The sequence below is a fragment of the Dendrobates tinctorius genome, unplaced genomic scaffold (genome assembly GCF_039654945.1).
Source record: "Dendrobates tinctorius isolate UK_male_01 unplaced genomic scaffold, ASM3965494v1 ptg000069l, whole genome shotgun sequence".
Lineage (NCBI taxonomy): Eukaryota > Metazoa > Chordata > Amphibia > Anura > Dendrobatidae > Dendrobates > Dendrobates tinctorius.
In genome coordinates this window covers 22,564,857-22,853,214 of record NW_027361737.1, presented here as the reverse complement: position 1 = coordinate 22,853,214, position 288,358 = coordinate 22,564,857, and the positions used below count along the sequence as shown (strand labels likewise).

The following is a 288,358-nucleotide window of genomic DNA, read 5'->3' as shown; positions in this document are numbered from 1 at the left end:
ACCTATCCAGGAAGGTTCGGTTCCACCACAGTTTAGTTCTCTTAATTACTAATTTCTGTAATACTGTTCCCTGATCATCCCATTTCACATCACCGCTCTGTTGGATGTTGATTCCATCACCCCCAAAAAACCTGATCGATCTGGGATAGCCAGGATTTCTCCGTAGCTTGAAAATCCATGTTGGACCAAATGCCTGTGCAAAACACAGCAAGAATTAAATTACACCAGCAGGTCCATCCCTGCCAGATGGATCGTCGCCGATGTGCCGCGTCCTCTCTTGGACGCGGTACATCGACGACATTTTAATAATCTGGCAGGGTTCAGGTGATGATCTCCATTCTTTCATGAGGTCACTTAACATTAATGGAATGAATATTTTCATTATGTATAAATTTGATCCTGTGACGATTGAATTTTTGGACGTCACCTTGAAAAAAGACACTAGAGGGGAAATACAGACCAACATATTTAGGAAGCCAACTTCCACAAATATGTTATTGCATGCGACCTCTTCCCATCCTGGCCACATGATTCAATCTGTTCCAACAGGTCAATTTTTGAGATTACGTAGATTATGTTCCACCGACGAGGATTTTTTTAGACAGAGTGATGACCTAAAAGTAAGACTGTCTGAACGTGGGTATAGTAATAGAAGGATTAAGCGAGCATTCAACAGGGCTAGACACTCATCGAGAGATGTGCTCTTATACGGGCAGAAGTCTAGGGATGAGACAAATAAAGTTAGATTTGTTACCAATTTTCACTCACACTTCTCTCGTATGAGGCGAATATTGGATAAATCCTGGCATATCTTGAAGGCTGACCCGGTACTATCTGGGTTCCTCCCTGAGAGGGCTACCATTGCGGCTAGGAGATCTAGGAACCTACGTGATACATTAGTCAGTAGTCACTACACGAGTGTGATACCGGATACGTTTTTGGATCGGATGGCCAGGCAATGTGGGAGTTCCTCGTGTGGACATTGCGTGGCCTGCCCCAATATGGACCGCACTGAGGTATTTACGAGCCAGGATGGTGTACGTGAATATAAAATTAAAAAGTATATCACATGTGAGAGTCGAAATGTGATTTACTATGCGGTCTGCCCATGTAATTTGATATATGTGGGCATGACCACTAGACAGCTTAAAAAACGTATACGCGAGCACGTATTGGGGATCGAGGCAGCGGTGTCCACTGAGGACCCCGCATCGCTAAAAACCATCCCCCATCATTTCAGGAGGTTCCATAGCTGCAATGGTAGTCTTCTCAGGGTTAGAGGTATTGACATGTTGAATGTTGGTATTCATGGTGGAGACACGTCTAAAAGGTTGGCCCAGTTAGAATCCAGGTGGATTTGGACATTGGGCACTGTCCATCCATCTGGATTAAATGAACATATTAGTTTTGCCCCATTCCTTTGATCACACTGTTCTGATTTAGGGAGAACGCTCAGGTTTTGTGTGGTCCATATTTTAACTTTTGATTTTATGTTTTAGTAAAATTATCATCATGATGATGGCCCATGTGTGCTGGATGTGTATCGGAGTAGCGGCTTTTCTGACAACGTATGAGGAACTACGTCCTATGATCAGTGTTGGAAGCGCTGATGAAGAAGTGATCGATATCCATATATATGTCTACCTTGTTATTAAATACTAGGATTTTTTTAATCCCTCCTCTTTTTCCTGTATATATGTGGTATCTATATTTTTTTGTATATTTTCTGCATAAGCCTCTATTTATGATACTTCCAGTTTCACACTTTAGTCACCTTGATGTATTTTTTAATTGCATTGGTTTATTTCTGTGTGACTAGCTCTCCCGACCTGCACGCACCTGTTCGTCATCACCCTCCTGCTCCCGCCTGCTCTCGGCGTCTCTATGCGTTGGTGGTTCCTTGCGGCTCCTCCTCCAGCATGACGCCGACGCTGGCTGGCGTCGTTGGTGTCTTGACAACGGAGTGCGTCACTTCCGGTCCGGGACAGCTACTTCCGGTCGCGCGGTTAAACGCGCTTTGACCAGGCGGTATAAAAAGACAGGCAGCCATCAATGTAGTTATGCCCCCTGATGGAGGATCGAAACGCGCGTCTGGGCTGACGTGCTCATCCGGGATACATCACAGTCCCTGCTGCTGCCGTGACCTGCTGGTAATTTAACCCCTCATTTGAATGGTAACTCTGGGGTAGTGATTAATATATGGAGGTCACTTGCTGTTAGCAGGGTGGGATTTTTATAGATATGGCTAAGGGAAATGATTGTGGTATATATCCCAGCTGTGCACTTGTATGTCCATCATTTTCCCTTTGATATTATGTATTATAGCGATTTTTTTCCCCATGTGGGTTAAATCACAATTGTGTGATTATTATATTTATTGCTAATATATATCAATCTGGATGTGTACGTCCCTTTGCATGTGCTTATGTACCACCATTATGTGTGCGTTTTTCTACATCGTTCCCATATATACCTGTCGATTGGATTTTATTAGATGCTTTAATAAAATTGTATTTTTTATATGTTATCTTGGCCTTGTGTTCACCTTTTTTTTGGTTTAGTTTATGTGTTTTTGGTGATAGGTAGTTAAATCCGCAATAAATCTGTGGTAGATGTACAAGCAAAATACCATGTATATGTGTTTGACCTGCTGGTGTCATATTTCTAATTCAGTAATGCAATTAATTTTTAATATTTCATGTTTGCATGTTATGGCGCTACAGTGTGCTTCCTATTTTGTTTGAGTGTATATGAGTTGGTGACTCTAGGTTAAGCACCTGTTCACAATTAGTTTATGCTTGGATGTGACGGTCAGATTTTTGAAATTTTTGAAAAATGAGAAACGCCTTACCGTGGCTTCCAGGTACGCATAAATTGGCCATTTTTGTTGTGAACACTTTTGACCTGGCTTCTGAGTTTGGGCTCCCTCTGGTGGTTGCTGCTGGTAATGGAGCTGGTCTGGCTGACAGAAGTCTATCACCTGAGGAGGATGATTGGAGGTCAGGTGTTACAGACTGGAGAGATTTAAGTGAGCAACCTTCCCTCAGTTGTTGCCGGTGATTTGGTTTTCTTCCTGAGCATTTTGGAAGTCTGCTTGCCTCCTGCTTTGTCCTGCATCTTTCAGATAAGTTATTTGTCTGCTTGAATCTTTTTGCATTTGATCCATTTTTTGCTTTTCTCGGATTTCTGCTTTGCTGGTGTGAGTCAAGCCTTGTTCCCTGCTGGGACCTGTGCTGTACTCTGTTCCATATGCCACAGTTCATGTTAGTCTTTTCAGTATTTCTAATCCCGTGTTATATCAGTATCTTTTGTTTTCCGTCCAGTACACACCAGAGTTCTGATTTAGTGGGGGAGAGGTCGTGTGGCCTCAGTATTTTTGCATATCAGACGTGTTGGATTTTTTCTTAGGGTTTTTGCGTGATTGCAGACAGTATCCTTTCCTGTTCTGTTCTACCTAGACAGTGTAGGCCCCATCATTTGCTTACTCTATTTTCTACCTGTGTTTTGTGCCTCATCTTGTCTCACCGGCAATATATGTTTGGGGGCTATCTATTCCTTTGGGGTTCTACTCCGGGGCAGTTTAGCTTTCCCATTTCTCTCTTTAGGCTGTTAATTCTTTGGCTGTGCCGAGGCGTCTAGGGCATCGTAGGTACGTCCCACGGCTAATTCTAGTTGTGTTGTCGGTTTAGGGGTCTGCAATCCGCTAAGTTACCAACCTCTCTGGTTATCTGGTTGCCTAGCCTATTCCCCTGCTATCCTCCTCGGTTACCTAATCATAACAGCTAAGCTTTCTGAATTTTTCATATTTCTAATGCAGTAATGCAATTCATTTTTCATATTTCATGTATGCATGCTATGGCGCTACAGTGTGCTTCCTATTTTGTGTGAGGACTGACAAGGAGTCAGCGTGTGGAGTGGAGCTCCTGGAAGGTAACCTCAGACAAGGGGGTTGTAAGAAAGGTGTATCTGCTAAATGAACAAACTGGTGCCTATGTTTCGTGGATGTAACGAAATGGACTGTACTCTGTCCGGTTTATGCTGTGTTTAAATAAACCGGATGGTCTAAGTGAGAAACCGTTCCTGTGTGCCATAATCTCATTGCCATGCGAGTGTCGCCCAACACATACAGTGAGGGCTATCTTACATAGCTTATTCACTTGGTCGACCGGAAGCAGGAATGGCTTGACTGGGCATCCGACGATGAGGAAGTTGAAACAGATGAGGCCGAGACAATCTCCCCTCAGTCACTATCACTGTCCGACACCGGGAGCCTGGGCTTCCTTATGGACACCTTCTTGGGAAAGGGATCTCACTGATTCCCTAACGATCTCCCTCAGGTTGGACGCAAAGTCTGGTGTCTCTTCCTCTATTGTCTGTTGGATTCACGGCTGGCAGTTTCTTTCCATAGGAATCTTGTAGCAAGGTCCTGCAAATTGCGCACTCTCTATGCATGGCCTTAGAGGTACATTTCTTCCCCTAGCAGAAATTTGGGAGAGACAAGGAGAAGACAACATAACCAAGCGAACTTTCACTAAGATCACTTACCAGTGAAGCGTAACTGAATGGTACCGGAATGCATGGGGGACATTTCTCAGTCAAAGGATCCTACTTAGGGGCTGGAGACTCATCCAGTCTGCTGGAACTCCTCTGACTGGACTTCCTTTCACCCATACAACCACCTCCTGCGCTGCTACGCGGTCGTCGCTGGGTCACTTTCAGTGAGCTGCTGTCGTACAGGTGAATGCTGGACCTGTTCCTGCTGCTCTGGTGACTCCATAATTCCGAGCTGAATTATGGGTCTGGCAGCACAAGATTGCATCCTGGCCTGTCTTAATTATCCTAGGCCACTCCCACAATCTGGTAACCCCCGGACTACCGGGTCAGCAGGTCATCCATGTGGCCTGTCAGGTGCTTCTTTTTCCGGACTGCTGGCCATGCCCCCCCGACACTTCCCCGTCCAGCGACACCCCCCACCAGCTGTTGTCACTGACCCTGATGACCCCGACTGGTGCTGCCCGCTACCTCAGATGTGCCCGCCCACAGCAACAGGAACCGCGCCACCCCCCGGCTGCGTCAAAGGGGGCACGTTCCAGCCACGTTACAAGGCGTGCCCCGGACGCATCACCAGGCCACATGCCAGGAACGCGGCATCAGAGCATACACACAGCCGTCATCCCACCATACTTACCTGCACCTTGAGCATCGGACCACGACCAAGCCAGCCATCCTAACTGGACACTGCTTGCCTGCTGCCGAACACTATCGTGCAGTCCCCTTGGACCTACTGTGGCGCTTCCAGCGCACCAGACCGGCTGTTAAATATACATATTCTTGGACTTGTTACCAGATGTGATACTCTAAAATATGACAATGTTCTTATAAAAAAAATGTAGTGGTTTATTTGGATTCTTCCATCAAAGAAAAGATTATTACAGAAAAACATAAAAATAGGTTAAATGATTATAAAGAGATTGTCCATTTGTTCATAGCTAAGATTATATCCTTCTTTTCCTGGAACTCTGAATGGTAAATGGCATCTGTCTCTGTTAAGAGCTTCTCTTGAAATCACACATGGTGATTAAGTTACATACCAGCTGTCCATTCAGTGTAGTGGCCCAGCACAGATGACTCCTCAAGTGTGTATCTCATGGTGGCAGGTAAGGAGAGAGCGACCCCTAGAATAAGCCATGAATTATATACGTCTCTCCAGAGCACGTGGTCTCTATATATATATATGGAATTGACATTTACTATGAGCTAAACTTACAAAAATAACATATATAGTGTCAGCAGAAGGCAATGTGTTCAGTACAGAACTGAGTGTAATAAGAAATATAAAACAACTGATTAATATTTAACAACGGCTGAGGCAGGGGACCCCTGCTGCCTGAGCCGACCGGCCAGGTCTGGGAATACCTTCTATCTTTTACCTTCTTCCAGGTATGTCTGAAAAGGTTCACCTGTCAGGAACAGGAAATCAACTGAAGAGGAGAGGTGCCGCCCTTTTATGTCTGTAGGTTTCCTGTCCCTGAAGGGTGGATCCTCTCTCTCGTGGTGCTGTCATGGGAGACCGAACAAAAATAATTATATAAACGTGGTATTGCTGTATTCGTCCTGACCCGAAGAATAAAGCTGCCTTACTAATTTTACCACACGCAAGATGGCATTAAAAAAAAAAAAAATCCTGAATTGCTGTTTTTTGTTCATTCTGTCTCCCAAAAATTGGAATAGAAAGAGATAATAAAAAAGTCACGTGACCGAAAACGATACCAATAAAAACATCAACTCGTCCAGCCAAAAAGAAACCATCACATGACTCTGTTGGGAGAAATATGGAAGAATTATAGCTATCAAAATATGGGAATGGAAAAACTTGTTTTTTACAATAATTAGTATCTTTTAGTGTGCAACAGTAGCCAAACAGAAAAAATAAATATAAATCTGGTATCGCTATACTCGCACCATCCAGAAGAATAAAGTTGTATAATCACTTCTATCATAGTAGAAGGTGTCCCGATTCTAATGCATCGGGTATTCTTGAATCTCTCTCTCCGCGCCGCAGATCTCCCGACGGAGGCGTGTGTCATTCGAATGCGCTGATTGGTCGCGGCCGGGATTTCCGTTACAGACAGACAGACAGAATAAGACGATTATATAGTAGACGAGAAATGGCGTAAAAAATAAAACGAATTATTCACCTACTATTGATTTATTCATTCTTCTCCCAAAGATCGCAGTAAGGTTCAGCTCATATTTATCTTGCGCTCGGCGTTGAGCGCTTGCACTGGGGTTTCTAAATAAATCTCTGAAATACATGATTCAGACAGAAACCCCTGAAAGAAGATTCCCTATAAGGCAAATGGAGACACTGTGCACGCCTTCTGACCTGTGATCTGGCGGTGTCTGACTTTTTAGGTGTGCACAGTTTTGGGCACTTCTGAAACGAAGGACAATGCTGAATAGAAGTCAGATGGAGTCCAGAATAACTCTGCTGGCTCATTATAGTGAATGTATATGCAGAGAGGGAATGGGAAAGGAGCGTCAGCTCATTAAATTCAGATGCACCTTGTTCAGATGAGAATCACTGCACAGAGCCGCCCTAGTCCAAGACACGTCGACAATTCAGAGAGGAAAGAAGAATTCCCAAGCGATGACAGGCGAGTTTTTAAATAAAACTTCACATTTATTTAGTCCATCATTAAAAAGAGCATATTGGCAAATCACAGAACATCCATAAGCAAACCAAGACGGTTCAGTTAAGAAAATTTACTCATAGACCATTATTAAAGGGAACCTGTCACCAGGTTTCGCCGACATAAGATGCGGCCACTAGCTTTCAGGGCTTATTTACATCATTCTATAATGCTGTAGATAAACCCCCGATCCGACCTGCAAGAGAAGAAAAAAAAACTTATTATACTCACCAGGGGGGTGGTCCAATGGGTGTCGCACATCCAGGTCCGGCGCCTCCCATCTTCTTGCGATGCCTCCCTGCTGCTTGCTTCACAGGCTCACCAGCATCGCGCATCTGCGCATGCGTACCTATCTGCCCTGTTGAGGACAAAGCAAATTCCTGTAGTGAGCAGGCGCTGGGCCTCTCTGACCTTTTCCAGCACCTGCGCATTGCAGTACTTTACTCTGCCCTTGACAGTGCAGAGAAATACACCTGCACAGAAGAGCGATGACGAGAAGCCATGAAGCAAGCAGGAGGGTGGCATCGCAAGAAGATGGGAGGCACCGGAAAAGGACCTTCGACACCGCTCGGACTGGACCGCACTACGGGAGAGTATAATAAAACTTGTTTATTATCTTTCAGGTCGGATCGGAGGCTTATCTACAGCATAATAGAATACTGTAGATAAGCCCTGAAAGGCGGTGGCCGCATCTTATTTTGGCCAAAACTGCTGACAGCTTCGCTTTAAGGCTTCTTAGCTGAAAAGCACTGGTGTGCTTATGGATGTTCTTTGGTTTGCCAGGAAGCCATTTTTAAATGATGGCCTAAATAAATGTGAAGTTTTATTTAACAACTTACCTGTCATCCCTGTAGAAATTCTTCTTTCCTCTCTTAATAGTGAATGGATCCCTTGGGAGTTTCATCTGAATCATGTCACTCAGAGATTTAGATGGACACCCCGATATGAGTGCTCAGCATAGAGCGCAGGATAAATATGAACCCAAACGTTATGTAAAATGTTCCCAATGAAAGCTTCAACTTAATCCACAAAGAAAAATAAATTCCCCACTCAGGTCCATCATTTGATAACAGAAATATACTTGGCTTCTACATTACTGGTAGTACAAAGTCTCTGGAGAAGCAAAATGGCTCCTCGCTTGCCCCTGAAAATTCAGCAATTTCTGCTCTCCCAACTCCAAATGCCTCCCTCCCTTCTGAGCCCCCCGTGTGACTAATCCGCATTTAGCGTCCACATATTTGGCATTTCTGTAGCGATGAGAGCCCGCCTAATTTACAGATGCTCCAAGAGGCAAATATCACTCCATCCCTCCCAAGACTCGCCATGTGGCTAAGCAATACTGTCCAGCTCAACGACAAAGTGAGATAAAATTCTTTATTCACTCAGATTCCAATAGAGGATAAAATATCAGCAAGTATGAAGCAGAGGGTTGCGTTATCTATGCGTTTCGGGTGATGCAGCACCCTTAGTCATGAGCTGGACTATCTACTGGAATTTTCACGCCAAGACATGGCGGTTCCGTGCTCCGACTCCTGGGATGTCTTTAAGCGGGAGCTGGATTGTTTTTTTCATCTAAGCAGTACTGTACAGCCACATATGGGATATTTCTAAATTCAGCAGAAACTGTGGTACAAATTTTGGTGCCATTTTTACAAATTTTCTCAGTGTGAAAATATTAAGTCTAGGGCTAAAAAAATTTTTTAGTGATAAAAATGTATTTAATTTTTCTTCACTGTGGCAGAAACTCTGTGACACACCTGTGGTGCCAATATGATCACTGCGCCCCTAGATGATTTCATTGAAAAGTGTAGTTTGTAAAATTAGGTCACTTATGGGGAGGGGGGGTTTGTTGTTCTGACACCTCAGGGGCTCCTGCCAAAGGGTCATGGCATTCTCAAACCAGCCCAGCAAAATCTGAACTCCAATATGGTGCTCCTTCCCTTCTAAGCTTTGCACTGTGCTTCAAAAATAGTTTTCGACCACAAACGGAGTATCAGTGTAATCAGGTGCAACAAATGTTGGGGTCCATTTTCTTGTGCTATCCTTGTGAAAATTAAAAATTTTAGGGGGTAAAAACATTTTTGTGGGAAAAAATATTTTTTTCTCATTTTCATAGATCAACGTTGTAAAATTATGTGAAGCATCTGGGGGTTCAAGGTGCTCACCACACATCTAGATAAATTCCTTAAGGGGACTAGTTTCCAAAATGGGGTCACTTGTGGGGAGTTTCCACTCTTTAGACACATCAGGGGCCAGGGCCGGACTGGCCATCTGGCAATTCTGGCAAATGCCAGAAGGGCGTGTCTGCTCATGGGCCGCCTTGTCTGCTACATTGTTAGCAGAATCTGTGTTCTCAAGACATCCATAATGTTAAGAGTTGTGATGGAGCACAAAGTTGCTGACTTACCCCAGCAGGCCACGGGTATCATTAGAAATATTGGTCATGTAGTAAATCTTCCTTTCCTCCATCCAGGGTAACATTAGTAATATATATCCAATCTGGTGCTCGGAGACGGGGACAGCAAGGGCCTGTGTGATTTCAAATGCCAGGGCTGAGTTTTAGCCCGAGTCCATACCTGTCAGGGGCTCTCCAAATGCAACATGACACCCGCAGACCAATCCATCAAAGGCTGAGTTCCAAAATGTCACTCCTTCCTTTCTGAGCCCTGCCGCGGGCCCGCCCAAACAGTACTTTTCCCCCACATAGGAGGTACTGGTGTACACAGGAGAAATTGCACAACAAATAGCATGGTCCATTTTCTTGCTACCCTTGTGAAAATAAAAAAAATTGGGGCTAAAAGAACATTTTTTGGGGAAAAATTTGATTTTTTTTATTTTTACTGCTAAATGTTATAAATTTCTGTGAAGCACCTGGGAGTTCAAGGTGCTCATCACACATCTAGATAAGTTCCTTAAGGGGTCTAGTTTCCAAAATGGGGTCACTTGTGGGGAGTTTCCACTCTTTAGGCACATTAGGGGCTTTCCAAACGCGACATGGCATATGCTATTTAGCAAATTTTGCATTCAAAAAGTCAAATGGTGCTTCTTCCCTTCCCAGCACTGCCGTGCGCCCAAACAGTAGTTCTCCCCCAAGTATGAGGTATCGGCATGCTCAGGAGAAATTGCACAACAAATTTTGAGATTAATTTTCCCCTGTTATCCTTGCAAAAAAAAAAAAAGGGTCTAAAGTAAAAATTTTGTGAAAAAAAGTTAAATGTTCATTTTTCTGAAGGATTAACAAACTTCTTGAATGTGGTTTTCACATCAACTGTAAAGTGGTCCCTAACAAAATGGTTTTGTAAAATTTGTTGTAAAAATGAAAAATCGCTGGTCAACTTTTAACCCTTCCAATAACTACTTTGTGTGACATAACTCTCTGATTTAAGGGAATGAAAATCTAAATTTTCAACATTTTCTCCAAATTTTACAAACAAACACAAGTAATATCGAACATATAATAAACTCAATTAACCATACATCTGAGAGCTGTATATTGGACCACAGTGTGTGATTTATCATGCTATAAGCTCCACTGTGATCCACTAGGTCCTGAGTGATTGTTGAGCTCAGAGTTATATTAGGTTTAGGGGAAATGGAGTCCCAACCACTGTCCCTAAAATTAAAGGCTGGATTCTAATTTCATTGCAAGGCACTGTTGAATCATTATAAATGAATAGGTGTTTTCCACACCATTAGAGTACCATCACACCATAATGTGTCTAGATCCCTATGAGATATTATAGGATCAAGGCTTGTGTTTAAAGGGAATCTGTCACCCCACTTTAGCTCTACCAGCTGCCGGCACCGCCATCAGGGGCTTATCTACCTGAAAGAGAAGATAAAAAGAGTTAGATTATACTCACCCCGTCCGTTTGGTCCGGTCCGATGGGTGTCGCCATCCCATCCGGCGCCTCCCATCTTCATACGATGACGTCCTCCTCCTCGCTTCTCCCTCGGCTCCTGCGCATGCATACTTTATCTGCCCTGTTGAGGGCAGAGCAGAGTACTGCAGTGCGCAGGCACCGGACCTCTCTGACTTTTCCTAGCGCCTGCGCAATGCTGTACTTTACTCTGCCCTCAATAGGGCAGAGAAAGTATGCCTGCGCAGGAGCCAAGGGAGAAACAAGGAGGAGGATATCATTGTATGACGATGAGAGGCGCCGGACCGGACTGCAACACCCACCGCACCCAACCCCGCCACCCGGTGAGAATAATCTAACGTGCTTTTCTTACTTTCAGGTTTCATCGGGGGCTTATCTACAGCATTACAAAATGCTGTAGATAAGCCCCTGATGGCGGTGGCTGCAGCTTATATACGAAAAATGGGGTGACAGATTCCCTTTAAGTATAAACAAATGGCTTGTGAAGTAAGATACCCATATGGTGTATTACAAACCTGCAGAATTGTCCATTGTACCCTATAAGGTAAGAGATGTGTTGAACACCCTGATGGTATATAATAATTACTTGGACTTAACATTGTGGGGACACCCTAATAGCATATTAGATTTCATATTCCTACGTAATGTGCCGTGGCTGCTTATGGCGGCGCTGGTGATAGTGCTGTGAGCTGTTGGGGTACAATCTCTGCTACTGCTACAATCCCTGCTTGCTGTCATCTAGTGCAATATTTCATTTAATGGTATATAACACTGCCTACTGAATGTTTTCTAAATTCATTTGTTGCATTGAACACAATACTGCTGTATTGCCATGTTTGGGCCAGTAGAGATGTTATCAGGTGTAAGGTGTTAAGGGCCTGTCACACTAAGCGATATCGCTAGCAATATCACCATAACGTCACTGGTTTTTGTGACATTATAGCGCTATTGGTAGCGATATCGCTATGTGTGATACTTACCTCGGACCGCTCCCCCGCTGGTTATCGCTGATCGTGCGAGAACGTCCTGGACCGTTTCTCGTCGTCAGCTTCCTGTTAGCCCTGTGGAGACGAGCGACGCGTGGACGCGGGCGGGAGGACGTCAGGATCGCCTCATCTGACAGGTAAGTAGCGACTCCCGACCCCTGCGATGTCGCTGGTGAGATCTGCCTGTGTGGCAGCTCACTAGCGACCACTTAGCGATGCACCAGCGATCCTGACCGCGTCATATCGCTGGTCGGGATCACTGGTGCATCGCTAAGTGTGACAGTACCTTTACTAGCATATGGATGTAGCCGGGCCCTGTGACTTTGATTGTCTAACATCCCCTGGTGTGCTAGGCAATTGGTAATTTATTCCAAATCAGTTCCCACAATCCCTCTCACCTGATCCCCTACTCAGTCCTATATATTCAGATGCCGCCTAGGGGGGCACGTGTGCGGGTCAGGCACGTGTCTCCCTGCAGCATAAGTATCACTGCAGAAAAAGTATCGTGAAGATGCAGTTATTACTATGGCAGTTAGTCTCGGCAGGAGTCAGGAACCCACACTATGTACCTGTCTCTTTTGGGTATGTCTGCTGAGTAAGGCTGGTTTCACATTAGCGCATTTTCAGCGCGCGCACGGCCGGGGGTAGCTCCGCCCCCCGAGCCGGCTCTCTGCCCGGCGTGCCCGCCCCTTCCTTGTAGCGCCGCCTCCTAGTGGACAGCGGCGCCTGCGATCGGCGCACCCTATCTTTAGCATAGGGTGCGCCGATCGTGCGCAGGCCGTGCGCTAGTTGCGCTTTGACCTGCGCTGCGCACTTTTGACGGTGCGCCGTGCGCGCCAAAATCCGAAAAGTTTGATTTTGGCGCGCACGGCGCACCGTCAAAAGTGCGCAGCGCAGGTCAAAGCGCAACTAGCGCACGGCCTGCGCACGATCGGCGCACCCTATGCTAAAGATAGGGTGCGCCGATCGCAGGCGCCGCTGTCCGCTAGGAGGCGGCGCTACAAGGAAGGGGCGGGCACGCCGGGCAGAGAGCCGGCTCGGGGGCGGAGCTACCCCCGGCCGTGCGCGCCCTGAAAATGCGCTAATGTGAAACCAGCCTAAGCCCTTCTTATTACTTGGACTTAGCTTTTCTTATAACCTATCTTATTTCTTCACCATGTTTACATATGCCCTCACAGTGTTTGCTCCTTTAATTGTCACTCTCCTTCGCTATCCCCAAACCCCAGCACCCTCCAGCCAAATAATCATCTCCCCTTCCCTCTTTCCTCCCCACCTGACCGCCTCTGCTGAACTGCTCCTCAACCTCAAATCTGTCCGAATGAAACATAAAACAAGCTGCACACTCTCCTTCTCCCTTCTGCTCTCCCTTTCTCTGCTTCTCCTCACTGCTGGCGACATGTCTCCAAATCCTGGACTCCCACAGCTCATACCCCCCCATTAACTACCCCTTCCTACCGCTCCCTATCTAATAAGAACTACCGCAATCTTTCCAACTTAAAACCTGTGCCATTGACACCCAACCCCCTGCTCCCTCTCGGGAGCACTTTGGAATGCCCACTCCATCTGCAATAAGCTCCATGTGATTCATGACCTCTTTCTCTCTCGCAATCTTGCCTTCCTCGGCCTCACAGAAACATGGCTGACACCCTCTGACACCGCCTCCCCTGCTGTGCTGTGTTACGGCGGCCTACACTTCACCCACACTCCTCTCCCTGGCAATAGACATGGTGGAGGAGTGGGTCTTCTCCTTTCTTCCAACTGCACCTTCAACCCAATCCCACCTCTTCCCTCCCTAATCCTCCCCTCTTTTGAAGTCCACTCTGTCCGCATTTACTTTCCCTCCAACCTCCAAGTGGCCGTCATATACCGACCTCCAGGCCCGACCACTGCCTTCATTGACCAATTCTCTACCTGGCTTCTTCATTTTCTTTCAACTGACACCCCCACTATCATCATGGGTGACTTCAACATCCCCACTGATACCCTTCAGTCAGTAGCCTCCAAACTCCTGTCCCTTACTTCATCCTTTGGACTTACTCAGTGGTCCTCCTCAGCCACCCACACAGACGGACACACATTAGACCTGGTCTTCACCCGTCTCTGCTCTCTTTCTAACTTCACCACCTCCCCTCTCCCTCTATCTGACCACCATCTACTCACTTTCTCATCCCTGTCCTCTTCACCTGGCACCCATGTCCAGCAACACACGCACCCCTGCAGAAAGCTTGCACACCTAGACACCCACGCGCTCTCTGACTATTCTACCACTGGCATCCATATCCTCACTCCATGACACAGACGGTGCCACTGCTTTCTACAATGCCTCTCTCGCATCAGCTATTGACGCGGTTGCCCCTCTCGTTCATGGCAGAATGCGACGTATCAACAGACAACCCTGGCACAATAACACCACTAAAAAGCTCCGGCAAATGTCCAGGACTGCAGAGCGGCGTTGCAAGAAAACAAATTTGCAAGATGACTTCACCACATTCATACAGGCAACACTCAATTTCAAATCTGCCCTCACCTCTGCTAAACAGGCCAACTTCACAACCCTCATATCTTCCCTATCTTACAACCCCAAACAGTTATTCAAAACTTTTAACTCCCTCCTCCGCCCACCACTGCCTCCTTCATCCTCCCTCATCTCTGCCGAGGACTTTGCCACACACTTCAAAAATAAGATTGATCAAACAAGACAAGTCTTCATCGTTCAACCACCACAACCCCTCCCTCTCCAACATCACTGAAGGGGAGCTTAATCGTCTCTTCTCCAAATCGCACCTCACAACCTGTGCACTCGACCCCATCCCACCTCCTCTCCAACCTCACCACCACACTTATCCCATCCCTAACCCACCTCTTTAACCAATCACTAACGTCCGGTACCTTCCCTTCTGCTTTCAAACATGCCACAATCACGCCTGTTATGATTGAGTCACCGTAGGAGGCAGACACAAAAATAGAAGCTACGTCCAGAAAACCAGAGAAGTTGGCAACTATCAGATTGCAGACCCCTAAACCTATCAACACAGCTAGCAGTAGCCGTGGGGGGTTCCTACGATGCCCTAGACCCCTCGATCACAGCCGGAGAGCTAAATAGCCTAAAGACAGAAAAGGAAATCTAAACTGCCCCAGAGCAGACCCCAAAGTAAAAGGCAGCCCCCAACATATAATGACGGTGAAGCAAGATGAAAAAACACACAGATAGAAAGATAGGCTGAGCAAACGATGGGGCCCAAGCTAACTAAACAGAAAAGGAAAGGAAGGTTGCTGTCTGCAATCTGCCAAAACCCTATCAAAGACATAAGCCAACAAGCTGATATGAAAAAGACCCTGAAGCAGCTAGGCTTCAAAAACTAAATCAGCACTCAGGTATTTTCAGAAGACAGAGCAAAAGGAATTCAGCACACCCCAGCAGGGAATGGCAGAAATCCAGAAAAACAAAGCAAAACAAAGTCAAAGCACCAATGCAAAAAGCTGAGCAGAAAACTTAGCTTTAGAGGAGCAGGAATTCAGACTGGTCTCCAAGGATCCCACAGAGAAATCACCCGCAGGGCAGAAGGGCGTCGGCAGCCTTATATCCAGTCAGTAACTCCACCCAGCCAGTCATCATCATCAGACTCAGGTGTTTGATAATCAGGCTCACTACCTTTCTTTACCAGAAGAGGGAGTTCCTCGGGCCTCAGTAGTGAAGGGGAAAATGAACTCACAACACACGCCTATCCTTAAAAAGCCAACCCTCGACCCAAACGCTATATCTAGCTATCGCCCAATATCGTTGCTCCCATTCGCTTCCAAACTCCTGGAACAGCACGTCCACACTGAACTTTCCTCCCACCTATCATCTAAATTGCTCTTTGACAATCTACAATCTGGTTTCTGCCCCCAATCACTCCACTGAGACAGCCCTGACCAAAATTACTAACGACCTACTTACAGCCAAATCAAATGGACAATACTCTATATTCCTGATTCTAGACCTGTCCTCTGCATTCGACACAGTTGACCACTGCCTCCTACTACAGATCCTCTCCTCCTTCGGCATCAAAGACCTCGCCATATCCTGGATCTCCTCATACCTTTCCAACCGCACATTCAGCGTCTCCCACTCCCACACCACCTCCTCATCCCACTCTCTCTCTGTTGGTGTCCCCCAAGGCTCTGTTTTAGGACCCCTACTCTTCTCAATCTATACACTTGGTCGGGGGCAACTCAAAGTCCCACGGATTCCAGTACCACCTTTATGCTGATGACACTCAGATTTACCTCTCTGGCCCAGACGTCACCTCTCTGCTGTCCAGAATCCCAGAGTGTCTATCAGCCATATCCTCCTTCTTCTCCCCTCGTTTCCTCAAGCTCAAAGTGGACAAATCTGAACTCATCATCTTTCCTCCATCTCACAGATCTTCCTTACCCGACCTAGCTATAACAATTAATGACATCACACTTTCCCCAGTACTGGAAGTCCGCTGCCTCGGAGTAACCTTTGACTCTGCCCTGTCCTTCAAACCGCACATCCAAGCTCTTTCTACCTCCTGTCGCCTCCAGCTCAAAAATATTTCCAGAATCCGTCCTTTCCTCTACCCTCAATCTACTAAAATGCTTGTGCATGCCCTCATCATCTTCCGCCTCGACTACTGCAACATCCTTTTTGTGGTCTCCCTGCTAACACCCTCGCACTTCTACAGTCCATCCTTAACTCTGCTGCCCGACTAATTCATCTCTCTCCTCGCTACTCCTCTGCTTCTCCCCTCTGCAAATCTCTTCACTGGCTCCCATTCCCTCAGCGTATCCAGTTCAAATTACTAATACTGACCTACAAGGCCATCTATAACCTGTCTCCTCCATATATCTCTGAACTGATCTTCCGATACCTTCCCTCACGTAATCTCCAGTCCTCCCAAGACCTCCTTCTGTCCTCCACACTTATTCGCTCCTCATCCAACCGCTTCCAAGACTTCTCCCGAACTGCCCCTATTCTCTGGAATTCTTTGCCCCAACAAGTCCGACTATCAACCACATTTGGATCCTTCCGACGGAACCTGAAAACCCACCTCTTCAAGAAAGCCTACAGCCTGCAATCACCCCGCTACCTCCTTCTCTCTGAACCACTACTGGTGAGATCACCTCAACCAACACCGGAACTGCTGCAACCCACCAACCTACTGTGTCCTTCCCTACCATCCTGTAGCGTGTAAGCCCGATACAGAGGGGAGAGGACCCTGCCCTATTAGTCTGTCATTGTTAGTTTGTTTACTGTAAGTGATATCTGTAATTTGTATGTAACCCCTTCTCATGTACAGCACCATGGAATCAATTGTGCTATATAAATAAATAATAATAATATTCCACACTATAGATACATAAATTGGACAACGAAGCTGAAGTTGGTCTCTTATTCGGCAATTTTTTCTAGGTTTAACAACAAAAAAATAAGCATCACAATAATAACATATAATGCAGCGAGGTGCCCAGATGTGAATACACTTAAAAACAGCTACAAAAATTATAAAACTGGCACAAAAATGGGCATCAAAGTGGGCACCAAAGGGCTTTAATGAAAGGGTTAAATGACTTTAGGCCACTGATATCACACTGCAGATGTATAGAACAAGGAGCCCCACATCAAAACAGGTCTCTCCAGCCTGTCTCAAATGGGTTCTGGGCATCAGAACTGGCATTAAAGTGGGCAGTCGATTTTGGCTATTTGAATAAGTAACTGGTGTTTTTAAGGCCTGTTTCACACGTCCGTTTTTCAGATCAGTTGTAATCCGCAAAAATGGCGGAAAACGGAACCATTGGCGGATTGACAGCAACGTGTGGCCGATTGTTTTGACGGATCCAGCGAAGGTTTAATTATAAAGGAACCCGTGCCGAGAGAGAGAGAATATTTTACGATCCCTGAACGGCACTACAGGGGTAAAAATGATCCCGGAGGAAAGCGTCCGGGCATGCGCACATGAAAATAGTGGACCGTCAAGAAGAAAAAACGTTGCAGTGTCCGTCTCATCTGCCCAGGAGCCAGAAAAATTTTGGCGGATGCGTCAAAAAACGGGGGTGACGGACGACCGTCAGTCAAGATCCGCAAATAATGTAAGTCTATGGGGGAAAAAAACGGATCCGCCCATTTTTTGGCGGATCCGTTTTTTTCAAAAATTGGCGGATTATGACTGACGGGAAAAAACTGAAGTGTGAAAGAGGCCTAATGGGTTAAATTACTTTATGTTACACTGTTTTTACACTAAGATACACAGATGGTGATGCCGCACATCAAACCCAGGTCTCTCCAGTCTGGCCCAAACGGGTTCTAGGCAACAGAATTGGCATTAAAATGGGCAAACAACCAATTTTCACAGATTTGAATAATGTGTTGCGGAGTCCCCAGATCCCGCCCCGCAGTGTGTTATGATGTATTCACATTGTGAGGCTGGGGCCTCAGCAACACACAGGCGCAATAGCCTGATGTCGGTTCTCGGGCAGCGCACACTGCGCATGCTCGAGAACTCTTGTCACAGCGCAGGCGCCGGCATTCAAAACAGGAGGAGGCGGAGGTGCACACTGGCATCATGATGGACAGATGGTGGGCGCCGCCGAGACACCGGACAGGCATGATGGACGGATGGTAGGCGGCTGATACAGGGGGACACACCATACCTATGGGACACATTACAGGTATGAGGAGCTATTTATAAAAGTCGATATTTCAGCGTTACTGGGGGTCAGAAAAAGAAGAGCCACCCTCACAGAATGCAGCCTAAGTGCTGCTGAAGGTGGCTCTTTAACTGAAAAACACCCTGGGGGGAGACAGGTTCCCTTTAATGCTCTTTGGTGCCCACTTTGATGACAATTTTTGGGCCAGTTTTATAGCTTTTGTAGCTGTTTTTTGTGTATCCACATCTGGGCACCTCGCTGCATTATACGTTATTATTGTGATGCTTATATTTTGTTGTTAAACCTGTAAAAAAACAGAAAAGAAAAAAAGGCTGAATTAGAAACCAACTTCAGCCTCGTAATTGGACACCTTATGGTGCATTAGAGTAATTATCCACTCTATATGTGGAATTGATTGAGGTGTGAGCATAAACACCACAATGTTGTGTTAGATAATATTCTCACCTTTGCATGAGTGCAGGGCCGGCGTTAGGGGCAGGCAGACCAGGCAGCTGCCTAGGGCCCCCACTCCTCCAGGGGCTCCCAGCCAGCGGCACATCACACAGCCGTTAGGGGGCCCCTGTGAGGCAGGGGGGCCCGCCTGCCCCCATCGCCGACTCCCGCCACCGCCGCATTGAAGGAGGCAGTGATGGAGGAGAGAGTGTCAGCTAATGGGTCGCCCTCCCAGGGCTGGCGGGGTACTCGGTACCGGGCCCGATGAGCTTCAATGGGAGATGTCACGGTAGCTGGGACCCAGCCCGTGGCCCTGGGCGCCCATTGTAAAAAGAGGGATGAGTTCAGTGTGATTAAAGTTTATGAATGATTGTTTCGTGACGCCACCTGTGGTATTCGGCAATGAAGATGTTAAGCCGACGCTGCAGACAGATCCTCTGGGACAGATGTTGTGGTGCAGCAATGATGGTGTAGCCCTCCACAGGCAGGGCTGTAGTCCCAGGGCAGTGTAGATGAAGAGATGGGGAGAGACGTGGATGGTGCAGGGCTAGGCACAAGGATGCAGCAGTGCTGGGTGTGTTGACGCAGGAATAAGTGGAGGACACCAGGGCATGTAGTTCCAAAGCTTTACTCACAGTCTGTTGCAGGTACAGGTGCCCGCCTCGGTGCCATGTCCTCCGAGTCAGGGGCCCAGCCAACCTCCAGGCAAGATGAAGCACTCCTTTCCAACACTCCACCAACATATGTGCCTTTTCTGAATGTCTCCCTTTTGCGCCTATGGTGAAGTACTCACAGTACTGAGTTACACTGGAGTTCCTCCTGTCAGATGTTCCTATGAACTCTACTTGTACGGCAGACAGCTGTAGCCTGCTTCGTGGACTCCTTGTTACTAAGTCCCGGCTCACTCACGTTGCTGTTGTGCCCCCAAGTCTTGTGTGGGAATAAAGTGGTGACAACTTCTATTCCTCCGGTGTCTGCTGCAGTACCATTAGTATCCATACAACCTTGGGGACCGGACCCCGGCCTTGCGCTGTGAACTTGGGAAGGGTTCTGCTCTAACCCTAATCCTTAGTCCTCCTCTCCTCACGTTCCGTACTAATCCTTCTTTCTTATGGAGTCAGGCTTTCTATCAATGTTCCTTTCCTGTGCCAGCGGACCCAGGTCACTGAGGTTGGCTGCAACACTTCCTTCATCCATACCACTCAGGGGATCTTCACTCTTCCTCTGACTCTGTCAGACTGCCTAAATCCTAAACTCTTCCCGCTCTTTTGATGCAAGCTAAACTCCACCCGCCTCTCAGCATGCTTCGTGTTCCAAGCAGGAAGCCACCAAAGGGTGCTTTGCTACACTACTATGTTGTGTGGGATGCAGGTGTTGGAGTGTGGTCAGGTGTCTCCACCTTACCTGAATGGTGGGGTACCACACCTCAGGAGGAGGTGCAGTACCTCTGTGGCGACTGAACCCTCAGGGGCGCCACATACCCCCGTTAAACACAGCATGTCTGCGGGCTGCAAAAGAAACAAAGATGGAAAAAAATACAGGAGCATACAAAAATTTTTGTAATGCTTAATAAACAATTCTTATCTAAACTTCCCAATGTGGGAGGCACTGACTCTTGAACGTTGCCAACAATTTTAACTATGTCTTAATACAGTACCTAATTCAAAGTGCTATTAGCAGTAAACTCACTACCAATTCAAGTATTATCATTAACACATTTCTTCATCACTTCTTCTTTTCCTTCACATTACTATTACTTTTGAACCTTAAGTGACAACCGCTGATGCCTGGTTCGTCACCTGCAAATTTTAAATCTTTATTCACATATTAGCATGAGTAAAACATTCACTATTAATCAGATTTCTAAATCTCACTACTAACTATAAAATCTGTTCTATCAAAAATACTAAACGTTATTATTAAGTGCAATTAAGTAAGTTAGACAATGGTCCAGCCAAGTTGCCTTGAAATGTCCTTATTCTAAGAGCAAAAACACCATTTCTTGAGGTAGTCCTTATTCCAAAAAGGCCTATGTAAAACCAAGAAAGGGCACCTAAAGAGGTGCAACTATATACATTACAGTTCTGGATCATTCAGTGTCCATGATCTCTACAGTTCTATGAAAATGTTGCCAATAAAACTGGGCAAACTGGAAAAACATGATGTACAACAAAAAAAAAACAAAAATAACTTTGAGGCACAACGGTGCAAATACCCTCCTGGGTAACAGAGTTAGTTATTAAGCATTGTTAGTGTTGGTGGTCCCCTCCTGGGGTGCTGGAAGCTGATGACTTGGGTTGCTTCCAGGGAAGAACTTGTGGACATCCTCTTCCTGCTTACTGGGCACAAACTGCAGGTATTCCTTTTCTCCAGGAGTGAGGTTGGCATCTACCTGTATAGGTAGCACATCAACTGCTGCTGGTGATATCTCTGCTGCCTGTGATTCTGCAGAAGTCGCAGCTGGTACCAAGGGATGTTGTTCCCCTATTTCAGGTGGTACCTGTCATGATCCCAGTGCAGGTTTTGACCTGCACGTCAGGGGTTAATTATTGTGGCCTCTCTTTGGTTCAGGCAGAGCTTTTTATTGCCCTGAGATACTCCAATCCCTGTCAGTTATACTTTTGCCTTTGGTCAAGTGTTGTGACCCCTGTGTGCCTGTTCGTTGTCTTATAGCTTGCTTATATGGTTCTGATCCGGTTCTGTCCCCCGTTGTGAGTTTGCCTGTTGATTCTGTACTGTATATCTACTTCTCTGGTTTCTGACTTGGCTACGTCTTGACTATCTGTTCTGTCTTGCCCTTTGGTAATTGTCGTGCTATATCGTGCTTTGACCCCATCCTGATCTGGTTTATTTCCCTGTCTATGCCAATTATTAACTTTGTTCCGTAGTTACCATTCTAGGAGTTTTCCTGCAGCGCCTAGCTCTTGGGAGTTTAGGCCACGCCCCCAGCAGTCACATACTTCAGGTCCTGTGGGTCTGAAGCACGCATCTTCTCTGCTGCTGCCCGCTCCACAGGTATCTCTGAGCACAGGTTGTCTTACTCAGGACACGCACACTGGCTCAGTGAGCAAGTGCAGTGCGGTGTTCCTGACTGTACCACAGTTAACGGCACTGCCACTTGTTGCTGCCGGTATAGCGCCATTTGGGTGCTGTCACTTGATGCCTGAGCAATCACTGGACCATTTCTGTCCACGGGCGCCGTCCCTAGCACCAGGATCATGGTCGGGGCAGTGACCGTACCTGGTGCTTCTCGATGAGGCTCCGGTTCTGGCACGGGTACAGGGTGGCGAACAATGGCAGCCATAACCCCCGAGGCTGCCTGGTAGACGGACGGCAGCTGGGTCTGTACTGGTGCAGGGTTGGCACCTGCCAAGGCCTCCGGGATGGCCCTGCGCGGCCGCGCCAAGTCTGGGTAGGGCCTCAGCCCCTGCTCCCGCACCTGCTCCGGGACTCTCATGTACCTCCTCTGGGCAGGCCGCATCCAGTGGCAGCAGTGGTTTGGAGGTGGAGGTGGGCGCTGTAGGTGGTATCGCAGCGGTCGTATGCCCCGCAGGGGCTGCCTGGGAGCAAGTGGTTTTTCTCCATCGCGTTCTCCTGGCCTCCGCCCGTCCTCCATTATGGCGTTCTCTCCTTCCTGTCTCGACTATTTTCCCGCCACCGGCTCTCGCTCCTCCTTCTGAGGGCGGCGTCTTCTTCCTACTCCTCCATACCAAGCCAGTATACGAACCCCTCGGGGCGTGGGCAATGTTGCAATTGCATAGAAGTTCAGGCAGGGGAGGCCCAGGACAGTTCGCGGTCTTTTCTTAGGACCACCCATATTGTCACGCCCTTCTTCACCTTGCCGGCGGCCAGTTTTAGAGTCCATTTTACAGTCTATCAATTTGTTTATTCTGCACATTCTCAGCAATGTTTAAGTCCAATAAATTCCGGCACACAGAACCCTGTGGCACCGGGCTTCGGCATCCTGTTCGTGACGCCAAGATTTGGGTCGCCCTCCCAGGGCTGGCGGGGTACTCGGTACCGGTCCCGATGAGCTTCAGTGGGAGATGTCACGGTAGTTGGGACCCGGCCCGTGGCCCTGGGCGCCCATTGTAAAAAGGGGGATGAGTTCAGTGTGATTAAAGTTTATGAATGATTGTTTCGTGACGCCACCTGTGGTATTCGGCAATGAAGATGTTAAGCCGACGCTGCAGACAGATCCTCTGGGACAGATGTTGTGGTGCAGCAATGATGGTGTAGCCCTCCACAGGCAGGACTGTAGTCCCAGGGCAGTGTAGATGAAGAGATAGAGGAGAGACGTGGATGGTGCAGGGCTAGGCAAAAGGATGCAGCAGTGCTGGGTGTGTTGACGCAGGAATAAGTGGAGGACACCAGGGCATGTAGTTCCAAATCTTTACTCACAGTCTGTTGCAGGTACAGGGGCCCAGCCAACCTCCAGGCAAGATGAAGCACTCCTTTCCAACACTACGCCAACATATGTGCCTTTTCTGAATGTCTCCCTTTTGCGCCTATGGTGAAGTACTCACAGTACTGAGTTACACTGGAGTTCATCCTGTCAGATGTTCCTATGAACTCTACTTGTACGGCAGACAGCTGTAGCCTGCTTCGGGGACTCCTCGTTACTAAGTCCCGGCTCACTCACGTTGCTGTTGTGCCCTCAAGTCTTGTGTGGGAATAAAGTGGTGACAACTTCTATTCCTCCGGTGTCTGCTGCAGGACAATTAGTATCCATACAACCTCGGGGACTGGAACCCAGCCTTGCGCTGTGAACTTGGGAAGGGTTCTGCTCTAACCCTAATCCTTAGTCCTCCTCTCCTCACGTTCCGTACTAATCCTTCTTTCTTATGGAGAGAGTTAGGCTTTCTATCAATGTTCCTTTCCTGTGCCAGCGGACCCAGGTCACTGAGGTCGGCTGCAGCACTTCCTTCATCCATCCCACTCAGGGGATCGTCACTCTTCCTCTGACTCTGTCAGACTGCCTAAACTCTTCCCGCTCTTTTGATGCAAACTAAACTTCACCCGCCTCCCAGCATGCTTCGTGTTCCAAGCAGGGAGCCACCAAAGGGTGCTGTGCTACACTAGTATGTTGTGTGGGATGCAGGTGTTGGAGTGTGGTCAGGTGTCTCCACCTTACCTGAATGGTGGGGTACCACACCTCAGGAGGAGGTGCAGTACCTCTGTGGCGACTGAACCCTCAGGGGCGCCACACTAACGCTCCCTCTCCCATCATTCCCCGCTCTGCCTCTGACACAGCGGGGGCGCGATGACGTCATCGCGCTCTCACTGTGTGCCAGACAGAGCAGGAGAAGACAGGAGCAGCCAGCAGCATGGGCACGAGGAAAAGGTGAGGAGTGTTTTTTTTTTTTTTTTTAAATCAGTGTGAGTACTGGACTGGGGGGCCACTCGGGGGGGACTATATACCATGCTCAGCTGTATCATACCATGCTGGGGGGGCTATATTCCATGCTGGGCTGTATTACACCATTCTGGGGGGGCTATATACCATGCTGGGCTGTATTATACCATGCTGTGCTGTTTTACACCATTCTGGGGGGGCTACATACCATGCTGGGCCATATTATACCATGCTGGACTGTATTACACCATTCTGGGGGGGCTATATACCATGCTGGGCCCAGGTCTGCCACTGTTACACCTGGCCCCGTCCTGGCGCTGCGTCCAGGCCTGCCGCTTCTCTCTGTTCTGGGCACTCACCTCGAGCCTCACACGCTGCCATTAGGCAGCAGCCGGTCTCTGGATCTCATGCTGCTGCTCAGCGTTCTGGTCTCCCTCCTGCCTCCTCCTCCTGGCGTCCTGTGAGGAGATCTGTAGCTAAGGCTATTAGGGCACACACGCCCGCTCTCTTGCCTTCGTAAAGGGGCAGCGTGCATTATTCAAAAAATGCAATTAACCTATGGCAGTGCACTGGCTGCTATTTCTGGCCTCTCCTCCATAGGGAGAGCGCCGGAGCAACGAGTATCTATCATTGCTACATCCGGTTCTCATACTAACCTGTCTGCGCTGCGTCTGCAGTCTCTGTGCATTGTCTAATGCTCTCTGTCTCACAGCATATCAGTATCCTGTGTTACCTAGTTATATCTGCAACCATCTGGGCCTAAACCATCCCATTCCGCCTACAGCCATCCGAGTCCATGGACTGTGTGAAGGTTACTGGAACCGACTCCTTACCAACTACCCGGATCCAGCACCCAGCTCATTACGGACTCTGCTGTAACTATTGTTATCTCTTTTGGTCCAGCTGGGACAGCTGCCACATGTTCGGGGTCGAACTGGAGGTAGCACCTGTGTCCTCCGTGTATTCCATTCTGGCCCTGCCTGAGGGGCTTTACTACGGGTACTCGGGGCTCACTAGTCACGCCTCCTTCGGAGCCCCCCGTATCGTGGTCCCGAGGTTCCACTTAAAAAATAAAAGCGAATGTGAACTTCACCATCTCTGCCTCCGCTTCCATTCGTTACAATTATACCATGCTGGGCTGTATTACACCATTCTGGGGGGGCTATATACCATGCTGGGCTGTATCATACCGTGCTGGGGGGGCTATATACCATGCTGGGCCATATTATACCATGCTAGGCTGTATTACACCATTCTGGCGGGGCTGTTATGAATGAGTCACCGTAGGAGGCAAAAACAGAAATACTAGCTAAGTCCAGAAAACCAGAGAAGTTGGCAGCTATCGGATTGCAGACCCCTGAACCTAACAACAACAACTAGCAGTAGCCGTGGGGGGTTCCTACGGTGCCCTAGACCCCGCGATCACAGCCGGAGAACTACATAGCCTAAAGACAGAAAGGGAAATCTAAACTGCCCCAGAGCAGACCCCAAAGCAATAGGCAGCCCCCAACATATAATGACGGTGAAGCAAGATGAAAAAACACTCACACAGATAGAAAGATAGGCTGAGCAAATGATGGGGCCCAAGCTAACTAAATAGGACAGAAAAGAAAAGCTGCTGTCTGCAATCCGCCAAAACCCTCTCAAAAACAAGAACCAACAGACTGATAGGGAAAAAAGCCCTGAAGACGCTAGGCTTCAAAAAGACTATATCAGTACTCAGGTATTTTCTGAAGACAGAGCAAAAAGGAATTCAGCTCACCCAGCAGGGAAAGGCAGAAATCCAGAAAAACAAGGCAAAACAAAACCAAAACACAAATGCAAAAAGTAGAGCAGAAAACTTAGCTTTTGAGAAGCAGGAATCAGACTGGTCTCCAAGAATCCCTCAGAGTCATCACCCGCAAGACAGAAGGGCGTCAGCTGCCTTATATCCAGTCAGCAATCCCAGTCATCATCATTCTGCTCAGGTGCTTTGTAATCAACCTCACTACCTTCCTTCACCAGAAGAGGGAGTTCATCAGACCTCAATGGTGAAGGGGAAAATGAACTCACAACAGTACCTCTCCCTTGAGGAGGGGTCACCGAACCCTCATCCATGCCACCAGGGCGATCAGGGTGAGCCCGATGAAAGGCACGCAACAACCTTTTGGCATGAATATCAGAGGCAGAGACCCAGGAATTATCCTCCTGACCATAACCCTTCCACTTAACCAAATACTGGAGTCTCCGTCTAGCCAGACGGGAATCCAGTATCTTCTCTACCTCATATTCCATGTTACCTTCAACTAATACAGGGTCCGGAGGTGCCACCCCAGGAACAACTGATTCAACAAACCTCTTCAACAAGTACTTATGAAACACATTATGAATTTTAAATGTGACAGGAAGAGCCAAACGAAAAGGGCCCGGATTAATAATCTCCAAAATCTTGTAAGGTCCAATAAATCTAGGCTTAAACTTAGGAGAAGCCACCTTCATAGCGATATTTTTTGATGATAACCAAACCATATCACCAACATTAAACTGGGGACCAATGGTCCTATGTCGGTTGGAAAACCGCTGGGCCTTTTCCTGGGAGAGAGATAACTTATCCACCACTTGGTCCCAGATCTGGTGCATTCTCTCCACCACAGTGTCAACACCTGGGCAGGCAGAAGGCTCCACCTGCCCTGAAGAAAATCGAGGATGAAACCCAAAGTTACAAAAAAAAGGTGACATCAAAGTGGCAGAACTAGCTCTATTATTTAAAGCAAATTCGGCCAAGGGCAAAAATGAAACCCAATCATCCTGATCAGCGGAAATAAAACATCTCAAATACGACTCCAAGGTCTGGTTTGTTCTCTTCGTCTGCCCATTGGTCTGAGGGTGAAAAGCAGAGGAGAAGGACAACTGAATTCCCAGCTTGGAACAGAAAGTCCTCCAAAATCTAGACACAAATTGAACTCCTCTGTCAGATACAATGTTCTCAGGAATCCCGTGCAAGCGAACCACCTGTTGCAAAAACAGGGGCACCAACTCAGAGGAAGATGGCAACTTAGGGAGTGGTACAAGATGAACCATCTTAGAGAATCTATCACAAATCACCCAAATAACAGGCATTCTCTGAGAGACAGGCATATCAGAGATGAAATCCATTGAAATATGGGTCCATGGCCTCCTGGGGACCGGCAAAGGCATCAACAACCCACTAGAGCGAGAACAAGGTTTAGACCGGGAGCAAGTCCCACAGGACTGCACAAAATTCCTAACATCACGAGACAAGGCGGGCCACTAAAAAGACCGACTCACCAGATCTCTAGTACCAAAAATACCTGGATGACCAGCCAATGTAGAGCAATGAACTTCAGACATCACTCTCTTCTTCCACTGGTCAGGAACATACTACTTTCCACTGGGACAACGCTCAGGTTTGTCCTCCTGGAACTCTTCCAGAGCACGTCTCAAATCGGGCAAGATGGCAGAAAGAACTACCCCTTCGCCTAAGATGGTAGCAGGCTTGGTCACCACAGGAGAATCAGCAAAGAAGCTCCTAGAGAGGGCGTCTGCCTTGACATTCTTAGTGCCTGGAAGAAAAGAGACCATAAAATCAAAACATGTAAAAAACAAGGCCCACCTAGCCTGTCTAGGGTTCAATCGTTTGGCCGACTCCAGGTAAATCAAATTCTTGTGGTCAGTGAGGACCACGACTTGGTGTTTAGCTCCCTCCAACCAATGTCTCCACTCCTCAAATGCCCATTTCATGGCTAACAGTTCCCGATTCCCCACATCATAGTTACGTTCAGATGGAGAAAACTTTCGGGAAAAGAAAGCACGGGGAATCATTTTAGATGTTACAGGATCCTTTTGGGACAAAACAGCTCCTGCACCAATCTCAGAAGCGTCCACCTCTACCTGGAACGGGAGTGAGACATCAGGTTGCCGCAAAACCGGGGCAGAAGTGAATCTTCGCTTCAGCTCCTGAAAGGAAGAAACAGCCTCCGGAGACCAATTCAACACATCAGCACCCTTTTTAGTCAGATCAGTCAATGGCTTGGCAATACTAGAAAATTTTGCTATAAATTTCCGATAAAAATTAGCAAAACCCAAAAACTTCTGGAGGGCCTTCAAAGAAGTTGGCTGAACCCAATCACAAATGGCCTGTACCTTGGCCGGGTCCATTTCAATAGTTGACGGAGTCAAAATAAATCCCAAAAATGAAATCCTCTGTACCCCAAAAAGGCATTTCGATCCTTTGACATACAGGGAATTCTCCCTCAAGATCCGGAACACAGTCCGAACATGTTCCACATGAGAATCCCAATCCTTGGAGAAGATCAAAATATCATCCAGATAGATGATCAAAAATTTATCCACAAAGTCTCGGAAAATGTCGTTCATGAAGCACTGGAAGACAGAAGTCCGCCAAATAGTCAGGAACATCAAGCGACTGAGGAGAGGTGGAAAAAACCGGAGCCTCACTAACGGCACACCGACAACCCCAACTCACCACAGACACAGATTTCCAATCCAAAACTGGATTATGAATTTGCAACCAGGGAAACCCCAGAACAATGGTATCATGCAAATTATGCAACACCAAAAATCTGCAATTTTCTTGATGGTCTGGGGCGACCCGCATTACCACCTGGGTCCAAAACTGAGGTTTATTCTTCGCCAAAGGAATAGCATCAATCCCCCTCAAAGGGATAGGTGTCCGCAGAGGTGTCATCGCAAATCCACAACGTTTTGCAAAATCCAAGTCCATTAGATTCAGGGCTGCTCCCGAATCCACAAAAGCCTTGGCGGAAAATGTGGACAGGGAGCAGATCAGAGTAATTGCCAGAAGAAACTTAGGTTGAACACCACACACAGAAAACGTGTGTGCAAAACATTTCTCTCGTTTAGGACAGACAGAAATAATATGTGAGGCATCTCCACAAAAAAAACACAGCTTATTACGCCTTCTGAACTCCTGACGTTGCTCCCTGGACAAAACTCTATCACATTGCATAGGTTCAGACACTTGTTCAACAGGTTGCCACACCTTTCGTGCAGTCCTGCGTTCACGTAAACGCCGATCAACCTGAATGGCTAATGACATAGAATCGTCAAGACCAGAGGGAACAGGAAATCCCACCATAGTATCTTTTACGGCTTCTGACAAACCCTTCCGAAAGAGCGCTGCCAAGGCATTATCATTCCAGGTAGTAAGGACCGCCCACTTTCGGAATTTTTGACAGTACAATTCTGCAGAATCTCGACCCTGGCTCAATGCCAACAGAGTCTTTTCAGCCTGATCAATAGCATTAGGTTCGCCATACAACAGCCCCAAGGCTTGAAAAAATGCGTTCACATTAGTTAGAATAGGATCATCTGGTTTCAAAGAAAACGCCCAATCCTGGGGATCGCCACGCAGCAAAGAGATGACAATTTTAACCTGCTGCACGGAGCTCCCTGACGAGTTAGGCTTCAAGGCAAAAAATAATTTACAATTATTTTTGAAATTCAAAAATTTAGACCGATCCCCAAAAAACACATCAGGAGTAGGGATCTTTGGTTCAGCAGCATGTCAATGAGCAAGGTAGGCGGAAATTCCCCGCACTTCCGCAGCGAGCTGCTCCACACGATCAGACAATTGCTTTATCTGAATTGAGAGAAAAAAAAAATTCCCCCTACGGCCTCAGAGATATAGAGGAAAAAATATACACACTTTTTTTTTTTTTTACAATTCTTTCCTGCTATTGAGTACCCTAGGATCTGCGGTATAGCGGGTGATTCTGTTATGAATGAGTCACCGTAGGAGGCAAAAACAGAAATACTAGCTAAGTCCAGAAAACCAGAGAAGTTGACAGCTATCGGATTGCAGACCCCTGAACCTAACAACAACAACTAGCAGTAGCCGTGGGGGGTTCCTACGGTGCCCTAGACCCCTCGATCACAGCCGGAGAACTACATAGCCTAAAGACAGAAAGGGAAATCTAAACTGCCCCAGAGCAGACCCCAAAGCAATAGGCAGCCCCCAACATATAATGACGGTGAAGCAAGATGAAAAAACACTCACACAGATAGAAAGATAGGCTGAGCAAATGATGGGGCCCAAGCTAACTAAATAGGATAGAAAAGAAAAGCTGCTGTCTGCAATCCGCCAAAACCCTCTCAAAAACAAGAGCCAACAGACTGATAGGGAAAAAAGCCCTGAAGACGCTAGGCTTCAAAAAGACTATATCAGTACTCAGGTATTATCTGAAGACAGAGCAAAAAGGAATTCAGCTCACCCAGCAGGGAAAGGCAGAAATCCAGAAAAACAAGGCAAAACCAAAACACAAATGCAAAAAGTAGAGCAGAAAACTTAGCTTTTGAGGAGCAGGAATCAGACTGGTCTCCAAGAATCCCTCAGAGTAATCACCCGCAAGGCAGAAGGGCATCGGCTGCCTTATATCCAGTCAGCAATCCCAGTCATCATCATTCTGCTCAGGTGCTTTGTAATCAACCTCACTACCTTCCTTCACCAGAAGAGGGAGTTCATCAGACCTCAATGGTGAAGGGGAAAATTAACTCACAACAGGGGGCTATATACCATGCTGGGCAATATCATACCAAGCTGGGCTGTATGGCAGTATCATACCATGCTGGGGGGGGCTATATACCATGCTGGGCTGTATTACACCATTCTGGGGGGACTATATACCATGCTCAGCTGTATCATACCATGCTGGGGGGGATATATACCATGCTGGACTGTATTACATCATTCTGAGGGGTGCTATATACCATGCCGGGTTGTATCATACCATGCTGGGGGGACTATATACCATGCTGGGCTGTATTACACCTGTCATGATCCATGCTGGATCGTGACAGATAAAATGCACTAACATTTTTTTTTCCTTAAGCTGTGGTGCTTAAAGATAGTTTTGCCCCCCCGGTGGCCATTAGGGTCATTGCACTGTGGTGGTTTCAGTTCTAGTTTTGCCCCTGGTGGCCGTTAGTATCATTGCACTCTGGTTTCTTTAGTTTAGTGCATGTGATTATAAAGCAGGTGTGATTGCTCTGGCTCTGCTATAATAGAGTGTCAGGTGTTGCAATCACTGTTGGTGATATTGCTCATTTCCAACCAAGACTGGGGAAGGAAGGAGAGAGAGAATTCCCGGCAGCTCAGTCAGAGTCCTGGTGTGGAAGGAGTCAGAGAGGGTTTCCTTGCAGCTCTGACAGAGCTTGGTGGCAGCTATTCAGGAGGAAAGCTGCATTCTGGTGGGGACTCTGTTGCTGGGAGCAAGAGCAACAGAGCAAAGCTAAGTGGTGTTTCCGTTTGTATTTTTCCTTGGTGTGTATTAGTACAGCGGTGGGGCCAGTGCCTGCACCACCCAGCTCCCTAGCATGGGATAGGTGTAGGGTGTGCTAGGGTGTCAGGTTCTGGCTCGGAGCCTGTATAGGGAACGTTAGGAGTGTGAGGGACACTGACTCAGGGGAGTGCAGGAGGTCTCCACGTCCCCGTCCTGTTGTGAGTTCATTTTCCCCTTCACCATTGATGTCTGATGAACTCCCTCTGCTGGTGAAGAGAGGTAGTGAAATTGATTGCGTTGAGAAGAACCTGTCATCTGAACAGGTGGAGCCTGATTGGACACCCGGAATCACTGAGTGGATATAAGGCAGCCGACGCCCTACTGGGGTGCTGGTGATCCTTTCTGCGCTGAGCTCTTGCAACCAGTTAGTCCTGTCTACTGAAAGCTAAGTTTTTGCTCTCTTATTTTTCCATGAGATTTTGTCTGTTTGCTTCGTGTTTTGTGTTCAGCCTGCCTTTGCTGGGATGGGCTGAGCTCCATTTTTGTCTGTGATCAGTTCATCACTTTGCTCTGTTTTCAGAATATACCTGAGTGCTGATATAGTGATTTTGAAGTCTAGCGACTTCAGGGTCTTTTTCCCTATCAGACGGTTGGGACATTTTTGGTAGGGTTTTTTGCGGATTGCAGCCAGCATCTTTTCTGTCCTTTCCTATTTAGTTAGTTGGGCCCCATCGTTTGCGCAACCTGTCTTTCTGTCTGTGTTTGTGTTTTCATCTGCTTTTCACCGACAATACATGTTGGGGGCTGTCTATTGCTTTGGGGTCTGCTCTGGGGCAGTTTAGATTTCCCCTTTCTTTCTTTAGGCTTATTTAGTTCTCCGGCTGTGAACGAGGGGTCTAGGACACCGTAGGAACCCCCCACGGCTACTGTTAGTTGTGGTGAATAGGATCAGGGGTCTGCAATCCGATAGCTACCAACCTCTCCGGTTTTCTGAACTTAGCTTGTATTTTTGTTTTTCCCTCCTTCGGTGACTCATTCATAACAGAATCACCAGCCATACCGCAGATTCTAGGGTACTCAATAGCAGGAAAGAATTGTAAAAAAAAAAAAAAAAAAGGGAAAGGGAAAAAAAAGTGTCAGAATTTTTTTTTTTGTGTATATTTTTTCCTCTATGTCTTTGAGGCCGTAGGGGGAATTTTTTCTTCTCAATGGAGATGAAGCAATTGTCTGATCGTGTGGAGCAGCTCACTGCTGAAGTGCGGGGAATTTCCGCCTATCTTGCTCATTCACATGTTGCTGAGCCAAAGATCTCTACTCCTGATGTGTTTTTTGGGGATCGGTCTAAATTTTTGAACTTTAAGAATAATTGTAAATTATTTTTTGCCTTGAAGCCTAACTCATCAGGGAGCTCCGCACAGCAGGTTAAAATTGTCATCTCCTTGCTACGCGGCGATCCTCAGGATTGGGCGTTTTCCTTGAAACCTGATGATCCTATTCTAACTAATGTGAACGCATTTTTTCAAGCCTTGGGGCTGTTGTACGATGAACCTAATGCTATTGATCAGGCTGAAAAGGCCCTGTTGGCATTGAGCCAGGGTCAGGATTCTGCAGAATTGTACTGCCAAAAATTCTGAAAGTGGGCGGTCCTTACTACCTGGAATGATGGTGCCTTGGCAGCTCTCTTTCGGAAGGGTTTGTCAGAAACCGTAAAAGATACTATGGTGGGATTTCCTGTTCCCTCTGGTCTTGACGATTCTATGTCATTAGCCATTCAGGTTGATCGGCGTTTGCGTGAACGCAAAACTGCACGAGAGGTGTTGCCACCTATTGAACAAATGTCTGAACCTATGCAATGTGATAGAGTTTTGTCTAGGGCGCAACGTCAGGAGTTCAGAAGGCGTAATAAGCTGTGTTTTTTCTGTGGAGATGCCTCGCATATGATTTCTGTCTGCCCTAAACGAGAGAAACTTTTTGCACACACATTTGCTGTGGGTGGTGTTCAACCTAAGTTTCTTCTGGCAATTACTCTGATCTGCTCCCTGTCCACATTTTCCGCTAAGGCTTTTGTGGATTCCGGAGCAGCTCTGAACCTGATGGACTTGGATTTTGCTAAACGTTGTGGATTTCCTATGACACCTCTGCGGACGCCTATCCCTTTGAGGGGTATTGATGCTACTCCTTTGGCGAAGAATAAACCTCAGTTTTGGACCCAGGTGGTAATGCGGGTCGCCCCAGACCATCAAGATAATTGCAGATTTTTGGTGTTGCATAATCTGCATGATACCATTGTTCTGGGGATTCCCTGGTTGCAAATCCATAATCCAGTTTTGGATTGGAAATCTGTGTCTGTGGTGAGTTGGGGTTGTCGGTGTGCCCTTAGTGACGCTCCTGTTTTCTCCACCTCTCCCCAGTCGCATTTTTATGATGTATTTAGTGAGAATGAGTCTGCGTCTTTGCCTCCTCATTGGAGTTATGACTGTGCAATTGAGCTGAGCCCTGGGTGTAAATTTCCCAAGGGTCGACTTTTCAATTTATCTGCACCTGAGCACGAGGCTATGCGATCCTATATTAAGGAGTTGTTGGAGAAGGGTCATATTAGACCATCCTCTTCACCCTTAGGTGCTGGGTTTTTTTTTGTGGCCAAGAAGGATGGTTCATTAAGGCCTTGTATTGACTATCGTTCCCTCAACAAAATTACTGTTAAATATCAGTATCCGTTACCCCTGATTTCTGATCTATTCTCTAGAGTTAAAGGTGCTTGCTGGTTTACCAAGCTTGACCTCAGGGGGCGTATAATCTTATTCGCATTAAGCATGGGGATGAATGGAAGATGGCGTTTAATACTCCAGAGGGACATTTTGAGTACCTGGTGATGCCTTTTGGGCTCACTAATGCCCCTTCTGTCTTCCAGTGCTTCATGAATGATATTTTCCGAGACTTTGTGGATACATTTTTGATCATCTATCTGGATGATATTTTGATCTTTTCCAAGGATTGGGACTCTCATGTGGAACATGTTTAGACTGTGTTCCGGATTTTGAGGGAGAATTCCCTGTATGTCAAGGGATCGAAATGCCTTTTTGGGGTACAGAGGATTTCATTTTTGGGATTTATTTTGTCTCCATCAGCTATTGAAATGGACCCAGCCAAGGTACAGGCCATTTATGATTGGGTTCAGCCCACTTCTTTGAAGGCCCTCCAGAAGTTTTTGGGTTTTGCTAATTTTTATCGTAAATTTATAGCTAATTTTTCTGGTATTGCCAAACCATTGACTGACTTGACTAAGAAAGGTGCTGATGTGCTGAATTGGTCTCCGGAGGCTGTTTCTTCCTTTCAGGAGCTGAAGTGAAGGTTCACTTCTGCTCCGGTTTTGCGGCAACCTGATGTCTCACTCCCGTTTCAGGTAGAGGTGGACGCTTCTGAGATTGGTGCAGGAGCTGTGTTGTCCCAAAAAGATCCGGTAACATCTAAAATGAATCCCTGTGCTTTCTTTTCCCGAAAGTTCTCCCCATCTGAACGTAACTATGATGTGGGGAATCGGGAACTGTTAGCCATGAAATGGGCATTTGAGGAGTGGAGACATTGGTTGGAGGGAGCTAGACATCAAGTCGTGGTCCTTACTGACCACAAGAATTTGATTTACCTGGAGTCGGCCAAACGCTTGAATCCTAGACAGGCTAGGTGGGCCTTGTTTTTCACACGTTTTGATTTTGTGGTCTCTTTTCTTTCAGGCACTAAGAATGTCAAGGTAGACGCCCTCTCTAGGAGTTTCTTTGCTGACTCTCCTGTTGTGACCAAGCCTGCTACCATCTTAGGTGAGGGGGTAGTTCTTTCTGCCATCTCGCCTGATTTGAGACATGCTCTGGAAGAGTTTCAGGAGCACAAACCTGAGCGTTGTCCCATTGGAAAATTGTATGTTCCTGACCAGTGGAGGAAGAGAGTGATGTCTGAAGTTCATTGCTCTGCATTGGCTGGTCATCCAGGTATTTTTGGTACTAGAGATTTGGTGAGTCGGTCTTTTTGGTGGCCCGCCTTGTCTCGTGATGTCAGGAGTTTTGTGCAGTCCTGTGGGACTTGCTCCCGGTCTAAACCTTGTTCTCGCTCTAGTGGGCTGCTGATGCCTTTGCCGGTGCCCAGGAGGCCATGGACCCATATTTCAATGGATTTTATCTCTGATATGCCTGTCTCTCAGAGAATGACTGTTATTTGGGTGATTTGTGATAGATTCTCTAAGATGGTCCATCTTGTACCACTCCCTAAGTTGCCATCTTCCTCAGAGTTGGTGCCCTTGTTTTTGCAACAGGTGGTTCGCTTGCACGGGATTCCTGAGAACATTGTATCTGACAGAGGAGTTCAGTTTATTTCTAGATTTTGGAGGACTTTCTGTTCCAAGCTGGGAATTCAGTTGTCCTTCTCCTCTGCTTTTCACCCTCAGACCAATGGGCAGACGGAGAGAACAAACCAAACTTTGGAATCGTATTTGAGATGTTTTATTTCTGCTGATCAGGATGATTGGGTTTCATTTTTGCCCTTGGCCGAATTTGCTTTAAATAATAGAGCTAGTTCTGCCACTTTGATGTCACCTTTTTTTTTGTAACTTTGGGTTTCATCCTCGATTCTCTTCAGGGCAGGTGGAGTCTTCTGCCTGCCCAGGTGTTGACACTGTGGTGGAGAGAATGCACCAGATCTGGGACCAAGTGGTGGATAGGTTGTCTCTCTCCCAGGAAAAGGCCCAGCGGTTTTCCAACCGTCATAGGACCATTGGTCCCCAGTTTAAGGTGGGTGATATGGTTTGGTTGTCATCAAAAAATGTCTCTATGAAGGTGGCTTCTCCAAAGTTTAAACCTAGATTTATTGGACCATACAAGATTTTGGAGATTCTTAATCCTGTCTCTTTTCGATTGGCTCTTCCTGTTACATTTAAGATCCATAACGTGTTTCATAAGTCTCTGTTAAAGAGGTTTGTTGAGCCAGTAGTTCCTGTGGTGGCACCTCCTGGCCCTGTATTGGTGGAAGGTAATGTGGAATATGAGGTTGAGAAGATACTGGATTCTCGCCTGGCTAGATAGAGACTCCAGTATTTGGTTAAATAGAAGGGTTATGGCCAGGAGGATAATTCTTGGGTCCCTGCATCCGATTGGTTCGTGCTTTTCATCGGGCCCATCCTGATCGTCCTGGTGGCGTGGATGAGGAGGTTACCCCTCCTCAAGGGGGAGGTACTGTTGTGAGTTCATTTTCCCCTTCACCGTTGATGTCTGATGAACTCCCTCTGCTGGTGAAGAGAGGTAGTGAAATTGATTGGGTTGAGAAGAACCTGTCATCTGAACAGGTGGAGCCTGATTGGACACCCGGAATCACTGAGTGGATATAAGGCAGCCGACGCCCTACTGGGGGTGCTGGTGATCCTTTCTGCGCTGAGCTCTTGCAACCAGTTAGTCCTGTCTACTGAAAGCTAAGTTTTTGCTCTCTTATTTTTCCATGAGATTTTGTCTGTTTGCTTCGTGTTTTGTGTTCAGCCTGCCTTTGTTGGGACGGGCTGAGCTCCATTTTTGTCTCTGATCAGTTTATCTCTTTGCTCTGTTTTCAGAATATACCTGAGTGCTGATATAGTGATTTTGAAGTCTGGTGACTTCAGGGCCTTTTTCCCTATCAGACAGTTGGGACATTTTTGGTAGGGTTTTTTGCGGATTGCAGCCAGCATCTTTTCTGTCCTTTCCTATTTAGTTAGTTGGGCCCCATCGTTTGCGCAACCTGTCTTTCTGTCTGTGTTTGTGTTTTCATCTGCTTTTCACCGATAATACATGTTGGGGGCTGTCTATTGCTTTGCGGTCTGCTCTGGGGCAGTTTAGATTTCCCCTTTCTTTCTTTAGGCTTATTTAGTTCTCCGGCTGTGAACGAGGGGTCTAGGGCACCGTAGGAACCCCCCACGGCTACTGTTAGTTGTGGTGAATAGGATCAGGGGTCTGCAATCCGATAGCTACCAACCTCTCCGGTTTTCTGGACTTAGCTTGTATTTTTGTTTTTTCCTCCTTCGGTGACTCATTCATAACACCGTCCCCTCTCGCAGGGCCCACCATTGTAACTGGTTTCCCTTCCCCCGTGTCTTGTCGTTTTAGTTACCGGCCTGCTGGTCACATCACACAGGACAGTTACATGTGCCGTGTCTTGTTGTCTTAGTTACCGGCCTGCAGGTCGTGTCACACAGGACGGGTCCACATGACAGCACCATTCTGGGGGGACTTTATACCATGCTCGGCTGTATCATACCATTCTGAGGGGGCTATATACCATGCTGGGCTGTATCATATCATGCTGGGGGGGCTATATACTATGCTGGGCCGTATTATATCATGCTGGGCTGTATTACACCATTCTGGGGGGGCAATATAGCACGCTGGGCTGTATTACACCATTCGGGGGGGGCAATATACCATGCAGGGCTGTATTATTCCATTCTGGGGGATATATACCATTCTGGGCTGTATTATACCATGGTGGGCTGTGTACCATGCTGGGCTGTATTACACCATGCTGGGCTGTATTATACAGCCCACCATGGTATACAGCCCAGCATGGTATACAGCCTGTATACCATGGTGGGCTGTATTATACCATGCTGTGCTGTATACCATAGTGGGCTGGACTGTATACTGGGTCGCCCTCCCAGGGCCGTGGGGTACTCTGTACCGGGCCGGTATCAGCGGGATGTGTCACAGCAGCGGTGACCCGGACCGTGGCCCTGGACGCCCAAGTAATGGGGGAATTGAAATGGTGGTGGAATGTAGTTAAATGAATAGCTCGTGACGCCACCTGTGGTGTTCGGCAAGTGAGGTGTTAGGCCGACGCTGCATGCAGATCCTCTGGGACTGATGGTGTGTTGCAGCCAAGATGGTGAAGCTCCCCACAAGTAGAGCTGTAGTCCCAGGGCAGTGTAGATGTGGAATTGGAGGAGAGGCACAAGCGGTGTAGAAGCTGGTACCCAGATGTAGCGGTGCTGGGTGCATTGGCACGAGAATGAATGGAGGACACCAGGGCTTGTAGTTCCAAAGCTTTACTCACAGTCTGTAGTACACACAGGTGCCTGCCTCCGTGCCGTGTCCTCCGGGTCAGGGACTCAGTCAACCTCCAGGCAAGATGGAATGCTCCCTTCCAACACTCCGACAACATGTGCCTTTCTGAACGTCTCCTCTATAGCGCCTTTAAGTGTGAAGTACTCCCAGTACTGAGTTACACTGGAGTGCCTCCTAACAGATGTTCCCAAGAACTCTACTTGTACGGCAGTCAGCTGTAGCCTGCTTCGGGGACTCCTTACTCCTGAGTCCCGGCTCACTATCCATGTTGCTGTTGTGCCCCCAAGTCTTAGATGGGAGTAGTGCATTTACAGCCCACTACTCCACCGGTGTCTGCTGCAGAACCATTAGTGTCCATACAACCTCAGGGACCGGGCCCCGGCCTTGCGCTTAGAACTTCTAGGCAGGGTTCTTCCTCTAACCCACGTCCTCTCTGTTCCCTTTACTCCTTCGTCCCGCTCTAATCTCTCTCCCTTATGGAAGATCAGGTTTCAGTTCAATGTCTTTCTCCTTCTTTCCTTTCCCGTGCCAGCAGACCCAGGTCTCTTAGGTCTGCTGCAACACCTCCTTCCTCCATCCCTCTTCCAGGGATCTCCTTTCCTCACTCCTCTCTGAGTGGCCTCCTCTCTCATACTGACCCCGTAATTCTAAACCTTCCCACTCTTTTATGTATTCTCAACTCCACCCGCCTCCCAGCACGTTTCGTGTTCCAAGCAGGGAGTCACCAAAGGTGCTCTGCTACTCTCTAAGCAAGGAGCCGCAATGTGGCTTGCTGAACTACTCTGTTGTGTGGGATGCGAGTGTTGGAGCATGGTCAGGAGCCTCCAACTTACCTGGATGGTGGGGTACCACACCTCAGGAGGAGGTGCAGTACCTCTGTGGCGACTGAGCCTCAGGAGCGCCACATATACCATGATGGGCTGGGCTGTATACCATGTGGTGCTGGGCAATATACTATGCGGCTGTGTTTTCTTTACCATGGGGGGGTACATTTTACATTATATTCTATAGGGGGAGGCTGTGTTATATAATATGGGGGGGCTACATTATATTCTATGGGGAGGTGGGCTGTATTATATTCTATTTGGGGCTACATTATATTCTGTGGGGTGCTGTATTATATTATATTCGATGGGGGCTGCATTATACTATATAAGGAGGGCTACATTGTATTCTATGGAGGGGCTACATTATACTATATAAGGGGCTGCATTATATCCTATGAGGGGGTTGCCATATATTCTATGGAGGGTGTGACGACTCCTGGAGTGGACCCTCTGGGTCGTGACACCAACCCTCCCAGGGCGAGCTGACCTAGTGAAGACCACCCCCTATACAGGGAGTGTCAGGGGCAAGCCCCAGGGGGTGAGGCACCACGACTGCTGGCACCAGGCGGCCGGCTCACAGGAGACACGAGTGGGTGAATGTGTCTGCAGGAACGTGTAAAGCGTGGACACGGGAACACGTGGTATACAGAGACTTTGTTCGTCCGGGTGTGAGTGAAGCAGGATGCGTGCAAGGAGCACGTCAGAGCACTGAGTCAGGCAGCAGGTGTGCCAGGAGGTGTAACAGAGTACAGGGTCAGAGCATGTGCCAGGAGGCACAACCAAGTACAAAGCAGAGTGCAGATTCAGAGCGTGTGCCAAGAGGCACAACAGAGTGCAAGGCAGGGGACCTGAATACAGCGCATAGCCAGGCAGGGACACGGCAGACCAAGCCAGGAAGCACAACAATAATCAGGCACCTCCCCTAGGGGGAGGTCGTCTGATATAGCACATGACTACTACTGGTTCCGGGTCAGGACCTAGCCAGAAAGCACATGACCACTACAGGTTCCGGGTCAGGTCCTCCATTACCATAGAGAGGACGGAGCCCTATACAGCACTGACAGAAGCGCGCAAGCGTGACATGTAGGAGGAGACCCGGGGACGAGAGCTGCGCGTGCGCACACGACGGGACCCCCGGAGTGACCGCGGCTCCGGAAGAGATGACGTCGGGACCGAGGTCCCGCCCCCAGGTGAGCACGGCGTGACAGTACCCCCCCCCTTTACGCCCCCTCTTTCTAAAACTGGAGAGGAACTTAGACAAAATCTGGGGTGCGTGGATATTCTCCCTGGGTTCCCATGACCTCTCCTCGGGGCCAAAACCCTTCCAATCGACCAAGAACATGGTTCTCCCTCTTACCTTCTTCATGGCCAAAATGTCATTCACCTCAAACTCATCCCCCAAGCCAACAGGCTGGGGTGTGTGGCCTGGAGAAGGATGAAATCGGTTAAGAACCACAGGTTTTAGGAGAGACACATGGAAGGAATTGGGAATACGGAGTGAAGGAGGCAGCTTCAATTTGTAAGCAACATCATTAATCCGCCTGAGGACCTCAAAAGGACCAATGTAACGGGGACCCAGTTTGTAAGATGGTACCTTAAGGCGGACGTATTTGGTGGAGAGCCACACCTTGTCATCAGGAAGAAATGGAGGAACGTCCAGGCGCCTCTTGTCAGCGTGTAATTTCATTCTGTCCCGTGCTTTCTCGAGAGCGGTTTTGGTCTCCTGCCATACCCTGGAGAACTCCACAGACAGAGAATCGGCAGCACGTACCCCCCGAGACAGGAAGTACCGGTAGAGGCACATGGGGATGCTGTCCAAAGACGATGAAGAAAGGAGACTTGGTAGACGATTCACTGGAGTGATTATTGTAGGCGAACTCAGCCCAAGGAAGTAGACCGACCCAGTCATTCTGATGAGCATTAGAAAAATGCCGGAGGTAGGATGTAAGGATCTGGTTGGTACGTTCCACCTGCCCATTGGTTTGGGGGTGATAGGCGGAAGAGAAATCCATTGACACTTTCATGAGTCCGCATAGAGCTCTCCAGAATCGGGAGGTTAATTGGACCCCTCTGTCTGACACGATGTGCTGGGGGAAGCCGTGAATCCTGAAGATATGGGAAATGAAGATCTTCGCCAAGTCAGGAGCAGAGGGTAGTCCGGGAAGAGGAATGAAGTGGGCCATCTTTGAAAATCGGTCTACAACCACCAAGACCACAGTACAGCCGGAAGAACAAGGCAGATCTGTAGTGAAATCCATGGCTATGTGCTGCCATGGAGCCGACGGAATGGGAAGCGGGAACAGAAGACCGGAGGGTGGTTGTCTGGGTATCTTGTTCTGGGCACAGGACGGGCAAGATGCTACGAAGTCTTTAACATCCTGGGAGAGTGAAGGCCACCAATAATGGCAAGAGATTAAGTCCAAAGTCTTTTTGACACCAACGTGGCTGGCAATCTTGGACGAATGTCCCCAATTTAGCACTCGTTTTCGGTTATTCTCAGCCACAAAGGTTCTTCCCGGAGGTAACGTGGTTAACTTGACAGGAGCCACAGTAATTACTTTGGATATATCAATGATATGAGAGGGTTCTTCCTCTGCATCAGACGACAGGAATGATCTTGACAACGCATCCGCTCTAACGTTCTTATCGCCGGGCCGAAAATGTAGCTCAAAGTCAAAGCGGGCGAAGAATAGGGACCACCTGGCTTGCCGAGGATTGAGCCTCTGTGCGGACTGGATGTACGCCAGGTTCTTATGGTCCGGGAAGATCTTGAATGGATGTATGGCACCTTCCAGTAAGTACCTCCACTCCTCCAAGGCCAACTTAATGGCCAATAGCTCTTTGTCGCCAATGGAGTAGTTCTGCTCAGTGGAGGAAAATACTTTAGAAAAGAAGCCACAGGTGACAAAACGTCCAGAAGAGGATTTCTGCAGAAGGACTGCGCCAGCCCCAGTAGAGGATGCGTCCACCTCGAGAGTGAAAGGTCTACTAACCTCAGGTCGGTGAAGCGCCGGAGCAGCGGCGAAGGCTTGTTTCAACGACTGGAAGGCCTCTTCAGCCTCAGAGGGCCAAGCCTTTGGGTTAGCTCCCTTGCAGATAAGGGACGAGATGGGGCGAACCAATGAGGAGAAATGAGGAACTGTCGGTAGTAGTTCGCAAAACCAAGGAAGCATGGAATTGCCTTCACCCCATGGGGCTGTGGCCAATCGAGGACGGCGGACACCTTTGCCGGATCCATGCATAGACCTGATTCTGAGATAATATACCCCAAGAATGGCAGGGACGTTTGCTCGAAGGCACATTTCTCGAGCTTGGCATAAAGGCGGTTCTCCCTCAGGCGCTGGAGGACTTGACGCACGTTCTTTCTGTGGGCGGAGAGGTCTGGAGAAAAAACGAGGATGTCATCCAGATAGACTACCACGCAGGAGTACAGCATATCCCGGAAGACGTCATTTACGAACTCCTGGAACACCGCTGGGGCATTGCAGAGGCCGAAGGGCATGACCAAGTACTCGTAGTGACCGTCTCTGGTGTTAAAGGCGGTCTTCCACTCATCCCCGGAACGAATGCGGATCAAGTTGTAGGCCCCACGAAGATCCAGTTTGGTGAAAATTCGAGCTCCTCTAAGTCGGTCAAAGAGCTCCGGGATCAATGGCAATGGGTAATTGTTCTTGACCGTGATATCGTTCAGGCCTCGGTAGTCTATGCAAGGACGGAGGGAGCCGTCCTTCTTTTTTACAAAGAAAAATCCCGCTCCCTCGGGCGAGGAGGACTTACGGATAAAACCTCTCGCAAGGTTCTCCTGGATATAGTCAGACATAGCTTGGGTCTCAGCAGGGGATAGTGGGTATATCCTACCCCTGGGTGGCATAGAACCAGAAATGAGGTCAATTGGACAGTCATATGGCCGATGGAGGGGCAGAGTCTCGGCCTCCTTCTTTTCGAAGACATCTGCAAAGGACCAGTAAGCCGACGGCAGACCTGTAGGTGCCGGGGATGGACCGGCAAAGTTCATCGGACGGACAGGCACTTCTCCTGACAGAACGGTCCCCATCAGAGCATCTCGCCCGACCGCCAGTCCAGGGTTGGCTCATGAGTCCGTAGCCAAGGGAGGCCTAGAAGAAGCGTGTGAGACATGGTAGACAAGACGAGGAAGGAGATCTTTTCCAGGTGCAGGGCTCCGATCTGCAGCTCGATCTCTTCGGTGGCCTGGGTAACGGTCTCCTGCACGGACGTACCATTGACCGAAACAATCGAACGAGGAGTCTCCAGGGATCTGACAGGAATCCGGTATTTTTTAACCGCCTCGAGTGTGACAAAATTCCCCTCCGCGCCAGAATCCAGAAAAGCCTCCTCAGAATAACGCTTGGCACCAAGATTCAATAATACGGACACGAGCAGGGGAGGAGAGGAATCACGTACACCTAGGGAGGCCTCTCCTATCAACCCTAGGCGGAGAAGTTTCTCGGCTTCTTGGAGCAGGAACGGAGGAGGTGAGAGGAGCTCCTCTCTCTGGCTAATTCACGGGCACGTTCCTGAAACCGCAGGTCAATGCGTGTCGCCAGAGAGATCAGATCCTCTAAAGAGGTGGGAGTATCCCGACCTGCCAGTACGTCTTTGATCCGACCGGACAGGCCACGCCAAAAGATCCCTACGAGAGCCTCGTTGTTCCGAGTTCGGAGGCCAAGGTACGAAAACGGATGGCATACTGTCCCACCGGTAGCGTACCCTGATGGAGGTTAAAGAGGGACTCGGTGATAGAGGCCAGCCGACCCAGCTCGTCGAACACCTTGCGGAAGGTGTCCAAAAAGGTGGAAAGCTGAGAGACGAGTGGGTCATTGCGCTCCCAGAGGGGGTTCACCCATGCTAACGCCTCCCTAATAAAGGCAATTTGGGCGTGCTCAGTAGGATAGTGCTGCGGCAAAAGCTCAAAATTTAACTGGCATTGGTTCAGAAATCATCGACAAAACTTAGGGTCCCCGCTATATCGGGGTGGCTTGCCGAGGCGCGGCATCGGGTACGGGCCAGAGGACTGGGCAGAAACGGATTGTATGGCCGACAAACGGGACTCCATGGATTTCAAAAAGGCCATAATCGTGGTCTGACTCTCCCGTAGGAGCACCAGTTCCTTTTGGATGGAGGTGGTGGTACTAGCGGGGTCCATGGCCTGATTATACTGTGACGACTCCTGGAGTGAACTCTCTGGGTCGTGACACCAACCCTCCCAGGGCGAGCTGACCTAGTGAAGACCACCCCCCTATACAGGGAGTGTCAGGGGCAAGCCCCAGGGGGTGAGGCACCACGACTGCTGGCACCAGGCGGCCAGCTCACAGGAGACACGAGTGGGTGAATGTGTCTGCAGGAACGTGTAAAGCGTGGACACGGGAACACGTGGTATACAGAGACTTTGTTCGTCCAGGTGTGAGTGAAGCAGGATGCGTGCAAGGAGCACGTCAGAGCACTGAGTCAGGCAGCAGGTGTGCCAGGAGGTGTAACAGAGTACAGGGTCAGAGCATGTGCCAGGAGGCACAACCGAGTACGAGACAGCACAGGGTCAGAGCATGTGCCAGGAGGCACAACCAAGTACAAAGCAGAGTGCAGATTCAGAGCGTGTGCCAAGAGGCACAACAGAGTGCAAGGCAGGGGACCTGAATACAGCGCACAGCCAGGCAGGCATTATATTTTATGGGGGTTACATTATATTGTATGGCGGGGCTGCATTATACTCTGTGGGGTGGCTGCATTATGCTCTATGGGGTGGTTGCATTATACTATATGTAGACTGCGTTATACTGTATAGAGGACTATGGGGAATACATTATATGAAGAACTATGGGGTGCATTATGCTATGGGAAGTGAATTGTACTACATGGGTGACTATGACGGTGCATTATGCTATATGGAGTGTATTATACTATATGCAGGACTATGGGGCACATTATATAATATGCAGGACCATGGGGTGTAAACTGTAGATGTGCTGCTGATAACATGATACTGTATGGAGACCTGTTAGGGTGTGTGCACAAGTTGCGGATTTTTCTGCAGAGAATCCATATCTCTTGGCAGAAACCACAGGGTAAAACACATGCATTTTTCCTGCGGATTCCTAGCATGTGTACAGCGGATTTGATGCAGGTTCTAGTGCGGTTTGGCAGTGTGGATGAGAGAGAGATTGATTTGTATGTCCCGGAGCGTACACTGCAGCTGCGGTTCCGCAAAAAAGAAGTAACATGCTGCGGAAAATAAACCGCAGCAAATCTGCGCGGAATTTTCCGCAGCATGTGCACAGCGGATTTGGTTTTCCATAGGTTTACATGGTACTGTAAACCGCATAGAAACTGCTGCGGATCCGCAGGACCGGATCCGCAGCAAAAACCGCAACGTGTGCACACACCCTTAGTGATCCATTAGTGATTGTTCTGTCTCCATCATTATTTCTCAGATGGTGGAAAGAGGCTGGGAAACAAGTGTTGAACGACTTCAATACTGTCGATCACACTCATTTAGCGGCCTAAACTCAGCGCATGTAACTACAATCGAAATGCTTCTGTGTGATGTGCAGTATGTTAGCATTTGGGGCCCCACTTTGCCTATAACCGGCCCTGCATGAGTGAGATAAACACATTCGGTTCGGAGTCCGTACTTCTTATTGCAACATGTCACAAGAAAACCAGCTCAGAATGAGTGGGATCCAGTGAAGAGTTCCAGTGGTCAGAACGGAAAAAATTGGCCTGGTCAGATAGGTGAAAACAGGCTCAGGGGTTAAGAAAAGGACTTTAAAGGTTCACAGTGACAAGCACCAGCAAAGAACTGTAATTACAGACTGCAGAGAGGAAGCCCCCAGAACCCCACCGACCGCACACTCAGCAGCTCACACGGCTCCACTTGTAGGCAGCTGCAGCCATTCCGACCGGCTCACACGACTGACAACAGCTGCTCTGCGCTCCGCTCTCTCCAGGTTGGCGGCGGACTCAAATCAATTGTTTGTTATGGAAGGAGGATCAGCGCCCGCCCACAGTCCTGCGCGCAAGGGGCACCGGCTACTCTACGCCACGCCCACATAGGGAAGGGTGTATGGTCATTTTCTCCGTTAGAAACTTGCTGATTGGCTGTAATCAGGTGTCAGTCAGACTCCCGGCAGTGTTCAAGGATGTTCCATTGGTTGTTTGAAGTTTCGCTGGCTGCTCGGAGATCGCTGATTGGCTGTTGGAAGCAGTGGGCGTTCTGAGGCGGGTCTGACGGAGTTTTCCTCAGTTTGCAACTTTATCTCGGGTTGTTCGGCACCGGAAACCGAGAGGTAATAATAGGAGCGGGCGGAGACTACCGGCGGGTTCCGTATTGTCTGCTGTCGTCCTGTCCTTGGGCAGTGTGTGTTAGTGTGCATGGCTGCTAATTGTACTCCGGTCCGCTAACGTGACCTGAAGCGGGTTCTGCTGTTGCGGTGAATTTACAATCTTCAGATCGGTATGCTGGAACTTCTGGTGGTTTTGGCATACATTGATGTGTGGTCTCCGTGCAGTCTCCACTGGGCTGAAGACGGATAGTGGACCAGCGGCTGACATCAGGGTGTGTCAGGATCCTCCCAGACAGCAGAGGATGCAGGATCACAGCCGGGATGGCAGAGATCTGGCGGACCGTGGTGCGTAGGGCGAGATCTGGCGGACCGTGGTGCGTAGGGCGAGATCTGGCGGACAGTGGGGCGTAGGGCGAGATCTGGCGGCCCGTGGGGCGTAGGGCGAGATCTGGTGGGGCGTAGGGCGAGATCTGGTGGACCGTGGGGCGTAGGGCGAGATCTGACGGACTGTGGGGCGTAGGGTGAGATCTGGCGGACCGCAGACCGTGGGGCGTAGGGGCGAGATCTGGCGGACCGTGAGGGGTAGGGGCGAGATCTGGCGGACCGTGGGGGGTAGGGGCGAGATGTGGCGGGGCGTAGGGGCGAGATCTGGCGGACTGTGGGGCGTAGGGAGAGATCTGCATCTGCCGGGGCGTGGGGTGAGATCTGCCAGACTGTGGGGCGTGGGGTGAGATCTGCCAGACTGTGGGGTGTACGGGGAGAGATCTGGTGGACCGCGGGATGTGTATGCTGAGAGATCTGGTGGACCGCTGGGTGATTTTCATAAAATCCCGCCCATTGCGATCCAAGCTCGGAACGATGATCTCGGACGTCTGAAAGAGCCCTAATGGCGACACAAGTAATGGGTAATAACTTTTTCTGAAAAAAAATAATTTTTTTGTAGACCTTGATTTCCTGAAATCCATAATCCAGTCTGTGCCCTAAATGTACGTGCTGCGCTGTAATTGTTTGCAGTGAGTGATTTGCTGAAACCTCCTCTGCTGTTCCTGTATGCCATCTCAGAGTTACCATATACACAGCAGTTCCAGGTCGTGAGGGCCAAGCCTTACAATGCGGCCACAGGCGGTGCTGTGTTGTGCAGTAGGCAGGATCTCTGTTTTATGTGATTGACTTCATACTATGTGATAAAATGATGTTGTTCCTTTTATTCTTCAATATCTGAGCCAAACCTGCATGTGAGTCCAGCTGTGGCCTAGACCAGAGCTCCTTGTAATAATACCAGCACCATGACTGGCATCCAGTGTTATGTGACCCATGTGAAGCATGGAGGGAGGGGATGCCGTTCTGGGTGGTGTCCCCCTCGCGATGCACATACCAGATGTCTCCTATAGCAGTCTGCGTTATGGCATCCGGCACTTGGATACTAAGAATCCTTTACGCTGATCATCTGTAGTAATATGGGAACATTTGTATTACAGCTTTACATATCTGTAAATGGGATGACTATATTGCCTTCTCGGCAAAGATTAAAGGGGTTTTCAGTTGATTTTCAAAAATGGTTACAGGAAAGAAATCAAGGCAACATAAACAAAAAAGTGTTACTAGTGATGAGCGAAACTCCCACCTCTCCAGGACTTTTGCCCATTGGTGTCAGTTGGGACCGGAAGTGATGACATCCTGACCACTGATTAGCTGCAGGGTTAACCGGTAGAACAGACGCTACTGACTGAGCAGGGCATCATGACTTCCATTGCTGGTGTGGGCACTGGAGTTGTGCAGTTATCGGAGCTCTGTACTCTGCTTTCTCTGGCGGTCCCACTGACTACTAATGACCCCCAACCCCGTCAGACTGAACGCTGCATTCTCAGGATCATGGCTGTAGGGCTCACAGCGATCAGCAAGCTATCACTTATTGAGGAAGCGCTAACTTGGTCCAGCTGCTGGATATTTGGAATTTCTGCTCTAAAACCTGCAGGGATAAGATACAAGTATTACGTTAACATCCAAAGTTATGTCAATTTTTACTGGTTATTACAATATTTATATTCTCAGCCGTAATGTTTAGAGGAAACAATGCTGATTGTGTTTATACTTTTCTTATAAATATAGATTTTTTTTTTTTTTTTCTTTTTTTCGGTTCACAGTTGCTTTAGTTGAAGTCATTCAGGTCAAATGACAAATTAGGTCAACAATCATAGCAAATATCCATTGTTTAGTTGCTTTGTCTAAATTGTCATTATCACCTGATGTTATTGTCTGACAACCTTGACAGTTCAACAATGTATGAAAAGTCGTTCTATATATGTCTGTACCAGCTGCTGTTGGAGAAAGGTCACAGCCTGCAGCCGGTTATTACAGTATCTGAGCGGTCACTTCCTACAGTTAGGTCCATATATATTTGGACAGAGACAACATTTTTTTTTCTAATATTGGTTCTAGACATTACCACAATGAATTTTAAACAAAACAATTCAGATGCAGTTGAAGTTCAGACTTTCAGCTTTCATTTGAGAGTATCCACATCAAAATTGGATGAAGGGTTTAGGAGTATCAGCTCCTTAACATGTGCCACCCTGTTTTTAAAGGGATCAAAAGTAGTTGGACAATTGACTCCAAAGCTATTTCATGGACAGGTGTGGGCAATCCCTTCGTTATGTCATTCTCAATTAAGCAGATAAAAGGCCTGGAGTTGATTTGAGGTGTGGTGCTTGCATTTGGAAGGTTTTGCTGTGAAGGAAACAAGCGGTCAAAGGAGCTCTCCATGCAGGTGAAACAAGCCATCCTTAAGCTGCAAAAAAACAGAAAAAACCCATCTGAGAAATTGCTACAACATTAGGAGTGGCAAAATATACAGTTTGGTACATCCTGAGAAAGAAAGAAAACACTAGTGAACTCATCAATGCAAAAAGACCTGGGCGCCCACGGAAGACAACAGTGGTGGATGATCGCAGAATAGTCTCCATGGTGAAGAGAAACCCCTTCACAGCAGCCAACCAAGTGAATAACACTCTCCAGGAGGTAGGCGTATCAATATCCAAATCTACCATAAAGAGAAGACTGCATGAAAGTAAATACAGAGGGTTCACTGCACGGTGCAAGCCACTCATAAGCATCAAGAATAAAAAGGCTAGACTGGACTTTGCTAAAAAAATCTAAAAAAGCCAGCACAGTTGTGGAAGAACATTCTTTGGACAGATGAAACGAAGAACAACCTCTACCAGAATGATGGAAAAAGAATAGTATGACGAAGGCGTGGTACAGCTCATGATCCAAAGCATACCACATCATCTGTAAAACACGGCGGAGGCAGTGTGATGGCTTGGGCATGCATGGCTGCCAGTGGCACTGGGTCACTAGTGTTTATTGATGATGTGACACAGGACAGAAGCAGCCGAATGAATTCTGAGGTATTCAGAGCCATACTGTGTGCTCAGATCCAGCCAAATGCAGCCAAACTGATTGGTCGTCGTTTCATACTACAGATGGACAATGACCCAAAACATAAAGCAAAAGCAACCCAGGAGTTTTTTAAAGCAAAGAAGTGGAATATTCTTGAATGGCCAAGTCAGTCACCTGATCTCAACCCAATTGAGCATGCATTTCACTTGTTAAAGACTAAACTTCAGACAGAAAGGCCCACAAACAAACAGCAACTGAAAACCACCGCAGTGAAGGCCTGGCAGAGCATCAAAAAGGAGGAAACACAGCGTCTGGTGATGTCCATGAGTTCAAGACTTCAGGCAGTCATTGCCAACAAAGGGTTTTCAACCAAGTACTAGAAATGAACATATTATTTAATCTGTCCAATTACTTTTGGTCCCTTTAAAAACGGTGGCCCATGTTAAGGAGCTGAAACTCCTAAACCCTTCATCCAATTTTAATGTGGATACCTTCCAATGAAAGCTGAAAATCTGAACTTCAACTGCATCTGAATTGTTTTGTTTAAAATTCATTGTGGAAATGTCTAGAACCAAAATTAGAAAAATGTTGTCTCTGTCCAAATATATATGGACCTAACTGTATGTGCCTAGATGGAATAAGAGGTAGGCACTGAAGCTTTTCAAGGGATCAGCGTCACTTCAGTCTATTTTGACCTTTTTATGATTTATTTGGACGTAGACAACCCCTTTTAATATAGAGCTCATGCACAAAACAAACAAACCCAAAGCTGTTAGCCTAAGTGTACTCATGTACACAATAATCAATGTGCACACTCTGCGGATTTGTATCTGCGGAACCGCAGGTAAAACCGGAGGTAAAATGACCTGCGGATTGGCCTGCGGTTTATCACCTCCACAATGGAGGAGATGGTAAACCGCAGCGGAATCCGCAGAAAGAATTGACATGTCATTTCTTTCTGTGGATTCAAAACCGCAGCTTTTCCGCAGTTAAAAATCCGCAGCATGTGCACAACAGATTGTAAATCACATAGATTTACATGCTACTGTACACTGTTTGCAGAACTGCTGCAGATCCGCAGCCAAAACCGCAGCGGATCCATAGCAAAAACCGCAGCATGTGCACATAGCCTTTTATTCTCCTGTCTCTTACACTAATTTTGGACCAAAGGCAGCCTGTCATTCAGTTTATGCTTCTCAAGCCCTGAGCAGAATGAATTGCCCCCTGGCTGCATGATGAATCATGGATCAATCCGGTATTTCAGAGAAAATGCACTTTTCCGGTCCAGAGACAGGACTAGTCCAGCGCTGCACCCAGCCGGCTCTTCCCAGCGCTGCGAGAAGTAAGTGACAGATTTCTTCATGAGCGTCCTGTCGTTTCCATCTAGCAGCGCTGGGAAGGGGCAGACGGGGGAAGCGCCAGCTAATCTGGTGTCCAGTCATAGTCCCCTGCCAACGCGTTTCAGAGGGTAGTATAGCTGCAGTCAGGCTGTGATTTATGCTGCCAGTATGAATCATCTGACAGGTTCCCTTTATCGAGCCCTTGTAAGCTTGGTCTCAGAACGATTGCTAATACTGTAGCTGTCCCCATATTCGGTGCATTGTAGGCAGCACATAAGCGAACCAATCGCCCAACAAATGAGCGGTTTATATGTTCATTGGGTGATAGCGAACATGGTAATGCCGATGATTATCGTCACGTTTGATGCACAAATAAGCCTCTCTGTTCCGGATTGCTGTTTTTCTGCATTATTCCTGCAGTGCTGATGCAGTGCCAGCTGCAGTGTTTGGTCTGTGCAGCGTGTGACACACAGGAAGCCGCTCTGGGGTCTGAAGGATCCCACACTCCCAGCTCCGCTTCCTTCCTGTGCAGCTTTATATAAACTGACATTTCAGGGGCCCCTGACACCTCAATCCGTTGCACAGCTCAGTCCTCTGTAGTGTATTTACTGTAAGGTTTGGTTTACAACTTTTTCCATTTTTTTATTCTTGCAAACTCCTCTTTATTTGCATGGGATTAGTCACCTTTCTGGTTATTGTTTTGTGCGCATTCTTAAAATTCTGTATGAAAATATCTGCTGCATTTTTGTGTAAGGGTACGTGAACACAATGTCTTTTTCTGGTAGATTTTGCTTGGAACCCATCTGAACAAGCGCTCAATAAAATTTTTTTTTTTTTTAACCGCTTCAGGCTCTGAAAGCTGTAAAGAACTGATCTTTATATGTATCCTATGACTAAAGACAGTCAATGCGCCTGAAACGCGTCAGTGTTTGTTCAGTTTTTAACCATGGCTAGCATGCCTTAAATAAAGTTTTTTGATATTTTAACTGGGCTGGAGTGCCTTCTTCAATCCCTTTTTTTCCTTTGTTGCTGTGCTCTCCAGCGGGATTGGCTCCAACCTGTGTACTCTGGATTGGACTCCACCTCATTTGGCTGGATCTTTTTGTCACGTTTGCAGCTCCCACGCCCCTCCCCTGAACCCCATTGATATTATTGTAACGATTTAATAGATCAGGTCGTTCCGGATGTAGTGATAACAAATGTGTATTTTTGTTTTTACACAAATGTACATATTTATTGGTGTAATAGCTTTTCGTATTCACTTATTTATTTTTAAATAGCTGTAATAATAATTTTACCTTTTTTTTTTCTTAGCCATTGTATGGGACTTCAACTTTTGTGTCTGATTACTGGTCTCATGCATTGCCAATACATGAGAACTGTCAGTTTAACTGGCAGATCGCCTTTTAGACTCAGCTGCTAACAGGTCACTGTACCTGGCAGAACAGGAGTTCATCATTTGACTTCTGGCTGCCATGACAACAGTCAGCTACCTGAGGCCACCGGAGAGGTAAAAGACGGCGCACTCTCGCCATCTTCTAAATGCCGTGACATCTAGAAGATGGCAAAAAGGTAACATCCGGAGGTCCTGATCCAATCAGGTCCTTGTGCTATCACCTGTCAGAGTTATTTCTCCACATTCCAATAGTAGCGCTTCCAGGAACCCAGGGGTCTTGAACGCTGCGAGATTGCCAACCGTTTATCTACTGTACAGTGGGCTGTCAAGTAGCGGGTGAAAACACAAGCGCTCTCCACATACCATGAGATCACCATAATAAAACATTTTCAAAATGGATTGTCAAAAGGGAATCTGTCAGCAGGTTTTTGCTACCTCATCTGAGAGTAGCCTGATGTAGGCACAGAGAACCTGAATCCAAGGATGTATCACTTAGATTATTGGGTGCAGCCATTCTCACACAATCAGAGCTTTTAGATTTAGCAGGAAGCAGAGCTGAGGAAGCTAACCCTGCCCACACCAGGCTCTCCATATACAATGTCCATAGTCATTAGGGTGCCTAGCACAGAAGGGGGCATTGATGGACTAGTGTAGTCAGAAATATTAAACTTAGTGGTAAATCCTTCACAGTTATTAAACAACCTTGACAAGTGACACCTCCCTGAATTCTGTGTCTCAGCCTCTGTCTCCTGCTGTCTTAATATTAATACATATTCCGCAGCACTTTACATTTCAGAGGGGACTTGTACAGACAATAGACATTACAGCATAACAATAATCACATAGATTATAACAAATACCAAGAGGAATGAAGGCCCTGCTCGCAAGCTTACAGTCTGAGGAAAAAGGTAGACACGAAAGTGGGTAGTAACCATTGCCCTGATTGTTTGGACCAGCCATAATGTTAAGTGTGTAACAGTACAGACACAGAGGGCTAATGGATGCATAAAGCATGTGGGAACATGATGCGGGGAACCTGGTTATGGTAAAACTTTTGGCTGTGCCACACAGGGATAGATTAGGTTAATGTGTTGAGGCGATAGGCCAGTTTGAATAAATGCGTTTTCAGGGCGTTTTTCATGACTAATCGTACTGACCTGGGAAGTGCATTCCAAAGAATTGGCGCAGCACGTGTAAAGTCTTGGAGACGGGAGTGGGAGGTTCTGATTGAGGATGCTAACTTCAGGTCATCAGCAGAAAGGAGGGCGCGGGTAGGGTGGTATACTGAAACAAGGGAGGAGATGTAGGGTGGTGCTGAGCCATGGAGGGCTTTGTGGGTGAGGGTAATAAGTTTGTACTGGATTCTGGAGTGGATGGGTAGCCAGTGTAATGACTGGCACAAGGTAGAGGCATTGGTGTAACGATTGGTGAGGAATATGATCCTGGCTGCAGCATTCAAGACAGTTTGTGGAGGGGAGAGTTTGGTAAGAGGGAGACCGATTAGAAGAGAGTTACAATAGTCGAGACGAGAATGAATAAGAGAAACAGTAAGAGTTTTTGCAGAGTCAAAAGTAAGAAAAGGTCGAATTCTAGAAATGTTTTTGAGGTGCAGATGACAAGAGCGAGCCAGTGATCGAATGTGGGGGGCAAAGGAAAGCTCGGAGTCAAGTATGACCCCAAGACAGCGGGCATGTTGCTGGGGAGTAATAGTGGAACCACACACAGAAATGGCAATGTCGGGCATAGGTACATTAGTAGAGGGAGGAAATACAAGGAGTTCAGTCTTTGACAGGTTCAGTTTCAGATATAGTGAGGACATGTTAGACACAGCATTTAGACAATCGCCGGTGTTTTCTAGAAAGTCTGGCGTGATGTCCGGAGAAGCAGATTACATGGCAAAAACCTGCTGACAGATTGCCTTTAAGAGGTTTGAATGATGATGAGCTGTACTACTGGACATGGTCACATATACTGACAAATGGACAACATTTACCTTATGCTTATTGGTATCTTATTCGATAACATCTTTGACCACCTGATATCTAATGGGCATAGCAAACGCTAATATAATGTCCCTTTTCTTAATTCATTGTAACTTCTATTTCTGTTTGTTTTGCAGTTTTCTTATCAGTCACAAGATGTCAAAGGTAATAATAAAAAAAAAAAGTGTGATGGGAATTTTTGTGTTTAATGTTGTAATAAAATGGGGAACACTTTGAGACCTGGATTTGGGAATAAAAAGTATAATGGAGACATTTATGCCTGGATTTAGAAATCAAACAGAAATTTTTATTTACAAATTAAATTTCTGATATTGCTGCATTAAAGGGGTTCTCGGAGTAAACATACGTAATAAAAATATATAGTACATTTCACGCCTATTAGAGCTTCCTAAAGGTTTGTGGATGCAACTGATTTTTTTCTCATACGAGTGCTATCTGTGGTTCTCAGGGATTGCACTCGTACCTATGATAATCTATGGAGCCATTCACATGTCCGATGTTATATTTGGACAGAGCGGTCTGCGGAAACATTTGGAAACCTCCCCAACTTAGATTGAAGGGGTCTCATCAAAGTTGGCAAAGCAAGTCTATGCGTCCATGGAAATAATCGGTCCGCACTATTGAAGTGTGGTCTGATTTTCATGGACTGACAGAAGAATGTAGAGAAGCTTTCCCTGTCCAGTGATGCCACTCTGATCAAACTCTGATCAGAACATTTGGTCCCTATTTCACGTATGTGGAGAAATCGTTTCTGTGAACCTACCCAAAGTGAGTTTTTGAAGCAGAAAGCAAACTGTCCAATTAAAACTCACGGTTTTCTCCTACGCCTCATTGAGGGACACAGAGATCGTGGGTGTTATGCTGCTGGCCACTAGGAGGACACTAAGGCCTGTTTCATACTTACGTTGTTCCCATCAGTTGGCGTCTGCCAAAAAGGCGGATAACGGATCTGTGTGCGTCGAGACACCAACGGGTGCCACCGGACCGTTGCTTTGACGGGGTCCGCTGATGTAGTAATGTTAAAGGAACCGCAACCAAAAAGTACCGCCGTGGGCCGTGGGATTGGGAAGAGACCGGGGTCGGGACGAGATCGCGAGAAGAGACCGGGGCGAGATCGCGGGATGAACAGTGAGAAGAGATCGGGGTCGGGACGAGATCGCGGGACGAGCCGCGAGAAGAGATCGGGGTCAGACCAGATCGCATTGTGGGGTGTGGAGAGAGAGAATACTTTTTCACCCGATTGGCATTTAGGGTTAACTTTCCGGCAAAGCCAATTCCGGGCATGCGCACTGTAGAAATACGGATCCGGCAACGAAGAAAACGTTGCACTGTCCGTCCTGCCATGTCAGCGGATGCTAAAATTTTGGCGGATCTGTACAAAAACGGATCCAACGGAGGACCATCCGTCAAGATCCACCGTTAATGCAAGTCAATGGGGAAAAAAACGAATCCGCCAACAAAAATGGCGGATCCGTGTTTTTTTTGCAAAACGGCGGATTTTGACTGATGGTGAAAGATGGATATGCGAAAGAGGCCTAAGTAAACCAGAAAAAAAGTTAACTCCTCCCCTGCAGTATACACCCTCTCGCTGGATGAGATATCTCCAGTTCTTACTTAGGCTGTGTGCACACGCTGCGGATTTTGCTGCGGTTCCGCAGCGGTTTTGGCCGCTGCGGACCCGCAGCAGTTTTTGCTGCGGTGTACAGTACAATGATTCCCTATGGGAATCAAAAACCGCAGTGCAGACGGTGCGGAATTTTCCACGCGGATTATCTGCGGTTTTCAATCCGCAGAAAGAATTGACATGTCAATTCTTTCTGCGGATTCCCCTGCGGTTTGCCATCTCCTCCATTGAGGAGATGAAAAACCGCAGGGCAAAACCGCAGAGCAATCCGCAGGTAAAACCGCAGGTATTTTGACCTGCGGTTTCACCTGCGGATTTTACAAAATCTGCGCGGATGAATCCGCACCTAATCCGCAGCGTGTGCACACAGCCTTAAGGCCCTGTCTCACTAAGCAATCTCGGTAGCGAGATCGCTGCTGAGTCACAACTTTTGTGACATAACAGCGATCTCACCAGCGAGATCGCTGTGTGTGACAGCGATCAGCGAGCGGCCCCCCCTGCCGGTATCGCTGATTGCTGCAAGAAATCTCTGGACATTTCTTTTGTCGCTGGTCTCCCGCTGGCCAGCACGCATCGCTGTGTGTGACAGCGGGAGACCAGCGATCAGGTGTAAAAAAATAATAAAGAAAAATAAAAAATATAGTTATTCTCACCTTCCGATGTCCCGCGCAGTCTTCCGGCCTCTCTCCACGCTCCGGTCCCAGTGATCCTTTGCACGAATGACCGCGAGACTTTGTTATCCCGCGAGACCGTGACATCTCGCGGTCATTCATGCAAAGGATCACTGGGACCGGAGCGTGGAGAGAGGCCGGAAGACTGCGCGGGACATCGGATGGTGAGAATAACTATATTTTTTATTTTGATTCTATTTTTTTACAGGATTGCCAGCGATGCCGGGCGCTCGTCATCGCTGTGCTGATCGCTGGTGAAGCTGTCTGTGTGACAGCTCACCAGCGATCACATAGCGACTTACTAGCGATCCTGACACCTTGATATCGGTGTCGGGATCGCTGGTAAGTCGCTTAGTGAGACGGGGCCTTTAGTGTCTTTAGGAGGCACTTGGATCTGGTTTCAGACCCCACCGTTTTTATTTTATTTTTGAATTTTTCTGTAAAATTTTTATTTAACGGAGTGAAGGGGGCGACTGTTCCTTTCTACGGCCTGCTCTCCCCCGAACTAACAGGCAAGCACGTGGAGTAACCCTTCACGTACACTTTCCTGCGACATTTGGGTCTGATTCCTCTAGCAATGGCGATGATCCTTACGACCGGAGTCCGGTAATCCACGGATATGAGGGCAGGCACACATAATGGAGAAGACTGGATAGCGCTTTCGTAGGCCCTGAATCAGCCCCATAGCTCTCCTTCCCCCTATCATTGGGAGGAACTATTGAGCATGGCCCCTGTAAGAACTCCTCCAGCTCTGCTACATCAGCCCAGGAGGATGAGAGCCTGCATGGATGGCCAGACAGCGCTGAGCACTGGAGTGGAGGTATGGGGTCAGGTCCTGGCCCCCGGGAGAAGTGCTGATGTAACGTCAGCGGCAGTGCACCGACCCCCCACGGCGCTACCAAAAATTCAGCCTCCGGCTTTTCCGGCCTACTCAGCCGCAATTTGAATAGCGCCGCCTGTGCTATTATCGCCGCCCCCTCGCTTTGGCGCCTCTAATCCCTGACGAGACGCGCAATCCTAGTCTTGGGGGCCATATCCTATTACCTCAGCCTGCTCTGGACATGAGCTGTGAGGCGAGCATTCTGCCGGATATCGGGTGACACCGCAGGGCCACCGCTATTTCTCCTGGGGGACACAGCATAGGACCGGGTAAGCTGCATTTGCCCTCAGATTAAAGCTTAACCCCTTCCCGGCACGTTCCCAGCAGCAGACTCTGCCGTTAACCCTTTCAGGAGCTCTATGTCTCAATCTAAGGAAGCTGAAAAGGCTGCTAAAAAGCACAATGCGTTTTTTACCGTGTGTACCACTTGCAAGTCTGCCTTACCTAGTGCACAGACTAATCCGTTATGCACTGACTGCGACCCGACCTGCGCTCAATCGCCCCTCACCGCCGTTGCTGATGGGCCTCCTGCGTTTAGCACCCCTGAGTGGGCTGCGTCACTGTCACGGTCGGTGGAGTCTCTGACCCAGGCTAAGGACTCTTTAAGCCAGAAGGCGTCCTTACCCCCCCCCCCCCGAGGAAGGCTCTGGCGTCGGGTGGGAACCGTTCACCAGCAGGGGCCGTACTCGCTCAAGGGATGGTCAGGGCTCTAGAAAGTGGACCCATGACGCTTCCCCTAGTCCCGTTCGCGCCTCTGCATCTGCGAATCTTGTCTCTCGCTCTCCCTCTCCTGGAGTTCTCAGCGAGCACGACTCTGAATTCGAATCTGACACGTCAGCCCCTCAGAATCTCCCAACTGACCAAGAGTCGCTTGATTCTCTTATATAATCAGTCAACAGGATTCTGAAGTTGGATGAGGATAATGTTCCTGCTCCCGAACATCCTATTTCACTTAAGAAAACCAAGCGTGTGCGCAGGTTATTTACCAGCCATCCGGACTTTAAGGAAGTTGTCCAGAAACATAGGGATCGTCTGCATAAGCGGTTCACGGGGCAAAAGTCTACTCAGGCTAAATACCCTTTTGATCCAGACCTAATGAAGGATTGGTTACAGTCCCCTCCAGTGGACCCGCCTGTATCGCGTCTTGACTCAAAAATGCTTCTATCCGTTTCTGAGGGTTCCTCAATCAGAAACCCCTCCGATCGTCAGATTGATTACCTGGCCCGTTCAGTTTTTGAAACTTCAGGAGCAGCGCTTTTTCCATCTTTCGCGGCAATTTGGGTCACTAAAGCAATGGCCGCTTGGCCAGAGGTCTTGATCACTTCCTTCCAGAGCACCAATCTTCCTCCGGAGGCAACCACGGTTGCCGGGCAAATAATTCACGCAGCAGACTTTGTAGTGGACGCCTCTTTTGATGCCACCAATTGCGCTGCTCAAATTGCCGCTAATGCGATCTCCATTAGAAGAGCCCTATGGCTCCGTGACTGGCGGGCAGATGCCACCTCTAAAAGATCGTTGACTTCTCTCCCCTTTCAAATGGGTTGTCTTTTTGGAGAGAAACTAGATCAGCTCATTTCTGATGCTACCGGGGGTAAAAGTAAATTCCTCCCTCAACAAAAGGCTGCTCGGCCGTTTCGCAACCAACAGCCGACGCACTTTCGATCCTTTCGCAACAACTCCGGTTGGTCATCCTCTACCTACTCTTCCGGATCATGTCTGCCTCCACGCGGAAACAGAGGCTCCCAGGCCTCGTACAGACCTAACCGCTATTGGAAACCCAGACCTAGGACTTCTGGATCCAAGGGAGCCAGATCTCTTAGATCTACCCAATGACTTGTTGCTGTATCAGGCGGACGCCGACAAAGTAGGCGGTCGCCTACTTTCCTTCAACCACACCTGGCTCGCGGTCGTCCACGACAAGTGGGTCAGGGAGCTGGTGTCCTCCGGATACAAGATAAAATTTTCTTCTTCCCCCTCCAACTCGCTTTTCCCTTTCCTCTCCGCCCAAGGGAAAGACAAGAGCCTTCCTTCGGGCTGTTCAGGCTCTCAAGAGACAGAGTCATCATTCCGGTCCCTCATCACAAGAGGTTCAGAGTATTTTATTCAAACCTTTTTGTGGTTCCAAAGAAAGACGGCACGATGCGACCCATTCTGGATCTCAAACTGTTAAATCAGTTTGTCACGGTTCGGCGATTCTGAATGGAATCTCTCCGGTCAGTGGTTGCTTCCATGGAAAAAGGAGAATTCCTAGCATCCATCGACATTGAGGACGCTTACCTTCACATTCCGTTCTGCCAGTCTCACCAGCAGTTCCTGCGTTTTGCAATTCACGAGGAACACTTCCAGTTTGTTGCCTTGCCCTTTGGACTCGCCACTGCCCCCAGGGTCTTTACCAAGGTCATGGCGGCTGTCATGGCCATTCTCCACTCTCGGGGAGTAATAGTGTTACCGTTTCTGGACGACCTGCTCATCAAGGGTCCGTCCCTTTCAGCCTGCGAAGAATCTGTGGAGATAACAGTAGTAAATACACTTACACGCCTGGGGTGGAAGATAAACTTTGCAAAGTCTTCCCTGAAACCGGCTCAGCAGACTTCCTTTTTAGGAATGATCTTGGACACTTCCCGCAGGTTGGTCATTCTCCCTCCGGAAAAGACTCAAGCCTTACAACAGGCAGTGCGGACTCTTTCCCCTCCAGCTTCTCACTCCATTCGTTTCAGCATGAGAGTTCTCGGAAAAATGGTGGCTGTCATGGAAGCAGTGCTATTTACACAGTTCCATCTCCGTCCCTTACAACACGCGTTGCTGTTAGCTTGGGACAAGAACCCGTTCTCCCTGGACCGTCGGATCCTTCTGTCCCTGCGGGTCAGGCAAGCCCTCAGGTGGTGGACACTGAGGTCCTCACTGATTTAAGGGAGGTCTTTTCTCCCAGTAAGATGGTTGGTAATAACCACCGATGCAAGTCTTCTCGGCTGGGGTGCGGTCTTTCGTCACCACACGGCACAGGGTCGTTGGTCGACCCGAGAATCACTTCTCCCAATCAACATTTTGGAGATACGAGCGATCAGATTTGCTCTACGGAGTTTCCACCATCTCCTCGCAGGTCACCCCATCAGGATCCAATCGGACAACGCCACGGCTGTAACGTATATCAACCGCCAGGGAGGTACCCGGAGCAGGATGTCCGTGCACGAAGTGAGTCACATCCTCCATTGGGCCGAGACCAACCATTCACCTATCTCAGCAATTCACATCCCCGGCGTAGAAAATTGGGCGGCAGATTTTCTCAGTCGCCAAGGCATTGCCTCGGGAGAGTGGTCTCTTCATCCGGAAGTCTTTCACCAGATTTGTCTTCGTTGGGGGACTCCGGATGTGGACCTCATGGCCTCCAGACTAAACAACAAGGTGTCTCGGTTCATTGCCCGATCCATGCGCCATCGGAGCGGACGCCCAATTCTGCCATGGCCTTCCATGGCACCGATTCAGTCTCCCTTACATCTTTCCCCCTCTTCCCTTGCTTCCAAGGGTCATCAAGAAAATCAGAGCAGAGGGGTTACCAGTGATCCTAGTCACGCCAGATTGGCCGCACCGAGCATGGTATGCAGAACTAATACAGCTAGTCGCCGACGTCCCCTGGCGACTTCCAGAACGCACGGATCTGCTTTCTCAGGGCCCGATTTACCACCAGAACTCCGGGGCCCTGTCTTTGACGGCATAGCCGTTAAATCTTGGATTTTAGCACAGGCTGAATTCTCTCTCGACGTGATTTCCACCATGATTAGTGCTAGGAAGCCTGTATCCAGGCGTATCTATCACCGCACCTGGAAAATCTTTTCATGGTGCAAGGATCATGGTCGTTCCCCTCTGGTGTTCTCCATCCCGGGCATATTGGAGTTCCTTCAATCCGGATTAAAATCAGGTCTCGCTCTTAGCTTGCTCAAGAGCCAAATTTCGGCCTTGTCAGTGCTTTTCCAACGGAAAATTGCCACCAAACCTCAGGTCAAGATGTTTATTCATGGAGTTTCCCATGTGACGCCTTCTTATAGAAGGCCATTGGAATCATGGGACCTTAATCTGGTTCTCGGGGCCTTACAGGAGGATCCTTTTGAACCGCTGCAGGACGTGTCCTTGACCATCCTCTCTTGGAAAGTGGTCTTTCTAGTGGCAATTATGTCAATCAGACGTGTTTCGGAGTTGGCAGCTCTGTCCTGCCGTTCTCCGTTCCTGAATTTTCATCAGGACAAGGTAGTTCTCAGTACGCCCCCGTCCTTCCTGCCCAAGGTAGTTTCCTTTTTCCATCTCAACGAGGAAATTGTTTTGCCTTCCTTTTGTCCGGCGCCAGTCCATCGCATTGAGAAGGCCCTCCACACTCTGGATGTGGTTAGGGCGCTGAGACGGTACATCTCGCGGACGGCTTCCTTCCGCAAGTCAGATGCCCTGTTCATACTTCCTGAGGGGCATAGGAAGGGCCTAGCTGTTTCAAAAGCAACGCTAGCCAGGTGGAGTCGCTCAGCGATTCAGGTATCCTACCGTGTCAGGAATGCGCCTGTCCCAGCGGGGATTAAGGCGCACTCTACCCGGTCAGTGGGCGCCTCTTGGGCCATTAGGCACCAGACCTCGGCAGAACAGGTCTGCAAGGCTGCTTCTGGGTCCAATCTGCATACTTTTACAAAACATTAGCAAATTCATTCTCAGGCCTCTGCGGATGCAGCTCTCGGCAGACGCATCCTGCAATCGGCAGTACCTCAGCGTTGACAAAGTGGCACATGGGGTATTAGCAGATGTATGCTCCCCACCCAGGGACTGCTTTAGGACATCCCACTGTCTGTGTCCCCCAATGAGGCGTAGGAGAAATAGGGATTTTTGTGTACTCTCCGTAAAATCCTTTTCTCCGAGCCATTCATTGGGGGACACAGCACCCGCCCTGTTTAGCCTACTGGCTCATTTGTAGCATTCTTAGGCTTTGACATAGCTCATACTGCTTTTTCAATGAACTGGAGATATCTCATCCAGTGAGAGGGTGTATACTGCAGGGGAGGAGCTAACTTTTTTTCTGGTTTACTTAGTGTCGTCCTAGTGGCAAGCAGCATAACACCCACTGTCTGTGTCCCCCAATGAATGGCTCTGAGAAAAGGATTTTACGGTGAGTACACAAAAATCCCTATTTTGGCCTGAGTTTCTGACCAAAATTCTGCAAAAAAGCAATTCTTCTTTGCATGCGAACAACAATGTGAAAATCCAAGTCTAAATAATTAGTACTTTGCAGATTTTTTTTCTTTGGTTCATGAGTTCAAAGGAAAAAAAAAATGTTTTCAGCCAGGTTCAGCAGACAGCCACTTCTTCAGTCTGAGCACGAGCCTCCTGACTTGCCACCTGCTATGTGTATATTGGGTTGTGAGTTCCGATCAAGAGACTTGCACCCAATTTGGGTATTGCAGTCTGTATCCTGATTGAAATTCAGCCAGCTCAGAGGCTTGTGTTAACACATTGCAAACTGAGGCCCCTCTTTTGCTCCGATATTTCATAATGAACGCAAAACTGCTGCTCCACCGATCCGGAAAGTCGCTGAATAATGCTCTGGGTTTGCTGCAATTTTGAAAAATAGTCAAAAACGTCCTGAAGTTTGCAACATTTTCCAGCTTTAGAAAGATGGCTGACTTGTTTCACAAAGATCTGTGGCTGAAAATCATGTGAACATAGGCTATCTTATTTCCGGAAATGAACCCGATGACTTTACAGGGGTTGTGGTCCATGTTTCAGGGTATGAGCCAGAGTGTAGAGTTTTATGTTTGCATGGATGAATTTGAGATATTTATTGCATTCCAGTGGGAACAGGGTCTCCAGGCCCCTAATCTGATGGAGCTGAATAGTGGTAACACTGTATATATTGTCTAGACTGAATGGAGCAGGCTCTGGTTACATAGTGCACCATCAGGCTGGTCTTCTATTCTCCATTCTGTCTCTTGTACACTGATGTGATTGTTCTCTGCACCTGTGATTTTCTCGAATTTTTTTTTTTTTTCCCCTCTACACGGGACAGTGTGTAATATATTTGTCTTGTCCTTACAGCCTCAGTTCACTAATCCAGAAACCCCTGGATATGTTGGATTTGCAAATCTCCCAAATCAGGTTCACAGAAAATCTGTGCGAAAAGGATTTGAGTTTACCTTGATGGTTGTAGGTAAGAAATAAAAAAACAAACAATTTAACTTAATGATTTATAAAAAAAAAAAACAGAACAAGTAAAAAAAACAAAAAACAAAACCTGCAGTCTTGCTTGCTCCTGTGTGATATTTCCTATATTTACTCAATGCTTAGTCTTTTATGTTGTAACGTACAGGTGATTTAGTCCTTTTGCTTCTAGGGGATTTAAGACCAACCCTACTATACTCACCAAGGGATCAAACTAAAGCTGCGAGGGAACGCACTGTCACTATGAATTGAAAGTTTTATTATACCGTGACAAGGGAACTTGTACAGAGCATACGTTGGAAATGACAACAGACGCAGGCTCAGTACAGCAGTGACTAGTCCTGTCCCTGAAATGGATGTCAATGACTCTTCTTTTCAGGGTGGTGACAGAGACTGTGACAGTGACCTCTGCCACCTGATGACATCTTAAGTATCCCATCATGCATTGGGGATTCTCAAATGAAGTAGGTAAAAAAAAGCAGTTGGAGAGTGGAATGGGACTTTATAACGAAATATTAAAAAAAAAAACTTATTACTTTACGTTTTTTAATTAAACTAATTAAATTAAAGACATTTATGATTAAAATTAACTTTAGACCACCCCTTTAATCGTCAGCTTTTTGCACTTTGGTATCATAGCATAATATTGTGAAGAGAAAAAAAAAATGTGGAAAAATTCAAGTTTTTGGTTAATGTCTGATGAATCTGCAATCTAGAAAGAAAAAAAAAAAACCTGAAGAGACCTAAAAATTCTCTGCAATCTGGACATCTGTGAGCTTTTTGGAGAAACTGCTTGATCATTCTTAGAGGGTGATTCGTTGTGCTACTGCTCATCTTACCCCATCTTTATGTAGAAAAGTCGAGACCCCCCTCAGGGGTTACAGGAGGGGCGTTTAGGGGTACAGATGATTGCTTGTCACTGACGCTGTTCTCAGTTTATTGCCAGTTATGGTATAACATGTACCATACCTGTAGCTTGGAGACCTGCGCAGGTTAGTACTGACTGGTGATGGAGGCTGGCTGTGGGGTCCACCTGCCACCAGGCACGAATGCCGCCAAATGAGCTGCAGCATGGCAGTGCTATCAGAAGTACAGACTTTTTGAACACTATAAAATTTAAAGTTTAAAAATTGCGACATTTTTGCCAAATTTCCGTTTGTTTTTCATAAATAAGTACAACTCGTATCGCAGAAATGTTACCGCTGTCATAAAGTACAATATGTCACGAGAAAACATTCTCGGAATCAGTGGGATCCGGTGAAATGTTCCAGAGTTATTGTCACAGAAAGTGACAGTGGTCAGAATTGTATAATTTGGCCTGGCCGGGAAGGTGAAAACCGGCTCAAGGGTGAAAGGGTTAAAGAACAATAGCTATTTGGCCAACATGTTCTTAAATTATTCATTCTAAATTGTTTTCTGTATTAAAACAAAAAATCCTCTGAAGTAGGTTAGAAAATACGCTCTGTCCTATGTTACAGAATTGCAATGTATATGAAAAGAACGAGTGCTATACTGAGCCTCCGTAGAGAATCGGATTTTTTTTTCTTTTTTTCCCTCCATTCACCCATAGACTTGAATGGGTGAGTCTAATCTGATTTACAGAAGTTTTGCTTTCACATGCAACAATTGCTCATCTGCACGTCCCGATTGAATAGCATTGGTCAGCGTGGTGTCTGTTTTTTACACAGGCAGCACTTGGACCGAAAATACGGTTTTGTGAAGGAGCCCTGTGAGGCACAGGTTTCACACTGGGGGGCATACAGGAAAAGTTAATGACATGTTCCATTGTATTGTGCACTAAAAGTTTTTGCTTTTAGGGTGGAAGATGTCTGTATATACTGAGTGTTAGCCATCAGAGCCAGTGCAGTAGCGCAGTCTTGCAAATACTTCCGTCTGCAAAATATAAAGGGAACTTGCATTTCCTTCCTCCTCTCTAAATCGATTACATTGGGAATATAATTTAATCCTGAATACTGATCGTACATTCCAATGCACAATACTGCTTCAATTGAATTACACAGTTCTCCTGCAATATATGGACATGACCTGAGAACCTGAGATATGTCTGCGAGGAAGAAGTCTGACTTATTCTTGAGCTTTTCTTGCAACCCCAGAACCACGCACGGCGATCGATGGGCTGAGCAGGGTTCCTTGTGGATCTTTTGTTCCAGGTTGTTCATGGTCTCTAAGATCATTTGCTAAAAAGTAAAACTGAAAACTTTTAGAATGTACTGGCAAAGATGCTGTGCCACGATATATGGCATTGACTTGTTTTCTCAGTTTTACTTGGCAGTATAGGAGTGATGGATGTCACGAGTCACCTCTAGGACGGCATGAAGTGTTTGTGCCTTTAAGTCTGATGAAATCTAAGAAATACGTTTGCTCCATCTCTAAAATGTTTTTGATATCAGTGTAATGGATCTTTTGATTGTTTGCCATAAAATGCAGTTTGTTACATTCTTCAACGCCTGAGAAAAAACACAGATCGTCATCACTGTGCGGCACATAGAAAACTGTTGGCTGCATTTCATGTTTTATGCAAAAGATAACTTGTTAAGAAGGATAATATATTAAATCATTATTAATATAGATTTATTTTTTATGTATTAAGGTGAATCTGGATTGGGCAAGTCTACCTTGATTAACAGTCTTTTCTTGACGGATTTGTATCCTGAACGCATCGTCCCTGGTGCAGCTGGTGAGAAACTACACTGTCTGCTGTATGCCCAATATCACAATGCACAGTCTTTAAAGCATATTATTGCTTATAAATGAAAAATATATACTGCTGTAATCTGCAAGTTACAATAGCAAGATGCAGAATGCTGTTCAGTACCATGTTCATGACAAAACTCATGTAACATCAAGGGCGGACCTACCGCCCGTGCAGCCCGTTCATTGAACGGGGGCCCCGGGGGAGAAGGGGCCCCTCCAGCACCGCATGGCTAATTCATGGCTCCCAAGTTCCAACCGTCCCGATTACCGCGGGACAGTCCCGTTTTTGACACCCCCTCCCGCGTCCCGCACGGGACGCTGTTTTTCCCGCATTGCACAGAGCCGCCACGCCTCCCCTCCCCTCCCCATCCACCGACACAATGCTTGCCGTCCCAGATAGCGGCACTGCAGCCTGCAATGATGTGGCTGGGCTGTGTGTGTTCTGTGCGCAGAGGACCTGTGAGAGGGGAGGAGTCAGGGGTCATATGATCAGGAGCCGTGTCTGCCTGCACTCTGCAGGACCCTGCTGTGCTGGTTGTCATGGCGCTGGCTGGATGAGGTAAAGTTTCTGTGTAGGGTCAGTAGGGTTTTCAGTGTGAATGTAGCAGAGCCGCGCGTGTACGAGGCGTACGAAGCGGAGCCGCGTGTGTACGAGGCGTACAAAGTTGGCTTTTCCCACGGACACAGGAGTACATGGCAGAGCCCCGAGGAGCACTTTAAAACTCGCACATGACGTTCCACCGGAAGTGATGTGCTGGAAGCTGACCGGAAATGAGGTAATTTCATGAGGAGATTGTGATGGAACCAGGAATGCTTCAGATCCATCACCATGTCCTCCTCCGACAGCGCAGACAGCAGGATCGCCTTGGAATCAGGGATGCCGGCCATGTGAGCGGATCATGATATGTCCTGCAGCGGGAGGCTCAGGTGGGCATTACAATGGGAGCTGGGCCACTATAGAATCTTTCTCTGTTCTTTCTTTCTCATTCTCTGTTCTGTCTTTCTTTCTCTTTCTTTTTCTCTCTGTTCTTTCTTTCCCCTCTTTTTCTTTCTTTACTTCTTTCTTTCTCTCTCTGTTCTTTCTTCCCCTCTTTCTTTCTCTCTATCGCTCTGTTCTTTCTTTCCCCTCTTTCTTTTTCTCTCTGTTCTTTCTTTTTTTCTTTTTCTTTCTCTTTATTCTTTCTTTCAACCTCTTTCTTTCGCTCTCCCTCTGTTCTTTTTTCTGTCCCCACTTTCTTTCTATGTTCTTTCTTTCTTTTTCTCTGTTCTTTCCTTATTTCCCCTCTTTATTTTTCTCTGTTCTTTCACCTCTTTCTTTCGCTCTGTTCTTTCACCTCTTTCTTTCTCTCTCTCTTCTTTCTTTCTCTCTCGCTCGCCTTTCTTTCTTTCTTTCTTTCTTTCTTTCTTTCTTTCTCTGTTTTCTTTTTCTTTCTTTTACTTAGTACCAGTCAATATGCCCACAGTACCAGCCACTGCGCCCATAATGCCAACCAGAATGCCCCTAATAGCAATCGGTGTGATCAGCAGTGCTAAATGGGTGCGGTCGCGGCGTGGCCTAAAACTTGCGCCACAGCCTTTGTCCCTCTTTCCCTTCTTCAAAAGTTGGGAGGTATGCTAATTATTTACCTATTCAAATTTACCATTTGGAGCGCCATGGAGCCAGCCGAGGTGCAAGGAGGAGAGCAGCGCTGCGGGAGCGGGTCCTGAGAGTGCGAGAGCCGGTGCAGAGGAGCCAGCGCTGAGGTGAGATCAGTGCTGTGCTGCGCTGCCACTGTGGGGGAGGAGACAGACTGACTGTCACTCACTGTGCGTGTGGCGCTGGCCGGCCGTTGACTGCAGCAGCAGCACCAGCGTCAGTGTGTGTCTGTGAAGTCACTGTGTGCCATGCCCCATAACTAAATGCTGCAGCTCAGGAATGTGCGGACAGTGGATGGATCCTCTTGGTCTGGCCTGCCCTGCCTGCTCCAGGTAAGAGTACCAGAGCTGAGCAGGACTGAGGGACTGGGACCGAGGCAGGCATGATTTTGGAGGGCTCCTGGGGGAGAACTGAAGCATGGCAGGCATGATTTTTGGGGGGCTCTGTCTTGGGGGGGGGGGGGAACTGAAGCATGGCCTGGCTGCTCATGAATGTGGGGGCCCCTGGCCTGGGGAGAACTTGGAGCATGGCCTAGCTGCTCATGAATGGGGGGGGGGGGGCTGGCCTGTGGAGAAGCATGGCCTAACTGCTCATGAATGGGGGGGCTGGCCTGTGGAGAAGCATGGCCAGGCTGCTCATGAATTGGAGGGCCCCTGGCCTGGGGAGAAGCATGGCTTGGCTGCTCATGAATGGGGGGGGGCTGGCCTGGGGAGAACTTGTAGCATGGCCTGGCTGCTCATGAATGGGGGGCCCATGGCCTGGCTGCTCATGAATGGGGGGGGCTCTGGCCTGGGGAGAACTTGGAGCATGGCCTGGCTGCTCATGAATGGGGGGGCCTGGCCTGGGGAGACACATGGCCTGGCTGCTCATGAATTGGAGGGCCCCTGGCCTGGGGAGAAGCATGGCCTTGGCTGCTCATGAATGGGGGGGCCCCCTGGGGAGAAGCATGGCTGCTCATGAATGGGGGGGGCCCTGGGGGAGATGCTTGGCTGCTCATGGGGGGAGAAGAAACATGAATCGGGCGGCCCACATAGGGGGAGAAGCAGCATAAACTGGGGGGGCACATGGGGAGAAGCAGCATAAACTGGGGGGGCCACATAGGGCGAGAAGCACTATGTTAAAAGTAGACCGCATATGGGGGAGAGCATTATGAAACGAAGGGAAATGGGGGGTGCCTATATATATTACCTCGAGGCTGTCTTGGGCTATACACTGTGTGCAGAATTATTAGGCAAATGAGTACTTTGATCACATCATCCTTTTTATACATGTTGTCCTACTCCAAGCTGTATAGGCTTGAAAGCCAACTGCCAGTTATGTAAATCAGGTGATTTGCATCTCTGTAATGAGGGGTGTGGTCTAATGATATCAACACCCTATATAAGGTGTGCTTACGGTAATTATTAGGCAACTAGGCAGATGGATTTGAAGGACTCTGAAAAGTCAAAAATTGTGAGATGCCTTGCAGAGGGATGCAGCAGTCTTGAAATTGCCAAACTTTTGAAGTGTGATCACCGAACAATAAAGCGTTTCATGGCAAATATCCAACAGGGTCGCAAGAAGCGTGTTGATAAAAAAAGGCGCAAAATGCCCATGAATTGAGTAAAATCAAGCGTGAAGCTGCCAAGATGCCATTTGCCACTAGTTTTGCCATATTTCAGAGCTGCAACGTTACTGGAGTATCAAAAAGCACAAGGTGTGCCATTCTCGGGGACATGGCCAAGGTAAGGAAGGCTGAAAAACGACCACCTTTGAACAAGAAACATAAGATAAAACGTCAAGACTGGGCCAAGAAGTATCTTAAGACTGATTTTTCTAAGGTTTTATGGACTGATGAAATGAGAGTGACTCTTGATGGGCCAGATGGATGGGCCCGAGGCTGGATCAGTAAAGGGCAGAGAGCTCCACTCTGACTCAGACGCCAGCAAGGTGGAGGTGGGGTACTGGTATGGGCTGGTATCATCAAAGATGAACTTGTGGGACCTTTTCGGGTTGAGGATGGAGTGAAGCTCAACTCCCAGACCTACTGGCAGTTTCTGGAAGACACCTTCTTCAAGCAGTGGTACAGGAAGAAGTCGGTATCGTTCAAGAAAAACATGATTTTCATGCCGGACAATGCTCTATCGCATGCATCCAAATACTCCACAGCGTGGCTGGCCAGTAAAGGTCTAAAAGAAGAAAAAATAATGACATGGCCCCCCTGTTCACCTGATCTGAACCCCATAGAGAACCTGTGGTCCCTCATAAAACGTGAGATCTACAAGGAGGGAAAACGGTACACCTCTCGGAACAGTGTCTGGGAGGCTGTGGTGGCTGCTGCATGCAATGCAGTGTTGATCGTAAACGGATCAAGCAACTGACAGAATCGATGGATGGAAGGCTTGTGAGTGTTATCATAAAGAAAGGTGGCTGTATTGATCACTGTTTTTTTTTTTTGTTTTTTTTAAGTTTTTGATTCAGAAATGTTTATTTCTAAATTTTGTGTTATATTGGTTTACCTGGTGAAAATAAACAAGTGAGATGGGTATATATTTGTTTTTTATGAAGTTGCCTAATAAATCTGCACAGTAATAGTTACCTGCACAAACATATATCCTCCTAAGATAGCCAAATCTAAAAAAAAAGCCCACTCCAACTTCCAAAAATATTAAGCTTTGATATTTGAGTCTTTTGGGTTGATTGAGAACATATTTGTTGTTCAATAATAAAAAGAATCCTCTCAAATACAACTTGCCTAATAATTCTGGACACAGTGTATATGTTATTTAGAGGCTATACTGGGCTGTATATATTACCTGGAGGCTGTGCTGAGCTGTATATATTACCTGGAGGCTATGCTGAGCTGTATATATTACCTGGAGTGGAGGCTATGCTGGGCTGTATATATCACCTGGAGGCTGTGGTGGGCTGTATATATTACCTGAAGGCTATGCTGGGCTGTATAGATTAACTGGGGACTGTGCTGGGCTGTATAAATTAACTGGAAGCTGTGCTGGGCTGTATATATTACCTGGAGTCTGTGCTGGGCACTGTGTATATTACCTGAAGGCTGTTGCTGGACTGTATATATTAACTTGAGGCTATGCTGGGCTGTATGTTATTTGAATGCTGTGCTGGGCTGTATATATTAACTAAAGGCTATGCTGGGCTGTATACCATATTTTATTTGGAGGCTGTGCTGGGCTGTATATATAAACAACTAGAGGCAATGCCTCGAAAAATTTCTTGCACAGGGGCCCACTACAGTCTGTCTGCCTCTGCCATATTGGTCATTTTTGACATATTGGTTAATTTTGATCAGGATTCAATATAAATGACCCCCCAGGAGATGCTGGAATTTATCTAACTAATATAGCTGAAAAAAAGCATTCTGTAGCTTGCTATGTACTGCGATATATAGAGGTAGCAGAGACTAAACAGGCTGTCGTTTAGAGTGGTGGTGTTTGAGACGGAAGCAGAACTTCATAAGAAAAAAATCTATAAAAAATATGCACAGATTTTAGTTGAGTATTTTGGTTTGCTATGTCAACACTTTTGTAACTATTTTTGATTTTTAACCCCTTCCTGACATCAGACGTACTATCCCGTCCATAGGAACCGGGCCCCTATGCCCATGGACGGGATAGTACGTTTAGCGCGATCAGCGGCGCCCACGTGGTGAGCGCCGCTGATCGCGGCCGGGTGTCAGCTGATTATCACAGCTGACACCCGGCTTTATGTGTCAGGGGCGGTCACGGACCGCCCCCGACACGTTAACTCCTTGCACACCGCGATCACCGTGTACCGGGAGTTAAAGGGAAGCATCGGCAGGGAGGGGGCTCCCTCCATGCTTCCCTGAGCCCCCCACGGCAGCGCAATGTGCAGTGCTGCTGCGGGGGACTCCTTTCCTCCAGGCCCCCGGATCCAAGATGGCGACGGGGGCCTTCGGGGGCCTGGAGGAAGCTGGCTTCCTCAGTGCCTGCAAAGCGCAGGAATGAGGAAGCCTTGTGCACTGCCTGTGACAGATTGCTGATCTGTCAGAGTGATCTGTGATGTGACAGATCAGCGATCTGTCACAGGACAGTGATGTCCCACCTGGGACTATGTAATAAAGTAAAAAAAAAAATTAAAGTGTAAAAATAATTTAAAAAAAATTGCCAAATAAATTAGTAAAAAAAAATAAAAAAATATTCCCCAATAAATTCATTTTTTGAAAATAAAAAAACCCCAAAACAATAAAAGTACACATATTAGGTATTGCCGCGTCCGTAACGACCCGCCCTATAAAACTGTCCCATTAGTTAACCCCTTTAGCGAACCCCTTAAAAAATAAAAAACGAAGCAAAAAATAATGATTTATCATACCGCCAAACAAAAAGTGTAATAACGCGCGATCAAAAAAGACGCATATAAATATCCATGGTACCGCTGAAAACGTCATCTTGTTCCGCAAAAAAACGAGCCACCACACAGCATCATCAGCGAAAAAATAAAAAAGTTATAGCTCGCAGAATAAAGCGATGCAAAAATAATTATTTTTTATATAAAATAGTTTTCATTGCATAAAACCGACAAAACATAAAAAAACGACCTAAATGAGGTATCGATGTAACCGTACTGACCCGAAGAATAAAACCGCTTTAACAATTTTACTGCACGCGGAACGGTGTAAACGCACTCCCCCAAAAGAAATTCATGAAACGCTGGCTTTTGTTCATTCTGCGTCCCAAAAATCGGAATAAAAAGCGATCAAAAAATGTCACATGCCCGAAAATGGTACCAATAAAAACGTCAACTCGTCCCGCAAAAAATAAGACCTCACATGACTCGGTGGGTCAAAATGCGGAAAAATTATAGCTCTCAATATGTGGTGATGCAAAAACTATTTTTACAATAAAAAGCGTCTTTTAGCGTGCGACAGCTGCCAAAAATAAAAACCGCCATAAATAGTAAATCAAACCCCCCATTATCACCCCCTTAGTTAGGGAAAAATAATAAAATTAAAAAAATGTATTTATTTCCATTTTTCCGCTAGGGTTAGGGTTAGGGCTTGGGTTAGGGCTGAGATTAGGGTTAGGGATGTGTTGGGGTTCGGTTGGAGTTAGAATTGGGGGTTTCCACTGTTTGGGAACATCAGGGGCTCTCCAAATGCAACATTGCGTCTGATCTCAATTCCAGAAAATTCTGAGTTGAAAAAGTCATATGGTGCTCCTTCACTTCCAAGCTCTGCCATGCGCCCAAACAGTGTTTTACCCCCACATGTAGGGTATCAGCCTACTCAGGACAAATTGCAAAACAGTTTTTGGGGTCCAATTTCTCCTGTTACCCTTAGGAAAATAAAAAATTGGGGGCAAAAATATCATTTTTGTGGAAAAAAATGATTTTTTAATTTTCACGTCCGAGCGTTATAAACTTCTGTGAAGCCCTTGGAGGTTCAAAGTGCTCACCTCACATCTAGATAAGTTCCGTGGGGGGGTCTAGTGTCCAAAATGGGGTCCCTTGTTGGGAGTTTCAATAGTTTAGGTACATCAGGGGCTCTCCAAACGCACATGACACCCGCAGACCATTCCATCAAAGTCTGCATTCCAAAATGGCACTGCTTCCCTTCCGAGCCCCGACGTGTGTCCATACAGTAGTTTTCTCCCACATATGGGGTGTCAGCGTACTCAGGACAAATTGGACAACAACTTTTGCGGTCCAATTTCTCCTGTTACTCTTGGGAAAATGAAAAAATTGGGGACTAATTGATCATGTTTGTGGAAAAAATACGATTTTTTTATTTTCATGCCCGGGCATTATAAACTTCTGTGAAGCCCTTGGAGGTTCAAAGTGCTCACCTCACATCTAGATAAGTTCCGTGGGGGGGTCTAGTGTCCAAAATGGGGTCCCTTGTTGGGAGTTTCAATAGTTTAGGTACATCAGGGGCTCTCCAAACGCACATGACACCCGCAGACCATTCCATCAAAGTCTGCATTCCAAAATGGCACTGCTTCCCTTCCGAGCCCCGACGTGTGTCCATACAGTAGTTTTCTCCCACATATGGGGTGTCAGCGTACTCAGGACAAATTGGACAACAACTTTTGCGGTCCAATTTCTCCTGTTACTCTTGGGAAAATGAAAAAATTGGGGACTAATTGATCATGTTTGTGGAAAAAATACGATTTTTTTATTTTCATATTTTATTTTTAGTTCCTTAGGGGGTCTAGTTTTCAAAATGGGGTCATTTGTGGGGGGTTTCCACTGTTTAGGTACATTAGGGGCTCTCCAAAGGCAACATGACACCCGCAGACCATTCCATCAATGTCTGCATTCCAAAACGTCACTACTTCCCTTCCGAGCCCTGACGTGTGTCCATACAGTAGTTTTCTCCCACATATGGGGTGTCAGCGTACTCAGGACAAATTGGACAACAACTTTTGGGGTTCAATTTCTCCTGTTACCCTTGGGAAAATAAAAAAAATGGTGACTAAAAGATCATGTTTGTGGAAAAAATACAAATTTTTTATTTTCACGCCCGGGCGTTATAAACTTCTGTGAAGCACTGGGGGGTTCAAAGTGCTCACCACACATCTAGATAAGTTCCTTGGGGGGTCTAGTTTCCAAAATGGTGTCATTTGTGGGGGGTTTCCACTGTTTAGGTACATCAGGGGTTTTCCAATTGCGACATGGTGTCCGATCTCAATTCCAGCCAAAAACGTCAAATGGCGCTGCTTCCCTTCCGAGCTCTGCCATGCGCCCAAATAGTGGTTTACCCCCACATGTGGGGTATCAGCGTACTCAGGACAAATTGCACAATAACTTTTAGGGTCCTGTTACCCTTGGGAAAATAAAAATTGGGGTGAAAAGATCATTTTTGTGGAAAAAATATGATTTTTTTTAATTGTACCGCTGTACGTTATAAACTTCTGTAAAGCCCTTGTGGGTTCAAAGTTCTCACCACATATCTAGATAAGTTCCTTGGGGGGTCTAGTTTCCAAAATGGGGTCACTTGTAGGGGGTTTCCACTGTTTAGGTACATCAGGGACTCTCCAAACGTGACATGGCGTCCGATCTGAATTCCAGCCAATTTTGAATTGAAAAAGTCAAACTGCGCTCCTTCCATTCTGAGCTCTGCCATGCGCCGAAACAGTCGTTCCCCCCCCCCCCACAAATCAAGTATCAGCGTACTCAGGACAAATTGCACAATAACTTTTGCAGTCCAATTTCTCCTGTTACCCTTGGTAAAATAAAAAAAATTGAACCTGAAGTATTTTTTTTGTGAAAAAAAGTTAGATGTTCATTTTTTTTTAAATATTCAAAAAAATTCCTGTGACGCACCTAAAGGGTTAATAAACTTCTTGAATGTGGTTTTGAGCACGTTAAGGGGTGCAGTTTTTAGAATGGTGTCACTTTTGGGTATTTTCTATCATATAGACCCCTCAAAGTGGCTTCAAATGTGATGTGGTCCTAAAAATAAAATGGTGTTGTAAAAATGAGAAATCGCTGGTCAACTTTTAACCCTTTTATAACTTCCTAACAAAAAAAAATTTTGGTTCCTAAATTGTGCTGATGTAAAGTAAACATGTGGAAAATGTTAGTTATGAAGTTTTTTGTGCACTGTATCTCTGTGATTTAAGGGCATAAAAATTCAAAGTTGGAAAATTGCCAAATTTCCGTTTTTTTCACAAATAAACGCAAGTTATTTGAATGAAATTTTACCACTAACATGAAGTACAATATGTCACGAGAAAACAACGTCAGAATCACCGGGATCCATGGAAGCGTTCCAGAGTTATGACCTCATAAAGGTACAGTGGTCAGAATTGTAAAAATTGGCCCGGTCATGAACGTGCAAACCACCCTTGGGGGTGAAGGGGTTAGTGTGTCATTGGAAAGAGAAGAGAACAGGGAATCTGATGTTTGGCTGTGATTCCGGTGCTTCACTTTATATCGTACATCCAGAACAATATGGTCTTGAATTCTTGACGTTTGTACTTGTCATCTCATTTGTTTTTTTTTACCCTATTAGATAAAATTGAGCGCACAGTAGAGATTGAAGCATCTACAGTGGAGATTGAGGAAAGAGGTGTAAAGTTGCGTCTTACAGTTGTCGACACCCCAGGCTATGGCGATGCAATGAACTGTGAAGACTGGTCAGTAAATATTACACTGGTTAACTTTTTTAAATTATTCAATGTATTATTAGACGCTTCAGTCTTGTTCACACTGCATTTATATAATGCTTTTAGGGAGGATCATCTGGATTTTTAATAGGAATTCAGACTGGACCTTCTACTGAGACTTTAAGTGGAATGACACAAACTAAGTTAAAAAATTGGAAAAAGTTCTTAATACGCTTGCTAAATTCAGTGGGTGGTACAAAAAAACTAAATTTTCATCTAAATACTGTGGGGATACTTGCACTTTGATAACTGCTGGGGATCCATGCAGTCATGAGTTTTTATCTGTCAAATAGGCAAAGTTTATTGGACTTTGTCTTTAAATTAAACAACCTTTCTCTGGCCTAAATGAAAACAGAAGAAACACAGTGCTTTTCCACACTGAAAGCAAAAAAAAAATCCCAGAGTCTCCACCAGACAGCAGTGCAGGTCCTGCTTCAAGCTTGGTCAGCTCTGCTCACATTTGCTGGTTCCTCACCAGCCCCAATTCTACACACCACTCTGAGGCATCACAAACTGCCTTGAAATAGGTCCTTCAATCCATGGAGTGAAGATATGGGAGCGGCCAGTCTCACCCAGATCTTGAGGCCACTCCTAAATCCTGAACCCAAAAATCCGGTCCCTTTAAAAGCATATTCACAGCCACGTATTGATGCTGGAGCCTTCTCTCCAGGATTTGCATCACTGAGGCTAACCGTCTTGGTGACACATACTCCTATCCAGGAGTTGTCCAGCTTTTGTCTTACAATTCCTATTCCTATTTAATGCCATAATCTAATTTATTTTCTAATATACTTTAATTTAAAAGTCCCTAACTACACAGTCTAATTGTTTTATTTTACTACTTCCTTTTTGATGATGCTTTGTTTTGAGAATCCGAGTGCAAGTTAGGACACTCAAAAGAAGTGTCATCAGGGAGCAGAGGCTGCGGTCTCTGCCCCTGCTCCATCCCTGAAACTAAATGTCATCAGTGACCTTACGGAGACTAGCATCGACCAAGCAAGTGAGATCACTTACGGTGACGTCTCTGTACGCCGGGTAATCCTCTTGTGCTGCACACTTACAGTACGTTCTGTTGCCATCTCGTTCTGATGAGAGCCGGTGAGAGAATGCACGTTCATTGTGCCCATCACACAGTGACACAGAATCTACTGCGCATCTGTCGGAATTTACAACCGAAATGCTTGGTAGCACAAGGACTAGCCCAGCTCTTGAAACAAAGGTCACTGATGATTCATTTCAGGGAGGGGGCAGGGGTTGTTTCAATGAGGGCAGCCTCAGCTCTCTGAAGGTGCTTCGTATGATTATCCAAGCATGCTCTTGGATTCTCCTCATCAAAAAGGAAGTTGTAAAAAAAATATATAACGCAGTTAGTCTAGTGAGGGCATGATGGGAACTTTTTAATGTATGTTAAAAATTAGTTTAAATTATTCCAGTAAATAGATGGGCATTTAGGACCAGCCCTATAAATTCCATATACCTTTTCTGTTGTGCTGCAAAACCTGCAAAAAGCTATTGTTTGGCCCCTTTTTTAACAAAATTGTAAATGAGAGAACTTAAAAGCTGATTATTCATTTCTGGGGGGGAGCCCTTTTGCCTTGTACATGGCAGGAGATTTGGAGGAATGCAGCTAAGACCTCCATGTGCTTCGCTTTTATGGGAAATCAATTTAAGATACTTATGTTTTAGTACCACATGCCTTCACTATTATAGAAACTTGACCCTAGCATTCCTAATTGTGGTTGGAGGTGTGGTAATACTGAAGGTGACTTACCCCACTTGTTCTGGGCATGTGCAACTTTTAATAATTTTTGGTAAGTTAAGACTCATACTCAAGGTCTCTGGCCTTCAGATACCCATAGATCACAAATGTTATCTGCTGAATATCCCACCACATCAGATTAGTCTTAAATCATGGCAGCATTTACTACACATGACCAGTGCGGCGAGATGTCTGAAAGCACGTGAATGAGGTTGGTTCAACCCCCATCAAATAATGAGCTACACGTGCACATACAAGATATACGGAGCATGGAATACCTTACAGCCCTTAACCTCTTCCCGACCGCCGACAGTAGATAAACGTTGGCGCTTGCTGGGCTTTGTGCATCGCCAACGTTTATCTACTTTCGGCGGTTTTGTGCCCCCCGGGACCCCCACATACCTTACAACGCGGGGATCCCGGTGCACAATGCATGCTGGGACCCCCGACGTCATCGAGACCTGATTGGTTCAGGTCCCGATGACGTCAGCGTCACAGCAGCCAATGGGAGCGATCGCTGGGAAAGCTGCTTGTTTCCCGGCGATCTCGCTCATTGTAACGTGGCTTCTCCTCTGATCTAACACTGACAGATGAATAGAGGTGAAGCAGCGTTACTGTGTGACTAGATCGCTGCCTGGCACAGCTGATCGCTGCCTGGCACAGCTGTGCCAGGCAGCGATCTTGTCACACAGTAACGCTGCTTCACCTCTGATCATCTGTCATTGTGAGATCAGAGGAGAAGTCGCGTTATTATGTGCCAGGCAGCGATCTTGTCACATAGTAACGCTGCTTCACCCCTGATCATCTGTCAGTGTGAGATCAGAGGAGAAGTGGCGTTACTATGAGTCAGATCGCAGGGCAGCGATCTTGTCACAAAAATAAAAATAAAGAAAAAAAAAAGCAGGTACACAGGTTAGGGTTAGGGCTAGGGCTGGGATTAAGGTTATGGGTGTGTTGGTGTTAGGTTTGTGGTTAGGGTTATGGTTAGGGCTGAGATTAGGGTTAGGGGTGTGTTGGCGTTAGGGTTGGAATTAGAATTGGGGGTTTCCACTGTTTAGGTACATCAGGGGCTCTGTAAATGCAATATGACGCCCGCAGACCATTCCATCAAAGTCTGCATTTCAGAACGTCACTACTTCCCTTCCGAGCCCCACCTTGTGCCCAAACAGTAGTTTTCTCCCACATATGGGGTACCAGCGTACTCAGGACTCAGGACAAATTGGACAACAACTCTTAGGGTCCAATTTCTCCTGTTACCCTTGTGAAAATAAAAATTGGGGGCTAAAAGATCATTTTTGTGGAAAAAAAAAATGATTTTTTTTATTTTCACGCCTCTACATTATAAACTTTACTGAAACACTTGGGGGTTCAAAGTGCTCACCACACATCTAGATAAGTTCCTTGGGGGGTCTAGTTTCCAAAATGGGGTCACTTGTGGGGGGTTTCCACTGTTTAGGTACATCAGGGGCTCTGCAAACGCGACATGACACCCGCAGACCATTCCATCAAAGTCTGCATTTCAGAACGTCACTACTTCCCTTCCGAGCCCCACCGTGTGCCCAAACAGTAGTTTTCTCCCACATATAGGGTACCAACGTACTCAGGACAAATTGAATCAGATCTTTTTTTATTAAACATTCAGGAATCAATACAGAAAGAATATGACATCTTATATAGCTAGTAAAAATTACATTGAGAGCAGATATTATTTAAAGGGTAAAACTCTTCCTGTGTAAGAATAAATAAAAAGAAGAAATCTCAAAACACAGATATTTGCATAAAATTGAGCCTATAAACAACATGGCTCCACAAATAAACAAAAATCAAAATTATGCATCAGTGCCTCATTTCAGCGGGAAAACCATCCCCGCCAGCCGCGCTACTCCGCATCATATTTCGCCCCGCCCCCCACGGATATCAGGTCCAATCCACCCCAGCCCCCTCCCACCACTCAGGACAAATTGGACAACAACTTTTGGGTCCAATTTCTCCTGTTACCCTTAGGAAAATAAAAATTGGAGGCTAAAAGATCTTTTTTGTGGAAAAAAAATGATTTTTTTTTATTTTCACGGCTCTACATTATAAACTTTAGTGAAACACTTGGGGGTTCAAAGTGCTCACTAGACATCTAGATAAGTCCCTTGGGGGGTCTAATTTCCAAAATGGGGTCACTTGTGGGGGGTTTCCACTGTTTAGGTACATCAGGGGCTCTCCAAATGCGACATGGCATCCGATCTCAATTCCAGCCAATTCTGCATTGAAAAAGTCAAACGGCACTCCTTCCGTTCTGAGCTCTGCCGTGTGCTCAAACAGTGGTTTAGCCCCACATACGGGGTATTGGCGTATTCGGGAGAAATTGCACAAAAAATTTTGTGGTTCATTTTTTCTTTTTACACTTGTGAAAATAAAAAAAAATGGTTTTGAAGTAAAATGTTTGTGAAAAAAAGTTAAATGTTTATTTTTTCCTTCCATATTCCATTCATTCATGTGAAGCACCTGAAGGGTTAATAAACTTCTTGAATGTGGTTTTGAGTACATTGAGAGGTGCAGTTTTTAGAATGGTGTCAATTTTGGGTATTTTCTGTCATATTGACCCCCCCCAAACTCACTTCAAATGTGAGGTGGTCCCTAAAAAAAATGGTGTTGCAAATTTTGTTGTAAAAATGAGAAATCGCTGGTCAACTTTTAACCCTTATAACTTCCTAAAAAAAAAAAAAAATTATGTTTCCAAAATTGTGCAGATGTAAAGTAGACATGTGGGAAATGTTATTTATTAACTATTTTGTGTGATATCACTCTCTGATTTAAGGGCATAAAAATTAAAAGTTTGAAAATTGCAAAATTTTCTAATTTTTCGCCAAATTTTGATTTTTTTAACAAATAAGTGCAGATCATATCTAAAAATTTTTACCACCATCATGAAGTACAATATGTCATGAGAAAACAATGTCAGAATCAGTAGGATCCATTGAAGCGTTCTAGAGTTATGACCTCATAAAGTGACACTGGTCAGAATTGGAAAAATTGGCCCGGTCATGAAGGCAAAAACAGGCTCGGGTGCGAAGGGGTTAAAATAATACAGTAGAGCGTTTTGGAGGAGTTTAGTCTCTTTGAGAAACATATTGTGTACACAGGGACTGTTAAAGGGAATCTGTCACCCCATTTTTGGCCTATAAGATGCGGCCACAGCCGTCAGGGGCTTATCTACAGCATTCTGTAATGCTGTAGATAAGCCACTGATGTAACCTGAAAGAGAAGAAAAACAAGTTAGATTATAATCACCGGGAGGAGTGGTCCGGCGCCTCCCGTCTTCTAATGATGACGTCCTCCTTCTTACTTCTGCCGCGGCTCCTGCACAGGCGTTTTTACTCTGCCGGTGGCCGCAGCTTATAGGCCGAAAATGGGGTGACAGATTCCCTTTAAGATACCCAGTTATGAAGAGTACTGCAGGAATTATCTGAGATAGAATTGCTCCTTAATTGCTCTCTTCCCTTTTTTTTCTGTGTAGTCATTGTCTATATTCAATTCTAAGAATAAGACTGCATAGTGTTGCGTCCACATATTGTCTTTTGAAGATGGCAGTTTTTCATGTTACATTAAGTATCGAATGCTACTACTCGGAGTTCTTTGTCTTTTCTATTCTGTAACCTATGAAATTTCAATAAAAATTAGTTATATTAAAGCAAATTGAGTTTCAGTCCACGGGCTTCATAAATCAGAAACGGTCTCCATTTTAGCTCCTGGTTCCTGCGTAGTTTTGGAGAAAACATACTTTAAAAAGGCAGCTTGGGGACCTTATGACTATAATAAGTTGGAGATGAAGGTCCCCACCAGCTACTTAACATCAGTCCCCTAGATTGAAAGTTTTTTCCGATGTGCATGTATAGTCAGAGACTTGTTAGTGAAGGGGAGTAGCATGGGGAGAACCTGCTGATGACCAGCCTCTTGCCGTAGTCATCACCAACCATCTTAGTACAGTATGTTTTCTGTGAAATGCCCACAGAGTTTGAGTGAAATATCTGCAGACATATTTTTCAAAGGTTTTATAGATCACAGACTGAATATGAGTCAACAGTGTGATGCAGCAGCAAAAAAGGCAAATGCAATTCTAGGATGTATTAACAGAAGCATACAGTCTAGATCACGTGAAGTCATTATTTCCCTCTACTCCTCTTTGGTCAGACCTCATCTGGAATATTGTGTCCAGTTTTGGGCACCACATTTTAAAAAAGACATCAACAAACTGGAGCAAGTTCAGAAAAGAGCAAACAGAATGGTGACTGGTCTGCAAACCCTGTCTTATGAGGAAAGGTTGCAGGATTTGGGATTGTTTAGTTTGCAAAAGAGAAGACTGAGAGGAGACTTAATAGCTGTCTACAAATATCTAAAGGGCTGTCACATTGTAGAAGGATCAACTTTATTCTCATTTGCACAAGGAAAGACTAGAAGCAATGGGATGAAACTGAATGGGAGGAGACACAGATTAGATATTAGAAAAAACTTTTTGACAGAGTGATCAATGAGTGGAACAGGCTGCCACGAGAAGTGGTGAGTTCTCCTTCAATGGAAGTCTTCAAACAGAGGCTGGACAGACATCTGACTGGGATGATTTAGTGAATCCTGCTTTGAGCAGGGGTTGGACCAGATGGCCCAGGAGGTCCCTTCCGATTCTACGATTCTATGATTCTATGACTTATGTTATGAAATGAGTGACTCTTGACTGACCAGATGGATGGGCCGTGGCTGATCAGTAATGGACACAGATCTCCACTTCGGTCTTGTAATGTGATGGGCTGGTGGTATTAAAGATGAGCTAGTTGGACCTTTTCAGGATAAAGATGAACTCAACATCAATTCCCAAACCTAATGCCAGTTTCTAGCAGACTTTTTCTAACAAGCAGTGGTAGAGGAAAAAGTCTGCATCTTTCTAGAAAACCCTGATTTTTATGCAGGGCAATGCTCCATCGCAGCATCAAAACCTTACTGCTTGGCTAGCCATTTCTTGGCCCAGTCTTGACGTTTCTCCTTCGGTGTCTTGTTCAGTGATAGTCGGGCTCAGCCTCCTCACCTCGGCCATGTCTCTGAGCACCGTGTACTTCTGGGCCTCCGGGAAGGCTGCGGGTCTGGAATATGACAGCACTGAAGAATAATGGCTTCCTGGTCGCTTCACGTTTCTTCTCAAGTCTTTGGCAGTTAATGCATCTTTTTTGAGAGTGTTTTGACTATTTGCTACAAATTTGGATGGTTCTGTGATCATGCCCGAAAATATCTTAGCAATTTGCAGATTGCTGCATCCATAAATAAGACTTGTGACAATTTTTAATTTTCAGAGTTCGATACGTTTGTTAACCATTTTGTCTGAGGATAAAAAGCAGCCTAATTATTTTGCACACCTTGAAGATTATTGTATCCGTAGGCCTCATCCACGTCTTTACACACATACACCTCACCTGATCTGCTTTATCCAAGAAGCATTCAGGTTTAAAAGTAATCAATTGCCTAATAATTCTGCCCACAGTGCAAAGCAAATCAACTAAATAGTGAGAGTTTTTTAAGGGTCAATGATCTTTATTTACTAGTGAAAAATAGCAAGGTCACTGATAATTTACACTGAGCATCAGATTTCTTATCCAGAAAATGTTCCTCTTGTGAGCACCCTGACTAAGATCATCGCTCACATCTGCGTCCAGCTGTTCTCCATTGCCCACATCCACTAGTAATGTTACACTAAAGCCCCCGTCATACACCGCGATCTCGCTAGCGAGATCGCTGTGTGTGACACTTACCAGCGACCGCTCCCCCCTCTCTGGGTTTCGCTGATCGTCCTGGAATGGCCAGGACATTTTTTTGATCGCTGGTCTCCCACTGGCCAGCACTCATCGCTGCGTGTGGCAGGCGGGAGACCAGCGATCAGCGAGCTGGTGCTGGTAACTAAGGCACACATCAGGATTCTAAGCGGTGCGCAGCGCTTAGAAACCCGATGTGTACCTTGGTTACTAGCTCCCTGCACCAGCGCGCTGGTAACTAAGGTACACAGTGGGTAACTAAGCGACGTGCGTCGCTTGTTACCCGCGTGCCACTGGTCCTGATCGTTAGTGAAGCTGCCTGTTTGACAGCTCACCAGCGATCATGTAGCGACACACCAGCGATCCTGACAAGGTCATATCGTTGTCGGGATCGCTGGTGAGTCGCTATGTGTGACGGGGCCCTAACTCCGCAGTAATCTGTAGTATACGGCTGCGGGAATGTGCAATAATCATTTTTGTAGAAATTGTCAAGAAACCTATCCATAGTGGAATGTGTACTGCAGCCTTTGGTAGACGGACCAACGTTTTATTCTGTTTGGCTGCACTTTTAGAAGTTCCCTATGCTATAAAAGAAAAATTAGGTGTAGACACACATATGATTGGGAACTAGCTGTAAAATCTCAGACTTTTGAAGTGTAATTACCTACACAGAAGGTATCATTATGGCAAATAACACCTCAGTATATCTCCTCTCACTGCTGCAGACATCCTATCACAGTCAAAGTACAAAAACTTCTAATAAAAGCCATTGGTGGTCTTAGCCTGCAGTCAATGGGCTACGACTGCGTAGAAACCAACAGTGGCAAATATTATATATGACTTAGAGTTATCATGTTTTTTAATGGGTAAAGTTGCAAAGTAAGTTCTATGTAGAACAAATAACTTTGCAATTTACCACTTACTAAAAATACTCTTTGTTCTGAAGAACGGGTAGAGCAGAGGTCCCCAACCTTTCAGACTATGAAAGACCATTCATCTATGAAAGAGGGTTGTGAGCCACATCCTGCTTCTGCCCCACTCACGGTAGTGACAACCAGAGCCCCCATTACTGGTATAATTACAGTCAAAGCTTTTCCACTGAAATCACACCAAGGCAGTAAGCCAAGCTTCAGGGCTTCCTATCTTACCCCCAATTCAGATCTGTTCTCCTGTGCAGGGCTACACACAAGTCACCATCTGGAGATCTGCTCTTAAAGGGAATCTGTCACCCCTTTTTTGAGATATCATATAATGATATCATTCAATTGTGTGTCACATAAGGATTCTCTTAGTACTTTTGCTTCCCCCTGAACCCGCACCTATCATGCATAAATACCTTTCTTTATCGCCTTATTGGGGGACACAGAATACCATGGGTGTATGCTGCTGCTGCTAGGAGGCTGACACTATGCAAAACAAGAAAATTAGCTCCTCCCCGGCAGTATACACGCACCGACAGGCACTAGGCACCTCAGTTTGTGCTTAGTGTCTGTAGGAGGCGGACCGGGATCTTCCCAGATCCGCAATTAACCTTTCTTTCCTTTAGGTGTTCTAGTGGAACTTTTTTAATTTTTTTTTTTTTTTTTTTTTGTCTTTTGTTTTGCAGATTCATGTCGGGAAACAGGGTGGAAGTTCACCCTGCTTTCCCATATCAGGCGGCTGAGCGAGCAGTGTGGCTGATCCTACATCGCAACTCTCAGTACGCTGGCAGGACTGTTTCCCATATCACCTCCTGGTGCTACGGGATGTGGACAGGTGGCTGGTCCTTGCCAAAATCCCCCTCCTCACCCCTCTCTCGGGACAGGGCTGAGAGGAAGACGGCGATCGCAGGATTCCCCTCGTCATCAAGAGGTTCATGCAGTCTTCTGCAGGATGCGGGTACAGAGGACAGCGGCTTGCCACTACCCTTGTGGGGCCCCTGTGATCACCCTCTTCAGGGACAGCAGGTAAGTGCCTGTATGACCCCTTCAGCCTGCAGCATCTACTGAGGCACATCGATGGAGGAACAGCAGATCTCATTTTTAAATCTCCCGCCCTCCCCCCCTGCCTGACGGGCGCCGCTCTCATCAGCCGCGGCTCTCCATAGATACTCACGTGCTTAGGACAGGGTTTTCTATCCCTGTCCTCACAGCTGGGCAGGTTTTTTTCCACAGCGTCTACGCACAGTACCTCCATTCAGGTTTTTCTCTTCATTTCCGGGACTATTCATCACGGGGCTGCAGTGCCGTTTTTTTTGTACTTTCGCTTTCGGCCCCGCTTTCAGAGCGCCTCCTCTCTCTCTGAGCGCGCTGTTCTCGCGCCTTTTTTAGCCCATAACAGGGCTCCTCTTCCCTGCTGCTGGGGTCAGATCCAATTGCGGCTCAGCCGCTAAGCTCCGCCCTCCGCCCACCTCATCGGACATTTCCTGGTTGTTCGGTCCTGGCTTTCTGCGCTGCTTGGGGGACACTTCAGCATTTCTGCTACTCGCCGGAACTAGGTAGGCTCTGCTCTGTGCAAAAATATTAGCCCTCCTCCGCAGTTATTCCCCAATTTTCGCAGGCCATTCAGCGCAGTCTTTTCCTTATGCCCAACCCTGCAGGGGTACTCTTTTTCCGGCCCACCGCTATTCATTACGCCTGTGCGCGCTGTAAAAAGAAGTGGGCTTCGGGTCAGCCATCTCCTTTCTGCCCGTCCTGCAGTCCTTCGGCTATGTCGGCCTCTCAGGAGCACACAGATTCCCGTGATGAGGGTACGTCCTCTCTCCCAGACTGGGCCGTGGCTATGTCCCAGTCGGTTTACGATCTGACCAAAGTCTCTCAGTCCCTGGTCCAGGTCCTAGAACGTTTGCCTCAGCTTTCTACAGCCACCGCTGCGCCGACCACCACTCAAGGTGAGTCGTCCGCTCCTGACCACGACCTTCACAGGGGCAGGCCAAGTAGGATTTCTAGGAAGCGTCTCCTATCGGGCTTGTCCTCCAGTTCGTTAGGCCCATCTGCTTCACACAGGTGTCCTTCTCTTTCTGAGGATGACCTTAGGTCAGACGACGATCGACAATCGGGGTCTAGCTCAGAAGCAGACGACATGTCTAAGACTCGAAATATGGTCGATAGTCTTCTTTCAGCTATCTTCCAAACCCTGGAGATTAAGCAGGACAGGCCCATTACTCAGGAATGTTCTATACCATTTAAACGATCTAGGCCGCCACCCAAGACTTTCCCAAACCACCAAGAGTTTGATACGACTCTAGCCAAACATTGGGAGCACCCCGAGCAACGCTTTTCGGGCCGCAGGTATTTGGATGTCCTGTACCCATTTGAGGCTGATTTGCTTTCAAAATGGACCAAAGCCCCTGAGGTGGACCCTCCCGTTTCTCGCATAGCCTCTAAGACGGTTCTGTCCCTTCCAGACGGGGCATCGCTTAAGGACCCAACAGACAGGCAGCTAGAATCTTTGGCGAAGTCTATTTTTGAGGCCTCCGGCGCTTCCCTCTGCCCTATTTACGCCTCCTCCTGGGTGGCTACAGTCATTTCGGCTTGGGCAAAAATTCTTCGCAGGGGCATCTTAGCAGCAGCTCCCAAGGATGAGCTGGCAGACCTAGCAGATCAGATTAATCATGCAGGTAAATACCTCTTAGCCGCCTCCTTAGATGCGGCCGGTTGCGTAGCAAGGGCTAACAGCAATATAGTGGCTGTACGCCGAGTTCTTTGGTTAAAATCTTGGAATGCGGATACCACCTCTAAGAAGTCGCTCACCAATCTGCCCTTCCATGGTTCTCGGCTCTTTGGGGCCAAGCTGGATCAAATAATTTCGGATGCCACGTGGGGGAAAAAGTACTTCACTCCCCCAGTCTCGACCACAACGTTTTTTTAATAGAAAGGGTTTTCAGGGCTTTAGGCCCTTTCGTCCGTTCTCGTCCACAGAGAGATCGGCCCAGCAAGAGCGTGCGTCCGCTTCCAGGGAGCGTGAGCAGAAGAAACCTTCTTACAAGCCCGCTCCCCGATGGAGATCTAGAGGACAATACTCCAGGTCATCAGGTGCCCGTTCCGGTAGGTTTGCTTCCAAGTGACGGGGCACCCCCACCTGGAAGTGTTTCCAGGGTGGGAGGCAGACTTTCCTTTTTCGTGGACGCTTGGCTGTCGGTTGTCGACAACGCTTGGGTCAGGGAAATCATCGCATCCGGTTACAAGATCGAATTTTCTTCCCCGCCAGACAGGCGTTTTTTCCTGTCGCGACCTCCAAAACAACGGTCCCACATTCCAGGATTCTTTCAGGCCATCTCCTCCCTTCTTTCCGCCGGAGTGATTGTTCCCGCTCCCTCAGACGAACGGTTTTCAGGGTTCTACTCAAATCTCTTCGTAGTCCCGAAGAAAGACGGCTCCCTGCAGCCAATCCTGGACCTCAAATTGCTCAATCGCCACGTGAAGATTCTTCACTTCGAAATGGAGTCTCTTCGATCGGTGATAGCCTCAATGGAGCCCGGAGAATTTCTCTGTTCTGTGGACATACGGGATGCCTATCTTCACATCCCTGTTTGCTTGCAGCATCAGAAATATCTCAGGTTTGCGATTCAGGAAAATCATTACCAGTTCACGGCTCTTCCCTTCGGCCTAGCCTCTGCCCCCCGTGTTTTCACGAAAGTGATGGCGACGGTCATGGCCATACTTCGATCCAGAGGGATTCTCATCATTCCTTATCTGGACGATCTCTTAATCAAGGGCTCGTCCCGTCAAGACTGTCTCCTAAGTCTTCAGATAACCCTGGATACTCTCGTCCGTCTCGGATGGTTAGTCAACTAAGAAAAGTCCGTTCTCAGCCCCATTCAGCGTCTGACCTTTTTAGGCATGGAGTTCGACACGAACCTGGCCCGGGTGTTTCTTCCGAGGGAAAAATTTGCGGCTCTGTTCAAAGGGATTCGAGCCCTCAAACGGCCTACGCCCATTCCCCTTCGATTCTGCATGAAAGTTCTGGGGAAGATGGTAGCTTCCTTGGAAGCAGTGCCCTTTGCACAGTTTCACCTTCGTCCTCTTCAGCTGTCCCTCCTATCAGTCTGGGACAAGACGACGAGGTCCTTAGACCGGCCCATTCTCCTCCCTCTCAAAGTGAGGCAATCCCTCAATTGGTGGACGATGTCTACATCACTCCTCCAAGGGAGGTCCTTCCTCCCGCTTCGGTGGCAAGTCATCACCACCGATGCCAGCCTCCTGGGTTGGGGAGCGGTTTTTCATCAGAGGACGGCTCAAGGACACTGGAACCCACAGGAAGCTCTTCTTCCTATCAATCTGCTCGAGATCAGAGCGATCTTTCTGGCCCTTCTTCGCTGGCAATCCCTTCTCGTCGGCAAGCCGATCCGCATTCAGTCGGACAACGCCACGGCAGTGGCGTACATAAACCATCAGGGCGGCACGCGCAGCCACCAAGTCATGTCAGAAGTGGCCAGGATTCTGCGCTGGGCGGAACGTTACCTCCCAGCAATCTCCGCCGTTCACATTCCAGGGGTGGAAAACTGGGCAGCCGACTTTCTGAGTCGTCAAGGCCTAGCGTCAGGCGAATGGTCTCTCCATCCCTCAGTCTTCGATCAGATATGCAAGCGCTGGGGTTCTCCGGACGTCGACCTCATGGCATCTCGGATGAACCACAAAGTTCCGCGCTTCGTAGCCAGGTCCAGGGATCCTCTAGCCGTCGCTTGCGACGCCCTAGTAATCCCGTGGTCCCAGTTCCAACTCCCTTATCTTTTTCCACCTCTTGCCTTGATCCCAAGAGTGGTCAAGAAGATAAAATCTGAAGGCGTTCCGGTAATTCTTGTGGCTCCAGACTGGCCGAGACGGCCTTGGTATGCAGAACTGGTGAACATGCTCGCGGACGTTCCCTGGAGACTTCCAGACCGTCCGGATCTTCTCTCGCAAGGCCCCCTTTACCACGAGAATTCTCGGTCTCTGAATTTAACGGCATGGCCGTTGAGGCCGCAATCCTAAGAGAATCAGGTTTGTCCAGCCAAGTGATTCAGACGATCAAAGCCAGGAAGCCAGCCTCTTCCCGCATTTACCACAGGTGTTGGAAGGCTTTTTTCCGTTGGTGTGACGATAAAAAAGTTTTTCCAATGGCCTTTTCCGTTCCGTCCATACTGGGTTTTCTCCAGTCTGGCTTAGATTCGGGTCTGTCTCTCAGTACCCTGAAGGGCCAGGTTTCTGCCTTGTCTATCCTCTTTCAAAGAGAGCTCGCTTCCTTACCGCAGGTTAAGACGTTCCTCCAAGGAGTCGCTCATGTGGCTCCTCCTCATCATTCACCAATAGAACCGTGGGATCTCAATCTCGTTCTTGGCGCTCTCCAAAAGGCGCCGTTTGAGCCCATCCAGGACATTCCTTTGTCACTTCTGTCATGGAAGGTAACCTTTTTCATCGCCATTACATCCATCAGAAGAGTTTCTGAGTTAGCGGCCTTGTCATGCCGTTCTCCGTATCTGGTGCTCCATCAGGATAAAGTCGTCCCAGGCCCGTTCCTTCCTTCCTGCCAAAGGTGGTTTCCTCCTTTCACATCAACGAGGATATCGTTCTTCCATCGTTTTGTCCGGCTCCTTCTCACCCTCTTGAGAAGTCACTCCACAAGCTGGATGTTGTTAGAGCCTTGCGTGTCTACCTCGCTAGGACCGCTTCACTTCGTCAATCCGATTCATTGCTGGTCATTTCTGAAGGTCGGAGGAAAGGGCTTCCGGCATCCAAATCCACGATCGCTCGCTGGATTCGTTCTACCATTCAGGAAGCATACCGACTTCAGGACAAACGGCCCCCTCCGGGAGTAAGAGCTCACTCCACCCGGGCTGTGGCAGCTTCGTGGGCCGTTCGACACCAGGCTTCGGCTCTGCAACTTTGCAGGGCCGCGACCTGGTCGTCTTTGCACACTTTTGCGAGGTTCTACAGGGTTCATACCCAGGCCTCGTCTGATGCAGTTGTTGGTAGGAAGGTTCTGCAGGCGGCGGTGGTGCATCGGCCGACCTAAGCCCTTCCTGTTCTTTCGTTCCTTATTGCTGTTCCCACCCTCGGGACTGCTTTGGAACGTCCCATGGTATTCTGTGTCCCCCAATAAGGCGATAAAGAAAGATGGATTTTTGGTTCTTACCGTAAAATCTCTTTCTTGGAGCCTTCATTGAGGGACACAGCACCCTCCCTGTTTAAAATTGTAACGTGTTGGGTCTTTGAGTCCCCTGTTGGGTTGGTACATATGTTTAGAGTGTTACGTTGCTTCTCCTCCTGCTTTTTCACCAACTGAGGTGCCTAGTGCCTGTCGGTGGGTGTATACTGCTGGGGAGGAGCTAATTTTCTTGTTTTGCTTAGTGTCAGCCTCCTAGCAGCAGCAGCAGCATACACCCATGGTATTCTGTGTCCCCCAATGAAGGCTCCAAGAAAGAGATTTTACGGTAAGAACCAAAAATCCATCTTTTTTATATCAGTTCAGTTGTATGTAAACTGCCGCTGTCCGGTCCGCTGGGCGGGGCTTATTGACCTCCCCCCCCTCCCTCCCTGTCTTGCTCTACACAAGAAGAAATGCGTAGAGCAAGACAGGGAGGGGGGGAGCAGGTGAATAAGCCCCGTCCATTGGACCGGACCGTGGCAGTTTACATACATCTGAACCGATATAAAAAAGGTATTTATGCATGAAAGGTGCGGGGTCGGGGGGAAGCAAAAGTACTAAGAGAATCCTTATGTGACACACTATTGAATAATATCATTATATGATATCTCAAAAAAGGGGTGACAGATTCCCTTTAACAGCTGTTTGCCAGTTTGGTGCACCATCACCAGGTGTAGCAGTCGCGAGCCACACATCACGAACCTCCGAGCCACATGTGGCTCCTGAGCTACAGATTGGGGACCCCTGGGGTAGAGCATTAATTCACTTTAAATTTAATGTGTATAAAACTTCACTGAGGATACTAACCACTCGTTTCAATACAGCATGTAAGTGCTACAATGAAGGTGGCCAGATCTCTGGATTTTGCCAGCTTTAGTGACTCTCCATTGTTGCAGAGGCAAATCTGCTTATTCTTGCTGCATTCTAGATTGCACCTGTAATCATGCTGCTGGTCCGAACTGTCAATCATTCAGGGGCGCACCTCTCCCCAGCTTACTGCTGGTTTATATACAATTTCTTCTGGTGTGTAATACAAATGTAGAAAACTGTTTAGTTTTCCTGATTGTGAACGGTGCTTGCATGGTTCTGATCCTGCAAAATTAATAGGTTTGATTGCCCTTGACAGTTTCCTGTCCAGTAAGGGTTGCCCCGATCTGTATGGGTAAGCGCAACTGTGTATATCTTTCAATCATCGTATCGTATCTTCCCCCTCAAGTTTCTCTTTTATCAGTGGTCATTAAGAGATGATGATCTAGTCATCATGTGGCAGTGAAATGACAGCGGCTGGATTTAGCAACTGAGGGGCATCCTGACCGTAAACATGATGCATCGCATAATTTAACTCAAACCTAGAAAGCTCCTTTTAAAGGGAATTTGTCACCAAGTTTTTACTCTGTAATCTGAGAGCAGCATGATGTTGTGGCAAAAACCATGATTCCAGCAATATCTCACTTACTGGGCTGTTAGTATTGAAACAATCAATATTTTATCAACAGGAGATTATCACTGCTGAACAATTGGCCTCATGTCTCCTGGTTCATCCACGCCCCCAACACTTATTAGCAGCTATACTATACATTGTACACAGAAAGTTGTGGTTTGGACCGGTTATATACAGCTCAACACCTGAGCTCTGCTAGATGTGTAGCAGAGAAAACAGTGATTCTATCAACAATGCCGCACCCAATAAACTAATCTGTCACTGGAATCTGGGTCTCTGTCCCAACATCATGCTGCTGTCAGATTTCTTACCAAAAAAACTGCCTAAAGATTCCCTTTAAAGACGTTGTCTGGCACCTTTAATTTCTGCTTCGGAGATCAGCGGTGTTAATGACGTTATGACCCTGCAAACCTACTGAGATGCGTGCACGATCAAAGGCTATTATGCACAAGTCTTTTTTGCTAGATAAGTATGTGTAAAATAATTGCTGATCGTGCACTCCTCTTGACAGGTGTGCAGGGTTGTGACACTCGTTCATGGTAATCGGACACTGTAAATACTCAAAGTTTTAAAATTAAAACTTACGTTATGTTTAGATACTCTTTTCAGGGATTAGCAGAACTAATCGTATCTACAGTGGTGTGAAAAAGTGTTTGAAAGAGAAAGTCGGGCGATCTGTTCGTGACCTCAAACTGTAGCACACTTGTGTTATGCAGTGGACAATGATCCAAAACACACACCAGTAAGTCCACCTCTGAATAGCTTAAGAAAAACAAAATTAAGACTTTGGAGTGACCTAGTTAAGGTCCTGACCTTTAATCACATTGAGATGCTGTGGCAGGACCTTAAAAAGGTGGTTCATTACAACAATTCTGCAAAGATGAGTGGGCTAAAATTCCTCCAGTGTTGTAAAAGACTCCATTACCAGTTATCGCAAAAATGCTTGATTGCAGTTGTTGCTTCTAAGGATGGCCCAACCAGTTATTACATTTAAGGGCAATCACTTTTTCACACAGGGCTCTGTGAGTTTGGATTTCTTTTTCCCTTTAATAAAAGCCTTCATTTCAAAACTGCATTTTGTGATTACTTGTGGTATCTTTGTCTAATATTTACATTTGTTTAAATATCTGAAACATTTAAGTGTGACAAACATGCAAAAGAATAGGAAATCAGAAAAGGGGCAAGCACTTTCACACCACTGTATCTTGTCAATAAGGATATCCCTGTTGGATGGGTTGGTCTCGCACATGTGTGCATATTTGTTCATTTTTTTCAGGACCCAAACTCTCTGGGCCAAAGTCATGCTGGTATATTATATAAAATATCACGACCCTTGCATATGTTGATCAATATAAAACTTTTTTCCATTTTCTATTAATTGCAGTTTTAAGCCCATAATTCGCTATGTGGATGATCAATTTGAGCGCTACCTTCATGATGAGAGCGGGTTGAACCGGAGGCACATCATAGATAATCGTGTCCACTGCTGCTTTTACTTCATCTCTCCTTTTGGTCACGGGTATGTGATGGAATTTTTCATTCTGATTTAGTTTATTTTTTTGAGAGTGTTATGTCACTGCTACGTTGATGACCATTCAATCACGACATAATGTATTCAGCAGTTCTTCTTAGCACAGATAAATATTTCTATCACTGTATACTGTAGCAGGCATTTATATGGGGTGTGTACTGATGATTGGTTGTGTGTTACAGCTTAAAGCCCCTCGATGTGGAGTTCATGAAGGCGTTACACAATCGGGTGAATATTGTCCCAGTGATTGCCAAAGCTGACACTTTGACTTTAAAGGAACGTGAAAGACTCAAGAGAAGAGTAAGGATTGTTTTATAGAAGTCTGGTTTTGATAATCCCACAGTTCGTTTCGTCATTGAATATGCACAATTACAACTCGTTTTTGATGATAAAAAAAAAAAAAAAGCAGACTTTTACATCTTACAAAATGGTTGATAAAAATAATCATATTACACAATCCCAAGAAATATACAGTTTTGTATCAATTATTGTTTGACAAGAATGCAATGCCCACCCCACCACCCGATCTCTCCTCCCTCCCAACTTTCCCTCTTACCGATCTGAACTCTCATTTTAATATTATACCGGCTACAATATCTAGACAACAATTTAAACATGAGAATCATACACTAAGGTTTTTTTTCTGAAATATTTGGTCGCTTTTAAAGGAGAATTAAGTTAAATGTGACATCTCTTGCCAGTACTTCAGTCTCCACCCCTGGACATTTAATCCATGACCCTTTTGAAGTGTATTTTTTTTAATCGGATTGGTGGTATTTAAACAGATCACAACCTCTTCCGCTGACGGACATTCATCAACCCAATGCCGACTTTTATTCCCCATTGACTTGCATTGGGGTCGGGTTTCAGACGAAACTCTGACTTTTTTTGCCCTAGTCGGACCAGTTTCATCTGAAACAAATTTTGTTTCATGAAACCCGATCCGACTAAAGTCATTCAACTCTAGTGGGGATGAATTCTCAATATATCCTACATAGCCCAACACACATTTTAGGGCTAAGAGATATTTAAATTTTAAAGACCTCGAGAATCAATCTACCCACCTTTTCCCACAGCCCAACCAGGTGAGCGCATGACCAGAACTTATGGACCAAGTCTGCTCCATCTTCCCTACAACGTGGGCAACAATCATCTGTCCTGAGGCCCATCCTGTATAGCACTTTAGGAATTCTACATACTCTTTATAGGAAACATTTGGGATCTTCTTTGGGCTGTATTTAGCTATACTTTCCCTGGGGACTGAAATATCATCCCACTCCTCTGAACTAATTTGTCCCATATCTCTCTCCCACCTGGATTTAACTACAGCCATAGTGTTTCCCAGGTTTTTTAGTTATAAGGAATTATACATGAAGGATAAAAGGCCTTTAGTTTTGCATTTACCACAGTGTCCCCATTCAAGAAGACGTAAAAAAAGGGGGAGACAGAAGCGCACAATAGGGTCTTATCCAATGATGTAAACGTTTATGGAATAAAAAGAAAGTTATAATCACTGCTTGGTCCTTGGATTAACTCCTTGTGAACTTTGGACTGGAACAGCGCGATCCTGAAAGCCGGACTTCTCTCCTTCCTATGCATTCAAGAAGACGAACAGATTGGGGATAGACTCCTGAGCTCTATTTGCGTGCTGTAATTGTAGATACTTGAAAAAGTCAGTTACACAAATTAGAGGTTTGATACTACTTTTTGATTGACCTGTCCTTAGAATAGGAGCCGATTGTGCCCTAAATAGTAACACGGAGCACCGTGAAAGACTTCAGGTTTTTTCGCGGCGGATTTTACTGCGTGATTTTGCTGCGAAAAAGCAGCATCCCATGCAATCCTATGGGATTCCACAATGCTGTGCTAATGATGCGGATTTTCCCGCGGCAGAATCGCATTGTGGAAAAATCCGCAGCATGTTCTTTAATTTGCGGAATTGCGGCGATTCCGCCCACATAGGAATGCATTGTTCTGCTTACTTTCCGCATGTGGCTGTGCCCACCATGCAAGAAGTAAGCAGAACATTTGCGGATGGTACCCACAGTCCGGAGGAGAGGAGACTGTCATCCGGGCTCTAGGTACCATATCCCTGTAAAAAACAGAATTAAAATAAAAAAATCGGGTTATATTCACCTTCCGACGTCCCGCGCAGCATCCCCAGGCTTCAGCGATACACGCGGCAGGTCCCATTCCCAGTGATGCATTGCGTTGACCTTTGCTGACCTTGCGTCTCGCGATGCTGTAGCGGTTTCGCGAGACCGCGACTTCATCAAAGGTCATTGCCGCAATGCATCACTGGGAACGGGACCTGTTGGAGCATCGCGGAGGCCTGGGGACGCTGCACGGGACGTCGGAAGGTGAGAATCTGACGATTTTTTATTATTTTTAACATTAGATCTTTTTACTACTGATGCTGCATAGGTGGCCTCAATAATAAAAACTTGGTCACACTTGTCAAACACTATGTTTGACGAGTGTTACCGATCTGTCAATCAGTTCTCCAAGCGATGCTCCAGATCGCTTGGAAAACGCTAGCATTCTGCAAGCTAATTACGCTTGCAAATCACTAGTTTTTCCGCTGGAAAATCGCAGGTATTTAAAATGCGATTTTCCCGCGAAATGGAATCCCGGAAATTTCGCGGTAACTTCCGCGGGAGTTCCGCAACGTGTGAACTTAGCCTAAGAACCGACAAGGAAATAAAAGAATCCTGCAGGTTCCTTGTCCCAGGTGTGTGTTGCAGTAACCTAGGAAAAATCTCCAGCATCTCCCAGCATCATATATAAGTATTAAGCACAAGTATTTATTGCATATTAACCCGTACTGTCTTGGATGTTCATTATGATGTATCTTGCATTGCTAGTGTGATTAGGACTGCAGCATACTGTAGATTTCCATCATCCAATATTAGGTAATTACTAGTTTACAGGCTCTATATGTATAAACCCCTATAAATGGAGTGATTCTTAACATAACTTCTGCATAGTGTATTTTTCGTTTTCTGTTTGTATGTGTTGACGTCTCCTTTTTTAATTATGTCCTTATTTAAAATGTTAAATAAAAAATCAATACGGTACTTTTTAGTCACTATTTTGCGTTTTGGAGGATCCTTTTTTTTCCTTATCGGTTCCTATTGTTAGAAATAGAATAGATCATCAATGTCTAATAGGCCTGGATTCGACTCCCAGCACCCCGCCAATTAGCTGTTGTTCGCAGCGGTCGCCGGCTGGAAGCATTCATTCGCGGAGCTGGCCTTCTTCTGGTAGTGGCCAAGGCGCCTGGTGCTACACATCCGCCTCTTATTCATATCAGTAGGAGGCAGATGTATGGTACCCTGCTGCGCCCACTATCACAAGAAGGCCAAAGGACAGGTTGTCAATCCAAAAGTAGTGGACAACCTCTTTTAAGTCTATTTTTAAATGCTTTAGTGAGCAAAAATAACCTTCCTTCTATAACTGATGATTGAAATACTTACATCTTCAATTACAACTTTAAAAAGGATCTGTCCTCATATTTGTCAAAATAGGCTGCTTTCAATAATATATAGATCTTAGACCTGATGGGGTGGGTTTACATATGATGAAAATACATGCAAGAATAGCTCTATAATCTTTTTTTTTTTTTTTCTGAAAGTTTTCCCACCTAGTATCAGTCTGGTAAGAGTTCACACGTTTGGTGTATTCATAAGCTAAACCAAATAACATTGTGGTGATAGGTCCCCATTTGGCCCAACTTTACTTGAAAACTGACAAATCGCCGGAGGCTGTCCTGTGAAGCAATGTGAACAGTAATCAGCAGGGCTGTGAAGCTGGAGATAGTTTGGAGTTGATTTGATATAAAATAAATTAATATATAATCTGACCTGTGCCTCCTTTGCAGACAGTATGGGTGAGACCTCTGCTTTGTATGCCATCTTAAGCTGTATGCATACAGGTACCTCATAGCCTCATTGTATGCCAGTCCATGTAGAGGCATACATAATGTTTTCTTGCTCCATTAAAGGGAAATGTCCTATTATGTAAGATAAGCTCCATTGTAAGCTTTGAATAGTCCTTACTTTAGGGTTTAGAGAGCTATGGTATGAGGTTTTCTTTGGCCAGATTCTGATGCGGGAGGTCTGTTTGCTGTTACCGGAAGTATCTGTACATTCCTGGAAATATAAGAAGTCTGAATGAATATTGTTTTTTTCAGGAATTATTGGCGCATCTCAACCACAAAATTATATTCTTAATCCCGGCCATTCCAAAGATCTATGTGTGGTCTTGACGTGTGCGGTCCCTTCTTTCCCAATGGGAACCTGTCATGAGCGCGTCAGGATCCTGTGATAGAAATAACTTTCTACATGTGTGTGCACAGATTGGTAATGTTTGGTGTGTAGACCAGGAAAGGCAGGCCCTTTCTACATTCTTGAATTTAGGTTGACCATACAAACACATACTGTAAATTAGAGGGGTTGTCTGTTACTGAGCCACCTCCTGGACCAGTGCCCTTTTCAGCATTGTCAGTGCCGTGTCTACTGGCAGTCACTTGACGTTATGTCTCAGGAGTGCTGCAGCTTTCACACTTCTATCTGATATGAGTGCTTGAAGGCTGCAGCCCATCAGCGGCTGCAGCCCATCAGCGACTGCAGGTTAGGCCTGTTTCACACATACGTTTTTGATGTCAGTTGCAATCCGCGAAAATGGCGTAAAACTGATCTGTCACCGTTCTCACATCGTTTGCCACCGGACCGTTGTTTTGTCGGATCCGGCGAAGAATGAAATATAAAGCAACCGCTGCCTGAGAGAGAGAGAGAGATCCCGGTATCACTGATTGGGTGGATCAAGGAAATGCTGTAGATATAGTATATCTTGACTTCAGCAAAGCATTTGACAAAGTCTCTCATACAATCCTTATTGAAAAAATGATTAAGTATGGAATGGACAAGGCAACTGTTAGGTGGATTCATAACTGGCTTAGTGATCGGACCCAAAGAGTGGTCGTAAATGGCTGCACATCCAGTTGGAAGAATGTCTCAAGTGGGGTACCACAGGGCTCTGTCCTGGGCCCTGTATTGTTCAACATCTTTATCAACGATTTAGATGAAGGAATTGAGGGTAAACTGATTAAATTTGCTGATGACACAAAGCTAGGAGGGATAGCTAATACTAGAGAAGAGAGAGAGAGGATTCAAAAAGATTTAAATAAACTGGAGAAGTGGGCAGCAACTAACAGAATGGTTTTTAACAGGGAGAAATGCAAAGTACTACATCTGGGCAATAAAAATGGAAAAAGCATATATAGAATGGGAGGAATAGGGCTAAGTGACAGCACATGTGAAAAAGACTTGGGTATACTAATAGATCACAGACTGAATATGAGTCAACAGTGTGATGCAGCAGCAAAAAAGGCAAATGCAATTCTAGGATGTATTAACAGAAGCATACAGTCTAGATCACGTGAAGTCATTATTTCCCTCTACTCCTCTTTGGTCAGACCTCATCTGGAATATTGTGTCCAGTTTTGGGCACCACATTTTAAAAAAGACATCAACAAACTGGAGCAAGTTCAGAAAAGAGCGACCAGAATGGTGACCGGTCTGCAAACCCTGTCTTATGAGGAAAGGTTGCAGGATTTGGGAATGTTTAGTTTGCAAAAGAGAAGACTGAGAGGAGACTTAATAGCTGTCTACAAATATCTAAAGGGCTGTCACATTGTAGAAGGATCAACTTTATTCTCATTTGCACAAGGAAAGACTAGAAGCAATGGGATGAAACTGAATGGGAGGAGACACAGATTAGATATTAGAAAAAACTTTTTGACAGTTAGAGTGATCAATGAGTGGAACAGGCTGCCACGAGAAGTGGTGAGTTCTCCTTCAATGGAAGTATTCAAACAGAGGATGGACAGACATCTGACTGGGATGATTTAGCGAATCCTGCTTTGAGCAGGGGGTTGGACCAGATGGCCCAGGAGGTCCCTTCCAACTCTACGATTCTATGATTCTATGAACGGCATTCAGGGTTAAAAATGTTGAGAAAAGCTGCCGGGCCTGCCGGTGCCGTGACTACTGGCAGTCACTTGACGTTATGTCTCAGGAGTGCTGCAGCTTTCACACTTCTATCTGATATGAGTGCATGAAGGCTGCAGCCCATCAGCGACTGCAGGTTAGGCCTGTTTCACACATACGTTTTTGTTGTCATTTGCAATCCGCGAAAATGGCGGAAAACTGATCTGTCACCGTTCTCACATCGTTTGCCACCGGACCGTTGTTTTGTCGGATCGGCGAAGGATGAAATATAAAGCAACCGCTGCCTGAGAGAGAGATCCCGGAACGGCATTCAGGGTTAAAAATGTTGAGAAAAGCTGCCGGGCCTGCACAGTTGAAAATAGCGGACCGTCAACAAAAAAAATTTGCAGAGTCCGTCTCATCCGCCCAGGAGACACTAAAATATTGGCGGATGCGTCAAAAAATGGGTGTGACGGACGGCCGTCAGTCAAGATCCGCCACTAATGTAAGTCTATGGGGGAAAAAACGGATCCGCCCCTTTTTTGGCGGATCCGTGTTTTTTTGTTTTTTTTTCAGAAATTGGCGGATTTTGACTGTCGCTAAAAAACTGATGTGTGAAACAGGCCTTAGCTACAGTGCTCTCATGGCATAACTGTCACATCAGGTTACTTGCGGGAGACACAGCGCCAACATTGCTGCAACATTGTCAGTTCGGGAGGTGAGCACGTGCCTTTTTTTCTATTTTTTTTTTTTAGGGCCTCGAACATTTTAAGAATGGGTTGCCACTTAGTGGATAACCCATTTAAATGAAATACTAACTAGTAAATGTTATGGCCTATCTAACTTGCCAAAGCTTAGCTGACGTTCGCTGCGCTTATCAGCAAGGACAGCAATGAGAAAGCATCTCCTAGACACCTCCCAGTAAGATGCTGATCTGTAAGCCTGCCATTATGAGGTTGGTGCTGAGCGCCCCTCTGCTTGGCTAGTGATTGACTTGTGTTTTGTATGTTCACAATAAGAATACATTTCTCTTCTTACAGATTTTGGATGAGATTGAAGAGCGTGGAATAAAAATTTATCAGCTTCCAGATGCAGAATCGGATGAAGATGAAGATTTCAAGGAGCAGACAAGACTTTTGAAGGTAACTGCGTATATTTCTTATTTTGCTTTAGTCTTCTGAACTTAATGACACTTCCTTAGCATCCAACAGAAATGTAGCCATTATTGCAGAGCATGGATATTTATCACCTTTCAGTTGAGCTCCCCATGCACATTTGAAGAACGTTACAGAAAAAGCAGACCAGCTCCAGGTCACATTACTAATCCCCTACTGGATGCAGCAGCCCCCATGATAAAGACGGAGGCAGTGCAAGTGCAAACTACTGGTGAACGACTTCTCACACCTACCATCCTTGGTGGGAGGGAGGCTCTTGCTTAGTATTAAAATACACTTGGGTAAAACTGAGTATTTTGCACCTTTTCTGTTGTCGCCTTTTCTCATGGGGGCCTGCTGCATCCTGCATTGCATTAGTAAGATGACCAGGCATTTGTAAATATGGCTGTTTTTTTTCTGTGATGTTTTTTAGTTTGTGATGGTGCTGGTATTTGTTTTACCTATCTACATTAGTGTAACACTTGCTGAACCCAATAAAAACAGCAGGTTTGGCCAACAGGTTAATTTATATGGAGGCCTGCCAGCAATCCTATGACAGATGATGTCAGGGGATATAAGGATCCGGCATGTTTGCTTTCAGACTACACATCCTATTGATGGCAGCGACATGAGCCCCTGTCAACTACGTCCTAATATTGTAAAGAATAATGTAAAGAACTGGTGTATAACTAGAGCAGAATACAAATAATTGGGAGCGGGGGAGCGCATTTCACAGAACTTTGGCAACACTTTTCTTCCTTTCTGTAAAAAAATGGTCAGGCTCCTGGCCCAGAAAAAGGGAACCTGTCGCCTCGTTTTTAGCTTTTCAACTGACCCTAGTGTGTTTTTAGTGTTGCAACGTACATCACTAATGTGGTTTTCTCAAAGAAAAGCTCAAAGTATTATATTTAAAAAAAGAAAAACACACTCATATTATACCTTTTTTCTTTCAGTCACAGGGGTGGCACATTCATCATTTCAGTCGCAGCTCAGTCAGTGTCTTGTACAAGTTAAGCACACGCATAGCGTTTTGATTGCCATGAGTTGCCCAATGTCGCGGCATCCACCTAGCAAATCCTGCTTGTGTGCACTGCCCATCCGTTCCCCGGCATGCACACTGACTCTGGATGTACATCCCCAGCGTCTCACCTTGTGCGCATGCGTCGTAGCCGCTGTGAGGCAGTGGCTATATGACGTGTGAGTGTACACGCTATGCGCACACCACTGTGTCCCCTCTACTCTGTGCTCTGGAGCATGCGTTTTGTTTCAGTTCAAAACAAGTTCATATGATCTGGTAAACCACCTGCTATCAGAAGAACCGTATTATGTCGTCCTAAGCCCCCAGGGGGTATAGCTTTGCCCAATTTCAGATCCTACTATATAGCCTCTCACCTGTCTAGAATGCTGGACTGGTGCGGGAATGGGGCTTCGAATGCTTAGGTCTCCATTGAGCAAAGCTTTACTAATATCCCTCTTATTGCTACTTTTTGGTTGAACTTGCCTTTGGCTAAATCACTTAAAGCACGTCCCACGATTGGGGCTACCCTTGCCTGTTGTACTTTTCCCGCAGTCCTTCTTGCATCACACCGCAATCCTCCTGTATGTATCCCATTTTGGGTAATCCACTTTTCCCCTTTGAGTTGGAGGATGCTGTTTTTCATACCTGGCTAAATAGTGGTTGTTTTAGAGTGTCTCTTTTTGGAGTTGGACATATTTGGCCTTCAAATGATCTCCTCCTTGGCCTCTCTACTCCATCTTCCCTGGGAATCTGGAGAGTCTGTCGCTTTATTCATTCGCTCCCTTTCAGACCTCTTTTTATAATAATGACAAGCCAACTTTCAAAGTTGCATATTTAGGCAAGGGAACTCTGACACATTTTATCTTTCTCAGATGATCTGTTACAGTAAGTATTTCATGGTCCTGCAGGCTTCTCTCTGCTTTTTGCTAAAAAGTGCAGCTAGTGATATGCAAGATCCCAGATCTCACATCTAACCTAAACCCAGCTCTTTCCATCACTGCGACATGCCCCTAAAAATATACAGGCATGCTATATTAAGACATTTAATCGCGACTTCAAAAGTGTGCATCCCTCTTTTTACAAAAGACACCACTCCGACAATCTCCCTCTGGTTTTCTAAAATGAATGAGGTGATGTTAATGGAGCCAGGAGCGGAGTCCATTAATTTCCTGGCGATGGGCTTCAGGAAAATATCCACTGGAGGTGGTGCATGCAGAGATTGAGATCTCGGCTCAATGATAAGCTGAGATCTCAATCTGCACAGAGGCTCGCAACATCGCTCAGTTCCTGCCGCTGCTGCCTGCTTAATGCAGCAGTGACCCTGCCTCATGTGATGGTGACCCTGCCTCATTTCCCCCCTCACCCCATTTACCTACCTAAAGTCGGACTATAAGATGGAGCCCCCCCATTTTATTAAAAACTTTTTTTTATTTACACACCCAAAATTTGGGGTGCATCTTTTATAGTCCTCAAAATATGGTATGTCCACATCCATTTTCACAGGAAAAATCCCATAGGGTTATGCATTGTTTAATATTGAATTGGATTTCTCACAAATACAGCACAGTTGTAGTATCTGTTTTAAAGCGAACCTGACAGCTGGTACTTGCTGCCCTATACACAGGCAGCATGGATCTGGCACTGGCTGTATGATCTCAGCCCAGTATATAACATCATTTAAAAGCCGCCGGGAACTGAGCTGCAGTGGAGACTATTGGGACAGGTGGGACCCCAGCTACGACTCCCCGCCCGGATTCACCGCTGTCTCCTGTGAGCTTGTAAAATGAAACCTATCATTCCAGGGTAGCGGGCAGGGAGACGCTGGCGGGGATCATCTTTACAGACTAGTCTCCATTGCAGCTCAGTTCCTGGCGGCTTTTAAAATGTGTTTTTCTCTGAAACGCTGCAACATTTTAAAGTCAAACATGTATGGCTGAAATCAAGCAGACTGTGGACCGGGCAGCATGCTTCAGCTGTCAGCTTCCTTTTAAGAGAAAAAAAAAAATGCAACGTGTGCTGAAAGCTACTACAGATCCACACTACTAGATAGTAAACCTTGTGATTAGGAAGGTGTGCATTCCCATTTACTACATCTTTATAACTAGTGTCTGCAATTGGTGTCCCATTCACATTGCAGAATCTAAAAATGTATTAAGAGGGGGAAAAAAACCCTTAAATAAAACTTCAACTTGAATGACCAAAATTAAAACCAACCATGCATAATGGGAAACTTGATACACCAATATGCTTTTTAGTATGAAGATACTGTAGGGACTCAACTCGCTTAGGTGCGACGGGAGACAATCAGGAGGCACGTTCCTTTAAAAGTTCATAGGGTTTATTGCTCCATAACCCATAAACCAGCACATAACCTAATGAATAGCCTTTAGCTCAGGCAAAAGTATGTGTCCATGATTTCAGGCTCAGTCCTGGAGCCTCAGCAAACACAGGGCTTATCCTTCCTCACATACAGCCAATATACATAGGCCTCACCGGGTCAGCGGCCTCAGCATGTGGTCTTCAGGAAGGTAGCCCACCTTCCTCCACATAGGCCTGCCGGGACCTTCCACATGGCCCAATCAGATCCATCCGCTCTCTCTCATGTGACCAGACCTCAGGTACCTTATATGGTCCATAACCACACCCACAGGTGATCACATGGCTATGACCTCACTAAAGGTCCTATGCCACACATATACTTTATTATGACACTCTTAAACACACCCCTGGGTGGGTTTGTAGATAGCTCTCGCTGACGCAGTGTAACAACAGCTCAGCAGTGCCTCTGCTGATCGGCACATAAGCAAGCCTTCATCTCAAGGCCACCTACCTTGAGATACATAACGATCCTTCAGCACCCTGTACCCATTACCACAATGGATATGACTGTAGGCCCGTCCTGGAACACCCACACAGCGCCCCCTAGCGGACATAGTGGTCACTGCACCACAATACGTATAAATGTAGTCAATAAATTATCGTATTTGTGAGGTTACAAGGGAATCTACCTAATTCGGGTTGAACCGCACGTTTATCAGGAATGTTGACGGTGAGCAGCATGTCCCATGTGTCCTGATCCTAATTAGACATTACACCTACTTATTCCAGCCAGATCAGATTTTTTTTGCTGTCTAGATGGGCACCACCACTCAGCTCAGTGATTGTCTGCAGCTCTGTTGACATGACATAGATGCTGCAGACAGATGGAATTTTTTTTTTTTATCTTTGTCACTCATGCTGGAAAAGTTTAAGGAAGAGGGAACCTTCCCTCCACCCCCCCCCCCCCAAAAAAAAAAAAAAAAAAAAATACACAGGTGTTTAGACACTATCTCATTCCACCTTGCAGCATCTCGGCATAAAGTGATGGAGCCAGACCACATACTGCTGGAATATCCGCTCCCCAAACACCATTGGTGAATATGGTGCAGGTCACCGCCTAGATTTATATAGAATAACAATATTTGCATTGAAGCCTTGTATGCCATGTGGTGTTTGACTACATTTTTTGGAGGGTGTCCCTCAAGGTCCTCTGCTGATTGACGTGTTTTCGGTCAATTCCCTATTTATCTGACACATGCAGCACTTTATTCTTCTACATTTAATATTCATGTATTTATCATCATACAAATAAAGCACGTTGTTGTCCTGCTTACTACATTGTACCATTGGTATTTAATTTTTCTTTAATCAAAAATAAACATTTATTGTGAAGTTAATTTTTTTTTTTTCTTCTGTTGAATTATTGGTAAGACTATTATGCAGTGTGAGCAGGGATTATATTGGTAAATCATAGCGCCTTAGCGTTTATCAGAGCCATAGTTTTGGTGTCTCGGTGATTCTAGTATCTGCATTAATGTAACACCATTTGTGTTTTAGGGGATGTGAGATTGTGCGAGGTTTGTCATGAAATGAACCTTAAAGTTTATTTTCTGTTCCTTTAAAATTCCTGGAATGCTTTATATAATAGACGTCCACACACAGAACGCTTGGAGAGAACAAGGTTTCATGTTTCTTATGTTGGCCAAAGACATGAAATAACTGCTGACCTAAATGCCTGAATTATTGCAAATCACCATAATCCACAGAGAAGCTGTCCTGTAGGATGTGTCTTCAGTGGCACTCTGCAATAACCTGACATTTATGGGACAACTGTGATCAGTCGTTTAATATAAAAGGCTTGTTTATGTACTTTTCTTCATCAAAAGGAATCTGTCCCCAGTTTTTTTGCCACCTAATCTGAGTCACGTACTGGACTGCTTGCTGCAGTTTTGATAAAATCAGGGTTTTATCAGCAGGAGATCATCAATGGAGAGCTAGTAAACCTGCTGCCATGTAGTTATTTGTTTTTATGAGCGCCAACACCATTCCTACCACTGATTGGCAGATTGCACAGTATACACAAAAAAAGCAGCCAATCCAGTGGTGTGGGCGAGGTTTTACAGAGCTCAGTATTATCAGCAGAGAGAACTGTGATTTTAGCAAAACTGCAAGAAGCGGCACAGTAAGTGATTACATCTCTGAAATCAGGGTAACAAAACTACATCATGATGCTGTCAGGGTTTTAGATACATATACTTCTATTAACCAAAGGTACACAGAGATCTGTCATTCATATCTGACAGCCTGTTTTCTTAATTTATGGACTTCTTTAGAATTTTTTTCATATTTAGCCGACTTGCATACTTGTCTGTAATAATGGCTAACTGTGCTGTGAAAGTATTTTGTCATTTTTTTTTTTCCTCTCATATCAAAATCTATATTAAAAATAAAAATGAGACTTTTCAATTTTCACACTGACTACTTAGGGCTGTTTTAGACTCATACTCCTTCCAGAAATTTTACATGTATGTAGATTAGTAGCAATAGACTGACCCAGAATGCTATCTTTTGTATTGAAGCACCTAATGAGTGTGTGCAAAAGTTATTGTAAACCACAGGGATGTGAAATGACCTATTGTGAATGCTTCCGCTTGTATTATCATCTGTATGTAAGGCTGTGATGATAATGGGACTGCTGAAAAGTATTCTCTAAAGGATAAGAAGTTAGAATCCAAAAAGGCCCCAGTGTTCAGTATGAAAGCTGAGATTTCTATATTTTTTTCTTTTTAATACCCATGTTGATATACAACAAAATTATATATTTAATAAAAAAAAAAAACCAAACACTGATTTTAAAGTAGGCCGTTTTATGATGATTCATTCCCTTTTTACCGTAGATATATTCGGTCTGCTATTTTTTTACTTTTCTGATTGTAGGCCAGTATCCCCTTCTCTGTTGTTGGTTCCAATCAGCTCATTGAGGCCAAAGGTAAAAAGGTTAGAGGTCGGCTTTATCCATGGGGAGTGGTCGAAGTGGAAAACCCAGAACATAATGACTTCCTGAAATTAAGGACAATGCTAATGTAAGTTTTGGGAAGATTTTTCACCATTTGTGGTCAATTTTTACATCCGTTTTTTTGGCAGGCTACAAGCGCAGATTTGTGATATTATTGTGAGTGGTGATGTCTGCACAGGATGGCCCCGATAACAAGCATAAATAACTACATTCTTGATGACGGTCCGTGTTGGAGTAAGACTACTAACTTAATAATGGTCTTCCGTGTCTCGTCTCGCCTCGCCACAAATCGTACTCCAGGCAGACTGGAGTAAGAATTCTTCTATTGGGTATGCTGCAGCTCATCATGACTTAAACGTGCTGTAGCTTTAGACCCTGATCCCGATTCAGTCCTGTCCATTTTGTTGGAGCTGAACAAATCTAGCGTAAAAACTGCAACATTTTTGCAAAACTCAACTTTTTTTTTCAAGGCGCTCTATATGAGACTTATGGTGTAATCGCTTAAATGAATCGGGCCCATGTATCCACAGTTTCTTTCACACAGCAATATTTTGGTCCGCATTTTGCATCAGTTTTTTTTTTTTTTTAAACCTAAGGGTGAGTGCAAAAGTTGAAAAAGGTGCAAATCGTCTTTTTACCTGGTGCAACTCGATTAATCCAGTCGAGGACCTCTGCATCCTTCTACCAAACCAGAGACCATACACCTTCAATTCCCCTCCCCCGCCATACATATGATCACTCTGCAGGAACTCGAGTAGGTAGTTGCCAAACCACTCAAAAATTGCACATGTTGAAAGTCATTATCATTTATCATCTAATTCTCTGAAATCTGTGGAAGGAACATTGGCTAATCAGGTGATACATAGTAGACTGATCACCAGTCCTGCCAAGATCGGCGAGTTTTAGCTGTCCTAAGTGTAATGTGTAATGACGCCTAAGGAATGAATTAATGAATGGCAAATACAATTGCTCATTTTGCCTTTCTTCCCAGACGGTTCTTCTCTTCTCTCTGCTCTATGTAGAAATGGGAAGTCTCTTGTCCCTGCATTTATCATTGCCCTCTTCACCTCCTGACCCAGCTGCTCTATCCTCTCTGCTGCCAGGGACTTTTGCAGTGACTCATGGCTCATACAGGGAAAATTGACCTCCTATTTCTACATGGGGCTTAGGATTCACCTTGTCAGTTTTTAATCACGTGATGTTATAGACCTAATTGAAAGGTAAGAATTGGCTGAGTAGAAAGGCAAAATGAGCAATTGTAAGTACACTGTGCTATATACTATGATGATTAAGTGGACAAAAACTTTGATGGGAGGAGAAGTGTTTCTTTAAATAAAATATTGCCAAGGAAATACTGTCACTCTGTTTATTTTCCATTGACTTTGTCATTCTGATGTGTTGTCTTTCGCGTGCACAGCACCCACATGCAGGATCTGCAAGAGGTGACTCAGGATCTGCATTATGAGAACTTCCGCTCAGAGAGGCTGAAAAGAGGTGGTGCCAGGTACAATGATGGCATTGTCAGTGTGATGGGCATTGTCTAATCTGAAATGATAAATTAATTTTATTCTCTCACTTTTGGGTAAATGTTAACCAATATTAGTACTTGGGGGATCTTTGGCCATATCAAAATTGCCAGTGTACCCTTAATGTAGATAAAAATAAAAGATGTGCGGAAGCATCGTGTGACATGTGAGAGCGTGATGCTAGGATAGGTCATTAATATCAATCAGTGGTGTCAGATGCCAACACCCATACACATGAGCTCTTGCCATATCCATTAGCGCACAAAATATGGATCAGGAACACCTCAGCACCATACACTGTGTAGTGGTCATTCTCAGGAACTGCAGCTCTGCTCCTATTTAAGTAAATGAGAGGTGGGCTGCCGTATCCAGGAGTAGCCACCACACTATATGAGGCTGTGGTGTTCCTGACAACCCCATTTTAAAGTGTTTGTCCTACAATTATTGTTCAGGGGCATAATGCTCTCCTGCCTTCATATTTGCTGGGGTGGTATACTTATGAGGATAGAGAATTTGGACCAGCAGCATTGTTAAAGAAGTTGTCTACTACTTTGACAGCTTTTTGTCATACCCCTCACTTGGCCCCCATAAAATAATAAACCTTATACTCGCCTCCTGTGCCGACGCCGTTCCTGCAGTGTCGGCACTCAATCTCCCCGGGGCTCCCGTGCTGTGGTTGTGATATGTGATTGGGCACTGACCACCCCGACTCCTGAGGAAGTCAGAGATCGGCCGCAGCCCGGAGTTCCTATTCATGTTCTATTTGTCCGAAGGCGGAGACCGTGACGCCAGCGCTGATTGGGCGCCTGCATCATGTGTCACAACAATTGCAAGGGGGCTCCTCGGGGAGAGAGAGTGCCGCCACCATGGCGCTGGCACGGGAGGGGAGTATAAGCTATATTATTTTATGGGGACCAAACGTTTTGATCAAGAAGGGGGTTGTCCTAGTAGTGAACAAACCCTTTAACACCGCTGACCCAAACTCTGCACTCCTCCTTGCTGCAAGCTTAAACAGCTGTTCCTCTGCACCATTGGAGGAGCGAATAAGCGCTGTATCTGGCAGTGTCCAGTAATCCGGCCGGCTGCAATGCAGTGATTGTAGGAGCCTATAGCAAAGACTTGCAAGAGCTGCACCCCTTGCCTAGGAGACCCAGGCATCTCTGATAGTCTCCCAACAGTGGCCAGTAACCTAGGCAATGAGCTGTATACTATGAAACAATGATTCCCCCCTTTGATAACTTATGAGGATTTTTAATAGTGGTAAATTGCAAAGTTTGTGGTTTTACCCATTTTAGGAAGATGACACCACCCCTTTTAACTAGTGGAATTGGTTATTAGTTGGATTATTGATCTGTGTTACACATATGCAGACGATATTTACAGTTCTTGTTACTTAATTTCAGCAAAGTTGAGAATGTGGAAGCATCAAAGGACCAGATACTGCTGGAGAAGGAGGCTGAGGTGAGTGACGTACAGAGATGACTTTCTCCATGTCTGATACCGAGGCCGAATACATCAGATAGAACTTGGATGATTGCTGAACAAACGTTGAGCAAATTTGTCTCTAGAGGCCCCTTTACATTTAGCGATGCACCAGCGATCCCGACCACGATACGACCCGGTCAGGATCGCTGGTGCATCGCTAAGTGGTCGCTAGTGAGCTGCCAAACAGGCAGGTCTCACCAGCGATGTAGCGATGCTTGGCTGTCGTTACTTACCTTTCAGACGCGGCGATCCTGACGTCCTCCGCCTGCGTCCACACGTCGCTCGTCGGCGCCAGCAGGATGCGCCCGACGAGAAATGGAGCTGCACGATCTCGCGCGATCAGCGACAGACAGCGGGGGGAGCCGGTCGGAGGTAAGTATCACGCATAGCGATATCGCTAGCAATATCGCTGCTGCGTCACAAAATTGGTGACGCTTTAGCGATATTGCTGGCGATATCGCTATGTGTAAAGCCCCCTTAGGTCTCGGTCTGCTGATGCAACCATGTAAGAGTTACATAATAATTGTTGTTACTATTGTTAATGTGGCCATTTTTTGTGTAATTACACCAGTGCCCAATGACTGATCTAGTGAAGGATGTTAGACCAATGTTCATATGTGGGTGACCCATAGTTGGTAAGCCATTACTGATCATGGGGGGAAAAAAAAAAATAAAACCTGGTTGACCTGCTCTTATACCATGACGATCAGACTTTGGTCAGCAGAATTTGAAGTAAGGGTCATCAAGCTACGACTTGCCTACTATGGACTCGTCATGCGAAGAGAGGAATCACTGCAGAAGGACAACCTGGTCGTAAGAATAGTAGGAACAAGGCGAAGTGGAAGACCAGAAACCCGATGGCTTGATATTCTCAAGATAACGGTGGAGAAGACCTTGGTAGAGCTAGCTAGGCTTGCTCTGGATCGATCTTCCTACTGAGCGTTCATGCATCAAGTCTCCATAGCTCTTTTTTATTATTAATATTGTTGGTTTTTGTTGACATTGTTCATATTCATCACCTTTGGCCTATTGTTTATGCTTGTATCTCCACTGTAACTTGTGTGTCTTTGACCAAATCCATACAAAAGCAAGTGATGTTTTTTTTGGTAAAACCTGTATTTTTTTTCTTCCAGCTTCGACGCATGCAGGAGATGATTGCGAGAATGCAAGCTCAAATGCAGATTCAGAGGCAGGGAGGAGAAGAACATGTGTAGGGGTAAAGCGCCATCTCTCTAGGTTTTACAGCTGATTTCTATTCTCGTAATCAACTTGTGAAGTAATTATTTTTCTCTTTCCAGGTCTGCACTCGCCATACACAGCAAGAGCAGTGCCCTCTGTGGAGATTTACTCGTGCCTTTTGTATAGTACACTTTATTGCCATGTATTACACACACTTTTTTTTCATTATTTTTTATATTTTTTTTTAGGATTTTTGTGTCAAAATCTAATTTTGTGACCATATAATAGAAACAATTTATATTCTCTGAGTCTTGTTGAGTAAAAATATTAGGGAACTGTTACATTATATAAGTATTCACTGTTACATATAGTAGAAAACTGAATGGATCCTTCAGTGCATTGCATGGATATACATTGCTCACCTTACTTGCTCTTTCCTCTGTCACCTCCACTATTATCACTCATGGTAAGCCCCCTCATACTTTTGGGAACTTTATTTTAACATTTTAATTAAATTAATTGCTGCTCAGACAACTGGGTAATTATAGCTACAATCTAGTAGTACTTAAGATCTCACTTAAAGTAAAAAGGAAAATACCACTATAAATATCCTTTTATATGTATAACCCAGAAATGTGAACCATAGGGATACTACTGGTCTGAAACCTGTAACTTCCCAGTTGTTTAAAAAAAAAAAAGCAAAACTAGCACCCAGCACAATCAGAGCAGGCTTAGAGATTATATTTCTTGAGCACATGAGAGTTGGTAGCACCACTACCTCGTATCTTCAGGCCTCTAGACCTTGGACATATTTACCAAACCTGTGGGTTTTTAGACCGTATAAACTTGGAATAGGCAGTCCTCAAATCACCAAATCTAAATATAAAGTATGTAGAGGGCACCACACCAAAGGGATACGCAAGAAGTCTGTAAAACAGCAAACTGAGAAATATAGAGAGAAAAAGCTACAGACTATAGCCAGGATCACCAAAATACAAAAAATAATTTTATTGGATACAACAAGACATAATCGTTAAAAACATTTAAAAAGTCATACACATGACAATAATCAAACCCTGTAAGCCCATAATGGAGCTTCAGAAACTCCCCCATACAACAGCAAAATCACGGAGGCGGTACAAGTATAATTAGTATATCATAGCATAGTACAACCCACACAACAACAGATGTACGTGTCACAAAGGATAATACCAGAGAGATATGGGATGGATACAACCTAAATCAATAACATATAATAAGAAATAAATAAAGAGACACCCGAGAGTAGGATGCCTGCTAACAGATGTAATAAAAAAAACATGTACTGTACCCAGAATCACCTAGAGTGGAAACCTATGCAACCCACAAGGAGGGAAAGGAGCACTTCCAAACTAATGCCTCAAATAAGTTTCCTATAGATGTCACAAATAATACCAATACAAAGAACCACTCAAATACAACCAATACTTATCCCACCAAAAGGAAGCTAAATTATTGTCATGTGTATGACTTTTTAAATGTTTTTAACGATTATGTCTTCTTGTATCCAATAAAATTATTTTTTGTATTTTGGTGATCCTGGCTATAGTCTGTATATTTCTCAAATCACCAAATCTTTCACAGGGGATCATGCTTTTTGATTTGGTGCGTCTTTAGACGGTTAAGTTTGAGTTTCTACTATCTATGGTCCCAATTCATCATATAAATTTTTTTTTAATGTACCTTTTCTTTATTTTTGCCTTTAAGGTATTTGTTGCCATTTTTTGTGCCAATTTCTTAAAAATGGCGTATGCGGGTTATGAATTTGCTGCAAAGCCAAAACTGGTCTTTTTGTTCTGCCCTGGACTGCTTTTGCAACTTGTTAGAGCAAATATTTCTTCCAAATACTGGCACACTGAAAAATACATCGGCGGGGGCTGGAATGCAGTTGCCCCAAATTTTGCAAATGTCACAATTGACACATCAGGTGACAACATCTGGAATCGATAATTGGATAGAGAAGACATTGTCTATTTTTTTTTTTTTTCTGCAAGAATAAATCTAAACCTAAGAAACAAATGTAGGCTAGCTTTTAAGGTTTATGGAATCTGCAGGCAGATGATTGCTGCATGACATTTCTTGGGGGAAATTATTAACGTCAGATTGAAAAAATCCATCCTGTCCTGCTGAAGGGTGTCTGTTGATCCCTAGTTAGACATTATTCCTCGAGCACGTCCTGCTGAACATGGCACGACTGACCAGCATCAGTACACTGCCTATAGCCAAGGTGGCGCTACATTGTGAAGACTTAGGGCCCCGTCACACATAGCGATCTCGCTAGTGAGATCGCTGCCGAGTCACAAGTTTTGTGAGACAACAGTGATCTCACCAGCGAGATCGCTGTGTGTGACAGCGATCAGCGACCGGCCCCCCTGCCGGTATCGCTGATCGCTCTTGGAAAGCCCTGGACATTTCTTTGATCGCTGGTCTCCCGCTGGCAAGCACGCATCGCTGCGTGTGACAGGCGGGAGACCAGCGAACTGCTGGTAGCTAAGGTACACATCGGGTATCTAAGTGACGCACGTCCCTTAGAAACCCGATGTGTACCTTAGTTACCAGCTCCCTGCATCAGCGCGCTGGTAACTAACGTACACAGCGACGCCGCGCGCTCAGTGTCGCTGGTGCTGATCGCTGGTGAAGCGGTCTGTTTGACAGCTCACCAGCGATCCTGACACGTTGATATCATTGTCGGGATCGCTGGTGAGTCGCTATGTGTGACGGGGCCTTTACTCAATGTGAAAATCCTCAGCACTGACATTTCATAGACTATCTGTGTTGTGGTTGATTCAGGCATCAGCAGTAGTGTTTCCTAGGTATGTGCAGTGGTGGAAGAACTTAAGTGCACACACAGACTATGCAAGTTAAAATATCAGCTGGTAAACTTAAATGTTTTTGTTATGCTAAAGCTGAGCTTTCAAATCTTACAACTTCACGCAACCTCGCTCCAATTCCAGTGTTTGCTTACAGTTTGGCTCAGCCAGGTGTGCATGTTAACACCACATAGGGTAGTGCAATGGCACCAGAAGGCGCAAAAGACTCCATATATACATTACAATGTATATTACCTGCTTCAAGACTTTCCCTTGACATATATAAAACACTGCATATCGCAGTCATTTTTACGTGACTGCAGACCTGTGAATCCTCACGGCGAACACACTGCGCACTGTGAGGATTCTCTGGTGGCAGCACTGGGAGCAGACGGTCATGTGGCACCAAGTATGTGATTTGCATACATGCGGTCACATTCTGACTAGACGTGTCTAACCTCACTCAACACTTATATTAAGTTAGGCCGCACACATCTAGTCAGAATGTGGTCGCAAGTATGCAAATCACATACTTGCAGTCATGCTCCTAGCACCGCAGAATCCTCAGTGCGCAGTGATGTGATGCGAGGATTCACACATCTGCAGTCACAGTGTAACTGCAGACTTGTAGCCTAAGGCTGGTCAACCCCTTTAACTTTTACAATATGTGCCATATAATTCTGTAGTTTTGTATGCCCACATTAACCGTGGATGTCATAACAAGCCATGGTTATACAAAAAGAAGAAAAACCTAGCTTATTTTTCTTGTTGAGTGTGAACTGTGCAATTAGCATGTACATCAGGGCACATTTAGATATTTGTGTTTCGTGTCTGTGTTCTATCCGAGATTCACACATACCATTGTAGTCTATGTGGCGGTTCATATGGCAGAGTCTCCAGACTCCACTATAAGCATGCCAAGTATCCACGATTACTTCTATAGGCAGTGCCTTATCTCCCAGGAGAACAAAGAATTAAGCATGCTGGAAACCTACTTACCTGATCCTTGTATCGTCTGCAGTTGGGAGGCCTCCATAAAAGTAGGGCTGACCATGCATTGCTTGGCCCAAGCATTCATGTGTTTTCAATGGGAGAGGGGATTTGGGCATATCTCACTAAAGGAGAAAAAAGGATCAAGCATGTTGAAATCCAACTAATCGCCTTATGTGCAGAATCTGCTTCATTTTACAGGTTGCTAGTTTAGTTTTCTGCCACTGATCCAACGTTTCATAGGACTCGCCTTTATTGTTGAATGTTTTCTGTGCCTTAGGTCATTTTTGCAATGTTTTAGGTATTTACATTGTAAATGTTTTTTTTTTTTTTTGTTTTTTTATACTTTCATATACATTTCAACAAAATGTTTCACTTTTAATATTTGAAAATGTGAAATAAAACTCCTTTGAAGTTGTTTGCCATTTAGTCACTGCCTTGTTGTCCCACAACTGCTGGGTGTACAATGTTAAGGGCCAGTCACACTAAGAGATATCGCTAGCAATATCGCTATAACTAGTGACGTTATAGCGATATTGCTAGCGATATCTCTGTGTCTGATACTTACCTACGACCCGCTCCCCCGCTGGTTATCGCTGATCGCACGAGAACGTCCAGGACTGTTTCTCGTCGTCAGCTTCCTGCAGCGCTTCCTGCTGTGACGACGAGCGACGCGTGGACGCGGGCGGGAGGACGCAGGATCGCCTGGTGTGACAGGTAAGTAGCGACCCCCGTCCCCAGCGATGTCGCTAGTGAGATCTGCCTGTGTGGCAGCTCACTAGCGACCACCTAGCGATGTACCAGCGATCCTGACAGCGTCATATCGCTGGTCGGGATCGCTGGTACATCGCTAAGTGTGACAGTACATTAAACCTGTTAACACTGCTCTTAATTAAGGTCTCTAATTTGCATTTGAATAAGTTATTTTCTCAGTCACAGTACCAGTAACAGGTATAATGCTAGTATGGTTGGTATAGCCAATTTAAAATGGATTTTCATGGTGATGCACTCCCTTCAGGGCTGGACTGGGACAAAAAAGCAGCCCTGCCACACACAGCCCACCAGCCTACATAATATAACACTCCCCACTCTGATCAGTGAATTTTGCTATACTTTGTCGTGCCCCTCTACATGTCTCTCAACCCCCTAGCGACCGCCGATACGCCTTTTAACGGCGGTAATTAATGGTACTAAAGCCACAGCGCCGCTAATTCATGGCGTTGTGGAGAAAGTGAATAGCGCCCCCCAGTGTCGGATTTTCTCCGGGGTCTTGGCTGCCGGGGGTAGCCGAGACCCCAGAGAACATGAATCGGTCAGGTTTTTACCGACCCCGCTTTTGCGATCGCAGTTGTTAAAACTATAATGGCAACCGCAAAAAAAACCCCCACAATTTTACATTTAATTTATCTTTCCTCTGATGTGATCGCACATCAGAGGAGAAAGAAGGAGGGTTCCCGATTCCCCCCCTCCCCCCCCCGGTACCTCTCCGTGGTCCTCTGTCCCCTCCCGGTGGTCCTGCATCCCGCCGACGTCCTCCGGTGGGCGCCGCCATCTTTGATCCGGGGAAAATGGCAGGCGCATGCGCAGTGCGCCCGCCAGTAATCTGCCGGCTCCGGCTAGCAGATTCCATTCATTCATTTTGATCAGGATGATAAACTATCATCGTGATCAAAATGAACAAAATACTACATAATCCCCCCCATTTATCACCCCCTTAGTTAGGCCAACATAACGAAATAAAGAAAACTTTTTTTCAGTTTTCCATTAGGGTTAGGGCTAGGGTTAGAATTAGGCTGGAGTCACACTAACCTGCGTAAAATACGGTCAGTATTTTACATGCGTAATACGGATGACAGACCCCTAAACAGTGCTCCGTATGTCATCCGTAATCAAGGTGTGGTCGCGTATTTTGCGCATGTCAGCATCCGTATGTAATCCGTATGGCATCCGTATGGTGAGATTTTCTCGCAGGCTTGCAAAATGGACATATAATGGAGCCCTATGACAGTTTTAATAAAGAAAAGAAAGAATAGATATAGACATATATATATATATATATATATATATATATATATATATATATATATATATATAAAATATATGTATTCTATGTGTCTATATCTATTCTTTCGTTTCTTTATTAAACCTGTCAGTGTCAGTTTACTGTATAGGCACTAAATTGCCGTCTTTTCTAAAAGACACCTGGTGCGTATTTCTCGCAAGTCACGTGTGGTCCGTGTGTAATCCGTATTTTTTGCGCACCCATAGACTTGCATTGGCGTACTACGGGCGTAGTACGCTGACAATCGCAGCATGCTGCGAGTGGCACGGAGCGTAGGATACGGAGGAGAAATATACGCCTGGTGCGAGTGACCCCATAGAGAATCATTGGTCCGTGTCTAATGCGTGCTTTTTGCGCCTCTCACGCACCCGTATTCCTCGCCAGTGTGACTCCGGCCTTAGGGTTAGGGCGAACTAGGATTAGGGTTAGGATTAGGGATTAGGGTTGGGGTTAGGGGTGTGTTAGGGTTGGAGCAAGAATTGAGGGGTTTCCACTATTTACCAACTTTGGGGGTCTAAAAATTGGGTCTAAAAAATCACTTTTGTGGAAATAAAAAAGACTTTATTTTCACGGCTCTGCGTTTATAAACTTCTGTGAAGCACTTGGGGGTTCAAAGTGCTCACCACACATCTAGATAAGTTCCTTAGGGGGTCTAATTTCCAAAATGGGGTCACTTGTGGGGGGTTTCCACTGTTTAGGCCCATCAGGGGCTCTGCAAACGCAACATGACGCCCGCAGACCATTCCATCAAAGTCTGCATTCCAAAATGGCACTCCTTCCCTTCCAAGCTCTCCCATGCGCGCAAACAGTGGTTCCCCCCCACATAACGGGTATCGGCGTACTCAGGACAAATCGCACAATAACTGTGGGGGTATGATTTCTCCTGTTACCCTTGTAAAAATAAAAATTTGGGGGCGAAAAGATCATTTTTGTGGGGAAAAAAAATGGATTTCTTATTTTCACGGCTCTACGTTATAAACTTCTGTGAAGCACTTGAAGGTTCAAAGTGCTCACCACACATCTAGATAAGTTCCTCAATGGGTCTAGTTTGCAAAATGGGGTCACTTGTTGGAGTTTGCCACTGTTTAGGCACATTAAGGGCTCTCCGAACGCAACATGGCATCCGATCTCAATTCCAGCCAATTCTGCGTTGAAAAAGTCAAACGGTGCTCCATCCCTTGCGAGCTCTGCCGTGTGCTGAAAAAGTGGTTTACCCCCACATATGGGGTATCGGCGTATTCAGGAGAAATTGTACAACAAATTTTGTGGTTGATTTTCTCTTTTAACACTTGTGAAAATAAAAAAAATTGGTTCTGAAGTAAATTTTTTGCAAAAAAAAAGTTAAATGTTAATTTTTTCCTTCCACATTGCTTTAGTTCCTGTGAAACACTTAGAGGGTTAATAAACTTCTTGAATGTGGTTTTGAGCACCTTGAGGGGTCTAGTTTTTATAATGGTGCCACTTTTGGGTATTTTCTGTCATGTACAACCCTCAAAATGACTTTAAATATGATGTGGTCCCTAAAAAAATGGTTTTGTAAATTTTGTTGTAAAAATGAGAAATCGCTGGTCAACTTTTAACCCTTAACTTCCTAACAAAAAAAATTTTTGCTTCCAAAATTGTGGTGATGTAAAGTAGACATGTGGAAAATGTTATTTATTAAGAAATTTTTGTGACACCTCTCTAATTTAAGGGCATAAATATTTAAAGTTTTAAAATTGCAAAATTTTCAAAATTTTCGCCATATTTCCGTTTTTTTCATAAATAAATACAAGACTTATCGAAGAAATTTTACCACTAACATGAAGTACAATATGTCACGAAAAAACAGTCTCAGAATCAGCGGGATCCATTAAAGCGTTCCAGAGTTATAACCTCATAAAGGGACTGGTCAGAATTGTAAAAATTGGCCTGGTCATTAAACTGCAAACTGGCTCTGTCGCTAAGGGGTTAAAGGGAAGGTGCTATCAAAAAAAATATTTTTTTTCAGCAATTGAAAAAATGTAGTAAAGAATTAATGTTTACATTTTCTTTAAATCCAGAAAATCACATAGAATATCAAAAATAAAAAATATCTCAATGTTAAAATAAATCTACCCTTAAAATTATAGACTGTTCATGTCTTTGCAAGTGGGTAAACTTACAAAATCAGCAAGGGCTCAAATACTTATTTCCGTTACTGTATATTGCCTGTTTACACAGGCTGACCTTGCTTCAGATATGCACAGAACAATACTTTTTTTTTTTTTTATTATTTACAGAACATTTCATCCTACAAATGAACATTTTGCTTACTCGACAGGCGACGATCGGCAGCCTGTTTAGACTGAATGACTATTGAGAAAAGAGCCTTCTGCGTAGTCTTGACAGTGTAAATGCATCTCAAGTGATTGTGAGGAGCAATCGGGCAGTAGTTATCTACTTCAGGATTAGAGGAATAGCAGGAAACAGACATGCAACATTGTCAGTGTGCTCCCTAACAAATCTAAACTTAACACCCTAATAGCTACTAATGATAAGGAGAAAATAACTTCTACTTCTGCAGCTAAAATGACCTGTTTACACACCACAAAAGAAAAACCTTTTGTTAATAATTGGTGTTTGTGTGGATTCTGTCAAAAGACATGAAAAGATAATTGTCCCACACCCTCAGTTGTAATAGTAACTTATATAAATGATACAAGCAATGTACTCTATGCCATACACGGGCTGTGTGCAAACAATTGGCATTTTTCTCATAACCTGTGAACATGAAAGGGACAACATATGTGCCTTTCCCAGTGCGTGTGTGTAAGAACACTTCTAATATGGGGATCCCCAACCTGTAACTTGCAGGACAAACATTCTACTAAGACGCAGACATTCTGCTCCAAATCCTTTGAAACAACATTTACTCTTTACGTGGTTAGACAGCAGTGCTGACTGCTACCTCTGGTTGCTGCTGTTACAGGCAGATGCTGGCTGTGCTACACAGCTGGCTGCTGCTTATAAAGCAAACTCATTATTCTGCTCCATGAATCTGCAGCCTACGTGCGCTGTACATGGAAGATGGAGCCCAGCATGAGATTCAAAAAGAACTATTGCAACAGCGGCCATGGAGGTTGGTGGATCTCACTCTGCATACCCTTCTAAGTGCTTTTATTACATACTAGCTGAAGAGCTCGGCGCTGCCCGGGCATAGTAACTAACTGTGGTTATAGCAAATTATAATTATCCTCCATCCCATAGTTCTGTGCCTATATACCCATCATACATATCCACCATCCCATAGGCCCGTGCCCATATACCCATCATACATATCCTCCATCCCATAGTCCCATGCCCATCACACATCCTCCATCCCATAGTCCTGTTGAGGGAGCTATTTAGGGAGGGCTAAATTAACCCTTCACGGTTGAGGCAGTGATTTCCAAATTAGTTCATAGGGCGTTGCTAGCAACTGGGAATGACCACACGGAGACGAGGATCTCTGTACGGGAGGATCCAGGCAGATCACTGAGCCCCTTTATTTTAGTCACTTTTTATAGTATTTTGCTTAATTATGCAAAGTTCTCCACTACCAATAACTTCATTTCCCTTTGTAAGCCAATAATATTGCAAGAAAACCGGAATATGTCCCTAGTTACGTGACGTAGAGAATAGAACAATAGCACATTCTTTTAGGGTCTCATATCTCATATCTTGTACAAGCTAGAACAGTCTAGTTTCATAACAGCTGCGAACTTTCACCTAATTACAAAATTTATCTTGTAAACAACAAAATGGCGTCGCAAGCACAAAAATGGAGTCTGAAGAACAAGATATCCTGTACATCTGAATACTGTACTTCACAGTCCCATGCCCATCATACATATTCGCCATCCCATAGTCGAGTGCCCATATACCCATCACACATCCTTCATCTCATAGTCCCATGCCCATATACCCATCATACATATCCTCCATCCCATAGTCCCGTGCCCATATACCCATCACACATATCCGCCATCCCATAGTCCCGTGCCCATATACCCATCATACATATCCTCCATCCCATAGTCCCGTTCCCATATACCCATCATACATATCCTCCATCCCATAGTCCCGTGCCCATATACCCGTCATACATATCCTCCATCCCATAGTCCCATGCCCATATACCCATCATACATATCCTCCATCCCATAGTCCCATGCCCATATACCCATCACACATCCTCCATCCCATAGTTAACCATTATGACATAATGAGCGGCGGGGCTTGCAACCTATGATGACATCAGCGTCGCCATGGCAACCATTATGACATCATAATGAGGGGCGGGGCTTGATACACACACACTTTTTCCCCATTATGTAGATAGGGACAAAATTGTTTGGTGAATTGGAACACGTGGGGTTAAAATTTCGCCTCAAAAATTAGCCTAGGACACTCTCGTGGTCCAGACGTGTGACTGTGCCAAATTTTGTGGCTGTAGCTGCGACGGTGCGGATGCCAATCCCGGACACACACACACTTGAGCTTTATATATAGATTTAGAAAAATCACCAATTTGAGGTTCCCACTGTTTTATTAATGAAAAGGGCAACCCCAGATTGGTGATGGCTACAGAAGAGTGGAAGAAAACTATTCACACACAGGCCTGGAGTAAGATATCTGCCATAAGGTACAAATTCATGATCAGCTATGGAGCGCCGTCCCTGTCCTGCTCTCGGTTCCGTCCATTTTGTAATATGATCTTCAAAAAGCCGTCCACAGAGAAGGTTTGGAGTTCATGTTCCCTCAATACTAGATTTACCATACAGAGTGTACAAAGGAAGAGGAGCCATATTTAAGGAACAGAGAAGAAAGAGAACAAAATAAACCATAAAAGAAAAAAATGACAAATCCAGGCGAACAGCAGCATTTACAACAGGTAAAAATATCACATTTCTGGAGAGTGACACGTCCTCTTCAAAGGTGTCGTCCAATCGCGCCATATTAAAGTCCTATTCATAGGGTGTTTAGGGTATTGTCAATATGAGGTAGGTGGGGACCGCCACCAATCAGTAACAAGTAACAGGTCCGGGTATGGCTGCTGTACATTCAGTGACCACAAGAGCAAATCGTTCGGGGTGGGGGTCCTGGGCATTGGACGCCCACCAATCTGATACTGATGACTTGTCCTATGGATAAATCATCAGTATGGTGCAACCGGACAATCCCTTTAAGTAAATGATGTTTTATACTCTAGTTAAAGGGTTAATTAAAAAAAACAAACAAGTTATTCCTTTTCTGCAGGATAGGAAATGATAATAATAATCTTTATGTATATAGCGCCAACATATTCTGCAGCGCTTTACAATTCAACAGTTCATGTAATAATAATAATACATTTTATTTCTATAGCGCTGACATATTCCGCAGCACTTTACATTTCAGAGGGGACTTGTACAGACGATAGACATTACAGCATAACAATAATCACATAGATCATAACAGATACCAAGAGGAATGAAGGCCCTGCTCGCAAGCTTACAGTCTATGAGGAAAGAGGTAGACACGAAAGGTGGGTGGTAACAGTTGCTCTGATTGTATGGACCAGCCATAATGTTAAGTGTGTAACAGTACAGACACAGAGGGCTAATGGATGCATAAAGCATGTGGGAACATGATGCGGGGAACCTGGTTATGGTAAAACTTTTGACTGTGCCACCCAGGGATAGATTAGGTTAATGTGTTGAGGCGGTAGGCCAGTCTGAATAAATGCGTCTTCAGGGCACGCTTAAAATTGTAGGGATTGGGGACTAATCGTATTGACCTGGGAAGTGCATTCCAAAGAATTGGCGCAGCACGTGTATAGTCTTGGAGACGGGAGTGGGAGGTTCTGATTATTGAAGAAGCTAACCTCAGGTCATCAGCAGAACGGAGGGCGCGGGTAGGGTGGTATATAAACAAGGGAGGAGATATAGGGTGGTGGTGAGCCATGGAGGGCTTTGTGGGTGAGGGTAATAAGTTTGTACTGGATTCTGGAGTGGATGGGTAGCCAGTGTAATGACTGGCACAAGGTAGAGGCATCGGTGTAACGATTGGGGAGGAATATGATCCTGGCTGCAGCATTCAAAACAGATTGGAGAGGGGAGAGTTTAGCAAGAGGGAGACCGATTGGAAGAGAGTTACAATAGTCGAGACGAGAGTGAATAAGAGAAACTGTAAGAGTTTTTGCGGAGTCAAAAGTAAGAAAAGGTCGAATTCTAGAAATGTTTTTGAGGTGCAGATAACAAGAGCAAGCCAGTGATCGAATGTGGGGGGCAAAGGAAAGCTCGGAGTCAAGTATGACCCCAAGACAGCGGGCATGTTGCTGAGGAGTAATGGTGGAACCACACACGGAAATGGCAATGTCGGGTATAGGTACATTAGTAGAGGGAGGAAACACAAGGAGTTCAGTCTTTGACAGGTTCAGTTTCAGATATAGTGAGGACATGATGTTACAGCGTTTAGACAATCGCCGGTGTTTTCTAGAAAGGCGTGATGTCAGGAGAAGAAGCGTATAATTGGGTGTCATCAGCATAGAGATGGTACTGGAAACCAAATCTACTGATTGTTTGACCAATAGGGGCAGTGTACAAAGAGAAGAGGAGGGGGCCTAGGACTGATCCTTGAGGAACCCCAACAGTAAGGGAAAGGTGAGAGGAGGAGGAATCGGCAAAAGATACAGTAAAGGAGCGGTCAGAGAGATAGGAGGAGAACCAGAGGAGAGAACGGTGTCCTTCAGGCCAATGGAATGGAGCATAGTGAGGAGGAGCTGATGATCCACCGTGTCGAATGCTGCAGAGAGATCCAACAGCATTAGCATGGAGTAATGACCATTTGATTTAGCTGTTAGTAGATCATGTACAAGTCATAAGTTACAACGATAATACAATAATTAAAGCAAAGATAATGACGACCCTGCTCGTAAGAGCTGACAGTCTACAATGAGGTGGAGGGGGGAGGGAGACTCAAATATAGGGGATTATACAATGATGGTCCAGCCATATTGAGGGAATGGTGTAGATAAAGGCTGCATGAGCTGGTCGCCAGCCAGTATGTGTGGTGCTTTTGGATACGGTGGAGTTTGATGGAATGGGATAGGCCGCTCTACAAAGATGTGTTTTTAGGGAGTGCCTAAAACTGTGTGATTTGTGCTAGTCCTGATTTCTTGGGGTAGAGCATTCCAGAGGATTTGTGCAACTCGAGAGAAGTCGGGAGTGGGAGGTACAGGTGGGGGAGCACTCAATTTGGCTTCAAGCTCCGACTTACAAATCACATTAACTACCCCATTTCTGGGGGTCTTTGGCTGTGCTGGTTTCGTACTTTGCCCAAGTCTGCCATAGGCTGAATGTCATATAAGAGTGAAAAACATAGTAGCAGGAGTGTTGTTTTTTTGGTCAATTTGCCAAATAGAGAATAAAAAGAGAATAGAAAGCCTTCTGGATCCATAAAGTGACCCCAGCTCCTGGTGCAGAACACAAGCCCTGATACAACTCTAGTATCAACCGAACAGACCGGGTAGGAAGAAGCCAATACTTCGGTTTGCCTTTGCCCTCAACATATATGGCCTCCACTGCTCCCCTGCACTTTTCCGTCCTATCACTAGGCGAGCTACTCGCCTAACCAATCAGCACCCGGTGTGTCGTCACACCGCACAGTATTCCACCAATAAGAAAAGTTCGGAAAAGTTACAGCGCTGACGTCAAGAAGGCTTCTGGCTCCGCCTCTCCGATGATAATTAGGTTGTCACTCACGCTCTGTGACCCGCCTACTCTGATGCCCACTACGAAGCTGGGAGGTGAACACGAAGTAGCTCCGCCCACTTAAAGTAACACGACACGCCCATCTGCCGGGCCGCGCCTCTTTCTGGTGAAGCGGCCAATCCGGAATGTAGCCGTTAGTGTCGGTTGGAGTTTCGGTGTGAAGTGTGAGGAGCGGCGGCGGTCTCCGGGAGCCCGGGTAGGTGGGGCTTATGGGGACGTTGTTTTGGGGGAGTCCGGGGCTGTGCGTCCCCGACAATAAGTGTGACTGCGCCCAGTAATCCCAGTGCTGCGGCAAGACCTGCTGGGAGGACCGGAGCACCGGACCGCTGCCGGGGGGAGACGTGTGTGTAGTGTGCATCATATATGTGCCTGTCTATTACTACAGAATGTGTAGAGAATGTGTAATATATATATATATAGCCTTGTGTGTGGGACACTCACACCAATTCTCTTTTCCTGACATACCGCCAATGACTTCAGGGGGTAACTGGAGTAAACCTCTGCCAGCTTTGGCAGCCTTTATAGACAGTGTAAGAATCGGAGCCCTCAGGGTGCACACAGCCGCACTCACAACAACGGGCAGAAAGGCGCAAATTGTTTGATGAATTTGTCGCAAATCAGAAATTCACCAGTTCAGAGGGATTCAGTCCAATATCTGGCGGAAACGCGGTGCTGAATCCGCCCCTCAGTGGTCTCCGCTTCCCCCCACTCTCCGGAGGCCGACTGTTGGGGGGACTTAGTTTCCCGCCGGTCTCCGCTTCCTGCGACAGTCTCTGGCTATGTGTGGACGCCATGATACACGTTCTGACCGTTGTCAGCTCTGCAGACGAGCACCGTGGCCATATTGGTTATGTCAGACTCTCATCTACAGGGAATCGGGGGAATTTTGGCACAACTCCTGTGTCCGAACCTTCAGGTCTACCGAGTGACCCCCTTTCCCATGTGCGGGCGGTCATGCTTATGTTTGGGTGTGCTGACTTTTTTTTCCTCCGATCACAATGATTTCCCGTAGTAAATTGTTCCCATGTTTCCCAGTGAATGTTCCCCTCTGCTAGAAACCTATTGGAGCGCTGGCATCAGGGTAAACGACTGACTGTGGTTTGTTTTATATAAAAGGAGGTGTTGGCGCAGAATTTGCCTTTTAGTAGTTTCTTGTGGTCGTACATTTCAGGCAGTATTATGTTTTTTTTTTGCTCATCATCTTAGAAGAACGTAAGGACTTTTTTCTGTTTGCAAGAAGTGCTGCTGCTCCTGGTGTCATTTCCAGACTTGTAGCGTTTTTGGTAGCAAACTTATTAAATCCTGTCCCACACATTGTATCATTGATACGGCAGCGTCGCTTCTTGCTGCTGTGCACACGCCAGTCATCCATGATCTGGGGGATTGTGTCTTCCCTTAGTATCCTACTTTATTTACTCTGGAAACCGATCTGTACCTATTTATGCCGGGGGGGTATTTTGAGGCTTGGGTTGTATCCAGACAGACTGTAAATAGCACAGGTCATGCCAAATAGCTAGGAGGATTATCTGAGGATCTAGTAACGTCTGCTCTCACTGCAGCATCTTTGTGATTCCCTCTGGCACACTCGGGCTTGGGCACAGACCCGTCCTCCACACGTGAGTATGGCGGCACATGTTTACCTGTACTATAGGATCAGTGTTAGTCCTTATACAAGAGAACTTGTGACTTTTTACTCGAAAGTAAGGGTATGTCCAGACATCCAGGAACTGGCAGCGCTTTGGACGCAGGTGATTCCGCATGTGATCACTGAACCGTACGGCTTCACCGCATCCAATACATTGTACGGGTGAAATTGCTCCACAAGATAAATAGACGGGCTGCAGCCTGGAGAGACAAGCCTCATGTCCGTCTCCTCTGTTGAGCCGCAGGCGTCTCTGGACACATAGTGGGCATGGGGTTTCTTGAAATCCCATCCACTATGCTGTAACATCTGGACGCTGCACAAGAACGCAGCGTTTACTGATCATCTGCACATACCCTAATAGTATAAGAGTTAAATCAGCCGCACTCTCAGTCATTTTCAAAAATATTTAATTTATGTAAATTTTACACCACAATAAAGAAGCAAAAAAAAACAATACTTTGTGATTGGCAAAAAGATCAAGTGACGTTTCGACCCCTTCCGGGTCTTTTTCACACAACGCTAGATTTGACTTCTGCTGGCCATCTGATCAAAATTACACTGTTATACAGTTTAAGGTGCAGGGGTTTTCCTTAGAGGTATGGTGACCAGGGAGATCTATGTGGGTGTGCGCTAAAGCAGTGGTGGTGTCACATCTCACGGCAGCTTATCTCTCCTGGAAAATAATGACTTGGACATGCCAGTATCCAGCAAGCCTTATTCTTTCCCTTTCTCTATATAGGGTCATTCCATGGTAACTTACGTTACATTCGCAAGCCAAAAACTGAGTTAATAATGGCTACAGACTGTTCTTTGAAGGCAGGCACAAAAATGAGTGAATGTATATTGTACATTAAAATATTCTCAATAGATTTCAACACAGTTTGATTTTTCAAGAATACAAATTAAATGCAAAATACAGTTATTACTTGGTAACTTACGTTACAACACAATGTAGTAACTTACGTGACAAAGCTGATGGTAACTTATGTTACAATACCATTACTTCATATGAGAAGTAAACTTATTGTAACGTAAGTTACCATGGAATTGCCCTATATCAGACATCGGGGAAGAGGTCAGCCGTCGCCCTTACACATCAGATGGTCAGCCACCTCCGATGAAGTCATTTGATTTTACTGCCGTTTTCCAATTTGTATGGCCACCAAAAGTCTAAAGTCTTTCCCCCACATGTTGCGTATCTGAGGTAGATTTGTGTAATGTGGTATTCCTGAATTGGCAAGTTATCCCCTATATATAGCGTGGACTATTCTATGTATAGGGGATAACTTGCTAATTCAGGAATACTGCATTAAAGGGAACCTGTCGTCCCCCCCTGGCGTTTTTAAGTAAAAGAGCCACCTTGTGCAGCACTAATGCTGCATTCTGTCAAGGTGGCTCTTTTATTTAGGGTACCTTCCAATGCAGAAATAATCGTTTATAAAATTAATCAGACATACCTGATATTTGTCAGGGGCAGGTATTTCCCCATCTGCCAGAGACGCCTCACATCCGTCACTCATGTCTTCCTGCATTGTTTGCTCCGCCTCCACATCGCTATTTTCAAATTCTGGCGCCTGCGCTGTCCTATTTATTTTTGGGCATGCGCAGTTACCGCTGCCCGTCCTCATGACTTCCTGCCCTTCCTATCGCGCCTGCGTGGACGCGCGGCCAGAGATCCCACCCCGCAGTCACTTATGGTTTAGTCACACTGCGGGGCTGGGAATCTCGGGCATGCGCAGTAGTTCTTTGCTGCTCTCCGACTCCATGAAATCCCTCCGCCATTTTCCTACATTGCAGCGTCATCGGTGGGAGAAGCTGACGATTCCACCAATGACGCTGCAATGTATGAAAGAGGTGGAGGGATTTCATGGAGTCGGAGAGCCGCAGAGAACTACTGCGCATGCCCGAGATTCCCAGCCCCGCAGTGTGAATAAATCATAAGCGACTGCGGGACGGGATCTCTGGCCGCGCGTCCACGCAGGCGCGATAGGAAGGCCAGGAAGTCATGAGAGAGGACGGGCAGCGGTAACTGCGCATGCCCAAAAATAAATAGGACAGCGCAGGCGCCAGAACTTGAAAAGAGCGATGTGGAGGCGGAGCAAACAATGCAGGAAGACATGAGTGATGGATGTGAGGCGTCTCTGGCAGATGGGGAAAGCCCTGCCCCCCTGACAAATATCAGGTATGTCTGACCAATTTTATAAACGATTATTTCTGCGGTGGAACGTCCCCTAAATAAAAGAGCAAAAGAGCCACCTTGACAGAATGCAGCATTAGTGCTGCACAAGGTGGCTCTGGGAGGGGTGACAGGTTCCCTTTAAGCAGTTCTACCTCAGATAAGTAACTGCCCCTCACTATAGTATGCCCCCTTTCACAATCTGCCAATTGCCCCATAATGTCCTTCATTGCCTAATTGATGCACCCCATAATGTCCTCAATTGCCCCTTTATGTGCCATTGTAGTACTAGTAAACCCAACTCCCCCAGCCCCTTTATCTAAAATGAAAGCTCATTTCTTCAGCTCCTCCTTGAAGCGCTTACCTGTGCCTGACGTCTCCTCTCTGTGCAGCGCAGGCCGCAGCGTGCTGCACGTCAGGGTCGGGGACTGATGTGCGCTGCTCTGTCCCAGTGCCGCAGCGTTTCAACGTATTCTTGTTTAAAAGGCGCAAATAGGTTTGGATGCAGGGAAAAGGAGCTGTTGCATCCCAAACGGTGGCCTCACAACATCGCTTGGCGGCCCGTATGTTATGCAGGCCTGGAATAGAGGATAACTTTCTGATCACCGGAAGTCTGACTGCTGGGAACGCCCTTGATGTCAAGATAACGGCTCTGCAGACCCCATCTTGAATGGAGTTGAGGTGTCCGTGCTTTACATCCGGTCATCGTCTATGGCAGGGTTCCCCAACTCCAGTCCTCAAGGCCCACCAACAGATCATGTTTTCAGGATTTCCCTTGTATTGTACAGGTGAAGCAATTATCACCTGAGCAATACTAAGGAAATCCTGAAAACATGACCTGTTGGTGGGCCTTGAGGACTGGAGTTGGGGAAACCTGGTCTATGGGACCATTGGAACTAGCGGAGTGTTATACTCTGCTTTCTCTAGCAGTCCCACAGATGATGCATGGAGCGGAGGCCAAGCATCTGCACCTCTGTTATTTGCTTACTGGATTCGTCACAAATGAAAGAAAAGGATGGCTATTTAACGGATCCTGTTTCCATAGACTTCAATCTTAAAAAAACGCCTCCAGCTGAGATAATTTTTATTTATATAGCGCCAACATATTCCGCAGCACTTTACAATTAAGCAGGGACATGTACAGACAATAAATTCAATACAAGTTAAGACAATTTAAACAGTGACATTAGGAGTGAGGTCCCTGCTCGCAAGCTTACAATCTACAAGGAAATGGGGGGACACAGTAGGTGAAAAGTGCTTATTTCAGGTCTGGCAATTATAATAAATAGGGATTTTAATATAAAGCTGCATGATTCAGTCATCAGCCCGTGTGTGTATAAGTGCAATAGTCAAGTATCAAGTGCAGTTATTGTGTGCATGGAAGGTGTGGAGACAGATGAATAGTAGGGTGCAGATTCAGAATAATATTTGGAACGAGGGAACAGGGCAAAGTTAGTTTGCTGAGTAGTTGATGTGATAGGCTTGTTTGAAGAGATGGGTTTTCAAAGCGCGCTTGAATAGTTCGGGGCTAGGTATCAGTCTGATCGTCTGGGGAAGTGCATTCCAGAGAGCTCACGCAGCACGAGAGAAGTCTTGGAGACGGAGGTGCGAGGTTCGGATTACAGGGGATGTTAGTCTTAGGTCATTTGTAGAACGGAGGGCACGTGTACGGCAATAGACAGAAATGAGAGAGGAGATATAAGGCGGTGCAGAACTGTGGAAAGCTTTGTGGGTGAGAGAGATGAGTTTATACTGGACCCTGTAGCGAGTAGGTAGCCAGTGTAATGACTGGCACAAGATGGAGGCATCGGTGAAGCGGCTGGACAGAAATATGACCCTGGCTGCCGCATTCAAGATGGATTGGAGAGGAGAAAGTTTGGTAAGAGGGAGACCGATTAGAAGAGAGTTGCAGTAGTCCAGACGAGAATGAATAAGAGCAACAGTAAGAGTCTTAGCAGTTTCAAAGGTGAGAAATGGTCGGATTCTGGAGATGTTTTTAAGATGCAGGTGACAAGAGCGAGTGAGTGATCGGATATAGGGAGTAAAGGAAAGTTGGGTGTCGAATATGACCCCAAGACAGCGGGCATGCTGCTTGGGAGTTATGGTTGAACCCTCCAGGGTTATTTCGATGTTAGGTAGAGTGAGGTTAGTAGAGGGGAGAAACACAAGAAGTTCAGTTTTGAAGAGATTTAGTTTCAGATAGAGGAAGGACATGATGTTAGAGACAGCAGATAGACAATCCTTGGTATTTTGAATTAGGGTAGGGGTGATTATCAGGGGAAGAAGTGTATAATTGGGTGTCATCAGCATAGAGATGATACTGGAACCCAAATCTGCTGATTGTTTGTCCTATAGGGGCAGTGTATAGAAGGAAGAGGAGTCGGCAAAAGATACAGTGAAGGAGCGGTCAGAGAGGTAGGAGGAGAAACCAGGAGAGGGCTGTGTCCTTGAGGCCTATAGAACGGAGCATAGTGAGGAGGAGCTGGTGATCCACAGTGTCAAATGCGGTAGAGAGATCCAGGAGAATCAGCAGGGAGCAATGACCTTTCGATTTAGCTGTTATTAGGTCATTAGAGACTTTGGTGAGGGCGGATTCAGTGGAGTGTAAAGAGCGGAAACCAGATTGTAAGGGGTTGAGAAGAGTTATCCGAGAGATAGCGGATTAGACGGGAGTGGACCAAGCGTTCCAGGAGTTTAGAGATGAAGGAAAGGTTAGAGACAGGTCTGTAGTTAGCATTGCAGTTCTGGTCCAGGGATGGCTTTTTAAGTAAAGGGGTTATGATGACCTGTTTAAAAGAGGAGGGAAATATACCTGACGAAAGAGAGAGGTTAAATATTTTAGTCAGGTGAGTGGTGACCACTGGTGAGAGAGACTGTAGGAGATGTGAAGGAATGGGGGTCACTGTTGCAGATTGTAGGCCGAGCAGAAGCGAGGAGCTTGGAAACTTCTTCTGAAACAGGCTCAAAGATGTCTAGTGAGCTTGAGGTGCGGCAGGGAAGGGGATCCAGGCACTGAGGAGATTGGGCTGAGATATCCTGATGGATGTGGTTGATTTTTTTTCTAAGTGGCCAGATCCTCACTGCTGAGGTTGGTGATGGGGGCCTGTACTTTAGGTTTCAGAAGGGAGTTTAAGGTTTCAAAAAGTCATTTTGGGTTGTTGGATAGTGAGGTGATGAGGGTAGTGAAGTAAGATTGTTTGGCCAGATGAAGGGCGGAGTTATAGGTTTTGAGCATGAACTTATAGTGGATGTAGTCTTCTGCTAAGAGAGATTTTCTCCACTGCCGCTCTGCACACCTTGAGCAACGCTGAAGAAAGCGTGTATGCATTGTGTGCCCGGGCTGCCGTTGACTGTGTCGGGTCTTTCTGCGTGTAGAAGGTGCTGCTTCATCTAGGGCATTCTTCAGTGTATTATTGAAGTGTGACAATGCTAAGTCTGGACAGGAGAGGGAGGAGATGGGGGCTAAAGATGTGTAGAGATTGTCCTTAAGCTGCTGGGTATTAATGGTACGTGTATTCTCATAAGTGTGGTAAGTGAGGGTGTCCCGGGTGAGGAGAGTGGAGACAATTCTTCACAGAGAAGGAAAGAAGGTTGTGGCCCGAGAGCGGGAGAGGGGAGTTAGTAAAGTCGTGCAGCGAGCCGGGACGGGAGAAAACCAGGTCCAGAGTATTCCCGTCCTCATGTGTAGGAGAATTAGTAAACTGTGAGAGGCCGAATGAAGAAGTTAGAGAAAGAAGATGAGAGGCAGATTGGGAGAGGGGATCATTGATGGGGATGTTAAAGTCTCCCATGATGAGGGTGGGGATGTCACAGGATAGAAAGTGAGTAAGCCAGGTGGCGAAGTGGTCTAGAAACTTCGGGAGGAGCCTGGAGGGTGATAAACATCCGCCACTCGTAAGGAGAAGGGCTTAAAGAGTCTGACGGCGTGGACTTCAAAGGAAGGAAATGTAAGTGAGGGAACCGGGTGGATGACTGTTCTCAGGTCTGGCGGTATGTGATCAGTTCTTTAACAGCGGACTTAAGTTATGTCTGCACAACTTTTTTGCCCCAATGTATTGTTGCTGCATCCATTCGACCAGGCTGTGTTCACATGTGCAGTAATGATCTAACACTTATGTTGAGATGAAGCTACCCAGACTATCAGTTATTGTCTTGTGGGGAAATTCTGAGTGACTGCTGCAAACAAAATGTAGCATTACATGAGGTCCAATGAAACCTATGGGTGACTGTGTATTTCATGGGGGTGTTTTGCCTGTCCGGGTGAGGCTTTCCGCTTAGCCTCATAGTTAAAGGGTCACAATTAGGTCACAGCCCCCTTCTTTGGTGAGCAGGGACGTATAGGGTGTATGGGAATGTGTCGGTAAGGTAGGGCTTCCTTCGCTGTATTGACCTGTAGGGGATGCAGTTTTTATTGGTGTTTTTGTCTGGTTTTGAATGACCAAGCCATCAAAATAATAATACATTTTATTTCTATAGTGCTGACATATTCCGCAGCACTTTACATTATAGAGGGGACTTGTACAGACGATAGACATTACAGCATAACAATAATCACATAGATCATAACAGATACGAAGAGGAATGAGGGCCCTGCCCGCAAGCTTACAATCTATGGGGAAAAAGGGAGACAAGAAAGGTGGGTGGTAACAGTTGCCCTGATTGTATGGACCAGCCATAATGTTAAGTGTGTAACAGTACAGACACAGAGGGCTAATGGATGCATAAAGCATGTGGGAACATGATGCGGGGAACCTGGTTATGGTAAAACTTTTGACTGTGCCACACAGGGATAGATTAGGTTAATGTGTTGAGGCGGTAGGCCAGTCTGAATAAATGCGTCTTCAGGGCACGCTTAAAATTGTGGGGATTGGGGACTAATTGTATTGACCTGGGAAGTGCATTCCAAAGAATTGGCGCAGCACGTGTAAAGTCTTGGAGACGGGAGTGGGAGGTTCTGATTATTGAGGATGCTAACCTCAGGTCATCAGCATAGATTTCCTAGCAAAATAGATTTCCTTGTATGAAAACAAGTGAATGTAGTGTCTGTGTCCTTGGGTTAAATACATTAGTGTCCCATAGTTTGGAGGGTTGCCCTTTGGAAAGAAGTAGAAATAATTATATCGCAAAAGGAATGTCTAGAAGCGCTGCCATATGGTCTGAGGGCTAAAGTAAGTGGTCGGCCTTGGACTGCTGGGAAATGTAAACCTTTGTCCTTCCGTGAACTGAATTCCACATACCAGACTAGGAAGTTGTTTTTTTACCTTGCTCTATTGATGAGACGTTTGTTTGTCGCAGGGATTGGCTTCATTCAGATTTAGCATTTTCCTTCTGACTTACCTGGAAAACTGCAGTCACTGATTGTCAATAAGATTTGTAAGGTTTTGTGCTTTTTTTTTTTATTTTTTAAACTTGGGACATTGCTTGCACTATTGCCCCTGATCTATCAGTTGTGGGTATTTTTTTTAGTCATTTGTTTGCCCTCTTTTTCTGTCTTCACGAGTGGACTTTGCGCTAAAGTCATCAAATGATATCAGTGTTTGCTGAGTGTAGCACAAGTTAAATTTTTTTTTTTCTTTTTCTACTTTTTTTTTTTTTCCCTTTATTTGTACCTTTTTAGAGCAACATGTTGAATTTTAAATGGTTACAAATGATGAATTAGGCCACGGTCCCACGATCAATATTACTAACGTTCTACACGCAGCATATTTTCGCTACGTTCAATATTCTGCGTTGTACAGTGCATACGATTAAAAGAAATCTCATGCCCACTGTGCTTCTTTTTGACGCTGTGTAAACTCGCCTGCGGTGCATGTTTCCAAGCCGCAGCATCAGTCTCCTGTGCGGAAATTCCCCATAGACTTGCACTAGATGCGGAAAATCTGCAGATTAAAAAAAAAAGTAAATGCACCCAAAAAAGCATCTAAACAATCATGTAGGTGCAGGCAGCAGAGCAAACAGGACCCTGCTAGATATACTACACTTGCACCATGCAGTGCCTTTCTTGTGGCACTGAAGGATGTTTTTAGCCTTGTATAACCTAAAAAATAGAATTATCTGGGGGCCCCCCCTGTTTTTTTAATAACCAGCCAAGATAAAGCAGACACCTGTGGACTTATGTTATCAGACCCCAAGCCGTCAGAGCCTCTAAGCTTAGTTATTAGCTGTAGCGCTGTTGCCAATAACAGCCACCGGGATGAGCAGCGGAATCCTACTGCGGTCAGGGAACTGGAAATATCTCACATGAAGCTGGAAAAGCAGTTTAAGGCCGGGTGCCCACGATCCGGATCTGGCAGGGCTTTGGACACAGCGTCTGTTCGCTGCATCCACAGAGCTGTCGTCTGTTGAACGCAGGTAAATCCGCATGTCCGTCTCCGCGGCTAATCCGTGGGTGTCTGTGGACGGATAGTGGACATGAGATTTTTTGAAATCCCGTCCACTGTGCTGTCACATCTGGACCCTGCGGGTTTGACGCATAAGTACACATCGTCAAACCCGCAACAACTCCGGATCGCTGGCACGTACCCTGGCCGTTAAAATCTGTAATTTCTGAAAAAAGTGAAAATACACGGGCTAAGGTCTTTTCTCCTTTTGCCTGTGTATTTTCTTGTTACTCTTGAATTCCCACAGTAAGAGATAAGTCATTGTAGCCCTTGTATGATTTTACGTTACCATGTACCCGCAGCCTTTATGTTCCTATAAGTACAAGCTGGACCCCTCACTCATATGTACATATGTTCTGCGGCATGGGGCCTCTGCTGTACCTCCATATGTCTCTAGTTTCATGTGGGAGGTTACAGAGGTATTTTCTGTTCAGATTCCATATGAGCACAACACTACGCCCCATTACATGCCATATGTATGGTGCTTTTCTCCGCTTGAAGCAGCTCTGTACATATGGTACCGTAGCACACAGAGGCCATACAGCGTCACACTACAAAGCCTTTCTCCTAATCAGGCTCCATGTTTTCTTTTTTTTTTGTGGGGTGAGGCTCCTTTTTTGCGCTTCAATATGGCACAAATCACTATCTTACAGAGACACACATTATATGCATAGGATTCTTTGATAGCTTTTGAGAAGCATGAAATGTTGTAAACAATATTATTCTCCTTGTTAAAACCCCCACCATTCCCATGTGGTTGTATTGGGGTCCCCAGCAGTCATGCAGCAGTGACTTGCATCCATCGTTGACGTGACCGCTATAGTTAGTCACTCGCTTCGATGGTGATGCATGCATAAATGGTTCATGACCACAGAAGCCAGCGATTGGCTGCAGCGGTGGCATGATTGATGTATGGTACTTTCGGTGCTGGACCAGGGGAGGTCACTATTGATAATTGTTTGCAGTACGCCCCCTTTAACACTCTTGTTTTCTCATAATGTCATCGCTATTGTTTTTTCTCCCTAATACTTGTATTTATGGCATTAGACACCGAAATAAAAATAAAGACTATTTATTTGTAATCCCTCATCTACATCGGTGTAATCTGCTTGTACATTCTCCCCGGAGTGAACTATGGAATGAGTCACTGGGAAATGTGATCATTACCTTCAGTATGTGCTGCCCTTACATGTTCTTTTGGTGTGTTGGAAAAGGCATAACCCAACAGTATTGCCTGGAGACCGAGCACCACTTTCCTCCCGCTTATTCATGTCCTGGTTTGTTGGGTTCAGTCTTACATGAGTAATACTTTCTCGTGGGAAACAAACCTGACACCTCTTCATTTAGAACTTTTTGATTACGGCTATGGTTATACAAATTGCATGTACAGTACAGACCAAAAGTTTGGACACACCTTCTCATTCAAAGAGTTTTCTTTATTTTCATCACTATGAAAATTGGAGATTCACTCTGAAGGCATCAAAACTATGAATTAACACATGTGGAATTAATTAACAAAAAAGTGTGATGCACATGATGGATACATTGTGGGCCTCATGTGTTAGGACTATAGTGAATGCTGCCCATAGGCGGTCAGACACACAGTACCGCATCATTAATTGAAATGCCAACTTTGAAATCCTTCTCTACCCTGTTGGCAGAGAGTCGAGAGGCCGTCAGTCTGCTGGTCCAGCCAAAAATGGCGAGTTTGGCAGACTTTCATCTAATGAGTATGGGGGGGCTTTAGTTAATTAATCCACATATCTAATAATATTAACCATTGAAAGTAGTGCAGTTTCCTTGCTGGGTTCTGATCACACTCCTTTGGTGTTTGATGAAGTGTCTTTGGACTTATTATGTGGCAGATCACTAGTCATGTTTGTGGGATTGCCCGCTAATTAACCCTAATCACTACTGATGGTTAAGGAGCAGATAATCCATCGTCATTACCACAATTGCTGAGATTTCTAAATCCCCATTCTGGTGTAATAGGAAATGTAGCCATTGTGTTAGGATGAAGGTAGGGGCGTATTTACATGTCTATGACTTTTTACCCCCCCTCACATTGCTGAATCTTACTGCTGTGATGTGTAAGGGTGTGTGCACACATTGCGGATTCTGCTGCGGATCCTCAGTGGATTTGGTCTTGCGGATCCGCAGCGGTGTACAGTACCATTAAAAGCAATGGAAAATGAAAACCGCAGTGCACACGGTGCGGATTCTTCCGCGGTTTCAAAACCATAGCATGTCAATTCTTTGTGTGGATTCTGCAGCGGTTTAGCACCTGCTCCATGACAGGTGTCAAACCGCAGAGGAAAACCGCAGAAAATCTGCAGATAAACCGCAGGTCTTTTGACCTGCAGATTTAGACAAATCCGCGTGGAAAATTCCGCAGCAGAGTCCGCAATGTGTGCACGCACCCTTAGAGAAAATTCTAAGATACACCTCCGTTACTATATTTTTTTTTTTTTTTTTTCTTTGCATTTGTTTGTTGTTTTTTTTTTTTTATTTGATGTTGCGGATCTAACCTGCCCATTCTAGTGAATGGGTCTCTGAAAAAAAAAAAAACGGTGCTCTGATGTCACCCGTGAGTGCTGACTTTTTTTTCACTGAGTATTTGGTAAGAAAAGCTTTGAAAAATCTCTATCATTTTTCTTTTCCACAGGAGAAAAATTGATGATGTACACAGATTATAAAGAAATGACACATGAATCAAAAATAGGTCTACCACACTTTATTAAAGAAATATATAAGAAAAACCCAGGTTTTTACCATATGAGAAAAAAAGTGGATGCCTGACTGATGCCTGAATGAATGTTACCGATGCCCAGGATGAATGGTGTCAGTCTGGGGCCAAATTCACACGTCAAAGTTTCATGGTCCATCTCCAAGGCCATGATTTCCAGGCTAGCAGAGGGTCTCCCGACCTAAGATCAACAGGCAAATGAAAGGAAGTTAAGTTTCGGTCAGGAGATCATGGTCCGAACACAGATTGTGAAACTTGGACGTCTCCATCCATCATTTAGAGACCTAAAGATCCAGTGAGGTGTTATCGCCCATTGCAGAATTTAGTAAGTACAGTACTAGATGGAGGTGAATGGAATATGCTGTGCCGAGTAAGGGCTTATTCTCAAAACCAGGAGTGGAAGGTAAAAAAACTGTTATTGACACCTGTTCTGTGTTTTGGAGTCACTCCTGGTTTTGGCATACACTGCTGTGTGAATAAAGCTGGACGATAACATTTCAGTTCCTTTTCACTGTTTATTACATGACATGTGATAATCTTACTCAGTTTGCAATGTAAGGACATGTCTGAACATGGCTGACAGTGTTAGGGCACAACATGAGGACCTCACCCTGCAAAGCTGCATTTGCCAGTTTGTGTATATATAGCTGTGATCATCAGCCTCTTAGTGCAGACTGCTGTAGCCGGAGGTGTAATGATAGCGCTCCTGAAGGCCCAGTGCCTGTAACGGAAATATTCTATCATTCCTATAATCCTCATAAACTCCTGCGGTGACGTGTTTCTGAGGTATAAATGCCTAGACACAGTTTCTAGACAGAGCGATGACCTAAAAATGGCGCATCTGTTTGATACAGGTGGAACATGTTTTAGACGTGTTTTTTTTTTGTTTTGTATTTTTGTTAGTTGAACTTGTCATCTTGGAAATGCCATCCGCTCTGCGGGCACCATGTTGTAGAGCAGGGATGCTGAACGGATTGATATATAGTTTTGGGAGAAAAGATTCAGTAACTTGTGTTTTAATCAGTGAGGCCTCTTTCACACTTCAGTTGTTTGACGTCAATCAAAAGCCGCCATTTTTAGAAAAAAGCGGATTTTTTTTTTTTGCGGAATCCGTTTAGTTCTCATAGACTTGCATTAGCGGAGGATGGCTGTCCGTTGCATCCGTCATTTGACTGATCCGTCGGAATTTCAGCGTCCGTTGTCTTGGTACAACGGACATAGTAAAGTTTCTTTCTGCGTTGAAAAGGCGGATAGTGACGGATCCGTCGCCGTCCGTTGTCTGCTGTAATGGACGCCTATGGGCGGTGGATCCGTCGCCATCCGTCACATGACGGAATCCATTTTTTTAAACGGAGCATGCCTGGAAGAATTTCCATTCATTTCATTTAACCCCCAAAAGCCATTCTGGCACAGAAAAAAAAATATCTCTATCTCTCTTGTTCTGTTCCTTTAAATTTCATTAATTGACTGCTGCGACGGATCCGTCAAAAAAACGGATCCGGTGCATCAGTTTTTTGCAAATCTGCAACGGATTCGTTTTTTCACACTTTGGCGGATTGGAACTGACATCAAAAGACTGAAGTGTGAAAGAGGCCTTAGTTTATCCAAAAACTGGCTTAAACCTCTCTCCCAAAAAAAAAAAAAAATACACGGTCAGACACAGACAATTTTTAAAATGAACTTTCGTTCGTGGGAAAACCCCTTTAATGTGACCGGCATCCTCTGCCTGTAGACACGTCGTGTATCTGCTGCCGGGATCAGCCGAATGATTCAAAATGGTGCAATGGTGTTCCACTGGTGGTACCAAGCAAGAGGCTGCTTGAGTGTGGTGCGACAGTGTTCCGCTGATGGTACTGTGCAATAGGTTGGTACCAGCTGCAGTTTCCATATTGAGACACCCATCACTTGGGTGTCCCAATATGGCGGTTGGTGAACTTCCTCTGCTTGGAATTCTGGGATACGGTGAAATCTGGACAGGAGGCTGGCTTGTGTGCGAACTGTTAACCATTTACATGCCGGTGTCTGCAATCGGCGTCCCATTTTGTGGGGTACCCATGGGTTGCTATGGCAGGTGAAGACCTGCTAAAGGTCCCCATTACTGCCATCTTGGTCATCCTGAAGTTCAGCTGTAAGCTGAGCTTCAAAAGAGATAGATTTCTAGTCCTAAGGTGATTAAAATTTAAAGTAAAAATAAAAAAAATACAAAAATGTTTTAAATATGAAAAAAAAATTCAAGCTTTGAATCATCCCCTTATTGTCCCATTAAAAATAAGATAAAAATGGAAAAATAAACATTTGGTTATGTTATTTCTGTAAAAGTCCTGTGTAACCAAATATAAAATTAATGAACCCAATGAGTACACGCCACAATGAGAAAAAAAATCAAGACATCACAGTTATGGCATTTCAATAACCAAACCTCCCTAAAAAAAATGAAATTGTCTTCTGGACCTCAAGATTGCATGATTAAATACATCAGCTCGAAATGGAAAAAACAAGTCCTCCCACTGCTCTATTGATGGAAAAGTAAAAACCTTGCAAAATGGTAACAGTAACCATGTGTGTATATATATATATATACACACACACACACACACAAACTTTTTTTTAAAACCATTTACGATAAATAAAACGTACAATTTTGGCTTTGTTGTGCTCATCCTGACCTCGAGAATCTGTTTTTTGTCTTTTTTTTTTTTTTCTTTTTTTTTTCCATACAATGAACATTGTGAAAACAAAACCCAGTAAAAGTAATGGTAGAATTGCATAGTGTTCACCATTTCACCCCCACCAGTAATTTTTTTTTTCTCCCGTTTTTTAGTACATTATATGGTAAAATGAATAATGTCTTTCAAAACTACAACCAGCATAACAAAAAAAGTCCTTTATATGGCTATGTCTTAAAAAAAAAAAAAAAAAAAAAAAAAAAAAATGTTATGGCTTTTGGAAGAAGAGGAAGGAAAAACAAAAACACCCAAAAAAAAATTCCTGGTAGTGAAAAAGTTTTCATGAAGTTTTCTGGGGGTCAAACGTTGATGTTTCATCCTGTACTCAGGTTATCGCTGTTTTGACAGTAATAGTGTTGGGGCCTCAGGCCAGATTTGACGCCAACAATAAACATTATTGGGCTCCATCGTACAACGGATCGGACTCTGTTGTGAGCAGAGCTTTAGTGTAACATTATCCACAGGTTTCTCTCCTTTTTGTCTCCCTCTATTTTTCACTTGTCTTGTTTGGATAGTAACAGGTTGTCTTGGTTGAACTGGTTTTGCCACTTGTAAGACTGGAATTCTTGTTTCCAGACCATCAGTGTGTAAGTGATACAGTAAGTTTATTATGTTTGCATTGTATTCTTCATACATGGCAAACGGTTTCTTTTTCAGTATTTCTATCCAGGAATGTAACATAATGGTCTGCAAAAAAAATATTTTCCATTCATTTCTGTTAAAATGCTTGTCCACTACTCAACAACACCTTTTCAATGTCCCCAATGTGCAGCGTAAAGTTAGAAAAAAAATACTTCTCAGAATTGTGCTGCTCCTCTGCTCCAAGCGCTATGTTCCCCGGTGATCCTGTGACATTGGTTATGTCACACAAGCGCTGCAGCTCATCAGCGGCCTCCGAAGTCTTCATAAAGTCTGTTTCTTCACAAGCAGTGGAGTGGGGCACCTTGGAGTTCATCGGTATTCCCCACCTACGCTCCACTGATTGACACCTTTCTTCTTATGCTTTCATATGTCAATCAATCAATGACAGGGGCACTGCTTCTCCTGATGAAGAGCTCTCTATCACCACTCAATGCTGGAGTCAGGCAGTGTAGACCATAGACAGATTGTCTAGTGATGAATAGACCAATATCATAAAGGCTGGCAGATTGCAGAAAACTATTTATTTTCCTTAAATTGACCCGACACCTGATTGATGTTGCCCAAACCACGAGCAGCATGAATCAGAGCCCGGCTACTTGTCATCACCTCTAGCAGTGCTGGACGAAGTCCTCTGTGGCCAGTGCTGGACTAGTCTGGTCTCGGGGTCTAGAAGTAGTAAAGACCTTGGATCAATGCGTCCTGTTATTATTGTATTCGTGTCATTTGGTGACTGGATAAACAGGATAGCTGCCTGGACTGTGGGTAGTTTCCTGGCACTTTTTTGTCGTTTTTGACATGTAAGGTTTTGGGTTTTTTTAAGCGGTTTTTCATCGTTTTTGTACTGGGGCTTTCCGGTTAGTGGTTTTTGTTTTTTTTTTTTGTTTGTTTTATTGAACAAGGGAGAAACTGCTAGCTAGATTTCAATTCATCTTTTGGGAAAATGCACAAAAAGACGCTCAGGCATCGTCCAGTTGGCTTTTGAGAGTTACCATTGACTTCTGTTGAGCATCTTCAGAGCGGAAAATGTCTGATGAATGGTCAGCTCAATTATTTTACCCACTTGGCATCTTTTGAACCCTAAGGGTATGTGCACACGCTGCGGATTTGGCCCTGCGGGTCCGCAGCAGATTCTGCTGCGTTGTACAGTACCTTTATTTCCTATGGAAATAAAAAAACGCTGTGCATATGCTGCAGATTTTTCCGCGCGGATTTGCTGCAGGTTACAATCTGCAGCATGTCAATTCTTTGAGCGGATTCCGCTGCGGTTTCCTACCTTCACCATTGTGAGGTGAGAAACCGCAGTGCTAATCCGCAGGTAGGATTTACTTGCGGATTTTACAAAATTCGCAGGGAGAAATCCGCAGCACCTAAAAACTACGTGGGCACATAGCCTAAATCAGTTGAGACTCTCCAAAACTGCAACATATGCACTGCAAGTCATTTCTACATACCAGTGCTTATGTTCATCCGTTTCCGCATTATCTGAGTGCTTTTTCTGCTGGGTTTTGGCGTGCACCTACCTGAAAAAATGTTGTGTTCACATACCGTTAGTCCTTCAAAAAGACACTAATAGACTTTTATTGAGTTAATTTTAATGTGAATATTATTGTTTTTTTACTTGTTTCAGAAACGGACCACAATGGGAGAAATAGAAGGCACTTATCGTGTGCTGCAGACCCTAGGGGCCCGTCTAGGTACCCAAAGGACCACTGGAATAAGTACACTTGAGCCAGGACAGACCCTCAGCATGACCTTCTCTTCACCTGCCAAGGCCACAAATCAGGCTTCATGCTCCTCCATTTTACTTCTGGATGGCACTGTTCTCCCTGTCGAAGTAGGGGTACGTTTTCTACTCTAAAAATTTTGAGCCACGTGTCATGCTCTTCTTAATTTTTTCGTTCGCTAAAAGGTTAATTATACACTGTAGTATATTGCTGCTCCAAATGTCCTTTTGTGCTGAATTCCAGAGATTGGGACGGTTTTGTGACAGAGGCGCTAAGTCATTCGTTTTCAGACCTACCATTATGTTGCCTTCATTAGAAAACTATATTGATGAATTCCGCAAGCATGTAATGTAGATTTTCTAGCTTCACCTCATTCCCTCAGAGCAGACTGATAGTAAATGTTAATTTCATTGTTCGGCTGCCATGTGAACCTCAGGGGTTATATCTGTGCAGTGTGTGTGATGTTACCCATCTAAGCCGACTCTGCTCTTACTTGGCAGAAGAAAGGAAGGTTCTTCAGAGCCAAGGAGTCCGCACACGGGTGTGAGTATAGGCTGAGCAGTCTACAAGTAACGCCCTGCTGCCTGATATCTCTCGCCACACCCGTAGGAACCATTACGGTGGTTAAACAATATTATCTTGGTGGTTAAACGTTTAGGGTATTTGTGTACAGAGGTTTTTTTTTTATTTTTTGAGATGGTAAAAAAAAACTCAGCACATTTTCTAGTGTTTTCCATCAGGAAATGCTTCAAAGAAATGACATAGATTTTCTTTCCTCCCACCAAGTAGTTTTTCAAAACTTAAGCTGGGAAAAAAAACGCACAAAAAAACTAAACCTGAACAGCAAAGTAGTTTTACAAAAGAAATGAATAGGAAGAATCTTTCAAACGTTTTTTTGAGCAAGCGACCCATCAAAGCATTCCGTGTGCACATCCTTAGGGTATGTTCAGACATGGAGGAGTTTGTTCTATAAATCCCCAGTAAAGGTGCATTTCCATTCCTTAATTATCTAAATACACTCGTTTCACGATAATTATGCAGTTCAAATCGGCAGCCTATCACTCAACGAGCAAGGGAAGCCGCTCATTTGTAGGGCGAAATTATCATTTTGTTTACTCAAAAGATCCTCATTCTCAGCAGCGTATTATTCTGTGCTGCCGAGAACAAAGGCAGCCTACGTACTCTAAGGCTCTGTGCACACGTTAAGTTTTTGCCTCGTTTTTTGATGCGTTTTTTATTGCAGATTTGTCACAAAACCTGAAGGCGATTCTGATGCCATCAAAGTCAATGAGAATTTGCTGAAGTGTCACGCAAATGCTGCTTGTTTCTGATATGCGCACTGTAGCATGTCAATTCTTTCAGCCGTTTTCCAGCATTTTTTCCATCACAGAAAGCTAGAAAAATGTATGCAAAAACTCGTCCAAACCGTGTCTCTGCCACTATATTTTTTCCTGCCAAGAGATGCAGAAATTTCTACAGTCCAATACTGACCATGTGCACATAGAATTCACAATGTATTATACTCAGTGGCCAGTGATCTGGAGCGTGGCGGCCTGCGCATACTAGTGCTAAACATTCACTGATCTCTGGTAAGACTGCAATCTCCGCTATATATGATATATACATTTGCAGTACGTGTGGATGGGGTTTCCTTCAGGTGCTGTATAGAATCCACACCAAATTGTGCAGCCATGCCATGTGTGCTTTAATAGTCTCATAAAATGATTTTCTGTTTCCAGTACAGATATGAATGTATTTAGAAGGACTTTGTTTTTCATTGCTCTCATTTGGCGGTGTTCTCTCTCTGTAATTGTCTGCCATGTTAGTTGAATGGCAGTTGTTGGCACGTGTGGCTGTTAGGAAAGGCGCAGTCAGGACTTCCCACGTAATCCTGGGCTGGACGGCATGTAATGACGATGAGCATCTGGTATTCTCAGGCCAGCTTTGCATTCAATGGGAAGCAGATGGACTCGGGATAAGCTCTGCTAACAAGCTTTGCTCTTTTTACCTCTGTATGTGTACAAATCCCCCTTCAGTAGTCGTACGCGGACACAATTTTCCTTTTTTTTTTTTTTTTATATAGATATAGTAAAATGAAAGGTACTTTTATGTTCAGATAATCTTTGCTTGTTTATTACTGTATTTTCTTTTTCTATTTGTGTATGTGTGTGTGTGTGTGTATATGTATGTGTGTGTGTATATATATATATATATATATATATATATATATATATATATATATATATATATATAGTACAGACCAAAAGTTTGGACACACCTCATTCAAAGAGTTTTCTTTATTTTCATGACTATGAAAATTGTAGATTCACTCTGAAGGCATCAAAACTGAATTAACACATGTGGAATTATATAATTAACAAAAAAGTGTGAACCAACTAAAAATGTGTCTTATATTCTAGGTTCTTCAAAGTAACCACCTTTTGCTTTGATTACTGCTTTGCACACTCTTGGCATTCTCTTGATGGGCTTCAAGAGGTAGTCACCAGAAATGGTCTTCCAACTGTCTTGAAGGAGTTCCCAGAGATGCTTAGCACTTGTTGGCCCTTTTGCCTTCACTCTGTGGTCCAGCTCACCCCAAACCATCTCGATTGGGTTCAGGTCTGGTGACTTTGGAGGCCAGGTCATCTCGCGTAGCACCCCATGACTCTCGTTTTTGGACGAATAGCCCTTACACAGCCTGGAGGTGTGTTTGGGGTCATTGTCCTGTTGAAAAATAAATGATGGTCCAACTAAACGCAAACCGGATGGAATAGCATGCCGCTGCAAGATGCTGTGGTAGCCATGCTGGTTCAGTATGCCTTCAATTTTGAATAAATCCCCAACAGTGTCGCCAGCAAAGCACCCCCACACCATCACACCTCCTCCTCCATGCTTCACGGTGGGAACCAGGCATGTAGAGTCCATCCGTTCACCTTTTCTGCGTCGCACAAAGCAGGGCTGTGGAGTCGGAGTCGTGGAGTCGGTATAAAATGGACCGACTCCTAAAATATATAATAAATTGGGTACAGTAGTTCAATTGCAGAATGTGCTGAATATTTTTTCAGAGGAATTTGGGAAAGTTATGAAATCTCTATATATAAAACTGAATGTATGTACAGTATGTGTGTATCATCAACCAATCACGAAGCATCTTTCATTTCACCAGAGCTGTTGAAAAGAAGCTGAGCTGTGATTGGTTGCTATGAGCAACGGTTTTCCTTCCAACCAATCACTAAGCATCTCTCATTTCACCAGAGCTGGTTAAAAGAAGGTGAGCTGTGATTGGTCACTATGAGCAAGTTTTCCCACTTGGCAACACTTCAGCAAACACTGACATGGTGGGAGAAATCTAGCATCCCCGGGAACATAAGCTCAAGCCATTGTCTGCCCCCCTGAAAGGAGCAGTGAGCACATGTCAGAGATGAATCCTTCTCCCGTTCCCATATACCCATCACACATACTCCACCCCATAGGCACATCTTCCCGCTTAAAGGGATCATTGGTATGGAAGTCAGAGCAAATCCCTCAGCGCTCTGGTTCTGACCCCAGGCCTCTCTTAAAGGGATCATTGGTATGGAAGTTAGCGCAATTCCACTAAGCGCTCTGGTTCTGACCCCAGGCCTCTCTTAAAGGGATCCCCGTAATGGAAGTCAGGACCGTTCCACTCAGCTCTGTGGTTCTGATCCCAGGGTCTCTTAAAGGGATCATTGGTATGGAAGTTAGGGCAAATCCACACTGCGCTTTGGTACTGAACCCAGGCCCTTCTTAAAGGGATCTCCGGTATGGAAGTCAAGGCAATTGCCTTCAAATGCTCTGGTACTGACCCCAGGCTCTCTTAAAGGGATCTCCTGTATGGAAGTCATGGCAAATCCCTCAGCGCTCTGATTCTGACCCCAGGCCTCTTTTAAAGAGATCATTGGTATGCAAGTCAGGGCAAATCCACTCAGCGCTATGGTTCTGATCTCAGGCTCTCTTAAAGGGATCCCCAGTATGGAAGTTAGGACAAATCCAGTCAGAGCTCTGGTTCTGACCCAAGGCCTCTCTTAAAGGGATCTCCGGTATGGAAGTTAGGGTAAATCCCTCAGTGCTCTGATTCTCACCCCAGGCTTCTGTTAAAGGGATCATTGGTATGGAAGTCAGGGCAAATCCACTGAGCGCTCTGGTTCTGATGCCAGGCCTCTCTTAAAGGGATCCCCGGTATGGAAGTTATGACCGTTCCACTCAGCACTCTGGTTCTGACCCCAGGCTGACGGGATGATGTGGGATATTATGGGTAGTTGTCCGGTGGCTCTGGCTGACGGGATGATGTGGGATATTAGGGGTAGTAGTCCGGTGGCTCTGGCTGACTGGATGATGTGGGATATTGGGGGTAGTAGTCCAGTGGCTTTGACGGGATGATGTGGGATAACAGAGGTAGTAGTCCGGTGGCTCTGGCTGAAGGGATAATGTGGGTTATTATAGGGAATGTGGCTATGCGGAGTGGGCGGGGCTCTGCACATACATATATATATATATATATATATATATATATATTTTCATTCATTATAATTTGTTATAATTAACCGTAGTTAGTTACTATGCCTGGGCTGCGCCGGGCTCTTCAGCTACTGCTAGTGTCCTATAAATGGCTGTTCTATTCCTGATCTAAGGCTAACGTTTTTCAGCTGCAAAAGCAGATCAGCTTTTTAAAAAACCACATCACCGGAAAGATTTTTGAGCTCATAGATAATGTTTTCAATAGAGCAGATTTCTAATCTGCTTTTGCTATCTATCCATTTATCCATATTTGTCTATCCATGTCTTATCTGTGCCAAAAAGAATGAAAGCCGGGTAGCACACAGACTAACACTCCTCTTTTTTTTTTTTTTTTTTTTTTTTTTTTTTTTTTTTTTTATAGCACCAGTCAGGTACACCTCATAGCTGCCCAAAAGGACGCCCACGACTGGCATTGCTCTTCTTCAGTAACACATCAACATCAATTGATAGTTGGAATAAATAGACTGCATTCATCACATCTTCTTAAGGTGCAGGCTTTATTTTCAAGTGTAGGGTTGTGCAGTGTGAGGTTCTGCAGCAGCTGAGGTGGGCAGTATGCGGTTCTGCGGAACAGTATGAGGTTCTGCCCCCCCCCCCTGGTTTGATCCTGGCCACGCCCATGGTGTCAATGTAGCCTGAGGATCTAGGCTTTGTCTTAGCTGAGATAAGTCAGTGCTGCACTCCAGCACCAGTGAAGCTCCTCCTCTGCAGAAAAGGGTACAAATTAAATATGTTCTATCTAAATATCTTGATTATTGTATCATAAAAAAGTCTGATGTTCACATTGTACTACAATACATTTTTCACTTAAATATAAGCAATATATGTGGGAGTTGGAGTCTGTGTAAGGGAAATTGAGGAGTCGGAGTCGCAGGTTTGGCATACCGACTCCACATCCCTGGCCCAAAGACACGATGATTGGAACCAAAGATCTCAAATTTGGACTCATCAGACCAAAGCACAGATTTCCACTGGTCTAATTTCCAATCCTTGTGTTCTTTAGCCCAAACAAGTCTCTTCTGCTTGTTGCCTGTCCTTAGCCGTGGTTTCCTAGCAGCTATTTTACCATGAAAGCCTGCTGCACAAAGTCTCCTCTTAACAGTTGTTGTAGAGATGTGTCTGCTGCTAGAACTCTGTGTGGCATTGACCTGGTCTCTAATCTGAGCTGCTGTTAACCTGCGATTTCTGAGGCTGGTGACTCGTATGAACTTATCCTCTGCAGCAGAGGTGACTCTTAGTCTTCCTTTCCTGGGGTGGTCCTTATGTGAGCCAGTTTCTTTGTAGTGCTTGATGGTTTTTGCCACTGCACTTGGGGACACTTTCAAAGTTTTCCCAATTTTTCGGACTGACTGACCTTCATTTCTTAAAGTAATGATGGCCACTCGTTTTTCTTAGCTGCTTTTTCTCTAGTCACCTTCCACGACGGTATACGGAGGTTGCCTCTTTGCCCTGATGGGGGATAGGAAACACAGAGAGGTTAAAAGGCCCTCCCACCTGTCAGTGTCTTTCCTGTTCCCCATGGATATATACTGTGGTGGCCGGCAACTGCAGTAAAGGGGCAGGGTTACCTGAGTCAAGATGCCGGGCAGCTGGTGGTCGCGTCCCGCATCCTCCTCTTTGCTGCTCCCGTCGTTCCCTCGGGTGACGTCGGGACCTCTCGCTGGCCTTCTCGCGCCCCCGTGAGGGCAAAGCAGGCCAGGGATCCCTGACCGGGGGCCTCCCGCAGCTCCCCCGATCTATCCCCCTCCAGTGCGCGGCATCTGGGCATCCCGGAAGTGACGGCAGTGGATCTCACGCGTTACTTCCGGTATTGGCGCTCCTGGGAGGACGCTGACTTCCGGAATGGCGGCCCCCATGCGACGCGCGGTGCCCGCTTCTAAACGCCGGCACGTGGACCCAGGAGGGGGAAGGGGAAGCACTGATCGCTGTAGGGCAGGCGCTGGCTCTGAGGAGCATAAAAGCCCTGCTGAAGCCTGCATAGAGGTAAGACAAATGCCTCAACACGGATGGCTCTTCGTGCCCTGCGTCTGAAGAGCCCAGCGCTGCCCCTGCTACAGTGAGTGTTGCAGGGAAGGGGTCCGTGGGGTGGTGATCTCATTTTGGGGGCTCCCTTTTTTCTGACCGCCCTCTCGTTTTAGGGAGAAACGCCTACCCTCAAAGCCGCAACTAGGAAAAAGTGCCCAAATGCCCTTATTATGGGATAAAAATCTTTGCCGGTCCTGCACCGACAAATTAGAGCAGAGCAGCCGTCCCTCTTAGACGAGATTCGCTCCCTGTTCAAACAAGAGGTGCAGTCTTCCCTAGCGGCTTTTACACAGCCTCCACCACCACAATCCCGTTCTCCAGCAAAGAAAAGGAAAATACAAGTTGAAGACTCTGACTCTGAGTCCGACCTGTCTCATACATCGTCCTCTGGGAGATGGGAGGAACCAGTATCATCCAGGGCTGCCGAGATTAGAAAATACCTCTTCTCCCCTGACTATCTGGAGGAGCTGGTATCAGCAGTACGCATCACCACGGGGTTAGAAGAGGAGCCAGAACCGCAGTCCATTCAGGACCAAATGTTTGGTGGGCTTAAAACTGAAAAAACGCATAGGGTTTCCAGTACATGCCAACATATTGGACATGATTTCGCAGGAGTGGGAACTGCTGGAAAAACGCCTTAGCACTCCCTCAGAGATGAAACATAGATTTCCCCTGGAAGGCGTTTCTGCGGAATGGGACATCCCCAAAGTTGACGTTCAGGTGGCGAGAGTCGCAAAGAGAACTGCGCTCCCATTCGAGGATTCTTCTCAACTGAAGGACCCGATGGACAGAAAAATAGAAAATCTCCTAAAGAAATCTTGGGAGACATCTGCGTCAACGTTAAAGGCGAACATCGCCTCCACCTTCGTAGCTAGAGCTTTGTTTTGCTGGCTTGAGGAACTAGAATCCCACATATCACATGGTACCTCCAGGGGTGAGTTATTAGACTCCCTACCCATCCTGCATAAAGCTACAGTGTTTTTAGCGGACGCTTCTATGGAATCCGTTAGGGTAGACGCTAGGTCCCTGGTACAATCCAACGCAGCCAGGAGAGCTCTCTGGCTCAAGATGTGGAGCGGTGACATCACCTCCAAAGCTAAGTTGTGTGCCATACCCTTCAAAGGGGAATGTCTTCGGGCCTGCCCTAGACGAGATTCTGGAGAAAGCCACCGACAAAAAGAAAGCGCTTCCAGAACAAAAACCTTTCAAAAAGCGGCCCTTTCGTGCCCCTCAAGCGCAGACCTCCCAAGCAAGAGGCAAAGGCAAAACAGGGAGATGGAGCTACCCGAAGGGTAGGGGAAAAAATATTCTCATCCTACAGCAGCAGCAGGCCCAACCAGACAAGCAATGACTTTGACCCGGTGGGGGGGGGAGACTCTCAAAATACGTACGTCAGTGGGAAAACATCTCCAGTTCTCACTGGGTCCTCAACGTCATCAGGGAGGGCCTATTGATAGTTTATCTCCTCCCCTCCACAGGGTCTAAAAGTCACTTGCCTCCCGACCCCAAAAGACCAGACAACACTGCGGTTAGGTCTCAGAAGCCTCATGGGGTCAAACGCAATCTCCCCGGTCCCAGAATCAGAATGGGGTCAGGGCCATTACTCTCGGTTTTTTCTGGTAACCAAACCATCAGGCGAGGCCCGTATTATCTTAAATTTTAAAGGGACTGAACCGGCATGTAAAATACCGAAAGTTCAAGATGGAATCCGTAAGGTCAGACATCCCCCTAATCGGGCCACATTTCCTTATGTCAACCATAGACTTAAAGGACGCATATTTTCATATTCCAATCCACCCGAGACACAGGAAATATCTGAGGTTTGCGGTACAGGGGAGTCGTCAGGTGGAGCACTATCAGTTCAACGTCCTTCCATTTGGCATCTCCTCGGCGCCAAGAGTTTTCTTCAAGGTAATGGCAGAAGCAGTGTCATTCATCAGGAGCCAGGGCGTCTGTATAGTGCCTTACCTGGATGACCTGCTGATGGTAGCTTCCACCGAGGCAACCCTGGAAACTCAAGTGTCGAATCCCTTGATACGTTAAGGTCTCTGGAATGGATCCTGAATTTGAAAAAATCTCAGCTGCAGCCTTCCAAGACCAGGAAGTTTCTGGGGGTTCTTTTGGACTCCGCAAAACAAATGTCCTTCCTTCCGGACGACCACCGTCTAACCTTAATATCAAAATTCAAGAAATTCAGGGACATAAGGTCCCCTACACTCCGGGAAGGCATGTCGGTCTTAGGCTCTATGACAGTGTCTATACAGTCAGTAGCCTGGGCTCAAGCTCACTCCAAAACCCTCTAGACTCACATCTTGGAAAACTGGAACGGTCATCCTGGTACGCTGAACAAGAAAGTGCACACGCCGGGTCGAGTAAGAGCCTCCCTAGCATGGTGGATGAACACCAGAAACCTCCACAGAGGTGTGAGTTGGAACCAGATTCCGCTGACTACAGTCACGTCAGATGCCAGCAGAAGGGGCTGGGGGGCGATGGTAAATCACACTCCGTTTCAAGGACTCTGGGATCAGACCATGAGCGGGAAATCGTCCAATTTCAGGGAACTGAAAGCTCTGGAAGAAGCCCTCCTGGCGGCTGGTCATCAGATTTCGGGACATCACATCCGAATATATTCAGACAACATGACCGCAGTGGCTCACATCAAGCACCAGGGCAGTACAAAATTCGGCAACCTGAAAGGAATCTCCTCTCGAATATTCTGTTGGGCTGAAAAACACCTGTTGTCCCTGACAGCGGTTCATCTAAAGGGCACCTCCAACATACAAGCAGACTTCTTAAGTCGCCAGGACATCCATCCTGGAGAATGGAGCCTAAACAGCAGGAGCTTCAAATTGCTAGTAGACAGGTGGGGCCTACCGGAAATCTACCTCCTCTCACCAAAACGCACAGGTCGAAGCCTTTTTTTCCCTAAACCCCAGAGACAATTTCAGGGGAGTGGATGCCCTGGCCCAGGATTGGGACTTTCACCTGGCCTATGCCTTCCCACCAATACCAATCCTGGCGAAAGTCCGGAGAAAGGTACGAGAACACCGGACCCCGACTATTTTGGTAGCCCCGTTCTGGCCAAAGAGAAGCTGGTTCAACCTGATTACCGAGCTGCAGGTAGATGGACCGATTCTCTTGCCATTAGAAGACAATCTCCTCTCGCAGGGGCCAATTCGCCACGCAAACCCACAGAAGTGGAATCTTGCGGCAGGGTTACTGAGGCCCAGGTACTAAGATCCAAGGGGTTGTCAGATCCGGTAATCGCTACCCTACAGAAATCCAGAAAGCCGGTAACTAATGCTATCTACAACAAAATTTGGAAAAAGTTTTCATCTTTCTGTTTACCTAACTTACCAGATCCGCTCAGGCCAAACGTCAAAAATTTTGGATTTTTTGCAGAGGCGTTTAGAGATCGGCCTTAGACCTAGCACCTTGAAGGTCCAGGTCTCAGCTCCCAGCTCCGTTTTCGACCAAGATCTAGCAGGTCATCGTTGGATCAAAAGATTCATGACTTTGGCGATCAGAATGAATCCTAAAAAACAGACAATAGTCCCTCCATGGGATCTGAACTTGGTGCTTCAAGGGCTCGCAGGTCCACCCTTCGAACCTTTGTCTTCTTGCTCTCCTCAAAACATGGCATACAAAAGTTTTCTTAGTAGCCATAACCACAGCCAGTAGAGTAAGCGAATTACAAGCCCTATCGATAAGCGAGCCTTATTTGCTTGTTAGAGACGACTCAATAGTCCTTCGTCTCGACCCTTCCTTCTTTCCGAAGGTAGTCTCCAAGTTCCACCGATCCCAAGAAATTGTCCTACCATCATTTTGCCAAAACCCAGCAAATGTTAGAGGAAAAATTTCATACTCTGGACGTCCGATGCATTGTTCTACATTACTTGGACCAAACCCATCCTTTCAGAATCGACCAAAATCTGTTCGTCCACTCCTCAGGTCAAAACAAGGGGAAAAAGGTGGCAAAGAGCACTATAGCCAATTGGATAAAAAAAAGCTATAGTGGAAGCATATATCACTCAAAATATGCCTCCCCCAGTGGGGATCAAGGCCCATTCAACCAGATCCACTTCGGTCTCCTGGGCAGAAAAAGCAGGTGCATCTCCAGAGCAGATCCGCAGGGCAGCAACTCCATACTTTCTCAATGCATTATAGACTGGATGTAACATCTAGTAGGGATCTAGTCTTCGGACGAAAAGTTCTCCAGGCCGTTGTCCCTTCCTAGTGCCAAATTAGTTGGTATTCCTCCGACTACCGTCGTGGAAGAGAAAATAGAATTAGACTTACCAGTAATTCAGTTTCTAGGAACCTTCCACGACGGCACTAATTCCCACCCTATACTCCTGGATTAAGGATCTGGGAATTGGAAGGTAAACCAGGGCTACGGTCTCAGTTATAAGTCACTGACAGGTGGGAGGGCCTTTTAACCTCTCTGGGTTTCCTGTCCCCCATCAGGGCAAAGAGGCAGCCTCCGTATACCGTCATGGAAGGTTCCTAGAAACTGAATTACTGGTAAGTCTAATTCTATTTTTCTTGCCATAATACAAAGTCTAACAGTCTATTCAGTAGGACTATCCGCTGTGTATCCACCAGACTTCTGCGCAACACAACTGATGGTCCCAACCCCATTTAGAAGGCAAGAAATCCCACTTATTAAACCTGACAGGGGCACACCTGTGAAGTGAAAACCATTTCCGGTGACTACCTCTTGAAGCTCATCAAGAGAATGCCAAGAGTGTGCAAAGCAGTAATCAAAGCAAAAGGTGGTTACTTTGAAGAATCTAGGATATAAGACATATTTTCAGTTGTTTTAACACTTTTTTGTTAATTATATAATTCCACATGTGTTGGGCTAGTTTCATACTTGCGCCTTTTTGCGCAGCGTATCAAGCGCACACGAAACGCATGTCAAAAACGCTTGTAAACGCTGCGTTTTTTTTGTAGCATTATTGTGTGCATTACGACAAAAAATCGCAGGGTTTTTATGCGTTTGTAAGCGTTTTTCATGCGTTTGCATTTTTTATGCGCAATGGTGTCACTTCACAGGGGGAAAATCCTGGAAAAATTCTTGCAACACACTCCACCAATGGGACAGCAGTGGGCGTGTCTTATGGAAATTTTTATGCGCAATGGTGTCACTTCACAGGGGGAAAATCCTGGAAAAATTCTTGCAACACACTCCACCAATGGGACAGCAGTGGGCGTGTCTTATGGAAATTCTTTATATTAACCCTGTTTACAGCTGAATTCTTCACATTTGCTTGCATTTGCTTTGATAAACATGGATCTGCGCTGGAAGAGTTTTTACTTTGACTTGGATCTGGACATGAGGATGGCTCAGGCTTATGCAGTTGCTTTCCATGAACAGAGGGAGAGAGAGGCAGCGAAGACGGCAGCGGCGGCGTTTGTGGATACATCCCATTATTGAACTTCGGGAGAGCCGTGGAGCGTACCACACCCTCTACAGCGAGCTACAGGCAAACCCGGAGAAATTTACGGACTATACACGGATGTCCCAACAAACCTTTAACTATTTGCTTGGTTGGGTCCAAGAAGCCATCCGGAGACAGGACACGCAGCTTCGGCGTACGATTACTCCTGAGGAACGGCTCCTGGTCACATTACGGTATGTAGTTTTGCAAAACCAATGCCTGCCTAATTTTCTTTGTTGTGACTTGTACTCTTCCAAATCTGGCAGAATTATAGTTCTGCCATGTAGTTAACAAAAGGCTGCGGTATTTTTTTTTATGGCATGTATTGAACAAAAGGCTGTAGATATACATATTTTTTATTTTACTGAATTTTAGGTGTGTACAAAAATCCCTATACAGATATATTAATTTTGTTTTTTCTTTGTGTCACAGATTCCTGGCTACTGGAGAGACCCTTAGGGAAGGGAGCTCTGGAATGGGCATGGAGGCAGATTGGGACACATTAGGAGAAGAGGGAGGGTGGATGGACGAACAGTTTTTTTTTTTTTTTTTCCTTTGGTGCAGGAGTATCCTGCCTGGAACGACTTCCACCGTGTGACCGCCTTACTTTGCTCGACCGCTTGGAGATGGTGGACTGTGGCGTTGACCTGTAAAATATCGAATGCGGGTCTCCACTCTGCTGCTCTGTGGTGGCGGTGCTCCTAGAAGTGGCAGTGGCGGTGCTCCTAGAAGGGGACAAAGTTGTGTCGGTGCTCATAGAAGTTGCGGCGGTAGATGTCATACGAGACTAAATCGTGTCGGTGCTCAAAGAAGTGGCGGTGATCCTTGGAGATGAAGTCGTGTCGGTGGTCTGAGCAGAAGTTCTGGCGGGACTCCGAGGAGGAGAATTGATGGCGGTGCTCCTTTGATGAGGAGAATTGATGGCGGTGCTCCTTTGATGAGGAGAATTGATGGCGGTGCTCTTTGATGAGGAGAATTGATGGCGGTGCTCCTTTGATGAGGAGAATTGATGGCGGTGCTCCTTTGATGAGGAGAATTGATGGCGGTGTTCCTTTGATGTTGACTGGTGGTGTCGGTGGCCCAAGCAGGTTCTGTGGTGGTTTGGCTCCAAGCTGGTGGTGCTGTGGCAGTTGTGGTGCTCCATACAGGAGCAGCGCTTGCCATAGTGGTGGTGGCGGAGGAGTGTCCAGCAGCACTTAGACTTGGGGTGGTGTAGTGGTGTCCGGCTTCACTGGCAATGCAGGTGGCCGTGCAGTGGTATGCAGCAGAAGTCGGTAGGGAGGTGTAGTGAGTCAGCGGTGGCACTGTTGGGAATGACACCACTGACTGCTGCACATACCGATTCTGCTGCGTAGCCTGCAAATAAGCAGTGTTGCAGGCCTGTAACACACTCAGCTGTTGCTCAGGACTAAGGTGTTCCGCCATGCCCTGTTCCATTTTACTGAAAAAATGGTGTGCTGGTCTGTTGAGGCTGGCCTCCAGACGGTCAAGGCGCTGGTGGACAGAGTGGAAGCGGCGTTCCATGTGGTTAAAACCACGTTCTATCAGGGAAAAACCACTTTCCATTCTGGCGGACAGCGCCTTGAGGCTGGCCTGAAAGGCCTCGCTCAAGTACATGAACTCTGGCATGACAAGCCTGTCTGAGGCCCTCTGCCACTGGCGGGTAGTGCCCGCATAACCAGTGACAGAGACCTGGGACAGGGGAACACCTGATGGACCAGCTTCCTGGTCACCAGCTGTCTGTGTTGCTGACCTGCAAGATTCTTCCTGGCTGTCGGATGGCTGGGACGGGTCCGAGGTTGATCGATGAAGAACCGCTCCCGGGACAGGTTGCAGGGTGCTGCTCCAAGTGCTGTGGAAAGAAAAGGAAAACCTTAGTATCATGAATTAACAAGAAGCATCAGCTGTGGAAGAGAAAAGCACATAGTAATAACAAAAAAAAAAAAAAAATGCTGTGCTGGCAAGGACCGGTCTCAGGAAAGCCAACTTGCGATGATAGCGGTACTTTCTTCTGCGCCTTGCCGCTGAACCACTGCGAACCTGTCCCTCAGCACGAACATCAGTGTTGAAGCGGTCCTTCATCGAGCGCCAACGTGTGCGGATTTTGTTCACTGTTGGGGAAAAAAAAAGAAAAAACGTTAGACAATGCACTGAAGGCAACATAATTATCAGCACACACACCTGATAGAACTTTGCAAACAGTCAATGCTGCAGCACAAAAAAATTCTATACACAATGCAGTCACTGTTGATTCTGAGGACACTGTTATGTTTCCTGCTAGAATATATGTAGCAGCCAAAACAAGAGTATCATCAGGAGCAAGAGTGAAAACAGGATCAAGACAGCAGTTCAATACACAAAGCAATCACTGTTTTCCAGAAGGCATTGGTGTGTTTGATGCAAGAATATATCTTGCCACAAACACACCAGCACTATCAGGACCATAAATCATTGCAGCTTCAAGACAGCAGTTCAATACACAAAGCAATCACTGTTTTCCAGAAGGCATTGGTGTGTTTGATGTAAGAATATATCTTGCCACAAACACAGCAGCACCATCTGGACCAAAAATCAATGCAGTATCATAGAGTATCTTTATACTTACTGAACGCCCTTTTTGAAGTTGGAGAGGCGCTGTCCCAGTCATCCATCATCGCTGTGGCCACCTCATTCCAGAGCGGCCGGGCCACCACTGTGTCTTTGTACTGCTGGTCACGGCTGTCCCACAACGGGATACGCTCCCGTTGTGGAACCTAGGGGAAAAAAAAAAAATTAGAATCTTTGTAATTTTGGAGAATGAAAAAGATAGAAAAAGAAACAGAGAAGAAGCAAGATAAAAGATGAAAATAAAGATAGGAAAAAAAAAAAAGTAGAGATTATATACTAACATTGCGTCTCCTCACCACGACTTGGCTACGCTGCTACCGCTCAGACTGCTCCCGCTCAGACTGCTCTCGCACTTCACCTTCACTGCCCGTGTCCTATGTCTGTACAAGAGAAAAAAAAAATTACAACACATTTCTAGAGGCAGCTAAACTTACCCAAAGGCAGCAACATCCTCACCTCACGATCAGCTTGGGCCAGTTCTTGCCGAGATGGCGAATAGACCGATCCAGAAGAAGACATGCTGAAATTTAAACAAAAAATACATTAGTACATTATAAAATTGTACAGGACACACAGACATTATGTTGAAGAATACTCACATTTTGGCTTCTGAAGCTTGAATCCACAGTTGGAAGGTTGTCTTATCTCTTCAAGGCTGTCTGTAGAGTATTGGTCTGGCCCTGAAGACACCTTCTTTTATCTAGACTCCTCTCAAACAATGTTGCTTGTTTAGGGGGAGGTTTAGACAAGTGTCTAGACATTGTTTACTGAAATCGCGTGCGCGCACAAAGCGCTGATGTGCGCGCATCCAAGCGCACGTCAGCGTCCCCATAGGCTGTAATGCTATTTTTGGGCTCGCACACGTGCGCGCATGATTTTTTTTAACGATGTAGGTGGAACAAAGAATGCAACATGTAGCGTACGGCGCGTCTGGGCGCACACCTATAAAATGCGCAGCGCACACTAAACGCTGATGAGCACGTGCAATCGCAAGACCCTGCGACCACCATGTTAGAGATAGGGGAACATTGCGCGTGCGCCTGATAGCGCACGATGCGCTGCGTGATAAAACGCTAGTGTGAAACCAGCCTTAATTCATAGTTTTGATGCCTTCAGAGTGAATCTACAATTTTCATAGTCATGAAAATAAAGAAAACTCTTTGAATGAGAAGGCGTGTCCAAACTTTTGGTCTGTACTGTGTGTGTGTATGTATGTGTATGCGTGTGTGTGTATGTGTGTATATATATATATATATATATATATATATATATATATATATATATATATATAATGTGTGTGTATAGTGGCACAGTTTGCAAATAACTGCCATCATAATGGCAGCATAGTCATGCAGTGAAATGGTGTTCTACCTTGTGACCATTGGCAGTGAAAGCTTTTCACTGTCATTTGCAAATCTTGCTACACGTATTGATGGTGTAGTTTTTGGCCATGATATGTACCTTGCAGGTAGCCTGATAGTATAACAGACCCATGATGTTAGGCTATTACCTCCGTAGCATGGGTATCTGATGAAACAGCACATTGAAGTACAGTAAGGGCCCATTGATTTCTATGGCCATTGCATTAGGTAGTGTTTAGCAGATCTGCAACATGTTAGGCATTCCTTTAGATCTGCAGCACTGAAATCTTTCATGTGCTTGGACTTTTAAACCACTTGTTGACTTGTACTGTACTTTCTTATGGATTTTCGGTCCGCTGTCTGCATTGACAAAACTGCAGCAAACAGCTTGAAAGTTGTACATAGCTGTAATACAGTGGTGCGATTGGGCCCTCAAGGTTGTAATATCATTGCACCTGGTTGTGCGGGTGCCAGAAGCTCATTAGAGGAAAGCTTTTTCTAACTGACCCATCAAGAGGCTTATAATGTTTAATATGGTGGTGTTTGCTTGTGTTATTGCTATTTAGGCATAAAGTGTCAATTCCCTATATATATCGTATAGATCATGTTGCAATTGTGCAACATGTAGAGCAAGAGTGTCACATAACCATGATGTAAAATCCCAAATACCATACTTTTATTTCAAAAATATCAACTATGACAAACATAAAAAGGGTTGCCTTTAATGCACATATATTTGAATTGCACATATGCATTGATAATGAGGGTAATAATCCCACATTTGCACCAAGTCTGAGTAACAATAAACACACTGGTGAGGAGGGGAGAAAAACAATTCCCTGCTGCACAAAGGAAATCTATTTCTTAGGTCTTATGTGTCAGTGACCAAATTATCAGAAAATGTTAGTGTGTTGAAATGGACAGACTTCAACAAATAAATGCAAAAAAATGTTTAACGTGCAAGTGCAGAGGTATATTTTTTTGCTATAGTTAAATACCGCTGGTTATGTAGCCTTGTATACTAAAATCATATGCCAAATTACACCCAAATGTAGGAACCCATGAGATTACCCTGCCAATGCAGAGGTATATAAATTCCTATCGGAGACTATATCCTGTATATGGGTATGTTGTATCACGGCACGCTCAACTGCACATGCCCCCAGGAAGAAAAACGAGTGAAACGCGCGTCGGGGTAAGGGGAGACGGCGTGTCACTTGGCGTCCACATTTTCAACAGCACAGATTCAGGCAATGCATACCTTGCCTTTTTTGATCTGTTCATCTTGCACTGCCAGTAGAATACGCGTCTATTTAAGATACAATAATCAGAGAGCTGGATGCTATGGTTTCCATGGCAGCGGTCTTTATAGCAACAAATATACCTCTACACTGGCACTTTAAACATTTTTTGCAATTATTTGCTGAAGTCTGTCCATTTCAACACACTAACATTTTCTCATAATTTGGTCACTGACACAAAAGACCTAAGAAAAAGATTTCCTTTGTGCAGGCAGGGAATTGTTTTTCTCCCCTCCTCAGGCTTGGTGCAAATGTGGGATTATTATCGTCATCCTCATTATCAATGCGTATGTGCATGAAATACATTTTGAATTCTAAATATGGTTTAAATGTATGCACAATTATTGTCTCACTGCTGTAGCCGTTCTCCCGGTTTGTGTTTTATTTGGTTTGAGGCAACCCTTTTTATTTGTCGTGTTTGTCACATTTTATATTTTTTAAATAAGGTATTTTGGATTTTACATCATGTTTATGTGACACTCTTGATGTATATGTTGCACAATTGCGACATGATCTATATGATATATCACTGTATGGAGTGTTGCCCGCTCCTTGTATGAAGAAAATGGGCTTGGGTATTATGCTTACTAATTCTCTATATATGCAAATATCCTCTTCACAGCAGGGCTGTGAAGTCGGTAAGCCAAACCTCCGACTCCTTAATTTCTATGACTCCAACTCCACGACTCCGACTCCACAACCCTGCTTCACAGAGGAAAATCACTTGAACTGTAGCGCCACTTATTGGCTATAGCAATGCTAAAAGTCATTATCCACCCTATAACTAGCCTTACCACGTGACTTAGGATAAGAAGCCAAACCAGGAACTCCATTTGCAGTCCCATGTTTCAGGTTTTGCCCCTCCGTGCAAAGCAGGAACTCTGATTAGCTGTATGAGAGGCCTCTGACTCATGAACATATTTATTGACTGTACTTGATCATGACAGAAGCTCTATAAAACTGTATATGAAGTTACCCATCTGATAGGCGCCTGTGATTAATCATGAAACACTTCCACACTGACAGGACCGTAATTCTCAGAAGAGACATTCTGATTTCAGCATGCTGCCGAATGCTAGTAATAGAACTCTTTATTCTCGGAGAGACATGTCTGCTCCCATCTAAACCTATTGGCTAATGTGCATACAACGAAGAAGAGGTGTGATTCCCAAATCTGCTTTCTTACAAATAACCCGCATGTATTGCTACAGAGACTTTCTCTTTCCATTTTTGCTATGTCATCTGAGAACAGCATGATGCAAGGGAAGAGACTCTGATTCCAGTGATGTATCACTTGCTAGGCTGTTTGCTGAATTTTTGTAATAAAATCCCTGTTTCACCTTCGTCTCATTGGGGGACACAGGTACTGTGGGTGTATGCTACTGCCGCCAGGAGGCTGACACTAAGTGGATGAAAAAAGGTTAGCTCCTCCGCAGTGTACACCCTCGCCTTGATTGCAGGCGGAATCAGTTCTTGCTTAGTGTCCTAGGAGGCACACATGTCTGGTCTCTGGTCTTTTTTTCCAGACTTGTTTTTTTTTTTTTTCTTCCTTTTTACTTTCCATGAAGATGAGACAGGGGCAACGGACCCTGATTTCCCCAAACCAACAACGGGCGAGCACGTGCGAGTGTCACCTCCACGTATCCTCTCCCGCGACGTGGGACATGTCTGGTCTTTTTTTCCCAGACTTTTCTTGTCTTTTTACTTTCCATGAAGATGAGACAGGGGCAACGGACCCTATTGAAAGGGTCCGATTTCCCCAATCCAACAACGGGCGAGCACGTGCGAGTGTCGCCTCCACGTATCCTTTTCCGCGACGCGGGACATGATGCCGGACTCGCCCTGACCACCCTAAGGTATCGAAACCCTAGGCTGTACAGAGGCCTATGAATAGTCCGTGCGGCCCCCACTGCACCACCAAGGCTAGACTGCGGTGCTGCAAGGCGGCGGACGGTCGCTTTCCTCATCCCTTGGAGGGAAAGATGGAGCTAGGGTGCCTGCACCGTCCTTGATTTGGATGCAGCCCCCCATCCTCCCCCTAACCTGAGGATCGGCTGGAGCTCCAAGGGTGAGGCGCTGAAGGAGGTGGGCTGGGAGGGCTCCTGAAATTCCCAGGGTTGGCATTCCCCTGGGCGGCAGCAGCGGTCGGGCGCCAGCTTGCGCCCCCACAGCGGTAGCACTCGGCAGTGCATATCCTGACCAGGCCTCGGTTTCTTGGTGGTCCCATTCCCATGTCCAGGCGGGCGCCGTAAAATTTAGTCCCCGGCTTCTGCCGGTACTAGGCCGTGGGCGGAAGTCCCGCCCCCGTGATGCGCGTGCTTCCGGCGGACCCGCCCCCGGAGCCTCAGGCAGGTGCCGAAAAATTTAGTCCCCGGCTTCAGCCGGCGCTAGGCCTCGAGCAGAAGCTCGGCCCATAGGAAGTCACCGGCGGCGCCATCTCTCCATGCAGGGCCACCCACACGCCGAGGCGCACCTTTTGGAAAAGCATGCAGCGGTTCGGCAGGCTGGGTGCCTAAAGGAGATCCAGGACTGGGGTAAGTGCTACCCCTGAAGGAGAAAGCCACCCTCTGTTTTTTTTGCCAGAGGCTAAGCAGTGGAACCCTGCAGGCATATCACCTAGCAGGGTCACCATGCCCAGAGCAGCTAAGAAGTACAAGTTTTCTGTATGCTGCATGCATCTCCTGTCGGTCCGCCTTCCCACAGGAAAAATCTGTGAAATCTGCGAGTCCGAAGTGCCCAGAAGCCCTCCCCTGCGACCGCCCGGAATGGGCTCTGCCTCTGTCGCAGTCTACGGCATTGCGAGAGCAATCGAGTCCCTTCAAGCCCCAGGTAGGGGCAGGGGTAGTGGCACTCCTGTGTTAGAGGGGTCCTCCACCTCACAGGAGCCTCTGGCCTGCAGGGGCCGCACTCTCACTAGGCAGATGCGGGGGAATCGAACCCACACAGCGTCTCCCGGTCTGTCCGGTGCCTCGGCATCTGTGAGCTCTGCCTCTCGCTCGCCCTCGCCAGTAGTCGATAACGGGAATTTGGATTACGACTCGGACAAGCCCTTGACTTACTCTGAATTACCAGGAAACTGTGAACAGCCTTATCGAGGCTGTCAACCAGGCCCTGGAGTTTGACAAATAGATCCACCCTGGCCTCAGGGCACAGGGTGTCATTTAAGCGGGTCAAGCAGCCTCATAGAGTAATTGCCGCTCTCCCAGAGTGGACAAAATAGAGAAAACGTTTGAGGTGGGTGGAATCCCTGGCGGTAGATCCACCCGTGGAGCGCTTGGCCTCTAAAGCCCTGTTGTCCATACCTAACGGTTCCGCTATTAAAGATCTGGTAGAAGGTTTGCACAGTAAAATATCGATATTTGCAGATGATACAAAACTATGTAAAGCAGTCAATACAAGAGAAGATAGAATTCTGCTACAGATGGATCTGGATAAGTTGGATAACAATGATAAATGCAAGGTTATACACATGGTAAGAAGGAATCAATATCACCATTACACACTGAACGGTAAACCACTGGGTAAATCTGACATGGAGAAGGACTTGGGGATCCTAGTTAATGATAAACTTACCTGGAGCAGCCAGTGCCAGGCAGCGACTGCCAAGGCAAACAGGATCATGGGGTGCATTAAAAGAGGTCTGGATACACATGATGAGAGCATTATACTGCCTCTGTACAAATCTCTGGTTAGACCGCACATGGAGTACTGTGTACAGTTTTGGGCACCGGTGCTCAGGAAGGAGATAATGGAACTAGAGCGGGCACAAAGGAGGGCAACAAAATTAATAAAGGGGATGGGGGAACTACAATACCCAGAGAGATTAGCAAAATTAGGATTATTTAGTCTAGAAAAAAGATGACTGAGGGGCGATCTAATAACCATTTATAAGTAAAAAAGGGGACAATGCAAATATCTCTCTGAGGATCTGTTTATACCAAGGAAGGTGATGGTCACAAAGGGGGCATTCTCTGCGTCTGGAGGAGAAAAGGTTTTTCCACCGACATAGAAGAGGATTCTTTACAGTTAGGGCAGTGAGAATCTGGAATTCCCTGCCTGAGGAGGTGGTGATGGCGAACTCAGTCGAAGTCTTCAAGAGAGGCCTGGATGTCTTCCTGGAGCGTAATAATATTGTATCTTACAGTTATTGTTAGGTTCTTTAGAAGGACATAGATCTGGGGATTTATTCTGACAGAATTTTATAGGCTGAACTGGATGGACATGTCTTTTTTTGGCCTTACTAACTATGTTACTATGATCCCACCGACTGTCCCATGGTGGGCCTGGCTCGCTCATTATTTGAGGCGTCGGGTTCAACACTTTCTCCCTTGTTCGCTGCAACTTGGGTAGTTAAGGCCATGGGCTCTGGGTCTAAATCATTATACAGAGCCTTGCAGGGTATGGACCTACCTGCGGAGATAGCAGATATTGGTAGTCAGGAGGACTTGGTGTGCAGATTTAACCTCCAAGAAGTCCCTAACTTCTTTACCTTATCAGAGTGGTTCCCCTGGCCTTTCTAGGCTGAGTGTGGCTACATTCGCCTATTTGGTGAAAGGTTGGACCAGCTTATTTCTGACCCCACAGGGGGCAGAAGCAGTTTTCTCCCTCAATAAAGGGTTAAACAGCTTTTTATTCGGTCGTCCATGACAGCACCACCTGAGAGAGGGGATCCGCCCTTTAGGAACAGGAAACCTACAGATACAAAAAGGGTGGCACTTCTCCCACGCATCAGTTGGTTTCCTGTTCCTAACAAGGACAGAACTCCCTACAGATCGTCCGTCATGGATAACTGAAGACCCAGGCCAGCGGACCGGCTCAGGTAGCGGGGGGGTTCTCCTACATCGGTCTCGCTGGGAGCCCTGGATGCGCCACGGTGGGTCCGGGTAGGATTTCCACGGCAGTGGTAAGAGCAGGCGGAGACAGGGTCCGGCGGATGCCTTCTCCATGGGACCGGTGATAAGTGGGGTCCCCCTGTGTCTCCTTCCCCGGAGCGGTCCGTTCAGGCGGGCGCCGCCGGCGGTGTCCCACAAGGTACCGACTGTTCCGAGCCGGCGGCGCAGTGCTAGCCCCTTGCCGCGCGTCCCCGCGCGCGGCGGAAGTGACGCGGCGGAGGGGGTGGGGCCTAGCGCCGAAACCGGAAGTCGGATGCCGGTCGACTTCCGGTTGTTGAGGACACGCGCCGATGCGCGCCCGCCGCCTGGCGGGCCTGAAGGGGAGGGGGAGGATCGCAGAGCGGTCCAATGGGGGGCCCGAACATCGGACGCAGTGCCTGCTGATCCGGAGGGGAAGCCTTCTTAATGCAGAAGGCATTGCTGCTGAGGTGCTTCTGGAGGCCCAGCGATGGACACAACAGAAGCCCCCATGGACCCACAAGAGGTGCAGCCCGTGGCAAAGCACCCCAGTGACCAGCCTAAGAGGCGGAAGGACGCAGCTAAAGAGCTCCTTATGTATCTACAGGGCCATCACGTACGAGTTCTCTCGGACAATCGAGTGGCCGTGGCCTATATCAATCACCAAGGCGGAACTCGATCTAAAACTCTGATGAATGTGGCAGGACAGTTGTTCCAGCTAGCGGAGCGGCGTTTTTTATCTCTCACGGCTCTTCACATAAGAGGGAAAGAAAACGTCGCGGCAGATTTCCTAAGCCGCAATCTGTTAAAACAGGGAGAGTGGACCTTAAACACCTCCATTTTTGTTCAGATCGTACAGAGATGGGGTCAACCAGAGGTGGATCTATTCGCCACCAAAGAGAACTCAAAAACGAGACATTTTTGCTCCCTAAACCCCAGGGAGATTCCTCTGGCAGTAGATGCGCTACTGATAAAATGGGACTTCAGGCTAGCCTATGCCTTTCCTCCCCTATCTCTACTTCCTCTGGTGTTCAGGAAGGACAAGGCAAGAGTCATAGTCATTGCCCCGTTCTGGCCCAGGAGAGCATGGTTCTCGAACCTCAGGATCATGTCGATAGACGATCCTTGGGTTCTCCCGGACATCCCGGACCTTCTGTCCCAGGGCCCGGTCTTCCACCCTCAGGTGGCTGGCCTACATCTCACGGCGTGGAATTTGAGCGGTCACTCCTAAGGGGTAAAGGTTTCTCCCCAGACCTAATTGACACTCTACTAAAAAGTAGGAAAGTGGTGACAACTAAGATTTACGTCAGAATTTGGAAAAGATTCCTCCAAAGCTCAAATATAAATAATGACGATTCCGTCCCTATAGGCCAGATCTTGGAATTTTTACAAAAAGGGCTGGACCTGGGTCTCTCCACCAGTACCCTTAAAGTACAGGTATCTGCCTTAGGGGCCCTCTTTAGCTGCAACATCGCGGCTAATTACTGGGTCAATAGGTTTATCAAAGCAGCAAGTAGGTCCAGACCAATAGTAAAGAATAGACTCACGCCATGGGATTTGAAACTAGTCCTCACAGCTATGACAGAAGCGCCATTTGAGCCCATCTCGTCAGCCTCTATTAGGAGCCTGTCCCTCAAGATAGCTTTCCTGATAGCCATAACGTCAGCCCGTAGGGTAAGCGACATTCAGGCATTGTCTAGGCGCCCACCTTTTCTTCAGGTAAAAGAGGATAGGGTAATACTTAGACCTGACCCAGTGTATTTACCAAAAGTAGCCTCCGGCTTTCATAGGTCGCAGGAAATAGTCCTCCCATCCTTCCTCCCTAAGCCAACTAATGAGAAGGAGGAGAAGCTACACACTTTAGATGTTAGGAGATGCCTCTTAGAGTATCTAGCGGCTACCGATCCCTGGAAGAAGGACAATGCCCTCTTTGTCTCCTACCAAGGCCCTAGGAAAGGTCTTAGGGTGTCCAAAAGTACTCCAGCCAGATGGATTAGGGAAGCAATCTCGTTAGCTTATACCTCAAAAGGTAGAGTAGCTCCGGAGAAATTGAAGGCGCATTCCACCAGAGCCATGGCGACCTCGTGGGCCGAGAGATCGGAAGTCTCCATCGACCAGATTTGTAAGGCGGCCACTTGGTCCTCTCCGAGCACTTTTTATAGTCATTATAGGCTAGACTTGGGTGCTTCTGCAGACCTCTCCTTCGGTATCAGGGTTTTGCAGGCTGTAGTCCCCCCCTAAAGTAGTGATTACTCTCTGTAATTCTCTCAGGTGGTGCTGTCATGGACGACCGAATAAAGTCTGTTACTCACCGGTTAACGGTATTTTTCGGAGTACATGACAGCACCCGTATATTCCCTCCCTTAAATTTAATTGGGGTGTGCACGTCTATTTCTTGTATGCTCACTGGTGATAAAAGTTTATAATTGTAAAGAATACTGTACATAAATCATGCATTAACCTTGGAAGTCCTCTTGTGCTCTGTAATCCAACTGATGCGTGGGAGAGGTGCCACCCTTTTTGTATCTGTAGGTTTCCTGTTCCTAAAGGGCGGATCCCCTCTCTCAGGTGGTGCTGTCATGGACTCCGAAAAATACCGTTAACCGGTGAGTAACTAAGACTTTCGTCACCTGCTTCGGACACTGTTTCGGTCCTTTCACAACCCCAGGGGAGCTTCAGCAACCTACTCTGCCGTTGCAAGTTGCCCCAACCAGGACAGAGATCTTCACATCTCATATAGAGCCAACCTATTGGGGAGAATGCGATCCCAACAACCCCAGATCAAGGGGACCTAGATCCCAAGGATCTTCGGCCTATGGCGCGAGGCAAGTGCCGGGCAACCAGGGCTGTGGAGTCGGTAAGCCAAACCTGCGACTCCGACTCCTCAATTTCCCTTACACCGACTCCAACTCCGACTCCAACTCCGACTCCTCAATTTCCCTTACACCGACTCCACGACTCCGACTCCGACTCCCACACATATTGCTTATATTTAAGTGAAAAATTTATTGTAGTACAATGTGAACCTCAGACATTTAATCATTTTTATGATCCAATAATCAAGATATTTAGATAGAACAGAATATATATTGGTGTACTACCCGGTTTTCATTCTTTTTGGTACAGATACGATATGGATAGACAGATATGGATAAATGGATAGATAGAGCAGATTTCTAATCTGCTTTTGCTATTGAAAACATTATCTATGAGCGCAAAAACCTTTCAGGTGATGCAGTTTTTTAAAAAGATGATCAGCTTTTGCAGCTGAAAAACATATCCTCAAACACAGGAAAAACGCTGTGTGTGAATGTAGCCTTAGATCAGGAATAGAACAGCCATTTATAGGACATTTCATAACTTTCCCAAACTCCTATGAAAAAATATTCAGCACATCCTGCATTGAATTACTGTACCCAATTTATTATATATTTTAGGAGTCGGTCCATTTTATACCGACTCCAACTCCGACTACGACTCCACCAAAATGAGCACCGACTCCGACTCCGACACCACAGCCCTGCGGGCAACACCAGCAGGGTAGACGGTCGCCTACTCTGGCCTCGCCATGTCTAGCCCTCCGTCGTGCACGACACATGGGTAAGGGAGCTGGTATCCCCAGGGTACAAGTTAGACTTTGTCAAACAGCCCCCATCGATTTGCTCCGGAAACACGGCGTTGTCATCCCCGGACCAGAAAGCGAAAGAGGTCAGGGTTTCTATTTCGACCTGTTCACGGTCCCCAAAGGGACAGGACTGTCAGGCCCATTCTGGTTCTAAAATTTCGGAACAGATTTGACAGGATCAGACAGTCCCGGATGGAGTCTTTTCGCTCGGTCATAGCGGTCATAGAACAGGGGGAAGGTTTGGCTTCTAGCGACATCCAAGACATACATCCCCATTGTCTCTCCACATCAGAAAGTTCTACGCTTCGCTATTAGCGGCTTATACTTTCAGGTCGCAGCTCTCCCCTTCGGGCTAGCTACCGCCCCCGGAGTGTCCACAGGGCTCAGGCAGCCATCATGGCCATCCTGCACTCCTGGGGCATATTCGTCTTGCCTTGTTTAGACTACCTTTTGATTAAGGGCCCCTCATATCGAGCATGCGAGGAAAGCATCAACATTATGCTAGATTCTCTTGCCTGCTTAGCAGGGCTGTGGAGTCGGTAAGCCAAACCTGCGACTCCGACTCCTCAATTTCCCTTACACCGACTCCACGACTCCGACTCCCACACATATTGCTTATATTTAAGTGAAAAATTTATTGTAGTACAATGTGAACCTCAGACATTTAATCATTTTTATGATCCAATAATCAAGATATTTAGATAGAACAGAATATATATTGGTGTACTACCCGGTTTTCATTCTTTTTGGTACAGATATGGATAAATGGATAGAGCAGATTTCTAATCTGCTTTTGCTATTGAAAACATTATCTATGAGCTCAAAAACCTTTCAGGTGATGCAGTTTTTTAAAAAGATGATCAGCTTTTGCAGCTGAAAAACGTATCCTCAAAAAACACAGGAAAAACGCTGTGTGTGAATGTAGCCTTAGATCAGGAATAGAACAGCCATTTATAGGACATTTCATAACTTTCCCAAACTCCTATGAAAAAATATTCAGCACATCCTGCATTGAATTACTGTACCCAATTTATTATATATTTTAGGAGTCGGTCCATTTTATTCCGACTCCACCAAAATGAGCACCGACTCCGACTCCACGACTCCGACTCCACAGCCCTGCTGCTTAGGGTGGTTGGTCTGGTCAAACTGGAGAGATCATCCCCGGTCCCAGCTCAGAGGAGTTCCCTTTTAAGGATGATCTTCGGCACCTCCCAAGGGTTGGTGATCCTCCCTCAAGACGAGGCCCTAGCTCTTCGGCAAGGAGTCCAGATACTTCACCAGCCCGTCTTTGCATGAGGGTCGTAAAGTAGAGGGTGACAGCAATGGGAGCAGTCCCAGTTGCCCAACTCCATCCTCGCCCCCTGCAGCACGCCCTCTTGTCATTATGGGACAAGAACCCATTCTCACTCGACCACCAGTGCCGGTTGCCCAGGCAGGTCAGACAGGCACTTGGATGGAGGACAGTCAGTTCCTCCTGTCTTCAGGGGAAACCCTTTCCCGGACCATGGGTTGGTGGTCACAAACCGACGCCTATTTCCTCGGCTACGGAGCAGTCTTTTTCACCATCACGAGGGACAGTGGTCGCCGCAGGGGGGCACACATCCCAATCAGCTTGTTAGAAATTCAAGCAGCCCGGCTGGCTCCGCAACTTTTTCATCATCCTCTAGCAGGCCGCCCCGTCCGGTTTCGAGCGGACAATGCCACGGCTGTGGTTAACATAAATCACCAGGGAATCACCCGCAGCAGTGCAACCATGTACGAAGTGAGGCACATCCCTCACTGGGCCGAGAGGAATCACTCGGTGATCGGACGTCCACATTCGGGGCGTAGAGAGCTGGGCGGCAGGCTTCCTCAGCCGGCAGGGTCTTGTGTCCAAGGAATGGTCACTACACCCCGAAGTTTTTTTGCTGGCAAGTATGCCGATGTTGGGGAACGCCGGATGTGGAACGGATGGCTTCCGGGGTAGGCGCCTGGGTGGTCGTGTTGGGTCGCCTCGGTTCCGGGACCCGCGGGCAGGCACCGGGAATGCGTTGGTTTTGCCATGGAACCAGTATTCGCCTCCCACACCTATTTTCCCCGCTGCCTCTATTTCCAAGGATCATCAAGAGGATCAAGGCAGAAGGAGGAGGTTCCAGTGACGCTTCTGGCCCCAGATTGACCTTGGCGGGCGTAGTACGCTAACCTGGTGGAGCTACTCGCTGACATTCCCTGGCGACTGCCAGGGCGCCCAGACTTACCTTCTCAGGTCCCGAGCTACCACTCGAATCCTGGGGCCCTATGTTTGATGACTTAGCCGTTGAATCTTGGTTTCTGACCTAGGCTGGGTTTGGACGCAGTGTGGTTACTACAATGGTTAGTGCCCAGAAGCCCGCCTCAGTACATATTTTCCACCATGCCTGGAGGATTCTCTTTTTATGGTGTCAGAACCACGGTCGTTCTCCACTTCGATTCTCTATTCCCAACATTTTGGCGTTTTTTTTTTTCCCGGTCCGGCATGGACTCAGGGTTAGCTCCAAGTTCCCTTAGGAGACTAATATCTGCCTTATCCATCCTGTTCTAGCGCAGAATCGCGACCAATCTGCTGGTATGGACCTTCAGCCAGGGGGTCTCACACTTGGTGTCCCTCTATAGGACCCCTCGGGACAACTGAGACCTTAACCTGGTCCTAGGCGTTTTGCAGAAAGCTACATCCAAGCCACTACAATAGGTATCTTCGACATACCTCCCCTGGAAGATGGTGTTCCTAGTGGTGATAACATCAATTAGGCGAGTCCTGGAGCAGGCAGCTCTATCTTGCAGAGTTCCGTTCCTGATATCTCACAAGGAGAAGGTGGTTCTTAGGCCAGCTCCCCCTCTTTCTGCAGAAGGTTGTTTCCTCATTTCGTTTTAATGAGGATATTGCCTTGCCCTCTTTTTTTTTTTTTTTCCCGGTACCAGTACACTGGGTGGAAAAGGCTCTTCATACGTTAGACCTAGGGAGAGCTCCCAGGAGGTACGTGTCACGGACGGCATCCTTTCGTCAGACAGACACGCTGTTTGTGCTCCTTGAGGGTCGCAGGAAGGGACTTGCTCCCTTAAGAGTGACCATAACCAGGTGGATTCGGCTGATGATTCAGGAATCCTACCGCATCGGTGGCGCAGCTATGCCAGCAGAGATCAGAGTGCATTCAACTCGAGCAGTGGGCGCCTCGCGGGCTCTTCGGCACTAGGCATCAGCGGAGCAGGTATGCAAGGCGGCAGCCTGGTTCAGCCGGCACACATTCTCCAAACATTACAAATGTCCATATGCTGGCTTCAGCACATGCAGCCTGGGTAAAAGGATTCTCCAAGCAGTGGCGCACCCTTACACTGGAGGTGCGTGTAGCTTGGACCGGTGAGTCAACTCCCACCCAGGGACTGCTTTAGGACGTCCCACAGTACCTGTGTCCCCCAATGAGGCGAAGGAGAAACATGGATTTTTGTGATAAACACACCGTAAAATCCTTTTCTCCGAGACGCTCATTGGAGGACAAAGCACCCACCCTGTTAGCCAAATGGCTCCTTTTTGCTTATTATTAGGTATTTATAATACCAGGTGGTTTTTCTAGACATGTTACCTACATTGAGGCTGATTTTGTCTTGTAGATCTCCTACTGCTTTTGCACCGAACTGATTCCGCCTGCAATCGAGGCGAGGGTGTATACTGCGGAGGAGGAGCTAACTTTTTTTCATCCACTTAGTGTCATCCTCCTGGCGGCAGTAGCATACACCCACAGTACCTGTGTCCCCCAATGAGCGTCTCAGAGAAAAGGATTTCACGGTGAGTTTATCACCAAAATCCATGTTTTCTCTTCCTCACATCTCCCATTTGCTTAGCTGTGGATAACCCCCCACACACGACTGATCGGCTGCTTTTTGCCTATAAACAGCTGGCAATCAGTGGTGGGGCGAGATTATACAGAGCTCATGAATATGGAGGACTACCTGGCAGCAGGTTTACTAGTCCTTTTAGTGCTAATTTGCTGATAAAACAGATTTTTTCAAAACTACACTAAGTAGCCCAGTAAGTGATTCATCGCTGGAATCAAAGATCTGTGTTTTAACAATATGCTCCTCTCAAACTAGGTGTCAAAAGCTGGTGAAAGATTACCTTTTAATTGTAAACTCTTTTCTGTGGCCCACAACTGACCTATATACGCCAGTCTGTGCCTGCGTATCTCTGATATGACTGGACATTCGTGACACTGAGTTTCCCCAGATCTGTGTGAATTGGGCACATCACAGCCCCGTGTCCAAAATTCTAGCTTTGTGAGTGCTGCCTAATAGAAAGTGAATCCTAGCTTGAAAGAGCGGACGTTTCTGTAGGTGATCTGCTCTTTGCTGACTATGTGCACTCGCCATTTGTCATAGAATGACATAGCCTGTCGCTACCCTACAATCAGTACAGGGTCATGAGACGGACCCTCATCACTGCTTTCCGTGTTTCCCTGTGTGTGATTTTCTGAGGATTGGTATATGGCTCTGTTAGTGCAGCCGCCTGATGTGTCCCTGCCTGTTGTGTGAGTCAGAAGGGAGGCAGCACACACCCACATAAGGTTAGGACAGGACTTCAGGCGTAGTGTACTGATCAGACAGTTAGCAGCCTTGGATAGCTGCCCTGCCCACAATAAGCTTGTGGCAGCATGAGCGACGGTCTCCCGTAGTCAGGTTCACATCACATTTATGATGTGCGCTTAACATGTATGCCAGGAAAACCATTGGCGTCGCTCTTAGCATAAAAGAACCATGGAGCGCCAACAGCCAATGTCTGCCAAGATAATGTGGTTATGGCCTCCATTGGATAGGTGTGCTGCAAATAAAAGCGGTCTGGAACAATGTCATTGGCTGTGTGCTTCCATACAGTGGTGTACCATTAATAGAGCGTAGATCTCGTGGTAACAGGACACGGTGTGATGTATCCCACTAAACTCTGTTGCGTTGGGATATATCGCAGACCCTGTGTGTAAAACAGAAGATATTAGCGTGACCTGATGAGGCCTCATGGGGGATGTTATACAAGTACATATCAATATACATATACCTTTGTTTGGTTTATTGTGATTTCAGGTTGTAGAGAGCCATCAGTATTCAGCAATGGAATTGGTGATCAGAAAGCAGATATCTTCATGATGACTGCATCAAATATGAGTTGAGCAGAAGATTTGAGGCTTAGATTCCGGGTGATGAGTGACGTGTGTAGTTGGGTGTGCTTAGTGGTCATATGGACACCAATGAAATAATGGCTTCAGGAGGCTTCTGCTGGCTCGCCTGCTTTCCCCACATGGTAGATTGCTTGCTCCTAGGCTGCAGCAGGAAACAACTGTGATTTCAATAGCTGCTTGATTGCTTCCTGCAGATGCGGCCTCGGAGGGAGAGTGAGGAGGACACACCCAGATGGCAGAAGATGGATGGAATGTGATGAGTGTGCCGAGAGAACGGCCGGTGTTGAGGTTTTCTTTATATTTTTGTACTATAAATTGTATTAAAGTAATGCTCTCCCAGTTGCTGCTTTTTCGTTTCAGTAGAGTAATCTGCATGCAGGGAAGGGGGGTGCAGAAGGGTTGTTTTTTATTATTATAGGGGTTCTTCTATGAAAAAGAATAATGTATAAACTAACAGAACCTTTAAAAATAAGCAGTTTAGCAATGCATGAACAATTATTTTCTATGTCGGAATATCTTACCTTGTGTGTCCGTGATAGCAACTAAGTTTTTGCTTTCCCTGAAATATTGTTCCACTTTCTATAGCGGGCTGCTTGGCTGTTCTGCCCAATTCATCGATCTGTCAGTGATGTGGCTCATTCATTCTTCCTATTGTATTTCTCTACTTGTCAGATGTGATTTTGAGCATTCTCTTACAGTGACAAGATCACTATTAGGTGGATCACTGAGGGCCCTGAAATAATGTCAATATTCGAATTGGGGTTAGCTCTAGAAATAAGCGAACCTTTCAAGGTTCTCCTTCAGGGAGTCCAAAAAGCTGCCAAAACAGCTCAAATTGGGGGCAGACACTAGAAAAAGTGACATCAATTGACCCAGAGTACAAATAGTATAATTGTGCAGCTTTGTTACATGGGACGGGGCTTAGACCAGCATTTGTAGCTGAAACATTGATAAGGAACAGGTGGATGAGTGACAGGTGTAGGCCTGATGCTCGGTGAGCCCTGCTGAATTCAGGAAACACACGAAGTAGACCCAACTTTGAGTCAAAACAATTCCAAAAATTAGGGGCACACATCAGGAAAAGTGGCATCAATTGACCTGCAGTAGAAATTTGATAATGGCACAGCAGCATGGGCCATGCATGAGGGGTCCGTGTCTGGGCCAGAATTTACAGCTTTGAATTTAAGTTTAAATTAAGACTAGGTGGGTGATGTACCGGTGTAAGCTTGCTGTGCTGGGAGCCCTGATACCTCATGCAACAGCTCAAACTGCTTTTCTGCTCAGCCACACTCAAGTGGCACAAATGTCAGCTTCATAGACTACTATTGTTAGAAACATTTAAGGATAGTAACACAGGTAGTTGACTGAAAGTAAGTGCAGGCCTGCCAGTCTGGGAGCCCTTCTGCTACAGGCAACACATATGAAGGAGACCCAATTTGGAGTCCAAACATTTCAAAAACTTATTGCCACACACCACTAAAGCGGCATAAACCCCTTCCACTACAGGCATCCCACCAGATGGAGACCCCAACTTGGAGTCTCCAAATTTAAAAAATTGTAACAGCAGCAGTAGCAACAGCAGGCACAAAAGCCACGACAAAAGTGTCACAAATGCAATAACGAGAGATCAATGCAGCACACTAAAAACAGCGTCCTCTCCTAGTCTGCGACTGGGTTGCAGAAGTCATTGGAGATCCATGACTTGTTCATCTTGAAGACCGTTAGGGGGCCTACACTTTCAGGGTACAGCCGGATGTGTTTATCCGTCAGGACACCACCAGCAGCGTTGAAGACGTTCTGAAAGCGATGGCTGCTGGGCATGACAAAACCTCCAAGGCATGACAGGCAACCTCAGGCCACTCTTCCATTTTTGAAGGCCAAATTGACAAGGGATCCAACCCCCCCCCTCCCGATGGCATTGATATTGAACTCCAGATACTCCTACACCATCCTCTCCAGTCGTTCGCAATGTGTCAGATTTGTACTCTGTTCTGCTGGCGCACAAAATGTGTGAAACGACTCGCAGAATTTGCTTCTGCCATTTACACTGCTGTTGCTGCTAATGTCTTTGCGTTGACAGCTCAACATTCACGGGGTTCGTAGTTTCTAACTGTGATACACAGTTTGCCTCACTGCTGTCTTGGGGAAAACCACTCTTAAGATTGTCTTCAAGCGTATTTTGATACTCCAGCATGCAGTTTTTCCTTCCTGGGGGGTGGGGAGGGATGGAACCGTCTGGCAAAATTTACTCTTGTACCGTGGCTCTAACAGAGTGGCAACCCAGTAGTCAGCACTATTTCTAATCCTAAGAATACGGGCATCATGGTGCAGCTAGAAGGTGCTCATATGTCGAGCACTTCCATGAGGTCCAAGTTCATGATGTGTTGGTGGTGAGGTAACCCTCAAGCTTGCTTCCTTTGTCCCCTCCCGCCAACCAAGGACAACAGAGAGCAGATGATTATACTCCTCTCCTGACAATTGCTTGCCCATCACTTCTTCCTCCTCATCCTCCTCAATTTTTTTTCCTCGGCACCAACACCTTCACTTACCATGAGTCCCCCTCAATTGCTGTAATCGACCCTCCCTTGAGACCCACCTGTGCTGCGACAAACCGGAACTTCAAGATATTGTTATCCCTTCCGCAGACTCTTCTGCTTACACCTCTTCCTCTGGGACCACCACCTCCTCTCGCAGACTATTCAAATATGTTCCAGCATGTAGATGACCAGAATATTGATGCTGATGACTGCATAGTCAGCGCTAACCATCTTGGTAGCCATTTCGAAACTGAAGGGTGCAGAGGTCCTTCATATGTGCCCACTCCGCAATTGTGATTTGCACCACTTGCGTACTGCGTTTGTCCAGGCTATGCAAAAGGACATACTGCACCAAGGCTCATCGCTGCTGTCACAGTCGCTGCAAGTTGTGGAGAGTAGAATTCCACTGAGTTGGCACATCACGTATCAAGCGGTTAACTGGTAGACCCAAGACCTCTGTAGCGATGCGAGTTGATGACCTGCAGGGTGCGAACAACTGATGTGAGCTCAAAGCGGCCATGCTTTCTGTACCAGTGTATCCAGGCTGGTATAGTTGTGGAGAAATTTGCTGTACTTCCAGGTTGAGGGCATGAGCCATATGTTGGTGGCGAGGTAACCCTCAAGCTTGCTTTCTTTGTCTCCTCTCGCCAACCAGAGGGGGGATAATTATACTCTTCATCGCCTGACTGTTGCACACCCATCACCTCTTCATTCTCATCCTTCATTGGTTCCTCAGCTCCTGCACATTCACTAACAGTTTGTCTGGTATCATGAATTGCTGTAATCCACCCTCCCATGGCACTCGCCTCCTCTGCTGAGCTATTTAGCCGCGTGCCTCTGGGTTCACACTAAGTGGGATCTACAACCTCCTCGTCATCTTCTCTGTTCTCACGCTCCTCACCCTGATAGACATCCTCCTCTTCCTGTCCTGACAGCACAGTAAGTTCGCGTGCACCTCATCAGGATCAACTCCACCCCCGGGATTTCATGTCTGGTTGCGAGGCTTTAGATTCTGCTTGGACCCTACTTCGTCTGGCCAAGTGAAAAAAAAAAAAACTTGGCCATTGATGCAGATGCTTTCCTTATTTGATTCTGTGAATTTTTGGAGCAGACCTCTGATGTCCATGGAATAGAATGTGTGAACAGTTTTGCAGTCTATCTGTAGTTCACCACAGTCAGTTGGGCAGCTGTGATGTCGGGGGAAACAAGGGTAATTGGGGTGCCACCTCTGAGAACTGTATTGTGTGTGATGTTAAGGTGGACAAAGAGGAGAGGCCACTTGATGCAGCGCTTGCTATCCACTGGAGCACATGCTCTTTCTGGTTCTCATCTACAAGACATACCGCTGTGTGGCTGCCAAAGAAAGGGAGCCAAGTAGCCCATCCAGTAACATGTTGTCTTTGGATAGGACGAGATAGTGTTTGTTCAGTAGAGCTTTCAGTAACATTACCACCTAACCCACGTACACCTTGAACACCAAACCTATTCCCCCTTCCACAATGACCTTGCTTTTTCCCACTCATGTTTGATGTACCCTTCCCCTCTTTTAACCAGCTGTTTCACAACCTGTCAGTCACCTGTCACTAAATTACCAATCAGTATTTTTTACGCTGAGATAGTGTGTCTGGACCACACTTAGCAGAAGGGATTTAGATTCAGATTTGTGGACTCCTGCCTGCACCACACTATTGGCACAAATGATTTAGCTGCTAGAAGGTCGATTTGACACAGGATCCAACCTAGCTGAACTACCTGACAAAAAACCGCCTATCTGACTAACTTGCAGCAAGAGCTATTACACTGACAAAATGGCTCAAAAACAACATGTCCACTTTTTATATGGAGAGGGACATGTGACTTTGGCAGCCAATGACAGAAGACCTTGTGGATGTTTTTTGTACCCTGATTGGCTACCGCAATCTCCAAACATTAAGTTAATTTAAAAAACAGTCTGCCGCTACTCTGAAATCTCCACAACCCCCCTCATACTGCACCATTATCCTAGCCAAAGTCCTAACAAAAGCATTAGTGGAAACGTGATGAATTACTGAGCTTTGGCCGATTTTTAGGAAGAATGCTCAGGAATCCAAACACGAATCCGAATGTTCAACATTTTTACCGAATTTCAGATTGGTGAACGTTTTTCAAGCAAGTTCACTCCTCTCTAGTTAGCACACAGCCAAACCTGCTTTCTGGGAGCCGGCGTTTCAACGAGCTTTATCTGCAAAATGTTCCTCTGGCAGGTATCGGTTTTACGGTCTTGGGTGCACTGCTGCTGGTCGCCAACAGGACAGGAATGGAACGGAGAAGGACAGGAGAGAATTCTCTAAAATGGATGCAAGAATAGTTTTTGCACACCCAGACCCCCATAACCTTTGTTCTGTACTTAGACATTAGGCTGGTACTGTTGAGCATGGCACTTTTACAGAGTCCTTATTCTATGGGCAATGACTGGATGTATGCTTGAGTGCTGATATGCATACATCTGTGTTCATGCTATTGAAACTACATTTTGCCCCTCTTTCTGACCTAAGTATTGTTTTGTAGAAAATGTCATATAGAAGGGCTACGGGAGGGTAAAGTAGAAAAAAGCAGAGACTTCCGGATATGTGGCTTTGATAACTGAAGACTGCCTCTCTGGCGCCACCTATAGATACGTGCTATGTAAGACAATGTTGAACCCATTTAAGAGCCTTGAAACATATAAATAGGAATATCGGCCATTTCAGAAAGGTCCATATGTACACGCCCAAGGCTACTGATTTTTTTTTTTTGGTCATCAGTACTCAGAAAGGTACTGGTTGCCGGAGTATGATGCCTTTAATCCAATTTTTCTTTTTCATTCTAATGGAGAGCTAATTTGCATATTTTTCTAAAGGTGCATTGCCTCTTTCCCAAGTTGCATTGACTCAATAGGTCTCCACAAGGAAGACCCATACCTTCTAGAAGTTATAACTTATAACTCGGTCATACACATTAAATCAGGAGTGGGCTTACCATTGTTGAAACCTTTGCAGCCGCACAGGAGCTCAAAAGTTAAGGGGGCCCATTTTGACCTCCAAAACATTTGGAACTGTGCACTATGACGAGCTTTTGGACTGCAAAGGTCCCATTCATTGTTCTTGCACAGGAGCCCTCTTCTGCCTTTGTCCGCCAGTGCATTAGTTGGTTGGTCGAACAACTTTGGCTTATCATTCGGCAAGAGCTTTATTGGCTGGCTGATCCACACCCAGAAGTCAACACTTTTGTGTCCTCTATGAGAGCTCCATTTTCAGATATATTTGCTTATTTGCGGGAGAATAACGCAATCAGTCAAAATCACATTACTTGTCTAGGGCCAGGAAAGATTTATAACTTTGTACCGTGTTAGCCAGTAGATAGAAGAATATTTAGAATTGAGAGTCCTCAGTAGTTGATGCCTTTTAATGGCTAACTGAAAAGATGGTAACAAATTGCAAGCTTTCGAGACTACTCAGGTCTCTTCATCAGGCCAGACTAATACAACATTCAGATGTTGTATTAGTCAATGCCTGATGAAGAGACCTGATTAGTCTCGAAAGTTTGCAATTTTTTACCATCTTTTCAGTTCGCCATTAAAAGGTATCAATCACTGAGGACTCTCAATTCTAAATATTTGTCTAGGGCCTTCATACACAATAGACGGTTTGCCGATCCCATCAGTATCGGCGGGTTCAACCAGCATTAAATAAATGTGTTTAGAGGCCTTAGAGACCAAGTTATTGGTTATTCTTGTATGTAATGAGGATTTTCCAAATTGCACTCAGCTGGTGTCCGAGTTAAGCCTCCTTCACATGTCCCATGTCCACATTTCTGCAGATGGCACACTGATACGTCACATTCTGCATGGTGCTTTTTACATGACCAGTGATCCGTATATAAAAATACGCACTTAGGTCCATCCAGGTCACTGAGCATCTGATTAAAATGCAGGATGTATTAGTAGCTGTAAAGGGGTTAACACGGTGGAATTTCTCTGGCCTCATACAGGCAGATTCTGTTATTTCCATTTGTAGAAGAATTTTCTGAATTCCAGAGAGAATTGTGTCCAGATGCTAAGACCACGCCATCTCACAGTCCAAAGTGTAATCCTCCCTACTCGTCTTAGGTTCCTTTTGGCAACAGAAGGTCTAAACGAGCCAAAACTTTGTTTTGTGATTACCCTGTGAAGATTCATTCATATTTTTTCATTTTAGTGTGATCTATAAGTGAGTTGCGTCATTGTCTTTCATGTCATGCTTTTTTTTGTTTATATGTATGTGTGTATATATCTCTCCGATAAGATTTTACCAATATTTAAGGGAGCCTATCCCTTGTTTTGTCCCCCTAAACAAATCTCTCTCCTGTGTACATGTTGCTTATTCTACTCCTACAATACCATTGTTGCGCAAAAAAAGTAAGAGATTCCTGTGAAAGGAATGACCGAGCTAATTTTCACCTTAATGATCAAAATCAAATGATTGCTTTAATTATTGTATTGTTAACGTTGTAACTTATGACTTGTGTTTTGAAACTGTTAAACTGTAAAGCGCTGCGGAATATGGTGGCGCTATATAAATAAAGATTATTATTATCAAGCCAAATTTTACAATTCTGACCACTGTCACTTTGAGGTTATAACTCTGGAACTCTTCAGTGGATCCCACTGATTCTGAGAGAGTGTGTTTTTTTTTTTTTTGTGATATATTGTACTTCATGATCGTGACAAAATTTCTTAGCTATGACTTGAGTTTATTTGTGGAAAAATATGAAAATTTGGCGATTTTCAAACTTTTTAATTCATATGCCCTTAAACCAGAGAGTTATAGCTCACAAAATAGTTAATAAATAACATTTCCCACATGTCTAGTTTAAATCGGCACACATTTTGAAACAATTTTTTTTTTTTTTTTGTTAGGAAGTTAGAAGGGTTAAAATTTGACCAACAATTTCTAATTTTTCCAATAAAATTTACAAAACCATTTTTTTTTTTTCGGGACCACCTCACATTTGAAGTCCCTTTGAGGGGTGTACATGACAGAAAATACCCCAAAGTGACACCATTGTAAAATCTGTACCCCCTCTCAGTGTTCAAAACCACATTCAAGAAGTTTAGGAACTGAAGCAATGTGGAAGGAAAAAATAAACATTTAACTTTTCCCCAAAAATTTTAATTTAGGACCACATAATTGGACCACATAATTTGTTGTGCAATTTCTCCTAAGTTCGCCGATGCCCATATGTGGGGGAAATCCACTATTTGGGCATACGGCAGGGCTCAAAGGGAAAGAGCACAGTTTGAATTTTTTGAACGGAAAATTGGCTGGAATCCAGAGCGGACACCATGTTGGGTTTTGGAGAGCTACTGATGTACCTAAACATTGGAAACCCCCTACAAGTGACCCCATTTTGGAAACCACACCCCTCAAAGATTTTATCCAGGGGTATAGTGAGCATTTTTAGTCCACAGGTACGACACAGAGTTGGATAGCATTAGGTTGTCATATTGAATATGTCGTCATTAGTGGTGAGCGCAAGTGCTCGCTATTACAGTTTGCATCACGTGCTTGGATACACACCGAATATCGCAGGTGCTTGAGTGGCATGCTCGAGTCCCTGCCAGCATGTTTTTCAGCTGTTAGACACCCAAAAAAATCATGCGGGAATCTGCAATACTCCGTGCATACCTGAGCACCCGATGCAAACTCGAGTAGCGAACACTTGTTGTGCTCAACACTAGCTTGTCATATCGTCTTTTTTTTTTTTTAATTTTGAAAAAAAAGCAAAAAAAAATACTAACGCAACCATAACCCCAACTGCAAAGAATGTAAAATATTTTAGAATTTTAATCTAAGGGGGTGACAAAGGGGATTTTATTTTGCAATTTTTTTGCTTCTTTTGATCACTGTGATGTACCCAATCACAGTGATCAAAAGGAACCAATAGGAAGAATTTCCTATTGTTGCTGGGTACTGGCTGACAGATCTGGATGGGCTCTCTGCGCGTGCACCTGGCCTTTTTTTTTTTTTTTTTTTAGCCCCTTCCCGACCAGTGACACAGCGTATGCGTCATGAAAGTCGGTGCCGGTCTAGTTTCCAAAAGTCGGTGCGGGTCGGGTGACCGGGGTCAATGAAAGGTCACCCGACCCGGAGATACAGGGGGCTTTGTACTTCACCACGGGGGGGGATGCTTCGCCCCCACGTGGCTACGATCGCACTGATTTGGCTTTCACTATTAACAGTATTAACAGCCAATCAGAGCGATAGTAATTTTTCATCAATGAAATTTGATGAAATATTACAATCCAGCCATGGCCGAAGCTGCAGTAGCATCGGACATGGCTGGAGACACCGATCCGACCCCCCCCCACGGTTAACGGGGGCGATCTGGCCCCTGCCGCTGAATGATAGCGGCGATCTGCCGCCGCTGTCCTCATCTGCTCACCCCGCCTTCCCTCCGCTCCCCCTGCCTTCCGATCACCTCCCCTCCCACCCCCTGGTACCTTCCGAGTGCCGCTGTCACTCCTGGTGTCCCACGGTCCTGGATCATGGGCGCCGCCATCTTGGTAAATGGCGGGCGCATGCGCAGTGCGCCTGCCGGAATCTGCAGCTGCAGATTACATCCATTCATATTGATCACTGTGATAAACTTTCACAGTGATCAAAATAAAATAAAAAGTAAATAAACCCCCCGTTTATCACCCCCATAGGTAGGCACAAATAATAAAATAAAGAAAATATTTTTATTTGTCTTTTTCTTTAGGATTAGGGTTGAAATTAGGGTTAGGGTGGAATTAGGGTTGGAATTAGGGTTAAGATTAGGGTTAGGGGTGTGTTGGGGTTAGGGTTGGGATTAGGGTTAGGCTTGTCGTTAGGGTTGGGATTAGGGTTAGGGGTGTGTTGGGGTTAGGGTTATGGTTAGGGTTGGGATTAGGGTTAGGGATGTGTTGGGGTTAGGGTTGTGGTTAGGGGTGTATTGGGGTTAGGGTTGGAGTTAGAATTGAGGGGTTTCCACTGTTTAGGCACATCAGGGGGTCTCCAAACGCGACATGGTGCCACCATTGATTCCAGCCAATTTTGCGTTCAAGAAGTCAAACGGTGGTACCCCCACATATGGGGTATCGGCGTACTCGGGACAAACTGGACAACAACTTTTGGGGTCCAATTTATCCTGTTACCCTTGTGAAAAAAAAATTGCGGGCTAAAAATAATTTTTGTTGAGGAAAAAAAATGATTTTTTATTTTCACGGCTCTGTTATAAACTCCTGTGAAGCACATGGGGGTTCAAGGTGCTCACCACACATCTAGATAAGTTCCTTGGGGGGGTCTAGTTTCCAAAATAGGGGTCACTTGTGGGGGGTTTCCACAGTTTAGGTACATCAGGGGCTCTGCAATTGTAACATGACGCCCGCAGACCATTCCATCAAAGTCAGCATTTCAAAATGTCACTACTTCCCTTCCGAGCCCCGACGTGTGCCCAAACAGTGGTCCCCCCCTCCCCCCCACATATGGGGTACCAGCGTACTCAGGACAAACTGGACAACTTTTGGGGTCCAATTTCTCCTGTTACCCTTGTGAAAATAAAAAATTGCGGACTAAAAAATAATTTTTTGAGGAAAACAAAATATTTTTTATTTTCACGGCTGTGCGTTATAAACGTCTGTTTAGCACTTGGGGGTTTAAAGTGCTCACTATGCATCTAGATAAGTTCCTTAGAGGGTCTAGTTTCCAAAATGGGGTCATTTGTGGGGGAGCTCCAAAGTTTAGGCACACATGGGCTCTTGTTATGATTGAGTCACCGTTGGAGGCAAAAACAGAAATACAAGCTAAGTCCAGAGAAGTTGGCAACTATCAGATTGCTGACCCCTGAACCTATCAACACAACTAGCAGTAGCCGTGGGGGGTTCCTACGATGCCCTAGACCCCTCGATCACAGCCGGAGAATTAAATAGGCCTAAAGAAAGAAAGGGGAAATCTAAACTGCCCCAGAGCAGACCCCAAAGCAATAGGCAGCCCCTAACATATAATGACAGTGAAGCAAGATGAAAATACTAACACAGACAGAAAGATAGACTGAGCAAAGACGGGGCCCAAGCTAGCTGGATAGAAAAAGACAGGAAGGCTGCTGTCTGCAATCCATGAAAAACCCTATGAAAATAAGAGCCAACAGACTGACAGTGAAAAAGGCCCTGAAGACGCTAGGCTTCAAAAAAGCTAAGTCAGTACTCAGGAATATTCTGAAGACAGAGCTACAGGCAAAAGGAGATTCAGCTCACCCCAGCAGGGAATGGCAGAATACAGAAAAGCAAGGAAAACAAAAAACAAAACAAAAATGCTAACAGGCAAAGCAGAAAACTTAGCTTTAGAGGAGCAGGAATCAGACTGGTGTCCTAGAAGTCCACAGAGAAATCACCCGCAGGGCAGAAGGGCGTCGGCAGCCTTATATCCAGTCCGTGACTCCACTCAGCCAATCATCCTCATTAGGCTCAGGTGCCTGATAATCAGGCTCACTACCTTCCTTCACCAGAATAGGGAGTTCACCAGACCTCAGTGACGAAGGGGAAAATGAACTCACAACAGGCTCTCCAAACACGACATGGTGTCCGCTAACGATAGGTGCAGATTTTCATTTAAAAAGGCAAATGGCGCACCTTCCCTTCTGAGCCCTGCCGTGCGCCGAAACAGTGGTCACCCCCCCCACATATGGGGTGCCAGCGTACTCAGGACAAACTGGACAACAACTTTTGTGGTCCAATTTCTCCTGTTAGCCATGTGAAAATAAAAAATAGCGTGCTAAAAAAATCATTTTTGAGGGAAAAAAAAATGATTTTTTTATTTTCACTGCTCTGTTATAAACTCTTGTGAAGCACTTGGGGGTTCAAAGTGCTCACTAAACATCTAGATAAGTTCCTTAAGGGGTCTAGTTTCAAAAATGGTGTCACTTGTGGGGGGTTTTCACTGTTTAGGTACACAGGGGCTCTCCAAACGCGACATGGTGTCCGATAATGATTGGAGCTAATTTTCCATTCAAAAAGTCAAATGGCGCTCCTTCCCTTCCGGGCACTGCCATGCGCCGAAACAGTGGTTTATGACCACATATGAGGTATCAGTGTACTCAGGAGAAATTGCCCAACAAATCTTTGGATCCATTTTATCCTGTTGCCCATGTGAAAATGAAAAAACTGAGGCTAAAAGAAAAATTTTGTGAAACAAAAGTACTTTTTTTTACGGATCAATTTGTGAAGTACCTGGGGGTTCAAAGTGATCACTATGCATCTAGACAAGTTCCTTGAGGGGTCTAGTTCCCAAAATGGGGTCACTTATGGGGGAGCTCCAATGTTTAGGCGCACGAGGGCTCTCCAAACGCGACATGGCAACCGCTAAATATTCCAGCATATTTTCCATTCAAAAGTCAAATGGCGCTCCTTCCCTTCTGAGCCCTGCCGTGCACCCAAACCGTGGTTTATGACCACATATGAGGTATCCGTGTACTCGGGAGAAATTGCCCAACAAATTTTAGGATCCATTTTATCCTGTTGCCCATGTGAAAATGAAAAAATTGATGCTAAAAGAAAATTTTTGTTGGAAAAATTAAAATTGTTGGAAAAATTAAAATGTCCATTTTTTCCTTCCACGTTGCTTTAGTTCCTGTGAAGCACCTGAAGGGTTAATAATCTTCTTGAATGTAGTTTTGAGTAGCTTGAGGGGTGCAATTTTTAGAATGGTGTCACTTTTAGGGTATTTTCTGCCATATAGACCCCTCAAAGTGACTTCAAATGTGAGGTGGTCCCTAAAAAAAAAAAATGTTTTTTTAAATTTTCTTGTAAAAACGAGAAATCGCTGGTCAACTTTTAACCCTTATAACTTCCTAACAAAAAAAAAATGTTTCCAAAATTGTGCTGATGTAAAGTAGACATGTGGGAAATGTTATTTAGTAACTATTTTGTGTCAAATAACTCTATGGTTTAACAGAATAAAAATTCAAAATTTGAAAATTGCGAAATTTTCGCCAAATTTCTGATTTTTTCACAAACGCAAAAATTATCGACCAAATTTACCACTTACATGAAGCCCAATATGTCTCGAAAAAACAATTTCAGAATCGCTAGGATCCGTTGACGCGTTCCAGAGTTATTACCTCATAAAGGGACACTGGTCAGAATTGCAAAAAATTGCCTGGTCATTAAGGTCAAAATAGGCTGGGTCATGAAGGGGTTAATTTACCCAGGAAGATGTCGGCCGGGGGGATGGGGCGTCTCAGGGAGCATCATTTCTCACTTTACATGTATCTCATGTCAGGAGAGAGAGTAACAGTGATCACATGATCGGGGACTAGAAAATCCGGCCCTGATCATGTTCTCCAGTGTCTCTGCTACCGGTAGCAGAGATTCCTGAGATTTTCCAACTCTGGGGGACACTACAGCCTTATTCCCAATTGCCATTTTACACATTAAGATGGTGGACGCTAAGGTTAAAGGGCATTTCTCAGTTTGATAAAACCATACCAGCCCCCCAAACCACATATGTAGCATGCAGGTCTTTGAAATGTAAATCCATCTACATCTTTATATTTTCTATCTGTTCTGCATTCTGTGTGATTAGCATTTTAATTATTGCAAAATGAGACATTAGTGGTCTGGGCTTGTCCGAGCCCTTTAGGAGCCTCTGCTTCCTGAGGTTGTTTCTCCGCCCAGCATTGGCCTCTGCATCTTGATTCATAGCTCACCGCCTGATTTTCTTACATGGCACCTGGGGTCACAGAGACAATGCAATTATCAATCAAGCTAGAGAGACTGGTGCTGGGTGGGAAAACAGCAGGCAGTGGCTCCTTAAAGGGGTTGTCCGGTCTTGGGGTACAAGTCTACAGTGACTCTGTGAGTGCAGGTTTGTGAATCCTCACAGCGTGCATAGTGCGTGCAGAGAGGAGTCTCTAAGGCGGGGTCCGAGCAGTAGGACCCTCAAAAATCTGGACGCTATCGCCTATCCTGGAGATAACCGGAACACCTCCTTAAGTAAAATCCTAAAAATAAATCCTGACACTTTGTTTTTTTATCATTACTTTTATGTCGTGGAGTTCAGAGTCATTTGTGTCATCAGATAGATTTATAGCTAGCAATTATTGTGAGCTTCAAGTGACCAAATGTGCAGTTCAAAGGGTGAAATTCACATGTAACACACAGTCCATGGTCTGTAGAGAAAATGGTGTTCAGCATTTGAACTTTGCTCAGCCTTTTCTTAGTTATATCTGTTCTTACACTGCATCCAAAATCCATCAGCATTATTGACATCCGTGCCCACAGATTATATATATTTTTTCCTATCCCTTTGGTATTATTTTTTTTCATCTTTGTCCTTTTTACCATCTGTTGATCATCAGGGGTTTTGCTGATTTTTCAAAATTGGTGATTTGCCAAGCTTCTGCTAGATCTGTTAGTGAACCCTGACTTGAATGGATGAGTTCTGTCCCCAAAATAGGACCTGTAATCAGTCAAGAAAGAAAACTGTGACTAGTACTATAGAATATAAAAGCCCTGGTGTCGGAGTGAGGCCTGTGAACGCCTCCTGGTCTCATCTCATGACTTTTCTCCACATATGTTGAATTAGATTGTAATTAGTGAAGTGCGGTGAAAGCCCCCTAAGGCTGTGTGCACACGCTGCGGATTCTGCTGCGGTTCCGCAGCGGATTTGGCCGCTGCGGGTCCGCAGCAGTTTTTGCTGTGGTGTACAGTACCATTATTCCCTATAGGAATAAAAAACCGCAGTGCAGACGGTGCAGATTTTTCCACGCGGTTTTTCTGCGGTTTTGAAACCGCAGAAAGAATTGACATGTCAATTCTTTCTGCGGATTCCGCTGCGGTTTGCCATCTGCTCCATTGAGGAGATGAAAAACCGCTGGGCAAAACGGCAGAGCAATCCGCAGGTCTTTTGACCTGCAGATTTACCTGCGGATTTTACAAAATCCGTGTGGCCAAATCCACACTACAATCCGCAGCGTGTGCACATACCCTTAAGGTGCGACAATGATAACCATTTGCAGGGACATTTTCTTTTGAATGGGCAAGATATTAGGAAAAGAATCTGGTCTCTAATAAGGTCATGTAATGTTTCGGGACTCTGTTTCCTAATAAATCTTTTTGTATTTTTCAGCCAAAGACCACGGGGCAGACGCTACTGGCCCAAGTATTCACTCATCTGAATGTGGTGGAGACTGACTATTTTTGCATCGAGTTCCAGACGGCACAGTCTCAGTGGGTATGTGAGGTTTCTACGTGTCACTTGCATCTTCTGCTGCTTTCTTTGCAGAACTCAACTAATAAATGGATCTGTAACTGTTCTATAAACTACTACTTATGCGGCATCCATAACCCCGCTGCTGTGTACATATGTGAAATATTAAAAATGTTTCCTTTTTTTTTTTATTACGGCTGGTTAATGATGTAGGATATTTCATTCCTGAATCACAAAGTAAGCAAAATGTCTATAATTAAGTATCTCCGGAGCAGATCTGTATCCAGTCATATGGAAAGTCTTTTATGCTGTGCAGATATGGCTGTGATGCAGTTTTTATTTGTGGTTACATTTTACATGTTAAGAGATTAACCATTTGTTACCTAAGTTTTACTTTTAGTTTATGGGTATGCAAGCAAATGACACAATACATTATTATATTAGAATAATACGATTGCGTATTGATGACATATTGCTATGATATGTCTTCAGCTTCTCATTGCTGTTGGTCCTACTGCCGGGATCCAAACTTAGAGGAAAGTTCTGACATCCGCGCTCGGCAAGTACAATAAGGATCAAGTAGCTACAATGAATTGAGCTCTGTTCACACTTTTGGTTGGAGATTCTGCCATGGTTTCTATTACTCTTTTCAAATTTTTTTCTTCCAACACTAGAAACAGCACAGTCAGGATTGATAGACTTGTTGGGAAAAATGCTGAAAAGTTTGATGAGAAGCCTCAAAACACAACATTAAAGGGGTGGTCCGAAGTTCAAATTAATTTTCATTGGCATATTTTATATTGCTGCTTCCGTAACTACACATACCTTTTTCCAGTCTTTATAGTTGGGATTGGTGCTAGTACTGACTATGATCGCTTCGACAGGGTATTACCATATATACTCGTGTATAAGCCGACCCCCCTAATTTTGCCTCAAAAACTGGGAAAACTCATTGACTCGCGTATAAGCCTAGGGTGGTAAATGCAGCAGCTACTGGTAAATTTCAAAAATAAAAATAGATACTTTTATTGGTAACATTAATTGAGACATCAGTAGGTTAAATGTTTTTGAATAGCCATATTCAATCAGGAGCCTCATATAATGCTCCATACAGTTCATGATGGCCCCATAAGATGCTCCATACAAATACGCCACATATAATGCTGCACAAAGGTTAATAATTACCCCATAAGATGCTCCATAGAATAATAGGCCCAATATGCTGCTCTATAAAGGTTATGGCCCCATAAGATGTTCCATAGTTTATGCCCCATATGCTGCACCATAAGATGCTCCATAGAATAGGCCCCATAAGATGCTCCATAGATTATGCCCCATATGCTGCTCCATAGAATATCCCCCCATATGCTGCCCCCATAAGATGCTCCATTGAATATGCCTCCATATGCTGCCCCCATAAGATGCCCCCATATGCTACCTCCATAAGATGCCCCCATATGCTGCCTCCATAAGATGCTCCATTGAATATGCCCCCATAAGATGCCCCATAGATTATGCCCCCATATATTGCTGCTGCTACGGCAGGTATTTAAAAAAAAAAAAAAAAAAAGAAAGACATACTCACCTCTTGTCCCTGGGGGCCAGGTGCCAGTGTGCTGAGTAGGCGGAGACACCGGCGCTCTATGGGGGACAGGTGTCGCCGCTGGCTCAGGACAAAGCACCTGAGATACTCACCTGTCCCAGGCCAACGCTGCTCGCCGCTGTCAGTGACGTCAGGCAGCAGAAGGCGCGCACTGACTGTCATCGCGTCCTCTGCTGCCTGAACGTCACTGACAGAGGGACCCGGTGGGCAGACAGCGGCGAGCAGCGTTGGAACCGGGACAGGTGACTATAGCATATACTTACCTCCCCTGGCGCATCTCTGCAGCCCCGCTCTCCCACAGTCGCCTTTCCTTTCTTCAGCGGTCACATGGTACCGCTCATTAAAGTCATAAATATGCGCATATTCATGACTTTAATTAGCGGAACCAGGTGACCGCTGTAGGAAGGAATGGAAGACCGTGTGACAAGCAGGGGGCTGCAGAGATGCGCTGGGGGGGGTTAGTATGATCTGACACGCCCGCTCCCCCTCCCCCCACCTCCCCCTGGCTATATGACTTGCGTGTAAACCGAGAGGGGGACTTTCAGAACTAAAAAAGGGCTGAAAATCTTGGCTTATACGCGAGTATATACGATAGCTGTATCATGTAGCTGATACCCGCTCTCAATGGCTCACGTTCATCTCATGAAATCGTACCATGAACGTGTTTAGGCCCACGTAGTAGTAAGCCATGGAGCAAGTAGGGATTTTAGTTAATGGAATACACGTGCAGCCATCGGAAAATTAATCCATTAGCAAAAGATATGCCCTAGTTTTAAAAACTTAAAGCCGTCATTTGCTGTCTGCTCCACCCTCTGGATATCCCCGCAGATTGGTTGTCTTATTAAACCACTCAAAATAAAAACTACCAATTACAGAATACAGAATAGTAGCTAAAAGATCTGTAGAATTAGAGTAAACTGATTACAGCAGGCTAGTAATTATTTTTAGATTTGTGTTTGTAAAAATAGATATGTTCATAAAAAAACGTATGTACGCTGATCGTGTATAATATTAAAGGGGTTGTCTGTGTTCCCCGGTTTACTTCTGATGGTGAAGACGCCAGGGCCACGTACCTTGCCTTAACTCCTGAATCCGCCCTCAGTCTGTATACTTCCACCACCCAAGGAAGAGGCAAGTGGTAGTGTACCGTAATACACCAACCAGGCTAACAAGGTATTATGAACAGGGATAACGAAAAATACCAAACATACAAATATACTCACACAAACAACAGACGTAAACACTGGAGAGTGGAGGATGGGGTAAGACGAAAGTAGGAGAAGGAGGATAATTAGCACACACCCAAAACCTAGCGACAGTCTCACATAAATCCACCAAACGCCTTCTCAAACAAACCACCACCTACTAACCATGCAACATAAGCTATCATCTGACAATGAGTGCTAGCCAGGGCCCAGATTATATAGGAGATGGTAGTGGCTAACAGTGCACAGCTGAGAGCCTTTAATGCTGGAAAGCTTCCAGGTGCGCTCAACTGAGCAGATTAACCCCTGCACTGCTAAAAGAAACTTACACCATGTAATATGAAGGTAAGGTTCTTCTAAACAGTACAGGAGTAGGAGAAATGCTACTCTGAGGTCTTATGACTCCTCTCTGTCGTGGTAAGCCCGTGACAGGAAGCGGAAGCAATGACTTTGGTGACTGCTGAAGCTTGTGATTGGCTGCAGTGGTCATGTGACTGGAATGTTACGTCATCAGATGAGCCTTCAAGTATATCTTGTTCCAGTCACCTTACCAGGACTCATATTCTCCAATGGATAGTACGATGTACAATGTCAGTTATCTGATCAAGCGATGGTACAAGGATGTCAAGCTGACGGAGGCAGTGTGAAGCAGTGGACAATATTCTGCTGGAGATCATTGGACCTTGGCATTTATTTTAATGTTACTTTGACATTTACCACCTACCTAATCATTCTTGTAGACCAAAGTGCCCACTTGCGGCGGTGGTATTCCTCAATTAGAGTGCCTCTTTTGCCAGGATAATGACTGCCAAACTGCAAAAAATTTTCAGGAATGGATTTAGGAACATGGCAAAGAATTCAAGGTGTTTACTCGGCTTCCAAATTTCCCAGTTCTTAATATTATCGATCATCTGTGGATTGTGCTATAAAAACGTCAGTCATTATGATGCACAATTTAAGGGAGTTAAAGGTTCTGCTGACAGTGGTTGGAGCCAGGGGCCACATGACACTTTCTGTGGAACTTCTCTTGTAGATACATGGATGTTGAAGTCTAAGGAATCCCCTTTGTATTCACATCTGAAAGTGTGACTTAACATGTTCTCTTTATCCATAATGCTATCTGGTTCATTCTGCTCGAACAACAGGCATGAAGACTCAGACCATGGCTGCGTTATTCCTGCTGCATAGGTTTTACTTCTAAACACTGTGACATTTCAGGAAAAACATAATTTGAATCATCTTCTGGGAACTGCATCTTGCTTGTCTAGTGAGGGAAGGTCCCTGGCAGCTTGTCCCCACCCCGATCCCCTTAACTGATAGGTCTCTTCCTATGTACACACATAGGGATTAGTAATGAGCGAGCATGCACGGGTGCTAACAGACTGCCTTTGGCGTGCTCAAATATTATGTTCGCGTCCCCATTCCTGCATGTCTGGCACTTATTAGACAGCTGCAACACATGCAGGGATTGCTTGACACACAGGCAATCCTTGCATGCGTTGTGGCTGTTGAACAAACGCCAGACATGCTGCTGCAGGGTCTCAAACAAATTATTAGAGCATGACGAAGACACTCGGTTAGCACCTGAGCATACCACCTTATCCAAGCTCACTCGCTCATCACGAATAGGGATGGACTTGTTAGTTAAGGACATTAGACCAGGGAGAAGCCACTCGGGACTGACTATGGACTAGTCAGCTGAGACACATAGGGCCCAATTTTTCAAAGCTTTCACTTCAGAATTCTCTTCTAAAAGCTTTGAAAAGTCAGAAAATGTAGGCGCAAGTTGGAGATGTGCCCAAATGGATGGAACTGGGGCGAGACAGGACGCCAAAGCTCGTCTAATTCATGACTGACTTGGGCAGGACGGCAGAAATCTCCAGTACCTGACTGGAGTAAGATTTCTTGCATGGCGCATGCCACTTGTCAGACACTCCCGACTCATGAAGAGGGGTGCACCTTCATCAGGGGCTTCTGACTGTAGCATGCCCCCTCATCTAGACTGACATGAACTACGCCAGTCTAGATGACTCTGGCAAGCTTTTCAATGTATGATTTTGTTGTTATAACCAAGCCACTTTCTACTTTCTGATGCCTGTGGCTCGGGCATCATCAGTCAGACTCCAGGTTCCCTTTAATGCGGACGCTGTAAATATATTACTCCAGCTTTATTTATTTTGTTCCTTCCCTTCTCTCTAGACCTCCCAGAGGTTGTATTTCATTATGCTCTTATAAAAGTTGAATTGCCTTTCTCCAAAGGAGTATTTGGCAGAAAATTGTAGAATTGCGTCCAGCGGTTTTCTGTAACGAGTACACTTAATCATCCCATTCACTAAAGGTTTCCTAGTCCGGCAGCAGGTTGGCGTCCTCATTATTAATGGTCTTACAGATTGTTCATGCAGCCCTTGAAGCAAAGGGTTCTTTGATGATAACTGAGCCCTTCTTTTAGGGATTGTTCATGTTGGGGCACAGGGTTCTCATGGGATGTTTTACTACCAAACCGCAGAGCAATCATGTTATCCAGTTAGAGACTAGAACTCCGTTTTCTTTGCGCACATTTTAAGGGGAATCGGTCAGGAACCTCTACACCCACCAGACCATTTATATGTTTTTGAAGCCTTTTGAAAGATATGTCAGTCTATCCCTTTTAGAGCTCCAAGCACTGCTCTATCAGCGAGAAATCACATTTTGGAAGCGCACTGGGGCATGATGATGCACTTGTAGCTTCTCAGCCTCACATTGTATTTCCTACCTAGCAGCACCTTCCTCCTGCTTGACAAGAAGTTTACTCTGGTACACCGCCACTGATCTATTAATCAGAGGAGGGTGCTGCTCGGTAAGAAACACAATAATAACAACCTACACAATTTTCCACAAAATATAGCTTAGTCTCCCCTAGCAACATAAACTTATATAGTAAAAAAAAAAAACACCATAACTATTTCATTTAAAGTCATATATGGAGTGAATCTAAATAGAGAAAGACAAAAAAGGGAGGAAGTAAAATAATACATTTTTTTTTATTCAAATATCTAAACAGTACATGTATACATATTAAAGCTGGAGTCACACATAGCAATCTCGCTAGCGAGATCGCTGTGTGTGACAGCGATCAGTGACCGTCCCCCCTGCCGGTATCGCAGATCGCTGCAAGAAACCTCTGGACATATTTTTCGTCGCTGATCTCCCACCGGCCAGCACGCATCGCTGCGTGTGACAGGCGGGAGACCAGCAATCAGCTGTAAAATAATAAAAACAAAAAATATTGTTATTCTCACCTTCCAACGTCCCGCGCAGCCATCCCGCCTCTCTCCACGCTCCGGTCCCAGTAATCCTTTGCACGAGTGACTGCGAGACGTCGCGCTCCCGCGAGACCGTGACATTCTCGCGGTCATTCTCGCACAGGATCACTGGGACCGGAGCGTGGAGAGAGGCGGGAATGCTGTGTGGGACGTCGGAAGGTGAGAATAACAATATTTTTTATTTTAATTCTATTTTTGACATGTCTGTTTGACAGCTCACCAGCGATCACATAGCGACTTACCAGCGATCCTGACACGTTGATATCGTTGTCGGGATCGCTGGTAAGTCGCTATGTGTGACTCCAGCTTAAATATTAGGAATTCCAACTGGTAATTATTGGACCAAAAATAATCGGACGTAATAAGATAAGATTAAAGTCTATATACCAGTGAAGGCTTTTCTATGATACTCGACAACTCTTAACAAGAACTGTTTGTTGTTCATCTCTGAATTATTAAACTTCTTTATCAGAGCAATGCCCCTTTCTGCAGTGTCATTCATCACCTTAAGGGTATGTGCACACGTAAGCATTTTTTTAAGCGTTTTTACCGGCAAAAACGCTTTAAAACCGCTTAAAAGAAACATCCCATTCATTTTAATGAATTCTGCACTTTTTGTGCATATTGATGTGTTTTTTCCGCGAAAAAAAACGCATTGCGGTAAAAAATGCAGCATGCTCATTAATTTCGCAGAAAACTCCACATATCTAACTATTTTCTATGAGACTGGGGATGCTCTGGAAAAAACCGCATAAAAACAGTTTTTTTATGCAAAAATGCGCGTTTTCTGGGAAGGAGTCCGGTTTTCAGTCAGGAATTGTCTGCATATGTGTGCACATAGCATTGATGGAGCTTCTTCGTGTATCACTGCAATAGTCTTCTATGTTGTGGATCCCAAATAATTCAAAGAATTCTTTGTTTTACTTGTAACAAAATTGCTGAGGTCTTTTCCTTCAAAAACGAGGTTTTTACCTTCCAACCGTTTCAGTTCCTTTTTCTTTTCAGGTTTCATTCTTAAATTTTCAAACATCTTCTCCTTCTCAGCCTGACCGATACGCTCATCCAAAAATGCCAGTCGTCTGTTAGTTTCCGACAGATACCAGATGTGTCTCTTAGCCGCTGGGAGGGCACGCTCTCTGACATCTTTATCTGGATAATATTGCAAAAGCTGTAGCATCTCCAAATCATTCTTTGGAGCCCATCGTCTTACAACTGCCTCGTGCCAAAAGCGGACATATATCAGACAGACAAAACGTGCTGCTTTTCTTATTCCTTTCCATTCGGTATTAGACATATGCAATTGTGTAGTGACTAGCACAATTTTGAGTACATATATGGCCTTTGCCATCCACCTTGCTTCAGTCAGAGCCCCTGGAACCCGAAATTCAAAGTTGTTTTCATCCCAACCTCCAAGATATAGATGTGATAGTTGTAATAGCTGTTTGTAATCTTCTCTTGGATGACTGCCATCTTTCAAGACATTGTTGAGGTAGTCCACCATTTTCACACGTTCTTCATTTTCAATCGTAATTCTGCCGGAGACACACTGACTCTAATGCAATCCCCCTTTGCGTACTAGGACTTCTGTGTAACTTCTGCTTTTTATAGCACCTTTAAAAATCCAGTTTTTTTTTTTATTTCCTGCATCCTTGTTCAAAAAAAAAGAAAATTGAAAAGATATGGAGAGGATAATAAAAGCTGCTAAATGGGAACAAGAGTATGAATCTGTTTTAGGAACGAAAAGAAAGGGGAAATATTGATTATTCGACACCGAGGCCATGTTCAGATTGTCTGCTCTGCACTGAAGTCCCCCCAAGTACATCATAAGGCTAGTAACCCAGGTATTAGGAAACCCCTTTTTCTAGGTGGCAGGAGACATTTGTGCAGACTGTGGGGAAGGCTGTGGTTTTTCTATATGCAGTATGATCTTTGTTATGCTGAGTCGTTACAGAATTTTGTCTAAAAAGTCACATAAGAGGTAAAAACGTGCTGCCAAATCCACAGCAAAATTTGTGCCAAGTCCAAATGTGGCATAAAAAGTGCCAATAAGGGGATAGTGTGATATATTGTCATTTTTCTGGCCTATGTAAAGTTGCTATAGTTTAAGATTTGCATGAAAAAAAAATAACATACAGTGGCATGCAAAAGTTTGGGCACCCCTGGTCAAAGTTACTATTATTGTGAACAGTCAAGCAAGTTGAAGATGAAATTATCTCTAAAAGACCTAAAGTTAAAGATGACATATTTCCTTTGTATTTTAGTCCGGAAAAAAATATTGTCATTTTTTTTCTCTAATTTTAAATTGCAATGCAAAAGTTTGGGCACCCTTGGAGATTTGTGTGCTCAGAAAACTTTGGAGTTGTAGTACATTGTTCTGCTGTTCAGAGACACCTGCACAAATATGGCCTTCATGGAAGAATCATCACAAGAAAACCTTTCCTGCATCCTTGCCATAACAATCCTTGTGGATTTAGCAGCACACGAGAGGGTTTATCATTTCCTAGTGATGGTAAATAAAAACTAAAAGCACTTGTTCCTTGGAAGGGAGTCACGCTCCCAAAAGTTCACCACCAGGCATCTTTTCAAGTAACCAAATTCCGTTTCTAGTACTCATTTTCAGTTTAACTACCTGCAAAACAATAGAAACACAACATACACATTAGTGTGATGTCGATGATACATTTTCATGAATTTCAGTACTTTCAGATAAGTGATCAAAGTGTGCAACCCCTAAATATGAATCGATTTCGCTAAATTTTTTTACATGGATCTTTTAGATGACTTAGACCAAGGATTCAAGCAAAGTCATATGAAAAATGAAGCACCCTAACATAAATAAAAATATATATATATATATTTGTAATAAACTATGTAAGTGGCAAAAAATCGTTTTCAGCAAAAACATACTAAATAACATTTGTGCAGTCTATGAATTTAAATAGAAATTGGCTCCATCAGATCCCCCTTCATAGATGACCTCAAATCTGACCTAATAATTTTAAGGCTAGAGAACAACCTCTCTACACTAACTTGGGTTGGAGGCAAAGCCGTAACCACATGGGCAACATCTCTAACAATTTCCGGGTATAAAGGACTTGCCTCATGCACAGTCAGTTTTGATGAATGGTTGAATTTTTCTATTTCTTTGAGAGCAAGTGAAACATTTTGCTGAAATATGGTCAATCTGCTTGCCATAGGAGACGGAGTGAAATCCTTTTCCTTGCGGCAGCGCTTTGCCTGCTCCATGTCATCCAAATACTTGTCAAAGTCAAACTCCTCATCTGATGAGGATGAAGATATGGCAGCAGTAGCACTGTCAGGACCCAAGTCCTCTTGTGCCTGGCATTCTCCTGTAGGCCACTCATCCTTAAGGCCCCGTCACACATAGCGACTTACCAGCGATCCCGACAACGATATCAACGTGTCAGGATCGCTGGTGAATCGCTATGTGATCGCTGGTGAGCTGTCAAACAGACAGCTTCACCAACGATTAGCACAGCGACGCCGCGCGTGCGGCATCGCTTTGTTCAGCGCTGATTCATGTCAAAAATAGAATTAAAATAAAAAATATTGTTATTCTCACCTTCCGACGTCCCGCGCAGCATTCCCGCCTCTCTCCACGCTCCGGTCCCAGTAATCCTTTGCGAGAATTACCGCGATGACGTCCGTTCTCGCGGGATTGCGAAGTCTCGCGGTCATTCTTGCAAAGGATTACTGGGACCGGAGCGTGGAGAGAGGCGGGAATGCTGCGCGGGACGTCGGAAGGTGAGAATAGTAATATTTTAAATTTTTTTTTATTATTTTATCGCTGGTCTCCCGCCTGTCACACACAGCGATGTGTGCTGGCCAGTGGGAGATCAGCGACAAAAGAAATGTCAAGAGATTTCCCAGAGCGATCAGCGATACCGGCAGGGGGCCGGTCGCTGATCGCTGTCACACACAGCGATCTCGCTGGTGAGAAAAACTTGTGACTCAGCAGCGATCTCGCTAGCGAGATCGCTATGTGTGACGGGGCCTTAACTGCTACCTCAGACAGAGCTTCTTTTCCTTTAGTAAACTGTTGATCATCAAGCAGTATACGATGACTTGGGTCCACATAAACAGCTGCCAGAAAATTTTTATTTTCCAATAGCTGTGTCTCTCTCCGTTTCATTGAAGCAGAAATGCCATCTGGGATTAAACCTCCTCTTTGGGACAGGCAAAATAGCAAGTTCTTCCACTCCCTTATGAAAATGCCAGGAGTTAAATCCTCAGCTTGTAATTTTTTAGTCACAGTAAATGGGTGATTAAGCAATTCCTTCAATTCAGCCACCTGTGTCCATTGACCTTCATTTAGGGTTACCCGAGGGTTCGCCATATCTATAAGAAACGGTTTTAGTTCAAGCAATCACTGAATCATTAAATAAGTGCTGCCCCACCGAGTGGCTTGATCGACAATTGCCCCTTTCCCAGCACGTCTCTTCAAGATGGAATCAGTTTTAGCGGTTTTGGCGGCAATAACCAATTTCCTCACTTTTCAAATCAGATTTCCAGCATGTCCTTCTTGCAGACTATCTCATTGCCAGCTGCAGTGTGTGCACAACTTTCTCACTTTCTCCAGCTCGGTGCCCAGGAATCGGATCCTGTGCAAGGCAGGCACCCCCCTCCTCTCTCTGGTGAAGACAACAGGACAGAGGAGGGGATATTGCCCCCTGCAGTCTGGAGCAGCCAGTGCAGGACGGGAGCACTGCAGCATGCAAGTGAGTTTTGATAGGTGCTTGCCCCTGCTTCTAGGGGGGGCAGCTGCCCCTCGCTGGGTACGGCCATGATTCACATACAGCGTTTTTGCGGATCCGTTTTTTGCAGTAAAATGCAGTGACTCTGGGCATCCCAGCAAAGTCAATGGGTTTCAAGATATGACATTCAGACACATTGTTTTGTGAGGATCCGTTTTTAGGCTGAATGAGCATGTCAGTTTATGTGGCGTTTTTCTAATTTGCTTTTGCTATTAAAAACATTATCTATGAGCTCAAAAACCTTTCAGGTGATGCGGTTTTTTAAAAAGCTGATCTGCTTTTGCAGCTGAAAAACGTATCCTCAAAAAACGCTGTGTGTGAATACAGCCTTAGATCAGGAACAGAACAGCCATTTATAGGACATTTCATAACTTTCGCAAATTCCTATGAAAAAATATTCGGCACATTCTGCATTGAACTACTGTACCCAATTTATTATATATTTTAGCAGTCGGTCCATTTTATACCGACTCCACAGCCCTGGTTCCATAATGGTAACTGAAGAACATCCTAAGCATAAATATGCAATGGAACATAGCAGTGCTAACATGAGCATCCGGTGATCCCATGCAAGTGTCAGGGCCCATTGTGCCTGAGGTGCCACCATTTATATTCCATTGCTCAGTGCATGTGTGGAGCTGGCTCAGAAATTGATACCATTTAATACAGTGTGGGTGCCGACTGTGTTCTACACTCAGCACTCGAGTCTATCTGCTGACTGCAGTATTTTAAGTGTTGATGTGGCAAATTTATGAAAAATTCAAATATTTATCAATACTGTTTAATTTCTAAGACCATGCAAAACAGTCTTGGGGTATGTGCACACGCTGCGTGTTCTGCTGCGGATCCGCAGTGGATTTAGCCCTGTGAATCCGCAGCAGTTCCGCAGGCAATGTACAGTACAATGCAAAGGAATGGGATTTCAAAACCGCAGTGCAGATGCTGCGGATTTTTCAGCGGTTTTAAATCCGCAGCATGTCAATTCTTTCTGCGGATTCCGCTGCGGTTTGACACCTGTTCCATTGTCCAGGTGTCAATCCGCAGGGGAAAACCGCAGATAAACCGCAGGTCACTTTACCTGCGGTTTTACCTACAAATCCGCGCGGAAAAATCCGCAGCGTGTGCACTCACCCTTAAAATTTTTAGCAAAGTGGTTTATTGCTATTTCAGAAATCTGTCATGTTTTAAAACTGTCTAGTCTAAGTTTACAAAACCCATTTGTTGGCTTAGTTTGTGCTAGAAATGTTCGGCACAATGTAAGTAAATTGCACCAGAATTCAGGTAGATCTAAATATACCTCACTATACAGCACTTTGATAAATTTTGTGCTAATCGCATTGACCCAGCCACAAACAAAACTTAAAAGGGTTGTCTACTATTCGGACAACCCCTTCTCAATCCATATGTTTTCTCCAGAAGTGAGATGGCAGCAGCTCTCGCTTCCTCCGGATGTATGTGATTTGTCAGAAATCAGTGAGAGTGAAGCAGCCATTGAGTGGCTGCATGGAGCGTGTGGCGTGACAGTGTCACGCAATCCCTGGGAGACACCACTGGAATGGCGTTGGCACCAGAGGTGAGTCTAGATGGTTATTTTACTGGGGGAAAGCAGCATATGGATTGAGAAGGGGGATTATCAGAGTACTTGAAAAAACATTTTGATTAAAAATTTTCCGTCATGACAAATTTTCCCCAAAATGTCAGAAAGCTGTTTGGAGGAACTTGTTTTTTTTTTTTCCTGCATCTCTCTTATAAGAGAATTATTTGTGACTGTTGATGCTTAGAATGTGGTTAATATAATTAGTAGAATAATAGCAGTTAAACAAGAGACTGCATTCATGGATCCACCCATAACATTCTGTTTTTAATTATCCCAATATAACTTAGGAATGCCTATAAAAAGTCAACTCTTCAATATTTTTCTATTTTAGGTGTGGTTGGAGCCTCTGAAATTTGTGAACAAGCAGCTGCGCAGTAAGTTTTAGTTTTTTTTTTTTTGTTTTTTTTTAATAAGGGTAAAATAGATGAGCCTCATTTATCAAAACTGTCATATTAGGTTTTCTTAGCTTGGTAATGAAGAGTGTTATGGATGTATGAGTGATCGCGTTCTGTTCCGTAGCGCACCACTCCCCACCAGCTCACTTTCCTGCTTGGTGGGCTCGCGCTCCTCCCTGATTGGCAGTGTAAGCATGGTTGCGCCGCTGGTTTAAGTGTGCGCGGGCCCACAAGCTGTTCTATTGGGAGAATAGGGGAAGGACTTTGCAAATGACTTCCAGTTTAAAGTTGCTTGCTTTTTTTGCAAGGTCTACCTTTCCATACCCATTGAAGAAGATGGGAATAACCCTTTAAGAACACGTTATTTTTTTCTCTGTTTTTTGTTATCTGAGAAGCGGCCATGTTTCGGGGTTTTCCCTGCACAGCTCTGTCTTGAATTATTGTGGTGGTTGCAGCACGAAGGAAGTAAAAGTCCATCCAGAATATTTTCTGTTTTCAAACAATTGCTCTTTGATGACAGCAGACCAAGAAGACGGCAAATGTGCAACTGAAATGTCAGTCAACTCAAATGTCACTGCAGGCCAGTAATGGTGTGCAGGCAGGCCAGTTCATAGGGGCTGAATCCAAAGATTAGGACCTATCAAAGAGATTTGTGAGTTTTTAATATCTGGGGTCTTTGTGTTTACCATTGTCAAAAATCTCCCTTTGCTGTAAATATGATGTAAAAGTATCAGTCATTTTTAAGCAGTTTTCAGAAAACCTTTCCCACGATCATATTACCTGACATAATAGAGACCAGAATGTAGGGCTGCTTTGTAGGAGTCACTGTCCTATCGTTCTTCTTGGTGACTGATGCTGTCCATATCAATATCTGCTGTTTGTTGTTGATGTCAGGATATAGTACTCAGTGATCAGATGAAGGCCTGTTTGTGGCTAAAAGTCTGGAAACTGAGCTTCAGTACCTAAAAACAGCCCCTACACAGTGTACAGAGTTGTGGTGTCCGGCTCCACTCACTGTTTACTTCAAGAAGCCCTCCTCCTCCCATGAAAGCTTTTATCCTCTTAATATTTTGCAGTCATCACTGTGTACTTACAATTGCTCATTTTGCCTTTCTACCCAGCTAATTTTTCTCTTTTCTCTTTTCCTATGTATAAACAGGAAGTTTTGTGTCCCTGCATTTTATCATTCCCCTCTTCAATTCCTGACTCAGCTGCTCCCTCCTCCCCCTGCCAGGGCCATTTTCAGTAACTGATGACTTATACATGGAAAATTTATCTCCTGTTTCTACATTCAGCTAGTCATTTTTTTAATCACATTAGGTCATAGACCTAATGGAAAAGAGAAAAATAAACTGGGTAGAAAGGGAAAATGTGCAATTGTAAGTACACAGTGCCGTATAATATGATGACTGCAATATATTAAAAGGAATCTGTCACCCCATTTTTGACCTATAAGATGCGGCCACAGCCATCAGGGACTTATCTACAGCATTCTGTAATGCTGTAGATAAGCCCCCGATGTAACCTGAAAGATAAGAAAATGAGTTATATTATACTCACTCGAGTGTCTGGTCCAGTCCGATGGGTGTTGCAGTCCGGTCCGGCACCTCCCATCTTCTAGTGATGACGTCCTCCTTCTTACTTCTGCCGCGGCTCCTGCGCAGGCGTACTATATCTGACCTGTTGAGGGCAGAGCAAAGTACTGCAGTGCGCAGGCGCCGGACCTCTCTGACCTTTCCCGGCACCTGCGCACTGCAGTACTATACTCTGCCCTCAACAGGTCAGATATAGTACGCCTGCGCAGGAGCCGCGGCAGAAGTAAGAAGGAGGACGTCATCACTAGAAGATGGGAGGCACCGGACCGCGACAACCACCGCCCCCCGGTGAGTATAATCTCATTTGCTTTTCTTTCCGGTTACATCGGGGGCTTATCTACAGCATTACAGAATGCTGTAGATAAGCCCCTGATGTCCGTGGCCACAGCTCATAGAGCAAAAATGGGGTGACAGATTCCCTTTAAGAGGATTAACATTTTGATGGGAGAAGGGCTTCTTTCAAAATAAATCACAAATCTCTTTCTGAGAGGTAAAACATTTTCCTGTTTCAAAACTTGTTTTAACCTTAAAGAAAGAATCAGCTATGACCCCATGCTATCCTGCCTGTATGTTGTTTTCCTCCCCTCCCCAGGAGCTGTGGTATGATCAGACCATGTCCCTGCACGGTCAGACACAGCCATTACACAGTACACAGCAGGGGCACATTTATAGGATTATCTCACATTTTATGTAAACACATCCAATTGTGGAAATTATTTTTATTTCAAGATTTGTTGGCTAAAATGTACTTTGTTGGAAAACCTCTCTAATATCAGAAAAATAACATTATCCCTTGTAATCTCCATGTAGATCAGATAATTGGAGTGAATGTAACCATCTTTATATATGTATTTGCAGAACCAAAAAACGCCAAAATTCGCCTGGCTGTGAAGTTTTTCCCACCTGACCCAGGTCAGCTGCAAGAAGAATATACAAGGTCCGAGGCTGAAGCGTGTGTGCATTAGGGCCCAATATACACCATGCGATCTTTTACTGATCTCTGACCTCTTCTTTTAGGTACCTGTTCGCCATGCAGATTAAGAGAGACCTTGTAGAGGAGAGACTAGTGTGCAGTGATAATACCACCGCCCTTCTGGTCTCCCTGCTTTTGCAGTGTAAGTATCCCCATTACATTTCATGGTCACAGACTTGCAATCAATCTGCAATTTCTTTCCTAGAATGGTTCTTTTTATATGGTTACTGATTATTTTTGCATTGCCTTGTCAAGCTTGTCTGTGGCATTGTCCTATATTATATATATATATATATATATATATATATATATATATATATATATATATATATATATATATATATATATATATAATATAAGATTTGACTAAACCTGGCATAAAGGCTATATATATATATATATATATTACCTGGCATAAAGGCTATATATATATATATATATATATATATATATATATATATATATATATATATATATAGCCTTTATGCCAGGTAATCACCTTTTTGAGAGGAAAAGGGTGGGGGTGGGAGAGAATGGTGGGGGTGTAAAGATTGAGTATGGTCGGCTGTTATACTCTGGAGCTTCAATGGTCTCATTGGTTTCTGTGGGCAGTGCTCCAGAGTGTCTGCTTTCCAGAAGTAGGCCCTTTCTACTGTCATGTTGCCATTTATTGCTTGGGTCACACTTTCTGATTTTTTTTCCCACTTGAAAGTGAATGGTCTGTGAAAGGAGCCTCGCATTTTCCATTGAGTTCATCGTGCCAGTGCAGATTTGACTAAACAGCTTCAAAAATACATCTAGATATGTTATATTAAAGGGAATCTGTCACCAAGTTTTTGGTATGTATCGTAATCTGAGAGTAGCTTAATAAAGAGGCAGAGATTCTTGATTCCAGTTATGTGTCACCTTCTGGGCTGGGTTTTTCTGTTTCAGTACAGTCAGTGTTTTATCAGCAGACGATGATCCCTACAGGACAAACTCAACAACTGAGATCATCTATATCTGCTGCCGAGAAAACCGTGACTAAGAGAACACCCAGAAACCTAAGTGATACATCACAGTAATCAGAGTCTCTGTCCCTGCCTCGTGCTGCTCTCGGATTACCTAACAAAAAAATCTGCTGACCAATTTGCTTTAATACTTTTGAAATGAACAAAAAATTCTCTCCATGTCTTTCATAGCTGAAGTTGGGGACTATGACCCGAAGGTGGACCAGGAGCATCTGAGAAGCACACAATACTTGCAGCGTCAGTGTAGTCTTGAGCAGCGTATATTGGAGTGTCATCAGCAGCACATGTGAGTTACTAATGTAACAAATCCATATTAGTCTTTTTTTTCATTGTACCGCCCTTTTTTTTTCTTCCAGCTAGCGGCATTAACGTTTCTATATTTTATCATCCCTGCAGTGGTATGTCTCCTGCCGATGCAGATTTTCAGGTCCTTGAGATTTCCAGGCGACTTGAGTTGTATGGGACCCGTTTTCATCTTGCATCTGATCGTGAAGGTGCCAAAATTAATTTGTCAGTGTCGCACATGGGAGTGTTGGTTTTTCAGGTACAGGACATTCACTACCCAGCATAAACTACAGACGATTTTCTTTTATTTGGGAAGGACATTTCATTAGATTTTTTTTATTTTAAACAGATTCCCGCCTCCAGTTGTTGCTGCTTCTCTGATTCTAGAACAGGTTTTTCTTTTTTTTCCTGTGTCCTCCATTCCAAAGTTATATTTCCTGATAATAGTGCACATTTTCCCTTCAACCAACGGAGCGTATTCCACAAAGCCTCTTGGTGGTCTTTTGATTTTCCTCCTCTTTTGTTGGCCAATTTCTTTGGTATACGCCCACTTGGTTGAAGGGGAAAAAATATGCATCGGAATTCTTTAAGCAACACCCATTGAAGGGGGTACTCGGTTTAAAGTAAACCTAAAAATCCAGTGTAAGGTCGTCTTTATAGGTCTAATGTTTCCATTTATTCTTATCCAGGGGCACATATCCATATGATCAGTCGGCGTACTGGAAGCCATTTATCTCCCACATTACTCATGTGGTCTTCATCCTCTTATCACACAGGGTAACACAAAAATTAATACATTCAACTGGTCAAAGATCCGTAAGCTGAGCTTTAAGAGACGACGATTCCTTATAAAGTTGCATCCAGAAGTCCATGTAAGTATTTTAAGAATCTGGTTGTATTCCCAAAATGCTTTGTATGTTAGTACTAGTGATGAGCGAGCGTGCTTGGGTAAGGTGTCAAGCAAGCAGGCTCGTGTGCTCATAGGGTATTCTCGGCGAATTTTATGTTCGTGTTCAAGTCCCCGTGGCTGCATGTCTCACAGCCGTTCGATAGCCGCAATACATGCCTAACAAACAGGCAATCCCTGCATATGTTGTGACTGTTGAACAGTCGCGAGACATGCTGCCGCGGGGACCCGAACATAATATTCGAGCACGCCGATAATACCCTATTAGCACACGAGCGTGCTTAGATAACACCTTACCAAGCATGCACGCTCATCACTAGTTAGTACCAATCTTAGAGGAAAGAGACACATTCTACTTTTGTTGCTGCATTTTTTACTTGTTCGGTATTTTGTCTTTTATTGTCCCTTTTGTATAAATGGTAGTAATAATTACATATAAGTTACTTTTGTGGAAAAATTGTAGTCTTATGTTTTGCCACAAAACCATGCATCACTTCTTGACTAAATGATTTTTTTACGTTTTTGCAAGATTTATTATCTTGAAGTTGCACCAGAAGTAATGTATGCAAAGTTTGCCATTTAACCTATTTCTCCACCACATTTTTCCCTCTTCGGTAGGGCCCTTATCAGGATGCCCTTGAATTCCTCCTTCCCAGTCGGGATATGTGTAAAAGATTTTGGAAAATCTGTGTTGAGTATCACAGCTTCTTCCGTCTCCAGGATCAACCGAAACCCAAATCCAAGCCTGTTATTTTGAGCCGCGGCTCTTCTTTTCGTTACAGGTAAGCAGTGCTTCTGCATTCTTATGTGAAATATCTAGTTTTTTTCTGTGAATTAACCTAAAATAAGTTTCTGCTGTGGACTATCCTAACTTTCGATGAGGAACATCAGAAGTGATAGAAGTTGAAGATCCTTGGATAACATAGTGATGGTCTGCTGTATTGCCCTGGTTTACAGATGGCCATTTTAGTAGGCCAGAAAATGCTTGCGTATAAAGGTCCATACTAAAACTGCAACGTCCAGGTTCTCCATGGTTTTGCTAAACCGTATTTTGAATCTGTATATCAATCAGGTTCCGTATAGTAGAAAGCCTGGCTTGTTGCTTCGATGGACCTAATTTGCATCAGTGTTGTGCCTTCCATCACCTGTGGATGGCAACCATAACTATAGAAGATGCTAGCTACCCAATAAATCTGTTATTTTATACTCTATTTTATAATGTATTTATTTTTGTCTAGTGGCCGAACCCAGAAACAACTTATAGAGTATGTTCGGGATACAAGCATCAAGAGACCACCGTGTGAGAGGTGAGTGTCAACTTTTGCATAGATTGTAGGAAAAACGAATGCAAAATGAATGCAACATGTCGATTCTACCTGAGAATATTAAGGAGGAGACACGATGTCTTCACTGCGGGATGTTGCTGCTGATTAACAGAGCTGCAGCTGTGTCACTATGTTCACATTTTGTTTGGCATTCTAAATATTTCTTAACCCATTCTGATCAAGGGTGTCACAGCGATTAGATCCCCACCTATTTAGCATTCGTTACCCATCTGGTGGATCGCTTCTAAACGCTTCGGCCAAGTAATACCCCTTTAAAGCATACCATATGGTTCTACAATTTATCTAGTGGTGGTGGTTTGCAGCCAGAATTCTATCGTTTGCATCGTTTACATCTATAGCTATGCTGGAGGTTTCAAGCATCAGCGTCCAATCCAATAAAACTATATTAAGAAACGTAAGCTTAATCATTCTAAATGAATGGGCACAGAATTCTGAAACATTTAGGCTATGTTTACATGCAGAGTTATTGCTGCGTTTTTTTTATGCAAATTAAAAGCTGCTTTTTACAGTACTAACAAAAGCGATGAGATTTCAGAAATCTCTTGCACACACTTGTTTTTTTTTTTACCTAAATGAATTTGAGAACTGTAGCGTTGTTGAAATCTGCAGCATGTCCATTCTTTCAGCGATTTTTAACACACAGAAATCAATAAAAAAGTGTCAAAACGCTGCAAAAAAATGTTTGTTTTTTTTTCTTTTGGGTGGATAAAACAAACTATATTCAACCTGTACTATAGACAAAGCACTCATGTAATCCACACCCAAAAAATGTTGCAAAGAAGGAAAAAAGAGCAAGTTTTGGCTGCAGAAAAAATTCAGTATTTGAACATAGTCTTATACAAAGGAAGCAGATTTTTTTTTTTCCTCATGTAAAGAGGACATTTATTTATAGCAGAATTCTGATATATAAGATTTGTGAGATTTTCTATAATATGTTATAAATGAGAGTGGTGGTAAAATCTCGGGGACTCGCTTATGCGGAGGGGGATGCTGTTGTAGGATTAAAGTAGACTGGCCTTTCTACCGACGTGGTTAGTATTAGTACATTCTGCTACTGGTGAATATGACAAGCTCCTGAGCTGCTTGCTCACTAGTGAGTACTTTGACGCGTTACATATATATGGTGGCAAGCTGGCATTCATTGAATGGCCTGCCTGATTCTTTCTACTAATTACTGGCTAAAAAAAATACCTCCGCTGGTTTAATTTCTTATATTAGATTAGCCAATTTAGGTTTAGGTAAGATTTAGCTTTCTTTAGGGGAAAACAGCTCATATATAGGGTCTTATCCGATGGATATATATCAAGTATATTCAGATTATACTATCCTGATAAATCTTTTGATAAGACGTAGGAGATATCAGCTGCAGCAGATCCACGGGGCAACTAGTGACTATGATGGACTGTATGGGCAAAGACCCTCTGCTGCTTGTTATTCCTAGAGGAACCGGAAGACTTTTCCAAGATACTCCCGGTTAATAGGCAACGATAAATCTGTAGGGGATATCAGCACAAATTGGTTCTTATCTGGTGGATATTTCACACCATGTGGTGGCTCTTTGAACTCTGACACTGTTTGTCATGTGGTTCTATTGGCGACGATATTCAAAGGTTTGACCTGTTTAAACAGCATTTTTCCCTTGTTTCCTGATACATGTGGTAATTTCCTGATGAAGTAGTAATTTATACTTTGAAACGCGTAGAATAAACCACCATCTTTCATTCCATCACGTCTTTATTAATGCTTCTTTCAGCAGCGTGGATAATATCCACATTTCTCTTTTACTTTGTTTTTTATATTAGATCAGGTTTTTTTCTGATTTTGGAGGAGGAAAAGGGCACAATTATTCTTTGTAAGAACACAAGTATGCGCAGGAATGCTGTTTCCATATACAGAGACACCTCTTTTGTTTGATAGATATATATATATATATACTGTGTGTATATATATATATATATATATATATATATATATATATATATATATATATATATATATATAATCTCGGACCGTAATAATGCAGTATAAGACCAGAATATCTAAGCAGATGCAGGAGGACTGTGTGTGGTGTAACCCATACCTCTGAGGAGCTGGGATCTCTTTCACCATTGCTTGTATACGCAGTGCCTGCTTGTGTATTAACAATTGTGCTTTGGTGTCAGTGGGTTTCTCCTGACTGCGTTGCTCTCTGTCCTGCAGGAGACACAGCAAACCCAGAGTGTCCCCTTGCACTGTGGTCCCTGACTCTCCAAAGCAGGTGCGTGTAGATATACAGCACTGGGTGCCTCTTGCTTTGCTGTTCCTCTTGCTTGTGACTTTCCTATGTGCTGTTTCTGTGTTGTCTTAGACACCTTTAGTTTTTTTTTTTTCTTTAACATTCTTCTTATGAGTTTTAAATGTTGCACTGAACATTTTCCTATATCTTTATGCTTGCTTTGCTGCTTATTGTATGCTGTAACTCTGCTGTTTCATCCCCAGTGTATTTTCTTGCAAAACACTTTGAAATGTACTGCTTACTAGTAATGCCTTTTCTAAACTACACTATTACTGTTGAGTGCCGTGCCTTATCCAAACCCATATTGCTTAAAGAAGTTGTCCAGATTTGGGATGAAAGTCTGCAGTGACTCTTCGTGACTACAGACCTTTCAATATTAACAGCATTCGCACTGCACGCTGTCAGGATTCTCTAGAGCGGGTGGTCACTAGGCCCTAAGTATGCAATTTGCATACTTCCGGCCACATTCCAACTAGACGTGCACAGCTTCACTTAATGTAAGTGAATTGAGCGAAACCACACATGTCTAGTCGGCACATGAACGCATGTATGCAAATTGTAAACTTGCAGTAATGTGATATCCGTTTCTTGCCAATGGCACCAGAAAATCATAACTGCATTTGGTGCGCAAGTTGTGAGGATTCAGAAGCCTTTCATCATAAACCTGGACAACCCTTTTACAGTTTCTGACATTGCTTGCTAATCCACGACCAGTTTACAATTTTGATTTCTAACCCTATGGTCTCTGGGTGCTGAGCAGAAAGTATGCATGGTGGGGTTGAGCAGTAAATCACTTGACTTTTCTGTAGTTTTATGCCAACATTTCTACCTTTTTGTTTTCTTTCAGATCATCGCTTTCACTGAGAGTGTGAATACCCTTATTTCACCGTCCTCTCTAATCCTGTCCCCTAAGTCTTTGTTTAATCCTCCCCCCTCACCCCTGCAAAAAAACACAACCAGAAACGAGAACATATCCGCTTCTCCACGGAAGGAGGAACCTGGCAGAGGAGCTCCAGAGAATGCAGGATCTTCAGTTCAGTCAACATTACAAGGTCTATACCACAACCCCAACCCCTCCTTCCAGAAAGAACAGGACCAAGGAGAAATCCTGGGTACTGAAAATGTCCAACAGGGTGAGGATGTCAGGTTGTGGGTAACAGGGGTTTCTGATTCCCTTTTTTTGACTGAAGAATTTATAGATGATGATCCAGCAGACATCTCCTTTAGTGGAGGTGCAGCGCTGTATAGCTATGGTAGTAGGATAGATCCACCTGATCATGATGATCTCCCACCAGAAGAGTATTATCTAGATGATGTGGATGAGCGGGATTTTAATGGCAATACAAGGCCAACCGACGCTAGTGAGTTACTGGAAATGAAAGCTCAGGCAAGTTTCATGCAGAGTCTTCTGAGCCCATCAGAAAATGGATCCCTTCTCCATCATCATTCTGAAACCAGCTCCTTGGTTCACCATCGCTCTGAAAGCAGTTCCCTTACTAACCTAAATGGGATTCCTTCATTCTCTCGATCTGCTAACCACTCCACTGCCAGCTCTATGATAAATTTTCCAGCTTGCTCGGTGCGCTCAGAATCAAGTTCAGCTTTTCAGTTCGGAGATATACTGGATCAACTGGAACAGCTTAGCTATCCTCCGACAACCACCGAGGACTCCAGCAGCTCTGACGATGACTCTTGGAACTCTGAAGACGAGACTCCAATTGATATGAACTTATTCTTCAGCAATCCATTGACACTATATACCAATTTTAATAAACTTGGGTTGCAGGATAAGAAGGAAGTCCCTGATGTCTAATAATGAGTTTGACCATCTGACATCCAAAACGAGCACTTGCATGCAGAGGTTTAAGTCCTAGGGATACATACTCCATAGGTTTTGCTGGAGGATATTATCTTCAGCAACTTGTGGGATCGTGATTTCAGTCTTGCTAATTTCCAGGCAGTAATAGATGGACAGAGCTAGGATGGTTTCCATGGACTAGAACATCTGTCAGTATTGTCAATCTGGACATGTTTACCTCACAAATGATCACTATGGAAATTGATCAAATCCGATCTTAATTGGAAGTGAGCATAATGATTTTGGCTTCTGTAAAATGTACTAAAATGAAGAATGACCACGTTTTTCTCCTTGGTCATTCTGTACCACTAGTCACATCATGATTCACCAGAGCTTCTCTTTTTCCGAGACTTCTTTTAGGTTAGATTTTGTCAGCTTATCAAGTCGTTAACACATTGATGTATTACTTCACACATTATCTAAGGATTAGGAGACAAAGTGACAGCATGGCATTCTTCTCACAACCTCCTTGTAAATAACACTTCCCACCTGCATTAATTTGCTAACCAATACTACTTAAGAAGACGCCACTAACTGTTGCGTATATTCGGCATAATGGTCATTACTCTAACACTAGGCTTATCAGTGACATAGACTATGCACCAGCTCTTTAGAGTAAGGGCTTTTCATCTCTTAGTGCTGAGCTCTTTAATTTGGTGGGTTTTTAACTCTTGGTCTTGTAGAGCGTTTAATCCTAAGGGTACCGTTACACCTAGCGACTCACCAGCGATCCCGACCAGCAATATGACGCAGTCAGGATCGCTGGTGCATCGCTAGGTGGTCGCTAGTGAGCTGCCACACAGGCAGATCTCACTAGCGACATCGCTGGGGACGGGGATCGCTACTTACCTGTCAGACGCGGCGATCCTGCGTCCTCCCGCCCGGGTCCACGCGTCGCTCGTCGTCACAGCAGGAAGCGCTGCAGGAAGTGACCGACGAGAAGTGATCCAGCAGCTTCTCACGCGATCAGCGATAACCAGCGGGGGAGCCGGTCGGAGGTAAGTATCACATGCAGCGATATCGCTAGCAATATCGCTGTAATGTCACAAAATCGGTGACTTTACAGCGATATTGCTAGCGATATCGCAGTGTGTAACGGGGGCTTAAGGAACTAACGCTTCTTGCCTGCCAATATCTTCTTTGATGTCAATTTTCTTCCTGTTTGCCTTTCTTTTGCTTAAAATATTAACTTGAAGCTATTTTGAAGCATCAGCTACTTTTCCTGATTGCTAACCCAATTGGACTTTTTGTCAAACACCTACCTGTTGGTTGGTTTGTAGATGTTCCTTTTTCTTGGAGGTACAACATGGAGTGTGAAGGGGAAAAAAAAACGTAGGGTTTCTTGACCCTGAAGACAGTCGTGGGTTATTGATTGACCACTGAGGAAGTTTCTTCAAAGTGTTTCTCCAATGCAAAATCATAATATTTGGTATCCTATTCTTGCTCTAAGTAAAATTTTATGGACTCTTTTTAATTTTTATAATATATTGGTTCGATAACTTTTTTGAATATAACGGTTTGGACATTTTTTTTTTTTTTGGACTATAATGGTTTATGACACTAAAATCAACCAAGTGAAGAGTGCAGCCAATCCCAGAAACTCTTCAGTTTTAGGAAATTCTAATCATAAAGGAATAAAGTTCTTATTACAGCACTCACCAAATCTTACTTGGCCACGTTACGTGACCCTGGTGTGCGCTTTTTAAGGTTATGATAACACTAATGATGGTATTTAATAGTATCGTTGGAATCTGAATTTATATATGTTTTCATATGAGATATTATCTCGGCTCGGCTTATGATCATTCTGGTGCTCGTCTACACATTTATGTAACCAGTAGAGCCCTACCAAACAAATGGAGCTTATGTAGCGCAATCTCCGTATCATGGAAGTCATCTTCAGACTCCAGTCTTGTATAACCTTTCAATCGCCTGCTATTATGTAATTACAAAGACATTCAAAATCAGGTATGACGGTTGTGGGATTTATCCACCACCTGTAATTTTCCAATTGTGCCTTGGGAAATTAATGTTGTTTGCCTTTTTTTTTAAGTGTCTGTACATTCAGTGATAAATGGTGCCAATGTACCCGCAGGAAAGGGGTGATTTACATGTGCAACTATTCTGGTTTTTGATCTGATTTTGTTAACGTGTTTAATACCAATTGTTTCTGCAATAAAACAAGGAGTGCTGGAGCTCTCCGTTTTACACTTTCATGTGATTTGTAGCTGTGATATCATTATTTTTTATAACCTGTGCAGTTTAGAGGGAAACATCATTCAATAATCTATCTAAAATCCACAAGGGCACTGTCATATATTGCTGAAGTCTCGAAGGGTGAGTTTGCACGTGGCGGATTGCATCAGGATTAGCTGCGGATTGAACGCTGCGTCCTGCCGCAGCGTTTAATCCGCAGCGGCCAGACTTTCCTGCATAGTGGAGGGGATTTTATGAAATCCCGTCTCCACTATGCGTCCGATTACGCGGGTGACACACCCGCTAAACTGGACATGCGGCGCGTCTTTTTAGACTGCAGCATGTCGGTTTACCTTGCGGAGACGCTCAGTCTCCACAAGGTAAACTGCTTACTCTATGGGTACCTTGCGGTGATTCCGGATGTATTCACTGAGCACATCCGGAATCACCGCGCGGACAGAAGGGGGCAGGGCTTTGGGCGGAGCTGGCTTTTCGCTCCAGCCAAAGCGCAAGTAATATGATACGTGGAAACGTACTCTAATACAATTCATACCCAGTTTGGTTTCAGTGGAGACAATGTGATGCTTTCCAGTTAGAGCACTCCACCAATAATGAATGTGATAAAGAAACAAATAATTTAGTATGTTAATTACCCGTAAGTACCTGTGTGTTAATTGTCTTCGTATTAATGGTTTTAAGATTTAGTATAAAGTTAGTGGATTTTAAACTTTTTTAATAACTTTTATTACATTTTTCATGTTCATCAGTAGATCAGGTGCAGTGAATATTTCACAAAGTCAACTTTTTTGTACTTTATAAAGTCAGTATTTTAACCCAGATCTTTTAAGGGGTTGTCCACCACTATGACATCTCCTTCTCATACCCCAGGCTTGGCCCCAATAAAATAAAAAAGCTTATTCTAACCCCTCATGCCGGTGCCGTTCAAGCAAAGGCAGCACTCGCTCTCCCCGGGGCTCTCGTGTTGGGACATGTGACGCCGGCGCCCAATCAGCGGTGGCATCACTGTCTCCAACATTGTACGAATTTAACACGAAGAGGAAGTTCGGGCTGCAGCAGATCCTTGATTAACTGTCCATGTTCAATTCATACGAAGACGGAAATAGTGACGCCTGCGCTGATTGGGCGCCAGTATCAGAACAACCCCACAAGAGCGAGTGCTGACACTGCGGGAACAGGCCGGCGTGGGAAGTGATTATAAGCTTCATTAATTTATTGGGGCCAAGCGTGGGCTATGAGAAGGGGTTGTCCACGATGTGGACAACTTCTTTAAACTACCCTCCTACACCCATCATCCCCTGTGCACCGTCATTGCTGATGATAAAGAATTTAAACATGAAATGTCTCAGGAACATCTAAAACGATATTTGTATAGGTTCGTTAATATTTTTTTTTCTTTTCTTTTATATATTTTGACGTGTCCACTCCGTAAACTGTGTATACTTGGCTAAAAGTGATGGTGCATTCCTTTATATCATTTTTGTTTTTCTAATTAATCTATGGAACTCTGTTCTACTTCATCCCAAAGGTGTTGGATTTGTACTGGAGGTCTGGTCTCTCTGCAGTCCGTCCGTTCTTCCACAGCCAGCCATGCCTTTATAGACATTGTTTTGTGCATTGGGATAGTCATACTGGAACAGAAAAGGGCTTCCCCCAAACTGTTCCCACAAATTGTTGAAAACGTCTTAGTGTTCTGAAGGACTAAGATTTCTATGTACTGAGACTAAGGTGCCAGGGTGCACCACCCGGAAACAACCCCATAGCATTATCCTTCCTCCAGACTTGGCACAATGTTCTCCTGGCATTGGCCAATCCCAGACTTGTTCATCAGACGCCAGATAGAGAAGCATGGTCCATCACTACACAGAACCCGTTTCCACTATTTCATCCACTGGTTGACATTTAGCTTAGGGACGAAAGGTTTTCATGAAGCTGCTCAGCTAGGACAGCCCATATCATGATTCTCCTGGGGCACAGTTTTCGTGCTGGTATTAACTGCAGAAGAGAGTTGGAGCTCTGCAGTTATTGGGTCAGCAGAGCATTGGTGACTTTTAGACACCATGTGTCTCAGCCCTCCTGAACCTTGTTACTTGACATGGTCTCCACTTCATGGCTCAGTCGCAGCCGTTCCTAAACGTTTAAACTTTGCAGTAATACCACTTTGTTGATTCTGGAATATTTAGTAAGACATTTCTCATACTAATTTGTTGTAAACGTGGTGTCCTACACAGTGCCGCACTCAAATTTAGTGAGCTTTTTTTTTTTTTTTAGAATGAGTTATTGTTTCACAAATGTTGGTAAAGGCAGACTGCATGGAACGGAAATGGATGTTATATTCATATGGCAGAGGAGGGGAAGCTTCTTACTGACGAGGGCAATTTGCATATTTAAGCTATTCCTCGGGGGACGGTCAAATTGTGCACTAGCTCCGCCCACAGAGTGAGTTTTGACGCTGACACTGATGTTAAGACGTAATCTTTCACTGCATGCGCCTCTGCGTTCAGTAGTGAACGCTGCGTGCGTGTGCTTGAAGCGCAAGGAGAGATTAAAAGGTCGGTGTCCATCAAAACACAGCTTCCGGCCCAAGCACTGTGGTCACGAGGTATCTCAAGGGCTGGAGTAAAGGTCATCGTGGACCGTAAATGGCCCACAGGCCCGAGATGCCCCATCCCTGACTTAAACAAATGGGACTGAATTAAAAACCTGAATTTGATGATTAAAGAGACTCTGTCACCAGGTTTTTGACACCAAATCTGAGAGCAGCATAATGTAGAGTCAGAGATTTGTTACTCGGCTGCTTGACCAGAGACTAGTAAACTTGCTGCCATGTAGTCCTCCATATGCATGAGCTCTGTACAACTCTGCCACCACCACTGATTAGCAGATTTCTAAATACACTGTGCATAGGTAGAAAGCTGCTAATCAGTAGTGGTGGCGGGTTATACAGAGCTCAGCATTCAAAGAACTGATAGATCTGCAGCAGATACAGCTCTGATTTTTATCAAATCGACAGCAAGCAGCTCCGTTAGTGATACATCTCCAGAATCAGGGTCAATGCCCCTACATTATGTTGTTCTCAGAAGGGGAAGCATAATCTGGTGACAGATTCTCTTAAGGAGGTGTGTAACAATACTTTTCTTCATAATGTGTGTCGTCACACAGCGAATGAAACAAGTATGGACACGTCACCAATGTTCTAAGTATATATATATTTCTAAAGGTGCCATTAACATGAAATTCTCACCAGATGTCGGTAACAACCCATCCAATCCACACAGGCAAAGAAATCAACTCATAGATATCCGTAAATTAAGTAGTGTAATAATGAGAAATGGGCAATCTAGTTATTTAATCTCATATATTTAGTTTATGCTGATGTTTTTCTCACTTCACCAACTTAGACTAGATGCATCGGATTATAAAAATATTTATTAGGTAAAAAGCCAAGGGGGAGAATACTACCGCAAGCCACTGTATATTAAATTTGTAAATTAATGACGTATTCAATACATATTTCACCCACTGTATGTATATCTTTTCTGTTCGCACGTCACATTTTAAGAAATCCCAATAAAACACAGAAATATGCAAGGTGAGCCGTAATGTGTGAACTGTGCTTTGTAATGATCACTATGCAGCATGCTCCCTCTAGTGGAGGCTACAGGGAAGCCAGCTTGTTCTCTTTTTAACTTGTCTATGCAGGGAATTTAGGGGTTTGTGTCAAAATTGTGAACTGACCACTCGGGTTGAGTTTTAATGCCTGATCCCTTTTTGTTTTTTTTTTGCTGCCACAAGTGTCCAACACTGGCTTGTTCCACTCTGCTCATTGAAAACACAGACATGCTTGCCTAAATCTAGATATGCATGTGTATGGAGGAGGTATCGCTTTCTCCTCAATGAACAATCCACCAGCAACTATTATATGTGCATGGCTGGAAAAAGCGGTTGGCCACGTGTTTTTTTTTTTTTCTTGACACTCTGTCTATCAATCGGATTAATTTAGGTTTAATTAATTGTATAAATATTTTGTCACAAAACTCAAGATAAAAAGCGGACGGCACCGCTGTTACCGTGTGACTTCAAATGATGTGCGGCATACAGAAGCCCAGCAGCTGGGAATCTCGGGTGCCAGACCTGGAAACAGTCAATCCTGGGAATCCATGCAGAGAGAAGAGGTCGCACTCATCGAGATGGAAGTGTCACTGATTTATTGACATATCATGAACATGTCAAGTCGGGGGAGTGACATAAGGAGTGCAAGAAAGGCTGACAACGGCCGTTTCGCGCTGCTCGAGCGCTTCAACGGGTCCAAAATATAAATATTTTGATCTGGAGTTTCTGAAGCCAGCAATATCATATTGTATTGTTTTTTTGTTTTTTTTAATGTGGCAAAAAGGAGGGGGGGGGGGTGATTTGAACACTCATCTTTTAACCCCTTAACGACCAGAGGTATTTTTGGTTTTGCATTTTCATTTTTCGCTCCCTTTCATACCAGAGCCATGATTTTTTTTAATTTTTTGTTCAAAATGGCCATGTGAGCACTTGTTTTTTGCGGGACGAGTTGTACTTTTAAATTACTCCATTGGTTTTACCATGTTGTGTACTCAGGGGGAAAAAAATTCCAAGTGCAGTGAAATTACATTGCCATTATGATTCTCCAGGTCATTGCGAGTTCGCAGATACCAAACATGTCTAGGTTCTTTTTTATCTAAATGGTGAATAAAAATTCCAAAGTTCGTTAAAAAAAAAAAATTGCGCCATTTTCCGATACCTGTAGTGTCTCCATTTTTGTGACCTTGAGTTGGATGAGGGCTTATTTTTTCGCGTGCCAAGCTGACGTTTTTAGTGATACCATTTTGGTGCAGATATAATGTTTTGAACGCCCGTTACTGCATATAATGCAATGTTGTGGTGATAAAAAAAGACCAATAATTCTGGCGTTTTGACTTTTTGTCTCATTACGCAATTTAGCGATCCTGTTAATTTTTTTTTATATATTGATCGGGCGATTCTGAACTTGGCGATACCAAATGTGGGTATGTTTTGATTTTTTTATTATTATTGTTTAATTTTGAATGGGGTGAAAGGGGGCTGATTTGAACTTTTATATATATATATTTTTTTTTTTTTTTTTTTTTTTATACTTTTTTGCATGCTTCAATAGTCTCCATGGGAGACTAGAAGCTGCACTCGTCCAATCTGCTCTGCTACATACATGCGATGATCAGATTGCCTGTATGTAGCAGAAATGCTCACTTGCTATGAGCACCGACCACTAGGCTACAGACTGGCAGAGGGCAGAAACGACTCCACTGACCGGGGTGACCGTCATCTTATTCGAATGTCACTCAGCAACCGCAGGATGACATCAAGTGACATACAAAAGGAATGGCAGCTGTGGTGAAGTGCACGGCAAGAACAGTTCGTAACAGGCTCCTAGAGGCAGGGCTCAAGTCATGTAAAGGTGGAAAAAAGTCTTTCATCAATGAGAAGCAAAGGAGAGCCAGGTTGAAGATTGCCAAACATCATAAGGAATGGACCGTATAGGACTGGAATAAGGTAATCTTCTTTGAGGAGTCTAATTTTCAGCTTTGCCCAACACCTGGTCATCTAATGGTTAGATGGAGACCTGGAGAGGCGTACAAGGCACAGTGTCTTGCACCCACTATGAAATTTAGTGGAGGATCGGTGATCTGGCGATGCTTCAGCAAGGCTGGAATTGGGGAGGTTATTCTTTGCGAAGGACGTATGAATCAAGCCGCATACAAGGTTATCCTGGAAAAACAGTTGATTCCTTCTGCTCAGGCAATGTTCCCCAACTCTGAGGACTGGTTTTTCCAGCAGGACAATGCACCATGCCACACAGCTAGGTCAATCAATGTGTGGATGAAGGATCACCACATCAAATCCCTGTCATGGCCAGCCCAATCTCCAGACCTGAACCCCATTGAAAACCCCTGGAATGTAATCAAGAGGAAGATGGATAGTCACAAGCCATCAAGCAAAGAAGAACTGCTGAAATTTTTGTACCAGGAGTGGCATAAGGTCACCAAAAAGCAGCGTGAAAGACTGGTGGAAAGCATGCCAAGACGCATGGAAGCTGTGATTAAAAATCATGGTTATACCACAAAATATTGATTTCTGAACTCTTCCGGAGTTAAAACATTAGTATTGTTGTTTCTAAATGATTATGAACTTGTTTTCTTAGCATTATTTGAGGTCTGCAAACACGGCATCTTTTTTTATTATTTTGACTCATTTTCGGAAAATAAATACAAAATTTGGTGCTTGGAAATTCAGAAACATGTGAGTAGTTTATAGAATAAAAGAGCAATTTACTCAAAAATATACCTATAAAGAGAAAAATCAGACAAACTGAAAATTTTGCAGTTTACAGAAATACAAACAAATGTTCTAAAAAAAAAAAAAAAAAAAAAAAAGACAAAAACAGACATTAGTTTCAGTATACATTTCAGTTTCCTCAATGTACCACCAGCCATTTTTTTTTATTCCATGGAAATCCAGTAGAAATTAATATCTGTTACTGCAAACTTTTTTTTTTTTTGTCTTCTGTCGACTCAGAAGTAGGTGCAGGACACTGTGCATGATGAATTAGGATGTGTTCTGCAGAATGGTAAAAAGATATTTTTATAAGAACAATGTAAATTGTTAATTACTTAGAGGAACAATTGCTCCATAGTTTTCTTGTACCGAGACAAAGTCATAGAATCATATAAGAACATGAAGGTCTGCTTTTAACTAGACCATCATGTTCTTATATGCAGAGGAAAACAAAGCTTACTAAATCATATAAAACCGTTATGTAACATACCAAAAAAGGGGAAAATGGGAATCTCTGTGTGTCGGCCTAATCCTTATGGCTAAGTTTTGGTCCCATAGTGCAAGGAACTTGCCAGCCGGCCCGAGACTGGACATTCTCAAGTCCATAGTATAACGCCATCCAGCATTACTTAAAAAATATGTTGTCTTTACTTATGTCAGTAAAATGTAAGATCAGTTAAGTCTTTTATACCATGACTGAGAACATGTTTGTAACGCATAGGAATGGTCCACGCCACTTTGTTGCTGTCTTGTCTGGGATTCCTATCTTACTGATATTTAAATAAAATATATAATTTTATGTACTGCTGGATTGTGTGATCCTATGCATTTGAGAAGGTTATGTAATGTAATCCAATTATTGCTGAAACCAGCAAACACATAAAGTGCCTGATATCCTTTGTATTTCAAGTTATCACTTTTTAACCCCTTAGTGACGGAGCCAATTTGCAGCTTAATGACCGGGCCAATTTTTACAATTCTGACCACTGTCACTTTATGAGGTCATAACTCTGGAACGCTTTAACGGATCCCGCTGATTCTGAGATTGTTCGTGATATACGTAACGTACTTCATGTTAGTGGTAACATTTCTTCGATATGACTCAAGATGCTCAAAACCAAATTCAAGAAGTTTTATTAGCCCTTTACGTGCTTCACAGGAACTGAAGCAATGTGGAAGGAAAAAATTAACATTTAACCTTATTTTTACAAACATTTTACTTCAGAACCAATTTTTTTTTTTTTCACAATTGTAAAAAGAGAAAATGAACCACAAAATTTGTTGTGCTATTTCTCCTAAATACGCCGATTCCCCATATGTGGGGGTAAACCACTGTTTGGGCGCATGGCTTGGAACGGAAGAGCGCCTTTTGACTTTTTCAATGCAGAATTGGCTGGAATTGAGATGATGTGCCATGTCGTGTTTGGAGAGCCTCTGATGTGCCTAAACAGTGGAAACCCCCCAGAAGTGACAACATTTTGGAAACTAGACCCCTTAAGGAATTTATCTAGATGTGTGGTGAGCACTTTGAACCACTAAGTGCTTCACAGAAGTTTATATAATGCAGAGCCGTGAAAATAGAAAATTATTTTTTTCCTCAAAAATGATTTTTTAGCCCGCTATTTTTTATTTTCACAAGGGTAACAGGAGAAATTGGACCACAAAAGTTGTGCAATTTGTCCTGAGTACGCTGATACCCCATATGTGGGGGGAACCACTGTTTGGGCACATGGCAGAGCTCGGAAGGGAAGGAGCGCCGTTTTGGAATGCAGACTTTGATGGAATAGTCTGCGGGCATCATGTTGTGTTTGCAGAGCCCTTGATGTGCCTAAACAGTGGAAAACCCTCCACATGTGACCCCATTTTGGAAACTAGACCCGCCAAGGAGCTTATCTAGGTGTGTGGTGAGCTGTTGTGAATTCTCTTGCTCGGAGTTCTGAGCCGAAGCTCCCTCTTCTCCCTTTGGTGGTTACTGAGAGTAGTGGAGCTGGCCGGGTTGATGAAAGTTCCCCACCTGACAACGATAATTGGGAACCTGGTATTACTGGCTGGGAGCATATAATTGAGCTGGCTGCTCTTGGTGGTTGCTGTTGATTTCCTCCATGTGCATTTGGAGTTCTTTTGTCCCCTGCCTGATCTGCATGGTTCAGTTAAGTGATTCTTTTGCTAATCCTTTGCATCTAATCTGGTTGTGCCTTTTTTTTTTGCTTTCTGCTTTGTTGCTAGGGTTCAGCGTACTCCCTGCTGGGGGCAGCGCTGGGCCCGGCTCCATTTGTTACAGCTTGTGTCAGTTTGTTCAGTTCCCTGTCATGTTAGTATCTTTCGCTTTGCTTCCAGTTTATACCAGAGTGCTGAGCTAGCGGGGGTGAGGTCGTGTGATCTCAGGTTTTTTGTATATCAGAAGTTTTCGACTTTTTAGGGTTTTGTGCGTGATTGCAGACAGTATCTCTTCTGTCCTGTCTAGGCAGCTTGGGCCCCACCGTTTGCTCAGTCTGTTCTCTGCCTGTGTTTGTGTCTCATCTTGTCTCACCGACAATATATGTTTGGGGGCTGTCTATTCATTTGGGGATCTGCTCCGGGGCAGTTTAGATTTCACCTTTCTGTCTTTAGGCTTAGTTAGTTCTCCGGCTGTGACGAAGCGTCTAGGGCATCGTAGGAACGCTCCACGGCTACTGCTAGTTGTGTGGATAGGATCAGGGGTCTGCAATCCGCTTAGTTACCAACCTCTCTGGTCTTCTGGAGGCTTAGCCTGTTCCTGCCATCCTCCTCGGTGACCCATTCATAACAGTGAGCACTTTGAACCCCTTAGGCCTGTTTCACACATCAGTTTTTTTGGTCAGTCAAAATCCGCTAAAATGGCAGATAACGGATCAGTTCCTGTACTGACCACAACGTTTGGCACTGGACCATTATTTTAATGGATCCGTCAAAGGAAGAATTTTAAAGGAACCGCTGCCTGGGGGGGGGAGAGAGAGAATTTTTCAGCCGCCAGAACAGAGTTTAGGGTTAAATTTGCGGCTGAGTGAAGTCTTTTGGGCATGTGCAGTGAGAAATGCGGGTCCGGCCACCTGAAAAAACGTTGCATGGTCCGTTCGGGCATGTCGGCAGACGTCAAAATTTTGGCGAATCCGCAAAAAACGGATCCAACGGATAGCCATCCGTCAAGATCCGCCGGTAATGCAACTCAATGGGAAAAAAAACGGATCTGCCAAGAAAAATGGCGGATCCGTTTTTCTTGCAAAACAGCGGATTTTGACTGATGGACACAAACGGATGTGTGAAACAGGCCTAAGTGCTTCACAGAAGTTTATAACGCAGAGCAGTTAAAATAAAAACTTTTTTTTCCACAAAAATGATTTTTTTAGCCCCCAATTTTTTATTTTCCCAAGGGTAATAGGAGAAATTAGACCCCCAAAGTTGATGTGCAATTTGTCCTGAGTACGCTGATGCCCTATATGTTGGGGTAAACCACTTTTTGGGCGCGCTTCGAGGCTCGGAAGGGAGGGAGCACCATTTGACTTTTTGAAAGCAAAATTGATTGGAATCAATGGTGGCGCCATGTCACGTTTGGAGACCCCCTGATGTGCCTAAATAGTGGAAACCCCTCAACTCTAGCTCCAACCCTAACCCAAACACTAGCTAATCCTAATCCCAACTCTAACCATAACTCTAACCACAACCCTAACCCCAACACATTCCTAACCCTAATCCCAACCCTAACCCCAACCCTAATCCCAACCATAACCCTAACCACAACCCTAATCCCAACAATAACCCTAGCCACAAACCTAACCCCAACACACCCCTAATCCCTATTCCTAACTCTAATAATTCCAGCCCTAACCATAATTTCAACCCTAACTCACTTTAGCCTAACTCTAACCCTAATGGGAAAATGAATATAAATGTTTTCTTTATTTTATTATTTTTCCCCACCTATGGGGGTGATAAAGGGGGGTTTATTTACTATTTTTATCTTTTGATCACTGTGATAAGGTCTATCACAGTGACCAAAATGAACCAATAGGAAAAATCTTCCTACTGTTGGCGGGATGGCAGCACCCATGGGGGGAAGCACAAGGGCCGAGGAGCATCGGGGGGGATCGGGGACCCTATTTCTCCTCTGATGTGCGTTCACATCAGAGGAGAGAGAAATTAAATGGCTTATCAGCCTTTTTTTTTTGTCGTCGCCGGTATACAGTTAATAACGGCGATCGCAAAACCATGGTCGGTAAAAACAGACCTGAATCATATTCTCTGAGGTCTCGGCTACCCCCGGCAGCCGAGACCCCGAAGAAAATCCGACTCTGGGGGGCGCTATACACTTTTTCAACAGCGCCCTTAATTAACAGCGCTGTGGTTTAAGTACCCTTAACTACCGCCGTTAAATGGCGTATCGGCGGTCTTTAAGGGGCTAATAACATAACTTTGCCAGTGAATAGAAACAATTTTAATATCCAGAAGCTAGAATAAAACATCTACTATATATGATGTCCTACTTACGAGTTGTAATATATACAGTAAACCCTGCACATGTGTCAACTGAACATCATCGGGACAGATTTCACAGGATGTTAAAGAAGGATTCTGCTGACACATCTTTTAATACTTTTCAGGAAATCTTTTCTTAGGTCTCTACATTGTGTCATACCTCTGTTATTCCTCCTGGAAATGTACAAATAAATTGACAACTGGGTGTTACCACTATCTTTTGTCATTGGAGTATGTCTCTTTATAATCTGAAATCGGTCAAGCCAAAAACACATTCAAAAGGCACACAGTTAAAATAGTACTAAGTTACATGAATTATTAATACGCCGTGAATATGGTTCACTTCCAATTCCCTTTAGGAGTCTCAATATTTGATTCACAGCTAAAGATGGGCGTTTTTTTTACTTCTACGGTACCTTGCAGTGCCATCTAAATTGTCCTCGTACATAGAATGTTCACACAGTTGCCAATATTAATGAGACATGGAAGAACAATACTGCTTTCTCCGTGAGATGCCCAGGGTCAGATTTTGGGATCGCCTTTGAATATGGACGTGTTTTTGTTTTTCATGTTGTGTCCAGTAGTGAAGTGAAGAAGTGGAACTTGTGACCGGCCTTGTGAGCGCTGCTAGAGGCATATCTGAAGACGTGACTTGTTTTATGTCATTATCTCTCTGAATAGTTCTCATTTTGCTAACAAGACATTCAAATTATACAAAGGCGTCTTGCCCAGAAGCTGGAGGGCAAATTGGCAGCACGGGTTTCTTCATGTCACATGGCTGCAAATGTCAAGGACCAGTTAATTGATGGAAAATGCATATAGACTGCTTCGTCCAGAGATGGTCAGTCAAGTGGATGAGGAACCTCTACAGAAGGAGATGGCACGTTTCCGTTTCATAGAATGTCTTCTAGTCTTGACTGTCATCATTTTTCTCCGCATCTGTGTTTCTTTCTCACGTTGATTATATATGGATTCTTTCTGGCAATCTCTGCGCTATGGTTCTGAGGGTTTCCTTGGTCTACGTTTTACACTTCTTTTTTTCTGCATGATCTTTCCTGTCTTACCTCGTGTGTATGTATTTCATTTTGATTTCTTAATTTCTTGAAGCGTGGTTTTTTCTTTTCACTCATTTTTACTTTTGCTCCAAGATCTTTTCTGATTACCATTCCATTCATTTTTCTTAATGCATTTCCACATTATCAATAAACATGGTTCAAGGGAAGCATTACCTTTTTAAGTAATATTCATATGTGCTGATATTTACAGTGTGAAATTTAGCTGGACATCTAAGGCTGTGTGCACACGCTGCAGATTTTGCTGCGGTTCCGCAGCGGTTTTGGCCGGCTGCGGACCCGCAGCAGTTTCTGCTGCGGTGTACAGTACAATGATTCCCTATGGGAATCAAAAACCGCAGTGCAGATGGTGCGGAATTTTCCGCGCGGATTATCTGCGGTTTTCAATCCGCAGAAAGAACTGACATGTCAATTCTTTCTGCGGATTCTCCTGCGGTTTGCCATCTCCTCCATTGAGGAGATGAAAAACCGCAGGGCAAAACCGCAGAGCAATCCGCAGGTAAAACCGCAGGTATTTTGACCTGCGGTTTCACCTGCGGATTTTACAAAATCCGCGCGGATGAATCCGCACCTAATCCGCAGCGTGTGCACACAGCCTAACAGAATCAACCACTTTTTAAAAAGAGGTAGTTACCATTATCAAAAGATCATGGTAGGTCCATCTTCTGTAACCCAAATCCTTAGGCTGCTTGTAAGGACTCGTGTATGCGACAGATTTTCTCAGATGAGTACTAAAAATGGTTTTCACGGATATCACTCGTATCTATGATATTCTATAGGGTTGTGCACATTTCCAATTTTGAATAGTACCAGAACTGTACCTGAACTTGACCCCAAACTCCATAGAAATCAGTAGGGACCTTAACTTCTCTCTTCCTCTCCAGACTACCGGGAGAACGCTGTGTTCAGAGTTCAGCACCGCACACAAGGTGTTCTGGGTTTGTACCAAACTTTACAGTTTTGGTTCGCTCACCTCTAATCAGAACCTTTTAGTAGGGCAGTTTTGAAGTTGCATTTTTAGGCGACCGAATCGAACTTGTTAGGGTATTGAGAGTGGAAAATATTTTAATGATTTTTAGGTTCAATTCTTCTCTCCTCCTACACATTGGATGATTGGCCGAACCCAATTAAATCGGGATTCAAGCGAAATTATCCACCCCTTTTTATTACTTTCAAAACAGGACAAGTGTTCTCTAACAATGAAGGGATTGTCTACCTGCTTATCACTCCCCTGCTCCTCCTCCATACCACTTCGTGGGTTCTCAGGCAGCCTAATTGCATGACTGCTGCACTGATTTGACTGCTGTAGTCTTGCGCCAGCCCCATCGGAAAATGGAAAATCAGCCGATCCAGGTAGCAGTGAATGGAACTTCATTTATTCATTTGGACTACTGCTGTAAAATCAGTCGGTAGCATAAATCCGCTGTACCAGCAGAGATTAGAAAGTTTGCAGCATATCTCATTGGCGTGAAAGGTCTCTTCCCTCAATTTTCAGTTATCCTTTCCCTGAACGCTCAAAAACTGCTTAAATCTGTCTACAAACGTGTCTTCAGTGAGGGATCAAATTACACCTGCTACCAATTAAAGTTTATGAAGAGGGAAAGAGTTAAAGGCAGGGAATAAGAAAATAATCAAACCAGTTGTGTGGGCACAATTTCTTTTTCAAAGGCCGATTCCACCTGAAAAATTGCACAGCAACATCAAAACATGCCTAGCGTATGTTTTGGGGTTTTTTAGAATTTTTTTTTTTTTTTTTTTTTAAACTGTTAAGGCATGACCTTTTCCACACAGCTTCAGTTTAAAAGCCATTCCGTAGTTTATATACAGAATTTAAGTAAAAAGTTGCTGTGGGGGAAACAGCCAAAAAGATTCTTCAGGAAAACCACTGCCAGCATTTTCCCGAATGGCCTTCTTTCAAAAACTATGAAGGTACGCCGGCAACTCCTATTCCTTGTGTATACATATGACAGCTTTTTGTGAAAAGTCACCTGAAAGTGCAGTTTCCCTTTAGGCCCGTCTATTGCCTGGTAATTAATAACCCATTATTTGGGGTTTTGTAGGGCCATGGACATAACAACAGATTTAAAATTTGGTGTCCATAGCCTGCTGTGGGTCCATTCATTGTCTTTAGTTTTACGACAGACTCCACCTGCTGTGTTATAACAAGTTCTAAGAGATGGATTTAGATGAAAATATGGTGCCATATGGAGGCATGTGGCAAAAATCCCGCGAGATGGTATAATGGGTACTACAATTTAAGCTATAAATGGTTGTTTTACGGCGTTGTCCACTATAGACCATCTCACTTCCCTGGGCCCCACTTACCCACTCAAATATCACATACTTGTTCTATCCATTTAGGTATTGTGTGTGTGTGTGTGTGTGTGTGTGTGTGTAAAACGTACCCGTTTTAACCTATGGGTCATTTCACACATCAGTCTGTTTTTGTGGAACAATGGTTATGAAAAAGCAGATAAGGCATGTCTGAGTTTGGTCCGAATTGCAAAATAAACTTACCCATTCAAGTAAATGTGAATGCGGGAGTTACATTCACAAATGCTAGGAGCAGCTTGGGAAACCTCCGTCAGTTTTCTCTCATAAATAAACTGGTGACCTGGATGGTGGACAGACGAAGGTCGAAAAACAGATGAAAATTGTTTTGTTTTTCTGTGCAGGAGAAAAAAACCTGATTTTTGAATTTGACCTTAGAAAGACTCCATGATAAAAATCTCTAATTTGTGGCATAATCTAAAGTAGAAGAAATTGTCCAATTTTCTTTCAGTGCCGCTACAAGGAAAATGCATCATTGCACAGTGCCTATAGATAATAATACATAGACATGTAGGGTCATTGGAGGCAAGATGCACTGTTCAGATCTTTTCCACTAATAGGGTCCAAAATAGGGGTTTCGTCTTTATTAATTCAGAATTACCTACCGTAACTTAATTTTTAAAAATGGACTTTTTAGACCACATGATCCCTTAAACAAAAAGATGTAATACTTCCCTTTAACAAACTATGATCATATATTACCTGTACATCACATGGTATTTCTACTGGCGCAAACCAGGTCCTTTATAACATTTCATTTTATGTTTTTTGCTTTTTTTTTTTTAATTAAATCTACAGGTTGTCACCTGTCTCCAGTAATGCTCAGGCCGCCCTCCTCTTCCTCCCAGCCTGGTAGATCTCCACTGATGAGCCCAACGTTAAGTGATAGTGGTAGTGCCAGGGCTGATGATGTGGAAGACATTTCTGACAATAAGGTAAGTGAAACCAAAACTAATTCACCAACTGCCTGTTAAAGGGAACCTGTCTGCAGTGCACAGTAACCTACAGACAGTGTCAGGTCGGCGTCATTATACTGATTAATGATACCTTGGTTGATGAAATCCGTCTTGTGGTTGTTTAATCTTCTTTTTCAGTTTTGTGTTAATGATATGCTCGTGCCCTAAGGTGGGTCTGGGGTATGTGTGCTCTGATCAGGTATTCATAATGCAGAATGCTGACAGGTCACTGATCCCTCACCGACTGACTCACTGGTTTGCATAATGAATATCTGTATATACTTAAAAAAAAAAAACCGCTTCTGCAGGCTGGTGCCAATCGTGGCAGCTGCGCTGCAGCAAAATCGCATGTTTTGTGTGCCAATAGTACATTTTTTCCTATTCGCCACGACAGCACTCACTTAGAGAGGGGATCCGCCCCTAGGAACAGGAAACCTACAGAGAGATGAATAGGGCGGTCCCCCTCGCTCCCTCAGTTTTGGTTTCCTGTTCCTAGAGGGGAACCTGCAGAAGAGGATGCCTGGTCTGGTAGCCGCCCGCATGCATAATATGAGCAGCAGGGGCCCCAGGACTGGAAGCAGCGTCAGGCGGAGAGAAGGTTCCCCCCATGGCTGGTAATGCAGGTGAGGCCACGGTAAGGAGTGCCGAGGCTCACTGTTTTTATGGGGCAGCCCCCCCCTTGGAGCGGGACAGACACATAACGTGAGCGCGGCACCGGGGATGGTAGCCCCCGAGACAGCGAGGCCGGGGGGAAAGCAGGAGATCCTGAGCTCGCGGTGATGGTGCCAGCAGCGCTAAGGAGGCGACATACCTTGCGGCAGCTTGTGTCCTGGTGAGGAAGGGGTAGTGACGAGCAGAGCGGGCAGAGGCGACCTGGAGGTGGAGCAAGAGCTTCCGGGGTCAGATGAGGCAGGAAGGCAGCGGTATCGCGGGAGCAGGCGGCCGCGCATTCGCAGTGGAGGATAGGAGAAAAAAAGGAAAAAAAGAGAAGGTGAGGGGGCGGAACCAGGAAGCTGCATAAGAAGCGCCGGTAATGCTGCAGCGGTGCGCAGCCATGTCGTCCACAAACGACCCGGTTTCGCTCCCGTTAAGCCAGCTAGGGGAATCCCCACATGGCAGCAGAAAGAGCTTTACTGCGAGAAGGAGCAGCAGCACCAGAAGAAGTGGCAGCTCCAGAAGAGAGTCCAGCGGGCATTCTAGGCAGATTGAAGCCTTGGAGAAGAAGCGGAAAGGGAAAAATCCGTCCCACGCCTCGCCTCAGCCTGAGTCACGAACCCCGCAGCCGGTATTTTGCTGACGAGATTCACGTGTGAGTGTTTTTAGTCAGACTTACAGCTGATGGCTTTTTTTCTGGTCCATACCCTTTATGCCAAAAGAATGGAGAAGGCGAAAAATAGAGAGTGTGCCTTATGTTCTCAGCCCCTCCCAGACGGCCACCCCAAGAGATTGTGTCAGTCTTGTATTGAAAAGACCTTACAGGAAGAATCCTCAGGGGAAAAAGGAGGATATCCGGGCTATAATTAGAGAGGAGCTACGGGCCTTAGGCAGCTCCGGTAGACTGGGGGGACACTCCTCTGTCAGAGGAATAGCGTCACTGGCGTCTGGATCGCCGTCAGAGACTGGGGAGCTAGACTCGGATAGATCCCATTAATATTTGTCCTCAGAGGAGGAGGAACAAACTTGTTTCCCTACGGACAGTATTAATAACTTGAAGTCCTTCCGAAATACCATGGGGCTTCCTGAAACTAAGTACCCCAAAACTCCGCAAGAGATGATGTTCGCGGGCATTTCCTGGAAAAAGATCCGGGCCTTCCCAGTAGTTCCAGCTATAAAGGAGCTGGTGAGGAGGGAGTGGGAGAAGCGGGGTCAGAGAACCTTCCTCCCCTTAACGTCGAAACGTAAATATCCATTTGATGAGGAGTTGACGTCTTGGTCGAGAGCCCCCAAAGTAGACGCAGCAGTGGCCTCCACTTCTCGCAGATCTTCCCTGCCGGTGGTAGATTCAGGGACGCTAGCTGATTCATTGGATCGTAAGACAGATACCTTCCTTAAATGATCTTGGGAGGCGTGCATGGCAGCTTTTAAGCCAGCAATAGCAGCCACATGCACAGCAAGGTCGATGTTGATATGGTTGGATGACCTAGAAGGAAAGATTAAAAGCGGAGCATCTAGAGATAAGCTTCTTTCCTCTATTCCCCTGATTAAAGGGACAGCGGCCTTCCTGTCCGACTCCTCAGCTGAATCTCCGATTTATCTGCTAGAGCAGCAGGGCTAACCAGTTCAGGCCGACGGGCCTTATGGTTAAAAGGATGGAGAGGAGATACACCAACAAAGACTAAACTTTGCGCTATACCCTGCCAGGGTAAGTACCTATTTGGCACGGAGCTGGATGAGATCCTAACCAAGGAGGGTGAGAGGAAGAAAGGTTTCCCTAACCCGTATATTCCCTTCAACAGGAGAGCCTTCAGGAAACCTCCGTTTGGGGAAAAGAAGGATTTCAAACCTCAGGACCGCTGGGGCAGTAAGGACCCCAAACAGAGAGGCAACCTATTTGGGAAACGTCCCTTCAGACCAGGGGACAGGTTTCGATAGCACCAGTTCACCGGTAGGTGGCAGCTGCTGAAATTCAGCCGCCAATGGAAAAAAATTACATCCAACCCCTGGGTCATTAAGATCGTTTCATCAGACCTAGAACTAGAATTTGTTCGGCACCCACCGAACTCCTTCCTATTGACTTCTATGAAGTCCCAAACACAGCAGGAAGCATTGGAGATGGAGATTACAGCGCTGTTAACCAAGCGTGTTCTGATAGACGTCCCAGAGGACGAAAGAGGAATGGGCTTCTATTCTCCCCTGTTTTTAATCCCTAAGCCAGATGGTTCCTTTAGGACAATAATTAATTTGAAAAAGCTTAATACATTCTTGAGGCTGAGGCCGTTTAAAATGGAGTGAATACGTTCAGCAATAAAACTTTTGTTTCCCAGGTGCTATATGGCAGTCTTAGACCTAAAAGATGCCTATTACCATCTCCCCATACATCAAGGGCACCAGAAGTTCCTGCGAGTAGCAGTCGTGTTCAGAGGTCGAATTCAACATTTCCAATTTACGGCGATGCCGTTCCGACTATGGCTCCTCGAGTGTTTACCAAATTGATGTTGGAGGTGATGTCATATATGAGGCTGAATGACACCCTAGTGGTCCCTTATTTGGATGACCTGCTCATAGTAGGAAACTGTCTCCCAATGTGAAAAAAGAATATTGATATTGTCTCATCCCTACAGACACTAGGCTGGCTGATCAACTGGGAAAAGTCCAGGCTGCAACCGGTAACCTGTCAGACGTTCCTGGGCCTCCAAGTAGACTCCGTAAATCAGAAATGCTTTTTACCAGACACTAAGGCGCAGGCCATAGTTAGTAAGATACGGAGAATTACTGAAAAACCCATAATATCATTAAGACAGGGTATGTCGTTGTTAGGGTCCCTAATATCATGCATTCCGGCAGTGCAATGGGCCCAATTCCACTCCAGAAAATTGCAGTGGGCTATTTTGCAGGAGATAGACTGGGAGGACGGTTGGAAGGGAGAATGTCCCAATCGCCCGAAGTAATTAACTCTAGGTTGGTGGTTGGACCTTAGCAATTTATCAAAGGGAGTTCAGTGGTGGGTTACTCCCTCTAGGGTAGTTACCACGGACGCTAGCCCCTCAGGGTGGGGGGCCCATCTAGAGGAGATGGTGCAGGGCCAGTGGTTGGAGCATGAAGCAGAATGCTCCTCCAATATAAAGGAACTAACAGCATTTTATTACGCTATATCTGAATTTCTCCCGCAGCTAAGAGGAACCCATGTGAGGATCCAATCAGACAATGCCACCGCAGTGGCGTATATAAGCCGGCAAGGAGGCGCGCGATCAGGACCATTGATGTCTATCGCGGAAAAGATCTTAGAGATGGCCGAAGTGCATCTTCACTCCTTATCTGCACTCCACATGAGAGGAGTGGACAATTCTCGAGCAGACTACCTCAACCGCCAAACTTTATATCAGGGCGAGTGGGTCCTCAGCCGGCACATCTTCAAGAAGATAGCGGCGAAATGGGGCAGACCAGAAATAGACCTGTTCGCGACCAGAGCCAACAGGCATGTAAAAAAGTTTGCTTCTCTCTACAGAGCAGACAACCCAAACATACTAGATGCCCTCCAAGCATCCTGAACATTCCGGCAAGCCTATGCCTTCCCTTCAATGGTTCTGTTACCAACAGTGGTCAGGAAAATAAGACAGAAGGCGAGGGTCATCTTGATAGCCCTGTTTTGGCCCAAAGGCCGTGGTTCTCATGGCTGAGAGCCATGTCAATAACCGACCCATGGATTCTGCCGCTACACCAGGACCTTCTCTCGCAGGGACCCTTTTACCATCCACAGGTCAAAGCTCTGCGCCTAGCGGCTTGGAATTTGAAAGGGAACTATTGAAGCTGAGAGGCTTCTCAAAAAACCTGATTAATACCCTTCTACAAAGTAGGAAGGAATCCACAACAAGGATCTACGCTAAGGTGTGGAGGAAATTCCTGGCCTTTCACCCAGCAAGATTGTCCGGTGAAGTACCCATTACGGCCATTCTAGAATTCCTTCAGAAGGGCCGAGAATTGAGGCTCTCAGTAAATACTCTAAAGGTCCATGTGTCGGCCCTAGAAGCCTTGTTTAACTACAATGTGGCAAGTAATAAGTGGGTGACCCAGTTCATTTCAGCTTGTCAGCGGTCAAATCCTGTTCACATTCCTCAGTTACCAACATGGGACCTTAGCCTCGTCTTCGATGCCTTTACGCAAGCCCCGTTCGAGCCCATGAATTCGGCATCAATGAAATGCCTTTAATTAAAAACTGCTCTGTTAGTAGCCTTAGTATCGGCAAGAAGAGTAAGCGATCTCCACGCCCTATCGGTAGATCCCCCGTTCCTATCAGTAACCCAGGACAGACTAGTATTGAGAACGGACCCGTCTTATCTTCCCAAACGGGCTACTAATTTTCATAGGTCTAAAGAGATCTGCCTACCCTCCTTCTACGAGAACCCAACAACACAAGAGGAGGTTAAATATCACACCTTGGACGTAAGGAGAGCTGTGCTAGCCTACCTAGATAGGACCGGTCCCTGGAGGCAGAGTAGGTCTCTTTTTGTCTCCTTCCAGGGTAACAAAAAGGGGGCTAGAGTTACAAGAGACACGCTGTCCAGGTGGATCAGAGATGCGATCATGATGGCATATTCGGCAAAAGGAGAAGACCCTCCACAGGGTATTAAGGCACACTCTACCAGAGCCATATCATCCTCCTGGGCCGAGAGGGCGAACGTCCCAATTGAACAAATATGTAAGGCTGCAACCTGGTCGTCTCCTTCTACCTTCTATAGTCACTATAGACTAGATTTGTCCTCTACAGAGGATTTGACCTTTAGTAGATCTGTCCTTAACACGGAGTGCCCTCCCAGGTGATTATCTCTGAAAATCTCTGTGGGTGCTGTCGTGGCGAAGAGGAAAAAACGGATTACTTACCGGTAATACTCTTTTGTAGAGTCCACGACAGCACCCGCTCACTTCCCGCCCGTAAGATTTCACAAGTGGTTCTCCTTGGTGGTGGAAGTTAGAATTAGGAATTAATAACTAATAAATTGATAACTAAAGCAAGCATAGAAGTATATGTATGTGTGTGTATATATATATATATATATATATATATATATATATATATATATATATATATATATATATACATAAGGATGGATAAATTGTCTAAATAAGTGGACTAAAACATGTATGGCGGTTCCTCCGTTGTTCTCTGTAATCCAAACTGAGGGAGCGAGGGGGACCACCCTATTTATCTCTCTGTAGGTTTCCTGTTCCGAGGGGCGGATCCCCTCTCTCAGTGGGTGCTGTCGTGGACTCTACAAAAGAGTATTACCGGTAAGTAATCCGTTTTTTTTTTTTTCAGGTTATTCAGCTAAAGGGAAAAAAAAAACAATTTGAAAATGGCACCCGCCGCGCCTGCGCAGTTGTTGCTATCGGTGTCTGTTGTGGTTATGAAACACCGCGCCGCCGGGGGTAGTTTGTGGGGCCCTCCAGTACATACTCGGCTGGAAGGTGTTTCATCACCCATATGCTGTTCACTTTGGGGAACCAATTGACTGCAGACAGAGGCTGGAATCAACTTTAACAACTCGGCTTTATTCTCTTCAGGGCACAGCACGCCCTACACAGCAACAGGACTCCTTATTAGGTTTCAGTAATATATCTTCATCTACAGCAGTACGTCACTTCTTCCTTCACTTCACTCATATGCACCACACTGGCAAGCTGACACGTCACACGGAGCACGATGACCACGGAACACTTCCCTTCTTTCAGAGCCCGACTTTAGCCCACGAAGGTAACCCGACTTATCCGTTACAGCTCACCCCCTAAAGGCACTGTTGCTCCTGTTCGTATCCTAGTTTCACAGCTCACTGACTCCAGCTGCTACTGGGATCCTTCCAATGTAACTCCCTGGCTTGCAATTCTCCAGACACGGGCTGGAATCCATTAGACTGGCTTGGGTGTCACTTCAGCTTCTCCTTGCTAGCTGACTTGACCGACGAGTCTCCTTCTTCTGTCTCACTAGCCTAAAGGCCCTTTTACATTTAGCGATGCACCAGCGATCTGACCCGGTCAGGATCGCTGGTGCATCGCTAAATGATCGCTAGTGAGCTTCCACACAGGAAGATCTCACAGCGATGCAGCAGCGACGCAGCGGACAATACTTACCTTTCACACACAGCGATCCAGACGTCCGCCCGCCCGCGTCCAGCGTCGCTCGTCTCACACAGCAGGAAGCAGACAAGAAATGGAGCCGCCCGATCTCGCGCGATGAGCGACAGACAGCGGGGGAGCCGGTCGGAGGTAAGTATCACACATAGCGATATCGCTAGTAATATCGCTATAACGTCACAAAATCAGTGACGTTTTAGCGATATTGCTATGTGTAAAACCCCCTTTACAGTCCCCAGTCCCTGACTGCAAGGCCTCCAGCACCACAACGTGCTGTCTACTGCTGTAGGCACTCAGCTGCTGCTCTTCACTCCTGTCCTGTGCTGTGCTACCCCTGGCTAGACTGACTGGAGGGAAACTATCTTTCTTTTCTCCTGTCTAGCCACTCCTCTCAGTTAACCTCTCAGATGTCTTCTTACTAGTTGAGCTCAGTCCCCCCATCTAGTGGCCCTTTTCTAATACTACACCTAAATATCTTACTAATGTTGTGTGAACACAAACACACACACACACAACATGCATACAACACACAAGACATATATACTTTATACAGACATGTAAGGAACACAGTTAAGATGCAATAACAATATTTACAGGGCTATGCCCTCACCTCCTTACAGTGATCCGATAGCTGCTACTGCGCATGTGCTGGCAGCGCCATCTTACTGGAGAAGAAGAGAAAAATTTCCTCCTCCAAGATGGTGCCGCCAGAGCAGTAGCAGCTCTCGTCTCATTTTCAGGAATAGAAAAAAAGGTCTGCATCTCTCCCCCCCCCCCCCCCCCCTACAGTGCTTGTCTATAAGTGATGCAGTATTGTCTATAGGCGTTGCGGTAGCTCAACACTGTACACTTGAAAAGATATGAGCTGCAGTACCCGGCACAAAATCTGAAAAGTGGAATGTTTGGGAACAGAAAAAAAATTCAATTTGTGTTTGTTACCTCCTATAGTTTTATGCTGCTTCTTTAGCAAGGTGAAGGAAGAGTGTGGCAGGTCTACATGAAATACTATTTTCTGAGTATTGGCCATTGCAGGGATGCTCATCTAAAGAGATGGAGTTATTCAGGAAAATGAGTTAGCGGAGCTTATGCTCAGCCCACATTTGTCACTTAGGTCAATCTGGGGGGTCATTCAGTCATTTATCTGTCACCAATTCTGTTTTTTCTTGGACGATTGCTGCATTCAAGGTGGAATGTTTTGCTGCCTGCGTAGCAAGTGAAACACAAACGTAACTCACCTGTGTGCACCGTATATCAATGTTAGGGGCAGACAGCTGATATTTCCCTTGATACATGTATATTCATGGCATTAAAGATAGAAACCATAAATTATTGCTAGTGGCGTCTGAAGATCAAGCAACAAAACTATCTTTATTTCTCCGATCTGTAGATGGATGAAGCCTATTATATCACCAAGGAAATTCTCAGCACAGAGACGTCTCATTTCAAGGATATCGAGGTCATAACTGTGGTAAGCCTCAATGATTAGATAAAAATGCCTGTCCTATCCAGTCATTCGTCTTCTCCTTCTAAATTTGTATCCCATGTGCACAGTCCTTGGCTTTGGGGTAACCTCACATTCATTTTACAATACCTCATTTTACCTTGACTGGTGGTTACATATGAGAGCGGAATCTCTAAATCTCTAGTTTGTCAGGATCCATGTCTGACAAGGTGTAAGCACCAGAAAAAAAACAATATTACAAATAATTTTTGAATTCCCAAACTACACATGATAACCTAAGGAGAGACCGCCCCACCCAAAAGCAGCCCTAGGAGATAAGTAGTAGATTAGCGTAAGTTTCCAAAAATTTCTCCTTTGATATTTTATTCTACCACTATCAAATCCATTTTAATTTGAGTATTCTGAAAAGGAATCAGAACGATTCACGATATTTGATCATGTTGCTCTCTTAAAGATAATGTCATTCATACCTCTAATTATGCAATCTATTGCTACCTGACTAAATAAACCTAATTTTTACAAAACTTAAAACAGATTTTTAAGTGCTCTGAGCATGATCGGAGCACTTCCCAAGCCTCTGCCTTCCTGCTTTTATTCTCTACCGAGCCTTCATCTGTTTTACTGACAGCTGAAGCAGAGGAAGTTGAGGATGAGGCAAAGGCTTTCTAAGTGCTCTGATCATGTCCAGCGCACTTAGGCTTCTTTTGCACATAAATTAAAACTGTGGAGCAACAGATTGCATAGATAACGGTATGGATGACACTGCGTTTCAGAAAACAACTATATAAACAGTTTGGGAACGGATTGTTCTAACATTTCCTTTGAGCTATAATTCTCCCGTTATGGGTAAGATACCCTTGTCCCACAATTGATGTTGCCCAGTATTTGTAGGCTTATAGCGGTTTTTAACTTTTCATTTTATTTGGAATTTGCCCAGTAGATGCCCCTCACGCTTCTATTCTTCACGGCATGTTGTGCATTGGTTTTTAGTGGCTGGAGAAAGCGCTTGGTAAAGGTGGAGATCTCCAGGAAACACTAGAGCACCAGATGAAGCCTCTGTTTTCTTGCATGGAGCCCATACGGCTGTTTCACCAGGAATTTTTGCAGCAACTTGAGGACATCCTAAGCCTTTGGTAATGACATAACCATAGACTAAGGGCTTTCTTGCATATGATATGGGTATTTTGATCTATTGTGTGAAGAAAGTTACACTTTAGAAAATATACAGCTGAGCCAATGGGAAAATTAAAGAGATAATCACAAATTATGTGAAAAATGTCTGCATTATGTATGACAAAGAAGAAGTCCGTACATATCGCTAACAGGATGCATCTATGATCAGAATACAGATACATGCAGGTGATCGTACAAAACTTTTCTGCTGCCTCTCTCCCGCCACCAGGGCCAATGTAATCTCTCTCTTCACATTTTATACCAGAAGGATAATGTTCTGTTTCCTTCAAGTTTTATAATTTAATTCACAAGTACTTGATTTAAATTAGTTTTCAGATTTTTTTGAAATATTGTTTAAGGAGGGTTTTGTTTTTTTTTTACTTTCTTTTAAAAAACATCATAAATCATATCCAGATGTCCAGCCCTTTTAGTTATAGAAAGTTATTTTTAAAAACGTTTTTTTTTTCTCCAAATCCTCATTACTTAGTTATTTTATGGGCTGAAAACTGACCCAGTGCAGGAGAGCTTTGTGATGCCGTGCTTGGCTCACAAATTGTGTAGACTGAGGTTTTATAAGAAACTGCAGTTAAATTGTAGTAAGTTGATGGGGTGGTCTCTTAGGACAGATGGATATCATGGGGGGGTCTTCAGCTCAAAGTCTTTTCGGATGTGCTTGAGCTGTCTTTGTATTGCATGAACAACCATTTATCGGAATGGCCATCATGTGATACAACATTACCTCTGCCAGAGAAGAGCCTAGCTTGTTTCCTAACAATACACACCGATTGTTGGAAGTGGAATCTGGGGGATATTGGGATAACTCCTGTAACTTGTTATTTTTATTCGGGGTGTCCTCATGTTTTGAAAACTTGTAAAATGTGTATTTCCAGGGAAGGACGATTTGCACGTACAAAAGACATGCAAATTCTTGGCGACTTCATGCTTCGGAATATGACTGCCTTAAGGGTAAGACTATAGTAATTTCCCATACTGTGTGTCACAGTAATGCTGACATTGTTAGTGTTCTCATTTTACAAGCCAGATTGCTTGTACTTGTCCTGTGATTATATATTTAAACAAACACATAGGAAATTATAGGCTGTGTGTATACACACTCCTCAATATTGAAATTGCAAGGCCAAGAAGGAAAAGTTGTGGAAATATAGAAATCACACGATCGGTAGACATGTTACTGATAAGCAAAAGATGGAAACTAAATTTTCAAAACATCTTTATATATTCATAGCAGCTATCAATGAGGTTGTTAATGGTTGTTTGAGGAATGTTTTACCACACTCAATGCACTTGGGCGCATAATCAATATCCCCTGCTGGCAGCTCCTTGTGCAATTGATGACAAATTGCATTCCAGATGTGCTCGATGGGATACAAGTCTGGAGACACTGCAGGCCAAGGTAGTACATTTTGGCCAAAAGGCTGCTCACAGTAGCACGAGTAACATTTGGCCTGGCATTGACTTGTTGAAAATCAGGTTTTGGGACACTTTGGAGACATTACGGCATGAAAGCCTGTTCAAAGCGTTGTCTGTGTGGAGTACAGATGGTGACCAAAGGTTGAGATGGAAGAATGAAAGGTCTATTTTATTTAAAATTTCTGCAACGAGTCCCGCTTGTGTCTTGGGCACATTAGTAGCTGGAGATTGATGTGGAGATCATGCGGGCAACACCATGAAGAGGCCTTTACAAGGCAATGCCACACCAGTCTACTCCTGGGATTAGGCTGTTGGCTGGCCGCACCAGTCTAGTCTACATTTTAGGTACACTTAACAGCTCAGTGATACATTTATGGGTGGTAGAACCAGTTGGACAGCTACTGTGAGTAGATTGAAAGGCCTAAACATGCTACCATCGCCTATAGTATCTTTGGACTTTCGTGTGTATTTTTGCACATGGCGCTCATATTCATTACTGAATAAATCAAAAGATTTTAAAGATTTTATTTACATTGCATACTAACTTGTTCATCCATCGTGTGTGTGTGTTCTGCTGGAATATGTCTACTTCATTTGACATATTAGAAAAGAGGAGGAAAAAATTGGGTCTTTAGGTGCTTTAAAAATACAAAACATTTTATTATAGCACAAAATTGCAAATAGAAACATATAATAGAATAATATAAAATGACTACAGCAATAAAAAGAGACTGGCAAAGCATCTGGTGCCAAGATGTCAGGCAAAGGGTCTAGTAGTGACACAAACCCACATAGAACAAATGGTAATCATAGTTCTTAACACGAAATAAACAATTGTATATGAGTGGGTGTTACCCAGATCAAACACACCATAAAATAAATGACAGTCATTACTTCATAGTCCTTGCTGCAGAGTAAATAAAAATTTATAGGTAAGTATTTGCATATATGTATTGACCAGATGTAACATACCAATGTTAGGGCACAAGAGAGAAAGCCAGCAAGAACAGGAGCACCGAGTGTCCCCGACGCGCATTTTGCGCGTTCACATGTTACGCTTCATTGTGGGTGATTGTGTACACTTCCTTCAACAGGACCTTATATCGCCCAGGTAACCAGTCCCATGACCGGAATGATATGCAATGGAAATGACTGTAGCAGCGTATGCGCTTTCATCCATTCACATCACGGAGTCATCACTGCTGCCGTCCGGGATGAAACATGGGAGCATGGAGGCGTCACCATGGCTCCCGCACATGCACACCTGCCTCAGAGATGCTGCAGGATGAATGGGATGCAGGGCAGGGAGATGCATGTGCACATCATAACAAATCTGTAAGAATATAGAGTTAATAACCCCATAGTAGTGGGGATGAATGGGGAAATCGGAAATACAATATGAAATGTTAGTACATAGCAGCATTCATAGTATATAAACATTAATAGAAAGACATGATGATCGATGTTATTTTCACCGAATCCTCACGTTGTCTCCAACTTCTTTTAAATACATATTTCCAAATGGCAATAAATAGGGTAAATGTTGAAAAGAAAGACACCAATAAGAACTGTCCAAAATCGCTTAAACTCTTTACCCCCAAGTCTGTTTTCACCTTCCTAGCCAGGCCAAATTTTTCAATTCTGACCAGTGTCAATTTAGAAGGTAATAACTCTGAAACGCTTCAACAGATCCTACTGATTCTGAGAATGTTTTCTTGTGACATATTTTGATAAATTTTGCAATTATCAAACTTTTAATATTTATGCCCATAAACCAGAGAATTATGTCACACAAAATAGTTAATAAATAACATTTCCCACATGTCTACTTTACATCAGCACAATTTTTGAAATGTAATTTTTTTTGTTCTAAAGTTACGAGGGTTAAAATTTGACAAGCGATTTTTCATTTTTCCATACAAAATTTCCAAAACCATTTTTTAGGGACCATTTGAAGTGACTTTGAGGGACCTAGATGACAGAAAATACCACAAATTGACACCATTCTAAAACCTGCACCCCTCAAGTTGCTCAAAACTGCATTCAAGAAGTTTATTAACCCTTCAGGTGCTTCACAGTAACTGAAGCAATGTGGAAAGAAAAAATTAACATCTAACTTTTTTTTTTACAAAAATTTCACTTTAGACCCAATTTTTTTTATTTTTACCAGAGTAACAGGAGAAAATTGACCCAAAATTTGTTGTGCAATTTCTCCTGAGCTTGCCGATACCACATATGTGGGGAAAAAAGTACTGTTTGCACGCACGTCAGGGCTTGGAAGAAAAGGAGGACCGTTTGACTTTTTGAACGCAAAATTGGAAACTAGACCCCTCAAGGAAATTATCTAGATGTGTGGTGAGCACCTTGAACCCCCAGGTGATTCATGGAAATTTGTAACGTTGTTAAAATAAAAGAATCAAATTTAGCCCCAATATTTTATTTTCATAAAGGCAACAGGAGAATTTGCACCAAACAAATTATTGTGCAAAAGCTACTGTTTGGGTGCACGGCAGGGCTCTGTAGGAAAGGAGTGCCGTTTGACTTTTTGAAAGCAAAATTTGCTGGAATCCTCAGTGGACGCAATGTCTCGTTTGGAGAACCCCTGATGGGCCTAAATTGTGGATACCCTCCACAAGTGACCCAATTTTGGAAACTAGACCCCTCAAGGAATGTAAGCAAATGTGTAATGAGCACCTGGAACCCCCAGGTGCTTCACAGAAGTTTAAAACTTTGAGCTGTGAAAATTAAAAAAAATGCATTGTTCCCACAAAAAAGTTATTTTCGCCCCAATTTTTTATTCTGACAAGTAAAACAGGAGAAAATGGAACACAAAAATTGTTGTGCAATTTCTCCTGAGAATGCAGATAGCCTATATGTTGGGGAAAACTACAGTTTGGGCGCAAAGCTGGGCTCAGAAATGAGGAAATGACGTTTTGGAACTCAAACTTTGGAATGGTCTGTGGATGTCATGACACATTAGGAGAGCCCCTAATGTGCCTAAACAGTGGATCCACTACCCCCCCGACAACTGACCCCATTTTCAAAACTAGACCCCTCAAGGAATTTATTTAGACATGTGGTGAGCACCTTTAACCATCAGGTGCTTCACGGAATTTTACAACGTTGATCTGTGAAAATGAAAAAAAAAAAACCCACAAAAATATTGTTTTGGCTTCAAATTTTTTAATTTTCACAAGGTTAGCAGGAGAAAACGTATTCCAAGATTTGTTGTGCAATTTCTCCTGAGTATGTATATCCCATATGTGGTCAAAAACTACTTTTGAGACAGAGTGCAAAGCTCAGAAGGGAAGCGCCATATTGGAGTTTAGATTTTGCTGGAATGGTTTGAGGGGGCCTTGTCACATTGGCAGAGCCCCTGAGGTGCCAGAACAGCAGAAGCACCCCATATGTGTCCTCATTTTACAAACTACCACCCCCCCAATGAATTAATCTAGGGGTGCAGTGTGCATTTTGATACCACATGTGTCTCTCAAAATTGTATACCATTGGGCAGTAAAGAATTAATAATTACATTTTTACCATTAAAATGTTGTTTTAGCCTCAAGCTTTTCATTTTTCTAAGGGTTAAGAGGAAATAATGGACCTTGGTTTATTGTAAAAATTTCTCCTGGGTGCGCCAATACCCTACATGTAAGGCTGGGTTCACACGTAGCGGAACACATAGTGTTTGACGAGTGTGTCCAACTTTTTACTATTGAGGCTGCCTATGCGGCATCAATAGTAAAAGATAGAATGTAAATAATAAAAAAAAAATTGTTTACTCTGTCGCCTCATTGTTGGACACAGAACCATGGGTGTTATGCTGCTGTCCACTAGGAGGCGACACTATGCATAATCTGAAAAAGATTAACTTTGGCTCCTCCTCTGCAGTATACACCCCTGGACGGCGTCAGCCTTCTCCAGTTTTTGCTTAGTGTTGCAAAGAGGCACACCTTTTTTCTTTTTTTCGTCGGAACAGATGAAGAAAAGTGGGTCTCCAGCGAGACTCCCAGTGTGAAGGGTTAATACTAAAATCAGAGCTTAAGTTTCACTTCTCCATTTCTTTGTAAGGTTTCGTTTCTTAGTTTTCTTGTTGTAAGATAAATTTTTATAATTGGCATGGCCTGTCATGAAACCAGACTGTTTCCATCAGGTGCAAGATAAGGGGCTCGGGGGGGGGGGGGGGGTATTGCTCTGAATATGCCATTATACTACTTTCTATTTGGATACGGACATATATGTAGTTTCCGGTTTTCTTGCAATATTATTGGCTTATAAAGTGAAATGATGCTATTGGTACTTGAGAACCTTGCATAATTAAGCAAAAGATTATAAAAGATGTGACTAAAATAAAGGGGCTTAGTGATCTGCCTCGATCCTCCCGTACAGAGACCCCAGTCTCCGTGTGGTCATTTGAGTTGCTAGCAACACTGGAATAATTTGGAAATCACTGGATCAACCGTGAAGGGTTAATTTAGCCCTCCCAAAATAGCTACCTCGACAGTGGCGCCCAACGTGGGGCCCCCGGACAGGGACGCCTCTGCCCCCGGAGGACAACAAGACAAAGGACCCTCGGAGCGGACACAGGTGCTGGAAAATTGGGACTGATCACCCCCCACAACCACGGTAAGTTGGCAGTTATACTGTTCAGACTGACCGTTGGTGTGGTTTTCCTGTGCTTGTTGCTGCAAAGAGGATCTGAGGTTTGTCCCCTGGTGGGGTGATTCATGGGTGGAATCATATAGAGGTGTAGACCCGTTGGGGGCCCAGTGCTCGAACCGTACCTCATAAGGGACGGACACCCCGGATTGACCAGTGATTGTGACTCTCTTTATAGTCAAAATATTCTGAAATTCCCGATCATTATTAGTAATTGGGCGTGGTGAGTGATCGAAGACTGGGTAGGATACGTAACTCAGGTATATATAGATAGATATATATATAACCAGAGGTGTCCGGAGGGATAGTCTGAGACGCCCTCCTCCTTTCACTGAGTACCGCGAATTTTGGGCTTCCCAGAGGGGGTTGACCCTGTGGAACAAACGGAGATGGCTGCTCCAGTATTGTGCACAATTTGTCAGGGTATTTAGCTCTAAAGGAGAGAATTATGTTTCTGTGGAAGAAAAAGAAAAGTTTGGAATTGTGTGAAGGATCAGATACTGTTAGTCTTATGATTCAAAGACGAGGAAAGAAATCTGTCAGGAATGCAGGAAAAATATTTTCGATTCTGGGATTTCCTAAGGGCGGGAGGTTGCAGCCTACGCTATGGGATGAAGGAGTTAAAAGGTTGACTGATGATGGATTACTTGAAGGCGCTGAGGTATTCCGTGGCTTGGCACATGAATTGTATAATGAAGGTTATGTGGACATTGAACAGCAAGTGAATTCTGATTGTTTCTGTTACTGTTATGTTGAAGAAGGAAAAATTGTCTATTATGACAGGGACGGGATGATTTGTGGTTCAAGAAAGTGACTGTGGTATGAGAATGTGATTGATTAAAGAAGGAACTAAGATCCAGACAATGTGTCAGGCAGTCGGATAGTTAAAAGTGATGATTTGAAACAAGAAGTTTCCCTGCTAAATGATAAGGTCCCTCCCCAGGAAATCCCTTAACCCTAAGGCACCAATGTATTCTGGACTACCGAAACTCAGTATACCCCCACCCTATGATCCTGCCGGGTGGATCTGTGCTGTATGTGTAGTTACTAATCCTCAGTGGAGAGAGGTCTGTTATAATTGTGGCACAAGAAGACCGAGAGTTGCAGCCCCCACCTCTGCTAACGGCACCTATTATCATCCACCGCTAGCCTTAGTCCCCGTTATTGCTAGTGGTTATGAGTAGCCACCCCTTCCATTTACCAGCTCCAGAGGAAAAAAAAAAAAAAGTTTTCAGGAGACTTTAACCTGCTCTTTTCAGGAGAGAGAGAGAGAGAGAAAAAAAGCAAGCTAGCAGCTGCACTGCTTCAGTACCCCTCCCATCTTAGCCCACACCATATCCCCCTTCGACCCCACGGCAGCTGCGAGCACACAGCCAGTCTCTTATCCGTATCACTGGAGCACACAGCAAACTCTGCCCCCCTTCCTCAAACTTCAGCTAGTGGGAACCCTGCTCCTCAGCTCCTCCCTGCTAATTCTCGTTACTGCTCAGTTTGTAATCTCTCTCATATGTCCAGTAAATTTACTAGGGGTAGATTTATTATCACAGTTCTGCTCCAGAATACAATTCCAAGATGATGGTCAGATGTTTTTTTTTGTTATATAATCCCTATGTAGATGAAGACAGTGAGGAAATCTGTATTTTGCATGCCCTTCTTACAGTTATGATGGCCCTGATAGGCCCAGATCCACCCCCAATATTGCCTGAGGATCAGTGACTCACCCCATACCTCTCAGAGATACTATCTAAACTCTGGTCAAAAGGGTCAAATGATATAGGGAAAATGCCAGTAGAACCAGTAAGTGTTTCTCAAACCTGGTGCCTAAGCCACATACTTTTTTTGTCCCAAATACCCCAGGATGCTGCTTGGTTTACAGTTATTGATCTTTCCAATGCCTTCTTTGGCATTCCGTTACACTCAGACTGCCAGTTTCTATTTGCATTCACTTAGCAGGGACAACAGTTAATATGGACAGTTATGTCACAAGGGGCACAAAACAGTCCCAACCAGTTTGCAAAAAATATGAGCAGGTGTCTTTTGCCATTGCTGCCACTGTTAGCCTCCTTAAGTATCTGGCAGCACTGAACTGTCGGGTTTCGGCCTCGAGACTTCAGTTCTGCCTTGGTCAAGTGATATTCTTGGGTCACTGTCGCCTTCAGGGTGCCAGACACCTCGCAGAAGAAAGAAAAATAGCTGTCAGCTCCCTTCCTTTCCCAAAAGATGAAGCTGAACTCCAGCGTTTTCTTGGACTATGCACTTATTGTTGTCAGTGGATACCGGATGCATCCCGCATAATGCAACCCCTTTACAACGCCTTGAAAGACGGTATAATGAACTATAAGGAAAGATGGCAGTGATGAGGATTACCTCCAATATGATTGTTCCCAACTTTTGACTGAAGAAACAGCTACTCCACCAAATGTCAGTGAGAACCCACTCCCAAATCCTGATCTGGTGTTATACACGGACGGTTCAAGATATGCTGACGAGTTTGGTAGATTCCACACGGGATATGCTGTTACCACAGAGGACACTGTAGTGCACACAGCTGCGCTCCCGCCCTCACAGTCAGCACAAGAAGCAGAACTTCAGGCTCTGTCTAATGCATGTACTTTGGCCAAGAAAAGACGGGCTAATATATACACGGACTCACGGTATGCATTTGGTATTGCTCACGATTTTGGGGCTCTATGGGCCAATCGAGCATTTATTACTACTGCCGGAACCCCAGTGAAAAATGCTGAAGCTGTTAAAGCCCTCATGGACTCGATCAAATTACCTACTCAGGTGGCTATTATCAAAGTTAAGGCGCACGGTCCTAGGACCAGTCCACAGACTGTTGGCAACGCATTTGCAGATATGCAAGCAAAAGCCGCCGCTCTCTTATCCGTTGAACCAACCATACCAACTATGGTGACCACACGCTCTCAGCGTAAACAGTTACAAGAAGCATTGACCCTACAAGAACCTGATGATCTACAACAGACTGAAGTTTTCTGTCGGACCCCGCAAGACCGCTTAATGACGATGCAGAGAATGTCTCCAAAGCAAGAGGTGAAGCAATGGAAGACTGATGGGGCACGAATGGATAATGGTCTCTGGAAAAAGGAGCGACTTGTGTGTCTCCCTAAGCGGATGTACCCTGCTATTGCCACATGGGCCTACACATCGAGGAAAGAATCAGGCCCTCGCACTGGTGCAAAAATTCTACTGGGCCCCGGTTCTCCAGTTGGCCGGAAGCATTCCCTGTTACCAACATGACTGCAAAGACCACAGCGAAAAAACTGGTGATGGAAGTTATATGCAGATATGGGGTTCCAGAAGTTGTTGAAAGTGATCAAGGCCCGGCCTTTTCTTCTCATGTGTACCAAGAAGTTCTGACAATGCTTGGATCCACTGTAGCCCTCCATACTCCGTACCACCCACAATCCAGTGGGGAAGTTGAGAGGCTGAATGGCACACTGAGGGGACAATTGACCAAAATGATGCAGGAGACTACGGCTCCATGGCCAGAGCTCCTAACCATTGTGTTATACCACATTCGTACTACCCCTATTGCAAAACATGGCCTGTCCCCATATGAGATATTGTTTGGTGCTAGGCCCCAGTTGCAAATTTCCAGCCTCAGCAGTTATCAGAAGAGACTGTCCGTGTTGTTCAATATGTTATTCTGCTTAGTAAAAATCTTGCTAACACCTATGTTCTAGTTTCCTTTTCTTTTCCAGATTCAGCAGAAACCGGCACTTGTCATAACCTGAAGCCTGGTGATTTGGTAGTCGTGAAGAGGCATGTCAGGAAGCACGGACTAGAACCCTTGTATGACGGTCCCGATCAAGTCCTCCTCATCACCCAACAAGCCAATAGCAAATAAAGGGGCATAATGTTTTGGTTTTTCGCATTTTTCATACTATTATTATTGGTAGAAGTTAAAAGTTAAAGTTAGAAGATATTCAATGACTCAGATCAATACGATAAAGACAATGATCGTAATAAGGACAGTTGGTGGTCAGACACCTTCTCCTTTCTCAATCCAGCCAATTGATTTAAGGGAATTGGGGGCTGGATAGCTGGGATCTTACAAAGCTTGTTACACATTGCTGCCTGTATCCTTGTTGTATATGTGATACTAAAACTTGTTCTTTGGTGTATTCCTGCATGTATTAGGAAATTCTGCACTAAGACAGCTAATGATGATACCAAAGGTGTCGTTGCCCCTGCTCTTCTCTGCACCGATCTCAAAAGGCTACTTGATGAAGATGTTGAAGCCAAGCACATGCCTACCTACAAAAGATCCCCACCACCGTCATCAAAAACTGTTATTCGTGAACTGCAGTATACAGGGGGACGGGTGCGCCGCGACAGCCATGACTGGTAACACGGCATCAGTCATGTGAAGACCAGTACCCCTCAAGCTGTTAGCTTGGGATAGCACCTCTGATGCTGCATATGTGTTAAAAAAAATTTATCTAGGGGGGAATGTGAAGGGTTAATACTAAAATCAGAGCTTAAGTTTCACTTCTCCATTTCTTTGTAAGGTTTTGTTTCTTAGTTTTCTTGTTGTAAGATAAATTTTTATAATTGGCATGGCCTGTCATGAAACCAGACTGTTTCCATCAGGTGCAAGATAAGGGGCTCGGGGGGGGTGTATTGCTCTGAATATGCCATTATACTACTTTCTATTTGGATACGGACATATATGTAGTTTCCGGTTTTCTTGAAATATTATTGGCTTATAAAGTGAAATGATGCTATTGGTACTTGAGAACCTTGCATAATTAAGCAAAAGATTATAAAAGATGTGACTAAAATAAAGGGGCTTAGTGATCTGCCTCGATCCTCCCGTACAGAGACCCCAGTCTCCGTGTGGTCATTTGAGTTGCTAGCAACACTGGAATAATTTGGAAATCACTGGATCAACCGTGAAGGGTTAATTTAGCCCTCCCAAAATAGCTACCTCGACACCGGCATGGCTCCTTCCTTGGCCCCCTTTTTAGGGGTGCCCTGTTTAAGTGGAGATGGCGGTTCCCCATGTCGCTCCTTCCCCAGTCCCTCGGGTACTGGTCCGAAGTTGAGACCCCCCCTCCTTCCCCAACCCCCTTCAGGGTCTGGGTTGAGGTTGAGGCAAGGATGAAGACCCCCTGACGGTGACAGACGCACCCTCCCTAATCCCCCGCAGGGGGCATTAGGTTGAGACGCCGCAGGTAGGGTCGGAGTACAGACAGCATTCTGCACCAGGGACCCCAGCCCAGATGTGGGATCCTGCTGGGGCCGGGGGAGGGTGCAGGCAGACGTGGCACAGCAGAGACAGGGCTTTCTGCTCCCCTGCCTCTGCAGCAGCAGTGGCTCCATGGTGCTCCAGGGACCCCCCACACAGGTACCGCTAGCCTTGCTGCCCCCACCGCTAGCCAGTCGCCCATTCCGGGGGGGTCTGGTGCAAATCCGACCCCCTCCCGGACTACCGCGCCGCTCTGGAGCCCTCCTGGGCATCAGGCCTCTAATCTAGACCGCGGCTTCGGCCTAGCCGAAGCCGCCGCCTTTTCCTCGCCCCCCGGATGACTAAAATGACACGCTGGAGTGTCATAGAAGGGGCAAGATTGAGGCAGAAAGGGCGCGTTTTTACAAGCCCAGCACACCCTTTTCAGCTCTCCGCCCCCTCCTCCCTCTCCCCAGAGTCCCGGTGGCCATTTTTTTTTTTTTTGGATGAGATCCAGGAGAGGAGCATCACAGCGGTCTCCGGGGGGCACAGAACTAGGATCTGTCGGCGCTGGACCTAGGGGCACACCGGTGGGGTAAGCTCACAGCTGGGTTTTCATTACTCAGCTGTGAATCCATACTTCCTAGAAGGCTCTCTGTGGGTTCCCTCTGCGTAGCCACCCCTGTACGATCCCTGATAGCCAGCCTCTGTGCACTATGCCGGGCTCAAGGAAGAGAACCATGCAGGAATGTTTCTATGCATTCTGCACAGCCTGCAAAGCCACGTTCCCTAGTGGTAGCACGTATCCGCACTGCCGGGACTGCATTCAGAACTCTGGGTCAGAACCCCAGGGAGTCCCTACTGACGCTTCAGTGTCACAGGCCACGCCGGAATGGGCAACTCAGATGTCACAGTCTATGACACAGTCCATAGACAACCTAACTGCCGCATTGCTGCAAGCTCTGCAGAGTCGGGCCCCGGCTATGGACGTTACACAGCACATGGACAGCTTGTCTCAGGAACATGCTGCTTCCGACTCTCACAGACGTAAGCGGACCCACAGGTCTCGATCACCTGAGTCGGCCTATAGCACAAGGTCGTCCCCCCCAGGGAGAGACAGCGTCATTCCAGGTCTCCTAGGCAGTCCCCTGTCACAGAAAGGGCAATTTACCACAGAGATCCCCCACCAGAGAAGACCCCTGCCCCAGGTCGCCCTCCAGGGATCACCTTGGTGAGGCACAGGATTCGGAGGGCATCTGTGACTCCGACTCAGATAACGAAACGGAGAGGTCCGTGGTACCTTCTCCCCCTAGCAATACAGCGCTAGTTGAGGACATAATCTCTGCAATTCATCGGGTGCTAAAAATTCCAGAGTCGGCCCCGGAAGTCCCAGAACATAGGATTTGCTTCGAAAGTGTTCAGAAACCACCTAAGGTCTTCCCTAATCACCATGAGTTTGAGGAAATACTTACCAAACAGTTTGCGCAGCCTGAGAAAAAATTTGCTAATCGCAAATATTTGGAAGCGAAGTACCCCTTCCCACAGACAGACACCAAACAATGGACAGATCCACCTGAAGTGGACCCCCCGGTTTCTAGGCTAGCAGCGCAGACCTTACTCTCTCTGCCAGATAGCTCAACCCTCAGGGACGCAGCAGACCGGCAAGTAGAACGCATGGCTCGTTCTATTTTCGAAGCGGCAGGCGCCTCTCTGGGCCCTGCGTTTGCTTCAGTTTGGGCGGCCAAGGCCATCCTGGCTTGGGCCAAAAAACTACAGGAGGGTCTTCAAGCTTCAAATCCCGAGCTCTCGGACCAAGCGGTCCAGATAGCAGTGGTAGCAGACTACATGCTTAATGCAGCCCTGGATTCCGCAAGAGGTGTAGCGGGAATAGCATCAAACGCCATCACGATCCGACGCATCCTCTGGCTGCGAGAATGGAAAGCGGATGCGGCCTCAAAGAAGTCCCTCACGCGACTTCCGTATCTTACTGGAAGACTCTTCGGCGAAAAGCTGGACACAATGATAGCCAATGCCACTGGGGTTAAGAGTACCTCTCTCCCTCAACTAAAACCGAAACGCACGTTTAAACGAAGAAACCAGACGCGATTCCGATCCTTTCGGAATTCCTCGGGCTGGTCCGTCTCGCGCCCAGCGCAAAACCGTAACCGCTCTCCACGCAGGGACAACCCACGGACGCAGCAGCGACCGGACAGGTCTTGGCAGTCGAAAGCAGGCCAAGCGAAACCCAAGGGAGGAAAACCTCAGAACTTCGCTTCATCATGACTCACGAACTCCGGAAGACACCCCACCAGTACGCGGCCGACTTTTACTCTTCCAGCAAGTCTGGCTGCCTATTACAGAAGACAGGTGGGTCAGGGAAATAGTGTCTTCCGGATACAAGATAGAGTTCACTTCCGCTCCACCGAACCGGTTCTTCCTTTCTATTCCTCCAACACCACCAGACAAGGCTCGTGCTTTCCACCAAGCGGTCTCCTCTCTCCTTCAAGCAGGAGTTGTGGTGCTGGTTCCCGCGAACGAGAGATTCCGAGGGTTCTACTCAAATCTGTTCGTAGTCCCCAAGAAAGGAGGCAGCGTCCGACCCATACTGGACCTAAAACAGCTCAACAATTACGTACGGGTCCGTCACTTCCGCATGGAGTCCCTCCGGTCCATCATTGCATCCATGGAGCAGGGAGAATACCTTGCCTCCATAGACATACAGGATGCGTATCTGCACATACCAATTGCCCCCGCCCACCAAAGGTTTCTCAGGTTCGCGGTCAACCAAAACCACTACCAGTTTGTCGCCCTTCCGTTCGGACTCGCCACGGCTCCAAGAACGTTCACCAAAGTCATGGCGGCCACCATGGACGTTCTGCACGCAAGAGGCATTCTAGTCATCCCGTACCTGGACGACCTCCTCATCAAGTCTCCCACTTTCAAAGATTGCGAGGTCAGTGTCTCAATCACAATAGACACACTGAGTCGCCTTGGATGGATAGTCAACCTACAGAAATCGTCGACTATCCCAAGTCAGACTCTAACATTCCTGGGAATGTTATTCGACACCTCCAGGGGCCTGGTGCTCCTTCCCAAGGACAAGACACTGGCCATCCGTCTGGGAGTTCGTACACTCCTTCGCAGTCCTCCTCGATCTCTCCGGTTTGCCATGAGAGTCCTCGGCCGGATGGCAGCAGCAATAGAGGCAGTGCCATTTGCCCAGTTTCACCTCAGGGTCCTTCAACTAGCCATACTCAGCTCTTGGGACAGGAATCCCTTCTCCCTCGACAGGGAGTTCAGGTTGACGTCGTCAACCAGGAGGTCCCTGCGTTGGTGGCTCAAACCAACCTCGCTTACACGAGGGAAGCCCTTTCTCTCAGGACAATGGAAGATCCTGACTACCGATGCAAGCCTGACAGGCTGGGGGGCGGTGCACCTACATCACAGGGCACAAGGCAAGTGGTCACCGAGGGAAGTGACATTGCCCATCAATATTCTGGAAATCAGGGCCATCCTCTTGGCACTGAGAGCCTTTCATCACTTGCTTGTAGCCTCGCATATACGGATACAGTCGGACAATGCCATGGCTGTGGCATACGTGAACCACCAAAGCGGGACCCGCAGCGCCCAGGTGATGAGAGAAGTGGCGCATATCCTCCGCTGGGCGGAAGACACGAGGTCGGTACTTTCTGCGGTCCACATTCCGGGTGTAGAAAACTGGGAAGCCGACTTCCTCAGCAGGCAAGGAATGGACTCGGGGGAGTGGTCTCTCCATCCTGAGATTTTTTACCAGATCTGTCAACGCTGGGGAACCCCGGAGGTGGACCTAATGGCATCCCATCTCAATACCAAGGTCCCCAATTTCATGGCCAGGACACACGACCCGCGGTCGCCTGGAGCGGATGCCCTGGTCCAGGACTGGTCCCAGTTCCGACTCCTGTACATTTTTCCACCCCTCCCCCTAATCTCCAGGGTCGTGAGGAAGATCAAGCAAGAGGGAGTTCCAACCATCCTCATCGCTCCAGACTGGCCCAGACGTACATGGTACGCCGACATCGTTCAACTTACAGCCGACGTCCCCTGGCGTCTACCCGACCGTCACGACCTTCTGTCTCAAGGTCCGTTCTTCCATCAGAATTCAGGGGCTCTCAATTTGACGGCATGGCCCTTGAAACCTGGATTCTAACCCAGGCAGGTTTTTCACCGGCAGTCATTGCGACTATGATCAGGGCAAGGAAGCCTGCCTCCGCCAAGATCTATTATCATACCTGGAGAGCTTTCTTTTCTTGGTGCGAATCTCATGGACAAGTCCCACTTCCTTATTCCCTCCCGAAGGTACTAGGTTTTCTTCAATCGGGTCTAGACGCCAAGCTATCCTTAGGCTCGCTTAAGAGTCAGGTGTCGGCGCTTTCAGTCCTTTTTCAAAAGCACATTGCTACTAAACCGCAAGTAAGGACTTTCATCCAGGGAGTTTCCCGATTGGTTCCTCCCTACAAACGTCCGCTGGATACATGGGACCTCAATCTGGTCCTGACAGCATTGCAAGCTCCACCCTTCGAACCTCTTAGAGGAGTTCCACTCTCCATTCTGTCTCAGAAAGTGGTTTTTCTAGTGGCGATCACCTCGTTACGCAGAGTGTCAGAATTGTCAGCACTTTCCTGCAGACGGCCTTTCTTAGCCTTTCACCAGGACAAGGTGGTTCTCCGCATGGTACCATCCTTCCTTCCGAAGGTTGTGTCCAACTTTCACCTCAATGAGGAGATTTCACTGCCATCCCTTTGCCCGGTTCTGGTTCATAGAGTGGAGAAGGCTCTGCATAAGCTTGACCTCGTCAGAGCATTGCGGATTTACGTGTCCAGGACTGCACCTTTCCGGAAGTCTGATTCCCTCTTCATTCTTCCAGAAGGTAGTCGCAAGGGACCGCCGGCTTCCAAGACTACCCTTGCCAGGTGGATCAAGTCCTCCATACATGAGGCCTACCGACTTAACAGTTCCCCTCTTCCGGCCGGTATCACGGCACACTCTACACGGGCAGTAGGGGCCTCCTGGGCCATTCGGCACCAGGCTTCGGCACAACAAGTGTGTAAGGCGGCCACTTGGACTAGCCTACACACGTTTACGAAACACTACAGTGTTCATACCCAGTCCTCAGCGGATGCGAGCCTGGGTAGACTGGTTCTGCAGGCGGCAGTGCCCCAAATTTAGGGACCTGCTAGCACAATATTCGTCCATTGCTTCCCACCTAGGGACTGCTTTGGGACGTCCCATGGTTCTGTGTCCCCCAATGAGGCGACAGAGTAAAGGAGATTTTTGTGTACTCACCGTAAAATCTCTTTCTCTTAGCCTCTAATTGGGGGACACAGCTCCCACCCTGTTGCCCTTATGGGCCGTTGTTTACGGTTGAGTTCTCATATTGTTCTTTGAGCTCGTACATAGTAGCCTTCTTACAGGCATGGTTATGTTATTTGGTTTTGTTCCTCCTAATGCTTTTGCACAAAACTGGAGAAGGCTGATGCCGTCCAGGGGTGTATACTGCAGAGGAGGAGCCAAAGTTAATCTTTTTCAGATTATGCATAGTGTCGCCTCCTAGTGGACAGCAGCATAACACCCATGGTTCTGTGTCCCCCAATTAGAGGCTAAGAGAAAGAGATTTTACGGTGAGTACACAAAAATCTCCTTATTCTCAACTTCCGACGTCCCGTGCAGCGTTCTTGCGGGATCGCGACGTCTCGCGGTCATTCGCGATGACGTTCATAGAATCATAGAATCGTAGAGTTGGAAGGGACCTCCTGGGCCATCTGGTCCAACCCCCTGCTCAAAGCAGGATTCGCTAAATCATCCCAGTCAGATGTCTGTCCAGCCTCTGTTTGAAGACTTCCATTGAAGGAGAACTCACCACTTCTCGTGGCAGCTTGTTCCACTCATTGATCACTCTAACTGTCAAAAAGTTTTTTCTAATATCTAATCTGTGTCTCCTCCCATTCAGTTTCATCCCATTGCTTCTAGTCTTTCCTTGTGCAAATGAGAATAAAGTTGATCCTTCTACAATATGACAGCCCTTTAGATATTTGTAGACAGCTATTAATTCTCCTCTGTCTCCTCTCAGTCTTCTCTTTTGCAAACTAAACAATCCCAAATCCTGCAACCTTTCCTCATAAGACAGGGTTTGCAGACCGGTAACCATTCTGGTCGCTCTTTTCTGAACTTGCTCCAATTTGTTGATGTCTTTTTTAAAATGTGGTGCCCAAAACTGGACACAATATATTCCAGATGAGGTCTGACCAAAGAGGAGTAGAGGGAAATGACTTCACGTTATGTAGACTGTATGCTTCTGTTAATACATCCTAGAATTGCATTTGCCTTTTTTGCTGCTGCATCACACTGTTGACTCATATTCAGTCTGTGATCTATTAGTATACCCAAGTCTTTTTCACATGTGCTGTTGCTTAGGCCTATTCCTCCCATTCTGTATATGCTTTTTTCATTTTTATTGCCCAGATGTAGTACTTTGCATTTTTCCCTGTTAAAAAACCATTCTGTTAGTTGCTGCCCACTTCTCCAGTTTATTTATATCTTTTTGAATCCTCTCTCTTCTCTAGTATTAGCTATCCCTCCTAGCTTTGTGTCATCAGCAAATTTAATCAGTTTACCCTCAATTCCTTCATCTAAATCGTTGATAAAGATGTTGAACAATACAGGGCCCAGGACCGAGCCCTGTGGTACCCCACTTGAGACATTCTTCCAACTGGATGTGCAGCCATTTACGACCACTCTCTGGGTCCGATCACTAAGCCAGTTATGAATCCACCTAACCGTTGCCTTGTCCATTCCATACTTAGTCATTTTTTCAATAAGGATTGTATGAGATACTTTGTCAAATGCTTTGCTGAAGTCAAGATATACTATATCTACAGCATTTCCTTGATCTACCCAATCAGTGATTCCGTCATAGAAGGAAATTAAGTTAGTCTGACATGACTTATTAGTTACAAACCCATGCTGACTCTGTTTAATCACTTCATTCTTATCCAGGTACTGACATACATGTTGTTTAATAATTTGTTCAAAGATCTTTCCTGGCATAGAAGTCAGACTCACCGGCCTATAGTTTCCTGGGTCCACCTTCTTTCCCTTTTTGAAGATAGGGACAACATTTGCTCTTCTCCAGTCTTCTGGGACTTCTCCTGTTCTCCAAGAATTTTCAAAGATTATGGAGAGGGGTTCAAGAAGACTTCGCGATCCCGCGAGAACGGACGTCATCGCTCGCAAAGGCTTACTGGGACCGGGAGCGTGGAGAGAGGCGGGAAGGCTGCGCGGGATGTCGGAAGGTGAGAATAACAAATATTTTTTATTTTAAATTCTATTTTTTACAGGGATATGGTACCCAAAGCCCGGAGGACAGTCTCCTCTCCTCCGGACTGTGGGTACCATCCACAAATGTTCTGCTTACTTTTCGCATGGTGGGCACAGCCACATGCGGAAAGTAAGTAGAACAATGCATTCCTATGGGTGCGGGATCGCCGCGATTCCGCAAAATTGATGAGCATGCTGCGTTTTTTACCGCGAAGCAATTCCGCCGCGGTAAAAACCGCAGCATTAGCACAGTATTGCAGAATCCCATTGGAATGCATGGGATGCTTATTTTTCACGGCAAAATCACGCGGTTAAAACCGCCGCAGAAACGCGAAAAAAACGCCACTAATCGGAAAATACTTTTCAAGCACAGTGCAAAGCTCAGAAGGGAAAACTGTCATATTACAGTGGAGATTACTTTTATCGTTCACGAGTGTCATGATCCACTGGGAGAACCCTTGATGTGCCAGAACAGCAGAACCCCTCATAGGTGACCCCATTTTACAAAAAACACCTCTAGGTGTGCAGTGACCAAATTGAGATCACAGGTGTGTCACAGAATTATATACCATTGGGCAGTGAAGATAAAAACAATTACATTTTTACCACCAAAATTTTGTCTTAGACCCAGATTTTACATTTTCACATGGGAAAATGGTAAAAAAATGGCACCAAAATTTGTCCCACAACTTCTGCTGAACGTGGAAATACAGTGTATGTGGCTATGCTGAACGTGGAAATACTGTGTATGTCGCTATACAGTCTTCCTTAGCCATACAGCGAGACTTGGGAGGGATAGAGTGCTACAGTGTTGTGCAAATTAATTGGGACAAAGCATTTTTTTAAGTAAAATCGTAAGTTGGTTTCCAGTCAGTGATTCAAACCAGTTTTAACTGCTTTGAACAGGCACTCACACCTGTTCAAAGCAGTTAAAACTAGTTTGAATCACTGACTGGTAACCAACTTAGAATTTTACTTAAAAAAAAAAATCTTTGTCCCAATTAATTTGCACAGCACTGTATTTGTTTCCAGGAGCGCAGATTTTCCTAGAATAGTTTGCAGACTCCATATACAGAGCACCTAAGTGCTAGAAGAGCAGAATCCCCCCCTCAAGTGACCTCATTTTGGAAATTATACCCCTTTGGTAATTTATCTACAGGTGTAGTAACAATTTTGATTCCATGGGTGTTTTCCAGAAACAAGCAGCAGTCGATATTGCAGAGTGAAAATTCCAAAGTGCCATTGTAGTGATCAGTACGTTATAATGACCAGTATGTTGTTGTGCATAGCTCATGCATCTGTAGGCACAAACTTGTAAATTAGGCGGCTATTATAGCTACAGAATTGCCAAATATGTGGACATTAAATGTTTTTTAGGTACACTGTGGGCATTTGAATTTGGAAGCACAGAGTTTGCTAATTTTCTTTTGTGAGGCAAGAAGCCATTTTGCTTTTCTAGAGTTTTTGTGCTACCAGTAATATGGAAGCTCTCTATATTTCCATTACCAGATGATAGATCTGAGTGGGGTCTTAGTGGGAACATGTTGCATAACATTTGGGATCACATTTATCCTGTGCTCTATGCTGAGCACTCATATTCGAGGTGTCCATCTAAATCTCTGATTTACGTGATTCAGATGAAACCCCCAAAAGATCCATTTACTATAATGAGGAAGCAGAGTTATTCTGGACTCCTTCTGGCCCCCTGTTCAGTGTCCTTCTTTTCAGAGATGCACAAAACTGTGGCCAACGGCACTTTTATGCACGCGTAAAAAGATGGACACCACCGGATCATGGGTGTCCACAGTGCTTCCATCTGCCTCATTATAGGGAATCTTTTGGTGGAGATTCTTTCTGAATCGTGTTTTTTTTGGCTGTTCTCTCTCTCTCTCTCTCTCTCTCTCTCTCTCTATATATATATATATATATATATATATATATAATTTTTCCTAAAAAATATTTTTACAATTTATTTTTTATATATATATATATACACTTTTTTACTTAGTCCCACTATGGGACTTGACTCAGCCTGATACCAGTTATAAAGCATAGCACTATGCTTTGTAACTATCGATGCTGCACTGACACAACTTAGTTAGATCAAGCACTGCACACTACCTAACTAACGAGCCTGGTGACCAGGATGTCATCATAATGACATCGGATCACCAAGACAACCATCTGGCCCCCCATGATGATGTTGTGGGGGTGCCAATCGGAGGGCAGAGGGAGCTCCTGCCTGGCTTGTAATTACAACAATCGATATTAATTGCAGCATTTAGGGGCGTTAAACTGTCAGGAGCACAGCTCCTGGCAGTGAATGCCGGGTGTCAGCTTCTGTGCGCCAAAAATTGCCTCGATAAGTACTTACCAACTTGGACGTATGGATACGTCCAAGGTCGTGAAGGGGTTAAAAACAGTAATACCTTTAATGTATTAATTAAAGAAAAGAAATTATAGAAAAAGGGAGGGGGAATATAGAACTGGAATAGTGGATGTCTACAAGAAGGGTGCAAAACTAGGCATTTCGTTAAGTCCTTGAGAGACCATAGTCCCCAAAATAGTGATCCATCACGTTCCTCTTTGGGACTGCATTTTTTGAGGTGACCCCTTTTGATGCCTCCATGTACCATGTCAATGCCCCGTTCGGAATTTCACATTACAATCATGATGAGATCTGAAATGACATGGTAATCTTTTTAAGGTTGAAGTATCGACTACTATCCTGGCTGCTCCAATGTCCCACCTTTGCTCCCTGACTCTGACTCTTAGCTCTCTTGAGGTGAGGCAGATATCTACCTTGGGACAGCTGCACATAGTGTAGTATATCACATTTGTACTAAAACATGAGATATACTGGTGTATATTATATTGACGTTTTCTGGCAACTGACCCAAAATGTAGTACTGCGAGAGACATTGGCACAAACCAGACAGTGGCCTTATGGAAAACATCCATGTACTGTTCGTCGGGACCCAAATGGATTTGGTAAGCGTGGAGCATAATGACTGCGAACCAATAAATCTTTAAGGTTTTTCATTTGTCTTGATGTCATTAAGACATTGGCCCCTGCCCACTTATATATCAGTAGCTGAGGTTATTCTTTCAGCGCTGCCTACTGATATATACTTACCGTATAATTTTGATTCATTGGGGTATTATATGAACCATATTGGCGTCCTAGGGTCTATTCCCTTGGATTCTCAGTAATGTCTTCAGCAGGTAGTCTCTGATTGGGAGGCAATAATGACGTCAGGAGTCAATGTATTAACGGAGCATCAGATACGTATATTGCAATGCAAGGATCAGTCAATAAAATAGGCCAATGTTTCATGAGCATGGACCTCATTGTCGGCCACTCATGACTATGGGTAGAAATTGTCGGGGTAGCTATTTAGGGAAGGCTAAATTAACCCTTCACGGTTGATCCAGTGATTTCCAAATTAGTTCATAGGGCTTTTCTAGCAACTCAAATGACCACACGGAGACGGGGGTCTCTGTACGGGAGGATCGAGACAGATCACGAAGCCCCTTTACTTTAGTCACTTCTTTTATAACATTTTGCTTAATTATGCGAAGTTCTCAACTACCTATAGTATCATTTCCCTTTATAAGCCAATAATATTGCAAGAAAACCGGAAACTACATATATGTCCGTATCCAAATAGAAAGTAGTATAATAGCATATTCTTCAGAGTTTTACACCCCCCAGCCCCTTATCTTGCACCTGATGGGAACAGTCTGGTTTCATGACAGCCCATGCCAATTACAAAAATTTATCTTACAGCAACAAAAACGGAGAAACGAAACCCTCAGGAAATGGACAAAACGAAACTTCAGCTCTGATTTTAGTATTAACCCTTCACAAAACTATTGTAATCTTTTGGTCGCCACTATATCTTTTTTGTGTCATGTTGTAACAATTAACAGTGTGAGCTATTTTTTAGACCTATTAAACCCCTCCTTTATGCTCCAACCACTATAACCCCTCTGTAGAAATCTAGCTTTCAAGTCCTCAGCTTATTTTTCAAAAACAGACAGTAGAGCAGATCCTCTTCATCCTGAGGAACTGGCCAGCCTGGACGGCTGGTCATTGTTGCAGAATTGTGAGCTGATGATGCATGTAGTAGTGAGTGGAACGAGATAACTGTCCTGAAAACATCAGTGTGCAGGAAAGAGTTGGCATCAACCTCCAAGCTGATATCCAGGAAATCAATTTTTCTCAAATCGTACCTATAGGACAACTCAATGTTTAATCAATTCTCATTTAAAGAACTCAAACATCTTGAGCTCCTGTACCATGCCGTACCAAAAGATTAGAACATTATCCATGCATCTTCACCAGCACTGCACATGATCCACAGCCTGGTCAATACATATATGCAAATACTTACTTATAGATAATTATTTACTCTGCAGCAAGGACTCGACCCTTTACCTGACATATTGGCATCAGACACTTTGCCAGTCTCTTTTATTCCTGTAGTCATTTTATGCTATTCTAATGTATGTTTCTATTTGCAATTGTATGCATTAATATAATGTTTAGTATTTTTTTAAGTACCTAAAGACTCCATTATTTGCTCCTCTTTTCTAATATGTAGCAATATGGAGTTGCTTCTAGGGCCAGCTGGGGCAACTAAGGTGTTGCCACCACATGGCTGTAATTCTATCATGACTTTGTACCTAGTGGATTTTAGTTTATTCATTAGACAAATTGTTACTGAAATAAGCCGGACTAGTGTTTCTGTGCCTTTGGTCCTTGGTTTCTGCAGGCTCTCCTCCCGTCGCTGCATAAACTGGAGGAAGCCTTTTTGGAAATGCAGAGAAGATGTCCAGGGAAACAGGAGCTGGATACTTTACTGCAGGACTTTGAGCAGCAGCGAGTGTGTTATCTGCCTCTCAGCTGCCTTTTGCTGAAGCCTCTGCAGCGCCCCCTGCAGTATGAGAAGTTGTTGGAAAGATTATGCCGTCACTATCCGCCTTCACACCATGACTATAACAACTGCCAAAGTAAGGCCTCAATCTCCAACGTTTTCAAATGGCAATGACCTTATGAAGGAAAATGTGATATGTATGATCTTGCATGCTGCAGATACTGGGCCCAATTAATCAAAGCTTTTATTCCAGAATTATGGTGTAAAAAGCTTTGAAAAATTGCTACATTTTGGCACAATCTGAGCCTGCACTAAAATTCCGTGACTTTGGCATTCTCATGGCCTTTTCGCCCAGCACCAACCAAGTGCATGGAAATGCTGCAAGATGGGGGCTTAGCAACCACCACTTGTCAAATTCAAGATGAGCGGTGGCATTCCTTATACCACATATCTTACTACAGTCCCTGACTGGAGTAAGATTAGTAGCAAGGCATGCAATGATGAGAATGCTACTTTTCAGACAAGCTGGATTCAATAAGGGGCATGCGCCTCTTAATGAGTCACGAGCGTCCGACTCCAGCAAAAAAGTCTGTCTTGATGAATTGTGTAGGTGTACGATTGGATTGATACTCTTAACAGATTTTTTTCACACATACAGAAACAACAATACATACAGCTCTGGCATTAATTAAGAGACCACCACATCAAAACCCTGTCATGGCCAGCCCAATCTCCAGACCTGAACCCCATTGAAAACCTCTGGCATGTAATCATGAGGATGATGGATAGTCATAAGTCACCAAACAAAGAAGAACTGCTTTACTTTTTGCACCAGGAGCAGTGTGAATGATTGGTGGAAAGCATGTCAAGACGCATGAAAGCTGTTTTTAAAAATTCACGGTTATTCCACAAAATATTGATTTCTGAACTCTTCCTGAGTTAAAACATTAGTATTGTTGTTCCTAAATGATTATGAACTTGTTTTCTTTGCATTATTTGAAGTCTGAAAGCACTGTTTGTTTGTTTTTCAATTTTGACCATTTTTCCTTTTCAGGGAAAAAAAAAAAATTATTGCTTGGAAATTCGGAGACATGTTGTCAGAAGTTTGCAGACTAAAAGAACAATTTACATTTTACATACCTATAAAGAGAGAAATCAGAGAAACTGAACATTTGGAAGTGGTCTCTTAATTTTTCCCAGAGCTGTATTTGTTCCAAAATTGTCATCTTCTTTCAAGTACATCAATGTCTACTCTTGGATTTTCTAGTTGAATCTACAGTGCTTTGAAAAAGTGTTCATAACCTTTGAACTTTTCCACCTTTTTTCAGGTTACGCCAATAGGTTTAAAAGTATTTTATGTGATGTACTAACACAAATTAAGAAGTATTTGTGAAGTGTAAATGAAAGGTTTCTAATTATTTTAAAAATATAAATCTGAAAGTTGTGACATGCATTTTTACTAGCCTCCTGAGTTAAAACTTTGTAGGACCACTGTTCACTGCAATTAATGCTGCAAGTTTTAGGGTTTTGTCTCTACCAGATTTGGATATCTACAGGCTGAAATTTTTGCCCTTTCTTCTTTGCAAACTAGCTCTAGCTAAGTAAGATTGGATGGAGGTATCTGTGAACAACAATTTACACGTCTTGCCACAGATTCTCAATGGGCTTTAGGTCTGGACTTTGAGTGAGCCATTCACACACATGAACAGGCTTTGATCTAAACCATTCCATTGTAGATCTGGCAGTATGTTTTAGGGTCGTTGTACTGCTGGAAAATGACCCTATGCCCCAATCTCAAATCTTCTGCAGCCTCTAACAGGTTTTCCCCCAGTATTTCCCTGTATTTAGGTCCACTTCTCTTCCCATCAATTCTGAACAGATTGTCTGTCCCTGCTGAAGAAAAGCATCCCCACAGCATGATGCTGCATCCAGCATGTTTGACGGTGGGGATGGTGTTTTCAGGGTGATGTGCAGTATTTTTCTACTGCACATATTTTGATTTTAGCCCAAAAAGTTCTACTTTGTTCTCATTTGACCAGAGCACCTTCTTCCACATGCTGTGTCCCTTTTTTTCAAGATGCAGATGGGACTTCTTATGGCTTGCTTTCAAAAATAGCTTTCTTCTTGCCACTCTTCCACACAGGCAAGATTTGAGGAGTATACCACTAATAGTTGACCAGTAGACAAATTCTCCCATCTGAGCTTTGGATTTTTGCAGCTTCTCCAGAGTAACCATGGGCCTTTTGGCTGCTTCTCTGAGTGCTCTCCTTTATTAGGATGTCAGTTTAGGTGGACGGCCATGTCTTGGTAGTGTTGCAGTTGTGCCATACTCTTTCTATTTTTGGATGATGAATGAACAGTGCTTTGTGAGATGTTCAGAGCTTGGGCTATTTTTTTTATAGCCTAACCCAGCTTCACTCTTCTTCACAACTGTATCCTTGACCTGTCTGGTGTGTTCTTTGGTTTTCTTGATGTGGTTTGATCCCTAATGTTCTCAAACCCCTGAGGCCTTCACAGAACAGCTGTAGTCAAGCTGAGAATAAATTACATGCAGGTGGATTTAATTGACTAATTATATGACTTCTGGAGGAAATTGGTCACCCAGAATTTTATTAATTGTATTTAGGGATATCAGACTACAGTCGGGCTGAATACAAATGCACTTCACAATTTTCAGATTTATAATTTTTCAAATATTTACAAAACCATGTATCATTTCCTTTCAACTTCACAAATACTTGCTACTTTGTGATGGTAAATCCCAAAAAATCCCAAAACATACATTTAAATTTGTGGGGGTAACTTACAAAAATTTGGAGTAAACTGATGGCCCATTTATTCTGGCCAATTTCAGGCCAGTAAAGAGCCGCAATCCGCTACATTCAAATCTTTTGGCAGCCACCAAACAACGGCGGGGAGAGAACGATCGTTAAGATGTCCCCATACAGCAGGGGTGGGGAACCTTTTTTCTGCCAAGGGCCATTTGGATATTTATACCATCCTTCGGGGGCCGTAGAAACTCTGCCCACAAATTACATCCTGACTCTGGCACTGGTGTCATGACGTAATCTTTCATTGCATGCCCTTCAGTGTTCATTACTGAACACTGTGTGTGCTAACAGAGCAAGAAGAAATTAATGAGTTTGTGGCAATCAAAATACAGCTCCCTGCCCAAGAATGCAGTCCCTGAAAATCTGCCCGGGGGCCTGATAAAAGGTCATCGAGGGCCGTAAATGGCCCTGGGGCCTGAGGTTCCCCATCCCTGCCATACAGTATCATTTTATCAGCAGCACATCTCCTTCCTGCTTTGGGCGATGTGCTGCCAATAATGATGATTTTCATGCCTGCATAAGTGATCCAACTACCCCATAAAAGAGCATTGCGCTGGTTTTCAGATGATTGCCAATATGTTTGCACCGGTCAAATATCAGGAAGGAGCATTCTTCTGATCTGTAGTATGTTAAGCCTGTCAAGATGAAGTTTACACTGTCTGTAGATTAGACTGCTGTAATAGATCTGTCAGTTTCCTCTTTTAAGTTCATCTTTAACCCCTTCACCCCCAAGGGTGGTTTGCACGTTCATGACCGGGCCAATTTTTACAATTCTGACCACTGTACCTTTATGAGGTCATAACTCTGGAACGCTTCCATTGATCCCGGTGATTCTGACATTGTTTTCTCGTGACATATTGTACTTCATGTTAGTGGTAAAATTTCATTCAAATAACTTGCGTTTATTTGTGAAAACAATGGAAATTTGGCAAAAATTTTGAAAATTTTGCAATTTTCCAACTTTGAATTTTTATGCCCTTAAATCACAGAGATACGGCACACAAAAAACTTGATAAGTAACATTTCCCACATGTTTACTTTACATCAGCACAATTTTGGAACTAAAATTTTTTTTTGTTAGGAAGTTATAAGGGTTAAAAGTTGACCAGCGATTTCTCATTTTTACAACACCATTTTATTTTTAGGACCACATCACATTTGAAGCCACTTTAAGGGGTCTATATGATAGAAAATACCCAAAAGTGACACCATTCTAAAAACTGAACCCCTTAAGGTGCTCAAAACCACATTCAAGAAGTTTATTAACCCATTAGGTGCGTCACAGGAATTTTTTTGAATATTTAAAAAGAAATGAACATCTAACTTTTTTTCACAAAAAAAATACTTCAGGTTCAATTTTTTTTATTTTACCAAGGGTAACAGGAGAAATTGGACTGCAAAAGTTATTGTGCAATTTGTCCTGAGTACGCTGATACCTGATTTGTGGGGGGAACGACTGTTTCGGCGCATGGCAGAGCTCAGAATGGAAGGAGCGCCGTTTGACTTTTTCAATGCAAAATTGTCTGGAATTCAGATCGGACGCCATGTCACGTTTGGAGAGTCCCTGATGTACCTAAACAGTGGAAACCCCCTACAAGTGACCCCATTTTGGAAACTAGACCCCCCAAGGAACTTATCTAGATATGTGGTGAGAACTTTGAACCCACAAGGGCTTTACAGAAGTTTATAACGTACAGCGGTACAATTAAAAAATCATATTTTTTCCACAAAAATGATCTTTTCACCCCAATTTTTATTTTCCCAAGGGTAACAGGACCTTAAAAGTTATTGTGCAACTTGTCCTGAGTACGCTGATACCCCACATGTGGGGGTAAACCACTATTTGGGCGCATGGCAGAGCTCGGAAGGGAAGCAGTGCCATTTGACGTTTTTGGCTGGAATTGAGATCGGACACCATGTCGCGTTTGGAAAACCCCTGATGTACCAAAACAGTGGAAACCCCCCACAAATGACACCATTTTGGAAACTAGACCCCCTAAGGAACTTATCTAGATTTGTGGTGAGAACTTTGAACCCCCATGGGCTTCACAGAAGTTTATAACATAAAGCCATACAATTAAAAAATCATATTTTTTCCACAAAAATGATCTTTTCACCCTCAATTCTTATTTTTCCAAGGGTAACAGGACCCTAAAAGTTATTGTGCAATTTGTCCTGAGTACGCTGATACCCCACATGTGGGGGTAAACCACTATTTGGGTGCATGGCAGAGCTCGGAAGGGAAGCAGCGCCATTTGACGTTTTTGGCTGGAATTGAGATCGGACACCATGTCGCGTTTGGAAAACCCCTGATGTACCAAAACAGTGGAAATCCCCCACAAATGACAACATTTTGGAAACTAGACCCCCTAAGGAACTTATCTAGATGTGTGGTGAGAACTTTGAACCCCCATGGGCTTCACAGAAGTTTATAACGCCCGGGCGTGAAAATAAAAAATTCGTATTTTTTCCACAAACATGATCTTTTAGTCACCATTTTTTTATTTTCCCAAGGGTACCAGGAGAAATTGGACCCCAAAAGTTGTTGTCCAATTTGTCCTGAGTATGCTGATACCCCATATGTGGGTGAAAACTACTGTATGGGCACACGTCGGGGCTCGGAAGGGAAGTAGTGACGTTTTGGAATGCAGACTTTGATGGAATGGTCTGCGGGTGTCATGTTGCCTTTGGAGAGCCCCTAATGTACCTAAACAGTGGAAACCCCCCACAAATGACCCCATTTTGAAAACTAGACCCACTAAGGAACTTATCTAGATGTGAGGTGAGCACTTTGAACCCCCAAGGGCTTCACAGAAGTTTATAATGCCAGGGCATGAAAATAAAAAATTTGTATTTTTTCCACAAACATGATCTTTTAGTCCCCAATTTTTTTCATTTTCCCAAGGGTAACAGGAGAAATTGGACCCCAAAAGTTGTTGTCCAATTTGGCCTGAGTACGCTGACACCCCATATGTGGGAGAAAACTACTGTATGGACACACGTCGGGGCTCGGAAGGGAAGCAGTGACGTTTTGGAATGCAGACTTTGATGGAATGGTCTGCGGGTGTCATGTGCGTTTGGAGAGCCCCTGATGTACCTAAACTATTGAAACTCCCCACAAGTGACCCCATTTTGGACACTAGTCCCCCCACGGAACTTATCTAGATGTGTGGTGAGCACTTTGAACCCCCAAGTGCTTCACAGAAGTTTATAACACTCGGACGTGAAAATAAAAAAATCATTTTTTTCCACAAAAATGATATTTTTGCCCCCAATTTTTTATTTTCCTAAGGGTAACAGGAGAAATTGGACCCCAAAAATTGTTTTGCAATTTGTCCTGAGTAGGCTGATACCCTACATGTGGGGGTAAAACACTGTTTGGGCGCATGGCAGAGCTTGGAAGGGAAGGAGCACCATTTGACTTTTTCAACTCAGAATTGGCTGGAATTGAGATCAGACGCCATGTTGCATTTGGAGAGCCCCTGATGTGCCCAAACAGTGGAAACCCCCAATTATAACTCCAACCCTAACCCCAACACACCCCTAACCCTAATCTGAGCCCTAACCCTAACCCTAGCCCTAACCCTAAGGCTGTGTGCACACGCTGCGGATTTTGCTGCGGTTCCGCAGCGGTTTTGGCTGCTGCGGACCCCAGTACCATGATTCCCTATGGGAATCAAAAACCGCAGTGCAGACGGTGCGGAATTTTCCGCGCGGATTATCTGCGGTTTTCAATCCGCAGAAAGAATTGACATGTCAATTCTTTCTGCGGATTCTCCTGCGGTTTGCCATCTCCTCTATTGAGGAGATGAAAAACCGCAGGACAAAACCGCAGAGCAATCCGCAAGGAAAACCGCAGGTCTTTTGACCTGCGGTTTCACCTGCGGATTTTACAAAATCCGCGCGGATGAATCCGCACCTAATCCGCAGCGTGTGCACACAGCCTTACCCTAACGGGAAAATGGAGATAAATACTTTTTTTTTAGTTTTATTATTTTTCCCTAACTAAGGCTGGTTTCACATTTGCGTTTTTTTGCGCTGGAAAAAAACGCATACGTGCGCATGCGTTTTTTCCCCTATATTTAACATGGGTGCGCATACCTGCGCGCTGGTAAGCGCACGTATGCGATTTTCATGCGCTGCGTTTTTTTGGGGTGTGCGTTTGTATTTTCCAGACGCAGCATGTTGCATTTTTTGGCCCTGCAAAAAAGCGCATGCGCACGTATGCGCACGTTTTGCGCTAAAAATGGCCATTATAGCCTATGGATGCGCATACGTGCGCACTGGCATGCTCATGTATGCGTTTTTTTGCACATGCGGTTTTTTTTGTTAACCATGGAATTTAGGGGTTTGGGTTAGAGTTAGGGTTAGTTAAGGGGGTTTAGGGTTAGGGTCAGGGTTAGGGTTGGGGTTAGGGTCATGGTTAGGGTTAAGTATGGTTTGGTTAAGGGTTAGGGTCAGGGTTAGGGTTAAGTATGGTTTGGTTAGGGTTAGGGTTAAGTATGGTTTGGTTAAGGGTTAGGGTCAGGGTTAGGGTTAAGTATGGTTTGGTTAAGGGTCAGGGTTAGGGTTGGGGTTAGGGTTAGGGTTAAGTATGGTTTGGTTAAGGGTTAGGGTTAAGGTTACTTAGGGTTTGGGTTAGGGTTAAGTATGGTTTGGTTAAGGGTTAGGGTTAGGGTCAGGGTTAGGGTCAGGGTTAAGGTCAGGGTTAGGGTTAGTTAGGGTTTAGGGTTTGGGTTAGGGTTAAGTATGGTTTGGTTAAGGGTTAGGGTCAGGGTTAGGGTTAAGTAGGGTTAGGGTCAGGGTTAGGGTCAGGGTTAGGGTTAGTTGGGGTTTAGGGTTTGGGTTAGGGTTAAGTATGGTTTGGTTAAGGGTTAGGGTCAGGGTTAGGGTCAGGGTTAGGGTTAGTAAAGTCATGGTTTGTGTTAGTGTGAGGGGCCACCTAATGTTGGAAAAAAACGCAAACGCGGTAAAAACGCACTAAAAACGCATAAAAACGCTGCGTTTTTTTCATGCATGCTCATAAAAATGCTTGAAAAAAACGCAGCAGTTGTATGCTTTTGTATGCGTTTTTTCAATGCGTTTTTTTGCGGGAAAAACGCGCTGCAAAAAAAAGCAAGTGTGAAACTAGCCTTTGGGGGTGATAACGGGGGGTTTGACTTACTATTTATGGCGGTTTTTATGTTTGGCGGCTGTCACACGCTAAAAGACGCTTTTTATTGTAACTAGTTTTTGCATCACCTCATTTTGAGAGCTATAATTTTTCCGTATTTTGACCCACTGAGTCATGTGAGGTCTTATTTTTTGCGGGACGAGTTGACGTTTTTATTGGTACCATTTTCGGGCACGTGACATTTTTTGATCGCTTTTTATTCCTATTTTTGGGACGCAGAATGAACAAAAACCAGCGTTTCATGAATTTCTTTTGGGGGGGTGCGTTTACACCGTTCCGCGTGTGGTAAAATTGATAAAGCGGTTTTATTCTTCGGGTCAGTACGGTTACAGCGATACCTCATTTAGGTCATTTTTTTATGTTTTTGTCGGTTTTATGCAATGAAAACTATTTTATATAAAAAATAATTATTTTTGCATCGCTTTATTCTGTGAGCTATAACTTTTTTATTTTTTCGCTGATGATGCTGTGTGGCGGCTCGTTTTTTGCGGGACAAGATGACGTTTTCAGCGGTACCATGGATATTTATATGCGTCTTTTTGATCGCGCGTTATTACACTTTTTGTTTGGCGGTATGATAATCATTATTTTTTGCTTCGTTTTTTATTTTTTTAAGGGGTTCGCTAAAAGGGTTAACTAATGGGACAGTTTTATAGGGCGGGTCATTACGGACGCGGCGATACCTAATATGTGTACTTTTATTGTTTTTTTTTTTTTTTATTATTTCCAAAAAATGGATTTATTGAGGGAATATTTTTTTTTTTTTTTCTAATTTATTTGGCGATTTTTTTTAAATTTATTTTTACATTTTTTTTTAATTTTTTTTTTAACTTTATTACATAGTCCCAGGTGGGACATCACTGTCCTGTGACAGATCGCTGATCTGTCACATCACAGATCACTGTGACAGATCAGCAATCTGTCACAGGCATTGAAGCAGACTTCCTCTTGCCTGCGCTTTGCAAGGGGTTAACGTGTCGGGGGCGGTCCGTGACCGCCCCTGACACATAGTGCCGGGTGTCAGCTGTGATAATCAGCTGACACCCGGCCGCGATCAGCGGCGCTCACCACGTGGGCGCCGCTGATCGCGGTAGATGTACTATCCCGTCCACGGTCATACGGGCCCGGGTACCGTGGACGGGATAGTACGTCGGATGTCAGGAAGGGGTTAAAAGATCCTAAAATTTGATTAGGATTTTGGTTGTTAGTTTCAACGAATTAAGTGAATTGAACACTTAAATCTTTCCCCTTGGTTACAGCTAGAAGCATATTACTAGTCAGGAGATTCATGTTTGAAGGCATAAATATGTGGATTTAATTATTAATGGGGTTTTCATGGAATACACTTTATTGGTCCTCAACTGTCAAAAAAAAACTTAGTTGCTAAATGACATTCATCCAAACTCTTTTAGATCTGTCATTGAAGACATTTAATGATCTATCACTAGATTCCTAAAACAATGATTTAGTCATTTGCGCTATGAAGCATTAAAAAAAAAACATCTCCTCCCTATAAATGTTGTAGATTTACAAGTGAAAAAGATTACAAAATATTACTACCTACAAAGTTAAAGAACTATGGAAACCACACACTTAACGGGAACCTGCCACCATGAGCAATGCAGTCTAATCTGCCAGCATCATATTATAGCGCAGGGAGAGCTGAACAGATCGATCTATAGTTTTGTGAGAAAATATTCACTATAGCCTGTGTTTTCATCATTTAATCCTCTGCTCTTTCTGTCATTTTTTGTGCACTGGGCGGTCCGATCAGTGACTGACAGCTATCGGTACCCACACTTACACAAAGAAAGCTGTCACTCACTGATAGGACCACCCACTGTACCGAAAATCCCAGAAAGAGCAGAGGATTAAATAATTAATTAAAACAAATATTACACTGAATCTTTTCTCACAAAAGTACATATCAATCTACTCAACTTCTCCTGCTCTATAACATGATGCTTGCAGTCTGGACTACATTTTCATGGTGACAGGTTCCCTTTTAACTTAAAAAATATAGTTTTTTTTTTCTCCAGCACTCCTAATGAGAATGAAAAACATGCTCAACCTTCTCTGGATCTTAACTTTGACTGCTGTGATATCCATCGATCAGGAAATTATCCCTTATCCTACGAGTAGGGGATAACTTGTAATCTTGGTTCATGCCCTTTAGATTATTTTAATCTTATTCTTGGGAAACTAATGCAACCCAATTACTTTCTATTAGTCCAGTATGTTAAACTCCACATGTTCCCATAAGTCCTAGAGAACAACGTTATCCTATCCAGTCTTAATGAATGATGCATCTGGAGTAAGATGCGCCTAAGGCTCTTATCACCTTGTGTTTTTGCCCATGCTTGGAGGTCTCGTCAGGGCTTGCTTCTGAACCCCCTGCAAAACGGGATTGGGGCGTATGTGCTGACGGGACCATTGATTCTGTCCCAACCATTATAGTGAAAGCGTGCATCATTTTCCGGTGTATACGCCTACTGGAGACAGACACTCAGACGTAGTCTTCTACGTCTGAATGTCTGCCTCCTGTAGACGTACACGCCTGAAAATGATGCACACCAAAGCATACGTTCACTCTCTCTGCACCATTATAGTCAATGGCCCCGTCAGTTCATATGCCCAAATCTTGTTTTGCGGAGAGTTCAGATGGGACCACTGAGTATGGGAAAAAACGCAAAGGAACGTAACTCATTAAGTGCTGCATACGTCTCCAAGATATGTACTCCACAAGAATTACTGACAACATTTACGCCATTAAAGTGATGTAAATTTTGATGAAGTTGGTGGGCAGGTTTAGTCACGCTCCATCCCACCCATGGGCATGCCATTTTGGTGACGCTGGCCAGGGCTGCCATGAAAATGCCAAAAAATTGCAGAACTGGACAACTTCGAAGATGTTTTACGCCAGAGAACTGACGAAAACACCTTCATGAATTGGGGGCAATGTGTTATATGCTTTGTAGCATTTTTTTCCATGTGTAGATCTATCTAATTATATGTTGTGCTTTGTATTAGGAGCCTTAGGAGAAGCCAGTGCGGTGAGCTCTCGACTCCGGCACCGCCTGCTGCACCTCCAGAACTTACAGAGACTGGACCAGTTAGAGAGAGACTTGCTGGGAGGAGAACATCTTTCATCACCAGGGAGGGTAAAAAATCCAGATGTCAACATAGTAATATTTCCACCACAGAATACAGCAACATTTATCTAGTTATTACCTATATACGAAGAATACATGTTCGTAGTGTATCCCATAATATTGAGTTGTTTCTCTTCTACAGGAATTTATTCGAGAGGGATGTCTGTACAAGTTAACCAAGAGTGGTCTTCAGCAGCGCATGTTCTATCTGGTATGTCTGTCATGTTTAACGATTTCATCCTGATATCAACCTTTCATGGCTGAGATGGGAATAGCTCCATCCAGCTCCAAACACAAGTGGTGGAACTACGAGAGGAATGGGAGTTACAGAGTAGGTGTAGCTGAATTGGTCTCGGCTGATAATGTAGCTCCACATCCGGTGGTCAGGGCTGAATGGCATTATTCCCTTCTCAACCTCTTTCTGGTTACTGGAGTAGTTAAATGGCCCATATGTAAAATTACAGTAGAGTTGCCTCCAGTACATGCAGATTCTGAGTCTACGAGCTCCTATGAAGGTCATTTTCACAGCTTGACTAGCCAGTGGCACCATATTGTTTGAAAAGATACTTTATGTGCAGTGTTCTGTGTTCCGTTCATAAAACATGAAATCAAAAGCAGCAATGATTTGGCTGATCATTTGGCTGTCAGCTATTTCTCACGAATCCTCCAGAAAACAGGAGCACTTGCTCTGTCGAGCACTGAAAGAGCAGCTGCCAGAATCTTCTGCCAGCAGCTTATTTCACCAAGAACAAAAGGATCAGCAGTCTAAAATCAGATATGACGGATCATTATCTCCCCTTACATCATCTGTCAGTGGAGAGTCGAGAGGCACACATGCACATTATACAGTTGCCTAATCCTGCTCATGTCGGCTGACTTTATATAGTGTTTGGGGCCCTAAAGAGTAATAAGATAGATTGTAATCTATTTTATCAGAGGATCCACTTCTATTTCCTACTGGATGATCTCTCCGTTTCATAATTTTCAATTCATGGGTAAAACTGGGTTTCACTAATCTCCAACCTCAGTAATGAGATAGTCTGTACTCGCTGAGGACAGATTGTACCCATGAGACTGTACCCATGAATTGTGTGTGAAAGATTCGTTGAGGAGGTAAAAAAAAAAATTCTCTGAAATATATTTTCATGTATGCTATTGATTTATGAAATGAAAAGTAAAACGACGGCTACTCTTTGAGGGTTGTTGCATGTACTGTAGGTGCCTATGTGGGCGCATGTTAAGTAATCAATTTACACAAATTTCCCTATCTGACAGCTGCTGCGACTGGCAGGGTGTGGCTAAATTCCAGCTATGTGTTCCTACCCTAATAATCTGATGGCCAAGTAATGTTATTGTAGAACATTAATTATTCTCTAATAAATACTATTAAACACAGTTTCCCTGTTTCTCGTCAGTTCTCAGATATGCTGCTGTACACACGGAAGGGCCTGAGCTGCACCAACCAATTTCGGGTACATGGACGGCTCCCGCTACATGGTATGCTGGTGAGTAAAAATTCTCTTTTATTTTTTTTTATTTGACTTCTTACAAGGGCACTGTAAACCCCCAAAACAACGATCACACTTCAAATCATTGCCCGATCCCTGGTCTTCTCGAATGCGTCACTGTTACATTTTACTAACCCTCGATGTGATGTACTCCAGCCCTCAGCATGCGCTATCTGTCACATTTACGTTTTCCATGTATTAATGTTTCCCTTCTTCTCTATGCCTGTCACTAAAATTTCAGCTGATGATTCTGGATCCTCCGGTGAGTAATTGCCTTAACCGCGCTTTATGGCCTTGTGTTAGGTGACCCTCCATCTGACTGTAAAAGTGTCTTGCGCTTGTATTGCCATTTCGTCTGGTGATACCGGATGCCATATGCCGTGTATTTGTATTGTCAGCATGTCACCGTTCATCCTTCATCTCTATCTGTATGGTCACTGTCCACAGGCTGAGGACAGTCACAGCGCTGTCCCGCACTGCTTTACTATCTACTCCGCACAGACAACTATAGGAGTGGCTGCCAGGTGAGACTATAGGCATCTTTGAAACAAGGCTCATGTCCATTATCAGGAATATAGATTTTAGGAAGGTTGGTTATTTGGCTTGCTTAGATGAAACTTGAATGGAATCTGTCATATTGTACATGAAGTCAGATCTGTGGACAACGGGGTATGGAGAAGGAGAAGCTGAGCAGAATGATATTTAGGATTGCTGGAAAAGATTCAGTATAACTTGTATGTGATTATTGAAATCCTCGGTGTTTGGAAGTATGAGTCCAGGTGTGCTGTACTCAGTGACTGACTGATATCACCATACAGGGTAGTAGACTGTCAATCACTGAGTAGGACCACCCCCTGGACTCCTATGCAGATCTCATACCATTTTCCCCTTGATTTACAGTAAATGTACATAGTATATTGAATAACTCGGTGCGGCGCTGCATTCATTTGCATAACATGTCCTGTGTGTAACATGTACAGTGGGGAAAAAAGTATTTAGTTAGCCATCAATTGTGCAAGTTCTCCCACTTGAAAAGATGAGAGCGGCCTGTAACTGACGTCATAGGTAGATCACAACTATGAGAGTCAAAATGAGAAAACAAATCCAGAAACTCACCTTGTTTGATTTGCAAGATTTATTTTTCAAATTATGGTGGAAAATAAGTATTTGGTCACCTAAAAACATACAAGATTTCTGGCTCTCACAGACCTGTAACTTCTTCTTTAAGAGGCTCCTCTGTCCTCCACTCATTACCTGTAGTAATGGCACCTGTTTGAACTTGTTATTAGTATAAAAGACACCTGTTCACAACCTCAGTCACACTACAAACTCCACTATGGTGAATACCAAAGAGAAGGTTACCAGAAACAAAATTGTAGCCCTGCACCAGGCTGGGAAGACTGAATCTGCAGTAGGCAAGCAGCTTGGTACTGTGGGAGCAATAATAAGAAGATGAAAGACATACAAGACCACTGATTATCTACCTCGACCTGCGGCTCCACGCAAGATCTCACCCCATGGGATCAAAATGATCACAACAACAGTGAGCAAAAATCCCAGAACCACACGTGGGACCTAGTGATTGACCGGCATAGAGCTGGGACCACTGTAACAAAGGCTACCTTCAGTAACACACTATGCCGCCAGGGACTCACATCCTGCAGTGCCAGACGTGTCCCTTTGCTTAAGCCAGTACATGTCCGGGCCCGTCTGAAGTTTGCTAGTGAACATTTGGATTATCCAGAAGAGTATTGGGAGAATGTCATATGGTCTCATGAAACCAAAGTAGAACTGTTTTGTAGAAGCAAAACTTGTCGTGTTTGGAGAAGACAGAATGCTGAGTTGCATCCAAAGAACACCATACCTACTGTGAAGCATTGAGGTGGCAACATCATGCTTTTGGGCAATGGGACCAGGATGACTGATCCGTGTACATGAAAGAATGAATTGGGACCATGTATTGTGAGATTTTGAGTGCAAACCTCCTTCCATCAGCAAGGGCATTAAAGATGAAACGTGGATGGGTCTTTCAGCATGATAATGATCCCAAGCACACCGCCAGGGCAATATGAGAAGCATATAAAGGTCCTGGAGTGGCCTAGCCAGTCTCCAGATTTCAACCCCATAGAAAACCTTTGGAGGGAATTGATCGTCCATGTTGCCCAGTGACAGGCCCAAAACATCACTGCTCTAGAGGAGATCTGTATGGAGGAAAGGGCCAACATTTCACCAACAGTGTGTGCCAACCTTGTGAAGACTTACAGAAAACATTTGACCTCTGTCATTGCCAACAAAGGAGATATAACAAAATATTGAGATGAACTTTTGTTAATGTCCAAATATTTATTTTCCACCATAATTAGAAAAATAAATCTTGCCAAGTCAGACAAGATGACTTTCTGGATTTTTTTCTCATTTTGACTCTCATAGCTGTGATCTACCTATGATGTCAATTACAGGCCTCTCTCATCTTTTCAAGTGGGAGAACTTGCACAATTGGTGGCTGACTAAATATTTTTTTTGCCACTGTACCTGCCATCTTCTCCTCTATACTGATGATCTCTTTGTCCTTCTGAATGTCCCTTTCAGCACCCAGGTGGATATGAGGCGCTGGTTGGATGACCTGAATGCGGCCATCAGTCGGGCTCCAAGATACAGTGAACTTTCTGCCCTATCACTTCAGCGTGAGTCTTTAATAAATGACCTGTTCTCCTATAATATAACTCCATTATGAAGGTAATATACGGATTCTGGGGGCTGACTCACATTTATCTCTTTATCCAATGCTTTATTTGGTTGTGAAACGCGTCACAGATTTGTTGGTGTATTTTTTTAAATTGTCACAAAGCTGCAATAAAGACACTATAATGGGCTGTTCCTATCTATCTATTCACTCTTTTAATCATATTTGTCATCATTATTTTGAGATGAAACCGTTATTATTGCTTGCAGTCCTTGTAGAGTCACAGAGAACTGGATACTGCACTGCTCACTATGTCAGACTCTGCTTAGCTGCAGCCAGATGACAGCATATTATCTTTTTATACCAAATATCCACAGAATAGGTGATAACTTATTGATGGGTGGGAGTCTGACCGCTGGGACTTGCACCGGTTGTCAAAATGGGGGGCTATTATCCCCATTGCAATGGAACAGAAGTGCACATACTCAATCGCCACTCCATTAATTCTGCATAGGGCTTCCGGAAAAAGGCGAGCACAGCATTGACAGCCACATAGGGAATTAACTGAGCTGCTGTCTAGCATGCTCACTGTCTCTCTGTTGTAGACATGATAAAAGTGCCCCATTCTACCTATCTGCATGGGTCTCAGCAGTACGACCCTACTAATCAATGAGTTATCACCCATCCTGTGGATAGGCCGTAACTTGTTTTCATTAGAGACCCCCTTTAAGCTTATCCAGGGTTTTGTTTCATTCATGGTGTGTCCATCTCTCCCCAGAACCGGTTCTCCAAGTACCAGGACAGAACCATCATCCAAACACACTCAGCCATGTTTGCTGGTATCGAAACCAGAGTGTGTCGCTGACTGATCACATCACTATGATGGAGGTAACATACAGGGCTCGGTATAAGACCTTATTCACACGAGTATGTCCATTTAGGGTGGCCAAAGACATGGGATATGAGTTTTGCAGGGACCCGCTGTTAATCTACGGTAATTTATACAGGCCAGTGCTATGTCCAATCTTTACAGTTGACCGACCATTTTTCCGATACTGACTTATGTCAGGATTTGTAGCATGCATCTCCAGTACTGGTATTTCCCACTTGCCTGTCATTAATAATTAATGTGGTTCCTTCTGTCTAGAATCAGCTTTCTGGTTACTTGCTTCGTAAGTTTAAGAACAGCAATGGCTGGCAGCGGCTCTGGGTGATCTTCACCAATTTCTGCCTTTACTTTTATAAAACGCATCAGGTAAAGAAATAAGGTTACAGAGTAATTCTACATGCGAGAGTCATTATCACATTGTGTTCTTCATGAAGGTATTTGATTTTGAACACGGTCTATGGCTATAGACATTATGGATCATTAAAGGGAATTTGTCAGCAGGTTTTCTCAATCTAAACTACGGCCCCCGCTTTAATTCCTCTTTTACAGCGGTCTAGCAATCTGTATACAAGTCCCCAACCCCTCTGCAGATCCCAAAAAGTAACTTTTTATATCCCCCCCCCCCAATATGGCGCTAGCTGGTCTTGCTTCAGCGCCTCCTCTTTTCCTGCAGTCGCCGTTTTCTTGTCACGCTTCATGTGGATGACGTGTCCTGCGCCATGTACACAGTGTCCCTAATCTCGCTCCTGCACAATTGTACTTCACTCTGCCCACTGTAATGTGCATTTGCTGGAAAAGGCAAACAAGCCCTCTTGACCCAGAAGCTGGCAGATGCGCATTAACAGGACTTTGATCTGCCCTCAGCAGTGAGATTAGGGGCACTGTGTACATGGCGTAAGACACGTCATCCACACGAAGAGGGACAGGAAGACTGCGATTGCGGGGAAAGAGGAGCCGCCAAAGCGAAACCAGCAGCGCCCATCAGACTGCACCGCACCATATGGGGGGATTATGAAAGGTATTTTTTGGGGGATATGCAGCGGGGTGATGAAGATTTATGTACAAGTTGCTAGACAGATGTAAAAGAGACATTAAAGGGAATCTGTGACCCATATTTAGTGATATCATGTAAAGATATCACTAAAGTGTGTCCCATAAGGATTCTAGTAGGGCTTTTGACTCCAACACCCCCCGACCCCGCACCTTTCAGGCATAAATACCTTTTTAGCTTGTTGGGGATGCATGCAAATCGCCGCGGTCCGGTCCGATGGGTGTGGTTTAGTGGTCTTCTCCCCCCCACCTCGGCTTGTTTCACGTAATCTTCCTCTGTGAATACCACAGACACCGTTGGTTTCCGCGCTTGCGCAATGTGAAGGCCCCGGCGCCTGTGCAGTATGCTTTGCCAAACTGTGGGTGAAGCATAAAATCGCTACTGCGCAAGCGCCGGTATTTTCCAGCGCGGTCTATGCCCCGGAAGTCTTCACATGCAGGATACACTTCCGGGGCATAGACCGCGCTGGAAAATACCGGCGCTTGCGCAGTAGCGATTTTATGCTCCGCCACAGTTGGGCAAAGCATACTGCGCAGGCGCCGGGGGCCTTTACATTGCGCAAGCGCTGAAACCAACGGCGTCTGTGGTATTCACAGACAAAGATTACGTGAAGCAAGCCGAGGAGGTCGGGGGGGAGAAGACCACTAAGCCACGCCCATCGGACCGGACCGCGGCGATTTGCATGCATCCCCAACAAGCTAAAAAGGTATTTATGCCTCAAAGGTGCGGGGTCGGGGGAGTCAAAAGCCCTACTAGAATCCTTATGGGATGCACATTTTAGTGATATCTTTACATGATATCACTAAATATGGGTGACAGATTCCCTTTAAAGGCGATGGCCATACATACATACATACATAGGGAAAATCTGGTGACCGGCGCCATTTGTGTACATGACAGACCCTAGCTCAGGAATTCTGATCTTGGAATCAAAGAACAAGAAAAAGATCACGCCCATAATCAAGGAGCACCTCAAACATGTATAAAAAACATGACACTTTATTACACAGCTATAATACAACAGCCAAAAAAAAAAAACACATGATATTAAAAACATTTAAAAAAGAGAAATCCTGTTCAAAATCATGCCCTATAATAAAGGCAATGATAACCCCACACCTGAAAATCTCCCCTGAACATCACAAAAGATATATATAGGAACCGCTACAGGTGGTCCAACATTCACCACTGGGATACTAATTAGACAACTCTGGGAGAGATCAAAAAACAGCTGCTATGTCACATCAATGTTGCATGAATTTATAACTAATACAGTTACAAATAATTGCTGTCATTCAGACCCAGATATGAAAAGTAGATTAAATATATAAAAGTCCCAGCAAGGGACTAAGAATGGATACCAAAAAAATACCCCAGAAGAACTAGATAGTATACACAGTAATTTTAAAGTGCATGTAGCTGAAGCCTATAACTAGTGCCATATGGGTCCAATAAAGCAAGCATCCAAATATCAAGGAGAAAAGGGTATGCCAGAGAGAAGGCAATAATAGTCACACTCAATCCAGACTTTTTAAACAATCGCCAGGAAATAATAAGACTGGCAAACTGCAATACAAGAGATAGATAAACAAACCTATTCCCAAAGCAAAAAAAGTTCACACATCAGTTACATGTGGAGCCAAAGATGCGAGCCAGGGCCCTGGCAAGGGGGAGAGAGGGGGGGGATAAATTCCCACGCGTATCGCCACAGATTGTGGCTTCCTCAGGGAAGGAATTCTTTACATGCCCTTAGTGAGCCCTCCTGTCTTTTTGGAATATATTAAGTGGTGCCCTCCAGATGTATGCTGTTTTTACATGAACAATTTAATAAATGATAAAAGGCCAAATACAGTTATGTATGTTAATAAATGTAATGAATATCACAAATGACAAATGCATGACATACAGATGGTGGCGCCTATCTGAGGTATTTTTTGTGCACTTATTGACTTACAATCAGGAAGACTGATCTGAGAAGCTTATCGCGGTAGAGCATGCTGCACATTTTTTTATGCAATTGGTCCAAGTGTATAAACGTTAATGTGAACTACCACATTGACTCGCATTAGTCAGTATGCTATCTGGTTTGCAAACTGTTGGCCAACACATGGACTGATTTATTCGCTTGTCTAAACGAACCCTTATTGTGCTTCTATGGACAAGACATGCTGTAAGTAATGGATGATGTGTGTTCTCAGGAAGATGCTCCTCTCGCCTCATTGCCGCTGCTCGGATACACCGTAAGCATCCCATCCTTCTCTGATCCTGTCACCTGCCTTCACGTATTCAAACTGAATTTCAAATCCCATGTATACTTCTTCAGAGCGGACAGCGATTATACATGGAGGAGGTATGACTGTAATGCTGCTACTGTTTTTGCACTCTGTACAAACAGACATCCCTAATATTCTTATATTGGAACAGAAATGGGAAGCTGTCAGGTGATTGATGTTGCACAAACCACAAGCAGCATGAATCACAACCTGGCTACTAGTGACGGACGAGTGTGCTGGGATAAGGTGTTATCTGAGCACGCTTGTGTGCTCATCGAGTATCTTCAGAGGGCTCAAATAATATGTTTGAGTCCCCGCGGCTGCATGTCTCATGGCTGTTAGGCAATCCCTGCATGTGTGGCGGCTGCTGGGGAAGATTTAAACATATTTTTCGAGCACGCCGAAGACACCCTGTTAGCACACTAGCGTGCTCAGATAACACCTTATCTGAGCACGTTTCCTCATCACTACTGGTTAAACAATTGCAGTCAGTTACATTATTCTCTGAAACGCGGGTGTTTCACAGAAAAAATACTTTAAAGATCCGGCCAGAGCCAAGCCTAGTCCAGCTCTTCCCAGTGCTGCGGAAGGTGAATGAAACATCTCTCCCTATTTACACGAGAGGGCGAGACCTGTTAACAGCAGCGGTGCTGTGAAGAGACAGTCCGTAAAAAGCCTAGTCCAGCTCTTCCCAGTGCTGCGGGAGGTGAATGAAAGATCTCTCCCTATGTACACGAGAGGGTGAGACCTGTCAATCAACAGCAGCGGTGCTGTGAAGAGACGGCCTGGGATAGGACCAGACTAGTCTGGTCTCTGGCTATTGTCCCCGGCCACATCTTCAAAGTATATTTTCTCTGAAACACCGGAGCTGTACTGTGCTATAGTTGGCCGCAATCGTGCAGCCAGTCAGAGATTCATGCTGCCTGCAGTGTGTGATGCATGAATCACCCACAGTAAACTCCCAAGTCATTGGGTTTTACTAATAAATTATTAAACCTACTCTAGTTGTAGACTTCAGATTTCAGTCTTGCGCTCCTGTCCTGGTTGCAAACTATAAGAGGTAGAGACTTTTTCTTGCTAGTCAGAAAATATGATAATTGAAGTATGCACCTTTACACATTCTATGATCCCACCTGCCTTGGCTATCCCACATGCCTATGATCCAAAGTCCTTTGTATGTTAGTTTTACCCACTGTGTTAAGTGTTATTTTGTGACACCTGTTGGAATTCACAATTACCGTATATACTCTATAGTGACTGTTCAGGTAGAGGGCGCGCACTAAACACGTCATCGCGCCCTCTGACCTGAACGTCACAGCCAGAGGACGCAGAAGACAGAGCGGCGCGCGGTGGTGGAACGGGGACAGGTGAATATTGCATGGCTCCCCCTGTCCTACTTACCCCCTCCTGGTGCGGTCTCTGCACTTCCCTGCTTCTCCGATGGTCTCCGGCATCGGCAGCTTGTTCCTGTGTTCAGCGATCATGTGGTACTACTCATTAAAGTAATGAATATGCGCTCCCCATCTATGGGAGTGGAGTCCCGTGCATATTCATTACTTTAATGAGCGGTACCACGTGACCGCTGAACACAGGTAGAGCTGCTGGCGCCGGAGACCATCTGAGAAGCAGGAAAGTGCTGAGACCGCGCCAGGAGCGGGGGAGGGAGTATGATGTGACAGCCGCACTCCCCCGCCGACCCCCTGGGACAATGGCTCGAGTATAAGCCGGGAGGGGCACTTTCAACCTAAAAAAATGGGCTGAAAATCTCGGCTTATACTCGAGTATATACGGTAATTCTAATCTGATCTATCAGTGTGGCTTTAATCATAATTTTCTACTACAGATCTCTGGGGTTTCTACTCAGACTGTATTTGCACATAAGGAGTTTGGTGCATTCATTTTAATTTTTGGTTTTATAACTGAAAAATCCACAGTAGATCTGTCATTTGTGAGTATGTGAAAGCAGGATCACATCCTGGGGTCGCCCAGCATTCCCAGAAATATGCCATTACGAAACCGCTGTGCAGAATTTTTCAGCTACATTACAATTAAAGACACATATATATGTGTGTGTGTGTGTTTCAATGAAATATCAGAGCTTTGGAATGCATGGTTTGGGTGAGTTATGACAGTCAGTGAGGTTTCTACACTTGTCTTTTACATGCTTTGATCAGACTGTAAATTAGCTGATAATGTCCCTTGTCTTCTGTATCTCCAGGTGGATGGAAGTGATCAGGCGAGGAGTGAGCTCTCCAGGGAAGATCGGACACTTAACTGAGGATGGGATCATTGGTGATTTGACCCCTTGACAAACTAATTATAGCTTGAAATGAGGACATGTATATACATGAACAATAAACAGGCAATTTGCAAAGAATGGAATGTGCATGGGGTCAGAAATGGGGCCAATTAGAAGAACATCTTGTCAGGAATTACTAAGAGCAGAAAGATTACATATACCCACATGTTTTGAACTGTCTTTCCTAAATTCCTCTACAACAATGCAATCATATCGCAAATGATTCTTAATGAGAAAACAGCAGCAACCTGAAAATCCATAAAACAAAACCATTGCTTATTATTGTACAACTTTATAATCCAGTTTGTGAGCTGCAATAGTAAGCACGTATGGCTTACAAGTGGCTAGTAAAACTGGTTTCTACGAGAATAACAGGCTGCACTTATAGTATTGCTCACAACATATGCAAGTGAAACATCTATAGTAATGTATGTATTTAAAGGGAGTTTATCAGTCCAGGCTGACAGTACTAAGCACATATTCTCAAAGGGAATATGGCCCCTAAAAAAAAAAATAAATAAAATCACACCTTAAGGTCTCATTCGCAAGTCCATGTTTAAACACAGAGTTGTGTGAAAAAGTTTGTTCCCTTCTTGATTTCCTATTCTTTTGCATGTTCGTCACGCTTAAATGTTTCAGATCACCAAACAAATTTAAATATTAGACAAAGTTAACACAAGTAATCACAAAATACAATTTTTAAATGAAGATCTTTATTATTAAGAGAAAAAGAAATCCCAACCTACATGACCCTGTGTGAAAAAGTGATTGCCCCTAAACCTAATAACTGGTTGGGTCACCCTTAGCAGCAACAACTTCAATCAAGCATTTGCGATAACTGGCAATGAGTCTTTTACAACTTCCTGGAGGGATTTTGGCCCACTCAACTTTGCAGAATTGGTGTAATTCAGCCACATTGAAGGGTTTCCGAGCATGAACTGCCTTTTTAAGGTCATGCCACAGCATCTCAATCGGATTAAGGTTATGACTTTATCTAGGCCTCTCCAAAGTCTTAATTTTGCTTTTCTAAAGCCATTCAGAGGTGGACTTGCTGGTACGTTTTTGGATCATTGTACTGCTGCATAACCAAAATGTGTTTCAGCTTGAGGTCACGAACAGATGGCCAGACATTCTCCTTCATGATTTTTTGGTAGACAGCAGAATCTATGGTTCCATTTACCACAGCAAGTCTTCCAGGTCCTGAAACTGCAAAACAGCTCCCGACCATCACACTACCCACCACCATTTTTTACTTTTGGCATGATGTTCTTTTTCTGAAATGCTGTTACTTCTACAACAGATGTAATGGGACATAGACCTTCCAAAAATTCAACGTTTGTCTGTCACGATGTGACTTGGCCCTGTGTGACGCGTCCCGAAGATTGGTCGGTAACTAAAACAACCAAGACAGACAAGGGGACACAGTTACAACGGTGGGCCCTTCAATAGGGAATGGGGAAGAGGACACTTCCTGCCCTCCCCTAAGAAAGAAGCCTGAACTCTCCCCACCTTCCCTATACAGGTTCTTTCAACTGTCGCCGACCAGGATACCTCAGCCCTCACTCACCCTGCACCTATCCCTCAGTAGGGAATTGGTAAGTGCGGACACTGGTCCCACCCCTGCACTAATACAACACAAGGGAAAATAACGGACAGGGAAAAAGAAACTTAGCTTTCTGTGCTGCCAATGCTCCGAGGCAGCAGAGTCAGGCACCCGAACTCAGCTTTCAGCAGAAACACCACTGCTCCAGATAAGCTGCAAAAAGCACTGCTCCAGATAGCTCCTCTCTTCTCAAAGGTTGGTTTGCAAAGGACCTGCTATTACCAACAGTCAGCTGGTGTACCAGGTGACCTTGTATAGGAAGGCGGGAGTGGTCTTCACTAGCAGACTAAACACGTAGTAACACCAGCGGCCACCGGGGGCAAAAAACGATATTAACCCCCGATGGCCTGAAAGGAAAAAAGTTTATATCAGAGAATCCAGAATCTGACAGATCCAAAAATGGATCGTGACATTGTCTCATCAACAGAGTATTCTCCCAAAAGTCTTGAGGATCACCAAGATGTTTTCTGGCAAAACTGAGATGAGTCTTTATGTTCTTATTGTTGAGCAGTGGTTTTCATCTTGGAACTCTGCCATGCAGGCCATTTTTGCCCAGTCTCTTTGTTATGGTGGAGTCATGAAAAATGATCTTAACTGAGGCAAGTGAGTCCTGCAGTTCTTTGGATGTTGTTGTATGGTCTTTTGTGACCTCTTGGATAAGTTGTCACTGTGCTCTTAGGGTAATTTTGGTCTGCCGGCCACTCCTGGGAAGATTCACCACTGTTCCATATTTTCGCCATTTGTGAATAATGACTCTCACTGTGGTTCACGTTCGCTGCAGTACCAAAACTTGAGAAATTGCTTTATAACCTTTTTCAGACTGATAGATCACAATTACTTTGATTCTCATTTGTTCCAGAATTTGGATCGCAGCATGATGTCTAGCTTGTCAATTCTTTCAGCGGTTTTAGAGCACTTTTCACACATTAATATGGGTCTGACATCAGTGAGGTAACGGAGTTCATTGGCTATGAGCTCAGCTCAGCTTACTTTTCTCAAGACACAGCGAGGCACTGAGCTGTGCTAGCACATGCAGCTCACTGGCTCTGCTGCCTGGCATGCTGAACGCTCTTCATCATGCCATCATTCAGCGTGCCAAGTACATGTAGCAGAGCTACTCGTCATGGGACAAACGGGTTATTATCTTCTCCTCAGAGAGGTGAGGAATATGGTTGTTTATTTTTTTAAACCCTTTTACAGGGGACAGGGGCATCGGAGTTTTAACTTCAGCATCTGGGACAAGTGAGGGATATGGTTGTTTATTATTTTTAATTATTTAACAAGGAACATGGGCTTCAGTGGATTGGGCCTAAAGGTGAGTATAACTTTGTTTTATTTTTAAAGAAAAATAAATTGTCAGCGTCTTTATTTCAAATAAAGGACTTTATTCAGGGTGTATTTCATTTATAATATAACTATGAGGTTAGTAATGAGGGACTCTAGTAGACACCTCTCCATTACTAACCCCTGGGCTTGATGTCAGCTGCCCTTACAAAGGTGCCCCCAACCCTATTACCCCACTTGTCAACGCAACAGGGCAAATGGGAAGAGCTAGGCTAAGCGTCAGAATTGGCGCATCTTATGGATGCGCCTTTTCTGGGGCGGCTTAGAGTGGATGTTTTCAGTCTGGGATGGGGCCAATATCCATGGCCCCTTCCTAGGCTGTTAAGATCAGCCCTCATCTGTCTGCCTAGCCTTTGCTAGTTATTAATTATAGGGGATCCTATGTCTTTTTTTTTTTTTTTTTGTGTCCCTC

General features: G+C 45.0%; 2 protein-coding genes across 5 annotated transcripts; both read left to right on the top strand.

The window, feature by feature from the left end:
• The first annotated feature begins 46,856 nt into the window (after positions 1–46,856).
• Positions 46,857–116,539, top strand: SEPTIN2 (septin 2). Of its 4 annotated transcripts, none has more exons than XM_073581195.1 (13): positions 46,857–46,983; positions 55,235–55,262; positions 64,360–64,471; positions 67,094–67,180; positions 76,821–76,944; positions 94,449–94,583; positions 94,778–94,895; positions 101,626–101,727; positions 108,014–108,159; positions 109,510–109,596; positions 111,022–111,079; positions 112,237–112,319; positions 112,402–116,539. In XM_073581195.1, exons 2-12 carry the CDS (start codon positions 55,254–55,256, stop codon positions 112,315–112,317), a joined length of 1,059 nt encoding a protein of 352 aa, XP_073437296.1. In that variant the 5' UTR covers positions 46,857–46,983; positions 55,235–55,253; the 3' UTR covers positions 112,318–112,319; positions 112,402–116,539. The 4 variants fall into 4 exon arrangements, with proteins under 4 accessions (XP_073437296.1, XP_073437297.1, XP_073437295.1 ...); XM_073581196.1 differs by lacking the exon at positions 46,857–46,983 and adding an exon at positions 47,021–47,150; XM_073581194.1 differs by lacking the exon at positions 46,857–46,983 and adding an exon at positions 47,287–47,354.
• Positions 116,540–125,977: 9,438 nt separating this feature from the next.
• Positions 125,978–285,077, top strand: FARP2 (FERM, ARH/RhoGEF and pleckstrin domain protein 2). The gene is made up of 28 exons (XM_073581193.1): positions 125,978–126,133; positions 143,880–144,092; positions 189,589–189,693; positions 202,483–202,525; positions 205,000–205,078; positions 205,159–205,256; positions 206,296–206,410; positions 206,521–206,668; positions 207,186–207,281; positions 207,935–208,098; positions 208,555–208,623; positions 210,862–210,919; positions 211,785–211,989; positions 230,045–230,181; positions 238,376–238,456; positions 239,441–239,583; positions 240,514–240,589; positions 263,039–263,276; positions 274,175–274,305; positions 274,439–274,507; positions 275,712–275,801; positions 276,046–276,066; positions 276,252–276,328; positions 278,394–278,488; positions 279,266–279,375; positions 279,635–279,742; positions 282,626–282,777; positions 284,919–285,077. Exons 2-28 carry the CDS (start codon positions 143,892–143,894, stop codon positions 285,007–285,009), a joined length of 3,000 nt encoding a protein of 999 aa, XP_073437294.1. The 5' UTR covers positions 125,978–126,133; positions 143,880–143,891; the 3' UTR covers positions 285,010–285,077.
• The last annotated feature ends 3,281 nt before the right edge of the window (positions 285,078–288,358 follow it).

What these genes read in the sequence shown, in the direction of transcription:
- SEPTIN2 (XM_073581194.1), top strand. Translation starts at nt 47,302, where the DNA reads ATGGCAGAGATCTGGCGGACCGTGGTGCGTAGGGCGAGATCTGGCGGA. An exon ending in GTTTACCTTGATGGTTGTAG is followed by an intron (nt 64,472 to 67,093) that starts GTAAGAAATAAA and finishes TTATGTATTAAG; the next exon opens with GTGAATCTGGATTGGGCAAG. An exon ending in GTGAAAGACTCAAGAGAAGA is followed by an intron (nt 94,896 to 101,625) that starts GTAAGGATTGTT and finishes CTCTTCTTACAG; the next exon opens with ATTTTGGATGAGATTGAAGA.
- FARP2 (XM_073581193.1), top strand. Translation starts at nt 143,892, where the DNA reads ATGGGAGAAATAGAAGGCACTTATCGTGTGCTGCAGACCCTAGGGGCC. An exon ending in GAGGACATCCTAAGCCTTTG is followed by an intron (nt 239,584 to 240,513) that starts GTAATGACATAA and finishes GTGTATTTCCAG; the next exon opens with GGAAGGACGATTTGCACGTA. An exon ending in AGCGATTATACATGGAGGAG is followed by an intron (nt 282,778 to 284,918) that starts GTATGACTGTAA and finishes CTGTATCTCCAG; the next exon opens with GTGGATGGAAGTGATCAGGC.